Genomic DNA, 288,358 nt, shown 5'->3' on the forward strand with positions numbered 1-288,358 from the left:
GCGAGACCCAAGAATTGACGAATTTGAGTAGGAGTAGTAGGAGCCTCCCATTTACTAATGGCTTCGATTTTCGCCGGATCGACTTTAATGCCTTGATCACTTACAACATGACCGAGGAATTGAACTTCCTTCAACCAAAATTCGCACTTGGAGAACTTGGCATAGAGTTGTTCTTTTCTCAAGAGTTCAAGCACGAGTCGGAGATGTTCTCTGTGTTCCTCTTCGCTTTTAGAATAGACCAAAATATCATCGATGAACACGATAACGAATTTGTCGAGGTAAGGTTTGCACACGCGGTTCATGAGATCCATGAACACCACCGGTGCGTTAGTGAGACCGAAAGGCATGACAAGGAATTCATAACTACCATAACGAGTCCGGAAAGCAGTTTTGGAGACATCTTCTCCCTTAACCCTTAGTTGATGATAACCCGAACGGAGATCGATTTTCGAATATACACGAGAACCTTGTAGTTGATCAAAGAGATCATCGATGCGAGGAAGGGGATATCGGTTCTTAACCGTCAATTTGTTTAGTTCACGATAATCAATGCACATTCGTAGGGATCCGTCTTTCTTCTTGACGAACAAAATCGGAGCGCCCCATGGTGAATGGCTAGGTTGAATGAAACCACGGTCAAGTAGCTCTTGGATTTGACTTTGTAATTCTTGCAATTCGGATTGAGCGAGTCTATATGGTGCACGCGCTACGGGTGCGGCTCCTGGAATAAGATCGATTTGAAATTCAACCGGTCGATGAGGTGGAAGACCCGGTAATTCGTCGGGAAATACATCGGAAAAGTCACTAACAATTGGCACATCTTCGATGCGCTTTTCGTCGGCCTCGACTTTCTTAACGTGAGCAAGAATCGCGAAACAACCCTTGCGAAGTAGCTTTCGAACTTTAAGGCACGAAACGAGATTGAGTCCGGTGCAATTTTTGTCGCCATAGACAATCAATGGTTCACCCTTCTCGATAGGAATTCGGATTGCGTGAAGATCGCAAAGAATGTGAGATTTATTTTTGACCATCCAATTCATACCGATTATTACATCAAAACTCCCTAGTTCCATGGGTATCAAGTCAATTTCAAATTCATTACCCAAAATGTTTAAAGTACACCCCCGGTAATATGTGTCGGCACTTAAGAGTTTTCCGTAGGCCACTTCGATGGAATAAGTAGTATCTAAGGGGTGTGGTGGAGTGCAAAGAGTAGGAGCCAAAGTCTTAGACACAAAACATTTATCGGCACCCGAATCGAATAAGCAAGTAACATAAGTGTTGTTGAGAAGAAACGTACCCGTGACTAGTTCATTGTCATCCCGGGCTTCCTCGGTGTTGATGTTGAAGGCTCGGCCTCAGTTGTTGGGGTTGGCTTTCTTCTTTGGGCATGCATTTCTATAGTGACCCGGTTGGCCACATTCATAACAAACACCCGGTCTTGGTGCATTGGGTCCCTTCTGAGCAACGGGAGCGGTGTTTCTACATTCATGGGCCGAATGGCCACTCTTGTGACACTTGACGCAATACGGCCTTCCACACTCACCCAAATGATGTTTGTGGCACTTGTTGCAAAATGGTAAAGATCCGGAATAACCCTTCTTGCCGTCGTTGTTGTAAGGTTTCTTGGTGGAGGTGTTGTTGTAGTTGGTTGATGGAGTGGCTTCCCATTTCCTTTTGTTGCCACCCGACTTGTCCTCAGCCTTAGGAGCCGGCACTACAATTTCGTCAACCGTTTCGATTAATTGGCGGGCCATGTTCATAGCGGCTTGATGAGTAGCGGGTTTGGACGACATCACCCCTTGTTTGATGCTTTTTGGAAGACCGAGCATGTAGAGCTCAATCCTTTGAGATTCGGGGTTAACAAGATTAGGACACATCAAGGATAGTTCGGCGAAGCGTTGATTATAAGCTTTAAGATCGTTTCCGACCGCTTTCAAAGCTCTTAGTTCTTCCTCAAGCTTTCGGGTTTCTTCGCGCGGAAAATATTCAACAATCATCTTTTCCCTTAGATCGGCCCAAGAGAGGGCATGAGCTTCATCGGTACCCACCGATTGAACATAGGTGTTCCACCATGTTAGAGCAATTCCGGAGAAAGTGTGGGTGGAGTATTTGACCTTGTCTTGATCCCGACAACCACTTATGCTAAAGACGGCCTCGGTTTGTTCAAACCAACGAGTAAGCACAACCGGTCCCCCGGTTCCATCATAAGTGTGGGGTTTGCACCCCATGAAAGCTTTGTAGGAGCACCCTTCGCTAGAGTTACCGGCTCCTTGGTTATTGTTGTTGTGGTTGTTGTTATTGTTGTTGTTAGACGAGTGACCGGCCATGGCCGCATCCACGGCGGTGGCTATCATACGTTGTAAGGCTTGTTCGGGTGTTTCACGGCGTGGCGCACGACGAGGAGGCATTGTTCCTTCAAAACAAAAGAATACCGTTGGTTAGTATCCTAACTAATACTAACCGTGATATGGAATAAAGATTAAGAGAAAATTATCCTTGACTCGCCTTAAATTCTTTATGTCATGATGTCGGTATGTTCATATGAGTCACCGTAATATAATCCCGGAAATTATATTACCCTAACTCATATGTGCATTCGACATTACCACATATAGTCAAGGTGGCGTGTCAATTAAATTATACAACGCAAGAGTAAGATAGAATAAGAGTAGATATGAGTAAGAGGGTTCAAGTATAAATGCACAAATAGTCAAGTAATCCCTATGTCAAGTCTATATGCCGGTTGTAGTCTAGACTCACCAATGTACCCTATGACTCGGGGTTGACACCAATGAACTCTAAATCCCTACAACCAAAGATCTGATACCACTTGTAGCGACCCCGACAAATCGTCAAATGACGGCGTCATCTACGTATGGTCCCATTACATGTGTCGTAGGTCTTTATAACAAAGTTTGACCGAAAATATGTCGCATTAATTTCATAAAAGGATGTTTCAAAGTTTACAAAAGAAGTTCCCGTAACGAGTACATAACAAAGGTTAAAGTTTGTATGAAACACATGCGACACAATTTAAAGTAGCCAAAATACGCTCCACGTATGCAATATACTCGACATCCAATGCAAGTATCAAAAAGTATGTGCGGAAGCATGCATCACCTAAGTTCAAGGACCTGAGAAAACATAGAGAATCTGTCAATGAAAAACGTTGGTGAAATCATAGTTGTATGCATAAAGTATATTTGTATCACAAGGTTTAGTATAAAACGTTTATCAAGCGTATACATCTCAAAAGATGTGTTTGTATCACGAGCACCCAATTATCAAGCTTAACTGAATCTTACCTCTGCATAATAGTGTTAGAACCTACACTATACATTGAAAGAACGTTTCATTCCTTCGAATGAGGGTTCGTTAAACCCGCATGGCCACACAACATAATTTCTCGCTTACACCCTACAAGTGTAACTAATGATAATTGGACTTGAGGCTTTTCGTTCTAACTCGTATGTATCTTTGCTTTTGGATAGTATTCATAACGTTAAAGTATGAAAAGTATATGTAAGTATGTATTGTATATGTTTTCTCATCCCACGATTTTTAAAGTATAAAAGTGTTTGAAGAGTGGGCTATGATCTCACCTTGTATGCACGAACCAAAAAGTACTTCGACAAGTAACGTGTGCAAAGAACAATGCTAGTCTTGACCTAAACAAATAGGTTGTATCAATAACGATACTCACGAAGGGTCAAAGATGTTCAATTAGTCCTATGGCTCGACACGACTCGATTATGTAGCATGTGAAGCAAATTGTCAAGTTTCATGCAAGATACAAGTATAGAATCATGTTAGAAAGATTGCATAATTAATTGGTTAAGTTTGACAAAAAGTCAAACTTGGTCGGGTCAAAGTCAACGAAAAAGTCAACATGTTCGGGTCGGGTCTCGGACAAATTTTCTATGCTAGTTATTCATATATAAGCATGTTAAAACAAGTTGCAAGTGAATTGGAGGTCTAGAACATCCCAAACATTTTTCGTCAAATGACAACCCAAACAGCCAGTTTTAGTACAATGGGACGGCGTCCCAAATGGCTAGACGGCGTCCCAAAGTGAAGGGTGGGACGGCGTCCTGATATCCTAGACGGCGTCCAGGTTCAAAAGATGGGACGGCATCCTGATATCCTAGACGGCGTCCTGATCAGTTTCCAGGCCCTGTTTGCTGCAACTCTTAAATGCACGAATCAAAACACAAACCAACACATTTCATGACCCGCAAACAATCAAGATATGTATCTTATATCATCGGAAAGGTAATTTGACAAGGAACATAACTAAGCACTTTTCATTAATCAAAATTCTACTTACAACTACCAAAAACTGCCATCAATGTTCCTCATTCAATGCATACAAGTCATAAATGCCATTTAATGATTCGGTAACCAAATTACATGAACAATATGCCGTTTCGAAGATAATTAAGCATACAACACCACCTAACACTTACAACTAACATTCCATGTCATTCAAATCATTAAAAGTCCATTTTAAGTTCATGAAACCTTAACCTAAATTCACCAAATTTCATAATCAAGTTTAGGAGGTTTCATAAATCAAACTATACATCATAATGAAGCTAGTAACACTAGAAACACAATTAAAACATGAACTCTTAGCATCAAACAACATATGAACACTCAAATTTCAAGATTAAGCATGTCATCTTTCAATATGAACTAATTACATCAAAATATCAAAAACGAGCATACAAATCACATAAACAAACTAGACTCGAGCCATAGACACTAATTAACAACCTTATAACTTAAAAATCTCAAGAACACAAGAATTAGTGATTTTAGAAAGTTACCCAAAATTGATGAAATCGGTATGGAAACGAAGAGGAGATCACGAGGAGTTCAAATATGCAATTTGTTTTGATCGAATCCTTCTTGAACGAATTTGGATGATGATTGAAGGTTTGAGGGTTTTGAGAGAAAAGGTGAAGTAGTAAAATGAAAGAGATGAATGAATGGATGAGAATAAGGGTTGACTCTTTGACCTAGTCAAATGTTTCAACCTTTGGCAAGTTTGGTCCCTCAACTTTAAACCGGGTGCGGGAATTACCTAAACGAGATAATTCAACGCATATTAACGGGATGTGTTATAAACATATAACGGAACTTAAATAGTTAAACGGAAAAGTAAACGGAAAAAGGCGGGATGTTACAATATATATACCTTGTCCTTTCACCATTGTTACCGGAGAACCTTTCATATTCCACGACATCATGTACCAGCAGCTTGTCATCTTTTTGGCAGAATCCGCAATTAGTATTTTAAAATTCTCGCAAAACTTCTCAGTCATACCTATAACGTCTATTCCTAAGGATTTCATACTCCGAAGGTGAAGTTTCTGAAAAACACCCTGAATTATGAAGTAGTTCTTTAAATGCTGGTGAAGCAGCGAAAATTGTAAACGATATTAAACAGTCAAAAGTTTGATGATGAAGCACAGTGTGTCGATAAAACTCAGAAAAAGAGAAGAGTTGGAACCGGAAAACGGTTTGAGCAAAGTATGAAAGAGGTTGTGGATAAATAACAAGAATTGAATCTGCTTTCAAAGGATTCAAACGATTCAGTGCCTGCTGAAACCATTAGTAAAAAAACCTACCCCTTATTCTAAACCTCTCCCGATGATATTCTTCATCATCATCTTATCTTAGATATTATAAGATATCTTCATATCTTCCGTTATACATATTCTCCATATTTCTGGAGATATTTTCACAACTATTCTTATCTGAGAATATTTATCTCTCCGTAATATCTGCATTACAACATAAAAGAAACTGTGTCAATTTCTAAATTTTGAAACCTCCAAGTTTAAAATATGAATGTTTTAAAGTAGTGTTGGGAACTGATGCATGAATTAGTATAATATAATGAAACTTGATCAACTTCATTATATTACAGTAAGTCATGTTAAGTTTCTAATGGAATGTGATGATTCACAGTACCGTCATCATGTGCCATGTTACACGGCTCTTACCTTCTATCAAGTCTCCAAACATATTAGAACGTATCACCTTGATAGTTCTATTTTTTCAAAATATTCGAGTAATTTAACGAATCAAGATCGTGCCATTACAATTTCATTCTAAAACCAATAGCTAGGTTCATTCCAAATTTCCTACCTACGAATTTCGGACCATTGTTCGCTTGGCTCGAGGACGGGAAGAAGAAATGAAGGGACAAAACCTCAGAATAGAAATAGGAACATAAACCACAGCAAATAAGAGAGAGCATTAACTGTGGATGACAATGATTTTAAGGGACGGGAGTAGGAACATCGAAATATAAGGGAAGGTATAAAACCTAACAACAACCCCGAAACTACAAACCGTGCATATCAATACGTATTGCAACGTAAAGGCACGGGAGAATTAAAAACATTATAATTCCAAGGAAAGGATAAAAGAGAATAGATTCTTCTGGTGATAGATGAAAAAGAAGAATGAAAGATATGAAAGTTAGAAATATAACAAGGGTTAGAATGGGATGGAGCATATTAGGGAATGTCTTAAAGTAGGAACTAAAGAGAAAGAATAGAAGATGTGGGAAGAAAGAAAGGGAAGGAGGTAAATTTATAGTGAAATATTCGACAAAGAAATCAAAACAGATTGCCGCGTTAAATCAAAGAAGATCCTGATCACCGCAAAACTAAATCTTATTACATAAGATTTTCTTTAAAACCCTTAAATCCCGGAAATCGATCATAATCACGTCATCGGTTACAACAATTCTATATTTACTCATTTCACTCTTTTGTGATAGCTTCGCTCGTACGTCTCACATAACCAAATTGTTTTATCTAAATCTTTCAATAATGATAAAATTTCATTATTACCTCATATTCGTCATGAAAACATTCCTATTGTTATTTATGACAACCTCTACCAAATTTCGAGGACGAAATTTCTTTAACGGATGGGTACTGTAACGACCCGGAAATTTCCGACCAAATTTAAACTCTAATCTCTATATGGTTCCGACACGATAAGCAAAAACCCTAAAGTTGACCCGCACTTTTTCGATCGTTCTATACTTATAAGATTAATATTTACATAAATTAAACCTTACCAACATGATAAGCAATCCAAATTGTTGAGACTTATGTTTTCGGAAAGAGTTTTACACAACGTTTGACCGTCTAGTTTGACCGATGATATCACGAACTATATAACATATGATAATTATACGTTTGTGTATATATATGTATATATACATATTTAACATGGTTTATGGATGTTTTAATATCTCATTTTGTATTAATAACAATAAGTTATAAGTATATTTTGAAACTACTAACTTAAGTTTTCAAAACGATAACCATACATAACGTTATTTGATATAAATACTTATGATTTATAATGTTTATACATATAACGTATAAGTAATGTATTTAATCACTTTTAAGGACTTAAATACATAAAACAATATAAGTATATTCACAAAAGATAGCTATATTTGAATCCTCATTCCGTTTTCTCAAAGATTTCTACACGTATATTTAGGGTATATGTACCCGTATCATACGCAGCTTCTAGATGTATTTACTATTGCTATATACCAATAAAAATCTGCTCCTTAGCAGCCTTAAATGATTAAGAAACATGTGGAACCAACCATTTGTCATGTAGCATGAATTATTTAGCAAGAAAACAAAGTTAGGTATCATTTTTTTCTTTATATACTAAAAACGTTTTTATGCATGCACACCATTTCTTCACCCCATTTTCTCATACTTACACTCCCATTTCTCTCTCAAAATACTCTTAACTTCATTGATCATCTACAAGCATTTTCCCCATCATTTAGCTTCAAAAACCTTACTTAATCACCATAAGAAAACCATACAAAAACACTTCAAGAAATCCTTCCAAGAACACAAACTTACTTCCAATCTTTCATCCACTTCCATCACCCTTTTGGTTCTAGGTTCTTACTCCTCTTTTACAACAACCTTGTCCAAGGAACTTGAGGTAGTAACTATGTTCATAACCTTATTCGATTCATATATATATAGCTATCTTATTTTGTGGTATAAAATTTTAACAACAAGAACATAGTTTGAAAGTTTTCAAACTTGTTTGCAAACTAAATAGATCCTTCTAACTTAACTTTTAAAATACTTCAAGACCTGTAATATAACTTAAATATATGCTAATTTAACAAGGTAAAACTTGGTTTTTCAAAGAATACCTTAAAAACTGTTTTTACGACGTCGGAGTGCAACCGGGGACTGTTTTGGGTTGGATAATTAAAAACCATCTTAAACTTTGAATTGGAGGTTTACTTTCTGGAAAAATGATCTTTACTATAAATATGTTAACACATAAAAATTTCATGATTTAATTCAAAGTATAGGTATTTTTAGAAAAATAGTCATTAAATGATATTTTTGTAACAAAAATGTTTAACTTCATAAGTTTCACTAAAGTTTCACCTATGCCGTGTGATTTTGAATACAAACTAAGGTATTTACAGTTCACAGTCTTAAAGAGGGACTCGATCCAAGGAGATGGCAAGTTGAATCAACAAAAACGGAGTTGTAACGAAGAAACTATGACCGAAACAAAATCGGATATCCAAGACTAGTTTAGCCACGAAAATAATTGGGAGAAATTAAATAAATCACATCTTTCTAAGATAACATGATATTTTATATATATGTACTCATAATTCAATTTTATATGGTTCAGGATCACCCGTAAACAATACGAGAAGATTAATCATAAGATCCCATGATTGTACGCAACACGTCATTTGACAACACCGGTACTTTATGTACGCAACACGTCATTTGACAACACCGGTACCGTGGGTCAAGATTAATCTCGACCAATACATATACGATGGGGGTTTTATTCATTTCATTGGGGGTTTATTAAACACCTAAAAATGAACCATTAAAATTGAATTACTAACATCGGACTGCTAACTACGGACTAAGGAATTATTAAAAGTATTAAAAGTATAACAAGTATATATATGTGACGATTGTTTAAAAATGAAAATATATTGATATATTATATATGGATAGGTTCGTGATATCAACCGGAAGACCAAGTCAAAATATTTATATCTTCAAGACAACAGTGAGTATATAGTCCCACTTTTAAACTCTAAATATTTCGGGATGAGAATACATGTATTTTATGTTTTACGTTATGGACACAAGTAACTGAAAATATATTCTACGTTGAGTTGTACCACTGGCATACTTCCCTGTAGCTTGGTAACTAATATTTACAGCGGTATTGTAAACGCGAATCCTGTTGATAGATCTATCGGGCCTGACAACCCCAACCGGACTGGACGACCAGTATTCAACGGTTGCACAGTACTTCGTTTTGTGACTACACTTGGTACGGTGTAGTAAGATTTCATATTAAAGGGAATATGCGACGTGATTAAATGTTAAGTATGGTTACCAAGTGCTCAACCACTTAGAATATTTTTATGAAAATGTTTATATATGAAATCTTGTGGTCTATATATATATATTGCTGCCGGCACTAAACCTATATCTCACCAACTTTATGTTGACGTTTTAAAGCATGTTATTCTCAGGTATGAATTAAGTCTTCCGCTGTGCATTAGCTCGTACTAAGGATACTACTTGAGGCTATTAAGGACTTATATCATAAGGCGTTGCATTCGAGTCATTGAAGTTTATAGAGACTATTATTAAGTAAATGGCGGTTTAGGTCATTTGAATATTATGAAATGTCAGGCGATTATGTCAATTCTGGATGTAACTATAGATTGCCTTTTAAGAATAAATGCAACGTTTGTAAGATGTATCATATAGAGGGCAAGTACCTCGCAATGTTATCAACTATTGTAATTCGTTTGTAATCAATATGGACAACGTCCGGATGATTAGTTTCGGATCCTTTCAGTTGGTATCAGAGCGTTGGTCTTAGCGAACCAGGCCTTGCATTAGTGTGTCTAACTAGTAGTTGTTAGGATACATTAAGTGAGTCTGGACTTTGACCGTGTCTGCCTTTCAAAAGTTTTGCTTATCAATCCTAGTCGGAAATCATCTGCTTATCATCCTTAGGGAACTGCCTGCTTATCATTCTTAAGTCTAGACACGTCTTACTGCATTTAGTGCATCGATAGTGTATAGACAAAATTCATATCCTAGCGTATCTGTTACTATAGACATTGCCTGACGTATTTCAAAGATACTCCGTAATTCATGGGATTTTGATATTATATATACATATGTAAATTATGTATTGAAGAGTACCAAACCCAACTCCTATAATCTATTCCAAACCAAAAATTCATTTCTCCGACCATACAAGATGGATTCTTCATCCAGCTCAAATTCCTCCGACTTCGATAGCTTCGCCGATATGGATTTCCATTCGAGCTCCGAGAACAGCGTTACCGGAATGGATCAACCAATTTCCCATCATCTATTCTGGATGAATTGGGGATGGGTTTGTAATATACTAAATTTCTGGAGGCAAGAAGAAGGTGATCCATTCCATCCACCAAATTGTCCTCTTAACGATGAACCTGAAGCACTTACCGGCGAACCTATTCGAAACACCATTTTCTCGCTCATTTCTAGAGTATCTCGTCATGACTACATACTATCCCATATTTCGAATCTTGTTCATTCGCTCGTTCCAACTGTCAATCATCCCGGTATAATAGAAGAAGTCAACGAGCTTCGCGCTCGGGTAGTGGCTTTAGAAAATACGGTGCGAAGGTTACAAACACCAGCAGCAGCACCAGCAGCATAATCTGTATCACTATCAACAACGCCGACAGTACTCTTGTCACCCCCAAAATCTCAACATCACAAACTGTATCTCGGATATCAACATCACATACCTCAAAAACCTCATCGGAACTTCGAGTATGATCTTCGTTCTATATATCGTTCTACATCGATTATCTTCGCTTTACGTATCGTTTTACCTCATTTATCTTCGTTCGACTTGGCGATTATGTAATCTCTAATGCTTTAGAAGTTATGTAATCTAGTATTAACGATAAATCAAATGAGTTTAATACTTCATTGACTCATTGAATCTATGATTACATCTGAAGAAAATATATATGCAAGTATATTTTTATAAAGATTGTAATTAAAAATTCTTTCGTACAAACTGTTAATGATGAAAATATTTTAACGGGTGGGTAGTACCCGAGGAATATTTAGAATTCACATTAATAAGTTACGTTGTACATTCTCTAAATCTGATTCAACGGTCATTTACTATCCTACTTACAACTACCGATATACGTATCCGTTCACCACAGAATAACCATTTATATTCAAATTTCATATTTGGATTTTGATCTATCAGAATCCAACAAGTGGCATAATGAAGAAAACATTGGACAAAAATAAAAAGTGTTAGAAAAAAACGAATTAATTAATTGAAATTGTGATAGGATTTCACGCTAACTGTTCCGGCTAACTGTTCCCAGTTAACTGATTAACATTTAATTTATCGCAATTTACATTCTCGCAATTTTATTTATCATCATTTAATTTCTGTTATTTACTTTTACGCACTTTAAATAACGGGACACGTATGCAAGGTTTCGACTTATCATATCGACCCATCTATATATATATTTCGGAACAACCGTAGACACTCTATATGTGAAGGCGGGAGTTGGCTATACAGGGTCGGAGTTGATTTCAAAATATATATATATACTTTGAGTTGTGATCGACACCGAGACCGGTATACGGGTCACGATACGTATTATTTAATTCGAATATTATATATTAAATTATATATGAATCATTGAACCATCGGACTATTGGACTGCTAACTTTGGACAATTAAAATGAATTAAATTAAAATATTGATTATAACATATGAAACTAAATAATTCTTCAAGTTTGCCACTTGATTTCATCCTAAACCTCATTTGTACTTCGACAATTATAATCCTCGTTCAAATCTTTTCATGATTCTTGAAAACACTTCAATCGAGAAGTTGAACCAGCCGCACCTCGTTTACGGAAGAAAGATTTATGCATACAGTTATACACCTGAAACTTTCAAAACTGAAGTTATCGTTAAAACTTATCCGCGTCAAATTCCTTATCATTCATTGGCAAAAACAACCTTACATTTCTCTTTTCAATATAAGTCAATTTTGTCACAGCTCCACTTTGATTTCTCAGTAGGACCACTCTTATTATAACCTCGATATATGTAGCGACCCCGACAAATCGTCAAATGATGGCGTCATCTACGTATGGTCCCATTACATGTGTCGTAGGTCTTTATAACAAAGTTTGACCGAAAATATGTCGCATTAATTTCATAAAAGGATGTTTCAAAGTTTACAAAAGAAGTTCCCGTAACGAGTACATAACAAAGGCAACTAGCATGAAATATCTCATAAAATTACAAAAATATGAGTAATCATTCATGACTTATTTACATGAAAACAAAATTACATATCCTTTATATCTAATCCATACACCAACGACCAAAAACACCTACAAACACTTTCATTCTTCAATTTTCTTCACTTAATTGATCTCTCTCAAGTTCTATCTTCAAGTTCTAAGTGTTCTTCATAAATTCCAAAAGTTCTAGTTTCATAAAATCAAGAATACTTTCAAGTTTGCTAGCTCACTTCCAATCTTGTAAGGTGATCATCCAACCTCAAGAAATCTTTGTTTATTACAGTAGGTTATCATTCTAATACAAGGTAATAATCATATTCAAACTTTGGTTCAATTTCTATAACTATAACAATCTTATTTCAAGTGATGATCTTACTTGAACTTGTTTTCGTGTCATGATTCTGCTTCAAGAACTTCGAGCCATCCAAGGATCCATTAAAGCTAGATCCATTTTTTTCTTTTCCAGTAGGTTTATCCAAGGAACTTAAGGTAGTAATGATGTTCATAACATCATTCGATTCATACATATAAAGCTATCTTATTTGAAGGTTTAAACTTGTAATCACTAGAACATAGTTTAGTTAATTCTAAACTTGTTCGCAAACAAAAGTTAATCCTTCTAACTTGACTTTTAAAATCAACTAAACACATGTTCTATATCTATATGATATGCTAACTTAATGATTTAAAACCTGGAAACACGAAAAACACCGTAAAACCGGATTTACGCCGTCGTAGTAACACCGCGGGCTGTTTTGGGTTAGTTAATTAAAAACTATGATAAACTTTGATTTAAAAGTTGTTATTCTGAGAAAATGATTTTTATTATGAACATGAAACTATATCCAAAAATTATGGTTAAACTCAAAGTGGAAGTATGTTTTCTAAAATGGTCATCTAGACGTCGTTCTTTCGACTGAAATGACTACCTTTACAAAAACGACTTGTAACTTATTTTTCCGACTATAAACCTATTCTTTTTCTGTTTAAATTCATAAAATAGAGTTCAATATGAAACCATAGCAATTTGATTCACTCAAAACGGATTTAAAATGAAGAAGTTATGGGTAAAACAAGATTGGATAATTTTTCTCATTTTAGCTACGTGAAAATTGGTAACAAATCTATTCCAACCATAACTTAATCAACTTGTATTGTATATTATGTAATCTTGAGATACCATAGACACGTATACAATGTTTCGACCTATCATGTCGACACATCTATATATATTTCGGAACAACCATAGACACTCTATATGTGAATGTTGGAGTTAGCTATACAGGGTTGAGGTTGATTCCAAAATATATATAGTTTGAGTTGTGATCAATACTGAGATACGTATACACTGGGTCGTGGATTGATTCAAGATAATATTTATCGATTTATTTCTGTACATCTAACTGTGGACAACTATTTGTAGGTTACTAACGAGGACAGCTGACTTAATAAACTTAAAACATCAAAATATATTAAAAGTGTTGTAAATATATTTTGAACATACTTTGATATATATATGTATATATTTTTATAGGTCCGTGAATCAACCAGTGGCCAAGTCTTACTTCCCGACGAAGTAAAAATCTGTGAAAGTGAGTTATAGTCCCACTTTTAAAATCTAATATTTTTGGGATGAGAATACATGCAGGTTTTATAAATGAATTACAAAATAGACACAAGAACGTGAAACTACATTCTATGGTTGAATTATCGAAATTGAATATGCCCCTTTTTATTAAGTCTGGTAATCTATGAATTAGGGAACAGACACCCTAATTGACGCGAATCCTAAAGATAGATCTATTGGGCCTAACAAACCCCATCCAAAGTACTGGATGCTTTAGTACTTCGAAATTTATATCATATCCGAAGGGTGTCCCGGAATGATGGGGATATTCTTATATATGCATCTTGTTAATGTCGGTTACCAGGTGTTCACCATATGAATGATTTTTATCTCTATGTATGGGATGTGTATTGAAATATGAAATCTTGTGGTCTATTGTTACGATTTGATATATATAGGTTAAACCTATAACTCACCAACATTTTTGTTGACGTTTAAAGCATGTTTATTCTCAGGTGAATATTAAGAGCTTCCGCTGTTGCATACTAAAATAAGTACAAGATTTGGAGTCCATGTTTGTATGATATTGTGTAAAAACTGCATTCAAGAACCTGATTTCGATGTAACATATTTGTATTGTAAACCATTATGTAATGGTCGTGTGTAAACAGGATATTTCAATACAAATACGTTACAACAAAACAAGTTTCTTGAATGCAGTTTTTACACAATATCATACAAGCATGGACTCCAAATCTCGTCCTTATTTAAGTATGCGACAGCGGAAGCTCTTAATAATCACCTGAGAATAAACATGCTTAAAACGTCAACAAAAATGTTGGTGAGTTATAGGTTTAACCTATATATATCAAATCATAATAATAGACCACAAGATTTCATATTTCAAAACACATCCCATACATAGAGATAAAAATCATTCATATGGTGAACACCTAGTAACCGACATTAACAAGATGCATATATAAGAATATCCCCATCATTCCGGGACACCCTTCGGATATGATATAAATTTCGAAGTACTAAAGCATCCGGTACTTTGGATGGGGTTTGTTAGGCCCAATAGATCTATCTTTAGGATTCGCGTCAATTAGGGTGTCTGTTCCCTAATTCTTAGATTACCAGACTTAATAAAAAGGGGCATATTCGATTTCGATAATTCAACCATAGAATGTAGTTTCACGTACTTGTGTCTATTTTGTAAATCATTTATAAAACCTGCATGTATTCTCATCCCAAAAATATTAGATTTTAAAAGTGGGACTATAACTCACTTTCACAGATTTTTACTTCGTCGGGAAGTAAGACTTGGCCACTGATTGATTCACGAACCTATAACAATATATACATATATATCAAAGTATGTTCAAAATATATTTACAACACTTTTAATATATTTTGATGTTTTAAGTTTATTAAGTCAGCTGTCCTCGTTAGTAACCTACAACTAGTTGTCCACAGTTAGATGTACAGAAATAAATCGATAAATATTATCTTGAATCAATCCACGACCCAGTGTATACGTATCTCAGTATTGATCACAACTCAAACTATATATATTTTGGAATCAACCTCAACCCTGTATAGCTAACTCCAACATTCACATATAGAGTGTCTATGGTTGTTCCGAAATATATATAGATGTGTCGACATGATAGGTCGAAACATTGTATACTTGTCTATGGTATCTCAAGATTACATAATATACAATACAAGTTGATTAAGTTATGGTTGGAATAGATTTGTTACCAATTTTCACGTAGCTAAAATGAGAAAAATTATCCAATCTTGTTTTACCCATAACTTCTTCATTTTAAATCCGTTTTGAGTGAATCAAATTGCTATGGTTTCATATTGAACTCTATTTTATGAATCTAAACAGAAAAAGTATAGGTTAATTGTCAGAAAAATAAGTTACAAGTTGTTTTTGTAAAGGTAGTCATTTCAGTCGAAAGAACGACGTCTAGATGACCATTTTAGAAAACATACTTCCACTTTGAGTTTAACCATAATTTTTGGATATAGTTTCATGTTCATAATAAAAATCATTTTCTCAGAATAACAACTTTTAAATCAAAGTTTATCATAGTTTTTAATTAACTAACCCAAAACAGCCCGCGGTGTTACTACGACGCCGTAAATCCGGTTTTACGGTGTTTTTCGTGTTTCCAGGTTTTAAATCATTAAGTTAGCATATCATATAGATATAGAACATGTGTTTAGTTGATTTTAAAAGTCAAGTTAGAAGGATTAACTTTTGTTTGCGAACAAGTTTAGAATTAACTAAACTATGTTCTAGTGATTACAAGTTTAAACCTTCGAATAAGATAGCTTTATATGTATGACTCGAATGATGTTATGAACATCATTACTACCTTAAGTTCCTTGGATAAACCTACTGGAAAAGAGAAAAATGGATCTAGCTTCAACGGATCCGTGGATGGCTCGAAGTTCTTGAAGCAAAATCATGACACGAAAACAAGTTCAAGTAAGATCATCACTTGAAATAAGATTGTTATAGTTATAGAAATTGAACCAAAGTTTGAATATGATTATTACCTTGTATTAGAATGATAACCTACTGTAAGAAACCAAGATTTCTTGAGGTTGGATGATCACCTTACAAGATTGGAAGTGAGCTAGCAAACTTGAAAGTATTCTTGATTTTATGTAACTAGAACTTGTAAAATATATGAAAAACACTTAGAACTTGAAGATAGAACTTGAGAGAGATCAATTAGATGAAGAAAATTGAAGAATGAAAGTGTTTGTAGGTGTTTTTGGTCGTTGGTGTATGGATTAGATATAAAGGATATGTAATTTTATTTTCATGTAAATAAGTCATGAATGATTACTCAAATTTTTGTAATTTTATGAGATATTTCATGCTAGTTGCCAAATGATGGTTCCCACATGTGTTAGGTGACTCACATGGGCTGCTAAGAGCTAATCATTGGAGTGTATATACCAATAGTACATACATCTAAAAGCTGTGTATTGTACGAGTACGAATACGGGTGCATACGAGTAGAATTGTTGATGAAACTGAACAAGGATGTAATTGTAAGCATTTTTGTTAAGTAGAAGTATTTTGATAAGTGTATTGAAGTCTTTCAAAAGTGTATAAATACATATTAAAACACTACATGTATATACATTTTAACTGAGTCGTTAAGTCATCGTTAGTCGTTACATGTAAGTGTTGTTTTGAAACCTTTAGGTTAACGATCTTGTTAAATGTTGTTAACCCAATGTTTATAATATCAAATGAGATTTTAAATTATTATATTATCATGATATTATCATGTATGAATATCTCTTAATATGATATATATACATTAAATGTCTTTACAACGATAATCGTTACATATATGTCTCGTTTAAAAATCATTAAGTTAGTAGTCTTGTTTTTACATATGTAGTTCATTGTTAATATACTTAATGATATGTTTACTTATCATAGTATCATGTTAACTATATATATATATATATATCCATATATATGTCATCATATAGTTTTTACAAGTTTTAACGTTCGTGAATCACCGGTCAACTTGGGTGGTCAATTGTCTATATGAAACATATTTCAATTAATCAAGTCTTAACAAGTTTGATTGCTTAACATGTTGGAAACATTTAATCATGTAAATATCAATCTCAATTAATATATATAAACATGGAAAAGTTCGGGTCACTACATTTTGGTCGTTGGTGTATGGATTAGATATAAAGGATATGTAATTTTGTTTTCATGTAAATAAGTCATGAATGATTACTCAAATTTTTGTAATTTTATGAGATATTTCATGCTAGTTGCCAAATGATGGTTCCCACATGTGTTAGGTGACTTGCATGGGCTGCTAAGAGCTGATCATTGGAGTGTATATACCAATAGTACATACATCTAAAAGCTGTGTATTGTACGAGTACGAATACGGGTGCATACGAGTAGAATTGTTGATGAAACTGAACGAGGATGTAATTGTAAGCATTTTTGTTAAGTAGAAGTATTTTGATAAGTGTCTTGAAGTCTTTCAAAAGTGTATGAATACATATTAAAACACTACATGTATATACATTTTAACTGAGTCGTTAAGTCATCGTTAGTCATTACATGTAAATGTTGTTTTGAAACCTTTAGGTTAACGATCTTGTTGAATGTTGTTAACCCATTGTTTATTATAACAAATGAGATGTTAAATTGTTATATTATCATGATATTATGATATATAATATATCTTAGTATGATATATATATACAGTTAAATGTCATTACAATGATAATCGTTACATATATGTCTCGTTTCGAAATCATTAAGTTAGTAGTCTTATTTTTACATATGTATTTCATTGTTAATACACTTAATAATATATTTACTTATCATTTAACATAATTAAACAAGTGTATCAATATCTTAATATGATTCATATGTACCTAGTAAGACGTTGTTATAACGATAATCGTTAAATATATCGTTTTCGAGTTTCTTAAATTAATAGTCTCATTTTTATGTATATAACTCATTGTTAAAATACCTAATGAGATACATACTTATAATAAAACCATTTTAACTATATATATAACCATATATATGTCATCGTATAGTTTTTACAAGTTTTAATGTTCGTGAATCACTGGTCAACTTGGGTGGTCAATTGTCTATATGAAACCTATTTCAATTAATCAAGTCTTAACAAGTTTGATTGCTTAATATGTTGGAAACACTTAATCATGTAAATAACAATTTCATTTAATATATATATAAACATGGAAAAGTTCGGGTCACTACAGTACCTACCCGTTAAATAAATTTCGTCCCGAAATTTTAAGCAGTTGGAGGTGTTGACGTATCTTCTAGAAATAAATGCGGGTATTTCTTCTTCATCTGATCTTCACGCTCCCAGGTGAACTCGGGTCCTCTACAAGCATTCCATCGAACCTTAACAATCGGTATCTTGTTTTGTTTAAGTCTCTTAACCTCATGATCCATTATTTCGACGGGTTCTTCAATGAATTGAAGTTTTTCATTGATTTGGATTTCGTCCAACGGAATAGTGAGATCTTCTTTAGCAAAACATTTCTTCAAATTTGAGACATGGAAAGTGTTATGTATAGCTGCGAGTTGTTGAGGTAGCTCCAGTTGGTAAGCTACTGGTCCAACACGATCTATAATCTTGAATGGTCCCATGTACCTTGGATTTAGTTTCCCCCGTTTACCAAATCGAACAACGCCTTTCCAAGGTGAAACTTTAAGCATGACCATTTCTCCAATTTCAAACTCTATATCTTTTCTTTTACTGTCCGCGTAGCTCTTTTGTCGACTCTGGGTGGTTTTCAATCTTTGTTGAATTTGGATGATTTTCTAGGTAGTTTCTTATATTATCTCTGGACCCGTAATCTGTCTATCCCCCACTTCATTCCAACAAATCGGAGACCTGCACTTTCTACCATAAAGTGCCTCAAACGGCGCCATCTCAATACTAGAATGATAACTGTTGTTGTAGGAAAATTCTGCTAACGGTAGGTGTCGATCCCAACTGTTTCCGAAATCAATAACACATGCTCGTAGCATGTCTTCAAGCGTTTGTATCATCCTTTCGCTCTGCCCATCAGTTTGTGGATGATAGGCAGTACTCATGTCTAGACGAGTTCCTAATGCTTGCTGTAATGTCTGCCAGAATCTTGAAATAAATCTGCCATCCCTATCAGAGATAATAGAGATTGGTATTCCATGTCTGGAGACGACTTCCTTCAAATACAGTCGTGCTAACTTATCCATCTTGTCATCTTCTCTTATTGACAGGAAGTGTGCTGATTTGGTGAGATGATCAACTATTACCCAAATAGTATCAAAACCACTTGCAGTCCTTGGCAATTTAGTGATGAAATCCATCGTAATGTTTTCCCATTTCCATTCCGGGATTTCGGGTTGTTGAAGTAGACCTGATGGTTTCTGATGCTCAGCTTTGACCTTAGAACACATCAAACATTCTCCTACGTATTTAGCAACATCGGCTTTCATACCCGGCCACCAAAAATATTTCTTGAGATCCTTGTACATCTTCCCCGTTCCAGGAGGTATTGAGTATCTGGTTTTATGAGCTTCTCTAAGTACCATTTCTCTCATATCTCCAAATTTTGGTACCCAAATCCTTTCAGCCCTATACTGGGTTCCGTCTTCCCGAATATTAAGATGCTTCTCCGATCCTTTGGGTATTTCATCCTTTAAATTTCCCTCTTTTAAAACTCCTTGTTGCGCCTCCTTTATTTGAGTAGTAAGGTTAGTGTGAATCATTATATTCATAGATTTTACTCGAATGGGTTCTCTGTCCTTCCTGCTCAAGGCGTCGGCTACCACATTTGCCTTCCCCGGGTGGTAACGAATCTCAAAGTCGTAATCATTCAACAATTCAATCCATCTATGCTGCCTCATATTCAGTTGTTTCTGATTAAATATGTGTTGAAGACTTTTGTGGTCGGTATATATAATACTTTTGACCCCATATAAGTAGTGCCTCCAAGTCTTTAATACAAAAACAACCGCGCCTAATTCCAAATCATACGTCGTATAATTTTGCTCGTGAATCTTCAATTGTCTAGACGCATAAGCAATCACCTTCGTCCGTTGCATTAATACACAACCGAGACCTTGCTTTGATGCGTCACAATAAATCACAAAATCATCATTCCCTTCAGGCAATGACAATATAGGTGTCGTAGTTAGCTTTTTCTTCAATAATTGAAACGCCTTCTCTTGTTCATCCTTCCATTCAAATTTCTTCCCTTTATGCGTTAATGCAGTCAAGGGTTTTGCTATTTTGGAGAAATCTTGGATGAATCTTCTGTAGTAACCAGCCAATCCTAAAAATTGACGTATATGCTTCGGAGTTTTTGGGGTTTCCCACTTTTCAACGGTTTCGATCTTTGCCGGGTCCACCTGGATACCTTCTTTATTCACTATGTGACCGAGGAATTGAACTTCTTCCAACCAAAATGCGCACTTTGAAAACTTAGCGTACAGTTTTTCTTTCCTCAATACTTCTAGCACTTTTCTCAAATGTTCTTCGTGCTCTTGATCATTCTTTGAGTAAATAAGTAGGTCATCGATGAAAACAATGACAAACTTGTCAAGATTTGGCCTACACACTCGGTTCATAAGGTCCATGAACACAGCTGGTGCGTTAGTCAATCCAAACGGCATAACCATAAACTCGTAATGACCATAACGCGTCCTAAAAGCAGTTTTTGGAATATCATCCTCCTTTACTCGCATTTGATGATATCCAGAACGTAAATCGATCTTCAAATAAACCGACGAGCCTTGTAGTTGATCAAATAAGTCGTCAATTCTCGGCAGTGGATAACGGTTTTTGATGGTAAGTTTGTTCAACTCTCTGTAGTCAATACACAACCTAAATGTACCATCCTTCTTCTTGACAAACAAAACAGGAGCTCCCCATGGTGATGTGCTTGGTCGAATGAAATAACATTCTAATAGTTCTTGCAGTTGGCTTTGCAGTTCTTTCATCTATCTGGGTGCGAGTCTATAAGGAGCACGAGCTATTGGTGCAGCTCCTGGTACAAGATCTATTTGAAATTCAACATATCGATGTGGAGGTAGTCCTGGTAATTCTTTCGGAAATACATCAGGAAATTCTTTTGCAACAGGAACATCATTGATGCTCTTTTCTCCAGTTTGCACTTTCTCGCCGTGTGCTAGAACAGCATAGCAACCTTTTCTTATTAGTTTTTGTGCCTTCAAATTACTAATAAGATGTAGCTTCATGTTGACCTTTTCTCCGTACACCATTAAGGGTTCTCCTTCTTCTCGTACAATGCGAATTGCATTTTTATAACATACGATCTCTGCTTTCACCTTCTTCAGCCAGTCCATGCCAACTATTACATCAAAACTCCCTAACTCTACTGGTATCAAATCAATCTTAAATATTTCGCTACCCAGTTTAATTTCTCGATTCCGGCATATATTATCTGCTGAAATTAATTTACCGTTTGCTAATTCGAGTAAAAATTTACTATCCAATGGCATCAATGGACAACTTAATTTAGCACAAAAATCTCTACTCATTAGCTTCTATCCGCACCCGAATCAAATAAAACGTAAGAAGATTTATTGTCAATAAGAAACGTACCCGTAACAAGCTCCGGGTCTTCCTGTGCCTCTGCCGCATTAATATTGAAAACTCTTCCGCGGCCTTTTCCATTCGTGTTCACCTGGTTCGGGCAATTTCTAATAATGTGGCCCGATTTTCCACATTTATAACAAACTACATTGGCATAACTTGCTCCGACACTACTTGCTCCGCCATTACTCGTTCCGACACCATTTGTTCCTTTTGTTCTGTTAACCCCTGGTCCCTAGACCTCACACTTCACTGTGCTATGACCATTTCTTTTACACTTGTTGCAAAATTTGGTGCAGAATCCCGAGTGATACTTTTCACACCTTTGGCATAGCTGCTTCTGATTGTTGTTGGGATGATTGTTGTAGTTGTTGTTGTTGTTGTTGTTGTTGGGCCGTTTGTTGTAGTTGCGATTGATGTTGTGATTGTTGGGATAATTGTTGCGATTATTATTGTAATTGCTGTTGTTGTTGTATTGGTGATTCTTATCACCGTTTTCCTCCCAATTTCTTTTGACTTGCTTCACATTGGCCTCTTCAGCCGTCTGTTCTTTAATTCTTTCCTCAATCTGGTTCACTAGTTTGTGAGCCATTCTACATGCCTGTTGTATGGAGGCGGGCTCGTGTGAACTTATATCTTCTTGGATTCTCTCCGGTAATACTTTCACAAACGCGTCGATATTCTCTTCCTCATCTTCGAACGCTCCCGGACACAATAGGTACAATTCTGTGAATCGTCTTTCGTACGTGGTAATATCAAATCCTTGGGTTTGTAACCCTCTAAGTTCTGTCTTGAGCTTATTGACCTCGGTTCTGGGACGGTACTTCTCGTTCATCAAGTGCTTGAATGCTGACCACGGTAGTGCGTACGCATCATCTTATCCCACTTGCTCTAGATAGGTATTCCACCATGTTAACACAGAACCTGTAAAGGTATGCGTAGCGTACTTCACTTTGTCTTCTTCAGTACACTTACTTATGGCAAACACCGATTCGACCTTCTCGGTCCACCGTTTCAATCCGATCGGTCCTTCGGTTCCATCAAATTCCAAAGGTTTGCAGGCAGTGAATTCTTTGTAGGTGCATCCTACACGATTTCCTGTACTGCTAGATCCAAGGTTATTGTTGGTATGTAGCGCAGCCTGTACTGCGGCTATGTTTGAAGCTAGAAAAGTACGGAATTCCTCTTCATTCATATTCACGGTGTGTCGAGTAGTCGGTGCCATTTCCTTCAAAATAGTCAAATGGAACAAGTTAATCATACAGAATATTAAGAGTAGTTAATAGTATTTCGTAGCATAATATGAACTCATTTATAAAAGCTTTTTCTTCATATTAGCATTTTATAAGTTTAAATTCGGGTAGTACCTACCCGTTAAGTTCATACTTAGTAGCTAATATACAATTCAACTACTACAATTCTATATGAAAAACTGATTATAATAATATTTCGCGTTCAAACTTTTATACAATATTTACAAACTTACAATACCGCTTATTTTACATAAAGCATGAAATATAGCACACAATAACTTTGATACAAGATAGTTGTGAAGATAATTCTAGTTAGTACACAAGTCGTTCAACAAAGGCAATAAAGACACGTAATTCATACGTCCAGAAACAAGTCATGCATTCTGGTTTTACTAGGACTACTTCCCATCCTTGGTCTTGTGGAACATAACCGTTATGGCCGTTGATAAGACAGCGTGTTGTAATGTTGTCAAAGGGACGAGGGTTACGTAATGACCAACAGTCTCGTAATAACCTAAAAACTTCATTTCTTACCCCAATTACCGACTCCGTCACTTGTGGGAACGTTTTGTTTAATAGTTGTAGCCCGATGTTCTTTTTCTCACTTTGGTGAGAAGCGAACATTACTAACCCGTAAGCATAGCATGCTTCTTTATGTTGCATGTTAGCCGCTTTTTCTAAATTATGAAGTCCTATATTCGGATACATTGAGTCAAAATAATTTCTTAACCCGTTGCGTAAAATAGCATTTGGGTTCCCCGCAATATATGCGTCAAAGTAAACACATCGTAACTTATGGGTTTCCCAATGTGATATCCCCATCTTTCAAACGAAAGTCTCTTATAAACCAAGACATTCTTGGAACGTTCTTCGAATGTCTTACAAACTGATTTTGCCGTAAATAGTTGTGCCGAAGAATTCTGACCGACTCTAGACAAGATTTCATCAATCATGTCTCCGGGTAGGTCTCTTAAAATATTGGGTTGTCTATCCATTTTATGTTTTTATACTGTAAAATAGACAAGAGTTAGATTCATAAAAAAAAAATACTTATTAATACAAGCAATTTTTACATATATCATAAAGCATAAGCACACTATATTACATATATTACACCACACGAATACAACTATCTTATTCTGACTCGCTCATTTCTTCTTCTTCGGTTTTGGTTCGTTTTTCCAAGTTTCTAGGGATATATGATGTTCCCCTAATACGAGCTGTCGTTTTCCACAACGGTTTAGAAAAACCTGGTGGTTTAGAGGTTCCCGGGTCATTGTTACAACTTAAGGGCTTCGGGGGTTGACGATACATATAAAGTTCATCGGGGTTGGAATTAGATTTCTCTATTTTTATGCCCTTTCCCTTATTATTTTCTTTTGCCATTTTAAATTCAGTTGGGGTAATTTCTATAACATCATCGGAATTCTCGTCGGAATCTGATTCATCAGAGAATTGGTAATCCTCCCAATATTTTGCTTCCTTGGCGGAAACACCATTGACCATAATTAACCTTGGTCGGTTGGTTGAGGATTTTCTTTTACTTAACCATTTTATTATTTCCCCCACCGGTTCTATTTCCTCTTTCGGTTCCTCCTCTTCCGGTTCTGATTCTTCTTCCGGTTCTGATTCTTCTTCTGGTTCTTCTTCGAGAACTTGTGAATCAGTCCAATATATATTCGACTCTTCGTTATTATTAGGTGAGTCAATGGGATTTGTGCTAGAGGTAGACATCTATCACACAATATCAAACATGTTAAGAGATTAATATATCACATAATATATACATGTTAATAATATATAATTTCTAACAAAAATGTTAAGCAATCATTTTTAAAGAAAACACGGTCGAAGTCCAGACTCACTAATGCATCTTAACAAACTCGATAAGACACACTAATGTAAATTTTCTGGTTCTCTAAGACCAACGCTCTGATACCAACTGAAATGTCCCGTTCTTATTGATTAAAAACGTTCCATAATAATTGATTTCGTTGCGAGGTTTTGACCTCTATATGAGACGTTTTTCAAAGACTGCATTCATTTTTAAAACAAACCATAACCTTTATTTCATAAATAAAGGTTTAAAAAGCTTTACGTAGATTATCAAATAATGATAATCTAAAATATCTTGTTTACACAAGACCGTTACATAATGGTTTACAATACAAATATGTTACATCGAAATCAGTTTCTTGAATGTAGTTTTTACACAATATCATACAAACATGGACTCCAAATCTTGTCCTTATTTTAGTATGCAACAGCAGAAGCTCTTAGCATTCACCTGAGAATAAACATGCTTTAAACGTGAACAAAAAATGTTGGTGAGTTATAGGTTTAACCTATATATATCAAATCGTAATAATAGAGCACAAGATTTCATATTTCAATACACATCCCATACATAGAGATAAAAATCATTCATATGGTGAACACTTGGTAACCGACATTAACAAGATGCATATATAAGAATAACCCCATCATTCCGGGACACCCTTCGGATATGATATAAATTTCGAAGTACTAAAGCATCCGGTACTTTGGATGGGGTTTGTTAGGCCCAATAGATCTATCTTTAGGATTCGCGTCAATTAGGGTGTCTGTTCCCTAATTCTTAGATTACCAGACTTAATAAAAAGGGGCATATTCGATTTCGATAATTCAACCATAGAATGTAGTTTCACGTACTTGTGTCTATTTTGTAAATCATTTATAAAACCTGCATGTATTCTCATCCCAAAAATATTAGATTTTAAAAGTGGGACTATAACTCACTTTCACAGATTTTTACTTCATCGGGAAGTAAGACTTGGCCACTGGTTGATTCACGAACCAATAACAATATATACATATATATCAAAGTATGTTCAAAATATATTTACAACACTTTTAATATATTTTGATGTTTTAAGTTTATTAAGTCAGCTGTCCTCGTTAGTAACCTACAACTAGTTGTCCACAGTTAGATGTACAGAAATAAATCGATAAATATTATCTTGAATCAATCCACGACCCAGTGTATACGTATCTCAGTATTGATCACAACTCAAACTATATATATTTTGGAATCAACCTCAACCCTGTATAGCTAACTCCAACATTCACATATAGAGTGTCTATGGTTGTTCTGAAATATATATAGATGTGTCGACATGATAGGTCGAAACATTGTATACGTGTCTATGGTATCTCAAGATTACACAATATACAATACAAGTTGATTAAGTTATGGTTGGAATAGATTTGCTACCAATTTTCACGTAGCTAAAATGAGAAAAATTATCCAATCTTGTTTTACCCATAACTTTTTCATTTTAAATCCGTTTTGAGTGAATCAAATTGCTATGGTTTCATATTGAACTCTATTTTATGAATCTAAACAGAAAAAGTAAAGGTTTATAGTCGGAAAAATAAGTTACAAGTCATTTTTGTAAAGGTAGTCATTTCAGTCGAAAGAACGACGTCTAGATGACCATTTTAGAAAACATATACTTCCACTTTGAGTTTAACCATAATTTTTAGATATAGTTTCATGTTCATAATAAAAATCATTTTCCCAGAATAACAACTTTTAAATCAAAGTTTATCATAGTTTTTAATTAACTAACCCAAAACAGCCCGTGGTGTTACTACGACGGCGTAAATCCGGTTTTACGGTGTTTTTCTTGTTTCCAGGTTTTAAATCATTAAGTTAGCATATCATATAGATATAGAACATGTGTTTAGTTGATTTTAAAAGTCAAGTTAGAAGGATTAACTTTTATTTGTAAACAAGTTTAGAATTAACTAAACTATGTTCTAGTGATTACAAGTTTAAACCTTCGAATAAGATAGCTTTATATGTATGAATCGAATGATGTTATGAACATCATTACTACCTCAAGTTCCTTGGATAAACCTACTGGAAATAAGAAAAATGGATCTAGCTTCAAAGGATCCTTGGATGGCTTGAAAGTTCTTGAAGCAGAATCATGACACGAAAACAATTTCAAGTAAGATTTCCACTCGAAATAAGATTGTTATAGTTATAGAAATTGAATTAAAGTTTGAATATGATTATTAACTTGTATTAGAAAGATAACCTACTGTAAGTAACAAAGGTTTCTTAATCTTGGATGATTACTTGGAATGGATTTAGAAAACTTGGAAGTAAACTTGCAATCTTGGAAGTATTCTTGATTTTATGAAACTAGAACTTTTGGAATTTATGAAGAACACTTAGAACTTGAAGATAGAACTTGAGAGATATCAATTAGATGAAGAAAATTGAAGAATGAAAGTGTTTGTAGGTGTTTTTGGTCGTTGGTGTATGGATTAGATATAAAGGATATGTAATTTTGTTTTCATGTAAATAAGTCATGAATGATTACTCATATTTTTGTAATTTTATGAGATATTTCATGCTAGTTGCCAAATGATGGTTCCCACATGTGTTAGGTGACTCACATGGGCGGCTAAGAGCTGATCATTGGAGTGTATATACCAATAGTACATACATCTAAAAGCTGTGTATTGTACGAGTACGAATACGGGTGCATACGAGTAGAATTGTTGATGAAACTGAACGAGGATGTAATTGTAAGCATTTTTGTTAAGTAGAAGTATTTTGATAAGTGTCTTGAAGTCTTTCAAAAGTGTATGAATACATATTAAAACACTACATGTATATACATTTTAACTGAGTCGTTAAGTCATCGTTAGTCGTTACATGTAAATGTTGTTTTGAAACCTTTAGGTCAACGATCTTGTTGAATGTTGTTAACCCATTGTTTATTATAACAAATGAGATGTTAAATTGTTATATTATCATGATATTATGATATATAATATATCTTAATATGTTATATATACAGTTAAATGTCATTACAACGATAATCGTTACATATATGTCTCGTTTCGAAATCATTAAGTTAGTAGTCTTATTTTTACATATGTATTTCATTGTTAATACACTTAATAATATATTTAATTATCATTTAACTTAATTAACCAAGTGTATCAATATCTTAATATGATTCATATGTACCTAGTAAGACGTTGTTATAACGATAATCGTTATATATATCGTTTTCGAGTTTCTTAAATTAATAGTCTCATTTTTATGTATATAACTCATTGTTAAAATACCTAATGAGATACATACTTATAATAAAACCATGGTAACTATATATATAACCATATATATGTCATCGTATAGTTTTTACAAGTTTTAACGTTCGTGAATCACCGGTCAACTTGGGTGGTCAATTGTCTATATGAAACCTATTTCAATTAATCAAGTCTTAACAAGTTTGATTTCTTAATATGTTGGAAACACTTAATCATGTAAATAACAATTTCATTTAATATATATATATATAAACATGGAAAAGTTTGGGTCACTACAGATGTCGATCCCAACTATTTGCGAAATCACTAACACATGCTCGTAGCATGTCTTCAAGCATTTGTATCGTCCTTTTGCTCTGCCCATCAGTTTGTGGATGATAGGCAGTACTCATGTCTAGAAGAGTTCCTAATACTTGCTGTAATGTCTGCCAGAATCTTGAAATAAATCTGCCATCCCTATCAGAGATAATAGAGATTAGTATTCCATGTCTGGAGATGACTTCCTTCAAATACAGTCGTGCTAACTTCTCCATCTTGTCATCTTCTCTTATTGGCAGGAAGTGTGCTGATTTGGTGAGACGATCAACTATTACCCAAATAGTATCAAAACCACTTGCAGTCCTTGGCAATTTAGTGATGAAATCCATGGTAATGTTTTCCCATTTCCATTCCGGGATTTCGGGTTGTTGAAGTAGACCTGATGGTTTCTGATGCTCAGCTTTGACCTTAGAACACGTCAAACATTCTCCTACATATTTAGCAACATCGGCTTTCATACTCGGCCACCAAAAATGTTTCTTGAGATCCTTGTAGATCTTCCCCGTTCCAGGATGTATTGAGTATCTGGTTTTATGAGCTTCTCTAAGTACCATTTCTCTCATATCTCCAAATTTTGGTACCCAAATCTTTTCAGCCCTATACCGGGTTCCGTCTTCCCGAATATTAAGATGCTTCTCCGATCCTTTGGGTATTTCATCCTTTAAATTTCCTTCTTTTAAAACTCCTTGTTGCGCCTCCTTTATTTGAGAAGTAAGGTTATTGTAAATCATTATATTCATAGATTTTACTCGAATGGGATCTCTATCCTTCCTGCTCAAGGCGTCGGCTACCACATTTGCCTTCCCTGGGTGGTAACGAATCTTAAGGTCGTAATCATTCAACAATTCAATCCACCTACGCTGCCTCATATTCAGTTGTTTCTGATTAAATATGTGTTGAAGACTTTTGTGGTCGGTATATATAATACTTTTTACCCCATATAAGTAGTGCCTCCAAGTCTTTAATGCAAAAACAACCGCGCCTAATTCCAAATCATGCGTCGTATAATTTTGTTCGTGAATCTTCAATTGTCTAGACGCATAAGTAATCACCTTCGTTCGTTGCATTAATACACAACCGAGACCTTGCTTTGATGCGTCACAATAAATCACAAAATCATCATTCCCTTCAGGCAATGACAATATAGGTGCCGTAGTTAGCTTTTTCTTCAATAACTGAAACGCTTTTGCTTGTTCATCCTTCCATTCAAATTTCTTCCCTTTATACGTTAATGCTGTCAAGGGTTTTGCTATTCTGGAAAAGTCTTGGAAGAACCTTCTATAGTAACCAGCTAGTCCTAAAAAATGGCGTACGTGTTTCGGAGTTTTTGGGGTTTCCCACTTTTCAACAGTTTCTATCTTTGCCGAATCCACCTTAATACCTTCTTTGTTCACTATGTGACCAAGGAATTGAACTTCTTCCAACCAAAATGCACACTTTGAAAACTTAGCGTACAGTTTTTCTTTCCTCAATACTTCTAGCATTTTTTCAAATGTTCACCGTGTTCTTAGTCATTCTTTGAGTAAATAAGTATGTCATCAATGAAAACAATGACAAACTTGTCAAGGTATGGTCCACACACTCGGTTCATAAGGTCCATGAACACAGCTGGTGCATTAGTTAAATCAAACGGCATGACCATAAACTTGTAATGACCGTAACGTGTTCTGAAAGCAGTCTTTGGAATATCATCTACTTTCACCCGCATTTGATGATACCCGGAACGTAAGTCAATCTTTGAATAAATAGACGAGCCTTGTAGTTGATCAAATAAGTCTTCGATTCTCGGTAGTGGGTAGCGGTTCTTGATGGTAAGTTTGTTCAACTATCGGTAGTCGATACACAACCTGAATGTACCATCTTTCTTCTTGACAAACAAAACAGGAGCTCCCCACGGTGATGTGCTTGGTCGAATGAAACCACGCTCTGAAAGTTCTTGTAATTGGCTTTGCAGTTCTTTCATCTCGCTGGGTGCGAGTTTGTAAGGAGCACGAGCTATTGGTGCAGCTCCTGGTACAAGATCTATTTGAAATTCAACGGATCGATGTGGGGGTAATCCCGGTAATTCTTTCGGAAATACATCGGGAAATTCTTTTGCGACGAGAACATCATTGATGCTCTTTTCTTCAGTTTGTACTTTCTCGACGTGTGCTAGAACAACATAGCAACCTTTTCTTATTAGTTTTTGTGCCTTCAAATTACTAATAAGATGTAGCTTCGTGTTGCCCTTTTCTCCGTACACCATTAAGGGTTTTCCTTTTTCTCGTATAATGCGAATTGCATTTTTGTAACAAACGATCTCTGCTTTCACTTCTTTCAACCAGTCCATACCGATTATCACATCAAAACTCCCTAACTCTACTGGTATCAAGTCAATCTTAAATGTTTCGCTAACCAGTTTAATTTCTCGATTCCGACATATATTATCTGCTGAAATTAATTTACCATTTGCTAATTCGAGTAAAAATTTACTATCCAAAGGCGTCAATGGACAACTTAATTTAGCACAAAAATCTCTACTCATATAGCTTTTATCCGCACCTGAATCAAATAAAACGTAAGCAGATTTATTATCATTAAGAAACGTACCCGTAACAAGCTCCAGGTCTTCCTGTGCCTCTGTCGCATTAATATTGAAAACTCTTCCGCAGCCTTGTCCATTCGTGTTCTCCTGGTTTGGGCAATTTCTAATAATGTGGCCCGGTTTTCCACATTTATAACAAACTACATTGGCATAACTGTAGTGACCCGAACTTTTCCATGTTTATATATATTAATTGAGATTGATATTTACATGATTAAATGTTTCCAACATGTTAAGCAATCAAACTTGTTAAGACTTGATTAATTGAAATATGTTTCATATAGACAATTGACCACCCAAGTTGACCGGTGATTCACGAACGTTAAAACTTGTAAAAACTATACGATGACATATATATCGTTATATATATAGTTAACATGTTTTTATTATAAGTATGTATCTCATTAGGTATTTTAACAATGAGTTATATACATAAAAATGAGACTATTAATTTAAGAAACTCGAAAACGATATATATAACGATTATCGTTATAACAACGTCTTGCTAGGTACATATGAATCATATTAAGATATTGATACACTTGGTTAATTATGTTAAATGATAAGTAAATATATTATTAAGTGTATTAACAATGAAATACATATGTAAAAATAAGACTACTAACTTAATGATTTCGAAACGAGACATATATGTAACGATTATCGTTGTAACGACATTTAACTGTATATACATCATACTGAGATATATTATATATCATAATATCATGATAATATAACAATTTAATATCTCATTTGTTATAATAAACAATGGGTTAACAACATTCAACAAGATCGTTAACCTAAAGGTTTCAAAACAACATTTACATGTAACGACTAACGATGACTTAACGACTCAGTTAAAATGTATATACATGTAGTGTTTTAATATGTATTCATACACTTTTGAAAGACTTCAAGACACTTATCAAAATACTTCTACTTAACAAAAATGCTTACAATTACATCCTCGTTCAGTTTCATCAATAATTCTACTCGTATGCACTCGTATTCGTACTCGTACAATACACAGCTTTTAGATGTATGTACTATTGGTATATACACTCCAATGATTAGCTCTTAGCAGCCCATGTGAGTCACCTAACACATGTGGGAACCATCATTTGGCAACTAGCATGAAATATCTCATAAAATTACAAAAATATGAGTAATCATTCATGACTTATTTACATGAAAACAAAATTACATATCCTTTATATCTAATCCATACACCAACGACCAAAAACACCTACAAACACTTTCATTCTTCAATTTTCTTCATCTAATTGATCTCTCTCAAGTTCTATCTTCAAGTTCTAAGTGTTCTTCATAAATTCCAAAAGTTCCAGTTTCATAAAATCAAGAATACTTTCAAGTTTGCTAGCTCACTTCCAATCTTGTAAGGTGATCATCCAACCTCAAGAAATCTTTGTTTCTTACAGTAGGTTATCATTCTAATACAAGGTAATAATCATATTCAAACTTTGGTTCAATTTCTATAACTATAACAATCTTATTTCAAGTGATGATCTTACTTGAACTTGTTTTCGTGTCATGATTCTGCTTCAAGAACTTCGAGCCATCCAAGGATCCATTGAAGCTAGATCCATTTTTCTCTTTTCCAGTAGGTTTATCCAAGGAACTTAAGGTAGTAATGATGTTCATAACATCATTCGATTCATACATATAAAGCTATCTTATTCGAAGGTTTAAACTTGTAATCACTAGAACATAGTTTAGTTAATTCTAAACTTGTTCGCAAACAAAAGTTAATCCTTCTAACTTGACTTTTAAAATCAACTAAACACATGTTCTATATCTATATGATATGCTAACTTAATGATTTAAAACCTGGAAACACGAAAAACACCGTAAAACCGGATTTACGCCGTCGTAGTAACACCGCGGGCTGTTTTGGGTTAGTTAATTAAAAACTATGATAAACTTAGATTTTAAAGTTGTTATTCTGAGAAAATGATTTTTATTATGAACATGAAACTATATCCAAAAATTATGATTAAACTCAAAGTGGAAGTATGTTTTCTAAAATGGTCATCTAGACGTCGTTCTTTCGACTGAAATGACTACCTTTACAAAAACGACTTGTAACTTATTTTTCTGACTATAAACCTATACTTTTCTGTTTAGATTCATAAAATAGAGTTCAATATGAAACCATAGCAATTTGATTCACTCAAAACGGATTTAAAATGAAGAAGTTATGGGTAAAACAAGATTGGATAATTTTTCTCATTTTAGCTACGTGAAAATTGGTAACAAATCTATTCTAACCATAACTTAATCAACTTGTATTGTATATTATGTAATCTTGAGATACCATAGACACGTATACAATGTTTCGACCTATCATGTCGACACATCTATATATATTTCGGAACAACCATAGACACTCTATATGTGAATGTTGGAGTTAGCTATACAGGGTTGAGGTTGATTCCAAAATATATATAGTTTGAGTTGTGATCAATACTGAGATACGTATACACTGGGTCGTGGATTGATTCAAGATAATATTTATCGATTTATTTCTGTACATCTAACTGTGGACAACTAGTTGTAGGTTACTAACGAGGACAGCTGACTTAATAAACTTAAAACATCAAAATATATTAAAAGTGTTATAAATATATTTTGAACATACTTTGATATATACGTAAATATTGTTATAGGTTCGTGAATCAACCAGTGGCCAAGTCTTACTTCCCGACGAAGTAAAAATCTGTGAAAGTGAGTTATAGTCCCACTTTTAAAATCTAATATTTTTGGGATGAGAATACATGCAGGTTTTATAAATGATTTACAAAATAGACACAAGTACGTGAAACTACATTCTATGGTTGAATTATCGAAATCGAATATGCCCCTTTTTATTAAGTCTGGTAATCTATGAATTAGGGAACAGACACCCTAATTGACGCGAATCCTAAAGATAGATCTATTGGGCCTAACAAACCCCATCCAAAGTACTGGATGCTTTAGTACTTCGAAATTTATATCATATCCGAAGGGTGTCCCGGAATGATGGGGATATTCTTATATATGCATCTTGTTAATGTCGGTTACCAGGTGTTCACCATATGAATGATTTTTATCTCTATGTATGGGATGTGTATTGAAATATGAAATCTTGTGGTCTATTATTATGATTTGATATATATAGGTTAAACCTATAACTCACCAACATTTTTGTTGACGTTTTAAGCATGTTTATTCTCAGGTGATTATTAAGAGCTTCCGCTGTCGCATACTTAAATAAAGACGAGATTTGGAGTCCATGCTTGTATGATATTGTGTAAAAACTGCATTCAAGAAACTTATTTTGTTGTAACATATTTGTATTGTAAACCATTATGTAATGGTCGCGTGTAAACAGGATATTTTAGATTATCATTATTTGATAATCTACGTAAAGCTTTTTAAAACCTTTATCTATGAAATAAAGGTTATGGTTTGTTTTAAAAATGAATGCAGTCTTTGAAAAACGTCTCATATAGAGGTCAAAACCTCGCAACGAAATCAATTAATATGGAACGTTTTTAGTCAATAAGAACGGGACATTTCAGTTGGTATCAGAGCATTGGTCTTAGAGAACCAGAATTTTGCATTAGTGTGTCTTATCGAGTTTGTTAGGATGCATTAGTGAGTCTGGACTTCGACCGTGTTTACTTGAAAAATGATTGCTTAACAAATTTTGTTGGAAACTATATATTTTTAACATGTGAATATTATGTGATATATTAATCTCTTAACGCGTTTGATATTATGTGATAGATGTCTACCTATAGAACAAGTCCCATTGACTCACCTAATAATAATGAAGAGTCAAATGTAAATTGGAATGATTTGTGGACTGATTCACAAGTTCCCGAAGAGGAACCGGAAGAAGAGTCGGAACCGGAAGAAGAATCGGAACCGGAAGAAGAATCGGAACCAGATGAAGAAATAGAACCGGTGGGGGAAATAATAAAACGGTTAAGTAAAAGAAAATCCTCAACCAACCGACCAAGGTTAATTATGGTCAATGGTGTTTCCGCCAAGGAAGCAAAATATTGGGAGGATTACCAATTCTCCGATGAATCGGATTCCGACGAGAATTCCGATGATGTTATAGAAATTACCCCAACTGAATTTAAAAAGGCAAAAGAAAATAATAAGGGAAAGGGCATAAAAATAGAGAAATCTAATTCCAACCCCGATGAACTTTATATGTATCGTCAACCCCCGAAGTCCTTAAGTTGTAACAATGACCCGGGAACCTCTAAACCACCAGGTTTTTCTAAACCAATGTGGATCACGACGGCTCGTATTAGGGGAACATCATATATCCCTAGAAACTTGGCAAAACGAACCAAAACCGAAGAAGAAGAAACGAGCGAGTCAGAATAAGATAGTTGTATTCGTGTGGTGTAATATATGTAATATAGTGTTCGTATGCTTTATGATATATGTAAAAATTGCTTGTATTAATAAGTATTTTTTTATGAATCTAACTCTTGTCTATTTTACAGTTTAAAAACACAAAATGGATAGACAACCCAATATTTTAAGAGACCTACCCGGAGACATGATTGATGAAATCTTGTCTAGAGTCGGCCAGAATTCCTCGGCACAACTATTTAAGGCGAGATCAGTTTGTAAGACATTCGAAGAACGTTCCAAGAATGTCTTGGTTTATAAGAGACTTTTGTTTGAAAGATGGGGGATATCACATTGGGAAACCCATAAGTTACGATGTGTTTACTTTGACGCATATATTGCGGGGAACCCAAATGCTATTTTACGCAACGGGTTAAGAAATTATTTTGACTCAATATATCCGAATATTGGACTTCGTGATTTAGAAAAAGCGGCTAACATGCAACATAAAGAAGCATGTTATGCTTACGGATTAGTAATGTTCGCTTCTCACCAAAGTGAGAACAAGAACATCGGGCTACATCTATTAAACAAAACGTTTCCACAAGTGACGGAGTCGGTAATTGGGGTAAGAAATGAGGTTTTTAGATTATTACGGGACTGTTGGACATTACGTAACCCTCGTCCCTTTGACGACGTTACAACACGCTGTCTTATCAACGGCCATAACGGTTATGTTGCACAAGACCAAGGATGGGAAGTAGTACTAGTAAAACCAGAATGCATGACTTGTTTCTGGACGTATGAATTACGTGTCTTTATTGCCTTTGCTGAACGACTTGTGTACTAGCTAGAATTATCTTCACAACTATCTTGTATCAAAGTTATTGTGTGCTATATTTCATGCTTTATGTAAAATAAGCGGTATTGTAAGTTTGTAAAATATTGTATAAAAGTTTGAACGCGAAATATTATTATAATCAGTTTTTCATATAGAATTGTAGTAGTTGAATTGTATATTAGCTACTAAGTATGAACTTAACGGGTAGGTACTACCCGAATTTAAACTTATAAAACGCTAATATGAAGAAAAAGCTTTTATAAATGAGTTCATATTATGCTATGAAATACTATTAACTACTCTTAATATTCTGTATGATTAACTTGTTCCATTTAACTATTTTGAAGGAAATGGCACCGACTACTCGACACACCGTGAACATGAATGAAGAGGAATTCCGTACTTTTCTAGCTTCAAACATAGCCACAGTACAGGCTGCGCTACATACCAACAATAACCTTGGATCTAGCAGTACAGGAAATCGTGTAGGATGCACCTACAAAGAATTCACTGCCTACAAACCTTTGGAATTTGATGGAACCGAAGGACCGATCGGATTGAAACGGTGGACCGAGAAGGTCGAATCGGTGTTTGCCATAAGTAAGTGTACTGAAGAGGACAAAGTAAAGTACGCTATGCATACCTTCACAGGTTCTGCGTTAACATGGTGGAATACCTATCTAGAGCAAGTGGGACAAGACGATGCGTACGCACTACCGTGGTCAGCATTCAAGCACTTGATGAACGAGAAGTACCGTCCCAGAACCGAGGTCAATAAGCTCAAGACAGAACTTAGAGGGTTACGAACCCAAGGATTTGATATTACCACGTACGAAAGACGATTCACAGAATTGTGCCTATTGTGTCCGGGAGCATTCGAAGATGAGGAAGAGAAGATCGACGCGTTTGTGAAAGGATTACCGGAAAGAATCCAAGAAGATATAAGTTCACACGAGCCCGCCTCCATACAACAGGCATGTAGAATGGCTCACAAACTCGTGAACCAAATTGAAGAAAGAATTAAAGAACAGACTGCTGAAGAGGCCAATGTGAAGCAAGTCAAAAGAAAGTGGGAGGAAAACGGTGATAAGAATCACCAATACAACAACAACAGCAATTACAACAATAATCGCAACAATTATCCCAACAATCGCAACATCAATCGCAACTACAACAAACGGCCCAACAACAACAACAACAACAACAACAGCAACTACAACAATCATCCCAACAACAATAATAACCGCAACAACAACAACAATCAGAAGCAGCTATGCCAAAGGTGTGAAAAGAATCACTCGGGGTTCTGCACCAAATTTTGCAACAAGTGTAAAAGAAATGGTCATAGCGCGGCGAAGTGTGAGGTCTACGGACCAGGGGTTAATAGAACGAAAGGAACAAATGGTGTCGGAATGAGTAATGGCGAAGCAAGTAGTGTCGGAGCAAGTTATGCCAATGTAGTTTGTTATAAATGTGGAAAACCGGGCCACATTATTAGAAATTGCCCGAACCAGGAGAACACGAATGGACAAGGCCGTGGAAGAGTTTTCAATATTAATGCGGCAGAGGCACAGGAAGACCCGGAGCTTGTTACGGGTACGTTTCTTATTGACAATAAATATGCTTACGTTTTATTTGATTCGGGTGCGGATAGAAGCTATATGAGTAGAGATTTTTGTGCTAAATTAAGTTGTCCATTGACGCCTTTGGATAGTAAATTTTTACTCGAATTAGCAAATGGTAAATTAATTTCAGCAGATAATATATGTCGGAATCGAGAAATTAAACTGGTTAGCGAAACATTTAAGATTGATTTGATACCAGTAGAGTTAGGGAGTTTTGATGTGATAATCGGTATGGACTGGTTGAAAGAAGTGAAAGCGGAGATCGTTTGTTACAAAAATGCAATTCGCATTATACGAGAAAAAGGAAAACCCTTAATGGTGTACGGAGAAAAGGGCAACACGAAGCTACATCTTATTAGTAATTTGAAAGCACAAAAACTAATAAGAAAAGGTTGCTATGCTGTTCTAGCACACGTCGAGAAAGTACAAACTGAAGAAAAGAGCATCAATGATGTTCCCGTCGCAAAAGAATTTCCTGATGTATTTCCGAAAGAATTACCGGGATTACCCCCACATCGATCCGTTGAATTTCAAATAGATCTTGTACCAGGAGCTGTACCAATAGCTCGTGCTCCTTACAGACTCGCACCCAGCGAGATGAAAGAACTACAAAGCCAATTACAAGAACTTTTAGAGCGTGGTTTCATTCGACCAAGCACATCACCGTGGGGAGCTCCTGTTTTGTTTGTCAAGAAGAAAGATGGTACATTCAGGTTGTGTATCGACTACCGAGAGTTGAACAAACTTACCATCAAGAACCGCTACCCACTACCGAGAATCGATGACTTATTTGATCAACTACAAGGCTCGTCTGTTTATTCAAAGATTGACTTACGTTCCGGGTATCATCAAATGCGGGTGAAAGAAGATGATATTCCAAAGACTGCTTTCAGAACACGTTACGGTCATTAAGAGTTTATGGTCATGCCGTTTGGTTTAACTAATGCACCAGCTGTGTTCATGGACCTTATGAACCGAGTGTGTGGACCATACCTTGACAAGTTTGTCATTGTTTTCATTGATGACATACTTATTTACTCAAAGAATGACCAAGAACACGGTGAACATTTGAGAAAGGTGTTAGAAGTATTGAGGAAGGAAGAATTGTACGCTAAGTTTTCAAAGTGTGCATTTTGGTTGGAAGAAGTTCAATTCCTCGGTCACATAGTGAACAAAGAAGGTATTAAGGTGGATCCGGCAAAGATAGAAACTGTTGAAAAGTGGGAAACCCCGAAAACTCTGAAACACATACGCCAGTTTTTAGGACTAGCTGGTTACTACAGAAGGTTCATCCAAGACTTTTCCAGAATAGCAAAACCCTTGACTGCATTAACGCATAAAGGGAAGAAATTTGAATGGAATGATGAACAAGAGAAAGCGTTTCAGTTATTGAAGAAAAAGCTAACTACGGCACCTATATTGTCATTGCCTGAAGGGAATGATGATTTTGTGATTTATTGTGATGCATCAAAGCAAGGTCTCGGTTGTGTATTAATGCAACGAACGAAGGTGATTGCTTATGCGTCTAGACAATTGAAGATTCACGAACAAAATTATACGACGCATGATTTGGAATTAGGCGCGGTTGTTTTTGCATTAAAGACTTGGAGGCACTACTTATATGGGGTCAAAAGTATTATATATACCGACCACAAAAGTCTTCAACACATATTTAATCAGAAACAACTGAATATGAGGCAGCGTAGGTGGATTGAATTATTGAATGATTACGACTTTGAGATTCGTTACCACCCGGGGAAGGCAAATGTGGTAGCCGATGCCTTGAGCAGGAAGGACAGAGAACCCATTCGAGTAAAATCTATGAATATAATGATTCATAATAACCTTACTACTCAAATAAAGGAGGCGCAACAAGGAGTTTTAAAAGAGGGAAATTTAAAGGATGAAATACCCAAAGGATCGGAGAAGCATCTTAATATTCGGGAAGACGGAACCCGGTATAGGGCTGAAAGGATTTGGGTACCAAAATTTGGAGATATGAGAGAAATGGTACTTAGAGAAGCTCATAAAACCAGATACTCAATACATCCTGGAACGGGGAAGATGTACAAGGATCTCAAGAAACATTTTTGGTGGCCGGGTATGAAAGCCGATGTTGCTAAATACGTAGGAGAATGTTTGACGTGTTCTAAGGTCAAAGCTGAGCATCAGAAACCATCAGGTCTACTTCAACAACCCAAAATCCCGGAATGGAAATGGGAAAACATTACCATGGATTTCATCACTAAATTGCCAAGGACTGCAAGTGGTTTTGATACTATTTGGGTAATAGTTGATCGTCTCACCAAATCAGCACACTTCCTGCCAATAAGAGAAGATGACAAGATGGAGAAGTTAGCACGACTGTATTTGAAGGAAGTCGTCTCCAGACATGGAATACCAATCTCTATTATCTCTGATAGGGATGGCAGATTTATTTCAAGATTCTGGCAGATATTACAGCAAGCATTAGGAACTCGTCTAGACATGAGTACTGCCTATCATCCACAAACTGATGGACAGAGCGAAAGGATGATACAAACGCTTGAAGACATGCTACGAGCATGTGTTATTGATTTCGGAAACAGTTGGGATCGACATCTACCGTTAGCAGAATTTTCCTACAACAACAGCTATCATTCAAGCATTGAGATGGCGCCGTTTGAAGCACTTTATGGTAGAAAGTGCAGGTCTCCGATTTGTTGGAGTGAAGTGGGGGATAGACAGATTACGGGTCCGGAGATTATACAAGAAACTACCGAGAAGATCATCCAAATTCAACAACGGTTGAAAACCGCCCAAAGTCGACAAAAGAGCTACGCTGACATTAAAAGAAAAGATATAGAATTTGAAATTGGAGAGATGGTCATGCTTAAAGTTGCACCTTGGAAAGGCGTTGTTCGATTTGGTAAACGAGGGAAATTAAATCCAAGGTATATTGGACCATTCAAGATTATTGATCGTGTCGGACCAGTAGCTTACCGACTTAAGTTACCTCAACAACTCGCGGCTGTACATAACACTTTCCACGTCTCGAATTTGAAGAAATGTTTTGCTAAAGAAGATCTCACTATTCCGTTAGATGAAATCCAAATCAACGAAAAACTTCAATTCATCGAAGAACCGGTCGAAATAATGGATCGTGAGGTTAAAAGACTTAAGCAAAACAAGATACCAATTGTTAAGGTTCGATGGAATGCTCGTAGAGGACCCGAGTTCACCTGAGAGCGTGAAGATCAGATGAAGAAGAAATACTCGCATCTATTTCCAGAAGATTCGTCAACACCTTCAACAGCTTAAAATTTCGGGACGAAATTTATTTAACGGGTAGGTACTGTAGTGACCCGAACTTTTCCATGTTTATATATATTAATTGAGATTGATATTTACATGATTAAATGTTTCCAACATGTTAAGCAATCAAACTTTTTAAGACTTGATTAATTGAAATATGTTTCATATAGACAATTGACCACCCAAGTTGACCGGTGATTCACGAACGTTAAAACTTGTAAAAACTATACTATGACATATATATCGTTATATATATAGTTAACATGTTTTTATTATAAGTATGTATCTCATTAGGTATTTTAACAATGAGTTATATACATAAAAATGAGACTATTAATTTAAGAAACTCGAAAACGATATATATAACGATTATCGTTATAACAACGTCTTACTAGGTACATATGAATCATATTAAGATATTGATACACTTGGTTAATTATGTTAAATGATAAGTAAATATATTATTAAGTGTATTAACAATGAAATACATATGTAAAAATAAGACTACTAACTTAATGATTTCGAAACGAGACATATATGTAACGATTATCGTTGTAACGACATTTAACTGTATATACATCATACTGAGATATATTATATATCATAATATCATGATAATATAACAATTTAATATCTCATTTGTTATAATAAACAATGGGTTAACAACATTCAACAAGATCGTTAACCTAAAGGTTTCAAAACAACATTTACATGTAACGACTAACGATGACTTAACGCCTCAGTTAAAATGTATATACATGTAGTGTTTTAATATGTATTCATACACTTTTGAAAGACTTCAAGACACTTATCAAAATACTTCTACTTAACAAAAATGCTTACAATTACATCCTCGTTCAGTTTCATCAATAATTCTACTCGTATGCACTCGTATTCGTACTCGTACAATACACAGCTTTTAGATGTATGTACTATTGGTATATACACTCCAATGATCAGCTCTTAGCAGCCCATGAGAGTCACCTAACACATGTGGGAACCATCATTTGACAACTAGCATGAAATATCTCATAAAATTACAAAAATATGAGTAATCATTCATGACTTATTTACATGAAAACAAAATTACATATCCTTTATATCTAATCCATACACCAACTACCAAAAACACCTACAAACACTTTCATTCTTCAATTTTCTTCATCTAATTGATCTCTCTCAAGTTCTATCTTCAAGTTCTAAGTGTTCTTCATAAATTCCAAAAGTTCTAGTTTCATAAAATCAAGAATACTTTCAAGTTTGCTAGCTCACTTCCAATCTTGTAAGGTGATCATCCAACCTCAAGAAATCTTTGTTTCTTACAGTAGGTTATCATTCTAATACAAGGTAATAATCATATTCAAACTTTGGTTCAATTTCTATAACTATAACAATCTTATTTCAAGTGATGATCTTACTTGAACTTGTTTTCGTGTCATGATTCTGCTTCAAGAACTTCGAGCCATCCAAGGATCCATTGAAGCTAGATCCATTTTTATCTTTTCCAGTAGGTTTATCCAAGGAACTTAAGGTAGTAATGATGTTCATAACATCATTCGATTCATACATATAAAGCTATCTTATTCGAAGGTTTAAACTTGTAATCACTAGAACATAGTTTAGTTAATTCTAAACTTGTTCGCAAACAAAAGTTAATCCTTCTAACTTGACTTTTAAAATCAACTAAACTCATGTTCTCTATCTATATGATATGCTAACTTAATGATTTAAAACCTGGAAACACGAAAAACACCGTAAAACCGGATTTACGCCGTCGTAGTAACACCGCGGGCTGTTTTGGGTTAGTTAATTAAAAACTATGATAAACTTTGATTTTAAAGTTGTTATTCTGAGAAAATGATTTTTATTATGAACATGAAACTATATCCAAAAATTATGATTAAACTCAAAGTGAAAGTATGTTTTCTAAAATGGTCATCTAGACGTCGTTCTTTCGACTGAAATGACTACCTTTACAAAAACGACTTGTAACTTATTTTTCCGACTATAAACCTATAATTTTCTGTTTAGATTCATAAAATAGAGTTCAATATGAAACCATAGCAATTTGATTCACTCAAAACGGATTTAAAATGAAGAAGTTATGGGTAAAACAAGATTGGATAATTTTTCTCATTTTAGCTACGTGAAAATTGGTAACAAATCTATTCCAACCATAACTTAATCAACTTGTATTGTATATTATGTAATCTTGAGATACCATAGACACGTATACAATGTTTCGACCTATCATGTCGACACATCTATATATATTTCGGAACAACCATAGATACTCTATATGTGAATGTTGGAGTTAGCTATACAGGGTTGAGGTTGATTCCAAAATATATATAGTTTGAGTTGTGATCAATACTGAGATACGTATACACTGGGTCGTGGATTGATTCAAGATAATATTTATCGATTTATTTCTGTACATCTAACTGTGGACAACTAGTTGTAGGTTACTAACGAGGACAGCTGACTTAATAAACTTAAAACATCAAAATATATTAAAAGTGTTATAAATATATTTTGAACATACTTTGATATATATGTATATATTGTTATAGGTTCGTGAATCAACCAGTGGCCAAGTCTTACTTCCCGACGAAGTAAAAATCTGTGAAAGTGAGTTATAGTACCACTTTTAAAATCTAATATTTTTGGGATGAGAATACATGCAGGTTTTATAAATGATTTACAAAATAGACACAAGTACGTGAAACTACATTCTATGGTTGAATTATCGAAATCGAATATGCCCCTTTTTATTAAGTCTGGTAATCTATGAATTAGGGAACAGACACCCTAATTGACGCGAATCCTAAAGATAGATCTATTGGGCCTAACAAACCCCATCCAAAGTACTGGATGCTTTAGTACTTCGAAATTTATATCATATCCGAAGGGTGTCCCGGAATGATGGAGATATTCTTATATATGCATCTTGTTAATGTCGCTTACCAGGTGTTCACCATATGAATGATTTTTATCTCTATGTATGGGATGTGTATTGAAATATGAAATCTTGTGGTCTATTGTTACGATTTGATATATATAGGTTAAACCTATAACTCACCAACATTTTTGTTGACGTTTTAAGCATGTTTATTCTCAGGTGATTATTAAGAGCTTCCGCTGTCGCATACTTAAATAAGGACGAGATTTGGAGTCCATGCTTGTATGATATTGTGTAAAAACTGCATTCAAGAAACTTATTTTGTTGTAACATATTTGTATTGTAAACCATTATGTAATGGTCGTGTGTAAACAGGATATTTTAGATTATCATTATTTGATAATCTACGTAAAGCTTTTTAAAACCTTTATCTATGAAATAAAGGTTATGGTTTGTTTTAAAAATGAATGCAGTCTTTGAAAAACGTCTCATATAGAGGTCAAAACCTCGCAACGAAATCAATTAATATGGAACGTTTTTAGTCAATAAGAACGGGACATTTCAATAACTTGCTCCGACACTACTTGCTCCACCATTACTCGTTCTGACACCATTTGTTCCTTTCGTTCTATTAACCCCTGGTCCGTAGACCTCACACTTCACCGCGCTATGACCATTTCTTTTACACTTGTTGCAAAATTTGGTGCAGAACCACGAGTGATACTTTTCACACCTTTGGCATAGCTGCTTCTGATTGTTGTTGTTGTTGTTGTTGTTGTTGTTGTTGTTGTTGTTGCGGTTGTTATTGTTGTTGGAATGATTGTTGTAGTTGTTATTGTTGTTGTTTTGCCGTTTGTTGTAGTTGCGATTGATGTTGCGATTGTTGGGATAGTTGTTGTTGTTTTGGTGACTTTTTTCACCGTTTTCCTCCCACTTTCTTTTGACTAGCTTCATGTTGGCCTCTTCAGCTTCCTGTTCTTTAATTCTTCCCTCAATCTGGTTCACTAGTTTGTGAGCCATTCTACATGCCTGTTGTATGGAGGCGAGCTCGTGTGAACTTATATCTTCTTGGATTCTTTCCGGTAATCCTTTCACAAATGCGTCGATCTTCTCTTCCTCATCTTCGAACGCTCTCGGACACAATAGGCACAATTCTGTGAATCGTCTTTCGTACGTGGTAATATCAAATCCTTGGGTTCGTAACCCTCTAAGTTCTGTCTTGAGCTTATTGACCTCGGTTCTGGGACGGTACTTCTCGTTCATCAAGTGCTTGAATGCTGACCACGGTAGTGCGTAAGCATCATCTTGTCCCACTTGCTCTAGATAGGTATTCCACCATGTTAACGCAGTACCTGTAAAGGTATGCGTAGCGTACTTCACTTTGTCCTCTTCAGTACACTTACTTATGGCAAACACCGATTCGACCTTCTCGGTCTACCGTTTCAATCCGATCGGTCCTTCGGTTCCATCAAATTCCAAAGGTTTGCAGGCAGTGAATTCTTTGTAGGTGCATCCTACACGATTTCTTGCGCCGTTAGCTGCATTGCTAGATTCGGAGTTATTGTTGGTATGTAGCGCAGCCTGTACTGCGGCTATGTTTGAAGCAAGAAAGGCACGAAATTCCTCTTCGCTCATATTCAAGGTGTGTCGAGTAGTCGGTGCCATTTCCTTCAAAATAGTCAAATGAAACGGGTTAATCATATAGAATATCAAGAGTAGTCAATAGTATTTCGTAGCATAATATGAACTTATTTATAAAAGCTCTTTCTTCATATTAGCGTTTTATACTCTTTAATTCGGGTAGTACCTACCCGTTAAGTTCATACTTAGTAGCTAACATACCATTTCAACTACTACAATTCTATATGAAAAACTAATCACAAAAAAAAAATATCATATTCAAACCTTTATACAATAACTTGCAAACTTACAATACCATTTTTTTTTTACATATAGCATTAAATATAGCACATAAAACTTTGATACAAAGTAGTTGCGAAGATAATTCTAGTTAATAAATAAGGCGTTCAGCAAAGGCAATAAAGACACGCAATTCATACATCCAGAAACAAGTCATGCATTCTGGTTTTACTAATACCACTTCCCATCCTCGGTTTTGTGGAACATAACCGTTGTGACTGATAGTAAGACAATGTGTTGTAACGTTGTCAAAAGGATGAAGGTTACGTAATGACCAACAGTCTCGTAAAAACCTAAAAACCTCATTTCTTACCCCAATTACCGACTCCGTCACTTGTGGGAATGTTTTGTTTAATAGTTGTAGCCCGATGTTCTTGTCCTCACTTTGGTGAGAAGCGAACATTACTAACCCGTAAGCATAACATGCTTCTTTATGTTGCATGTTAGCCGCTTTTTCTAAATCACGAAGTCCTATATTCGGATATATTGAGTCAAAATAATTTCTTAACCCGTTGCGTAAAATAGCATTTGGGTTCCCCGCAATATATGCGTCAAAGTAAACACATCGTAACTTATGGATTTCCCAATGTGATATCCCCCATCTTTCGAACGAAATCCTTTTATAAATCAAGGCATTCTTGGAACGTTCTTCGAATGTCTTACAAACTGATCTCGCCTTAAATAGTTGTGCCGAGGAATTCTAACCGACTCTAGACAAGATTTCATCAATCATGTCTCCGGGTAGGTCTCTTAAAATATTGGGTTGTCTATCCATTTTGTGTTTTTATACTGTAAAATAGACAAGAGTTAGATTCATAAAAAAATACTTATTAATACAAGCAATTTTTACATATATCATAAAGCATAAGCACACTATATTACATATATTACACCACACGAATACAACTATCCTATTCCGACTCGCTCATTTCTTCTTCTTTGATTTTGGTTTGTTTTGCCAAGTTTCTAGGGATATATGATGTTCCCCTAATACGAGCCGTCGTTTTCCACATTGGTTTAGAAAAACCTGGTGGTTTAGAGGTTCCCGGGTTATTGTCACAACTTAAGAAATACGGGTGTTGACGATACATATAAAGTTCATCGTGTTTGGAATCAAATTTCTCTATTTTTATGCCCTTTCCCTTATTGTTCTCTTTTGCCTTATTAAATTGTGTTGGGGTAATTTCTATAACATCATCTGAATGCTTGTCGGGATCCGATTCACCGAAGAATTGGTAATCCTCCCAATACTTTGCTTCCTTGGCGGAAACACCATTGACCATAATTAACTTTGGTCGGTTGGTTGAGGATTTTCTTCTACTTAACCGTTTTATTATTTCCCCCACTGGTTCTATTTCTACTTCCGGTTCCGATTCTTCTTCCGGTTCCGACTCTTCTTCCGGTTCCTCTTAGGGAACTTGTGAATCAGTCCACGAATCATTCCAATTTACATTTGACTCTTCATTACTATTAGGTGAGTCAATGGGACTTGTTCTAGAGGTAGACATCTATCACATAATATCAAACACGGTAAGAGATTAATATATCACATAATATTCACATGTTAAAAATATATAGTTTCCAACAAAATTTGTTAAGCAATCATTTTTCAAGTAAACACGGTCGAAGTCCAGTCTCACTAATGTGTAGTGACCCGAACTTTTCCATGTTTATATATATTAATTGAGATTGATGTTTACATGATTAAATGTTTCCAACATGTTAAGCAATCAAACTTGTTAAGACTTGATTAATTGAAATAGGTTTCATATAGACAATTGACCACCCAAGTTGACCGGTGATTCACGAACGTTAAAACTTGTAAAAAAAACTATATGATGACATATATATGGTTATATATATAGTTAACATGATATTATGATAAGTAAACATATCATTAATTATATTAACAATGAACTACATATGTAAAAACAAGACTACTAACTTAATGATTTTGAAACGAGACATATATGTAACGTTTATCGTTGTAACGACATTTAATGTATATATATCATATTAAGAGATATTCGTACATTATAATATCATGATAATATAATAATTTAAAATCTCTTTTGATATTATAAACATTGGGTTAACAACATTTAACAAGATCGTTAACCTAAAGGTTTCAAAACAACACTTACATGTAACGACTAACGATGACTTAACGACTCAGTTAAAATGTATATACATGTAGTGTTTTAATATGTATTTATACACTTTTGAAAGACTTCAATACACTTATCAAAATACTTCTACTTAACAAAAATGCTTACAATTACATTCTCGTTCAGTTTCATCAACAATTCTACTCGTATGCACCCGTATTCGTACTCGTACAATACACAGCTTTTAGATGTATGTACTATTGGTATATACACTCCAATGATCAGCTCTTAGCAGCCCATGTGAGTCACCTAACACATGTGGGAACCATCATTTGGCAACTAGCATGAAATATCTCATAAGATTACAAAAATATGAGTAATCATTCATGACTTATTTACATGAAAACAAAATTACATATCCTTTATATCTAATCCATGCACCAACGACCAAAAACACCTACAAACACTTTCATTCTTCAATTTTCTTCATCTAATTGAACTCTCTCAAGTTCTATCTTCAAGTTCTAAGTGTTCTTCATAAATTCCAAAAGTTCTAGTTTCATAAAATCAAGAATACTTTCAAGTTTGCTAGCTCACTTCCAATCTTGTAAGGTGATCATCCAACCTCAAGAAATCTTTGTTTCTTACAGTAGGTTATCATTCTAATACAAGGTAATAATCATATTCAAACTTTGGTTCAATTTCTATAACTATAACAATCTTATTTCAAGTGATGATCTTACTTGAACTTGTTTTCGTGTCATGATTCTGCTTCAAGAACTTCGAGCCATCCAAGGATCCATTGAAGATAGATCCATTTTTCTCTTTTCCAGTAGGTTTATCCAAGGAAATTAAGGTAGTAATGATATTCATAACATCATTCAATTCATACATATAAAGCTATCTTATTCGAAGGTTTAAACTTGTAATCACTAGAACATAGTTTAGTTAATTCTAAACTTGTTCGCAAACAAAAGTTAATCCTTCTAACTTGACTTTTAAAATCAACTAAACACATGTTCTATATCTATATGATATGCTAACTTAATGATTTAAAACCTGGAAACACGAAAAACACCGTAAAACCGGATTTACGCCGTCGTAGTAACACCGCGGGCTGTTTTGGGTTAGTTAATTAAAAACTATGATAAACTTTGATTTAAAAGTTGTTATTCTGAGAAAATGATTTTTATTATGAACATGAAACTATATCCAAAAATTATGATTAAACTCAAAGTGGAAGTATGTTTTCTAAAATGGTCATCTAGACGTCGTTCTTTCGACTGAAATGACTACCTTTACAAAAACGACTTGTAACTTATTTTTCCGACTATAAACCTATACTTTTCTGTTTAGATTCATGAAATAGAGTTCAATATGAAACCATAGCAATTTGATTCACTCAAAACGGATTTAAAATGAAGAAGTTATGGGTAAAACAAGATTGGATAATTTTTCTCATTTTAGCTACGTGAAAATTGGTAACAAATCTATTCCAACCATAACTTAATCAACTTGTATTGTATATTATGTAATCTTGAGATACCATAGACACGTATACAATGTTTCGACCTATCATGTCGACACATCTATATATATTTCGGAACAACCATAGACACTCTATATGTGAATGTTGGAGTTAGCTATACAGGGTTGAGGTTGATTCCAAAATATATATAGTTTGAGTTGTGATCAATACTGAGATACGTATACACTGGGTCGTGGATTGATTCAAGATAATATTTATCGATTTATTTCTGTACATCTAACTGTGGACAACTAGTTGTAGGTTACTAACGAGGACAGCTGACTTAATAAACTTAAAACATCAAAATATATTAAAAGTGTTGTAAATATATTTTGAACATACTTTGATATATATGTATATATTGTTATAGGTTCGTGAATCAACCAGTGGCCAAGTCTTACTTCCCGACGAAGTAAAAATCTGTGAAAGTGAGTTATAGTCCCACTTTTAAAATCTAATATTTTTGGGATGAGAATACATGCAGGTTTTATAAATGATTTACAAAATAGACACAAGTACGTGAAACTACATTCTATGGTTGAATTATCGAAATCGAATATGCCCCTTTTTATTAAGTCTGGTAATCTAAGAATTAGGGAACAGACACCCTAATTGACGCGAATCCTAAAGATAGATCTATTGGGCCTAACAAACCCCATCCAAAGTACCGGATGCTTTAGTACTTCGAAATTTATATCATATCCGAAGGGTGTCCCGGAATGATGGGGATATTCTTATATATGCATCTTGTTATTGTCAGTTACCAGGTGTTCACCATATGAATGATTTTTATCTCTATGTATGGGATGTGTATTGAAATATGAAATCTTGTGGTCTATTGTTACGATTTGATATATATAGGTTAAACCTATAACTCACCAACATTTTTGTTGACGTTTTAAGCATGTTTATTCTCAGGTGATTATTAAGAGCTTCCGCTGTCGCATACTTAAATAAGGACAAGATTTGGAGTCCATGCTTGTATGATATTGTGTAAAAACTGCATTCAAGAAACTTATTTTGTTGTAACATATTTGTATTGTAAACCATTATGTAATGGTCGTGTGTAAACAGGATATTTTAGATTATCATTATTTGATAATCTACGTAAAGCTTTTTAAACCTTTATTGATGAAATAAAGGTTATGGTTTGTTTAAAAATGAATGCAGTCTTTGAAAAACGTCTCATATAGAGGTCAAAACCTCGCAACGAAATCAATTAATATGGAACGTTTTTAATCAATAAGAACGGGACATTTCAGTTGGTATCAGAGCGTTGGTCTTAGAGAACCAGAATTTTGCATTAGTGTGTCTTATCGAGTTTGTTAGGATGCATTAGTGAGTCTGGACTTCGACCGTGTTTATTTGAAAAATGATTGCTTAACAAATTTTGTTGGAAACTATATATTTTTAACATGTGAATATTATGTGATATATTAATCTCTTAACGCGTTTGATATTATGTGATAGATGTCTACCTCTAGAACAAGTCCCATTGACTCACCTAATAATAATGAAGAGTCAAATGTAAATTGGAATGATTCGTGGACTGATTCACAAGTTCCCGAAGAGGAACCGGAAGAAGAGTCGGAACCGGAAGAAGACTCGGAAGCGGAAGAAGAATCGGAACCGGATGAAGAAATAGAACCGGTGGGGGAAATAATAAAACGGTTAAGTAAAAGAAAATCCTCAACCAACCGACCAAGGTTAATTATGGTCAATGGTGTTTCCGCCAAGGAAGCAAAATATTGGGAGGATTACCAATTCTCCGATGAATCGGATTTCGACGAGAATTCCGATGATGTTATAGAAATTACCCCAACTGAATTTAAAAAGGCAAAAGAAAATAATAAGGGAAAGGGCATAAAAATAGAGAAATCTAATTCCAACCCCGATGAACTTTATATGTATCGTCAACCCCCGAAGTCCTTAAGTTGTAACAATGACCCGGGAACCTCTAAACCACCAGGTTTTTCTAAACCAATGTGGACAACGACGGCTCGTATTAGGGGAACATCATATATCCCTAGAAACTTGGCAAAACGAACCAAAACCGAAGAAGAAGAAACGAGCGAGTCGGAATAAGATAGTTGTATTCGTGTGGTGTAATATATGGAATATAGTGTTCTTATGCTTTATGATATATGTAAAAATTGCTTGTATTAATAAGTATTTTTTTTATGAATCTAACTCTTGTCTATTTTACAGTTTAAAAGCACAAAATGGATAGACAACCCAATATTTTAAGAGACCTACCCGGAGACATGATTGATGAAATCTTGTCTAGAGTCGGCCAGAATTCTTCGGCACAACTATTTAAGGCGAGATCAGTTTGTAAGACATTCGAAGAACGTTCCAAGAATGTCTTGGTTTATAAGAGACTTTCGTTTGAAAGATGGGGGATATCACATTGGGAAACCCATAAGTTACGATGTGTTTACTTTGACGCATATATTGCGGGGAACCCAAATGCTATTTTACGCAACGGGTTAAGAAATTATTTTGACTCAATATATCCGAATATTGGACTTCGTGATTTAGAAAAAGCGGTTAACATGCAACATAAAGAAGCATGTTATGCTTACGGATTAGTAATGTTCGCTTCTCACCAAAGTGAGAACAAGAACATCGGGCTACAACTATTAAACAAAACGTTTCCACAAGTGACGGAGTCTGTAATTGGGGTAAGAAATGAGGTTTTTAGATTATTACGGGACTGTTGGACATTACGTAACCCTCGTCCCTTTGATGACGTTACAACACGCTGTCTTATCAACGGCCATAACGGTTATGTTGCACAAGACCAAGGATGGGAAGTAGTCCTAGTAAAACCAGAATGCATGACTTGTTTCTGGACGTATGAATTACGTGTCTTTATTGCCTTTGCTGAACAACTTGTGTACTAGCTAGAATTGTCTTCACAACTATCTTGTATCAAAGTTATTGTGTGCTATATTTCATGCTTTATGTAAAATAAGCGGTATTGTAAGTTTGTAAAATATTGTATAAAAGTTTGAACGCGAAATATTATTATAATCAGTTTTTCATATAGAATTGTAGTAGTTGAATTGTATATTAGCTACTAAGTATGAACTTAACGGGTAGGTACTACCCGAATTTAAACTTATAAAACGCTAATATGAAGAAAAAGCTTTTATAAATGAGTTCATATTATGCTACGAAATACTATTAACTACTCTTAATATTCTGTATGATTAACTTGTTCCATTTAACTATTTTGAAGGAAATGGCACCGACTACTCGACACACCGTGAATATGAATGAAGAGGAATTCCGTACTTTTCTAGCTTCAAACATAGCCGCAGTACAGGCTGCGCTACATACCAACAATAACCTTGGATCTAGCAGTACAGGAAATCGTGTAGGATGCACCTACAAAGAATTCACTGCCTGCAAACCTTTGGAATTTGATGGAACCGAAGGACCGATCGGATTGAAACGGTGGACCGAGAAGGTCGAATCGGTGTTTGCCATAAGTAAGTGTACTGAAGAGGACAAAGTAAAGTACGCTACGCATACCTTCACAGGTTCTGCGTTAACATGGTGGAATACCTATCTAGAGCAAGTGGGACAAGACGATGCGTACGCACTACCGTGGTCAGCATTCAAGCACTTGATGAACGAGAAGTACCGTCCCAGAACCGAGGTCAATAAGCTCAAGACAGAACTTAGAGGGTTACGAACCCAAGGATTTGATATTACCACGTACGAAAGACGATTCACAGAATTGTGCCTATTGTGTCCGGGAGCATTCGAAGATGAGGAAGAGAAGATCGACGCGTTTGTGAAAGGATTACCGGAAAGAATCCAAGAAGATATAAGTTCACATGAGCCCGCCTCCATACAACAGGCATGTAGAATGGCTCACAAACTCGTGAACCAAATTGAAGAAAGAATTAAAGAACAGACTGCTGAAGAGGCCAATGTGAAGCAAGTCAAAAGAAAGTGGGAGGAAAACGGTGATAAGAATCACCAATACAACAACAACAACAATTACAACAATAATCGCAACAATTATCCCATCAATCGCAACTACAACAAACGGCCCAACAACAACAACAACAACAACAACAACAGCAACTACAACAATCATCCCAACAACAATAATAACCGCAACAACAACAACAATCAGAAGCAGCTATGCCAAAGGTGTGAAAAGAATCACTCGGGGTTCTGCACCAAATTTTGCAACAAGTGTAAAAGAAATGGTCATAGCGCGGCGAAGTGTGAGGTCTACGGACCAGGGGTTAATAGAACGAAAGGAACAAATGGTGTCGGAACGAGTAATGGCGGAGCAAGTAGTGTCGGAGCAAGTTATGCCAATGTAGTTTGTTATAAATGTGGAAAACCAGGCCACATTATTAGAAATTTCCCGAACCAGGAGAACACGAATGGACAAGGCCGTGGAAGAGTTTTCAATATTAATGCGGCAGAGGCACAGGAAGACCCGGAGCTTGTTACGGGTACGTTTCTTATTGACAATAAATCTGCTTACGTTTTATTTGATTCGGGTGCGGATAGAAGCTATATGAGTAGAGATTTTTGTGCTAAATTAAGTTGTCCATTGACGCCTTTGGATAGTAAATTTTTACTCGAATTAGCAAATGGTAAATTAATTTCAGCAGATAATATATGTCGGAATCGAGAAATTAAACTGGTTAGCGAAACATTTAAGATTGATTTGATACCAGTAGAGTTAGGGAGTTTTGATGTGATAATCGGTATGGACTGGTTGAAAGAAGTGAAAGCGGAGATCGTTTGTTACAAAAATGCAATTCGCATTATACGAGAAAAAGGAAAACCCTTAATGGTGTACGGAGAAAAGGGCAACACGAAGCTACATCTTATTAGTAATTTGAAGGCACAAAAACTAATAAGAAAAGGTTGCTATGCTGTTCTAGCACACGTCGAGAAAGTACAAACTGAAGAAAAGAGCATCAATGATGTTCCCATTGCAAAAGAATTTCCCGATGTATTTCCGAAAGAATTACCGGGATTACCACCACATCGATCCGTTGAATTTCAAATAGATCTTGTACCAGGAGCTGCACCAATAGCTCGTGCTCCTTACAGACTCGCACCCAGCGAGATGAAAGAACTGCAAAGCCAATTACAAGAACTTTTAGAGCGTGGTTTCATTCGACCAAGCACATCACCGTGGGGAGCTCCTGTTTTGTTTGTCAAGAAGAAAGATGGTACATTCAGGTTGTGTATCGACTACCGAGAGTTGAACAAACTTACCATCAAGAACCGCTACCCACTACCGAGAATCGATGACTTATTTGATCAACTACAAGGCTCGTCTGTTTATTCAAAGATTGACTTACGTTCCGGGTATCATCAAATGCGGGTGAAAGAAGATGATATTCCAAAGACTGCTTTCAGAACACGTTACGGTCATTACGAGTTTATGGTCATGCCGTTTGGTTTAACTAATGCACCAGCTGTGTTCATGGACCTTATGAACCGAGTGTGTGGACCATACCTTGACAAGTTTGTCATTGTTTTCATTGATGACATACTTATTTACTCAAAGAATGACCAAGAACACGGTGAACATTTGAGAAAGGTGTTAGAAGTATTGAGGAAGGAAGAATTGTACGCTAAGTTTTCAAAGTGTGCATTTTGGTTGGAAGAAGTTCAATTCCTCGGTCACATAGTGAACAAAGAAGGTGTTAAGGTGGATCCGGCAAAGATAGAAACTGTTGAAAAGTGGGAAACCCCGAAAACTCCGAAACACATACGCCAGTTTTTAGGACTAGCTGGTTACTACAGAAGGTTCATCCAAAACTTTTCCAGAATAGCAAAACCCTTGACTGCATTAACGCATAAAGGGAAGAAATTTGAATGGAATGATGAACAAGAGAAAGCATTTCAGTTATTGAAGAAAAAGCTAACTACGGCACCTATATTGTCATTGCCTGAAGGGAATGATGATTTTGTGATTTATTGTGACGCATCAAAGCAAGGTCTCGGTTGTGTATTAATGCAACGAACGAAGGTGATTGCTTATGCGTCTAGACAATTAAAGATTCACGAACAAAATTATACGACGCATGATTTGGAATTAGGCGCGGTTGTTTTTGCATTAAAGACTTGGAGGCACTACTTATATGGGGTCAAAAGTATTATATATACCGACCACAAAAGTCTTCAACACATATTTAATCAGAAACAACTGAATATGAGGCAGCGTAGGTGGATTGAATTATTGAATGATTACGATTTTGAGATTCGTTACCACCCGGGGAAGGCAAATGTGGTAGCCGATGCCTTGAGCAGGAAGGATAGAGAACCCATTCGAGTAAAATCTATGAATATAATGATTCATAATAACATTACTAGTCAAATAAAGGAGGCGCAACAAGGAGTTTTAAAAGAGGGAAATTTAAAGGATGAAATACCCAAAGGATCGGAGAAGCATCTTAATATTCGGGAAGACGGAACCCGGTATAGGGCTGAAAGGATTTGGGTACCAAAATTTGGAGATATGAGAGAAATGGTACTTAGAGAAGCTCATAAAACCAGATACTCAATACATCCTGGAACGGGGAAGATGTACAAGGATCTCAAGAAACATTTTTGGTGGCCGGGTATGAAAGCCGATGTTGCTAAATACGTAGGAGAATGTTTGACGTGTTCTAAGGTCAAAGCTGAGCATCAGAAACCATCAGGTCTACTTCAACAACCCGAAATCCCGGAATGGAAATGGGAAAACATTACCATGGATTTCATCACTAAATTGCCAAGGACTGCAAGTGGTTTTGATACTATTTGGGTAATAGTTGATCGTCTCACCAAATCAGCACACTTCCTACCAATAAGAGAAGATGACAAGATGGAGAAGTTAGCACGACTGTATTTGAAGGAAGTCGTCTCCAGACATGGAATACCAATCTCTATTATCTCTGATAGGGATGGCAGATTTATTTCAAGATTCTGGCAGACATTACAGCAAGCATTAGGAACTCGTCTAGACATGAGTACTGCCTATCATCCACAAACTGATGGGCAGAGCGAAAGGACGATACAAACGCTTGAAGACATGCTACGAGCATGTGTTATTGATTTCGGAAACAGTTGGGATCGACATCTACCGTTAGCAGAATTTTCCTACAACAACAGCTACCATTCAAGCATTGAGATGGCGCCGTTTGAAGCACTTTATGGTAGAAAGTGCAGGTCTCCAATTTGTTGGAGTGAGGTGGGGGATAGACAGATTACGGGTCCGGAGATTATACAAGAAACTACCGAGAAGATCATCCAAATTCAACAACGGTTGAAAACCGCCCAAAGTCGACAAAAGAGCTACGCTGACATTAAAAGAAAAGATATAGAATTTGAAATTGGAGAGATGGTCATGCTTAAAGTTTCACCTTGGAAAGGCGTTGTTCGATTTGGTAAACGAGGGAAATTAAATCCAAGGTATATTGGACCATTCAAGATTATTGATCGTGTCGGACCAGTAGCTTACCGACTTGAGTTACCTCAACAACTCGCGGCTGTACATAACACTTTCCACGTCTCGAATTTGAAGAAATGTTTTGCTAAATAAGATCTCACTATTTCGTTAGATGAAATCCAAATCAACGAAAAACTCCAATTCATCGAAGAACCCGTCGAAATAATGGATCGTGAGGTTAAAAGACTTAAGCAAAACAAGATACCAATTGTTAAGGTTCGATGGAATGCTCGTAGAGGACCCGAGTTCACCTGGGAGCGTGAAGATCAGATGAAGAAGAAATACCCGCATCTATTTCCAGAAGATTCGTCAACACCTTCAACAGCTTAAAATTTCGGGACGAAATTTATTTAACGGGTAGGTACTGTAGTGACCCGAACTTTTCCATGTTTATATATATTAATTGAGATTGATGTTTACATGATTAAATGTTTCCAACATGTTAAGCAATCAAACTTGTTAAGACTTGATTAATTGAAATAGGTTTCATATAGACAATTGACCACCCAAGTTGACCGGTGATTCACGAACGTTAAAACTTGTAAAAAAAACTATATGATGACATATATATGGTTATATATATAGTTAACATGATATTATGATAAGTAAACATATCATTAATTATATTAACAATGAACTACATATGTAAAAACAAGACTACTAACTTAATGATTTTGAAACGAGACATATATGTAACGTTTATCGTTGTAACGACATTTAATGTATATATATCATATTAAGAGATATTCGTACATTATAATATCATGATAATATAATAATTTAAAATCTCTTTTGATATTATAAACATTGGGTTAACAACATTTAACAAGATCGTTAACCTAAAGGTTTCAAAACAACACTTACATGTAACGACTAACGATGACTTAACGACTCAGTTAAAATGTATATACATGTAGTGTTTTAATATGTATTTATACACTTTTGAAAGACTTCAATACACTTATCAAAATACTTCTACTTAACAAAAATGCTTACAATTACATTCTCGTTCAGTTTCATCAACAATTCTACTCGTATGCACCCGTATTCGTACTCGTACAATACACAGCTTTTAGATGTATGTACTATTGGTATATACACTCCAATGATCAGCTCTTAGCAGCCCATGTGAGTCACCTAACACATGTGGGAACCATCATTTGGCAACTAGCATGAAATATCTCATAAGATTACAAAAATATGAGTAATCATTCATGACTTATTTACATGAAAACAAAATTACATATCCTTTATATCTAATCCATGCACCAACGACCAAAAACACCTACAAACACTTTCATTCTTAAATTTTCTTCATCTAATTGAACTCTCTCAAGTTCTATCTTCAAGTTCTAAGTGTTCTTCATAAATTCCAAAAGTTCTAGTTTCATAAAATCAAGAATACTTTCAAGTTTGCTAGCTCACTTCCAATCTTGTAAGGTGATCATCCAACCTCAAGAAATCTTTGTTTCTTACAGTAGGTTATCATTCTAATACAAGGTAATAATCATATTCAAACTTTGGTTCAATTTCTATAACTATAACAATCTTATTTCAAGTGATGATCTTACTTGAACTTGTTTTCGTGTCATGATTCTGCTTCAAGAACTTCGAGCCATCCAAGGATCCATTGAAGATAGATCCATTTTTCTCTTTTCCAGTAGGTTTATCCAAGGAAATTAAGGTAGTAATGATATTCATAACATCATTCAATTCATACATATAAAGCTATCTTATTCGAAGGTTTAAACTTGTAATCACTAGAACATAGTTTAGTTAATTCTAAACTTGTTCGCAAACAAAAGTTAATCCTTCTAACTTGACTTTTAAAATCAACTAAACACATGTTCTATATCTATATGATATGCTAACTTAATGATTTAAAACCTGGAAACACGAAAAACACCGTAAAACCGGATTTACGCCGTCGTAGTAACACCGCGGGCTGTTTTGGGTTAGTTAATTAAAAACTATGATAAACTTTGATTTAAAAGTTGTTATTCTGAGAAAATGATTTTTATTATGAACATGAAACTATATCCAAAAATTATGATTAAACTCAAAGTGGAAGTATGTTTTCTAAAATGGTCATCTAGACGTCGTTCTTTCGACTGAAATGACTACCTTTACAAAAACGACTTGTAACTTATTTTTCCGACTATAAACCTATACTTTTCTGTTTAGATTCATGAAATAGAGTTCAATATGAAACCATAGCAATTTGATTCACTCAAAACGGATTTAAAATGAAGAAGTTATGGGTAAAACAAGATTGGATAATTTTTCTCATTTTAGCTACGTGAAAATTGGTAACAAATCTATTCCAACCATAACTTAATCAACTTGTATTGTATATTATGTAATCTTGAGATACCATAGACACGTATACAATGTTTCGACCTATCATGTCGACACATCTATATATATTTCGGAACAACCATAGACACTCTATATGTGAATGTTGGAGTTAGCTATACAGGGTTGAGGTTGATTCCAAAATATATATAGTTTGAGTTGTGATCAATACTGAGATACGTATACACTGGGTCGTGGATTGATTCAAGATAATATTTATCGATTTATTTCTGTACATCTAACTGTGGACAACTAGTTGTAGGTTACTAACGAGGACAGCTGACTTAATAAACTTAAAACATCAAAATATATTAAAAGTGTTGTAAATATATTTTGAACATACTTTGATATATATGTATATATTGTTATAGGTTCGTGAATCAACCAGTGGCCAAGTCTTACTTCCCGACGAAGTAAAAATCTGTGAAAGTGAGTTATAGTCCCACTTTTAAAATCTAATATTTTTGGGATGAGAATACATGCAGGTTTTATAAATGATTTACAAAATAGACACAAGTACGTGAAACTACATTCTATGGTTGAATTATCGAAATCGAATATGCCCCTTTTTATTAAGTCTGGTAATCTAAGAATTAGGGAACAGACACCCTAATTGACGCGAATCCTAAAGATAGATCTATTGGGCCTAACAAACCCCATCCAAAGTACCGGATGCTTTAGTACTTCGAAATTTATATCATATCCGAAGGGTGTCCCGGAATGATGGGGATATTCTTATATATGCATCTTGTTATTGTCGGTTACCAGGTGTTCACCATATGAATGATTTTTATCTCTATGTATGAGATGTGTATTGAAATATGAAATCTTGTGGTCTATTGTTACGATTTGATATATATAGGTTAAACCTATAACTCACCAACATTTTTGTTGACGTTTTAAGCATGTTTATTCTCAGGTGATTATTAAGAGCTTCCGCTGTCGCATACTTAAATAAGGACAAGATTTGGAGTCCATGCTTGTATGATATTGTGTAAAAAAACTGCATTCAAGAAACTTATTTTGTTGTAACATATTTGTATTGTAAACCATTATGTAATGGTCGTGTGTAAACAGGATATTTTAGATTATCATTATTTGATAATCTACGTAAAGCTTTTTAAACCTTTATTGATGAAATAAAGGTTATGGTTTGTTTAAAAATGAATGCAGTCTTTGAAAAACGTCTCATATAGAGGTCAAAACCTCGCAACGAAATCAATTAATATGGAACGTTTTTAATCAATAAGAACGGGACATTTCATAATGCATCCTAACACACTCGGTAAGACACACTAATGCAAAATTCTGGTTCTCTAAGACCAACGCTCGGATACCAACTGAAATGTCCCGTTCTTATTGATTAAAAACGTTCCATATTAATTGATTTCGTTGCGAGGTTTTGACCTCTATATGAGACGTTTTTTAAAGACTGCATTCATTTTAAAACAAACCATAACCTTTTTAAAAAGCTTTACGTAGATTATCAAATAATGATAATCTAAAATATCCTGTTTACACACGACTATTACATAATGGTTTATAATACAAATATGTTACAACGAAATAATTTCTTGAATGCAGTTTTTACACAATATCATACAAGCATGGACTCCAAATCTTGTCCTTATTTAAGTATGCGACAGCGGAAGCTCTTAATAATCACCTGAGAATAAACATGCTTAAAACGTCAACAAAAATGTTGGTGAGTTATAGGTTTAACCTATATATATCAAATCGTAACAATAGACCACAAGATTTCATATTTCAATATACATCCCATACATAGAGATAAAAATCATTCATATGGTGAACACCTGGTAACCGACATTAACAAGATGCATATATAAGAATATCCCCATCATTCCGGGACACCCTTCGGATATGATATAAATTTCAAAGTACTAAAGCATTCGGTACTTTGGATGGGGTTTGTTAGGCCCAATAGATCTATCTTTAGGATTCGCGTCAATTAGGGTGTCTGTTACCTAATTCTTAGATTACCAGACTTAATAAAAAGGGGCATATTCGATTTCGATAATTCAACCATAGAATGTAGTTTCACGTACTTGTGTCTATTTTGTAAATCATTTATAAAACCTGCATGTATTCTCATCCCAAAAATATTAGATTTTAAAAGTGGGACTATAACTCACTTTCACAGATTTTTACTTCGTCGGGAAGTAAGACTTGGCCACTGGTCGATTCTCGAACCTATAAAAAATATGTACATATATATCAAAGTATGTTCAAAATATATTTACAACACTTTTAATACATTTTGATGTTTTAAGTTTATTAAGTCAGCTGTCCTCGTTAGTAACCTACAACTAGTTGTCCAACGTTAGATGTACAGAAAAAAATTGATATATATTATCTTGAATCAATCCACGATCCAGTGTATACACGTCTCAGGCTAGATCACAACTCAAAGTATATATATATTTTTGGAATCAACCTCAACCCTGTATAGCTAACTCCCACATTACTGCATATAGAGTGTCTATGGTTGTTCCAAATAATATATACACATGGGTCGATATGATATGTCAAAACATTTGCATACGTGTCTATGGTATCCCAAGATTACATAATATATTAAAATACATGTATAATACAATATAAGTTAGCTAGGATATGATTAATATAGATTTGTTACCAATTTTCACGTTGCTACAACAAGAAAAATTATTCAATCTTGTTTTACCCATAACTTCTTCATTTTAAATCTGTTTTGAGTGAATCAAATTGCTATGGTTTCATATTGAACTCTATTTTATGAATATAAACATAAAAAGTATAGGTTTATAGTCAAAAATATAAGTTACAAGTTGTTTTTGTAAAGGTAGTCATTTTAGTCGAAAGAACGACGTCTAGATGACCATTTTAGAAAACATACTTCCACTTTGAGTTTAATCATGATTTTTGGATATAGTTTCATGTTCATAAGAAAAATTATTTTCTCAGAAGAACAACTTTTAAATCAAAGTTTATCATAGTTTTTAATTAACTAACCCAAAACAGCCCGCGGTGTTACTACGACGGCGTATGTCCGGTTTTACAGTGTTCTTCGTATTTACAGGTTTTAAATCATTAAGTTTGCATATCATATTGATATAGAACATGTGTTTAGTTGATTTTAAAAGTCAAGTTAGAAGGATTAACTTTTGTTTGCGAACAAATTTAGAATTAACTAAACTATGTTCTAGTGATTACAAGTTTAAACCTTCGAATAAGATAGCTTTATATGTATGAATCGAATGATGTTATGAACATCATTACTACCTCAAGTTTTCTGGATAAAGCTACCGGAAATGAGAAAAATGCATCTAGCTTCAAAGGATCCTTGGATGGCTTGAAAGTTCTTGAAGCAGAATCATGACACGAAAACAAGTTCAAGTAAGATTTCCACTCGAAATAAGATTGTTATAGTTATAGAAATTGAATCAAAGTTTGAATATGAGTATTAACTTGTATTAGAAAGATATATTACTATAAATAAGAAAGATTTCTTAAGGTTGGATGATCACTCTACAAGATTGGAAGTAAGCTAGCAAACTTGGAAGTATTCTTGATTTTATGAAACTAGAACTTGTAGAATTTATGAAGAACACTTAGAACTTGAAGATAGAACTTGAGAGAGATCAATTAGATGAAGAAAATTGAAGAATGAAAGTGTTTGTAGGTGTTTTTGGTCGTTGGTGTATGGATTAGATATAAAGGATATGTAATTTTGTTTTTATGTAAATAAGTCATGAATGATTACTCATATTTTTGTAATTTTATGAGATATTTCATGCTAGTTGCCAAATGATGGTTCCCACATATGTTAGGTGACTCACATGGGCTGCTAAGAGCTGATCATTGGAGTGTATATTGAAATGTCCCGTTCTTATTGATTAAAAACGTTCCATATTAATTGATTTCGTTGCGAGGTTTTGACCTCTATATGAGACGTTTTTCAAAGACTGCATTCATTTTAAAACAAACCATAACCTTTATTTCATCAATAAAGGTTTAAAAAAAAACTTTACGTAGATTATCAAATAATGATAATCTAAAATATCCTGTTTACACACGACCATTACATAATGGTTTACAATACAAATATGTTACAACAAAATAAGTTTCTTGAATGCAGTTTTTACACAATATCATACAAGCATGGACTCCTAATCTCGTCCTTATTTAAGTATGCGACAGCGGAAGCTCTTAATAATCACCTGAGAATAAACATGCTTAAAACGTCAACAAATATGTTGGTGAGTTATAGGTTTAACCTATATATATCAAATCATAATAATAGACCACAAGATTTCATATTTCAATACACATCCCATACATAGAGATAAAAATCATTCATATGGTGCACACCTGGTAACCGACATTAACAAGATGCATATATAAGAATATCCCCATCATTCCGGGACACCCTTCGGATATGATATAAATTTCGAAGTACTAAAGCATCCGGTACTTTGGATGGGGTTTGTTAAGCCCAATAGATCTATCTTTAGGATTCGCGTCAATTAGGGTGTCTGTTCCCTAATTCTTAGATTACCAGACTTAATAAAAAGGGGCATATTCGATTTCGATAATTCAACCATAGAATGTAGTTTCACGTACTCGTGTCTATTTTGTAAATCATTTATAAAACCCGCATGTATTCTCATCCCAAAAATATTAGATTTTAAAAGTGGGACTATAACTCACTTTCACAGATTTTTACTTCGTCGGGAAGTAAGACTTGGCCACTGGTTGATTCACGAACCTATAACAATATATACATGTATATCAAAGTATGTTCAAAAAATATATTTACAACACTTTTAATATATTTTGATGTTTTAAGTTTATTAAGTCAGCTGTCCTCGTTAGTAACCTACAACTAGTTGTCCACAATTAGATGTACAGAAATAAATCGATAAATATTATCTTGAATCAATCCACGACCCAGTGTATACGTATCTCAGTATTGATCACAACTCAAACTATATATATTTTGGAATCAACCTCAACCCTGTATAGCTAACTCCAACATTCACATATAGAGTGTCTATGGTTGTTCCGAAATATATATAGATGTGTCGACATGATAGGTCGAAACATTGTATACGTGTCTATGGTATCTCAAGATTACATAATATACAATACAAGTTGATTAAGTTATGGTTGGAATAGATTTGTTACCAATTTTCACGTAGCTAAAATGAGAAAAATTATCCAATCTTGTTTTACCCATAACTTCTTCATTTTAAATCCGTTTTGAGTGAATCAAATTGCTATGGTTTCATATTGAACTCTATTTTATGAATCTAAACAGAAAAAGTATAGGTTTATAGTCAGAAAAATAAGTTACAAGTCGTTTTTGTAAAGGTAGTCATTTCAGTCGAAAGAACGACGTCTAGATGACCATTTTAGAAAACATACTTCCACTTTGAGTTTAACCATAATTTTTGGATATAGTTTCATGTTCATAATAAAAATCATTTTCTTAGAATAACAACTTTTAAATCAAAGTTTATCATAGTTTTTAATTAACTAACCCAAAACAGCCCGCGGTGTTACTACGACGGCGTAAATCCGGTTTTACGGTGTTTTTCGTGTTTCCAGGTTTTAAATCATTAAGTTAGCATATCATATAGATATAGAACATGTGTTTAGTTGATTTTAAAAGTCAAGTTAGAAGGATTAACTTTTGTTTGCGAACAAGTTTAGAATTAACTAAACTATGTTCTAGTGATTACAAGTTTAAACCTTCGAATAAGATAGCTTTATATGTATGAATCGAATGATGTTATGAACATCATTACTAACTTAAGTTCCTTGGATAAACCTACTGGAAAAGTGAAAAATGGATCTAGCTTCAATGGATCCTTGGATGGCTCGAAGTTCTTGAAGTAGAATCATGACACGAAAACAAGTTCAAGTAAGATCATTACTTGAAATAAGATTGTTATAGTTATAGAAATTGAACCAAAGTTTGAATATGATTATTACCTTGTATTAGAATGATAACCTACTGTAAGAAACAAAGATTTCTTGAGGTTGGATGATCACCTTAAAAGATTGGAAGTGAGCTAGCAAACTTGAAAGTATTCTTGATTTTATGAAACTAGAACTTTTGGAATTTATGAAGAACACTTAGAACTTGAAGATAGAACTTGAGAGAGATCAATTAGATGAAGAAAATTGAAGAATGAAAGTGTTTGTAGGTGTTTTTGGTCGTTGGTGTATGGATTAGATATAAAGGATATGTAATTTTGTTTTCATGTAAATAAGTCATGAATGATTACTCATATTTTTGTAATTTTATGAGATATTTCATGCTAGTTGCCAAATGATGGTTTCCACATGTGTTAGGTGACTCACATGGGCTGCTAAGAGCTGATCATTGGAGTGTATATACCAATAGTACATACATCTAAAAGCTGTGTATTGTACGAGTACGAATACGGGTGCATACGAGTTGAATTGTTGATGAAACTGAACGAGGATGTAATTGTAAGCATTTTTGTTAAGTAGAAGTATTTTGATAAGTGTCTTGAAGTCTTTCAAAAGTGTATGAATACATATTAAAACACTACATGTATATACATTTTAACTGAGTCGTTAAGTCATCGTTAGTCGTTACATGTAAATGTTGTTTTGAAACCTTTAGGTTAACGATCTTGTTAAATGTTGTTAACCCAATGTTTATAATATCAAAAGAGATTTTAAATTATTATATTATCATGATATTATGATGTACGAATATCTCTTAATATGATATATATACATTAAATGTCTTTACAACGATAATCGTTACATATATGTCTCGTTTAAAAATCATTAAGTTAGTAGTCTTGTTTTTACATATGTAGTTCATTGTTAATATACTTAATGATATGTTTACTTATCATAGTATCATGTTAACTATATATATATCCATATATATGTCATCATATAATTTTTACAAGTTTTAACGTTCGTGAATCACCGGTCAACTTGGGTGGTCAATTGTCTATATGAAACATATTTCAATTAATCAAGTCTTAACAAGTTTGATTGCTTAACATGTTGGAAACATTTAATCATGTAAATATCAATCTCACTTAATATATATAAACATGGAAAAGTTCGGGTCACTACAGTACCTACCCGTTAAATAAATTTCGTCCCGAAATTTTAAGCTGTTGAAGGTGTTGACGAATCTTCTGGAAATAGATGCGGGTATTTCTTCTTCATCTGATCTTCACGCTCCCAGGTGAACTCGGGTCCTCTACGAGCATTCCATCGAACCTTAACAATTGGTATCTTGTTTTGCTTAAGTCTTTTAACCTCACGATCCATTATTTCGACGGGTTCTTCGATGAATTGAAGTTTTTCGTTGATTTGGATTTCATCTAACGGAATAGTGAGATCTTCTTTAGCAAAACATTTCTTCAAATTCGAGACGTGGAAAGTGTTATGTACAGCCGCGAGTTGTTGAGGTAACTCAAGTCGGTAAGCTACTGGTCTGACACGATCAATAATCTTGAATGGTCCAATATACCTTAGATTTAATTTCCCTCGTTTACCAAATCGAACAACGCCTTTCCAAGGTGCAACATTAAGCATGACCATCTCTCCAATTTCAAATTCTATATCTTTTCTTTTAATGTCAGCGTAGCTCTTTTGTCGACTTTGGGCGGTTTTCAACCGTTGTTGAATTTGGATGATCTTCTCGGTAGTTTCTTGTATAATCTCCGGACCCGTAATCTGTCTATCCCCCACTTCACTCCAACAAATCGGAGACCTGAACTTTCTACCATAAAGTGCTTCAAACGGCGCCATCTCAATGCTTGAATGGTAGCTGTTGTTGTAGGAAAATTCTGCTAATGGTAGATGTCGATCCCAACTGTTTCCGAAATCAATAACACATGCTCGTAGCATGTCTTCAAGCATTTGTATCGTCCTTTCGCTCTGCCCATCAGTTTGTGGATGATAGGCAGTACTCATGTCTAGACGAGTTCCTAATGCTTGCTGTAATGTCTGCCAGAATCTTGAAATAAATCTGCCATCCCTATCAGAGATAATAGAGATTGGTATTCCATGTCTGGAGACGACTTCCTTCAAATACAGTCATGCTAACTTCTCCATCTTGTCATCTTCTCTTATTGGCAGGAAGTGTGCTGATTTGGTGAGACGATCAACTATTACCCAAATAGTATCAAAACCACTTGCAGTCCTTGGCAATTTAGTGATGAAATCCATGGTAATGTTTTCCCATTTCCATTCCGGGATTTCGGGTTGTTGAAGTAGACCTGATGGTTTCTGATGCTCAGCTTTGACCTTAGAACACGTCAAACATTCTCCTACGTATTTAGCAACATCGGCTTTCATACCCGGCCACCAAAAATGTTTCTTGAGATCCTTGTACATCTTCCCCGTTCCAGGATGTATTGAGTATCTGGTTTTATGAGCTTCTCTAAGTACCATTTCTCTCATATCTCCAAATTTTGGTACCCAAATCCTTTCAGCCCTATACCGGGTTCCGTCTTCCCGAATATTAAGATGTTTCTCCGATCCTTTGGGTATTTCATCCTTTAAATTTCCCTCTTTTAAAACTCCTTGTTGCGCCTCCTTTATTTGAGTAGTAAGGTTATTATGAATCATTATATTCATAGATTTTACTCGAATGGGTTCTCTGTCCATCCTGCTCAAGGCATCGGCTACCACATTTGCCTTCCCCGGGTGGTAACGAATCTCAAAGTAGTAATCATTCAATAATTCAATCCACCTACGCTGCCTCATATTCAGTTGTTTCTGATTAAATATGTGTTGAAGACTTTTGTGGTCGGTATATATAATACTTTTGACCCCATATAAGTAGTGCCTCCAAGTCTTTAATGCAAAAACAACCGCGCCTAATTCCAAATCATGCGTCGTATAATTTTGTTCGTGAATCTTCAATTGTCTAGACGCATAAGCAATCACCTTCGTTCGTTGCATTAATACACAACCGAGACCTTGCTTTGATGCATCACAATAAATCACAAAATCATCATTCCCTTCAGGCAATGACAATATAGGTGCCGTAGTTAGCTTTTTCTTCAATAACTGAAACGCTTTCTCTTGTTCATCATCCCATTCAAATATCTTCCCTTTATGCGTTAATGCAGTCAAGGGTTTTGCTATTCTGGAAAAGTCTTGGATGAACCTTCTGTAGTAACCAGCTAGTCCTAAAAACTGGCGTATGTGTTTCGGAGTTTTCGGGGTTTCCCACTTTTCAACAGTTTCTATCTTTGCCGGATCCACCTTAATACCTTCTTTGTTCACTATGTGACCGAGGAATTGAACTTCTTCCAACCAAAATGCACACTTTGAAAACTTAGCGTACAATTCTTCCTTCCTCAATACTTCTAACACCTTTCTCAAATGTTCACCGTGTTCTTGGTCATTCTTTGAGTAAATAAGTATGTCATCAATGAAAACAATGACAAACTTGTCAAGGTATGGTCCACACACTCGGTTCATAAGGTCCATGAACACAGCTGGTGCATTAGTTAAACCAAATGGCATGACCATAAACTCGTAATGACCGTAACGTGTTCTGAAAGCAGTCTTTGGAATATCATCTTCTTTCACCCGCATTTGATGATACCCGGAACGTAAGTCAATCTTTGAATAAACAGACGAGCCTTGTAGTTGATCAAATAAGTCGTCGATTCTCGGTAGTGGGTAGCGGTTCTTGATGGTAAGTTTGTTCAACTCTCGATAGTCGATACACAACCCGAATGTACCATCTTTCTTCTTGACAAACAAAACAGGAGCTCCCCACGGTGATGTGCTTGGTCGAATGAAACCACGCTCTAAAAGTTCTTGTAATTGGCTTTGTAGTTCTTTCATCTCGCTGGGTGCGAGTCTGTAAGGAGCACGAGCTATTGGTGTAGCTCCTGGTACAAGATCTATTTGAAATTCAACGGATCGATGTGGGGGTAATCCCGGTAATTCTTTCGGAAACACATCGGGAAATTCTTTTGCAATGGGAACATCATTGATGCTCTTTTCTTCAGTTTGTACTTTCTCGACGTGTGCTAGAACAGCATAGCAACCTTTTCTTATTAGTTTTTGTGCCTTCAAATTACTAATAAGATGTAGCTTCGTGTTGCCCTTTTCTCCGTACACCATTAAGGGTTTTCCTTTTTCTCGTATAATGCGAATTGCATTTTTGTAACAAACGATCTCTGCTTTCACTTCTTTCAACCAGTCCATACCGATTATCACATCAAAACTCCCTAACTCTACTGGTATCAAATCAATCTTAAATGTTTCGCTAACCAGTTTAATTTCTCGATTCCGACATATATTATCTGCTGAAATTAATTTACCATTTGCTAATTCGAGTAAAAATTTACTATCCAAAGGCGTCAATGGATAACTTAATTTAGCACAAAAATCTCTACTCATATAGCTTCTATCCGCACTCGAATCAAATAAAACGTAAGCAGATTTATTGTCAATAAGAAACGTACCCGTAACAAGCTCCGGGTCCTCTTGTGCCTCTGCCGCATTAATATTGAAAACTCTTCCGCGGCCTTGTCCATTCGTGTTCTCCTGGTTCGGGCAATTTCTAATAATGTGGCCCGGTTTTCCACATTTATAACAAACTACATTGGCATAACTTGCTCCGACACTACTTGCTCCGCCATTACTCGTTCCGACACCATTTGTTCCTTTCGTTCTATTAACCCCTGGTCCGTAGACCTCACACTTCGCCGCGCTATGACCATTTCTTTTACACTTGTTGCAAAATTTGGTGCAGAACCCCGAGTGATTCTTTTCACACCTTTGGCATAGCTACTTCTGATTGTTGTTGTTGTTGTTGTTGCGGTTATTATTGTTGTTGGGATGATTGTTGTAGTTGCTGTTGTTGTTGTTGTTGTTGTTGTTGTTGTTGGGCCGTTTGTTGTAGTTGCGATTGATGTTGCGATTGTTGGGATAATTGTTGCGATTATTGTTGTAATTGCTGTTGTTGTTGTATTGGTTATTCTTATCACCGTTTTCCTCCCACTTTCTTTTGACTTGCTTCACATTGGCCTCTTCAGCAGTCTGTTCTTTAATTCTTTCTTCAATATGGTTCACTAGTTTGTGAGCCATTCTACATGCCTGTTGTATGGAGGCGGGCTCGTGTGAACTTATATCTTCTTGGATTCTTTCCGGTAATCCTTTAACAAACGCGTCGATCTTCTCTTCCTCATCTTCGAATGCTCCCGGACACAATAGGTACAATTCTGTGAATCGTCTTTCGTACGTGGTAATATCAAATCCTTGGGTTCGTAACCCTCTAAGTTCTGTCTTGAGCTTATTGACCTCGGTTCTGGGACGGTACTTCTCGTTCATCAAGTGCTTGAATGCTGACCACGGTAGTGCGTACGCATCGTCTTGTCCCACTTGCTCTAGATAGGTATTCCACCATGTTAACGCAGAACCTGTGAAGGTATGCGTAGCGTACTTCACTTTGTCCTCTTCAGTACACTTACTTATGGCAAACACCGATTCGACCTTCTCGGTCCACCGTTTCAATCCGATCGGTCCTTCGGTTCCATCAAATTCCAAAGGTTTGCAGGCAGTGAATTCTTTGTAGGTGCATCCTACACGATTTCCTGTACTGCTCGATCCAAGGTTATTGTTGGTATGTAGCGCAGCCTGTACTGCGGCTATGTTTGAAGCTAGAAAAGTACGGAATTCCTCTTCATTCATATTCACGGTGTGTCGAGTAGTCGGTGCCATTTCCTTCAAAATAGTCAAATGGAACAAGTTAATCATACAGAATATTAAGAGTAGTTAATAGTATTTCGTAGCATAATATGAACTCATTTATAAAAGCTTTTTCTTCATATTAGCGTTTTATAAGTTTAAATTCATACTTAGTAGCTAATATACAATTCAACTACTACAATTCTATATGAAAAACTGATTATAATAATATTTCGCGTTCAAACTTTTATACAATATTTTACAAACTTACAATACCGCTTATTTTACATAAAGCATGAAATATAGCACACAATAACTTTGATACAAGATAGTTGTGAAGATAATTCTAGCTAGTACACAAGTCGTTCAACAAAGGCAATAAAGACACGTAATTCATACGTCCAGAAACAAGTCATGCATTCTGGTTTTACTAGGATTACTTCCCATCCTTGGTCTTGTGGAACATAACCGTTATGGCCGTTGATAAGACAGCGTGTTGTAACGTCGTCAAAGGGACGAGGGTTACGTAATGTCCAACAGTCCCGTAACAATCTAAAAACCTCATTTCTTACCCCAATTACCGACTCCGTCACTTGTGGAAACGTTTTGTTTAATAGTTGTAGCCCGATGTTCTTGTTCTCACTTTGGTGAGAAGCGAACATTACTAATCCGTAAGCATAACATGCTTCTTTATGTTGCATGTTAGCCGCTTTTTCTAAATCACGAAGTCCAATATTCGGATATATTGAGTCAAAATAATTTCTTAACCCGTTGCGTAAAATAGCATTTGGGTTCCCCGCAATATATGCATCAAAGTAAACACATCGTAACTTATGGGTTTCCCAATGTGATATCCCCCATCTTTCAAACGAAAGTCTCTTATAAACCAAGACATTCTTGGAACGTTTTTCGAATGTCTTACAAACTGATCTCGCCTTAAATAGTTGTGCCGAGGAATTCTGACCGACTCTAGACAAGATTTCATCAATCATGTCTCCGGGTAGGTCTCTTAAAATATTGGGTTGTCTATCCATTTTGTGTTTTTAAACTGTAAAATAGACAAGAGTTAGATTCATAAAAAAAATACTTATTAATACAAGCAATTTTTACATATATCATAAAGCATAAGCACACTATATTACATATATTACACCACACGAATACAACTATCTTATTCCGACTCGCTCGTTTCTTCTTCTTCGATTTTGGTTCGTTTTGCTAGGTTTCTAGGGATATATGATGTTCCCCTAATACGAGCCGTAATTTTCCACATTGGTTTAGAAAAACCTGGTGGTTTAGAGGTTCCCGGGTCATTGTTACAACTTAAGGACTTCGGGGGTTGACGATACATATAAAGTTCATCGGGGTTGGAATTAGATTTCTCTATTTTTATGCCCTTTCCCTTATTATTTTCTTTTGCCTTTTTAAATTCAGTTGGGGTGATTTCTATAAAATCATCGGAATTCTCGTCGGAATCCGATTCATCGGAGAATTGGTAATCCTCCCAATATTTTGCTTCCTTGGCGGAAACACCATTGACCATAATTAACCTTGGTCGGTTGGTTGAGGATTTTCTTTTACTTAACCGTTTTATTATTTCCCCCACCGGTTCTATTTCTTCATCCGGTTCCGATTCTTCTTCCGGTTCCGATTCTTCTTCCGGTTCCGACTCTTCTTCCGGTTCCTCTTCGGGAACTTGTGAATCAGTCCACGAATCATTCCAATTTACATTCGACTCTTCATTATTATTAGGTGAGTCAATGGGAGTTGTTCTAGAGGTAGACATCTATCACATAATATCAAACGCGTTAAGAGATTAATATATCACATAATATTCACATGTTAAAAATATATAGTTTCCAACAAAATTTGTTAAGCAATCATTTTTCAAGTAAACACGGTCGAAGTCCAGACTCACTAATGCATCCTAACAAACTCGATAAGACACACTAATGCAAATTTTCTGGTTCTCTAAGACCAACGCTCGGATACCAACTGAAATGTCCCGTTCTTATTGATTAAATACGTTCCATATTAATTGATTTCGTTGCGAGGTTTTGACCTCTATATGAGACGTTTTTCAAAGACTGCATTCATTTTAAAACAAACCATAACCTTTATTTCATCAATAAAGGTTTAAAAAAAAACTTTACGTAGATTATCAAATAATGATAATCTAAAATATCCTGTTTACACACGACCATTACATAATGGTTTACAATACAAATATGTTACAACAAAATAAGTTTCTTGAATGCAGTTTTTACACAATATCATACAAGCATGGACTCCAAATCTCGTCCTTATTTAAGTATGCGACAGCGGAAGCTCTTAATAATCACCTGAGAATAAACATGCTTAAAACGTCAACAAAAATGTTGGTGAGTTATAGGTTTAACCTATATATATCAAATCATAATAATAGACCACAAGATTTCATATTTCAATACACATCCCATACATAGAGATAAAAATCATTCATATGGTGAACACCTGGTAACCGACATTAACAAGATGCATATATAAGAATATCCCCATCATTCCGGGACACCCTTCGGATATGATATAAATTTCGAAGTACTAAAGCATCCGGTACTTTGGATGGGGTTTGTTAAGCCCAATAGATCTATCTTTAGGATTCGCGTCAATTAGGGTGTCTGTTCCCTAATTCTTAGATTACCAGACTTAATAAAAAGGGGCATATTCGATTTCGATAATTCAACCATAGAATGTAGTTTCACGTACTCGTGTCTATTTTGTAAATCATTTATAAAACCTGCATGTATTCTCATCCCAAAAATATTAGATTTTAAAAGTGGGACTATAACTCACTTTCACAGATTTTTACTTCGTCGGGAAGTAAGACTTGGCCACTGGTTGATTCACGAACCTATAACAATATATACATGTATATCAAAGTATGTTCAAAAAATATATTTACAACACTTTTAATATATTTTGATGTTTTAAGTTTATTAAGTCAGCTGTCCTCGTTAGTAACCTACAACTAGTTTTCCACAGTTAGATGTACAGAAATAAATCGATAAATATTATCTTGAATCAATCCACGACCCAGTGTATACGTATCTCAGTATTGATCACAACTCAAACTATATATATTTTGGAATCAACCTCAGCCCTGTATAGCTAACTCCAACATTCACATATAGAGTGTCTATGGTTGTTCCGAAATATATATAGATGTGTCGACATGATAGGTCGAAACATTGTATACGTGTCTATGGTATCTCAAGATTACATAATATACAATACAAGTTGATTAAGTTATGGTTGGAATAGATTTGTTACCAATTTTCACGTAGCTAAAATGAGAAAAATTATCCAATCTTGTTTTACCCATAACTTCTTCATTTTAAATCCGTTTTGAGTGAATCAAATTGCTATGATTTCATATTGAACTCTATTTTATGAATATAAACAGAAAAAGTATAGGTTTATAGTCAGAAAAATAAGTTACAAGTCGTTTTTGTAATGGTAGTCATTTCAGTCGAAAGAACGACGTCTAGATGACCATTTTAGAAAACATACTTCCACTTTGAGTTTAACCATAATTTTTGGATATAGTTTCATGTTCATAATAAAAATCATTTTCTCAGAATAACAACTTTTAAATCAAAGTTTATCATAGTTTTTAATTAACTAACCCAAAACAGCCCGCGGTGTTACTACGACGGCGTAAATCCGGTTTTACGGTGTTTTTCGTGTTTCCAGGTTTTAAATCATTAAGTTAGCATATCATATATATATAGAACATGTGTTTAGTTGATTTTAAAAGTCAAGTTAGAAGGATTAACTTTTGTTTGCGAACAAGTTTAGAATTAACTAAACTATGTTCTAGTGATTACAAGTTTAAACCTTCGAATAAGATAGCTTTATATGTATGAATCGAATGATGTTATGAACATCATTACTACCTTAAGTTCCTTGGATAAACCTACTGGAAAAGAGAAAAATGGATCTAGCTTCAATGGATCCTTGGATGGCTCGAAGTTCTTGAAGTAGAATCATGACACGAAAACAAGTTCAAGTAAGATCATTACTTGAAATAAGATTGTTATAGTTATAGAAATTGAACCAAAGTTTGAATATGATTATTACCTTGTATTAGAATGATAACCTACTGTAAGAAACAAAGATTTCTTGAGGTTGGATGATCACCTTACAAGATTGGAAGTGAGCTAGCAAACTTGAAAGTATTCTTGATTTTATGAAACTAGAACTTTTGGAATTTATGAAGAACACTTAGAACTTGAAGATAGAACTTGAGAGAGATCAATTAGATGAAGAAAATTGAAGAATGAAAGTGTTTGTAGGTGTTTTTGGTCGTTGGTGTATGGATTAGATATAAAGGATATGTAATTTTGTTTTCATGTAAATAAGTCATGAATGATTACTCATATTTTTGTAATTTTATGAGATATTTCATGCTAGTTGCCATATGATGGTTCCCACATGTGTTAGGTGACTCAAATGGGCTGCTAAGAGCTGATCATTGGAGTGTATATACCAATAGTACATACATCTAAAAGCTGTGTATTGTACGAGTACGAATACGGGTGCATACGAGTAGAATTGTTGATGAAACTGAACGAGGATGTAATTGTAAGCATTTTTGTTAAGTAGAAGTATTTTGATAAGTGTCTTGAAGTCTTTCAAAAGTGTATGAATACATATTAAAACACTACATGTATATACATTTTAACTGAGTCGTTAAGTCATCGTTAGTCGTTACATGTAAATGTTGTTTTGAAACCTTTAGGTTAACGATCTTGTTAAATGTTGTTAACCCAATGTTTATAATATCAAAAGAGATTTTAAATTATTATATTATCATGATATTATGATGTACGAATATCTCTTAATATGATATATATACATTAAATGTCGTTACAACGATAATCGTTACATATATGTCTCGTTTCAAAATCATTAAGTTAGTAGTCTTGTTTTTACATATGTAGTTCATTGTTAATATAATTAATGATATGTTTACTTATCATAATATCATGTTAACTATATATATAACCATATATATGTCATCATATAGTTTTTACAAGTTTTAACGTTCGTGAATCACCGGTCAACTTGGGTGGTCAATTGTCTATATGAAACCTATTTCAATTAATCAAGTCTTAACAAGTTTGATTGCTTAACATGTTGGAAACATTTAATCATGTAAATATCAATCTCAATGAATATATATAAGCATGGAAAAGTTCGGGTCACTACATATATACCAATAGTACATACATCTAAAAGCTGTGTATTGTACGAGTACGAATAAGGGTGCATACGAGTAGAATTGTTGATGAAACTGAACGAGGATGTAATTGTAAGCATTTTTATTAAGTAGAGGTATTTTGATAAGTGTCTTGAAGTCTTTCAAAAATGTATGAATACATATTAAAACACTACATGTATATACATTTTAACTGAGTCATTAAGTCATCGTTAGTAATTACATGTAGGTGTTGTTTTGAAACCTTTAGGTTAACGATCTTGTTAAATGTTGTTAACCCATTGTTTATTAAATCAAATGAGATGTTAAATTATTAAATTATCATGATATCATGATGTATTAATATATCTTAATATGATATATATACATTAAATGTCGTTACAACGATAATCGTTACATATATGTCTCGTTTCAAAATCATTAAGTTAGTAGTCTTGTTTTTACATATGTAGTTCATTGTTAATATACTTAATGATATGTTTACTTATCATAATATCATGTTAACTATATATATATATCCATATATATGTCATCATATAGTTTTTACAAGTTTTAACGTTCGTGAATCGCCGGTCAACTTGGGTGGTCAATTGTGTATATGAAACCTATTTCAATTAATCAATTCTTAACAAGTTTGATTGCTTAACATGTTGGAAACACTTAATCATGTAAATAACAATTTCATTTAATATATATATAAACATGGAAAAGTTCGGGTCACTACAATCACCCTCATGAATTTATAATTATAGTCTGATTTCATGCAAATGAGGGCATTGCAAGATCTCAAGTGTGAGGAAGAGTTATAAATTCTCTCGGGTTTACACTTAGTTTAATTGCCAAATTTTGTGAAAATTTAAAAAATTTTCAACTAAATGAATTCAAAATCATGTTTATACATATTTATAAACGATAAAACTAGGTGTTAATGCCGAAATTATTGTTACCTCGGAGAGAACATAAATTGAGAAACAACCCAAAACACTTGAATTCATTTAAAATGGAATAGAGGAGAATAAAAAGGCAAAGAAAAAAATAAATAAAAGCTAAGTGTGGGAAGAATTTACCAAGTTATTTAAAACACATATCACATATGTTTGTACAAGATTATTACAGGTACTTTTGTTTTGGACGATTTTAATCCGTTTTACCCGATTTATTGTAATACCTTTGAAAGAATAGATGGATCTACACGATGAATCAATTTCATCATTAAAAGGAAGTAAAGTCTTCCGAAAAAGACACGCGCTTCTTGATTTAGGTCAGGAAGTTGTCATCCAGACCAGCTGTAGGTTGACGAAAAATCTAGAAAAATCATCTCTAAAATCAGCAGGAAATCCATGGACCTCAGCATCAAATAGGGTCATCAAGTGGTCAGACTTCTCCTAACCATGAGAGGATCTGTCTCGTAAAATAGGGAGGGAGCCGTGCAAATTAGCTTGATAAGACTAATGAATCAGACCCCCATAAAGGATAATCTCCTTTAAAGATTAAAAATCAGCTTTTAAGACTGATATTACTCAATCCTTGAGATTGACTTTAAAGATTGAGAATTACAAACTCATGGAATTCAATGATATCTAAACTCGAGCTTGAACGAGAAAATATTTTGATCAAAATTAAAACCGATTTGTTTTCTGAAACCCATTTTCAATGCGTTCATTACCATTGAACGTAAAATCCTGAGAATTCATCAGAATTCACTAGGTCACCTGAACCAAATCGGGTGTCAACCGTAAGAACGTTGGTTGCATAGCATGGTCGAAGACAGGACCTTGTGCCAAATCAAAAAATTATAGGGTGATCTTTACTATTTCTCCTACAAAGGATAGTAATTGCATCCGACACGTTGTAGACGATGAACATCTGCATGTCATTAGACATTGCCTTAATAGTTACTTGTTCAACGCTTTCCTTTACAACCGGACGGTAGTTTACTGAAAGGTAATATACGGAGCAAGTATACTGAACGTGTTGCTTTCCTAATACAAGGTTAGCAAGTGGGTGACACAAAACTGCAAGTTTTGAGCTAAAATTTTAAAATCTGAAACCCACAAAACCCAAAAAAACATTTTGCAAACACCGGTGAAGGGTTATTCCGGAAAACTTATCTAGGGTAAAAGCTAGAATGAATTTTCAAAAGATCAAATTTTTGCATAGAGATCTAATTTCCTTAAAGGATCTAAATTTTCATAGTCATGTGGGACTGTAAACCACATCGTTACTATCATTGTTTATACCGCCGTATCAAAATCACTAATGTATAAAGTGTGAAGAATAAAGAAGTGATTCGTGTGCTTTAATTTCAAGTTCTGTATTGCTTGAGGACAAGCAACGCTCAAGTGTGGGGATATTTGATAGTGCTCCAAATGAACATATATTTAGGCACAATATCCTTCCAATATGTAAAGCTTTTAGTTGCAATTGTTCTATTTTTATGTAATATTCGTTTAAATAAATAAGTGCGAAGACAAAAGAAGAAATTGACGATTTGAAGACGCAAATGACCAAAAAGCTAAAAAATACTAAGTACAATCCAAGTGGTTCGAATTATTGATGAGAAACGTCTAACAATTACAAGAGTACGAGTCACGAAACGCAAAGTACAAAATATCTCAGCATCCGAAAGGACGTTCGAAAATTCAGAAGCGGGACATAAACCGAGAAGAAACGTACGAGTCAACGAAGCTAAAATTACGAGTCAACTATGCACAAGAATATAATATAATATATATAATTATATAAAATTATATATATTATATTATATACTAAATAAATCAAGAGCCGCCCACGTTTTTGGCAAGTATATGAGCTGGATCAGGAGGCCATGCGATCGCATGGGATGCTGTAGCTGGCCAAGTCTATAAATTGAGCAATTTTCGGATGAGTTATGTACACCTTTTCTTCTTTCTTTCTCTTTACATGTAATATATATATTTATAATTATAATTTTAATTTTAATTTAAGTTAATAATAATAAGGTTATTGTAAGAATGTTTTACGGGTTTTAAGTCGAAATTCTGTCCGTGCAACGCTACGCGATTAATCACCACTGTAAGCTATGTTTTTCCTTTTTAATTTAATGTCTCGTAACTAAGTTATTATTATGCTTATTTGAGCCAAAGTAATCGTGATGTTAGACTAAATATTAAGAAGGGGTTATTAGATTTTGTACCATAATTAAGGTCTGGACAAGAGACCGACACTTGTGGACATTGGACTATTGACTATTAATAGATAGGGGGTATTGTCTAATCGAATGACAACTCATTAGAATCTGTCGAACCTATCTTCAAATTAGTTAATCTAATAATTATTAAAATGATTATGTATGTTCTATTTAGTGACGTTTATACGACATCTTTTACGATCATTTAATTAATTATTCGGGTTGGGTAATTGATTATTCATTCTGATCAAGTGAGTAAATTAATATTCATATCTCATTCAAACAGGGGTGGATTACATACAAGGATAATTGGTGTAATTGTTAACAAAGTATTAAAACCTTGGATTACACGCAGTCGATAACCTGGTGTAATTATTAAACAAAGTATTAAAACCTAGTTACAAATCGAATCCCTAATTAGTTGGAATATTTGACTTCGGGAATAAGGTTAATTTGACGAGCATTTTATAATTATGACCGATGGACTATTATGGACAAAAACCAGATAGGTATCAAATAAACCAGGACAAAGGACAATTAACCTGGGTAACAATTAATTAAAATCAAAACGTCAAACATCATGGTTACGGAAGTTTAAATAAGCATAATTGTTTTATTTTATATTTCATCGTACCTTTATTTACTGTCATTTTAATTACTGCAATTTACTTTATCGCAATTTAAATTCTGTCATTTATATTATCGTCATTTATCTTTACGCTTTATTTAAAATCGACAAACCGGTCATTAAACGGTAAAACCCCCCTTTTATAATAATAATAATACTACTATATTACTAATATATATATTTATATATTTATACAAATGTAGTTGTTAAAAATATAGTACGCAATAAGCCGTCTCCCTGTGGAATGAACCGAACTTACTAAAAACTACACTAATCTACGATTAGGTACACTGCCTATAAGTGTTGTAGCAAGGTTTAGGTATATTCCATTCAATAAATAAATAAATAACTTGTGTAAAATTGTATCATATTTAATAGTATTTCGTAATAAAAATATAACTATTTCGTATACACCTCGCATAACATCAAGCAATAGCAATAGCAATAGCAATAGCAATAGCAATAGCAACAGCAATAGCAATAGCAATAGTAATAGCAATAGCAATAGCAATAGCAATAGCAATAACAATAATAGAAATGAAGGTGTATATCCTTTAAAAAGCCTTTCTAAAAAGAATTGCTCAAGACCGGGCTCGAACCCTTGATCATTCGCTAACCCGCTAACACCCATGACCACTCTGCTGTTTCTGTTTTTCCTGAATTATACACAATTCAATTTTTATTTAACCCATTTTATATATTTCTCTTCTTCTTCATAACATCAACAAATCGACCCCTAACCAACTCTAAATCGTAATAAATGTTTGTTTAGCTTTTTAATTTAATTAAAAACAACTGTAATTGTAATTAACAGTCCCTAAAAAAAATTAAGTGTACATGTTCGAAAAGAAGAAAAAAAAAAAAAGCTTAAATCATGATTTTAAATTCTAGATTGTTTTAGCTTGTAATTACAACATAAAATAAGTTTTAAATCATTCCTACAAACTTCTGAGATTATCAATTAAACTGGAATTATAACAGATAACTCTAATTTAATCGAAGAACATTTGTTTGACTTTTAAAAACAATAACTTTGACTTCGAAATTAAAGCTCGATACTAGGAATTGGAACTTGAGGTTTTGAAGAAAGTTTCACTAAAATATTCCTAATATATCTGTATTTTTACATTTTGAAGAATCATTCGATTTCTAGTTAATGCTCATCACAGTTAAGGGTGCTATGAACACTAAATCGAATTTTAAATTTTAGAGTGTTTTAGATTATAATTACAACATAAATTGTGTTTTAAATCATTCATATAAACTTTATGAATCATCAATTGATCCAGATTCATTAAAACGAACTCAAATTTTACTATGAACACGTCAGTTGACTTTTAAAATATAAACTTTGACCTCAAAATTAAAGCTCGATAGAATGAATTGGAGTTGGAAATTTTGCAGATAGTTTTTTTAAAAGATTCCTAACAAGACCTCATTAATAAATTTTGAAATTTATTACAAAATTATTCTGATTGAATTATGAAGTTAAAACAGAGCAAATACCTGAGTTCTTCATTATTTATGTATCAATTCGCTTAATTAAAGGCTGTTAAGGTTAATTGAAATTGATATATGGTAGTGTAAGGTCGTAATGCATTATCTAACAACTGAATTTGATCAATTATATGGAGAGGTGGTTCGACAAGATGAAATCTTTTGGTACAGCGAAATAAATAAAAAATATACGAAATCAAATTGATTGGTACGAACAATTAAGAGGTTTAACAACTTATGAGATTCAAACAAAAATTACATACAGTAATTGATTGAGATAGCAAACTGATTTTGGTTTGTTATACGTACGTATGATTCCATATATAAATAATTATAATTATATTAATAATTAAATTTCTAATAATATTAATAATAGAATTAATAATAATAATATTAATATTATCAAATAATACTAAAAAATGATATTAATAATATTATTAATGATAAATATAATAATTTGTATTATTTTCTCATAACTATAATAATAATGATAATAATAATAATTTATATTAATAATAATAATCCTTAATGATAATGGTAATAATATCTAATAATAATAACTATGTTAATATTAATGATATTAATAATAATATTAATATTGATAAACATACTAATAATAATAAATAATCATAATAAAAATTATAATAGTAATGATATTAATAAATATAATAATAATAATAAATGTTATTAGTGATACTAATAATAATACTAATTATAATAATATTGATATTATTATGATAATAATAACAATATAACAATTTATACATCTTACATTTCATATCTACATATTATGTATTATTGATAAACATACTAATAATAATAAATAATCATAATAAAAATTATAATAGTAATGATATTAATAAATATAATAATAATAATAATAATAATAATAATAATAATAAATGTTATTAGTGATACTAATAATAATACTAATTATAGTAATATTGATATTATTATGATAATAATAACAATATAACAATTTATACATCTTACATTTCATATCTACATATTATGTATTATAATAATAATAATATTAATAATAAAAATAATAATATTAATATCAATATTAATAATAATACTAATGAGAGTAATAACAATAATATTGATATAATACTATATCTAAACTTGTAATTATACTTAATATATTAAATTTGCATATGTCATTTTTAATATATATATATATATATATATATATATATATATATATATATATATATATATATATATATATATATATATATATATATATATATATATATATATAATAACATTTTCTGAATATTTAATATTTATACATTTTTTTAATTTCAATTGACTAAAGGTATTTTATTAATTCCAAATATTATATATATACTTATATTTATATTTATATATATATTTGTTGTACACAATTGTTCGTGAATCGTCGGAAGTAGTCATGTAACGACCCGACTTTTTCGACTTGCTTTTGTGCCTTGTGTTTTTGCGAAACTGCGTATTTGTGCGTACTGTGCTATCTTATACTCTGAAATCTTAATACCCGTGGTTTACTTTCATTTATATGTTAAAACGTGCCTTTGAGTACGTAGGATACTTAAATTGATCACCGGAAGCCTTTATGACCGTTAGTGTCACTTGACGTTTCGAGCAAACTGCGTACTGCGTACACGTTTAACTTTTGTCGTAATCGGAATATTATGACTACGAAATACCAATTGTTATTTTATAATAGCAATTACTTGGGTTTTTGGATGCTTAATTACGCTTAGTAATTTACTTATGCCTACTAGTTAGTCTTGTTGGACTTTCTACCTTGTTGGACTTTAGCCCACCCTACACTAGTTAGTGGACTATTTAATTAGCCCAATTATAAGTAACTAGTGACCCATTAATAAGTAAGACCAATGTCCATTTATTATAGGGAACATGCTAGCATTTTTGTCAAGTATTATCCTTAATATTGCATGGGATCCTAACATAAGCACCAACTTTAGACAACCATTAACCAAAAAGCAAAAGTTGTCCCCCTTTGTTCCCCCCCTTGGCTACGATTTTGGAAGACCACCACCACCCTCACCACCTATAAATACAAGCCTTAGCTCATCCATTTTACACTTGCTCTCATTTGCATTTTGCACACACTTACTCTCCAATTCTTTCTCTAGTCGTTCTCTCTCTAAAAAGTGTAAGTAATTGATTTTTCTTCTTCTTCTTCCTCTCACTTTCACGAATTCATCATCATCATCATCATCATCATCATCATTGTGACAACCCGGAAATTTTCCAACCAAATTTAAACTTTAATCTTTATATGTTTCCGACACGATAAGCAATATTTGTTAAGTTAAATTTCAAGAATTTTAAACTATGTTCATACATTCATTCAACCTCGATCAAGTTCCAACGATTCACTAACCATTAAACGAATATGATTATATATGTATATGTGTATATATATTATAACTTGAAACGTAAACAAAATATTAGATTAAATACTTTACATGATTGTATCTGTTTCAAAATGTTTATCAATGGAATTAGAAGATAAGATCAAATGATTGAATTATCAGATATATTGAATTATGATTACAAGTCTCTGTTGAAAGGCCCACGTTGATTTGAGAAATCTTTCCATTTTAACAATATTCGAGAAATGGTAAAGTGATTTATAAATAAGAAAAATTGTCAATCATTGAGAACTAGACAAAGGATAGTGGAAGATTGGATCTCATAAAGACTCGATTGATCTATTTAGTTTCAAACGTACAAAAAACGTTTTCAGTTTAAAAAGAACTTTATTATTAAAACGTATATAACTTTTATAAATATCTAGAACCACTTTTGACAACTCATTACTTAACTAGAATGATAAAGATAACGATATTTATATTTTATTTTATTAAATATATATAACGATTTAAATTAATATTATATATATTTATACGCGTATTATACGTACATAGTTTTATACTTTTACTATACTTAAACTTTACCTTTACTTTATTTTTACTTTACTTTAACTTTAATAATTCATACTTTAATAATTCACTTTAATAATTCATACTTTAATAATTCACTTTAATAATTCATACTTTAATAATTCACTTTAATAATTCATACTTTAATAATTCACTTTAATAATTCAAAAATCTATTATAAATAGAATTCAATAGGTTTCATTATTTCATAGAAACTTGAAAATATTTTTCTCTAAACTCTCTCAATCGATTTACATATATATATTTACTCCGTATTATTTCAAGATATTATTAGTATACATAAAATATTACGACAGAGTGCTGTCCGAGTGATTTCAAAATTGTTTTTCGAGTAGGATAGGATGAAGGAAATTATGGGTTATAGCTATGGAGGTGATTAAGTATGGTTCATGGGTATGCTCGTGAGGTCAATATAGTGTTTATCATTTCCGTTGCGTCTACGTACCTTTCCTGCAATATTGAATCTCAATATTGATACGTGAGTACTCATAATTTAACTTTTACATACTAATAGTGTATCCCTGACTAGTGCTCGAGTATTTAGGATTATGCATGCTTGTACTTTTGATATTGCCCTTAGACAGATTAGGTTGAATCTTGAATTAGTTACACTTGCGGTTGAGATAAGGTATAAGATATGCATGTCCTTGGAAAGCTAGCGAAAAATTAAGAACTTTTCCTTTAGATATCGAATGGTTTTGATGAACGGATTAGAAGTTATAATCAATTGAATTTTCGATATTTTTATTAAAAATGATTATTATTATCGTCGTTTTTATCGTCGTTCTAGTTTTATCTTATTATTATCATTATTATTATCTTTATCAATAAAAGGGATTTATCATTAAAAATTGTTATTTTATTTATTTATTACTATCGTTATTATCGTTAAAGTTAAAATTAGTATTATTATTATTATCCAATTATTATTATTATTATTATTATTATTATTATTATTATTATTATTATTATTATTATTATTATTATTATTATTATTATTATTATTATTATTATTATTATTATTATTATTATTATTATCATTATTAATATATATATCATTATTTAAAAATGGTTATTATTATTGTTATTATTATTATTACTATATTATCATTAGGATAATTATTAGTATTATCGTTAGTAATGTTATAGTAACTATCATTATTAATATTAGTGTAATTAAAACAAATATTTGTAACACCTAATTATTTTGATTACTATTATTATCATTATTATGAACACGATATAAAAGACGATTAAAAGCTATTAAACGAAACGATTAGGAATAAATGAGTAAGAGTATCATGATGAAATTAAAATATTATAAGATATTGATTTAGATAAAATTATCGTTCTTATTATTTTTTTATCATTACAATTATTATTAAAAGTATCGTTAGTATTAAAACTATCTTTTTAATAAAAATTATCATTTTAATAGAAATGTCATTGTTGCTATAAAATATCATTATTGTTATTATTTTAAATAGAATTATTATTTTTAAAGATAATATTAAAAATTATCGTAAATATTAAAGTTATCATAATTAGAATTATCGTTTTATCATAATGTCATCTTAGTAATTATAAATATTGATATTTTTATAATAATAATTATTATTACAAAATAATACAACTTTTACTTACTATCATTATAGATATTATTTTATCAAATAAATATGTGATACAAACATATTTTACTACGTGTAATAACTTACTTTAATAATATCTATCATATTATCTTTATGATATTAAATGAACCCTATAAATTTTATTACTTAATATATATAAAAGTATATTTTATTATATAAATTTAATATAAAATTTTATTTATTAATAAATAAATTATATTATTTACTCTAATAAATCTTTTAAAAATATAAAATGACGATATTTAAATTATATATTAATCATTTATAGATTTTTGGAAATTATTTTGAGTCAAATTTACTTTTGTTGACTTTTGCATATTAGTCTCGAGCATTAGGATTGTGGTACACTATGACTTGACCTAATTTGTTAGACAAATATTGACCAACACATAAATATATATAATTAATTTAGGTTCGTGAATCCGAGGCCAACCTTGCACTTGTTCAATGACGTTATATGTATTTTTACTACGAAATACAGTATGGTGAGTTTCATTTGCCTTTTTACCCTTTATATTTTTGGGACTGAGAATACATGCGCTTTTATAAATGTTTGACGAAATAGACACAAGTAATTGAAACTACATTCTATGGTTGAATTATCGAAATCGAATATGCCCTTTTTTATTAAAGTCTGGTAATCTAAGAATTAGGGAACAGACACCCTAATTGACGCGAATCCTAAAGATAGATCTATTGGGCCTAACAAACCCCATCCAAAGTACCGGATGCTTTAGTACTTCGAAATTTATATCATGTCCGAAGGAGGATCCCGGAATGATAGGGGATATTCTTATATGTATCTAGTTAATGTCGGTTACCAGGTGTTCACCATATGAATGATTATTTTTGTCTCTATGCATGGGACGTATATTTATGAGAACTGGAAATGAAATTCTTGTGGTCTATTAAAATGATGGAAATAAATGATTATGATAAACTAATGAACTCACCAACCTTTTGGTTGACACTTTAAAGCATGTTTATTCTCAGGTGCTAAAGAAATCTTTCGCTGTGCATTTGCTCATTTTAAAGATATTACTTGGAGTCTTTCATAGCATATTTCGAAGAACGTTGCATTCGAGTCATTGAGTTCATCAAAGATTATTATTAAATCAATTTATAGTTGGATAGTGGATATTATGAAATGGTATGCATGCCTGTCAATTTTCGATGTAAAGAAAGTTTGTCTTTTAAAAACGAATGCAATGTTTGTAAAATGTATCATATAGAGGTCAAATACCTCGCAATGTAATCAACTATTGTGAATCGTTTATAATGTATATGAACGGGTCCTTTCAGTTGGTATCAGAGCGGTGGTCTTAGCGAACCAGGTCTGCATTAGTGTGTCTAACTGATAAGTCGTTAGGATGCATTAGTGAGTCTGGACTTCGACCGTGTCTGCATATCAAAAGTTTTGCTTACCATTTCTAGTCGGAAATCATCTGCTTATCATCCATAGGAAATTACTTACTGATCATTATTAGTCTAGACACGTCTTGCTACATTAAGTGCATGAGTAGCGTATAGACAAAATTCATATCTTAGCGTATCTGCTAAATCATATCTTATCGTATCTGTTACTTTAAACTTTGCCTGACATATCCTGCAAATTCCTCTGTAATCTATGAAATCTTTTGATCTCTATATATAGATATCCTATGTAAATAGAATACCACCCGATAGCCGAAAAATCATTTTATATCGAAAAATCCTTTATCCAATCGTACGAAATGGAATTTATCATCAGTTCAAGTCACTCGGATTCCGAAATAGAATCTCACTCAAGCTCTGAAAGCAGTGTGACCGGAATGGATCAACCAATCAGTCATCACCTATTCTGGATGAATTGGGGATGGGTTCGTAGCCTCCTCAATCATTGGAAACAAGAAGAAGGCGATTCTTTCCATCCACCGCATTGCCCTCTTGGCGAAGAACCTGAAGCACTTACCGGCGAACCTGTTCGATACACCATTTTCTCTCTCATTTCCAGGGTATCTCGTCACGATTATATACTACATCAAATTCTAGATTTTATTTATCCGCTCGTTCCGACCGACAATCATCCTGGAATAATAGAAGAAGTTAACGAACTTCGCGCTCGGGTAGTGGCTTTGGAGAATACGGTGCAGAGATTACAAACACCAGCAGCAGCATCAGCAGCATCAGCAGCATAACCAGTACCACCATCATCAACGCCAACAGTACCATTACCACCTTCAACCACAACCGCGTCGTAAACCTCAACTTCACAATCTGTCCCACGAGCATCAATGTCATACGCACCATAGATACCAAGGAGTACCAACAACAATAACTGACAAAGTATTAATTCATAACTTCATTGTAGAAACATTTCCACGGCGATTATGTAATCTCTAAAGTCTTAGAGATTATCTAATCTAGCCCTAACCATAAATCAGTTAAGCGAACCAAAATGATAGAAGGAAGAGTAGAAACCCTGACAAAAATGGTGTGTAATTAACAAGCTAAACTTGCTTTACCAACAGCATCAACAGTACCGTCAGCGTTACCAGCATCGTCAGTACATTCAACATCCGAATCAACAACACCGATAACATCACAAACTCTGTCAGTTCAAGAATCACTGTGGACATCATTACGAATCAATAACGTGTATATTGTATCAACGAGTTATGAAGAATTAACTCATTCCCTCTGAAGAAATTATATGTATATTATATATATATATTTGAAATAAATCTTTCCGTGCTAAGCTATTGTGTGTGAATCTTAACTACTCGGTTAATTCATATTACAAATATGCAATAATGTACGTCCTTCGGCCGCAACTTAACCAGCGTTAACTACAATCTCTGTCACAATTCAACAAATTCCAATTCATAATAAATCAAGTATATATTTGATTTTACACTTTCATCATCGATGTACCCGAAACTTTTCAGATAACATCATTCGTACTTTACGAAATTCACAAGAATTCCACGAACCGAATATCATACATCAACAAATAACGAAGTATTGATTCATAATTTCAATGTCATTAAAGAAATACTGTGTAAAAGTTATGGACTTTTTAAAGCCTTTAGGGATTATTCAATTCTAGTTTCAACCGTAAATCAAATGAGTTTAATTTAACATTAACTCATTAAATCTATGTTACATCTGAAGAAAATATACATATATATATTTTCATAAAGACTGTAATAAAATTCTTTTGTAAAAAATATTAATTGTGAAATTTTTTTTAACGGGTAGGTAATACCCGAGAGATATATAAATTCACAATTAATATGTTACATTCTTCGAATCTGATTCAGCAAATCATCCATTATACTCCCTACTTTCACAACAATATACATTCTTTTATAGAAATCAAAACAACCATACTCATTCAAAATTTAATTACATATTCTGATTTTGAAATCTCAAAATTCAACTTGAGATATGACCAAAATCATCACTCTTAGATCCTTACATCTTTCACAAGCTATATTTTGACTTCAAAACTGTGTTAGAACATCAAATGTATGTTAACGATTACAATCTGTGTTCAAACCCTTCGAAAATTTCTGAAGACACTTCGAATGATGAGCAATCGAGATGATGATCCAACCACATGCTACCCACAGTTATGTACCCGAAAAACTCTTGAAACTAAAGTAAAAGTTTAAACAACGTATCCGCGTCAGATTCTTTGGCATTTATTAGCAAAAATAACTTTGCGACTCCTATTCAAAGTAGCCAGTTTTGTCACAGCTCCAGCAAGTCAACTTCGACTTTTCAGTTAGACTAACTTTATTATAACCTTGAGATATACACCATCGTTACCAGGGAACCTTTTACATTCCACCCCATTATTAGCAGATGTACCAACAACTTCATTACCCTTTGACTTTAGCCTCTCCAAAAATTCATTATAATTATTCATTGAAACCCCATCATTTACTCATTTGCATCTTGTAATGAGAATTGCCATACGAATCATTGGGAATTAACAATCAGTATTTTGAAATCTCGCAGCATGTCTACGCCAACAGTTATATGTGTATATATAATTTCTATCTTCTGGACTTAATTTGAATGTGAAGTTTCTGAAAAACACTCCGAACTACGAATTGGTTCTCCAAAAATGGAAAAAATGCTGATGAAGTAGCAAAAACTATAAACGACTTTAAACGGTAAAAGCTGGATGATAATGATGAAGTGTGCTGGCAAAGCGCAGAAAAAGAGAAGTTTTGGAACTGAAAAACGGATTGAGCAAAGTATGAAGGAGGCTGTGGACAAATCACTAAGACTGAACCTGCCTTCAAAGAATCCAAATGATTCAGTGTCTGTTGAAGTTATTAATGAATACCTTGCTCCTGACACTAAACCCTTACAGACAACATACTTCATCATCCTCTGATATTAGAAATTCTAAGATATCATCGTATCTTTCATTATAAATATCCTCCATATTTCTGAAGATATTTTCATAACTATTCTTATCTGGAATCATTTATCTCTTTGCGCTATCTGTATTACATCAAAAAGGAAACTGTTTAGTTCCTATACTCTGTAAACCTTTGAGTTTAAAATATGAATATTTTTGAAGTAGTGTTGGAAACTGAAGCATGAGTTAGTATAATATAATGACACTTGATCAACGTGATTATATTACAGTAATTCATGCTGAGTTTCTAAATGGAACGTGATGATTCACAGATCATAACATCATCATGTGCCATGTTATACGACTCTTGTATTCTATTTAACCTCTAAAATATCAAGAAAATATTTCTTGATGATTCGGCTTTTTCTGAGGTATTCTGGTAATTTGACAAATCAAGATCGTGCCATTACAATTTTCTTCCTAGAACATTAACAATGTTCATTCCAAAATTCATATCTGCAAATTCTGGACCATTACAAGCGGTGCTTAATCGCAAGAAGAAGAAACGAAAGGACAAATCTCCGAAATATAAATTGGGGTATAAATTGCAGCAAATAAAAGAGAGCATTAACTGTGAATGATAATGATTATAGAAGACAGAAGCAGAGACTTTGAAATATAAGGGAACATATAAAGCCCAACGACAAACCAGAAATTATAAACCATATATATCGATGCATATAGCAATATAAAGACACGGGAGAACTAGAAACACTATAAACCCAAGAATATAGTAGAAGTAAATAGATTCTTCCGACGGTAGATGAAAAAGAAGAATGACCGATATGAAAGTTAGAAGTATATCGAGAATCAGAACTGGATGGAGCATATTGATGAATACTTTAAAATACGAGTTGAGGGGGAAAGAATAGAAGGTGATGAAACATGACTAGGAACTTAGAAATCAACAGATTTAACTCATACAATGGCGGAATAAGTGAATCAAACCCTCTAGTGAATAGGTTAAGTTTTTTTTTTTTTTTTTGATTAATTTAGTCAAACCACAACTAAATCAAGTGTGATTAGATCAACACCTAGAGCTATTATTCACCACCTGGGTGATTTGGACAGAGAGAGAATCGGAGGAGCTCACTAGATCTGAGCGTGTGTAACAAATGAGAGGGTTAACCTAAAATGAAGAACATAAGACTTTATATACCCCTGCTGTTGACTCACCCATACGATTCATTCATCACACGTATGAGTTGGCTTCATCAGCCGTACGGGTGATCACTCACTCGTGTCTTCTCATTTAGGTTGTAATTGTGAATTTGCCCAGCATCAACCGTGCGTATGAGCCTGTCAGCCATACTAGTGAGGCTTCACTCGTACGTCTGACTAAGTCTAACATAGTCAAACATCTAAATCTCGTTCCTGCAGTTCCTGTAACCACATACAAACACGGATAAGATAATAACGAGCAATCATGGTGGCCTGTAAACTGTTGTACCTGCAATGGACGTGGGTAGATGTCTAGGGACTTGCATAAAATGCATCAACAGAAGGTGTGAGTTGTAAGGAAACGAAGGAGGTGAATTTATAAGAAAATCTCCGACAGAACAATTAAAATGAACGATCGCATTTAAAGCGGATCCTATTTCCCTTGATTACCGGAGAGTCAAATCTTATTAAGAAGATTTTCTTCAAATCCCTTGAAATCTGGGAATCAATCATATCTACGTCAAATGATAAGATGAATCTACACTTACTCATTTCACTCTTCTATGTTAGCTTCATTCGTACTCTTCATATAAATGGATTGTTTATCCAAATTATTCGCTGATGATAAAACTCTAATTTTCAGCCTGTATGCATCATGAAAACATACTTATTATCATTCACGACCTTTCCACTCAAATTTCGGGACGAAATTTCTTTAACGGGTAGGTACTGTGACAACCCGGAAATTTCCAACCAAATTTAAACTTTAATCTTTATATGTTTCCGACACGATAAGCAATATTTGTTAAGTTAAATTTCAAGAATTTTAAACTATGTTCATACATTCATTCAACCTCGATCAAGTTCCAACGATTCACGAACCATTAAACGAATATGATTATATATGTATATGTGTATATATATTATAACTTGAAACGTAAACAAAATATTAGATTAAATACTTTACATGATTGTATCTGTTTCAAAATGTTTATCAATGGAATTAGAAGATAAGATCAAATGATTGAATTATCAGATATATTGAATTATGATTACAAGTCTCTGTTGAAAGGCCCACGTTGATTTGAGAAATCTTTCCATTTTAACAATATTCGAGAAATGGTAAAGTGATTTATAAATAAGAAAAATTGTCAATCATTGAGAACTAGACAAAAGATAGTGGAAGATCGGATCTCATAAAGACTCGATTGATCTATTTAGTTTCAAACGTACAAAAAACGTTTTCAGTTTAAAAAGAACTTTATTATTAAAACGTATATAACTTTTATAAATATCTAGAACCACTTTTGACAACTCATTACTTAACTAGAATGATAAAGATAACGATATTTATATTTTATTTTATTAAATATATATAACGATTTCAAATAATATTATATATATTTATACGCGTATTATACGTACATAGTTTTATACTTTTACTATACTTAAACTTTACCTTTACTTTATTTTTACTTTACTTTAACTTTAATAATTCATACTTTAATAATTCACTTTAATAATTCATACTTTAATAATTCACTTTAATAATTCATACTTTAATAATTCACTTTAATAATTCATACTTTAATAATTCACTTTAATAATTCAAAAATCTATTATAAATAGAATTCAATAGGTTTCATTATTTCATAGAAACTTGAAAATATTTTTCTCTAAACTCTCTCAATCGATTTACATATATATATTTACTCCGTATTATTTCAAGATATTATTAGTATACATAAAATATTACGACGGAGTGCTGTCCGAGTGATTTCAAAATTGTTTTTCGAGTAGGATAGGATGAAGGAAATTATGGGTTATAGCTATGGAGGTGATTAAGTATGGTTCATGGGTATGCTCGTGAGGTCAATATAGTGTTTATCATTTCCGTTGCGTCTACGTACCTTTCCTGCAATATTGAATCTCAATATTGATACGTGAGTACTCATAATTTAACTTTTACATACTAATAGTGTATCCCTGACTAGTGCTCGAGTATTTAGGATTATGCATGCTTGTACTTTTGATATTGCCCTTAGACAGATTAGGTTGAATCTTGAATTAGTTACACTTACGGTTGAGATAAGGTATAAGATATGCATGTCCTTGGAAAGCTAGCGAAAAATTAAGAACTTTTCCTTTAGATATCGAATGGTTTTGATGAACAGATTAGAAGTTATAATCAATTGAATTTTCGATATTTTTATTAAAAATGATTATTATTATCGTCGTTTTTATCGTCGTTCTAGTTTTATCTTATTATTATCATTATTATTATCTTTATCAATAAAAGGGATTTATCATTAAAAATTGTTATTTTATTTATTTATTACTATCGTTATTATCGTTAAAGTTAAAATTAGTATTATTATTATTATCCAATTATTATTATTATTATTATTATTATTATTATTATTATTATTATTATTATTATTATTATTATTATTATTATTATTATTATTATTATTATTATTATCATTATTAATATATATATCATTATTTAAAAATGGTTATTATTATTGTTATTATTATTATTACTATATTATCATTAGGATAATTATTAGTATTAAAGTTAGTAATGTTATAGTAACTATCATTATTAATATTAGTGTAATTAAAACAAATATTTGTAACACCTAATTATTTTGATTACTATTATTATCATTATTATGAACACGATATAAAAGACGATTAAAAGCTATTAAACGAAACGATTAGGAATAAATGAGTAAGAGTATCATGATGAAATTAAAATATTATAAGATATTGATTTAGATAAAATTATCGTTCTTATTATTTTTTTATCATTACAATTATTATTAAAAGTATCGTTAGTATTAAAACTATCTTTTTAATAAAAATTATCATTTTAATAGAAATGTCATTGTTACTATAAAATATCATTATTGTTATTATTTTAAATAGAATTATTATTTTTAAAGATAATATTAAAAATTATCGTAAATATTAAAGTTATCATAATTAGAATTATCGTTTTATCATAATGTCATCTTAGTAATTATAAATATTGATATTTTTATAATAATAATTATTATTACAAAATAATACAACTTTTACTTACTATCATTATAGATATTATTTTATCAAATAAATATGTGATACAAACATATTTTACTACGTGTAATAACTTACTTTAATAATATCTATCATATTATCTTTATGATATTAAATGAACCCTATAAATTTTATTACTTAATATATATAAAAGTATATTTTATTATATAAATTTAATATAAAATTTTATTTATTAATAAATAAATTATATTATTTACTCTAATAAATCTTTTAAAAATATAAAATGACGATATTTAAATTATATATTAATCATGTATAGATTTTTGGAAATTATTTTGAGTCAAATTTACTTTTGTTGACTTTTGCATATTAGTCTCGAGCATTAGGATTGTGGTACACTATGACTTGACCTAATTTGTTAGACAAATATTGACCAACACATAAATATATATAATTAATTTAGGTTCGTGAATCCGAGGCCAACCTTGCACTTGTTCAATGACGTTATATGTATTTTTACTACGAAATACAGTATGGTGAGTTTCATTTGCCTTTTTACCCTTTATATTTTTGGGACTGAGAATACATGCGCTTTTATAAATGTTTGACGAAATAGACACAAGTAATTGAAACTACATTCTATGGTTGAATTATCGAAATCGAATATGCCCTTTTTTATTAAAGTCTGGTAATCTAAGAATTAGGGAACAGACACCCTAATTGACGCGAATCCTAAAGATAGATCTATTGGGCCTAACAAACCCCATCCAAAGTACCGGATGCTTTAGTACTTCGAAATTTATATCATGTCCGAAGGAGGATCCCGGAATGATAGGGGATATTCTTATATGTATCTAGTTAATGTCGGTTACCAGGTGTTCACCATATGAATGATTATTTTTGTCTCTATGCATGGGACGTATATTTATGAGAACTGGAAATGAAATTCTTGTGGTCTATTAAAATGATGGAAATAAATGATTATGATAAACTAATGAACTCACCAACCTTTTGGTTGACACTTTAAAGCATGTTTATTCTCAGGTGCTAAAGAAATCTTTCGCTGTGCATTTGCTCATTTTAAAGATATTACTTGGAGTCTTTCATAGCATATTTCGAAGAACGTTGCATTCGAGTCATTGAGTTCATCAAAGATTATTATTAAATCAATTTATAGTTGGATAGCGGATATTATGAAATGGTATGCATGCCTGTCAATTTTCGATGTAAAGAAAGTTTGTCTTTTAAAAACGAATGCAATGTTTGTAAAATGTATCATATAGAGGTCAAATACCTCGCAATGTAATCAACTATTGTGAATCGTTTATAATGTATATGAACGGGTCCTTTCAATCATCATCATGGGTCTAGCTTTTTAGCTTTGATCTTGATTACATCTTGTAGATTCAAACATGGATTTGAATCCTTCAAGAACATGGAAGATTCAAGCTTCCTGAAATGACCCGTTCATATACATTATAAACGATTCACAATAGTTGATTACATTGCGAGGTATTTGACCTCTATATGATACATTTTACAAACATTGCATTCGTTTTTAAAAGACAATCTTTCTTTACATCCAAAATTGACAGGCATGCATACCATTTCATAATATCCACTATCCAACTATAAATTGATTTAATAATAATCTTTGATGAACTCAATGACTCGAATGCAACGTTCTTCGAAATATGCTATGAAAGACTCCAAGTAATATCTTTAAAATGATCAAATGCACAGCGGAAGATTTCTTTAACATCTGAGAATAAACATGCTTTAAAGTGTCAACCAAAAGGTTGGTGAGTTCATTAGTTTATCATAATCATTTATTTCCATCATTTTAATAGACCACAAGAATTTCATTTCCAGTTCTCATAAATATACGTCCCATGCATAGAGACAAAAATAATCATTCATATGGTGAACACCTGGTAACCGACATTAACTAGATACATATAAGAATATCCCCTATCATTCCGGGATCCTCCTTCGGACATGATATAAATTTCGAAGTACTAAAGCATCCGGTACTTTGGATGGGGTTTGTTAGGCCCAATAGATCTATCTTTAGGATTCGCGTCAATTAGGGTGTCTGTTCCCTAATTCTTAGATTACCAGACTTAATAAAAAGGGGCATATTCGATTTCGATAATTCAACCATAGAATGTAGTTTCACGTACTTGTGTCTATTTCGTAAAACATTTATAAAAGTTGCGCATGTATTCTCAGCCCAAAAATATAAAGGGTAAAAAGGCAAATGAAACTCACCATACTGTATTTCGTAGTAAAAATACATATAACGTCATTGAACAAGTGCAAGGTTGGCCTCGGATTCACGAACCTATATTAATTATATATATTTATATGTTGGTCAATATTTGTATAGCAATTTAGGTCAGGTCATAGTGTAATCCTATCCTATAGCTCGAGTCTGACTCTACATTATAGTAACATGTTATATTACTCATGCTCAATTAAGATTCTAGTAAAAGGTGACGTGTGAAACAACGTAACACAAATGGTTTCATAATCATAAAATTGTATTTTAGGTTTTTTTTTTATAGAGAAAATCAACACAAAAAGTTAACTGAAAAGTTAACAGGAAAAGTCAAAGTTCAAAGTCAAAAGTCAAAGGTTAAAGTCAAAAGTCAAAGGTCAAAGTAAAAATGAGGTCGCATGCAAATATATAATAACTTATACAAAAATGATTTTCGGTCAAACATGACTAAACGGGCCACTTCAGCTATTTTTAGAAAAATTATCGGAACTCCGATTGATAAACGGTCAAAGATAAAAGTTACACATTACCAAAAAGATTAAGCATAAATATTACAGAAGTAAACTAAACCTAGACAACTCGTAGTTGCCAACGTGTTTTCGGCGTTTCAAAGTTAATTTTTCAGCTTTAATAAATTTACAAAAGTGACCGAGTAGCCTACTTTGGAGATTTTTAGAAAATTCCTCAAAACTCGTATTGACAAACGGTCAAAGCCTGCAAATTCTCGTTACCACAAAGATATAACATGATTTTTGGCAAGAGTAAACACATATCAGGCCGACCATGACAACTGATACAAAACTGACATTTTTAAATAAAAAAGTTTCAGCTCTTTTTAGAATTTTAAAATGTGACCAAACCGTCAACTTTGATGATTTTTAGAAAAATCGTCGAGACTCGAATTGATAAACGGCCAGAGTTGTTTGTTAGACCTTACAGCAAAGAATTCAGTGGTATTTTTTTTATATATGAAACAACGCAGATCAGCGAGAATTTCAGTTCCCGTTTCGACATTTCATCAAAATTTGCAAAACTTCTTTTGTCCATAACTTGACAACCGTTCAACGAAACGAGATGTGCTTTATATGAAAATTCATCTACTCGACGAGTAGAATCCAAATAACCACTTTTTATAACCCGGAAAATTAGTTCACTAATTATCATCAGCAATTTTAATTACGAAATTAATTATGCAATTTGTTTATTTCATAACTTTCTAACCATTACTTGGATTCAAGTGATTCTTAAACCAAAATTCAACTATTTTTCGCTAGCTTTCCAACGACATGCATATCTTATACCTTATCTCAATCGTATATGTAACTAATTCAGGAATCAACATAACCTATCTAATGGCAATATCAAAAGTACAAGCATGCATAATCCTATATACTCGAGCACTAGTCAGGGATACACTATTAGTATGTAAAAATTAAATTATGAGTACTCACATATCAATATTGAGATTCAATATTGCAGGAAAGGTACGTAAACGCAACGGAGATGATAAACACTATATTGACCTCACGAGCATACCCATGAACCATACTCAATCACCTCCATAGCTATAACCCATAATTTCCTTAATCCTATCCCACTCAAAAAAAACAACTTCGAAATCACTCGGACAGCACTCCGTCATAATATTTTATGTATACTAATAATATCTTGAGATAATACGGAGTAAATATATATATGTAAATCGATTGAGAGAGTTTAGAGAAAACTATTTTCAAGTTTCTATGAAATAATGAAACCTATTGAATTCTATTTATAATAGATTTTTGAATTATTAAAGTGAATTATTAAAGTATGAATTATTAAAGTGAATTATTAAAGAATGAATTATTAAAGTGAATTATTAAAGTATGAATTATTAAAGTGAATTATTAAAGTATGAATTATTAAAGTGAATTATTAAAGTATGAATTATTAAAGTTAAAGTAAAGTAAAAATAAAGTAAAGATAAAGTTTAAGTATAGTAAAAGTATAAAACTATGTACGTATAATACGCGTATAAATATATATAATATTAATTTAAATCGTTATATATATTTAATAAAATAAAATATAAATATCGTTATCTTTATCATACTAGTTAAGTAATGAGTTGTCAAAAGTGGTTCTAGATATTTATAAAAGTTATATACGTTTTAATAATAAAGTTCTTTTTAAAATGAAAACGTTTTTGTACGTTTGAAACTAAATAGATCAATCGAGTCTTTATGAGATTCAATCTTCCACTATCCTTTGTCTAGTTCTCAATGATTGACAATTTGTTCATATTTATAAATCACTTTACCATTTTCCGAATATTGTTAAAATGAAAAGATTTCTCAAATCAACGTGGGCCTTTCAACAGAGACTTGTAATCATAATTCAATATATCTGATAATTCAATCATTTGATCTTATCTTCTAATTCCATTGATAAACATTTTGAAACAGATACAATCATATAAAGTATTTAATCTAATATTTTGTTTACGTTTCAAGTTAAAATATATATACACATATACATATATAATCATATTCGTTTAATGGTTCGTGAATCGTTGGAACTTGGTCGAGGTTGAATGAATGTATGAACATAGTTTAAAATTCTTGAAATTTAACTTAACAAATATTGCTTATCGTGTCGGAAACATATAAAGATTAAAGTTTAAATTTGGTTGGAAATTTCCGGGTTGTCACAGTACCTACCCGTTAAAGAAATTTCGTCCCGAAATTTGAGTGGAAAGGTCGTGAATGATAATAAGTATGTTTTCATGATGCATACGGGCTGAAAATTAGAGTTTTATCATCAGCGAATAATTTGGATAAACAATCCATTTATATGAAGAGTACGAATGAAGCTAACATAGAAGAGTGAAATGAGTAAGTGTAGATTCATCTTATCATTTGACGTAGATATGATTGATTCCCGGATTTTAAGGGATTTGAAGAAAATCTTCTTAATAAGATTTGACTCTCCGGTAATCAAGGGAATTAGGATCCGCTTTAAATGCGATCGTCCATTTTAATTGTTCTGTCAGAGATTTTCTTTTAAATTCACCTCCTTCGTTTCCTTACAACTCACACCATCTGTTGATGCATTTTATGCAAGTCCCTAGACATCTACCCACGTCCATTGCAGGTACAACAGTTTACAGGCCACCATGATTACTCGTTATTATCCTATCCGTGTTTGTATGTGGTTACAGGAACTGCAGGAACGAGATTTAGATGTTTGACTATGTTAGACTTAGTCAGACGTACGAGTGAAGCCTCACTAGTACGGCTGACAAGCTCATTCGCATGGTTGATGCTGAGCTAAGTCACAATTACAACCTAAATGATAAGACACGAGTGAGTGATCACCCGTACGGTTGATGAAGCCAACTCGTACATGTGATGAATGAATCATATGGGTGTGTCAATAGCAGGGGTATATAAAGTCTTATGTTCTTCATTTTAGGTTAAGTGTAGCGACCCGTCCTTATCCCCCTGGACGAAATCAACAACATCTGGTTCCATTGCGATGATCGACTCCAAGTAAGGTCCTTAACATGAGCAAATGCACAGCGGAAGACTTAATTCGTACCTGAGAATAACATGCTTTAAAAGTCAACATAAAGTTGGTGAGATATATAGGTTTGATGCTAGCAGCGTTATAACAACCATGGACCACAAGATTTCATATGTAAACATTTTAATAAAAAATATTCTAAGTGGTTGAGCACTTGGTAACCATACTTAACATTTAATCACGTCGCATATTCCCTTTATTATGAAATCTTACTACACTGTACCAAGTGTAGTCACGAAACGAAGTACTGTGCAACCGTTGAATACTGGTCGTCCAGTCCGGTTGGGGTTGTCAGGCCCGATAGATCTATCAACAGGATTCGCATTTACAATACCGCTGTAAATAATAGTTACCAAGCTACAGGGAAGTATGCCAGTGGTACAACTCAACGTAGAATATATTTTTCAGTTACTTGTGTCCATAACATAAAACATAAAATACATGTATTCTCATCCCGAAATATTTAGAGTTTAAAAGTGGGACTATATACTCACCTAATGTATTTTGTAGTAAAAATACATATAACATCATTGAACAAGTGTAAGGTTGGCCTTGCATTCACGAACCTATATCATTCATATACTTGTTAACACATAGAATTGTAATCGAATAAATTTATATATTTTTATTGATAATATACTTGTTATTTTTAATAATTTATAAGTTTTATTTAATTAATTAAGTATGTTTATTTTATATACACTTTTAAATGAACAATTAATAAAAAATGTTTTTAATATAATTATGTTATGTGTATTAAATATATTTTTAAATAACTAATTTTTGATAATACTTTAAATTTTAGAGAAAATTTTAATAAAAGATTATAATTTTTAAAATACTAATTCTTTTAGTAATAATAATAAAAATGATAATAATAATAATAATCCTAATTGTATCTATAATACATTTACTAATAATAATAATAATAATAATAATAATAATAATAATAATAATAATAATAATAATAATAATAATAATAATAATAATAATAATAATAATAATAATACTAGTAATAATAATGATAAAATAGAAAACTACCTCAAATAATTGGATGTATATATAAAAAAAATATGTCGCTGCCGAGACTCGAACCCACGACCTCCCATAAACCCACTAACACACAACACCACTCCACCAACTGTTTCTTTCTGTATTAAATCACTGAGAAATTTATCTAAATCATAAACTCGTCTGTATTACTACTTCATACACTATCATCAACGTTTTTAAGTACGACCCGAATACTAGTGTAGCCTACGGCCCAAATGGACACACAAGTTAAATTTCGGCCCAAACAACCAGTTTGTAAGTCCATTTAATCTATAACCGATCCAAATAATACGTTATTTGAAACATGGCCCGAAATAAGAATCTGTTTTAATGATTTCAGGAAATAACCCTATAAGGGTTTCGGTGGTTCAATTTTAAAAAAAAAAAATTATGGCCGACACTTTGTCTGCAGGGGAATAATTCGAAGGACAACACCCACTTTATCTTTACAGGTTATCTCCATAAAAGGTTTGCTATTTAATCATCATCATTATCTCCTATCCATTTTATCATCGATTATATTATCAATACCTCATACCCTAATCTCGTTCATCATCAAGCTTAATGGTTTCAGCCGGCAATAACAGTAGCAGCACTTGATGAAAACGAGTAACAAATTTGGGTGATGTTCGATTGTAATTACAACAGAAAAATTTCGAGCAGGTGGTGGTTATACATGGTGATGAGGTTCAAAGAAGGTGGTGACAGTTTATGGATCTGTAACTCCAAAAGAAAATAATAATAGTGACGGTTGGGATTGGTGTTTGAAGTTTGAAAAGCGGATGGTAATTTTTCAATGAAGGTGACGGTTGTGAAGTAATTGGGAGGGTTTGAATGGTGATTAAGGTGGTGCCCTAAATAGGTTTCGTTGGTGGTGTTAAGGTGGCTTACGGTGTTGGTTTATTGGAGTTTCTTCGGTTGTCCAGAAACTAGAAAGAAAAAGTAGCAAACGGTGGTTTGATATGAGGTGGGTGTTGTTTGATCGAGAACAAAATAATAGCTATGGCTACTTGTGGTGATTCGGCCGATTGATTGTAACAGTAAATCATACCGAGTGTGTGTTCTTGGTGGTGTTGTGTTGTTATCGAAATAAAACAGGAGCGATGGTAGTGGTTTTGATAAACACAAGTGGGTTTCGTTTGGTTGTAAGTTGAACACGAACAAGCGTAACAGTATAGTATTAGTAGGAAATTGGAAGAGTTGAGGTTTTGGTTTGGGTTTGGAACAAACACGTAATAGTGTTAACAAAGAAAGTTGATTAGAAACAGAAGCTGTTATAGTGCCGGTTTAATGGGTTGTTCATGGTAGTTGAGGGTTAGTTCGAAGATGGTGAAATAAAGGGTGGTGACTAGTTGTCAAGGTGGCGTGGGTGAAGGTGGTTATCGATGGTGGTCCGGTGTGGATGTGGTGATTCATGGTTGAAGATGGTGGTGAATGGTGGTTTGTAGGGTAGTCTCACTATGGTGTTTGTATTGAAACAGAAAATTGGTAGGATAGTTTGATGATGTTCGATGATCAAATAAGGAGATGAGGGTGGTGTTCATGATTGTTTCATGAAAGTGGTTTACAAGGAAGAGAGGAAGAGAAAAGATATAGGAACTGTTTAGGGTGACAAACGATGATGGTTGTGGATTTCTGAATAAAAATGTCATAGAAATTAAAGTTCAATCGATTATTTATAATGGATTGATGGTTCGACAAACTCCAATCAAAAACAGAAGATAATAAAGTAAAGAAGAAAATTTGATGTCACTTATTAATAGAATTTGTTTGCTTATAGGACTAATTTTCATTGATTGCATCAATTAATAAACAAAACAAAAACTACATACAGTAACGATTGAGATGTTCAACTAACCCCCTACTATTTTCATACGAAATTATATATAAATTGGTATTTAATGATTATTAGTTGTTAATCATATTTCTAATAATATGAAGATAGCATTTATCTTTACTTGTAACTAAATATTGTATTTTATTAATTATGTAATCTTTAATAATATATAATATATACCACACACATATCTAATTACAAATAGTGGTTCGTGAATCGTTGGGCTTGGTCAAAGGGTAACTTGTTATCCGAATATAGGTTTCAAACTTTCTAGACTCGACATTAAGGTTTTTGCTCATCGTGTCGGAAACATATAGAGTTTAAGATTTAAATTTGGTCGGAAATTTCCGGGTCGTGACAGTACCCACCCGTTAAAAAAAATTTCGTCCTCGAAATTTGATTGAGGTTGTCATGACTAACAATAAAAATGTTTTTCATGACGAATATGAGTTGATAGATAGAGTTTTACCACCATTGGGTAATGTAGATAAAACAATTCGATTACTCGAAGCGTACGAGTGAAGCTATCACAAAAGAGTGAAAAGTTTCGTCTTAACTTTTCACCTAGTCATGGTGGATTTCCGGAGTTCATGGAATTTAAAGAAAATCTTCTAATCAGAAAGGAAATATATTAGCACGAATCATTAGCAACTGTTGGAATTACGGAAGAACAGAAATATCAAGGAAATATTTCCATGATATGCTTAGAAATCAAATAGAATGAAAGAGTCGTGTAACATGGCACATGATGATGGTACTGTGAATCATCACATTCCATTAGAAATTCAACATAGATTACTGCAATATAATGACATTGATCAAGTGTCATTATATTATACTAATTCATGCATCAGTTCCCAACACTACTTCAAAACATTCCTTGGAGTTTTCAGAATTTAGAAACTAACACAGTTTCTTTTATGTTGTAACGCATATATCATGGAGAGATACATGCTCCAAGATGCTTATGGAATATCTTCAGAAATATCGAGGATATTTATAATGAAAGGCATGATGATATCTTAGATTTTCTATCATCGATGGATGATGAAGAAGATTTGTCGGTGAAGGTTTAGAATGAGGAGTAAGGTGTTTGCTAATGATTTTAGCAGGTACGGAATCATTTGGATCCTTTGAAGACAAGTTCAGTCTTTGTGATTTATCCACAACCTCTTTCATACTTTGCTCAATCCGTTTTCCAGTTCCAACCCTTCCCTTTTGCAGTTCAGGGTGTTTTTCAGAAACTTCACATTCGATGAATGAAATTCTTAGGGATAGACGTTGTAGCTATAACTGGAGAAGTTCTGCGAGATTTTCAAAATACTAATTGCGGATTCCGTCGAAGAGATAACGAGCTGCTGGTACATCTGCTGTTGTTGTCGCGGAATATAAAAGCTTCTCCGGTAACGACGGTGAAAGGATAACGTAGATATATATCGAGGTTATAATAAGAGTAGTCTTACTGAGAAGTCGAAGTGGAGCTGTGATAAAATTAGCTAATTGAAAAGGAATTGTAAGATCGTTTTTGCTAATAAATGGTAAAGGATTCAACACAGGTACGTGTTAAACTATGAATTTGGGTTCGAGAGTTTTTCAGGTGCATAAATCTTTTCTTCCGTAGATGAAGTGCGGCTGGTTCATCCTCCCGATCGAGGTGCTTTCAAAAAATCATGAAATATTTGAGCGCGGATTGTAATTGTCGAGGTACAAATGAGGTTTAAGATGAAATCAAGTGGCAAACTTGAAGAATTGTTTAGTTTCATATGTTATAATCAACATTTTAATTCATTTTAATTGTCCAAAGTTAGCAGTCCAATAGTCCGATGGTTCAATGATTCATATATAATTTAATATATAATATTCGATTTAAATAATACGTATCGTGACCCGTGTACCGGTCTCGGTGTCGATCACAACTCAAAGTATATATATATTTTGGAATCAACTCCGACCCTGTATAGCCAACTCCCACCTTCACATATAGAGTGTCTACGGTTGTTCCGAAATATATATATAGATGGGTCGATATGATAAGTCGAAACCTTGCATACGTGTCCCGTTATTTAAAGTGCGTAAAAGTAAATAACAGAAATTAAATGACGATAAATAAAATTGCGAGAATGTAAATTGCGATAAATTAAATGTTAATCAGTTAGCTGGGAACAGTTAGCCAGAACAGTTAGCGTGAAATCCTATCACAATTCCAAATAATTAATTCGTTTATTTCTAACACTTTTTATTTTTGTCCAATGTTTTCTTCCTTATGCCACTTGTTGGATTCTGATAGGTCAAATCCAAATATGAAATTTGAATAGAAATGGTTATTCTGTGGTGAACGGATTCGTATATCGGTAGTTGTAAGTAGGATAGTAAATGTTCGTTGAATCAGATTCGAAGAATGTACAGTGTAACTTATTAATGTGAATTCTAAATATTCCTCGGGTACTACCCACCCGTTAAAATATTTTCATCATTAACAGTTTGTACAAAAGAATTTTTAATTACAATCTTTATGAAAATATACTTGCATATATATTTTCATCGGATGTAATCATGGATTTAATGAGTCAAAAACTCATCTGATTTACCGTTAATACTAGATTACATAATCTCTAAAACTTTAGAAATTACATATTCACCATGTCGAACGAGGAAAAATGAGGTAGAATGATACGTAAAGCGAAGATAGCCGATGTAGATCGATGTGTAGAACGAAGTTCATACTCGAAGTACAGATGGTGATATTGAGAGTTACGGCGCGGTTATGGTTTAGAGATGATAAGGGTACTGTCGACGTCGATGATGGTGGTACTGATTATGCTGCTGGTGCTGCTGCTGGTGTTCGTAACCTTCGCACCAGGTTCTCCAAAGTCGTCACACGAGCGCGTAGTTCGTTAACTTCTTCTAGTACTATGGAATGATTGACGGTTGAAGCGAGTGAATGAATAAGATTCGAACTATGGGATAGTATGTAATCGTGATGGGATACTCGGAAAAAGGGGAGAGAAAATGGTTTCTCGAACAGGTTCGCCAGTAAGCGCTTCAGGTTGAAAAGAGCAATTTGGTGGATGGAAGAGATCTTCGACGTGAAATGATTTTTGGATATCGGATGATATTCTAGCTATTTAGAATATCTACATATATATTACTAATGATTTTGTAGACTACAGAAGAATTTGCGGCATATATCAGGCAAATCTACAGATACGCCAAGATAGAAATTATCAGATACGCTAAGATATGAATTTCGTCTATACACTATCGATGCACTAAATGCAGTAAGACGTGTTTAGACTTATGAATGATAAGCAGACAACTTCCTAAGGATGATAAGCAGATGATTTCCGACTAGTTATGATAAGCAAAACTTTTTGACATGCAGACACGGTCAAAGTCCAGACTCACTAATGTATCCTAACAACCACCAGTTAGACACACTAATGGGAGACCTGGTTCACTAAGACTCTGATACCATCTGTAGCGACCCGTCCTTATCCCCCTGGACGAAATCAACAACATCTGGTTCCATTGCGATGATCGACTCCAAGTAAGGTCCTTAACATGAGCAAATGCACAGCGGAAGACTTAATTCGTACCTGAGAATAACATGCTTTAAAAGTCAACATAAAGTTGGTGAGATATATAGGTTTGATGCTAGCAGCGTTATAACAACCATGGACCACAAGATTTCATATGTAAACATTTTAATAAAAAATATTCTAAGTGGTTGAGCACTTGGTAACCATACTTAACATTTAATCACGTCGCATATTCCCTTTATTATGAAATCTTACTACACTGTACCAAGTGTAGTCACGAAACGAAGTACTGTGCAACCGTTGAATACTGGTCGTCCAGTCCGGTTGGGGTTGTCAGGCCCGATAGATCTATCAACAGGATTCGCGTTTACAATACCGCTGTAAATAATAGTTACCAAGCTACAGGGAAGTATGCCAGTGGTACAACTCAACGTAGAATATATTTTTCAGTTACTTGTGTCCATAACATAAAACATAAAATACATGTATTCTCATCCCGAAATATTTAGAGTTTAAAAGTGGGACTATATACTCACCTAATGTATTTTGTAGTAAAAATACATATAACATCATTGAACAAGTGTAAGGTTGGCCTTGTATTCACGAACCTATATCATTCATATACTTGTTAACACATAGAATTGTAATCGAATAAATTTATATATTTTTATTGATAATATACTTGTTATTTTTAATAATTTATAAGTTTTATTTAATTAATTAAGTATGTTTATTTTATATACACTTTTAAATGAACAATTAATAAAAAAAAATTTTAATATAATTATGTTATGTGTATTAAATATATTTTTAAATAACTAATTTTTGATAATACTTTAAATTTTAGAGAAAATTTTAATAAAAGATTATAATTTTTAAAATACTAATTCTTTTAGTAATAATAATAAAAATGATAATAATAATAATAATCCTAATTGTATCTATAATACATTTACTAATAATAATAATAATAATAATAATAATAATAATAATAATAATAATAATAATAATAATAATAATAATAATAATAATAATAATAATAATAATAATAATAATACTAGTAATAATAATGATAAAATAGAAAACTACCTCAAATAATTGGATGTATATATAAAAAAAATATGTCGCTGCCGAGACTCGAACCCACGACCTCCCATAAACCCACTAACACACAACACCACTCCACCAACTGTTTCTTTCTGTATTAAATCACTGAGCAATTTATCTAAATCATAAACTCGTCTGTATTACTACTTCATACACTATCATCAACGTTTTTAAGTACGACCCGAATACTAGTGTGGCCTACGGCCCAAATGGACACACAAGTTAAATTTCGGCCCAAACAACCAGTTTGTAAGTCCATTTAATCTATAACCGATCCAAATAATACGTTATTTGAAACATGGCCCGAAATAAGAATCTGTTTTAATGATTTCAGGAAATAACCCTATAAGGGTTTCGGTGGTTCAATTTTTAAAAAAAAAAATTATGGCCGACACTTTGTCTGCAGGGGAATAATTCGGAGGACAACACCCACTTTATCTTTACAGGTTATCTCCATAAAAGGTTTGCTATTTAATCATCATCATTATCTCCTATCCATTTTATCATCGATTATATTATCAATACCTCATACCCTAATCTCGTTCATCATCAAGCTTAATGGTTTCAGCCGGCAATAACAGTAGCAGCACTTGATGAAAACGAGTAACAAATTTGGGTGATGTTCGATTGTAATTACAACAGAAAAATTTCGAGCAGGTGGTGGTTATACATGGTGATGAGGTTCAAAGAAGGTGGTGACAGTTTATGGATCTGTAACTCCAAAAGAAAATAATAATAGTGACGGTTGGGATTGGTGTTTGAAGTTTGAAAAGTGGATGGTAATTTTTCAATGAAGGTGACGGTTGTGAAGTAATTGGGAGGGTTTGAATGGTGATTAAGGTGGTGCCCTAAATAGGTTTCGTTGGTGGTGTTAAGGTGGCTTACGGTGTTGGTTTATTGGAGTTTCTTCGGTTGTCCAGAAACTAGAAAGAAAAAGTAGCAAACGGTGGTTTGATATGAGGTGGGTGTTGTTTGATCGAGAACAAAATAATAGCTATGGCTACTTGTGGTGATTCGGCCGATTGATTGTAACAGTAAATCATACCGAGTGTGTGTTCTTGGTGGTGTTGTGTGGTATACGTCCATAACAGAAACCGCAAGATGATAATGATGATTGGTTGTGTTGTTATCGAAATAAAACAGGAGCGATGGTAGTGGTTTTGATAAACACAAGTGGGTTTCGTTTGGTTGTAAGTTGAACACGAACAAGCGTAACAGTATAGTATTAGTAGGAAATCGGAAGAGTTGAGGTTTTGGTTTGGGTTTGGAACAAACACGTAATAGTGTTAACAAAGAAAGTTGATTAGAAACAGAAGCTGTTATAGTGCCGGTTTAATGGGTTGTTCATGGTAGTTGAGGGTTAGTTCGAAGATGGTGAAATAAAGGGTGGTGACTAGTTGTCAAGGTGGCGTGGGTGAAGGTGGTTATCGATGGTGGTCCGGTGTGGATGTGGTGATTCATGGTTGAAGATGGTGGTGAATGGTGGTTTGTAGGGTAGTCTCACTATGGTGTTTGTATCGAAACAGAAAATTGGTAGGATAGTTTGATGATGTTCGATGATCAAATAAGGAGATGAGGGTGGTGTTCATGATTGTTTCATGAAAGTGGTTTACAAGGAATAGAGGAAGAGAAAAGATATAGGAACTGTTTAGGGTGACAAACGATGATGGTTGTGGATTTTTGAATAAAAATGTCATAGAAATTAAAGTTCAATCGATTATTTATAATGGATTGATGGTTCGACAAACTCCAATCAAAAACAGAAGATAATAAAGTAAAGAAGAAAATTTGATGTCACTTATTAATAGAATTTGTTTGCTTATAGGACTAATTTTCATTGATTGCATCAATTAATAAACAAAACAAAAACTACATACAGTAACGATTGAGATGTTCAACTAACCCCCTACTATTTTCATACGAAATTATATATAAATTGGTATTTAATGATTATTAGTTGTTAATCATATTTCTAATAATATGAAGATAGCATTTATCTTTACTTGTAACTAAATATTGTATTTTATTAATTATGTAATCTTTAATAATATATAATATATACCACACACATATCTAATTACAAATAGTGGTTCGTGAATCGTTGGGCTTGGTCAAAGGGTAACTTGTTATCCGAATATAGGTTTCAAACTTTCTAGACTCGACATTAAGGTTTTTGCTCATCGTGTCGGAAACATATAGAGTTTAAGATTTAAATTTGGTCGGAAATTTCCGGGTCGTGACATTAAGCCTCTCATTTGTTACACACACTCAGATCTAGTAAGCTCCTTCGATTCTCTCTCAGTCCAAATCACCCAGGTGGTGAATAATAGCTCTAGGTGTTGATCTAATCACACTTGATTTAGTTGTGGTTTGACTAAATTAATCAAAAAAACTTAACCTATTCACTAGAGGGTTTGATTCACTTATTCTGCCATTGTGTGAGTTAAATCTGTTGATTTCTAAGTTCCTAGTCATGTTTCATCACCTTCTATTCTTTCCCCCTCAACTCATATTTTAAAGTATTCATCAATATGCTCCATCCAGTTCTGATTCTCGATATACTTCTAACTTTCATATCGGTCATTCTTCTTTTTTTTTTTCATCTACTGCCGGAAGAATCTATTTACTTCTACTATACTCTTGGGTTTATAGTGTTCCTAGTTCTCCCGTGTCTTTATATTGCTATATGCATCGATATATATGGTTTATAATTTCTGGTTTGTCGTTGGGCTTTATATGTTCCCTTATATTTCAAAGTCTCTGCTTCTGTCTTCTATAATCATTATCATTCACAGTTAATGCTCTCTTTTATTTGCTGCAATTTATACCCCAATTTCTATTTCGAAGTTTTGTCCTTTCGTTTCTTCTTCTTGCGATTAAGCACCGCTTGTAATGGTCCAGAATTCACAGATACGAATTTCGAAATGAACATTGTTAATGTTCTAGGAAGGAAATTGTGATGGCACGATCTTGACTTGTCAAATTACTAAAATACCTTGGAAAAGGCCGAATCATCAAGAAATATTTTCTTGATATTTTAGAGGTTAAATAGAATACAAGAGTCGTATAACATGGCACATGATGATGTTATGATCTGTGAATCATCACGTTCCATTTAGAAACTCAGCAAGACTTACTGTAATATAATCCCATTGATCAAGTGTCATTATATTATACTAATTCATGCTTCAGTTCCCAACACTACTTCAAAATATTCCTATTTTAAACTTGAATGTTTCAGAATTTAGAAACTAAAATAGTTTCTTTTATGATGTAATACAGATAGCGCGAAGAGGTAAATGATTTCAAATAAGAAAAATTAAGAAAATATCTTCAGAAATATGGAGGATATTTATAATGAAAGATATGATGATATTTTAGAATTTCTAATATCAGAGGATGATGAAGAATATTGTCCGCAGGGGTTTAGAGTCAGGAGCAAGGTATTCGTTAATGACTTCAGCAGATACTGAATTATTTGGATCCTTTGAAGTCAGGTTCAGTCTTTGTAATTTATCCACAGCCTCCTTCCTACTTTGCTCAATCCGTTTTCCAGTTCCAAGACTTCTCTTTTTCTGCGCTTTGCCAGCACACCTATTCATTATCATCAAACTTTTACTGTTAAGGTCGTTTATAGTTTTTTTGCTGCTTCATCAGTATTTTTCCATTTTCGGAGAACCAATTCGTAGTTCGAAGTGTTTTTCAGAATCTTCACATTCAAATTAAGTCCAGAAGATAGACGTTATATATACACATATAACTGTTGGCGTAGACATGCTGCGAGATTTCAAAATACTGATTGCTAATTCCCAATGATTCGTATGGAAATTCTCATTACAAGATGCGAATGAGTAAATGATGGGGTTTCAATGAATAATTATAATGACTTTTTGGAGAGGCTAAAGTCAAAGGGTAATGAAGTTGTTGATACATCTGTTAATAATGTGGTGGAATGTAAAAGGTTCCCTGGTAACGATGGTGTATATCTCAAGGTTATAATAAGGTTAGTCTGACTGAAAAGTCGAAGTTGACTTGCTGGTGTTGTGACAAAACTGGCTACTTTGAATAGGAGTCGCAAAGTTATTTTTGCTAATAAATGCTAAAGAATCTGACGCGGATACGTTGTTTAAACTTTTACTTTGGTTTCAAGAGTTTTTCAGGTACATAACTGTGGGTAACATGTGGTTGGATCATCATCTCGATTGCTCATCATTCGAAGTGTCTTCAAAAATTTTCGAAGGGTTTGAACACAGATTGTAATCGTTAACATACATTTGATGTTCTAACACAGTTTTGAAGTCAAAATATAGCTTGTGAAAGATGTAAGGATCTAAGAGTGATGATTTTGGTCATATCTCAAGTTGAATTTTGAGATTTCAAAATCAGAATATGTAATTAAATTTTGAATGAGTATGGTTGTTTTGATTTCTATAAAAGAATGTATATTGTTGTGAAAGTAGGGAGTATAATGGATGATTTGCTGAATCAGATTCGAAGAATGTAATATATTAATTGTGAATTTATATATCTCTCGGGTATTACCTACCCGTTAAAAAAAATTGCACAATTAATATTTTGTACAAAAGAATTTTATTACAGTCTTTATGAAAATATATATATGTATATTTTCTTCGGATGTAACATAGATTTAATGAGTTAATGTTAAATTAAACTCATTTGATTTACGGTTGAAACTAGAATTGAATAATCCCTAAAGGCTTTAAAAAGTACATAACTTTTACGCAGTATTTATTTAATGACATTGAAATTATGAATCAATACTTCGTTATTTGTTGATGTATGATGTTCGGTTCGTGGAATTCTTGTGAATTTCGCAAAGTACGAATGATGTTATCTGAAAAGTTTCGGGTACATCGATGATGAAAGTGTAAAATCAAATATATACTTGATTTATTATGAATTGAAATTTGTTGAATTGCGACATAGATTGTAGTTAACTCTGGTTAAGTTGCGGCCGAAGGACGTACATTATTGCATATTTGTAATATAAATTAACCGAGTAGTTAAGATTCACACACAATAGCTTAGCACGGAAAGATTTATTTTTATTTCAAAATATGTAAAATATACATATAATTTCTTCAAAGGGAATGAGTTAATTCTTCGTAACTCGTTGATACAATATACGGGTTATTAATTCGTAATGATGTCCATAGTGATTCTTGAGCTGACGGAGTTTGTGATGTTATAGGTGTTGTTGATTCTGATGTTGACTGTACTGATGATGCTGGTGACGCTGACGGTACTATTGATACTGTTGGTAAAACAAGTTTAGCTTGTTAATCACACACCATTTTTGTCAGGGTTTCTACTCTTCCTTCTATCATTTTGGTTCGCTTAACTGATTTATGGTTAGGGCTAGATTAGATAATCTCTAAGACTTTAGAGATTACATAATCTGCGCGGAATGTTTCTCCAATGAAGTTATGAATTAATACTTCGTCGGTTATTGTTGTTGGTATTCCTTGGTATCTACAGGGCGTATGATATTGGTGCTCGTGGGACAGAGTGTAAAGTTGAGGTTTACGACGTGGTTGTGGTTGGGGTGGTAATGGTACTATTGGCGTTGATGATGGTGTTACTTGTTATGCTGCTGATGCTGCTGCTGGTGTTTGTAATCTCTGCACCATATTCTCCAAAGCCACTACCCGAGCGCGAAGCTCGTTGACTTCTTCTATTACACCGGGGTGATTGTCGGTTCGGACGAGCGGATAAATAAAATCTAAAATTTGATGTAATATATAATCGTGACGAGATACTCTGGAAATGAGCGAGAAAATGGTGTTTCAGACAGGTTCGCCGGTAAGTGCTTCAGGTTCTTCGTCAAGAGGGCAATGTGGTGGATGGAAGGGATCACCTTCTTCTTGTCTCCAATGATTGAGGAGGCTACGAACCCATCCCCAATTCATCCAGAATAGGTGATGACTGATTGGTTGATCTATTCCGGTCACACTGCTTTCGGAGCTGGAGTGGGATTCCATTTCGAAATCCGAGGAACTTGAATTAATGATGAATTCCATTTCGTACGATTGAATAAGGATTTTTTTTTTTCGATATAAAATGATTTTCGGTTATCGGATGGTATTCTAATTACATAGAATATCCATATATATAGAATAAAAGATTTTGTAAATTACGGAGGAATTTACGGGATATATCAGGCAACGTTTACAGTAATAGATACGATAATATATGATTTAGCAGATACGCTAAGATATGAATTTTTGTCTATACACTATTCATGCAATCAATGCAGCAAGACGTGTCTTAGACTAAAAATGATAAGCAGGTAATTTCCTGAGGATGATAAGTAGTTAATTTTTGACACAAAATGATAAGCAAAACTATTGACATGCAGACACGGTCGAAGTCCAGACTCACTAATGCATCCTATCGACTTATCTGTTAGACACACTAATGCAGACCTGGTTCGCTAAGACCACCGCTCTGATACCAACTGAAATGACCCGTTCATATACATTATAAACGATTCACAATAGTTGATTACATTGCGAGGTATTTGACCTCTATATGATACATTTTACAAACATTGCATTCGTTTTTAAAAGACAATCTTTCTTTACATCGAAAATTGACAAGCATGCATACCATTTCATAATATCCACTATTCAACTATAAATTGATTTAATAATAATCTTTGATGAACTCAATGACTCGAATGCAACGTTCTTCGAAATATGCTATGAAAGACTCCAAGTAATATCTTTAAAATGAGCAAATGCACAGCGGAAGATTTCTTTAACACCTGAGAATAAACATGCTTTAAAGTGTCAACCAAAAGGTTGGTGAGTTCATTAGTTTATCATAATCATTTATTTCCATCATTTTAATAGACCACAAGAATTTCATTTCCAGTTCTCATAAATATACGTCCCATGCATAGAGACAAAAATAATCATTCATATGGTGAACACCTGGTAACCGACATTAACTAGATACATATAAGAATATCCCCTATCATTCCGGGATCCTCCTTCGGACATGATATAAATTTCGAAGTACTAAAGCATCCGGTACTTTGGATGGGGTTTGTTAGGCCCAATAGATCTATCTTTAGGATTCGCGTCAATTAGGGTGTCTGTTCCCTAATTCTTAGATTACCAGACTTTATATGAAAATTCATCTACTCGACGAGTAGAATCCAAATAACCACTTTTTATAACCCGAAAAATTAGTTCACTAATTATCATCAGCAATTTTAATTACGAAATTAATTATGCAATTTGTTTATTTCATAACTTTCTAACCATTACTTGGATTCAAGTGATTCTTAAACCAAAATTCAACTATTTTTCGCTAGCTTTCCAACGACATGCATATCTTATACCTTATCTCAATCGTATATGTAACTAATTCAGGAATCAACATAACCTATCTAATGGCAATATCAAAAGTACAAGCATGCATAATCCTATATACTCGAGCACTAGTCAGGGATACACTATTAGTATGTAAAAATTAAATTATGAGTACTCACATATCAATATTGAGATTCAATATTGCAGGAAAGGTACGTAAATGCAACGGAGATGATAAACACTATATTGACCTCACGAGCATACCCATGAACCATACTCAATCACCTCCATAGCTATAACCCATAATTTCCTTAATCCTATCCCACTCGAAAAAAACAACTTCGAAATCACTCGGACAGCACTCCGTCATAATATTTTATGTATACTAATAATATCTTGAGATAATACGGAGTAAATATATATATGTAAATCGATTGAGAGAGTTTAGAGAAAACTATTTTCAAGTTTCTATGAAATAATGAAACCTATTGAATTCTATTTATAATAGATTTTTGAATTATTAAAGTGAATTATTAAAGTATGAATTATTAAAGTGAATTATTAAAGAATGAATTATTAAAGTGAATTATTAAAGTATGAATTATTAAAGTGAATTATTAAAGTATGAATTATTAAAGTGAATTATTAAAGTATGAATTATTAAAGTTAAAGTAAAGTAAAAATAAAGTAAAGATAAAGTTTAAGTATAGTAAAAGTATAAAACTATGTACGTATAATACGCGTATAAATATATATAATATTAATTTAAATCGTTATATATATTTAATAAAATAAAATATAAATATCGTTATCTTTATCATACTAGTTAAGTAATGAGTTGTCAAAAGTGGTTCTAGATATTTATAAAAGTTATATACGTTTTAATAATAAAGTTCTTTTTAAACTGAAAACGTTTTTGTACGTTTGAAACTAAATAGATCAATCGAGTCTTTATGAGATTCAATCTTCCACTATCCTTTGTCTAGTTCTCAATGATTGATAATTTGTTCATATTTATAAATCACTTTACCATTTTCCGAATATTGTTAAAATGAAAAGATTTCTCAAATCAACGTGGGCCTTTCAACAGAGACTTGTAATCATAATTCAATATATCTGATAATTCAATCATTTGATCTTATCTTCTAATTCCATTGATAAACATTTTGAAACAGATACAATCATATAAAGTATTTAATCTAATATTTTGTTTACGTTTCAAGTTAAAATATATATACACATATACATATATAATCATATTCATTTAATGGTTCGTGAATCGTTGGAACTTGGTCGAGGTTGAATGAATGTATGAACATAGTTTAAAATTCTTGAAATTTAACTTAACAAATATTGCTTATCGTGTCGGAAACATATAAAGATTAAAGTTTAAATTTGGTTGGAAATTTCCGGGTTGTCACACTTCCTAGCTTTGAATCTTCACCTACTTTGTAGATCTAAATCTTTTAACTTTAATCTTGTTATTTTGTTATAAAGATTCAAACTTGTGTTTGTAATCTTCATGTAACTTAAAGATCCAAGCTTTATGCTTCAAGATCTTCAAGAACAACCAAGATGCAAGCTTTCTAGCTTGAATCTTCATATCTTTTGTTGGATCTAAGTTTTCTAACTTATGATCTCATTACTTTGTTATAAAGATCAAAACTTGTGTTTATGGTCTTCATGTAACTTAAAGATCTAAGCTTTATGATTCAAGGTCTTCAAGAACACCAAAGGTTCAAGCTTTCTAGCTTTGTGATCTTGTAACTTGTGTGAAAAGGATCCAAGCTCTCTATCTTAGGGTTCCATCACTTTATTTGACTTAGATTATGTTCATACTTGCTTGATTTGAAGTAAAGTTTGTAGCTTTAGTTGTAAATGTAACTTGTAATTGTGTTAAGACTAAGGATATGATGTAACCTTGGTTCATCATCCATCTAAGACTCTTAAATGAGTTGTGTTCTTACTTGGTCTTAACATATTATGTGTTGATGGTAGAATCTTGGTCAAGGTGATGCTAACCCATCAACGAGTTGTACACTTGAAGCTACAAGCATCAAGGATGAGAACCGTGATGAGCATCAAGCACTAAGAACCCTATCGGAGCACCTTGTTTACTGTTTTCAGGATCTGATCAGACCACCTGGGCTACTGGAAAGTTGATTTTCAGTTAGTTCGGTTCGATTAGATGATTTTTTCGTTTAGACCTTGTCTTAATCCGAGTTACGATTTAGGATTTATGGCCTTCCGAAAGTCACTACACCCTATTAACGTTGTGCTAAAATTTCTGACCTACTCGCACTTAAACCGTCGCCACAGTCAAACGAAGACGATTTTGGTTCTGGAAATTGGTCAGCAACTAGAGGACTCCCATACGGAGCCATGGCCACTGATTACGCGTCTTTTCTATTTACGTAGAGGCCGTAGAATCTGATCAAAGTCCGCCAATTGTTTCGACCTCTATACTTGTTAAACTTACTTAGCTTTTACGATGATGAATGATGATGATGATGATGATGATGATGATGACACTTAAACTTATTTTATGCACTATTAGAACTTATGAGGACAACCTACTGACCTAGTAACCTTTGACTTAGGTTGACGACCTTTCGGACCGACTTACTACTTGCACACTTTCGTGACGACTTTTACTGCTTATTCACTGTGAGTTATAGCATCCCTTTTTACTTTAATTATTTTGGGACTGAGAATACATGTGCGTTTTACGTTTTACATACTAGGCACGAGTACTTAAACTTTATATATGTGTGGGTTATACAACGGCATAAACTTTCCCCTTAGCTCGGTAACGTTTAGTCATTGGTTTTTGAACCGGTGAACGAGAATCTTAGATATGGATCCATAGGGTTTGACATCCCCTTTCGGGCTAGTCGCGCTAGCATTTAACGGGTGTTTAATACTTCGTAAACTTACGCACTCACCAAGTGTACTTTTAGGGGGTAATATTACGTTAAGTTAGTTACCGGGTGCCCACGGATAAGCATATACTTTATCATACTGATTTGAAATACTGATTTGAAACGCTGGTTGAAGCACTGAAATCTCGTGGCCTACATTACATTACTGATTACAGACAAACTATAGCTTACCAACATTCATGTTTTTTAAGCATGTATTTCTCAGGTGCTTAGACGTTGTTGCTTTCGCTGTTAGACTTGCTGTCATACTGTTACATCTTTGCTGTTAAGGACCTGCTGTGTTAGATTTCCGCTGCATTACTTAGAGATGTCTCAATCATGGAACTTTTCTTTTACATTCGTAACTTATGTTATTTTCAAACAATGACTTTGTAACGACCTTTGTGTCACGTTATCTTTTGTAAAGCGCTATCTTTTTATGAATGCAAAACCGGTTTTTAAACAACATATAGTGTTTGACCTTGTAATGATCATGTTGTTGATGAACCGTACACGATGGTTTTGTACGGGGCGTCACAAGTCAAAGGGTAACTGAATCTATATAAACATTTCAAAAAATTTTTGAGACTCAACATTACAGTCTTTGCTTATCGTGTCGAAATCATATAAAGATCAAGTTTAAATTTGGTCAGAAATTTTCGGGTTATCACAGTACATACCCGTTAAAGAAATTTCGTCCCCGAAATTTGATCGAGATCGTCATGGTTAACAATACGAATGTTTTCCTTACGAATAGGAGCTGATAAATAGAGTTTCATTACTGTTGAGTAATATGGATAAGATAATTCGATTACTCGAAAAGTACGAGTAAAGCTATCGTAAAAGAGTGCAATGAGAAAATAAAGTTTCGTCATATCTTTTAACGTAGCCACGATTGATTTCCGAAATTTAAGGGATTTAGAGAAAATCTTCGTAATAAGATTTGATTCTTTGGTAATTAATGAAATTAGGATCTTCCTTGGTTAAATGCGATAATCTGTTTTGATTGCTCTGTCGAATATTTCACTATATATCCACCCTCTTCGTTTCTTTATTTCTACAGCTCACTTCTTCTATTCTTTCTCCTTCAATTCATACTTTTGTTTTCTCTTCTCGACTTTAAGTAGCAAATAATGATCCAGAATTCGTAGATACGAATTTTGGAATGAACATAGTTAATATTCTAAGAAAGAAATTGAAGTAGCACGATCTTGATTTGTCAAATTACTAGAAGTCACGGAAAAGATAGAACTATCAAGAAAATATGTTCTTGATACGTTTATAGATTAGATAGAATGTAAGAGTCGTGTAACATGGCACATGATGATGTTATGGTATGTGAATCATCACGTTTCATTAGAAACTCAGCATGACTTACTATAATATAATCACGTTGATCAAGTGTCATTATATTACACTAACTCATGCTTCAGTTCTCAACACTACTTCAATAACATTTATATTTTAAGTTCGAATTTTTTTTTTTAAATTTAGAAACTAAAACAGTTTTCTTTCTGATGTAATACTGATATCGCGAAGATATAAATGATTTTAGATAAGAATAGTTATGAAAAAATCTTCAGAAATATCGAAGATATTTATAATGAAAAATATGATGATATCTTAGAATTTCTAATTGATGGAATTCAACATAATAACAAGTTTCTTAATGTTAATAAAATCATGAAACCAATTCATATTAAGTTATAACAAGCGGAAGCATAATTACTAAGAAAACAAGTTAATAGCATAACCATTTTAGTTGAATTCCATATAGTTAATATCAAGTCTTGAAAGATATGCTTACAAATAAGATGAGAAGATAAGAATGTACCTCCTCAAGCTAGTTGAGGGTAGTTTTCAAGCAAGCAAGATGATGAAAAAGATGATGAAAATTGAGCTTCAAATGGATGAAACCTCAAGTGATTATACCCCAAACTTATCACCAACACTTTGCACTTTGGTTAGGATTTTGTCACACTTTAAAATGAACCTTCAAATAAACTTAAGACCACCTTCTTGATGCCAAAAGGAATTCAGCCAGAATTCTCAAGGAAAGAAAAAGGAGAGCTTGTTTGAATTATTACTTGATATTTGATAATGCATGTGTAATTCTTTTGGTCAAGGAACAAATACATAAGGTGTTGTGCATTTTGAAACTCACAAACAAGCATGGGTGGACCTCTTGGTACTCACAAAAACCGTCCCCCATGGGGATTTTTATAAAATATTAGCCATTAAATTTTATAAAACTAGTTCCATTTTAATTACCATGTATTTGTTACTTGTTCCATTTTAATTACCATTTTATAAAACCTTTTATAAAATGTATCATAATACAACTATTTAATCTTATAAATAATTAATTCCATATCATATAAATTATCCAAATTATTTATCTCAAGTAATAATATTTTAGAAAACCGATTTTCTAAAGTCCAAGTGTCGCGTATTTATTTAACGACCCAATCGTTAAGATTAAATACATATAAGGTGTTGGTAAGTTTGTTATTGGGTATGACCCGACTTGGATCACAACACATTAGCCACATTAATTTAATATGTCTCTCGGGCATACGAAATACCATCAATCTCCTACTTGCACGAGTAACATAAGAAATTAATGCAAGTGACGGATACCACCTAACGACCGTCCATCACCCCCAATATGTTATGACTTTTGCCATTCAATAACATCATCTCTTTCGAGTTCCATCTCGAATATGAATAGGCGAATCTTTTCATTACATCCTTTCATCCTAGATGTCATGTTAAATCCAAGAGACACAGAGTGATCACTCTCTTCTAGATTTAACTTAATCAGGCCTTAGACATCTGACTCTTAACGAATAAGAGGGATAAATTCCATCTTGACTACATACGTCCTAAATATATACCTTGCATTGTATCTGAGCTCTTCCTTATGAACTACCATATTTCAGAATAGCGAAGGAAAGAATCAAGGCACAATACTTGGTAAATATCCGAGCCCAATACGTATCTCAGGTCAGAGGATACAATGATATTCGCCTTTACTCAAGATTACCCGTGATCAACCACAAAGGCTCCATTTATTAAATCTTGAGGGCGGGTCTTCCAATATTTGTATCCAACAAATATCTATGAACCTTGGTTGCAACCTTTCCCCACATTCATCCCGTGAATGCATACCAATCCAAGTTCATAATAGTCCAAACCTCACATTCGCTCCCACAAATGTGATCGACTACGGAATTTAGAATAATTGCTTATTCATGGATAAAATATGCAAAATAGGAACATAACTCAAAATAAATTAATGCCATAATTATATAAATGAGTTTGAACAATTTCGTTCCATTACAATACTTAAACAGATCATGACCAATCACTAGAATATCGAAGCCCTAATGCACAAACATGTCCTGCATGTTTTGGTCCATGTAAGAGCTTCGTGAGAGGATCCGCTATATTAAGATCTGTGTGAACTTTGCGAATACATATCTTTCCCTTTTCAACTTCATCCCTTATATAGTTGAATCTCCGCTCAATGTGATGGGTCTTTTGGTGAGCACGAGGTTCTTTGATTTGAGCAATCGCACCCTCGTTGTCATAAAAGATCTCAAGAGGGTCCTGAATGGAAGGGACTACTCCTAAGTCGTCGATGAATTTCTTCATCTATGCAGCTTCCTGAGCTGCCAATGATGCGGCGATGTACTCCGACTCTGTAGTGGATAATGCAACAACATCCTGTTTTGAACTCTTCCAAGAGACTGCACCTCCATTTAACGTGAAGACACAACCGGATTGTGATCGAGAATCATCTCGATCAGTTTGGAAACTCGCGTCCACGTAACCTTTTACTGCGAGTTCCTCCTCACCAGACCCGTATATAAGAAACATATCCTTAGTCCTCCTAAGGTATTTCAATATACTTTTAACAGCAATCCAATGACTGTTTCCTGGGTTATTCTGGTATCTACTTGTCAGGCTAAGAGCGCATGACACATCCGGTCTAGTGCATATCATTGCATACATGATTGACCCAATAGAAGATGCATAAGGGACCTTCTTCATTCTCTCCTGTTCATCTTTCGTGGTGGGGCACTGAGATGAACTAAGGAGCGTTCTCTTTGAATAGGTACCAAACCTTTCTTAGAGTTCTCCATCTTGAACCTTTTCAAGACCTTTTCAATGTATGCACTTTGATTCAAACCTATCAGTTTCTTGGATCTATCCCTGTAGATCCCAATCCCCAAAACGTATTGTGCTTCTCCAAGATCCTTAATGGAGAAGCATTTACTTAGCCAAGTTTTAACACCTTGCATTACCGGAATATCATTTCCAAATAACAATATATCATCCACATATAGTACAAGGAACATGATAGTGCTCCCACTAGCTTTCTTGTATACACAAGCTTCATCACCATTTTTAATGAAGCCAAATTTCTTGGCCTCCTCATTAAATCGATGATTCCACATTCTAGATGCTTGTTTCAATCCGTAGATTGACTTCTTTAACTTGCATACCTTTTTAGGATATTTCGGATCAATAAAACCTTCAGGCTGAACCATATAGACGTCTTCCTCAAGATGTCCATTTAGGAAAGCGGTCTTGACATCCATTTGCCATATTTCATAATCATAATGAGCAACAATGGCAAGTAATATCCTAATAGACTTCAGCATTGCCACAGGCGAAAAAGTTTCATCATAGTCAACCCCTTGAGTTTGAGTGAAACCTTTTGCTACAAGTCTAGCTTTATATGTATCCAAGTTTCCATGTATGTCGGTTTTCATTTTGAAAAGCCATTTACAATCAACTAGCCTTGAGCCAGTAGGTTGTACAACCAGTTCCCAAACTTGGTTGTCATACATGGATTGCATCTCAGCGTTCATGGCTTCCTGCCATTTATCCTTATCAGTCCTCGACAAAGCATCTTGGTAGTTTGTTGGTTCATCCAAATCAACCACATAGCAACCATCCATGAGAAACCCATATCTCTCAGGAGGATTACTAATCCTACTAGATTTGCGAACGTCTTGTGTATTTTGATCATCCATCTGATCACTCTCAACATTTTCATGTTGAGTGCTAGTGTCAGCCAATTATGTATCATCTACTTGATCTTTAACCTCTTCAAGATCCACCTTCCTTTCACTATTTCCTTCCATTAGGAACTTAGTTTCAAGGAATTCAGCCTTTCGAGCAACAAATACATTTTGCTCGGTTGGATCATAGAAATAGTATCCCATATCATCCTTGGGATATCCTATGAAGATACACTTCGTGGATCGAGCATTCAACTTATTAGGGACGTAACGCTTAGGATAAGCTTCACATCCCCATACCTTTAAGTATGATAGAGATGGAGGTTTTCCAAACCACATCTCATGAGGTGTTCGTTCCACTTTCTTGGTTGGGGCCATATTTAAAATACGAGCCGCAGAGCATAGACAATAACCCCAAAATGATAGAGGTAACGAGCTTCTAGCCATCATAGATCGAACCATATCCATTAGGGTTCGGTTCCTCCTTTCGGAAACTCCGTTAAGTTGTGGTGTCCCGGGTGGAGTAAGTTGCGAGATAATCCCACAACTTCTAAGATGATCTTGGAAAGCATCACTAGGTATTCACCTCCTCTATCGGTACGAAGTACCTTGATTGTCTTATTGAGTTGATTTTGTACTTCGTTTTGATATTCCTTGAATGCCTCAAAAGTTTCGTCCTTATGTCTTAATAAGTAGACATATCCGAAATGACTGAAGTCATCAATGAAAGTAACGAAGTATCTTTCACTATTCCTAGTTATGGGCTTAAAGGGTCCACATACATCCGAGTGTATTAATCCCAATAAGTCCTTAGCCCTTTCATAGGTCCCTTTGAAAGGTGCTTTAGTCATTTTGCCTTGTAAGCAAGACTCACATACATCAAACAAGTCTAGTTCATTTGATTTCAAAAGTCCATTCTTTTGAAGTGTATGCATTCGGTTCTTGTTTATGTGACCAAGGCAACAATGCCATAAGTAGGAATCACTCAAATCCCTTTTGAGTTTCTTGGTGTTCGTATGGAACATTGAGCTACTCCTAGAAGTGTCATTATGAACCAATTCATAAATACCATTCGAAGGCGAAGCCTTAAAATAAAACACATTATCTAAAGAAACATGGATATCATCATTAATGAAATTAAGATTAAAACCACATTGTTTCAAACGGGATACAGAAATAATGTTTCGGGATAAATCGGGTGCATACAAAACATTTTTCAAAATAAGCTCCAAACCACTTGGTAGCTTTAAAACAAAGTCTCCTTGAGCTTTCACTTGCACCCTTGCTCCATTTCCCATGAAGAAACTTGTCGTTCCCGCTTCTCGATCACTTCTTTTGAACCCCTGCAAAGAATTGCAAATATGAGTTCCACATCCTGTGTCTAATACCCATGTATTAGAAGAAGTAATACTAAGCTCAATGTATACCATATATACATTACCTGAGGTTTGCCCTTCATCCCTCTTTTCCTTCAACTCCTTAAGGTAGACCGGGCAGTTTCGTTTCCAGTGACCCATTTCACCGCAACCGAAGCACGGTTCTTCCTTGGGGTTAGCTTTACCGGTAACCTTTTGCTTCTTGTTGTTGGTTGGGGTAACCATTTTCCCTTTTCCCTTGCCCTTGCCTTGGTGGGCGGGTCCTTTCCTCTTAGCCGCCTTTGGCTTAGAAGTGTTATGGTTTTTGGACCCGCCTTCATTGACCGTAAACACGGGTGAAGCCCTTTTTCCCATGCTTGCTTCTGCCGTCTTAAGCATGGCATGTAATTCGCCAATGCTTTTATCCCAACCATTCATGTTATAGTTTAACACGAATGTGTCAAACCTCTTTGACAATGAGTTAAGGATAAGGTCTGTGGCTAATTCATTAGACACGCTGCAATTTAGACGGTTTGCTCGATCAATGAGGCTTTTCATCTTAAGGACATAAGATGAAACGGATTGGGTGTCGTCCATCCGACATGCATGAAGCGCGTGAACCGTTTCAAAGCGCTCGACACGAGCTTGTTGAAGGAACATCTCCTTCAATTGTGTGATCATGTCATATGCACTATGATGCTCGAAATCCTTTTGGAGTTCGGGTATCATAGTCCCAAGCATGAGGCAAGAAACTTGCAATGAATCGGTGCAATATTTCTCCCAATAAGCCATGGCTTCCGTATCATCCTCGTCCGGTTGATCGGGAATGGGGTCTTCCAACACATACGCCCTGTCCTCAAGTTTGAGGACTATTCTTAGATTGCGGAACCAATCCATGAAGTTTGTATGGTTGAGTTTTTCCTTTTCGAGGATTGACCTCAACGATAGGTTGTTAAAGTTGATAGGTGCGTTTGGAATGTTGTTGTTGTTATTGGCGGCCATCTACAAAATTTAACAAAGTTGTTTAAGTATTAATTTTAATTTAACAATCAATACCCTTTAAATCCAATTGATATTTATTAAATTTTAGAATCCAACGGTAAACCAAATTTCGGTTAGGTGACCTTTATCCCGTCGTTTGATTTAGCTAGGTAGTCATTATATGACAATTGCAATCCTTTTGCAACTTCTAAGTTATGGGATCATGCAATCCTTTTGCATGGCATATTATCCCATCAACGCCTATTTGTTCATCATGCTTCGGTGACCCTAAGTTCATGATTCCCAAATCAAGTCATCCTACTTGTGCTAACTTGTAAATTCAACATACTAGTGGTTAGGTGACCTTTATCCCACAAGTGTGCGAAATTCACTTCAATCATATTAGTTTGCTCATAATGGTTAGGTGACCTTTATCCCATTAAGAGTTCCCTAATATTTTTAAGTGTTTGCACAAAAGGATGGCATTTAACTTGCTTGTCTTGTTGTTAAAGGGATTTTAAGTTTCATAATTTCTTGTTTGAGAAAACATTTATGCCATACACTGAAAGGACCCATTCATATACATTATAAACGATTCACAATAGTTGATTACATCGCGAGGTATTTGACCTCTATATGATACATTTTACAAACATTGCATTCGTTTTTAAAAGACAAACTTTCTTTACAACAAAAGTTGACGGCACGCACACCATTTCATAATACATCCAACTATAATTGGCTTAATAATAATCTTGATGAAGTCAATGACTCGAATGCAACGTCTTTCAAAATATGCCATGAATGACTCCAATTAATATCCTTAAAATGAGCTAATGCACAGCGGAAGATTTCTTTAATACCTGAGAATAAACATGCTTTAAAGTGTCAATCAAAAGGTTGGTGAGTTCATAGGTTTATCATAACAATCATTTCAATATATTAATAGACCACAAGATTTCCGTTTATAAATATATGTACACTCGCAAGTGTATAAAAGTATTCTATAAGTTGTAGGCACCCGGTAACAAGCCTTAACGTTCATGTTTTACCCTCTAAAGTACACCAGATCAGGTGTGTTTAAAATAACCTCGAAGTACTAAAGCATTCCATAGTCAGGATGGGGTTTGTCAGGCCCAATAGATCTATCTTTAGGATTTGCGCCTGCCGTACATAGACAAGTAGTTTAATGTTACCAAGCTAAGGGTATATTTCTGGTTTAAACCCACGTAGAATTAGTTTTAGTACTTGTGCCTATTTCGTAAAGCATTTGTAATTAACAAGTATGTATGTAATTAACAAGTAATCCAATAAAAAGCCCAAGTAACTAACTAACAACTTTAGTTAAATAAAATGATTAATAAAACTTAATCATGAATGTAAATAATACTTGAAAATATTATTCGTGCAAGTTTCGTGTGTCACAAAGACGTTTCGGGCAATTAAAGTCAAGTTCGGGCAATCATGGCAACATGTAAATGTAATAACGTACATTTGTTTAATCACATGTATTAATAATAATAATTATTAATAAATAAACGTTGGAAAATCCAGGGTCATTACATTACCCACCTGTTAAAGAAAATTTCGTCCCGAAATTTAAGCTGAGGTAGATGGAGGAGTCGGGAAAAGGTGAGGATACTTCCGCATCATTTGATCCTCTCGCTCCCAAGTAAACTCAGGTCCTCGTTTGGCATTCCATCGTACTCGGACGATCGGAATCTTGTTGCGTTTCAAATTTTTGATCTCACGATCCATAATTTCAACAGGTTCTTCCACGAAGTGGAGTTTGTCATCAATAGTAAGTTCCTCAAGTGGTATGATAAGTTCAGGTGCAGCTAGACACTTCTTCAAGTTTGACACGTGGAAGGTAGGATGAACTGAGCTCAATTGTGCTGGTAGATCCAAACGGTATGCAACGGGTCCAACACGTTCCAAGATTTCAAAAGGACCAATGTATCGTGGGTTTAACTTTCCACGTTTTCCAAAACGGATCACACCTTTCCAAGGTGCAACCTTCAACATTACACGATCACCAATGTTGAATTCAAAGTCTTTACGTTTAAGATCGGCATAACTCTTTTGACGATCGCGTGCAGTCTTAAATCTCACATGTATCTGAGCAATCTTCTCCGTTGTTTCATGGACTACCTCGGGTCCGGTGATTTGCTTCTCGCCTACTTCGGCCCAACAAATAGGAGATCGGCACTTACGGCCATACAACGCTTCAAAAGGTGCAGCATTAATGCTAGAGTGATAACTGTTGTTGTACGAGAATTTGGCTAATGGCAAATGCCTTTCCCAATCCTTTCCAAAATCAATGACACATGCACGCAACATGTCTTCGAACGTCTGAATCGTTCGTTCACTTTGCCCGTCAGTCTGAGGATGATAAGCAGTACTCATGTCAAGACGAGTTCCCATGGCTTCTTGCAAAGAACGCCAAAATCTAAAAGCAAAATGGGGATCGCGATCTGAGATGATCCATAAAGGTAAACCATGACGAGATACAACCTCTTTGATGTATAATTGAGCAAGTCTCTCCATTGTATCTGTTTCCTTCATCGCTAGAAAGTGTGCAGATTTGGTAAGGCGGTCAACAATAACCCAAATGGTATCGTATCCGCCCACCGTCTTTGGTAGCTTGGTAATGAAATCCATCGTGATCCTTTCCCACTTCCATTGTGGGATTTCCGGCTGTTGAAGTAACCCAGAAGGTCTCTGATGCTCGGCTTTAACTTTCGAGCAGGTTAAACATTTACCAACATAGGTCGCAACATCCTTCTTAAGATTCGTCCACCAATACTGTTCTTTAAGGTCGTGGTACATCTTGCCCGCTCCAGGATGAATCGAATATTTCGATTTGTGTGCTTCATCAAGTATAAGGTTCCGTAGATCTCCATAAAGAGGTACCCAAATTCTTCCGGCATAACATCGGAGTCTAGACTCCCTAACCTCGAATCGAGAGACAAGTATGTTCAAATGTTCATGAGATATATTCTCCTCCTTGAAGAGCCTCAACTTGGGCTACTCTGATCTGGCTGTTGAGGTTCGAATGGATGGTGATGTTTAGAGCCCTAACACGAAGAGGTGTCGTCCTCTCCTTTCGGCTTAAAGCGTCAGCTACAACATTGGCCTTGCCAGGATGATAAGGAAGTTTACAATCGTAGTCGTTGAGCGTCTCGATCCATCGATGCTGTCTTATATTCAGTTGCTTCTGATCGAAAATGTGCTGGAGACTCTTGTGATCGGTGAAGATAGTGCTCTTAGTTCCATACAAATAGTGTCTCCACAATTTGAGCGCAAAGACAACGGCTCCAAGTTCAAGATCGTGAATGGTGTAGTTCCGCTCGTGAATCTTCAGTTAACGAGAAGCATAGGCAATAACCTTTGATCGTTGCAGCAGTACACAACCAAAACCACTCTTCGATGCATCGCAATAAACGATGAAGTCGTCAATTCCTTCAGGAAGTGATAGGATAGGTGCGGTGGTTAACTTCTTCTTCAAAGTTTGAAATGCTGATTCGTGTGCGGGTTCCCAAATGAACTTCTTGCCCTTGTGAGTCAGCGCGGTCAAGGGACGCGCAATCAGAGAAAATCCTTCAATGAACCTTCGGTAGTAACCGGCGAGACCTAGGAATTGGCGAATATGCGTCGGAGTAGTGGGGGTTTCCCACTTGCTGATAGCTTCAATCTTGGTGGGATCTACTTTGATACCCTGGTCGCTCACAACATGACCCAGAAATTGAACTTCCTTCAACCAAAATTCACACTTAGAGAATTTGGCGTAAAGTTGCTCTTGTCTTAAGAGTTCAAGCACTAGTCGGAGGTGTTGCTCATGTTCTTCTTCGCTCTTAGAGTAGATGAGAATATCATCTATGAAGACGATAACGAACTTATCCAAGTACGGCTTGCAGACACGATTCATGAGGTCCATGAACACGGCAGGTGCATTTGTTAAACCGAATGACATCACGAGAAACTCATAATGACCATAACGAGTCCTGAATGCAGTTTTCATCACGTCACTTTCCTTCACCCTCAACTGGTGATAACCGGATCGTAAATCGATCTTTGAGTAGACACTCGATCTTTGTATTTGATCAAAAAGATCATCAATTCGTGGAAGAGGATACCGATTCTTGATAGTCAATTTGTTGAGTTCACGGTAGTCGATACGCATACGGAAGGATCCATCCTTCTTCTTCACAAACAACACAGGTGCGCCCCAAGGTGAGAAACTTGGTTGGATAAATCCACGGTCAAGTAGTTCTTGTAGTTGGCTTTGTAATTCTTGCATCTCGAAAGGTGCGAGTCTATAAGGTGCGCGAGCTACAGGTGCAGCTCCTGGCACTAAATCAATCTGAAACTCTACTGCTCTCTGCGGCGGCAATCCAGGCAATTCCTCTGGGAAGACATCGGAAAATTCGTTCACAATTCGAACGTCGTTCACGCTCTTCACCTCAGTTTCTACCGCTTTCACATGTGCTAGGACAGCAAAACGTCCCTTCTTCATGATCTTTTGCGCTTTCACGCAACTAATGAGGTTCAGCTTCAAGGTACATCTCTCTCCGTAGATGATTAGTGGCTCACCGTCTCCTTGTGGTATAAGAAGTGCTTTATCTCCACAAATAATATCAGCCTTTATCTTGGTCAACCAATCCATACCAACGATCGCGTCAAAACTTCCCAGTTTGATAGGTATCAAATCAATTTCGAAATCTGCACCAGCTATGTTGATAATAGCTCCACGACTAATATGGTCAACCTTTTCAAGTTTTCCATTGGCGACCTCGACAAGCATACTCTCTTTTAACAGGACTAATGACAAATTAATCTTATCGCAAAAATGTCTACATACATAACTTCTATCTGCACCAGTATCAAACAAGACAGAAGCTAAAAGATTGTTGATTTTGAATATACCTGTCACCAAGTCGGGGTTTTCGCATGCGTCCCTTGCATTAACATTGAAAGCTCTAGCGCGGGGTGGTCCGCCATATTTTCGCTTATTTGGACACGCATTTCTGAAATGGCCTGTCTGCCCACATTCGTAACACTTCCTTGGCCCTGTGGGGTTCGGCTTCCCATTCAAAGTGGTGACCTTGCAGTCTTTTCCAACATGCCCAGACCGTTGGCACTTCTCGCAGATAACATTAGAATACCCAGTGTGGTGTTGTTGTTGTTGTTGTTGTTGTTGTTGTTGTTGTTGTTGTTGTTGTTGTTGTTGTTGTTGTTGTTGTTGTTGTTGTTGTTGTTGTTGTTGTTGTTGTTGTTTTTGTTTTTGTTGTTGTTGTTGTTGTTGTTGTTGTTGTTGTTGTTGTTGTTGTTGTTGTTGTTGTTGTTGTTGTTGTTGTTGTTGTTGTTGTTGTTGTTGTTGTTGTTGTTGTTGTTGTTGTTGTTGTTGTTGTTGTTGTTGTTGTTGTTGTTGTTGTTGTTGTTGTTGTTGTTGTTGTTGTTGTTGTTGTTGTTGTTGTTGTTGTTGTTGTTGTTGTTGTTGTTGTTGTTGTTGTTGTTGTTGTTGTTGTTGTTGTTGCAGAATTTTAGAATTTTAGAATGGAAGATCATAATTCTAAGAGATAAATGTTATTTGTATACATATAACTGTTGATGCAGACATGCTGCGAGATTTCAAAATACTGATTGCTAATTCCCGGTAATTGATATGGCAATTCTCGTTACAAGGTGCGGATGAGTATATGATAGGGTTATAATGAACAAATATAATGGTTCTTCGGAGAGACTTAAGTCAATGAGTAATGAAGTTGCTGGTAAGTTTACTGCTAATGTGGTGAGATATAAAAGGTTCCCCGGTAACGATGACGAAAAGGGTAATCGTATATATCAGGGTTATAATAAGGCTATTTCGGATGAAAAGTCGAAGCTGTCTTGCTGAAGCTGCGACAAAATTCGCTACCTTGAAAAGGGATTGTAAAATTATTTTGGGTAATAATAATGCTAAAGGATCTAGCACAGATACATGTTAAACGTTTACTCAGGTTCCGAGAGTTTTTCAAGTGCATAACTATATGCATAAATCTTTCATTCTGTATATGAAGTGCGGTTGGTTCATCCTCTCGATTGAGGTGTTTTCAAGAATCATTAAGAGTTTGAACACAGATTGTAATCGTCAAGATACATCGAAGTTTAAGATGAAATCAAGTGGCAAACATGAAGAATTGTTTAGTTTCATATGTTATAATCAATATTTTAATTCATTTTAATTGTCCAATGTTGGTAGTCCACAGTTAGTAGTCCACAGTTAGAAATTCAATAATTCATATGTAGTTTAATATATAATATTCGAATTAATTAATACGTATCGTGACCCATTGTATACATATCTCAGACTCGATCACAACTCAAAGTATATATATTATTTTAGAATCAACCTCGACCCTTTATATGCTAACTCGAGCATTACCGCGATATAGAGTGACTTACAGTTATTCCAAATAATATATATAGATGCGTCGATATGTGTAACAACCCTCACTTTTCGACTTCTAAATTACTGAATTAACCCTAGGGTTATATGTCTGACTATATGTATTAAGGGTTGTTATATACAATTAAATATTGACCGAATAGTAATTTTTAGTCAACAATGTACGCTTAAATAAATAATATATTATTAATTTATATAATTTGAAATAATTTAACTAAGTATATAAACTTTGTATCACTTTTATTATTTAGTTAATGTATTATATATTTAACTATATAATAAATCCAATTATATATAAATGTAATAATATTTACAAACTTACTAAAGCTATAGTTTAATAATTAAAATCATAATTATTATTAAAAATACAAAATACCGAATTATTTATTATTTTTATGCAAAATTTGTATTTATTAATTAAATAAAAAAATTAAATAAAAATAAAATAAAATATTATTGACAAATATTCTTGGAAAAACATTAAATAAATTTGTTTATTTACATAACAAAAAAAATCCTTAAAATAAATAAAAAATAAATAAATAAATAAATAAATAAATAAATTACTTTTTAATTAAAAATTTTAATGGAAAAACTACTTTTATTATTTTATTTTGTGCATTATCACATGACCTAACATTTAATACTTTTAAATTTTAAAATCCCATTAAGAATTAAATATTTCTTTTTTTTTAATTATTTTATTCTTTTTACCTAATTTTTTTTCAAGTATAAATTGTTGGGATTTAACAAGTTCATATATCTTAAAACCTTTTAAGAATCATTATAAACGGAAGCGTGTAATTATCAAATTTCACTTGTTATCTTTAAACCAATTTAAAGTTAATTCCCACAAGGATCAAGTTGTTAAATATACTCTCAAATTAAAGAGAAGGAGAGAGTTTATACCTCCTCAAAATGGATTTTGAGGGCTGTTTGGATGGAGCAGAAAATGGATGAAGATGATGAAGAAATAGGCTCCTAACTTGAACTTTCAAGTAAGCAAAACCCTAGCCTTTGATTCACCAACAACACCCTTGAGCTTGCTAATGTTTAAGACCCTTAAACACCTTAAACACAAGCTTGAAACCCTCCTGTACCTGCTGGAAAATTCGACCAGCTGCTGCCTTAAAAGGATGGAGAATGCAAGTTCTAAAAGTATAGAACCTCAAGGGATAATACCCCAAACTATGCCCAACACCTAATACAATGGTTAGGATTTATTTACACTTGAAAATAAGCATTCAAACAAGCTCAAGAACACTCCCTTCACCCCCAAACTTTCGGCCAGGCTGCAGCAAGAAAAGAATGAGAGTGTTTTTTCTTGTATCTTAATGTTTGAATGCATGTTAGTCTTTTTTATTACTTGAGTCAAACCTAGGTAAACATGTAGAGCATGCACCTTTGAAGTTGTGTCATCTTGGAGTTGCAACTAAGCATGGGAGACATCCTTTTGTTCCCCTCAAAACCGCCACCCTTGAAGGGTTTTATAAAATATGTGTTATTTTTATAAAACTTGTTAATTTGCTTAGTTACTTTTGTTTTATAAATCATTTTATAAAATAACACAACTTAATTATTTAAAACTTGTAAATAATCAAATCCTTATCATTTAAATTATCCAAGTAATTGATCTCAAGTAATAATACTTTAGAAAACCGATTTTCTAAAGTCCAAGTGTCGTGTATTTATTTAATGATCCATTCATTAAGATTAAATACGTTTAAAGTGTTGGTAAGCTTGTTATTGGGTATGACCCGACTTGGATCATAACATATTAGCCACATTAATTTGAATATGTCTCTTGGGCATACGAAAAACCTTCAATCTCCCACTTGCACGAGAAACATAAGAAATTAATGCAAGTGATGGATACAGCCTAACACACCGTCCATCACCCCTAATATGTTATGATTTTGTGCCATTCAATAACATCATCCCTTTCGAGCTCCCTACTCGAACTGATATATGTAGGTGAATCTTTCATTATATCCTTTTATCCTAGATGTCATGTTAAATCCAAGAGATACAGAGTGATCACTCTCTTATAGATTTAACTTTTCAGGCCTTAGACATCTGACTCTCAACGAATAAGAGGGACAAATTCCATCTTGACTACATACGTCCTAGATATACACTTTGTAATATACCTGAGTTCTTCCTTATGTGCTACCATGTTTCAGAATAGCGAAGGAAAGAATCAAGGTACGATATTCAGTGAATATCTGAACCCAATATGTATCTCAGGTCAGAGGATACAATGATATTCTCCTTTACTCAAGATTACATGTGATCAACCACAAAGGCTCCATTTAGTAAATCTTGAGAGCGGGTCTTCCAATATTTGTATCCTACAAATATCTATGAACCTTGGTTGCAACCTTGCCCCACATTCATCCCGTGAATGTATACCAATCCAAGTTCATAATAGTCTAAACCTCACATTTGCTCCCACAAATGTGATCGACTACGGAATTCAGAATAATTACTTATTCTTGGATAAAATATGCAAAATAGGAACATAACTCAAAATAAATTAATACCATAATTATATTAATGAGTTTGAACAATTTCGTTCCGTTACAATACTTAAAATAGATCATGACCAATCACTAGAATATCGAAGCCCTAATGCACAAACATGTCCTGCATGTTTTGGTCCATGTAAGAGCTTCGTGAGAGGATCCGCCATATTAAGATCTGTGTGAACTTTGCGAATACATATCTTCCCCTTTTCAACTTCATCCCTTATGTAGTTGAATCTCCGCTCAATGTGACGGGTCTTTTGATGAGCACGAGGTTCCTTGATTTGAGCAATCGCACCCTCATTGTCACAAAAGATCTCAAGAGGGTCCTGAATGGAAGGGACTACTCCTAAGTCGTCGATGAATTTCTTCATCCATGCAGCTTCCTGAGCTGCCAATGATGCGGTGATGTACTCCGACTCTGTAGTGGATAGAGCAACAACATCCTGTTTTGAACTCTTCCAAGAGACCGCACCTCCATTTAATGTGAAGACATAGCCGGATTGTGATCGAGAGTCATCTCGATCAGTTTGGAAACTCGCGTCCACGTAACCTTTTACAGCGAGTTCCTCCTCACCAGACCCATATATTAGAAACATATCCTTAGTCCTCCTAAGATATTTCAATATACTTTTAACAGCAATCCAATGACTGTTTCCTGGGTTATTCTGGTATCTACTTGTCAAGCTTAGAGCGCATGACACATCCGGTCTAGTACATATCATTGCATACATGATAGACCCAATAGCAGATGCGTATGGGACTTTCTTCATTCTCTCTTGTTCATCTTTCGTGGTAGGACACTGAGATGAACTGAGAACGGTTCCTCTTTGAATAGGTACCAAACCTTTCTTAGAGTTTTCCATCTTGAACCTTTTCAAGATTTTGTCAATGTATGTACTTTGACTTAAACCTATCAATCTCTTGGATCTATTCCTATAGATCCCAATCCCTAATATGTATTGTGCTTCTCCAAGATCCTTAATGGAGAAGCAACCTTTTAGCCAAGTTTTGACCTCTTGCATTGTGGTTATATCATTCCCAAACAATAATATATCATCCACATATAGCACAAGGAACATTATAGAGCTCCCACTAGCCTTTTTGTATACACAAGCTTCATCACCATTTTTAATGAAGCCAAATATCTTTGCCTCTTCATTAAAACGATGATTCCACATTCTAGATGCTTGTTTCAATCCGTAGATTGATTTCTTTAACTTGCATACCTTTTTAGGATTTTTCGGATCAACAAAACCTTCGGGCTGTACCATATAAACATCTTCCTCAAGATATCCATTTAGGAAAGCGGTTTTGACATCCATTTGCCATATTTCATAGTCATAGTGAGCAGCAATGGCAAATAATATCCTAATAGACTTTAGCATTGCCACTGGCGAGAAAGTTTCATCATAATCAATCCCTTGAGTTTGAGTGAAACCTTTTGCTACAAGTCTAGCTTTGTATGTATCCAAGTTTCCATGTATGTCGGTTTTCATTTTGAAAAGCCATTTACAATCAACTAGCCTAGAGCCAGGAGGTTGCGTAACAAGTTCCCAAACTTGGTTGTCATACATGGATTGCATCTCAGATTTCATGGCTTCCTGCCATTTATCTTTATCAATCCTTGATAAAGCATCTTGGTAGTTTGTTGGTTCATCCAAATCAACCGTATAGCAACCATCTATGAGAAAACCATATCTCTCAGGAGGATTGCTAATCCTACCAGATCTACGAATGTCTTGTGTATTTTGATCATCCATTTGATCACTATCAACATTTTCATGTTGAGTGCTAGTGTCAACCAATTGTGTATCATCTATTTGATCTTGAACCTCTTCAAGATCTATCTTCCTTTCACTACTTCCTTCCATTAGGAACTTAGTTTCAAGGAATTCCGCCTTCCGAGCAACAAATACATTCTGCTCGGATGGATCATAGAAATAATATCCCATATTATCCTTGGGATATCCTATGAAGATACACTTCGTGGATCGAGCATTCAACTTATTAGGGATGTAACGCTTAGGATAAGCTTCACATCCCCATATCTTTAAGTATGATAGGGATGGAGGTTTTCCAAACCACATCTCATGAGGTGTTCGTTCCACTTTCTTGGTTGGGGCCATATTTAAAATACGAGCCGCGGAGCATAGACAATAACCCCAAAATGATAGAGGTAACGTGCTTCTAGCCATCATAGATCGAACCATATCCATTAGGGTTCGGTTCCTCCTTTCAGAAACTCCATTAAGTTGGGGTGTTCCAGGTGGATTAAGTTGTGAGATAATCCCACAACTCCTAAGATGATCTTGGAAAGCATCGCTTAGGTATTCACCTCCTCTATCGGTACGAAGTACCTTGATTGTCTTATTGAGTTGATTTTGTACTTCGCTTTGATATTCTTTGAATGCTTCAAAAGTTTCGTCCTTATGTCTTAACAAGTAGACATACCCAAAACGACTGAAGTCATCAATGAAAGTAACGAAGTATCTTTCACCATTCCTAGCTATGGGCTTAAAGGGTCCACATACATCCGAATGTATTAATCCCAATAAGTCCTTAGCCCTTTCATAGGTCCCTTTGAAAGGTGCTTTAGTCATTTTGCCTTGTAAACAAGATTCACACACATCAAACGAGTCCATCTCATTTGATTTCAAGAGTCCATTCTTTTGAAGTGTATGCATTCGGTTCTTGTTTATGTGACCAAGGCGACAATGCCATAAGTAGGAATCACTCAAATCCCTTTTGAGTTTCTTGGTGCTAGTATGGTATATAGAGCTCGATGATGTGTCATCATGAACCAATTCATAAATTCCATTTGAAGGCGAAGCCTTGAAATAGAATACATTATCTTTAGAAACATGAATATCATCATCAATAAAATTAACAACGTAACCACATTGTTTTAAGCGAGAAATAGAAATAATGTTTCTACACAAATCCGGAGCATACAAAACATTTTCTAAAATAAGTTCCAATCCGCTTGGAAGCTTCAAAATAAAATCTCCTTGAGCTTTAACATGCACCTTTGCACCATTGCCCATATAGAGACTTGATGTTCCCGCCTTATGATCACTTCTTTTGAACCCCTGCAAAGAATTGCAAATATGAGTTCCACATCCCGTGTCTAATACCCATGTATTAGAAGAAGTAATACTAAGCTCTATATATACCATATACATATTACCTGAGGTTTGCCCTGCATCCCTCTTGTCCTTCAACTCCTTAAGATAGACCGGACAGTTTCGTTTCCAATGACCCATCTCACCGCAACCGAAACATGGGTCTTCTTTGGGGTTTGCCTTCTCGGCTACCTTTTGCTTCTTAGCCTTGTTGATGGTTGGGGTAACCATCTTCCCTTTCCCTTTGCCTTGATGGGCGGGTCCTTTTCTCTTGGCCACCTTTGGCTTAGAGGTGTTACCTTTTGACCCACCTTGATCGATTGCTAACACGGGTAAAGCCCTTTTACCCATGCTAGTTTCCGCCGTTCTAAGCATACCGTGAAGCTCACCTATGCTCTTATCCATCCCATTCATATTGTAATTAATTACAAATTGATCAAACCTTTTTGATAGGGAGTTAAGGATAAGATCGGTGGCTAACTCATTTGATATGTTTAGGTTAAGACGGTTAGCACGATCGATAAGGCTTTTCATCTTAAGTACATAAGATGAAACCGATTGGGTATCGTCCATACGACAAGCATGTAGCGCCCGAACCGTTTCGAAACGCTCGACACGCGCTTGTTGGAGGAACATCTCCTTCAATTGCGTTATCATGTCGTATGCACTATGATGCTCGAAATCCTTTTGGAGTTCGGGTATCATAGTCCCAAGCATTAAGCATGAGACTTGAAGGGAGTCGTGGCAATACTTATCATAAGAGGCCATTGCTTCCACATCATTCTCATCCGGTTGATCGGGAATGGGGTCCTCAAGTACATACGCTTTATCCTCTTGTTTGAGGACAATCCGAAGATTGCGGAACCAATCCATAAAGTTGGTATGGTTAAGTTTGTCTTTCTCGAGGAGAGACCGTAATGATAGGTTGTTCATGTTAAGTGGTGCGTTTTGCATGTTGTTGTTGTTATTAGCGGCCATCTACAAAATTCAACAAAGTTCATTTTAAGTATCGATTTTAGATTTAATAAACAATACCCTTTTAATTTGATTGATATTTATTAAATTTTAGAATCCAACGGTAAACCAAATTTCGGTTAGGTGACCTTTATCCCGTTATTTGATTTAGCTAGGTAGTCATTATATGACAATTGCAATCCTTTGCAACTTCTAAGTTATGGGATCATGCAATCCTTTTGCATGGCATATTATCCCATCAACGCCTATTTGTTCATCATGCTTCGGTGACCCTAAGTTCATGATTCCCAAATCAAGTCGTCCTATTTGTATAGACTTGTAAATTTAACATACAAGTGGTTAGGTGACCTTTATCCCACAAGCATGCGAAATTTACCTTAATCATATTAGTTTGCTCATAACGGTTAGGTGACCTTTATCCCATCATGAGTTCCCTAATACTTTTAAGTGTCACACAATAGGATGGCGTTAAACTTGTTTACCTTGTTTGTAAAAGGGATTTTAAGTTTTCGTTAATTCTATTTTGAGAAAACTTTTATGCCATTCACTAACATGCATTTAGTGTATGGTACTTATGAAAAACCAATTTCATGTCTTGTAATTTAGCCAATTACTTGATATAAACCATTTTATATACGTTATCCTTTTCTTGTTCTTAATAACCATTTATTAAGGTTTTTAGTTGCTTTCAATTTAACCAATTAAATTGTCATTTTGCATGTGCTTAGTACGTCTAATTTAACCCATTAAATTGTCGTTTTGTTTGTGGTAATCTTGTGATTAATTGTATCAACCAAACCTACAAAATAATAATCATACAAACAACCACACATGCAAAATTAGTATGTTCACAATCTAGCCATTTTGGTGGACATTTGTTTAGCCGAAAACAAATGTCACCGGGTAAGGGTTAATCATACAAAGTAGGAGATTTCAAATCTCCCACTTAATCTTGCATCCATATGCTCCTTGTGTTCTTCAAGTCTTCATCATCTTGTATCTTCATTTTACAAAATATGTATCCTAATACATTTTATCTAGAAAATGAAATACAACCTATTCTATTTTACATACCAAATGTAGAACAAATTACATAGCCAAAATAATAATTATTACATGCCAATTGAATGAATAATATTACATACCAAATGAATATAACAAATCAACCAAATATAGCATGCAATCAACACAAGGTCAAGGCTAGGATTGTGAACTTTACATACAACAAAATATGACCAATTTGCAAGTTCCAAACCCTCTTGGAACCTCTTACAAATTCGGCCAAGCTTACAAACCCACCCAAACCCATTTGTTTTTGCAATCTACATTCATGCATATTAGTAGATTGCAAATATAGTGGGTTTTAGACAGCAATTCGAAGCATATTTCAACAACTTCGGCTCTAGATACCATTGTTGGGATTTAACAAGTTCATATATCTTAAAACCTTTTAAGAATCATTATAAACGGAAGCGTGTAATTATCAAATTTCACTTGTTATCTTTAAACCAATTTAAAGTTAATTCCCACAAGGATCAAGTTGTTAAATATACTCTCAAATTAAAGAGAAGGAGAGAGTTTATACCTCCTCAAAATGGATTTTGAGGGCTGTTTGGATGGAGCAGAAAATGGATGAAGATGATGAAGAAATAGGCTCCTAACTTGAACTTTCAAGTAAGCAAAACCCTAGCCTTTGATTCACCAACAACACCCTTGAGCTTGCTAATGTTTAAGACCCTTAAACACCTTAAACACAAGCTTGAAACCCTCCTGTACCTGCTGGAAAATTCGACCAGCTGCTGCCTTAAAAGGATGGAGAATGCAAGTTCTAAAAGTATAGAACCTCAAGGGATAATACCCCAAACTATGCCCAACACCTAATACAATGGTTAGGATTTATTTACACTTGAAAATAAGCATTCAAACAAGCTCAAGAACACTCCCTTCACCCCCAAACTTTCGGCCAGGCTGCAGCAAGAAAAGAATGAGAGTGTTTTTTCTTGTATCTTAATGTTTGAATGCATGTTAGTCTTTTTTATTACTTGAGTCAAACCTAGGTAAACATGTAGAGCATGCACCTTTGAAGTTGTGTCATCTTGGAGTTGCAACTAAGCATGGGAGACATCCTTTTGTTCCCCTCAAAACCGCCACCCTTGAAGGGTTTTATAAAATATGTGTTATTTTTATAAAACTTGTTAATTTGCTTAGTTACTTTTGTTTTATAAATCATTTTATAAAATGACACAACTTAATTATTTAAAACTTGTAATTAATCAAATCCTTATCATTTAAATTATCCAAGTAATTGATCTCAAGTAATAATACTTTAGAAAACCGATTTTCTAAAGTCCAAGTGTCGTGTATTTATTTAATGATCCATTCATTAAGATTAAATACGTTTAAAGTGTTGGTAAGCTTGTTATTGGGTATGACCCGACTTGGATCATAACATATTAGCCACATTAATTTGAATATGTCTCTAGGGCATACGAAAAACCTTCATAAATACCCCTCATTTCTCATTCAAACTCACACCAAAATTTCTCTCATTCTCTCTTTGAAGAATTACTACTAGTAAGTATTCTTTTCTTACATTTTATTTTTTTTACTTTTTACTTTTTACTTTTTACTTTTTACTTTTTACTTTTTACTTCGGTTATTATTTTTACCGAAATATGTAAATAATGTTATAAATTATATGCAATTAAAAATAAAATAAATAACATGTATACATTATTACTATTACTAGCACCTATAACCTACTACTTATATTGTAACATAAAAACATTTTGGGATATGTATTAGAGATGTATAGATCTTCGAACTTTCTTGACGAATGGTTTCTATGAGATTCTAGGCAGAGGGTTTGGATTTCCGATTTAAAGGGTCCTATGGCTCAAGCCCCTAGATCTAAATTAGCCATTCGAAGGGAAAGGGGTGATTGGAAGCTTATCTAATACGGCAAGTATCCTAAAATGGAAAACACTGATAAAAGTAGAAACTCTCTAGTCATAGGAACTTAGTAAAATAAGAAACTTTCTAAAAATGGAAACTTTATAAAAATAGTAACTTACTAGGAATAGAAACTTAGTAAAACAAACTATACTTAAACACATACTTAAACTTAAACATGGGCAAAACACTTAACTACTCTTAAATGTCAATAGGTTGACTTTCCTGCTCACTCGTTCAACTCTTTATTCCGAGGAATAACTCTCTCTCTACTTACTAAGGTGAATTCATAGTCCCTCTTTAATTGCTAGCAAACTTACTTACTTTTACTTGGGGTGAGACACATGCTGTTTTTAATTTTACACTTTAGACACAAGTACCAAACTGTTAAACTATGCTATACCCGGCTATGTCCGACTAAGTCCCTACAGTGATATTTTTAATTGCTGCGGCATGCTTAATTATTGGGGGTAGGCCTATCGGGAGTAACGTCCCCGATACATTTGACCAAGTCATTGTATTACTTAATAATGAAATTAAACCGACAAGGACAGACACAACTTGTCATGGGGCAAACTTGAACGTTTAGTCTAAATATCACGCATTGGCATAACTTTTTGATCCTGCGGGAGATCAACTTTACAAACTAAATCTTGTGGTCTAAAACAAAGACAAACTTTTTGTTAAACCTATGAACTTCACTCAACCTTTTTGGTTGACACTTTAGCATGTTTTGTCTCAGGTGCTGTTTGATTCAAGCTCTTATACTTACTGCTTATGTGATGCTACTTGGACATAGGATCAAGAGATATCGCATTTATTACTTCTGCATGTGAACATTTACGATATTGTTATTCCTGTCATTGTAACGACATTTCATTTTCCGCTGCGTACTCATTAAAGTTAAATTCATCATTTAGTATTGTTCTCGTTTATTATAATAGGTTGGTATGTTTTGATAATAGTGACGTTCCTTCCAGACCCTATTGGGAGGACGTTACAATATGATATGTCAAATCATTGTATATGTGTCCCGATTTATTTAATAACCCGTCCTAATCCATCTGGACGAATACATTACATTTGGTTACATCGCGAGGTACTTGACCTCTATATGATACATTTTACAAACATTGCATTCGTTTTTAAAAGACAAACTTCCATTTCTTCGAAAGTTGACAGATATGCATATCCTTTCATAATATATCCAAGCTATGAATGACTTAATATTAATCTTGATGAATTCAACGACTCGAATGCAAGGTCTTTTGAAATATGTCATGAATGACTCCAAGTAATATCTCTAAAATGAGCAAATGCACAACGGAAGATTTCTTTAATACCTGAGAATAAACAAGCTTTAAAGTGTCAACCAAAAGGTTGGTGAGTTCATTAGTTTATCATAATTAATCATTTCCAATAATATAATAGACCACAAGATACTCATATTTAGAAAACAATCTGTGCAGGTCTACTCCTGCTGTAAAATCATTCATATGAAGAACACCGGAACCTTTCAAACAACTCACCAACGGTAGCTAATGCGTGCGTGCAATGCAAAATCATCAAACCGTGGTAGTTAATATAATTTTACAACGGGAGCTAATGCGTGCGTGCAATGCAAAATCATCTCTCCGAGGGTAGCTAAAACGGGAGCTAATGCGTGCGTGCAATGACAAAATCATCTCTCCGTTACTAACTATAAAGTCGAATACAATACAATACAATACATCGGGAGCTAATGCGTGCGTGCAATGCAAAATCATCTCGCCAATGGTAGCTAAAACGGGAGCTAATGCGTGCGTGCAATGACAAAATCATCTCACCGTTACTAACTACTAAATCGAACCATTTCGGGAGCTAATGCGTGCGTGCAATGACAAAATCATCTCGCCGATGGTCGATAATACAATCTTTATAGAAATCGAACATCTGAATCCAAATAATTCTATCATAGAATGTAGTTTTGAATATTTGTGTCTATTTCATCAAACGTTTATAAAAGCAATTCATGTATTCTCAGTTCAAAAATATATCTCAAAGCATTTAGTAAAACAGTTATAAAAACAGCGCATGTATTCTCAGTCCAAAAATGTAAAGAGTAAAAGGGGATCAAATGAACTCACACATATAAATATTGTAAAACAATTAATAAAGCATTTGCATGTATTCTCAGCCCAAAAACGTAAAGAGTAAAAGGGAGCAAATGAACTCACTATACGATATTTTGTAGTAAAAATATGCATACGACTGAACTAAACAATTGCATGGTTGACCTCGGATTCACGAACCTTTCAAAAGGTTTTCTAAAATAAAAATGCCTGGAGTCGGGCTCGAACCCGAGACCTCTCGATAAACAACCACACTTTAAACCAATGAACTGCATTTGCGTTTTTGAATTACAGCCCATGTTAAATTGTTTTAACATATTGATGCTTAAAGCCCAAATTCCACTAGTCCAATAACAATTAGGCCAAAACACCCCTTGTAACTTTTCGGCCCAAGAAGAAACCCAAGTACAGCAGCCCAATAACAGTCCAATGCAATAACAGTTTAAATGACCCAGTTGTATTGATAGATTAAAAAGGGGTTTCGTTTATTTTTTTTATTTTTTATTTTTATAACCGAATAGAACAAGCAGCAGCTGTTATGGGTTGCAATGGAACCAAAAACAGGAAACAGTATAAGGTGTGTTTGGCTTGAATCAAACCAGAAACTATAACGGGGCAATAGTAGTCGCAGGTTCTTGTCATGGGTTATTGGATGTCCTACAAAATAGTAACCATGGTTGCAGATTCTTCGTAGCAGTAGTGGTTCTTGTTGGGTGTTCACGAAGGACAAGAATGGAAGAGTATTCGGATATGAAGTGGTGATGGCTTTCGATGGTGAGTGAGTTGTGGTTTACAATGAAAAAGAAAATGAAGGAATGTGGTTTCTATGGTGTTATAATTTCAATCAAAACAATAACAGGTGGTGACGGTTATATAGTTTTTGGATCTGTTCGAATAATAAAGAAAATAGAAGTGAGCAGTATGGTTTATGGTGGTGATCGATATTAGGAGAAGACATAGTAATAGTAGTAGCTGCAGGTGTGTGATTGTTCCGGCCCACCACAGGAATCAAAGCAGAAACATGCGACATTATTAATATATCATTATTGTTTGTTCATCAATCTCATTCCATCATCAATAACACCATACGAATTGGCTGCAGGTGCAGGTGCACCACCAAGTTCATCATCAACATTTTTTAAGTCATCATCATCATTTAAAACAGTAGCAGAAGGGAGCTGCAACAACGATCAAAAAGGAGTTTGTTTTGGGTGGATTCTCGACTTACATAGTAACCAAAGTAGCAGTAATAGCTCGTCATTAAAGGGGCTGTAGCAGCAGGGATAAAACGAGAGAAATAGGTGTGGTGTTGGTTGGTGTTTGATGGTTGTAGTGGTGGCCGGTTGTGGACTGTTCATTGTGGGTGAATGGTGCACGGTTTATAGATGTTTTCACGATGGTAATGGGTTTGGAGATAAGAGGTGGTTCGGTTGTGGCTGTAGTAATAGGATCACTGTAGCAGCGGCCATAAACGCAAGTACTTTAATGTTGGTTTTCGATATAGTTGTATAGGAATTAAGGGTGACGATGGAGTGATTCTAGTGGTCATCGATGATGAGGGATGAGGGTTATCAAGGTGATGGAAGAAGGTGGTGCAAGGGTGGAGGTTTGTAGGGTGGTGGATGGTGATGAACACGAGGGGTGTTCATGGCGCAGTGAAGGTTGATGGGTTTACAAAATAGAAGGCAGGAAAACACAAGTGGGTTTGTTAGATGGTTTGAGTGGATGACAAAAGGAGGAAATGAATTTGATTAATTCTCTATCCCTCGATACATATATATAGAATTATATGTAATATGTTTAGTGGGAATGAGTATCAATCACTAAATTTAAGGATGTCAACACTAGTAAGTGTTGAATTTGTGGTTGAAAACTATACATGCATATAATCATATACATAAACTTACAAATGAAGTTACAATTAATAATGTAATATGAATATTATAAACGTCCACTTATTTCTAAAAGATTAATAAACATCACTAATGTAATAGATTAAAGATTAATAAACGTGTGATTTTTAAAGCAGTCACTTATTTCTACCGAGAGTTTCTCTCGGATAGTATATTGTGGTCCGTTGTTAATCAGTGGCGGATAAAAAATCTCCAGAAAAATCCCAAAATTTTAAATTAACTATATTTATTTATTTTGGTCATTATGGTATAAAATTATATCCTTAATTTTGTAGTGACCCGAACTTTTCCATGTTTATATATATTAATTGAGATTGATGTTTACATGATTAAATGTTTCCAACATGTTAAGCAATCAAACTTGTTAAGACTTGATTAATTGAAATAGGTTTCATATAGACAATTGACCACCCAAGTTGACCGGTGATTCACGAACGTTAAAACTTGTAAAAAAAAACTATATGATGACATATATATGGTTATATATATAGTTAACATGATATTATGATAAGTAAACATATCATTAATTATATTAACAATGAACTACATATGTAAAAACAAGACTACTAACTTAATGATTTTGAAACGAGACATATATGTAACGTTTATCGTTGTAACGACATTTAATGTATATATATCATATTAAGAGATATTCGTACATCATAATATCATGATAATATAATAATTTAAAATCTCTTTTGATATTATAAACATTGGGTTAACAACATTTAACAAGATCGTTAACCTAAAGGTTTCAAAACAACACTTACATGTAACGACTAACGATGACTTAACGACTCAGTTAAAATGTATATACATGTAGTGTTTTAATATGTATTTATACACTTTTGAAAGACTTCAATACACTTATCGAAATACTTCTACTTAACAAAAATGCTTACAATTACATTCTCGTTCAGTTTCATCAACAATTCTACTCGTATGCACCCGTATTCGTACTCGTACAATACACAGCTTTTAGATGTATGTACTATTGGTATATACACTCCAATGATCAGCTCTTAGCAGCCCATGTGAGTCACCTAACACATGTGGGAACCATCATTTGGCAACTAGCATGAAATATCTCATAAGATTACAAAAATATGAGTAATCATTCATGACTTATTTACATGAAAACAAAATTACATATCCTTTATATCTAATCCATACACCAACGACCAAAAACACCTACAAACACTTTCATTCTTCAATTTTCTTCATCTAATTGAACTCTCTCATGTTCTATCTTCAAGTTCTAAGTGTTCTTCATAAATTCCAAAAGTTCTAGTTTCATAAAATCAAGAATACTTTCAAGTTTGCTAGCTCACTTCCAATCTTGTAAGGTGATCATCCAACCTCAAGAAATCTTTGTTTCTTACAGTAGGTTATCATTCTAATACAAGGTAATAATCATATTCAAACTTTGGTTCAATTTCTATAACTATAACAATCTTATTTCAAGTGATGATCTTACTTGAACTTGTTTTCGTGTCATGATTCTGCTTCAAGAACTTCGAGCCATCCAAGGATCCATTGAAGCTAGATCCATTTTTCTCTTTTCCAGTAGGTTTATCCAAGGAAATTAAGGTAGTAATGATGTTCATAACATCATTCGATTCATACATATAAAGCTATCTTATTCGAAGGTTTAAACTTGTAATCACTAGAACATAGTTTAGTTAATTCTAAACTTGTTCGCAAACAAAAGTTAATCCTTCTAACTTGACTTTTAAAATCAACTAAACACATGTTCTATATCTATATGATATGCTAACTTAATGATTTAAAACCTGGAAACACGAAAAACACCGTAAAACCGGATTTACGCCGTCGTAGTAACACCGCGGGCTGTTTTGGGTTAGTTAATTAAAAACTATGATAAACTTTGATTTAAAAGTTGTTATTCTGAGAAAATGATTTTTATTATGAACATGAAACTAAATCCAAAAATTATGGTTAAACTCAAAGTGGAAGTATGTTTTCTAAAATGGTCATCTAGACGTCGTTCTTTCGACTGAAATGACTACCTTTACAAAAACGACTTGTAACTTATTTTTCCGACTAGAAACCTATATTTTTTTTGTTTAGATTCATAAAATAGAGTTCAATATGAAACCATAGCAATTTGATTCACTCAAAACGGATTTAAAATGAAGAAGTTATGGGTAAAACAAGATGGGATAATTTTTCTCATTTTAGCTACGTGAAAATTGGTAACAAATCTATTCCAACCATAACTTAATCAACTTGTATTATATATTATGTAATCTTGAGATACCATAGACACGTATACAATGTTTCGACCTATCATGTCGACACATCTATATATATTTCGGAACAACCATAGACACTCTATATGTGAATGTTGGAGTTAGCTATACAGGGTTGAGGTTGATTCCAAAATATATATAGTTTGAGTTGTGATCAATACTGAGATACGTATACACTGGGTCGTGGATTGATTCAAGATAATATTTATCGATTTATTTCTGTACATCTAACTGTGGACAACTAGTTGTAGGTTACTAACGAGGACAGCTGACTTAATAAACTTAAAACATCAAAATATATTAAAAGTGTTGTAAATATATTTTGAACATACTTTGATATATATGTATATATTGTTATAGGTTCGTGAATCAACCAGTGGCCAAGTCTTACTTCCCGACGAAGTAAAAATCTGTGAAAGTGAGTTATAGTCCCACTTTTAAAATCTAATATTTTTGGGATGAGAATACATGCAGGTTTTATAAATGATTTACAAAATAGACACAAGTACGTGAAACTACATTCTATGGTTGAATTATCGAAATCGAATATGCCCCTTTTTATTAAGTCTGGTAATCTAAGAATTAGGGAACAGACACCCTAATTGACGCGAATCCTAAAGATAGATCTATTGGGCCTAACAAACCCCATCCAAAGTACCGGATGCTTTAGTACTTCGAAATTTATATCATATCCGAAGGGTGTCCCGGAATGATGGGGATATTCTTATATATGCATCTTGTTATTGTCGGTTACCAGGTGTTCACCATATGAATGATTTTTATCTCTATGTATGGGATGTGTATTGAAATATGAAATCTTGTGGTCTATTGTTACGATTTGATATGTATAGGTTAAACCTATAACTCACCAACATTTTTGTTGACGTTTAAAGCATGTTTATTCTCAGGTGAATATTAAGAGCTTCCGCTGTTGCATACTAAAATAAGGATAAGATTTGGAGTCCATGTTTGTATGATATTGTGTAAAAACTGCATTCAAGAAACTGATTTCGATGTAATATATTTGTATTGTAAACCATTATGTAATGGTCGTGTGTAAACAGGATATTTTAGATTATCATTATTTGATAATCTACGTAAAGTTTTTTAAACCTTTATTTATGAAATAAAGGTTATGGTTTGTTTTAAAAATGAATGCAGTCTTTGAAAAACGTCTCATATAGAGGTCAAAACCTCGCAACGAAATCAATTAATATGGAACGTTTTTAATCAATAAGAACGGGACATTTCAGTTGGTATCCGAGCGTTGGTCTTAGAGAACCAGAAAATTTGCATTAGTGTGTCTTATCGAGTTTGTTAGGATGCATTAGTGAGTCTGGACTTCGACCGTGTTTTCTTTAAAAATGATTGCTTAACATTTTTGTTGGAAACTATATATTTTTAACATATGAATATTATGTGATATATTAATCTCTTAACGTGTTTGATATTATGTGATAGATGTCTACCTCTAGAACAAGTCCCATTGACTCACCTAATAATAATGAAGAGTCAAATGTAAATTGGAATGATTTGTGGACTGATTCACAAGTTCCCGAAGAGGAACCGGAAGAAGAGTCAGAACCGGAAGAAGAATCGGAACCGGAAGAAGAATCGGAACCGGATGAAGAAATAGAACCGGTGGGGGAAATAATAAAACGGTTAAGTAAAAGAAAATCCTCAACCAACCGACCAAAGTTAATTATGGTCAATGGTGTTTCCGCCAAGGAAGCAAAATATTGGGAGGACTACCAATTCTCCGATGAATCGGATTCCGACGAGAATTCCGATGATGTTATAGAAATTACCCCAACTGAATTTAAAAAGGCAAAAGAAAATAATAAGGGAAAGGGCATAAAAATAGAGAAATCTAATTCCAACCCCGATGAACTTTATATGTATCGTCAACCCCCGAAGTCCTTAAGTTGTAACAATGACCCGGGAACCTCTAAACCACCAGGTTTTTCTAGACCAATGTGGACAACGACGGCTCGTATTAGGGGAACATCATATATCCCTAGAAACTTGGCAAAACGAACCAAAACCGAAGAAGAAGAAACGAGCGAGTCGGAATAAGATAGTTGTATTCGTGTGGTGTAATATATGTAATATAGTGTTCTTATGCTTTATGATATATGTAAAAATTGCTTGTATTAATAAGTATTTTTTTTATGAATCTAACTCTTGTCTATTTTACAGTTTAAAAACACAAAATGGATAGACAACCCAATATTTTAAGAGACCTACCCGGAGACATGATTGATGAAATCTTGTCTAGAGTCGGCCAGAATTCTTCGGCACAACTATTTAAGGCGAGATCAGTTTGTAAGACATTCGAAGAACGTTCCAAGAATGTCTTGGTTTATAAGAGACTTTCGTTTGAAAGATGGGGGATATCACATTGGGAAACCCATAAGTTACGATGTGTTTACTTTGACGCATATATTGCGGGGAACCCAAATGCTATTTTACGCAACGGGTTAAGAAATTATTTTGACTCAATATATCCGAATATTGGACTTCGTGATTTAGAAAAAGCGGCTAACATGCAACATAAAGAAGCATGTTATGCTTACGGATTAGTAATGTTCGCTTCTCACCAAAGTGAGAACAAGAACATCGGGCTACAACTATTAAACAAAACGTTTCCACAAGTGACGGAGTCGGTAATTGGGGTAAGAAATGAGGTTTTTAGATTATTACGGGACTGTTGGACATTACGTAACCCTCGTCCCTTTGATGACGTTACAACACGCTGTCTTATCAACGGCCATAACGGTTATGTTGCACAAGACCAAGGATGGGAAGTAGTCCTAGTAAAACCAGAATGCATGACTTGTTTCTGGACGTATGAATTACGTGTCTTTATTGCCTTTGCTGAACGACTTGTGTACTAGCTAGAATTGTCTTCACAACTATCTTGTATCAAAGTTATTGTGTGCTATATTTCATGCTTTATGTAAAATAAGCGGTATTGTAAGTTTGTAAAATATTGTATAAAAGTTTGAACGCGAAATATTATTATAATCAGTTTTTCATATAGAATTGTAGTAGTTGAATTGTATATTAGCTACTAAGTATGAACTTAACGGGTAGGTACTACCCGAATTTAAACTTATAAAACGCTAATATGAAGAAAAAGCTTTTATAAATGAGTTCATATTATGCTACGAAATACTATTAACTACTCTTAATATTCTGTATGATTAACTTGTTCCATTTAACTATTTTGAAGGAAATGGCACCGACTACTCGACACACCGTGAATATGAATGAAGAGGAATTCCGTACTTTTCTAGCTTCAAACATAGCCGCAGTACAGGCTGCGCTACATACCAACAATAACCTTGGATCTAGCAGTACAGGAAATCGTGTAGGATGCACCTACAAAGAATTCACTGCCTGCAAACCTTTGGAATTTGATGGAACCGAAGGACCGATCGGATTGAAACGGTGGACCGAGAAGGTTGAATCGGTGTTTGCCATAAGTAAGTGTACTGAAGAGGACAAAGTGAAGTACGCTACGCATACCTTCACAGGTTCTGCGTTAACATGGTGGAATACCTATCTAGAGCAAGTGGGACAAGATGATGCGTACGCACTACCGTGGTCAGCATTCAAGCACTTGATGAACGAGAAGTACCGTCCCAGAACCGAGGTCAATAAGCTCAAGACAGAACTTAGAGGGTTACGAACCCAAGGATTTGATATTACCACGTACGAAAGACGATTCACAGAATTGTGCCTATTGTGTCCGGGAGCATTCGAAGATGAGGAAGAGAAGATCGACGCGTTTGTGAAAGGATTACCGGAAAGAATCCAAGAAGATATAAGTTCACACGAGCCCGCCTCCATACAACAGGCATGTAGAATGGCTCACAAACTAGTGAACCAGATTGAAGAAAGAATTAAAGAACAGACTGCTGAAGAGGCCAATGTGAAGCAAGTCAAAAGAAAGTGGGAGGAAAACGGTGATAAGAATCACCAATACAACAACAACAGCAATTACAACAATAATCGCAACAATTATCCCAACAATCGCAACATCAATCGCAACTACAACAAACGGCCCAACAACAACAACAACAACAACAACAACAACAACAACAACAGCAACTACAACAATCATCCCAACAACAATAATAACCGCAACAACAACAACAATCAGAAGCAACTATGCCAAAGGTGTGAAAAGAATCACTCGGGGTTCTGCACCAAATTTTGCAACAAGTGTAAAAGAAATGGTCATAGCGCGGCGAAGTGTGAGGTTTACGGACCAGGGGTTAATAGAACGAAAGGAACAAATGGTGTCGGAACGAGTAATGGCGGAGCAAGTAGTGTCGGAGCAAGTTATGCCAATGTAGTTTGTTATAAATGTGGAAAACCAGGCCACATTATTAGAAATTGCCCGAACCAGGAGAACACGAATGGACAAGGCCGTGGAAGAGTTTTCAATATTAATGCGGTAGAGGCACAGGAAGACCCGGAGCTTGTTACGGGTACGTTTCTTATTGAAAATAAATCTGCTTACGTTTTATTTGATTCGGGTGCGGATAGAAGCTATATGAGTAGAGATTTTTGTGCTAAATTAAGTTGTCCATTGACGCCTTTGGATAGTAAATTTTTACTCGAATCAGCAAATGGTAAATTAATTTCAGCAGATAATATATGTCGGAATCGAGAAATTAAACTGGTTAGCGAAACATTTAAGATTGATTTGATACCAGTAGAGTTAGGGAGTTTTGATGTGATAATCGGTATGGACTGGTTGAAAGAAGTGAAAGCGGAGATCGTTTGTTACAAAAATGCAATTCGCATTATACGAGAAAAAGGAAAACCCTTAATGGTGTACGGAGAAAAGGGCAACACGAAGCTACATCTTATTAGTAATTTGAAGGCACAAAAACTAATAAGAAAAGGTTGCTATGCTGTTCTAGCACACGTCGAGAAAGTACAAACTGAAGAAAAGAGCATCAATGATGTTCCCATTGCAAAAGAATTTCCCGATGTATTTCCGAAAGAATTACCGGGATTACCCCCACATCGATCCGTTGAATTCCAAATAGATCTTGTACCAGGAGCTGCACCAATAGCTCGTGCTCCTTACAGACTCGCACCCAGCGAGATGAAAGAACTGCAAAGCCAATTACAAGAACTTTTAGAGCGTGGTTTCATTCGACCAAGCACATCACCGTGGGGAGCTCCTGTTTTGTTTGTCAAGAAGAAAGATGGTACATTCAGGTTGTGTATCGACTACCGAGAGTTGAACAAACTTACCATCAAGAACCGCTACCCACTACCGAGAATCGACGACTTATTTGATCAACTACAAGGCTCGTCTGTTTATTCAAAGATTGACTTACGTTCCGGGTATCATCAAATGCGGGTGAAAGAAGATGATATTCCAAAGACTGCTTTCAGAACACGTTACGGTCATTACGAGTTTATGGTCATGCCGTTTGGTTTAACTAATGCACCAGCTGTGTTCATGGACCTTATGAACCGAGTGTGTGGACCATACCTTGACAAGTTTGTCATTGTTTTCATTGATGACATACTTATTTACTCAAAGAATGACCAAGAACACGGTGAACATTTGAGAAAGGTGTTAGAAGTATTGAGGAAGGAAGAATTGTACGCTAAGTTTTCAAAGTGTGCATTTTGGTTGGAAGAAGTTCAATTCCTCGGTCACATAGTGAACAAAGAAGGTATTAAGGTGGATCCGGCAAAGATAGAAACTGTTGAAAAGTGGGAAACCCCGAAAACTCCGAAACACATACGCCAGTTTTTAGGACTAGCTGGTTACTACAGAAGGTTCATCCAAGACTTTTCCAGAATAGCAAAACCCTTGACTGCATTAACGCATAAAGGGAAGAAATTTGAATGGAATGATGAACAAGAGAAAGCGTTTCAGTTATTGAAGAAAAAGCTAACTACGGCACCTATATTGTCATTGCCTGAAGGGAATGATGATTTTGTGATTTATTGTGACGCATCAAAGCAAGGTCTCGATTGTGTATTAATGCAACGAACGAAGGTGATTGCTTATGCGCCTAGACAATTGAAGATTCACGAACAAAATTATACGACGCATGATTTGGAATTAGGCGCGGTTGTTTTTGCATTAAAGACTTGGAGGCACTACTTATATGGGGTCAAAAGTATTATATATACCGACCACAAAAGTCTTCAACACATATTTAATCAGAAACAACTGAATATGAGGCAGCGTAGGTGGATTGAATTATTGAATGATTACGATTTTGAGATTCGTTACCACCCGGGGAAGGCAAATGTGGTAGCCGATGCCTTGAGCAGGAAGGATAGAGAACCCATTCGAGTAAAATCTATGAATATAATGATTCATAATAACATTACTACTCAAATAAAGGAGGCGCAACAAGGAGTTTTAAAAGAGGGAAATTTAAAGGATGAAATACCCAAAGGATCGGAGAAGCATCTTAATATTCGAGAAGACGGAACCCGGTATAGGGCTGAAAGGATTTGGGTACCAAAATTTGGAGATATGAGAGAAATGGTACTTAGAGAAGCTCATAAAACCAGATACTCAATACATCCTGGAACGGGGAAGATGTACAAGGATCTCAAGAAACATTTTTGGTGGCCGGGTATGAAAGCCGATGTTGCTAAATACGTAGGAGAATGTTTGACGTGTTCTAAGGTCAAAGCTGAGCATCAGAAACCATCAGGTCTACTTCAACAACCCGAAATCCCGGAATGGAAATGGGAAAACATTACCATGGATTTCATCACTAAATTGCCAAGGACTGCAAGTGGTTTTGATACTATTTGGGTAATAGTTGATCGTCTCACCAAATCAGCACACTTCCTGCCAATAAGAGAAGATGACAAGTTGGAGAAGTTAGCACGACTGTATTTGAAGGAAGTCATCTCCAGACATGGAATACCAATCTCTATTATCTCTGATAGGGATGGCAGATTTATTTCAAGATTCTGGCAGACATTACAGCAAGCATTAGGAACTCGTCTAGACATGAGTACTGCCTATCATCCACAAACTGATGGGCAGAGTGAAAGGACGATACAAACGCTTGAAGACATGCTACGAGCATGTGTTATTGATTTCGGAAACAGTTGGGATCGACATCTACCGTTAGCAGAATTTTCCTACAACAACAGCTACCATTCAAGCATTGAGATGGCGCCGTTTGAAGCACTTTATGGTAGAAAGTGCAGGTCTCCGATTTGTTGGAGTGAGGTGGGGGATAGACAGATTACGGGTCCGGAGATTATACAAGAAACTACCGAGAAGATCATCCAAATTCAACAACGGTTGAAAACCGCCCAAAGTCGACAAAAGAGCTACGCTGACATTAAAAGAAAAGATATAGAATTTGAAATTGGAGAGATGGTCATGCTTAAAGTTTCACCTTGGAAAGGCGTTGTTCGATTTGGTAAACGAGGGAAATTAAATCCAAGGTATATTGGACCATTCAAGATTATTGATCGTGTCGGACCAGTAGCTTACCGACTTGAGTTACCTCAACAACTCGCGGCTGTACATAACACTTTCCACGTCTCGAATTTGAAGAAATGTTTTGCTAAAGAAGATCTCACTATTCCGTTAGATGAAATCCAAATCAACGAAAAACTCCAATTCATCGAAGAACCCGTCGAAATAATGGATCGTGAGGTTAAAAGACTTAAGCAAAACAAGATACCAATTGTTAAGGTTCGATGGAATGCTCGTAGAGGACCCGAGTTCACCTGGGAGCGTGAAGATCAGATGAAGAAGAAATACCCGCATCTATTTCCAGAAGATTCGTCAACACCTTCAACAGCTTAAAATTTCGGGACGAAATTTATTTAACGGGTAGGTACTGTAGTGACCCGAACTTTTCCATGTTTATATATATTAATTGAGATTGATGTTTACATGATTAAATGTTTCCAACATGTTAAGCAATCAAACTTGTTAAGACTTGATTAATTGAAATAGGTTTCATATAGACAATTGACCACCCAAGTTGACCGGTGATTCACGAACGTTAAAACTTGTAAAAAAAAACTATATGATGACATATATATGGTTATATATATAGTTAACATGATATTATGATAAGTAAACATATCATTAATTATATTAACAATGAACTACATATGTAAAAACAAGACTACTAACTTAATGATTTTGAAACGAGACATATATGTAACGTTTATCGTTGTAACGACATTTAATGTATATATATCATATTAAGAGATATTCGTACATCATAATATCATGATAATATAATAATTTAAAATCTCTTTTGATATTATAAACATTGGGTTAACAACATTTAACAAGATCGTTAACCTAAAGGTTTCAAAACAACACTTACATGTAACGACTAACGATGACTTAACGACTCAGTTAAAATGTATATACATGTAGTGTTTTAATATGTATTTATACACTTTTGAAAGACTTCAATACACTTATCGAAATACTTCTACTTAACAAAAATGCTTACAATTACATTCTCGTTCAGTTTCATCAACAATTCTACTCGTATGCACCCGTATTCGTACTCGTACAATACACAGCTTTTAGATGTATGTACTATTGGTATATACACTCCAATGATCAGCTCTTAGCAGCCCATGTGAGTCACCTAACACATGTGGGAACCATCATTTGGCAACTAGCATGAAATATCTCATAAGATTACAAAAATATGAGTAATCATTCATGACTTATTTACATGAAAACAAAATTACATATCCTTTATATCTAATCCATACACCAACGACCAAAAACACCTACAAACACTTTCATTCTTCAATTTTCTTCATCTAATTGAACTCTCTCATGTTCTATCTTCAAGTTCTAAGTGTTCTTCATAAATTCCAAAAGTTCTAGTTTCATAAAATCAAGAATACTTTCAAGTTTGCTAGCTCACTTCCAATCTTGTAAGGTGATCATCCAACCTCAAGAAATCTTTGTTTCTTACAGTAGGTTATCATTCTAATACAAGGTAATAATCATATTCAAACTTTGGTTCAATTTCTATAACTATAACAATCTTATTTCAAGTGATGATCTTACTTGAACTTGTTTTCGTGTCATGATTCTGCTTCAAGAACTTCGAGCCATCCAAGGATCCATTGAAGCTAGATCCATTTTTCTCTTTTCCAGTAGGTTTATCCAAGGAAATTAAGGTAGTAATGATGTTCATAACATCATTCGATTCATACATATAAAGCTATCTTATTCGAAGGTTTAAACTTGTAATCACTAGAACATAGTTTAGTTAATTCTAAACTTGTTCGCAAACAAAAGTTAATCCTTCTAACTTGACTTTTAAAATCAACTAAACACATGTTCTATATCTATATGATATGCTAACTTAATGATTTAAAACCTGGAAACACGAAAAACACCGTAAAACCGGATTTACGCCGTCGTAGTAACACCGCGGGCTGTTTTGGGTTAGTTAATTAAAAACTATGATAAACTTTGATTTAAAAGTTGTTATTCTGAGAAAATGATTTTTATTATGAACATGAAACTAAATCCAAAAATTATGGTTAAACTCAAAGTGGAAGTATGTTTTCTAAAATGGTCATCTAGACGTCGTTCTTTCGACTGAAATGACTACCTTTACAAAAACGACTTGTAACTTATTTTTCCGACTAGAAACCTATATTTTTTTTGTTTAGATTCATAAAATAGAGTTCAATATGAAACCATAGCTATTTGATTCACTCAAAACGGATTTAAAATGAAGAAGTTATGGGTAAAACAAGATGGGATAATTTTTCTCATTTTAGCTACGTGAAAATTGGTAACAAATCTATTCCAACCATAACTTAATCAACTTGTATTATATATTATGTAATCTTGAGATACCATAGACACGTATACAATGTTTCGACCTATCATGTCGACACATCTATATATATTTCGGAACAACCATAGACACTCTATATGTGAATGTTGGAGTTAGCTATACAGGGTTGAGGTTGATTCCAAAATATATATAGTTTGAGTTGTGATCAATACTGAGATACGTATACACTGGGTCGTGGATTGATTCAAGATAATATTTATCGATTTATTTCTGTACATCTAACTGTGGACAACTAGTTGTAGGTTACTAACGAGGACAGCTGACTTAATAAACTTAAAACATCAAAATATATTAAAAGTGTTGTAAATATATTTTGAACATACTTTGATATATATGTATATATTGTTATAGGTTCGTGAATCAACCAGTGGCCAAGTCTTACTTCCCGACGAAGTAAAAATCTGTGAAAGTGAGTTATAGTCCCACTTTTAAAATCTAATATTTTTGGGATGAGAATACATGCAGGTTTTATAAATGATTTACAAAATAGACACAAGTACGTGAAACTACATTCTATGGTTGAATTATCGAAATCGAATATGCCCCTTTTTATTAAGTCTGGTAATCTAAGAATTAGGGAACAGACACCCTAATTGACGCGAATCCTAAAGATAGATCTATTGGGCCTAACAAACCCCATCCAAAGTACCGGATGCTTTAGTACTTCGAAATTTATATCATATCCGAAGGGTGTCCCGGAATGATGGGGATATTCTTATATATGCATCTTGTTATTGTCGGTTACCAGGTGTTCACCATATGAATGATTTTTATCTCTATGTATGGGATGTGTATTGAAATATGAAATCTTGTGGTCTATTGTTACGATTTGATATGTATAGGTTAAACCTATAACTCACCAACATTTTTGTTGACGTTTAAAGCATGTTTATTCTCAGGTGAATATTAAGAGCTTCCGCTGTTGCATACTAAAATAAGGATAAGATTTGGAGTCCATGTTTGTATGATATTGTGTAAAAACTGCATTCAAGAAACTGATTTCGATGTAATATATTTGTATTGTAAACCATTATGTAATGGTCGTGTGTAAACAGGATATTTTAGATTATCATTATTTGATAATCTACGTAAAGTTTTTTAAACCTTTATTTATGAAATAAAGGTTATGGTTTGTTTTAAAAATGAATGCAGTCTTTGAAAAACGTCTCATATAGAGGTCAAAACCTCGCAACGAAATCAATTAATATGGAACGTTTTTAATCAATAAGAACGGGACATTTCAAATTTGTTAACTAAAAATTACATCAACTGTCCCTCTCAATTCTGGGTAAAATATAAAAAGTGTTAAAACTTAACAAATAGTTCCTAAATACATTTTTAATAAGCCTAAAATTTATAGAACTCATTTTCGTATCACCGTTTATTTTAAAATTACATAAGTTTGAATTTAACTTGCTTAATATCAATCGGAACATCAAACGAGTATTACAATCATTTAATATATTTTTTTAATATACTTTATTTATATATAGAGATATATTTTTTATAATAATTATTATAATATCCTATTTTTATTTTATTAATTTTTAATAACAACAACATATAATACTTCAAATTATTATTTATATATACATACACACATATCTATTTACAATTAATTGTTCGTGAATCGTCGAGAGCAGTCGAAAGTCAATTGAATATATGAAACAGTTCAAACTTTTTGAGACTCAACCTTACAGACTTTGCTTATTGTGTCAAAATATTAAATCGTATCGAGAGTTTGGTTTAAAATTAGTCGAAATTTTCCCGGTCGTCACAATTTATCCGACGATATTTGAAGTGCGTAAAATAAATAACAGAAATTAAATGAAGATAAATAAAATTGCAATAAATAAAATGTAATCAGTTAGCTAGGAACAGTTAGCTAGAAACAGTTAGCGTGGATTCTTACAAAATTTTTTATCATAGTTAATTTGTTTGTTTCTAACAATTTTTATTTTGTCTAATGTTTTCTCATTATGCCACTTGTTGGATTCTGATAAGTTAAAATCCAAATATGAAATTGAACGAAAATGGTTATTCTGTAGTGAACGGATTCGTATATCTGTGGATGTAAGTATGATAGTAAATGACCGTTGAATCAGATTCGAAGAATGTACAGTGTAACTTATTAATGTAAAATTTAAATATTCCTCGGGTATTACCTACCCGTTAAAATATTTTCACCATTAACAGTTTGTACAAAAGAATTTTTAATTATAATCTTTATGAAAATATACTTACTTTTTCTTCAGATGTAATCATAGATTTAATGAGTCAATATGATATTAATCTCATTTGATTTACCGATAGAACTAGTAGAATATATAATCTCTAAAACATTATTTCTTTTTTTTAATTATTTTTAATTATTTTATTCTTTTTACCTAATTTTTTTCCAAGTATAAATACCCCTCATTTATCATTCAAACTCACACCAAAATTTTTCTCATTCTCTCTTTGAAGAATTACTACTAGTAAGTATTCTTTTCTTACTTTTTATTTTTTTTACTTTTTACTTTTTACTTTTTACTTCGGTTATTATTTTTACCGAAATATGTAAATAATGTTATAAATTATATGCAATTAAAAATAAAATAAATAACATGTATACATTATTACTATTACTAGCACCTACCTACTACTTATATTGTAACATAAAAACATTTTGGGATATGTATTAGAGATGTATAGATCTTCGAACTTTCTTGACGAATGGTTTCTATGAGATTCTAGGCAGAGGGTTTGGATTTCCGATTTAAAGGGTCCTATGGCTCAAGCCCCTAGATCTAAATTAGCCATTCGAAGGGAAAGGGGTGATTGGAAGCTTATCTAATACAGCAAGTATCCTAAAATGGAAAACACTGATAATAGTAGAAACTCTCTAGTCATAGGAACTTAGTAAAATAAGAAACTTTCTAAAAATGGAAACTTTATAAAAATAGTAACTTACTAAGAATAGAAACTTAGTAAAACAAACTATACTTAAACACATACTTAAACTTAAACATGGGCAAAACACTTAACTACTCTTAAATGTCAATAGGTTGACTTTCCTGCTCACTCGTTCAACTCTTTATTCCGAGGAATAACTCTCTCTCTACTTACTAAGGTGAATTCATAGTCCCTCTTTAATTGCTAGCAAACTTACTTACTTTTACTTGGGGTGAGACACATGCTGTTTTTAATTTTACACTTTAGACACAAGTACCAAACTGTTAAACTATGCTATACCCGGCTATGTCCGACTAAGTCCCTACAGTGATATTTTTAATTGCTGCGGCATGCTTAATTATTGGGGGTAGGCCTATCGGGAGTAACGTCCCCGATACATTTGACCAAGTCATTGTATTACTTAATAATGAAATTAAACCGACAAGGACAGACACAACTTGTCATGGGGCAAACTTGAACGTTTAGTCTAAATATCACGCATTGGCATAACTTTTTGATCCTACGGGAGATCAACTTTACAAACTAAATCTTGTGGTCTAAAATAACGACAAACTTTTTGTTAAACTTATGAACTTCACTCAACCTTTTTGGTTGACACTTTAGCATGTTTTATCTCAGGTGCTGTTTGATTCAAGCTCTTATACTTACTGCTTATGTGATGCTACTTGGACATAGGATCAAGAGATATCGCATTTATTACTTCTGCATGTGAACATTTACGATATTATTATTCCTGTCATTGTAACGACATTTCATTTTCCGTTGCGTACTCATTAAAGTTAAATTCATCATTTAGTATTGTTCTCGTTTATTATAATATGTTGGTATGTTTTGATAATAGTGACGTTCCTTCCAGACCCTATTGGGAGGACGTTACAGATTGGTATCAGAGCATAACCAGGCTGTTATAGAGAACCAGGATTGCATTTTTATGTGTGCCTTACTTGTTAGCTAGGGTGCCTTAGCAATCTAGGAAACTATAACCTTTCCTGCCTTAGAATTAAATCACTTAGGATTGCCCCATAATCTTAACGATTATGCTTTAATAAACTTGACTTAAAGATTCTAATCAAAATATCCTTCCTAATGTTAGGATGTCTAATTATCATCAAACGACCAAAATGAATCTTTTCAAGCCAACCGAAAAAAGATACTGAAAGGTCTTCCACAGAAAAACCAGTCCAAAGTCCACCTTATGGTTTTGGTGGTCCTCCCTCACCAAATTATAGCCCAAATACTACTCTAAAGTTACATGGGTCTCCTGAATACTATCCAACCCCGAGGAATAAAGACAAGAGGAAATGTTTTGAAGAAACTGGGCCGTCAAAGAAAAGATCCCGATCTCCTTTCTACGATGAAGTTGATGCCAAGTACGAGCTCATGAATCTGCGAAAAACTACCGATGACCTAATTCGCCATATTGCAAGGATCGATTTTCAAATGAAGGAAAAAGACCTAGCGATCAAGAAGCTCATGGAGGAAAATGCTGAACTAAAGAAAGAGATAAAGTTGGTGAAGTATGAAGGTGATAGAAATACCCGATGGGGGAAGCAATCTCTCTCTTGCCTAAGAGAAGATGTTGACCTTAGATTGAAGATGGAGGAAAACCGCGTGAATAATCAACTTTCTATAAGGGACCACAAGTACCATGTAATCAACAATGAAGTTTCTAACCTTTATGATAATCTCGAGTTCCTGCATGAGAAATAAAAGGCGAGGAACGAGAAAGTTGATGAGTTTATGAAGAAGGTGGAGGATGAGAAGAAGAAATATGAAGATTACTTCAATCTTAATATTTCCTACATTATTTTTCCAATTCCTTGTCTATGTAAAGGCTATGCCTTAAACTATTTCTATTTCCGAATCGTGTAATAAAGGCTTATTTAATGCCTCGTTCTAATAATATAAAGTGTTTTATTAATATCATGCGATATTAATACTTTATTTTATTCATACTTGTGATTGCTCAAACTTATAACTTGTTAAACTTATCAAACATATGTTCACTTTTATGTATTGACATCATGGTTCGTTCAGCTGTACCTACCGTTAACAACGTTGTGTTAACTACTGAACAATTCCAACAGTTACTCGCTGCCGCCCAAGGCAACTCCCAAGCTAATCATGCTAATACTCAACCGAAACCTTGTTCCTACAAGGATTTTTCAAACTGTCATCCTCCTGCATTTAAGGGGACTGAAGAAGCTGTCGAACTAGTCCGTTGGTTCGAGAAGATGGAATCTATTTTTCGTATTTGCAACTGTGGTGATAACGATCGAGTAAAGTATGCCACTAGCTCATTGGGTGGCAATGCTTTAACTTGGTGGACTGCTCATGCCAAGTCCATAGGAATTGATAATGCTAATGCAATTCCATGGGATGAACTCAAAAGCATGATGGTCAACAAATTCTGTCCTCGAAGTCAAGTTCAGAAACTTGAAGCTGAGTTCTGGGAACTCAAGGTCAAGGGTACAGACATTGAGAACTATACCAATCGTTATCTGGAGCTATCTACTCTATGTCCTGAAATGTTTCCTACTGAAGCTAGAAGAATTGAGCGGTATATCAAAGGTCTTCCCGAGGATGTTCAAGGGAATGTTATTGCTGCTGAGAAGGTTACTTTGGATGCTGTGATTCTCATGGCACAAAATCTCATGTTGGCCAAGAGAAGAAGGGCGTCGACCAATAAGCAAGTTGAAACTAAGGGTAATGATGGTAAGAGGAAGTTTGAGCCATCTCAAGGTTCGGCTCAGAATTATAATAAGAAGCCTGCGGATGGTTCAAGGTCGAATTATAAGGGTACTTATCCTTTTTGTATTCGTTGTGAAAGGCATCACCCGGGGAAGTGTACTGCGGTTTGTGCGTTGTGTAAGAAAGTGGGACACGTTTCTAAGACGTGTAAGACTCCTCCGAAGGATAAGGCTATTGTTCCGGCCAAAGCTCCTCCTACATGCTATACTTGTGGAGAGAAGGGACACATTAGTCCGAATTGTCCTAAGAAGAAAGATAATCCCGCTACTGAAGCTAATGCTACTGCTGCTGAAATGTATCAAATTTATTGTGTGCTATATTTCATGCTATATGTAAAATAAGCGGTATTGTAAGTTTGTAAAATATTGTGTAAAAGTTTGAACGCGAAATATTATTATAATCAGTTTTTCATATAGAATTGTAGTAGTTGAATTGTATATTAGCTACTAAGTATGAACTTAACGGGTAGGTACTACCCGAATTTAAACTTATAAAATGCTAATATGAAGAAAAAGCTTTTATAAATGAGTTCATATTATGCTACGAAATACTATTAACTACTCTTAATATTCTGTATGATTAACTTGTTCCATTTGACTATTTTGAAGGAAATGGCACCGACTACTCGACACACCTTGAATATGAATGAAGAGGAATTCCGTACTTTTCTAGCTTCAAACATAGCCGCAGTACAGGTTGCGCTACATACCAACAATAACCTTGGATCTAGCAGTACAGGAAATCATGTAGGATGCACCTACAAAGAATTCACTGCCTGCAAACCTTTGGAATTTGATGGAACCGAAGGACCGATCGGATTGAAACGGTGGACCGAGAAGGTCGAATCGGTGTTTGCCATAAGTAAGTATACTGAAGAGGACAAAGTGAAGTACGCTACACATACCTTCACAGGTTCTGCGTTAACATGGTGGAATACCTATCTAGAGCAAGTGGGACAAGACGATGCGTACGCACTACCGTGGTCAGTATTCAAGCACTTGATGAACGAGAAGTATCGTCCCAGAACCGAGGTCAATAAACTCAAGACAGAACTTAGAGGGTTACGAACCCAAGGATTTGATATTACCACGTACGAAAGACGATTCACAGAATTGTGCCTATTGTGTCCGGGAGCATTCGAAGATGAGGAAGAGAAGATCGACGCGTTTGTGAAAGGATTACCGGAAAGAATCCAAGAAGATATAAGTTCACACAAGCCCGCCTCCATACAACAGGCATGTAGAATGGCTCACAAACTAGTGAACCAGATTGAAGAAAGAATTAAAGAACAGACTGTTGAAGAGGCCAATGTGAAGCAAGTCAAAAGAAAGTGGGAGGAAAACGGTGATAAGAATCACCAATACAACAACAACAACAACAACAATTACAACAATAATCGCAACAATTATCCCAACAATCGCAACATCAATCGCAACTACAACAAACGGCCCAACAACAACAACAACAACAACAACAGCAACTACAACAATCATCCCAACAATAATAATAACCGCAACAACAACAACAATCAGAAGCAGCTATGCCAAAGGTGTGAAAAGTATCACTCGGGGTTCTGCACCAAATTTTGCAACAAGTGTAAAAGAAATGGTCATAGCGCGGCGAAGTGTGAGGTCTACGAACCAGGGGTTAATAGAACGAAAGGAACAAATGGTGTCGAAACGAGTAATGGCGGAGGAAGTAGTGTCGGAGCAAGTTATGCCAATGTAGTTTGTTATAAATGTGGAAAATCGGGCCACATTATTAGAAATTGCCCGAACCAGGAGAACACGAATGGACAAGGCCGCGGAAGAGTTTTCAATATTAATGCGGCAGAGGCACAGGAAGACCCGGAGCTTGTTACGGGTATGTTTCTTATTGACAATAAATCTGCTTACGTTTTATTTGATTCGGGTGTGGATAGAAGCTATATGAGTAGAGATTTTTGTGCTAAATTAAGTTGTCCATTGACGCCTTTGGATAGTAAATTTTTACTCGAATTAGCAAATGGTAAATTAATTTCAGCAGATAATATATGTCGGAATCGAGAAATTAAACTGGTTAGCGAAACATTTAAGATTGATTTGATACCAGTAGAGTTAGGGAGTTTTGATGCGATAATCGGTATGGACTGGTTGAAAGAAGTGAAAGCAGAGATCGTTTGTTACAAAAATGCAATTCGCATTATACGAGAAAAAGGAAAACCCTTAATGGTGTACGGAGAAAAGGGCAACACGAAGCTACATCTTATTAGTAATTTGAAGGCACAAAAACTAATAAGAAAAGGTTGCTATGCTGTTCTAGCACACGTCGAGAAAGTACAAACTGAAGAAAAGAGCATCAATGATGTTCCCATTGCAAAAGAATTTCCCGATGTATTTCCGAAAGAATTACCGGGATTACCCCCACATCGATCCGATGAATTTCAAATAGATCTTGTACTAGGAGCTGTACCAATAGCTCGTGCTCCTTACAGACTCGCACCCAGCGAGATGAAAGAACTGCAAAGCCAATTACAAGAACTTTTAGAGCGTGGTTTCATTCGACCAAGCACATCACCGTGGGGAGCTCCTGTTTTGTTTGTCAAGAAGAAAGATGGTACATTCAGGTTGTGTATCGACTACCGAGAGTTGAACAAACTTACCATCAAGAACCGCTACCCACTACCGAGAATCGACGACTTATTTGATCAACTACAAGGCTCGTCTGTTTATTCAAAGATTGACTTACGTTCCGGGTATCATCAAATGCGGGTGAAAGAAGATGATATTCCAAAGACTGCTTACAGAACACGTTACGGTCATTACGAGTTTATGGTCATGCCGTTTGGTTTAACTAATGCACCAGCTGTGTTCATGGACCTTATAAACCGAGTGTGTGGACCATACCTTGACAAGTTTGTCATTGTTTTCATCGATGACATACTTATTTACTCAAAGAATGACCAAGAACACGGTGAACATTTGAGAAAGGTGTTAGAAGTATTGAGGAAGGAAGAATTGTACGCTAAGTTTTCAAAGTGTGCATTTTGGTTGGAAGAAGTTCAATTCCTCGGTCACATAGTGAACAAAGAAGGTATTAAGGTGGATCCGGCAAAGATAGAAACTGTTGAAAAGTGGGAAACCCTGAAAACTCCGAAACACATACGCCAGTTTTTAGGACTAGCTGGTTACTACAGAAGGTTCATCCAAGACTTTTCCAGAATAGCAAAACCCTTGACTGCATTAACGTATAAAGGGAAGAAATTTGAATGGAATGATGAACAAGAGAAAGCGTTTCAGTTATTGAAGAAAAAGCTAACTACGGCACCTATATTGTCATTGCCTGAAGGGAATGATGATTTTGTGATTTATTGTGATGCATCAAAGCAAGGTCTCGGTTGTGTATTAATGCAACGAACGAAGGTGATTGCTTATGCGTCTAGACAATTGAAGATTCACGAACAAAATTATACGACACATGATTTGGAATTAGGCGCGGTTGTTTTTGCATTAAAGACTTGGAGGCACTACTTATATGGGGTCAAAAGTATTATATATACCGACCACAAAAGTCTTCAACACATATTTAATCAGAAACAACTGAATATGAGGCAGCGTAGGTGGATTGAATTATTGAATGATTACGACTTTGAGATTCATTACCACCCAGGGAAGGCAAATGTGGTAGCCGATGCCTTCAGCAGGAAGGACAGAGAACCCATTCGAGTAAAATCTATGAATATAATGATTCATAATAACCTTACTACTCAAATAAAGGAGGTGCAACAAGGAGTTTTAAAAGAGGGAAATTTAAAGGATGAAATACCCAAAGGATCGGAGAAGCATCTTAATATTCGGGAAGACGGAACCCGGTATAGGGCTGAAAGGATTTGGGTACCAAAATTTGGAGATATGAGAGAAATGGTACTTAGAGAAGCTCATAAAACCAGATACTCAATACATCCTGGAACGGGGAAGATGTACAAGGATCTCAAGAAACATTTTTGGTGGCCGGGTATGAAAGCCGATGTTGCTAAATACGTAGGAGAATCTTTGACGTGTTCTAAGGTCAAAGCTGAGCATCAGAAACCATCAGGTCTACTTCAACAACCCGAAATCCCGGAATGGAAATGGGAAAACATTACCATGGATTTCATCACTAAATTGCCAAGGACTGCAAGTGGTTTTGATACTATTTGGGTTATAGTTGATCGTCTCACCAAATCAGCACATTTCCTGCCAATAAGAGAAGATGACAAGATGGAGAAGTTAGCACGACTGTATTTGAAGGAAGTCGTCTCCAGACATGGAATACCAATCTCTATTATCTCTGATAGGGATGGCAGATTTATTTCAAGATTCTGGCAGACATTACAGCAAGCATTAGGAACTCATCTAGACATGAGTACTGCCTATCATCCACAAACTGATGGGCAGAGCGAAAGGATGATACAAACGCTTGAAGACATGCTACGAGCATGTGTTATTGATTTTGGAAACAGTTGGGATCGACATCTACCGTTAGCAGAATTTTCCTACAACAACAGCTACCATTCAAGCATTGAGATGGCGCCGTTTGAAGCACTTTATGGTAGAAAGTGCAGGTCTCCGATTTGTTGGAGTGAAGTGGGGGATAGACAGATTACAGGTCCGGAGATTATACAAGAAACTACCGAGAAGATCATCCAAATTCAACAACGGTTGAAAACCGCCCAAAGTCGACAAAAGAGCTATGCTGACATTAAAAGAAAAGATATAGAATTTGAAATTGGAGAGATGGTCATGCTTAAAGTTGCACCTTGGAAAGGCGTTGTTCGATTTGGTAAACGAGGGAAATTAAATCCAAGGTATATTGGACCATTCAAGATTATTGATCGTGTCGGACCAGTAGCTTACCGACTTGAGTTACCTCAACAACTCGCGGCTGTACATAACACTTTCCACGTCTTGAATTTGAAGAAATGTTTTGCTAAATAAGATCTCACTATTCCGTTAGATGAAATCCAAATCAACGAAAAACTTCAATTCATCGAAGAACCCCTCGAAATAATGGATCGTGAGGTTAAAAGACTTAAGCAAAACAAGATACTAATTGTTAAGGTTCGATGGAATGCTCGTAGAGGACCCGAGTTCACCTGGGAGTGTGAAGATCAGATGAAGAAGAAATACCCGCATCTATTTCCAGAAGATTCGTCAACACCTTCAACAGCTTAAAATTTCGGGACGAAATTTATTTAACGGGTAGGTACTGTAGTGACCCGAACTTTTCCATGTTTATATTAATTAATTGAGATTGATATTTACATGATTAAATGTTTATAACATGTTAAGCAATCAAACTTGTTAAGACTTGATTAATTGAAATATGTTTCATATAGACAATTGACCACCCAAGTTGACCGGTGATTCACGAACGTTAAAACTTGTAAAAACTATATGATGACATATATATGGATATATATATAGTTAACATGATACTATGATAAGTAAACATATCATTAAGTATATTAACAATGAACTACATATGTAAAAACAAGACTACTAACTTAATGATTTTTAAACGAGACATATATGTAACGATTATCGCTGTAAAGACATTTAATGTATATATATCATATTAAGAGATATTCATACATCATAATATCATGATAATATAATAATTTAAAATCTCATTTGATATTATAAACATTGGGTTAACAACATTTAACAAGATCGTTAACCTAAAGGTTTCAAAACAACACTTACATGTAACGACTAACGATGACTTAACGACTCAGTTAAAATGTATATACATGTAGTGTTTTAATATGTATTTATACACTTTTGAAAGACTTCAATACACTTATCAAAATACTTCTACTTAACAAAAATTCTTACCATTACATCCTCGTTCAGTTTCATCAACAATTCTACTCGTATGCACCCGTATTCGTACTCGTACAATACACAGCTTTTAGATGTATGTACTATTGGTATATACACTCCAATGATCAGCTCTTAGCAGCCCATGTGAGTCACCTAACACATGTGGGAACCATCATTTGGCAACTAGCATGAAATATCTCATAAAATTACAAAAATATGAGTAATCATTCATGACTTATTTACATGAAAACAAAATTACATATCCTTTATATCTAATCCATACACCAACGACCAAAAACACCTACAAACACTTTCATTATTCAATTTTCTTCATCTAATTGATCTCTCTCAAGTTCTATCTTCAAGTTCTAAGTGTTCTTCATATATTCTACAAGTTCTAGTTACATAAAATCAAGAATACTTTCAAGTTTGCTAGCTCACTTCCAATCTTGTAAGGTGATCATCCAACCTCAAGAAATCTTTGTTTCTTACAGTAGGTTATCATTCTAATACAAGGTAATAATCATATTCAAACTTTGGTTCAATTTCTATAACTATAACAATCTTATTTCAAGTGATGATCTTACTTGAACTTGTTTTCGTGTCATGATTCTGCTTCAAGAACTTCGAGCCATCCAATGATCCGTTGAAGCTAGATCCATTTTTCTCTTTTCCAGTAGGTTTATCCAAGGAACTTAAGGTAGTAATGATATTCATAACATCATTCGATTCATACATATAAAGCTATCTTATTCGAAGGTTTAAACTTGTAATCACTAGAACATAGTTTAGTTAATTCTAAACTTGTTCGCAAACAAAAGTTAATCCTTCTAACTTGACTTTTAAAATCAACTAAACACATGTTCTATATCTATATGATATGCTAACTTAATGATTTAAAACCTGGAAACACGAAAAACACCGTAAAACCGGATTTACGCCGTCGTAGTAACACCGCGGGCTGTTTTGGGTTAGTTAATTAAAAACTATGATAAACTTTGATTTAAAAGTTGTTATTCTGAGAAAATGATTTTTATTATGAACATGAAACTATATCTAAAAATTATGGTTAAACTCAAAGTGGAAGTATGTTTTCTAAAATGGTCATCTAGACGTCGTTCTTTCGACTGAAATGACTACCTTTACAAAAATGACTTGTAACTTATTTTTCCGACTATAAACCTATACTTTTTCTATTTAGATTCATAAAATAGAGTTCAATATGAAACCATAGCAATTTGATTCACTCAAAACGGATTTAAAATGAAGAAGTTATGGGTAAAACAAGATTGGATAATTTTTCTCATTTTAGCTACGTGAAAATTGGTAACAAATCTATTCCAACCATAACTTAATCAACTTGTATTGTATATTATGTAATCTTGAGATACCATAGACACGTATACAATGTTTCAACCTATCATGTCGACACATCTATATATATTTCGGAACAACCATAGACACTCTATATGTGAATGTTGGAGTTAGCTATACAGGGTTGAGGTTGATTCCAAAATATATATAGTTTGAATTGTGATCAATACTGAGATACGTATACACTGGGTCGTGGATTGATTCAAGATAATATTTATTGATTTATTTCTGTACATCAAACCGTGGACAACTAGTTGTAGGTTACTAACGAGGACAGCTGACTTAATAAACTTAAAACATCAAAACATATTAAAAGTGTTGTAAATATATTTTGAACATACTTTGATATATATGTATATATTGTTATAGGTTCGTGAATCAACCAGTGGTCAAGTCTTACTTCCCGACGAAGTAAAAATCTGTGAAAGTGAGTTATAGTCCCACTTTTAAAATCTAATATTTTTGGGATGAGAATACATGCAGGTTTTATAAATGATTTACAAAATAGACACAAGTACGTGAAACTACATTCTATGGTTGAATTATCGAAATCAAATATGCCCCATTTTATTAAGTCTGGTAATCTAAGAATTAGGGAACAGACACCCTAATTGACGCGAATCCTAAAGATAGATCTATTGGGCCTAACAAACCCCATCCAAAGTACCGGATGCTTTAGTACTTCGAAATTTATATCATATCCGAAGGGTGTCCCGGAATGATGGGGATATTCTTATATATGCATCTTGTTAATGTCGGTTACCAGGTGTTCACCATATGAATGATTTTTATCTCTATGTATGGGATGTGTATCGAAATATGAAATCTTGTGGTCTATTGTTACGATTTGATATATATAGGTTAAACCTATAACTCACCAACATTTTTGTTGACGTTTAAAGCATGTTTATTCTCAGGTGAATATTAAGAGCTTCCGCTGTTGCATACTAAAATAAGGACAAGATTTGGAGTCCATGTTTGTATGATATTGTGTAAAAACTGCATTCAAGAAACTGATTTCGATGTAACATATTTGTATTGTAAACCATTATGTAATGGTCGTGTGTAAACAGGATATTTTAGATTATCATTATTTGAGAATCTACGTAAAGCTTTTGAAACCTTTATTTATGAAATAAAGGTTATGGTTTGTTTTAAAAATGAATGCAGTCTTTGAAAAATGTCTCATATAGAGGTCAAAACCTCGCAACGAAATCAATTAATATGGAACGTTTTTAATCAATAAGAACGGGACATTTCATTATGGAAATACAAAATCTTGTGGTTCAAAAACAATGTTTACAAACACCTATGATTTCACCAACGTTTTTCGTTGACAGTTTTCTATATGTTTCTCAGGTTCATACTTGGCTATTTGATATATGCTTCCGCGTACACTCATACTTGCTTGGAGTCAAGCATACATGCATACACTCTGATTTCTTGCTTGGGGTCAAGCATACTTACATACTTACACTATTTATAGCAACCGTGATTTTCAACTTATATTATGTCGCAAGCTTATTTCATTTTTACTTTATTACTTTTGTAAACTTAAACTTATTGTTGAACCGTTGGTAAACTGAGCTTTGCAAATCTTGTACTTTCAAATGAATGCGACATAATTTTGGTCAAACGAGTCTCATATAAGGACTACGACCACGTAACGGGACCTTAGTAGTCGGCGCCGTCAAATGACGATTTTGTCGGGTCGCTACAGATGGTATCAGAGTGTTGGTTGTAGGGAACTAGGATGTGCATTAGTGTGTCTGACAGAGTCGTTAGGACGCATTAGTGAATCTAGACTACAACCGGATAGTTAGCCATTGCATTCTGACATACATTTGCTATAGATAGCACTTACTTGACTACTTCTGCATTATACTTGAATCATTCTTAGGTGAACTTTTTAATGGTACCAAGTTTTCATCATACGAACTCGTATTCTGCAACTTTCTGGTAACACGCGTAAATTCAAGATTCATACAAGTATGGATGACGACGACTTCATTAGTCACACTTGTTCGGGAATTCTGTCTCCCGGATTGTTATTCGCCACCGTTTCAACTTACTATCGGTTTCCCACTGGTGTTTCTTACTATCTACTTTTTTGGTGTTACTACCATCACTACTTTAGGTGAGTATCGTCATCAACACTTATCACTACGGTTGCATACTATTCGTTATCATGATTCGTTACTCATTTCGTGCCTAAATGCATTATTGTTTGACTTGAACCGCATTGACGTGAACAATCATTTATACACTTCCCTCGGGGAACGTTTCTTTAGAGTTGCACTAATTCTTTCGATTCAATACGAGTCATGTTTGAGACGTCGTTACACTTTGTTCATTCTAGATCTTCACAGTTATACGAACCTGATGTTATGGAGTGATGTGGGAATGGAGGTATGAGTTAGCGTAATATAACGACACTCGATCAACGTGGTTATATTATGGTAAGTCATACCAAAGTTCTAATGACTCGTGATGGTGATTGGACTCGATCAACCTAATCACCACCATGTGCCATGTACATGACTTCATTTTTCTTGTTTGAATATCCGAAAACTCCGAGAATGTTGATAACAACCATACCAGGGAGACATCTTCGATTATTGTCGAACCATACCCATGCTTCCGAAGGAATGACAAATTCTTTCAACTTCAAACATATGTTACACGTGTATACTATCTCGTTTTTGCACAGTTTTATCGACGAACTACGATATGCTTGTTATGCTCATATCGAGGCGGAAACTTCTTCCGCATTACACTCGTACTTTTGTATAAAGAAACCTTCTATCTAAATTCTCAATGGAGAGAGAGGCTCTTCACACTATACTAGCATTCGCCACGAGGGTGAATAGTCCTAACGAACATTTTCGAAAATTGATAAATCTTCCGCGGCGCGAATTTCTTGAGAAACTTGTTCTATCTAACGTTTTCAAGCCCTAACAAAATTTTTCAAATATACCTTAAAGAAATATACCTCGTTTCGGATCGAGATTCTCATTTCACTTCTAGATTTCGGAGTGCCTTACAAAAAGCCTCGGGACCACGTTTAAACATGAGTACAACACATCAACCACAACCCGACGGACCGAGCAAACATACGATTCAAACTTTGGAAACCAAAATACGAGTTCGTGTTATCGACTTCAAATTTACTTGAGAAAAGTACTTGCCTTTAGTCAAATTCTCTTACTACAATAATTTTCATTCGAGTATTAACGTCACACTTTTCGAGGACCCGTATAGCCGTAAATGTCATTTTCTTAAATTGTTGAACCGAAGTAGGTGACAAGCGAACCACCGGACCCGAACTCATTCATGAAACAACCGGAAAATTATTCAATTCCAAAGAAAGGCTCAAGACGGCCCGTAGTCGCCAAAAGAGTCATACAAGTGTTAAACGTAAACCTCTCGAATTCCAAGTGGGAAATCGCGTAACGTTAAAAGTCGCACCTTGAAAAGGTGTAGTCCGTTTCAGAAGCGTAGAAAGCTAAATCCGTGATATTTTTAGTCCTTTTGAAATCTTGGGGCGTGTTGTGCCCGTTGCTTACTGCTTCGAACTTCCGACTCAAACAAATTCAGTTCATCCTACATTCTGTGTATCAAACTTAAAGGCGTGTCTTGTGAGACAAGAACTTGTTATCCTCTTCGATGAACTTACTATCAACGATAAACCTCACTTCCAAGGAGGACCGGTTGAAACTATAAATCGTGAAGCCAAACTTTAAACCAACGTAAAATCCCAACTGTCAAAGTTCGTTGAAATGCCCAAGGAAGAACCTTCACATATCCGTAGAATTTGCAACGTAAGGTTTCGAAGAAGAAACAACAACTACTACTTCCAACTAAATTTCGGGACGAAATTTCTTTTAAGGTGTAGGTAATGTAACATCCCGCGTTTTTCCGTTAAATTTATTTTTTTTAACACTATCTTTTTTTTTAAATAATATCTTTCGTTATTTAAATTAAAGTTTCCGTTGACTAACGTTCATTATATTCCCGCTATTTAATTATAACATCACTTGTTTACTCGAGCATTTTTAAAATATTCGTTTGGTTAATTCCCGCACCTGCTTTGAAACTTGAGGGACCAATGTTGTCAAGAGGGCAAAGTGGTGACTAGGTCAACTAGTCAACCACTTCACCTCCTCCACTCATTTTTCATCTTCACCATCTTTATTACTTCCATCTTTTCTCTTAACCTTCAAACAAGAGATTCATCATCTAAATCCGATTGGAAAAGCAAACATCAAAACAAATTACATTCTCGTGATCCTCTATTCATCCTCTACATTTTGGTACCAATTTCTTCACATTTGGGTAACATTTCTAAAACTCTAGATTTCTCTAAATTCATTTTATATACTTGAAATGGTGTTAGTTAGTGTCTATGGCTCGTATATAACATGAATATAAGTTTTGTTTGCTCGATTTGTTGTTTTGGAGTAACTAGCATGAACTTGAAAATGGGTGTGCTTAATCTTTGATTTTGGATGAGTTAATATTGTTAAATTGTTAAAGTTCATGTTTTAATTATGTTACTAGTATCACTAACTTCGTTATGATGCGTAGGTTGAGTAAGAAAACTTCAAGAACATGATTAATGAGTTTGTGAAGTTTGGTTAGGGTTTGATAGCTTTAAAACGAACTTTTGATGCATTGAATGCTTGTTAATGTTATTGATAAGTGTTTAGTTGTAATGTATGTTTCATTACCTTCAAAACGGCATATCATACATGTAAATTGGTTGCCCGAATCATGAAACGCATTTTACAAACTTGAAACTTTGATTATGAACGTTCATTGAACATTTGACGAGAATTTTATTATTTTAAATGCACGTTTTGATTGATAATATGTACTTATTTGTGTTCCTTGTCAAAAGAGCTTTCCAACGATATAAGATACGCATTCTAAGTGTTTACGGTTTGTGATTTGGGTTTGTTTGAATTTTGAGTTTGAGACTTGAACAATTGAGACTGACCAGGTACCAGCAACCGTTATTCGCCGCGGCGCAGCCAGCCTTTGTCGCGGCGCGACAATAGGCATGGTTTGATTCTGACCTACATGGTCAAAATATGAAAAATGTTTGGCACGCTAGGGACCTCCGATCCACTTGTAACTTGTTCTAACATGCTTATATATGAATAATTAGCACCGGAAAATAGTTCGGGACCCGACCCGAACGTGTTGACTTTTTGTTGACTTTGACTTGACCAAGTTTGACTTTTAGTCAAACTTAAACAAACGTTTATGAAATCGTTCTAATCTTCGTTTATACTTGATTCTTGCATGAAACTTGACAACGTGATTCACATGCTATACTATTCGAGTCGTAACGAGCCATAGGACTAAGTGAACACAATTGGCCCGACCTTGTGACGTAACCGGTTAATTGATACAACTTACTTGTTTAGGTCAAGGCTAAGCAACTTTCATGCACACGTTTACTTTGTGAAGTACATTTATACTCATGCACTCGAGGTGAGATCATAGTCCCATCTTTTAACAACTTTTATACTTTTAAATTATGGGATGAGAAACATATACAGTTTTATACTACATACTTTTATACTTTGAACACAAGTACAAGGAAACAAACATTCCACAGTGAGTTAGAACAAAAATCCTCAATTCGATTATCATTAGTTACACTTGCAGGGTGTAAGCGAGAACTTATATTGTGTGGCCATACGGGTTTGACAAACCCTCATTACGGACGGTTCGCTACCGTCTACGGATGAAATATATTTTTGAGAAACAGTGTATGTTCTAACACTATTGTGATGGGGTTCTATGGAAGGAAACGTTAAGTCTTGATAATTGGGTGCTCGCGAACAATACTTTTGGAATGCAAACGATTTAGATAATCAACGTTATGGAAATACAAAATCTTGTGGTTCAAAAACAACGTTTACAAACACTAATGATTTCACCAACATTTTTCGTTGACAGTTTTCTATATGTTTCTCAGGTTCATACTTGGCTATTTGATATATGCTTCCACGTACACTCATACTTGCTTGGAGTCAAGCATACATGCATACACTCTGATTTTTTGCTTGGGGTCAAGCATACTTACATACTTACGCTATTTATAGCAACCGTGATTTTCAACTTATATTATGTCGCAAGCTTATTTCATTTTTACTTTATTACTTTTGTAAACTTAAACTTATTGTTGAACCGTTGGTAAACTGAACTTTGCAAATCTTGTACTTTCAAATGAATGCGACATAATTTTGGTCAAACGAGTCTCATATAGGGACTACGACCACGTAACGGGACCTAAGTAGTCGGCGCCGTGAAATGACGATTTTGTCGGGTCGCTACAATTATTATTACAAATATTATTAATGTTATTATTATAAATAATTATTAATAACATGAATATTATTAGTATTATCACTTTTACTAAAATTTTTAAGATTATTATAAATATCATTATTATTAATACAACTTATTATTAATAATATTATTATTATTATTAATAGTATTATTAACATTTTATAATGATTATTATCAATATTATTAATTATAATTAAAATTATCATTTTTATTATTAATATTATCATATTAATATTATTATCATTATTCTTATTTATCATTAATAATTTTATTATTATTATTAATATAATTATTATTAATTAGTATTATAATTATTAATATAATTATTAATTATTAATATCAATAAAAAAAATAAAAATTAAAAAGTAAAATAAAGGGTATCTGCTTTGATTTTTTTTAACTAATCTGATTCTGCATTATTAACCTGCTTTTAATTTTTTTTAAGTGATCTGTTTTTTATATTTTGATCTTATCTGCTTTTGATCTTTTTTTTATCTTCTTCCTGATTATATTTATTCTACTTTTTTATATTTTTTTTTATATTTTCTTCTTGTGTGTGCTGAATGTCGACCACTATCATTAAACAAACAATCACAATTCCTGCTTTACACGTTCGATTAACATCATCATTACCATTTATATACTGGTTGAATCTTGCTGCTAATTGAAAATCAAACAGGAAAAGCCATTTAAAAGCTCGTACCTCTGTTTTCTTTTATTTTTCCAAAACTTCGAATTCGAAATTAATTTCAAAATGTAATATTGTAGTTTTGTTAGGTATCGTCTACTAAAACTATCTGCAAAAGTTGAAGCTCCAATTCATTCTATCAAACTCAAATTTCGAAGTCAAAGTTTATTTTTCAAAAGTCAAACTGTTTGTTCATCGAGAAATTCGAAGTTGTTTTGAAAGTTTCAGATTAAATTAAGGATTCATAAAGTTTCTAATAATGATTTAGCACCTTTTTCATGAAGTAATCGAAGTCTAAAACGTCCTTAAATTCCCAATCAAGATTTGAGTTTATATGGTTCTTGCGTAACCTGCTGCTGCTTAAATTTTTTTTTCTTCTGTTAAATCAATTCAACAAACAACCTTATCTCTGTTTCATTTGCAATTTCTAAAAACCTAAACAAATTTCGTGTTGCTGTTATGGGCTCGATTCACCTCTGGTCGAATTATATGAAGAAGATGATAAAAGAAAAATGGGATAAAAATATTTAAGGGTAATTTAAATCAGAAAAACAGAAGCAGCGGAGTGGTTTGAGAGTATTGCGAGTGAGCTAGAGGTTGCGGGTTCAAGCCCGGTTCGGGGAATTTTTTTTAGAAAAGCTTTGAAGGTAGTTTCCATTACCAAAATTATTATTATTATTATTAACTAGAAAAAAATTCGACAGCGCGTTGCTGCAATTGTATTCAACGCGCGGTCGAATTTGGATATACGTTGTTTGGTACCTAATATATCTAGTAGGTTGGGTTGTTTGTTGGATATGTATGTATGTATATATATATATATATATATATATATATATATATATATATATATATATATATATATATATATATATATGAAATACAGCCCGAAAGATTTAGTGGTTTTTTAACGTTGTCCGTTTCACGTATAGTTAGTCTCGTTGTGTTCATAAAATTATTTCGAGTTGAACGGTGGACTCAAAAAAATTTAACTCGCACCGAGCGAGAATATAAGGCCCGTTATTTAGTGTTTTTTAACGATGTCCGTTTGTGTATAGTTAGTCGCGTTGTGTTCATCAGATTTTTTCGAGTTGAACGGTAGGCTCGGAAAAATTTAACTCGCACCGAGCGAGAAGATCGGGCCCGTTAAAAATTCAGGTGGAATTAGTTTCTTTTATTTTAATAAAATTATATAATTACGTTTTCTACCCCCGAAAAAGTGAAAACTCGAGGGGTCGTTGTGTAAAGTAAGCCGAAGTTGAGGGGTCGGTTGTAGTGTGAACCCAAACTCAAAACGACAATTCGATATAACTGAAACGACGAATATTGCCACGCATATTAGTATATATGGATAATATTATTATTAGTATTATAATAATAATAATTATTATTATTATTATTTATCACATATTATTATTATTATTATGATTATAGTAAGTATAATTATTATTAATATTGTTATTACTAATATTATTATCATTACTAAATATTATCATTTAGTATTATTATTATTATTATTATTACTACTAATATTAAAATAAGTATTATTATTAACATTATCATTAATATTATGAGTATAATCATTAACGAACTATTATTAAAATTATTATCATTAATAGTGAAATGGTTATTTTTATAGTTATTATTATTATTATTGGTATTATTATTGATATCAGTAATACTAAAAGTATCATTATTTTTAAATCTATCAATTTATTAGTATTATCATTAAGAATATTATTAGTAGTATCATTATTATTATTTTTATGAATATTACCATTATCATTACGAGTATTATTATTATTACAAAATAATACAACTCTTTATTCATTATCATTATTAATATTATTTTATCAAATAAATACTTATATATAGAATATATATATATATATATATATATATATATATATATATATATATATATATATATATATATATATATATATATATATATATATATATATAGAAATATATAACAATTGAAATAATATATATAAACTTGTTCGATTACGAGTATATGTGTTAATATATATACTTGATATAGGTTCGTGAATCCGAGGTCAACCCTGCACTTGTTCGGTGCCATCATATGCGTAATTACTACGAAATACAGTATCGTGAGTTTTCATAGCTCCCTTTTTATATATATTTTTGGGCTGAGAATACATGCACTATTTTATATCTGTTTTACAAAATAAATATGAGTATTAAACTTAATTCTACGTGGGTTAGAATCACAAATATTCCCTTAGCTTGGTAAGTTAATCTATTGGTCTCTGTATCGTAGGCGCGAATCCTATTGATAGATCTATCGGGTTTGACAACCCATCCGGGCTAGTCGCGCTAGCAGTCAACGAATGTTTAGTACTTCGAGGGTCGAATCCTATTGATAGATCTATCGGGTTTTGATCAATCTTAGATTCGTCTTCCTCACGGAATTGGATCTAGATTGAGTGCAATGAGGAGGATTGGGGTGTCGTTTTATGTTTTGGGCCCAATGATCGTCTTTCACTTTAGAAATCAAGTGATCAACCACCCCGACCCGGTCTTGATTGTAAATTAGCATGATTCACCTTAGCGCGATGTAAAAATCCCTTGGGCAAGGTCACAAGTGGAAATCACAAAGGCTTGGTGTAACAACCCAAACCAACCCTCGACCAAACCACGCGAAAATACAAAATAAAAAAAAAAAAATATTTCCTGTGCAGCATACCCGCGCGGCGCGCCAGATAGGGGCGCGGCGCGCCAAAGTGGACTGTCCGGAAAGTCTCAAAATGCGAAAAAGATTGACTAGTTCCCGACACTTTTAGACGAAACGCTTTTTACCATACATCCAAATATGTAAAACTAACTTGCTTCAAATATAAAATCAATGTATTACGGGCGGGGCCCACATCGGCCGTTTTACGAGTTTAATACAATTTACGAGTTTCGACCACCAAAAAGTTTAAGTTCCAAACTACACAATGAGCATGGCGTTTGGGATTAAACTACCCAACTATCGGTCAAACTCCAAGAGCTACTAAAGCCAAAAGCGTCCCTTAGCATCAAGCGGGATCTCTAGTCCAAAACGATGCCCTTACCCTTGTCCAAAACCGAACCTATAAAATTGTAAACAACGAGAGGGTAAGAAAAGCTTAGTGAATGCAATAATTATACGAATACATATATAATTATACCTACTTGCATACACTTACACAACCGCAAACATGCTAGCAAACAACATTAGCTTATCGTCGCAATAACAAGCTATAATTCACCAATACCCCCAAGCTAGCATAACATCCGCATATAAATATAACTCGAATAATATAATATGCTTACAACACAAATAACCATGGTTAACCAATAGTACAAGGGAACGGCGCTCGCGAAAACGCCATCGGTGTTCGTAACATCCGTTAGGGCACTTAACACCTCGCACCACTAACCCCTAGGGTGGCACCTTAACACCTCGGCACATCACCCCGAGTGGCATCTTAACACCTCGATGCATCACTCATTATTTTTACGGAGTGGTGTCTTAACACCTCGACACTACACTCCTAGGTGGCATCTTAACACCTCGATGCTACACCCGAGTGGCATCTTAACACCTCGATGCTACACTCTTCACGTGAAACGTGGTGTCTTAACACCTCGACACTACACATTTCACGCTACAACAAATAGATACATTATATACCTACACATATAATTATTCCACTCACCTCAAAGTCTTGTGAAAAGATACCCGAGCTTGCGAAACCTCAAAGTAACGTACCTATCACATTATACATATTATCAAACGCAAACTCAAGTCGGTCAACCAATTCTTTCACCATTCCTAAGTCATTTTGACCCAAAGTGCAATCCCGACCCATTTTGCACCATTAACCCTAATAATGGGTCAACTTCACCAAAAACCCTAACTCTAGTCAAATATGGTCTTATTACATTTTTAAATCACCAATTTAACTCATTTTCACACATGCAAGACCACTTAGGTCATTAAAGACCCATTTGACCCATTGCAAGGTCAACACACCCATTTGGGTCATCCATGCCCAATTAACACCCATTTACATATCATTGAAGTGTTCTAGTACTTTAACTAGCTAATTAGGTTCATAAACATAAATTAACACTTTGAAAACCCTAATTAGTTACCTTTGAGTCTACATGACCCAAATTCACGCAAAACCCCCAAATTACTAGCAAGTGGGTTTTGTGTGCATCACTAACCCAAACCCTAACCCTTAATGCAATTAAAGTAAGAATCTAGGTTTTAGAACTTACCAACACAATCACTACGTAGCTAGCGACTAGATGAACGACTTTAGAACTCGCACTAAGACCCGATTCAACCTCCTTTACTCTTTAATGAAGCTTTCTCACTCAAGAAATGCACTCTCTCACTAGAATTGAATTGGAGAGGATAAGGTGGTTGTGAATGGAGTTAATGAGCTCCCAAAACTGATCTAAGGCATTAAATTCGGACCCCAAGGTGATTTTACCAAAATGCCCTCAAAATATCTAATTAAAAAGAAAAGGGGAATCTGTCGCAGACAGATGGCGCGGCGCGCCACCTAGCCGCGTGGCGCGCGACCTCCCAGTTCAGCATCTTTTGTCTTTTTAATTATGTGCAACAAAAACCCCAAACTTGAGTAACTCATATACACATATGTACACTACGAATATTCGGGTCTTACAACTCTCCCCCACTTATTCGGATTGCGTCCTCGCAATCCAAGCCGCATGACACGAGGGAAGAGAAACTAACACGAACTCTTCGGGCTCCCAAGTGAACTCGGAACATTTACTTCGTCGCCATTGAACCTTGAAAGTTCTCACCTCTTTATTTCTCAACATTTTCACCTTCTTGTCAAGGATAGCAATCGGTTCCTCGACATATTCTAACTTGTTGTTTAGCTCGATCTCGTCTAAAGGCATCCATGAGGAATCATCCGCAAGAGACTTACGGAGGTGGGAAACATGAAATGTATTATGGATCCCCGCAAGCTCTTCGGGTAATTCCAATCGATATGCAACTTCACCAACACGAGCTAAAACCTTGAATGGCCCAATAAACCGAGGAGCTAACTTTCCCCGTTTTTGAAATCGAATAATACCCTTCCATGGCGAAACCTTAAGCATCACCATATCACCTTCTTGGAACTCAATCAATCGCCTACGTCTATCGGCATACGACTTTTGCCTATCTTGAGCCTTCTTCAAATGTTCCCGAATCAAATCGATCTTGCTATTGGTCTCTAAAACCAAATCGGTACCCCCGATCTCTCTTTGACCCACTTCTCCCCAACAAACGGGAGTTCGACACCTACGCCCATAAAGCATTTCGTAAGGTGGCATCCCGATACTAGTATGATAACTATTATTGTACGAGAATTCCACCAAAGGCAAATGCTCATCCCAACTACCACCGAAGTCAATGATGCACGCTCGTAGCATATCTTCTAAAGTTTGATTCGTACGTTCGGTTTGACCGTCCGTTTGAGGATGATACGCCGTGCTCAACTTCAATTGCGTACCCATATCTTCATGAAACTTTTCCCAAAACTGAGATGTAAAACGGGTATCTCGATCCGAAATAATAGATATTGGAACCCCATGTCGCGAGACCACTTCCTTGATAAAAAACTTAGCCAAGGTCTCCGACGATATCGCTTCTTTAATGGGAAGAAACAAAGCGCTTTTTGTCAATCGGTCAACTATAACCCAAATCGAATCGAATTGGGTTCTCGCCGTTTTAGGTAACTTTGTAATGAAATCCATGGTAATATGCTCCCATTTCCATTTCGTGATTTCTAATGGTTGCAACTTACCATACGGCTTTTGATGTTCGGCTTTTACTTGTAAACACGTGACACATTGCTCAACATACTTCACAAAATCACGTTTCATGCCCGGCCACCAATAATCTTTCTTCAAGTCAAGATACATTTTCGTCGCGCCCGGATGAATGGAGTATTTTGACTTATGTGCTTCATCAAGTAGCACTCGTCGGTAATCACCTATCTTAGGCACCCACACCATTCCTTGGAAGGACAACAAACCACGCGGACCCATAGTAATAAACTCCGATTGGCCCACGATTCGCTTCGTATGCTTGTTGTGAACATAAGCCTCTATTTGAATCTCACCAAGCTTTTCAAGAAAATCGTTGGTAATAATCAAACGTAATGACCCCACTTTTATCGCCGGATGTTGACTCTTTCGACTCAACGCATCCGCGACCACATTCGCCTTACTCGGATGATAAAGTATTTCACAATCGTAGTCTTTCACCACATCCATCCACCTACGTTGGCGATAATTCAAATCTCGTTGATTAAAGAGATGTTTCAAACTCTTATGATCCGAATAAATCGTACACTTGACACCATACAAGTAATGGCGCCAAATTTTCAACGCATGCACTACCGCCACCAACTCAAGATCATGAGTCGGATACCTCGTTTCATGTTCCTTTAATTGTCGAGAGGCATAAGCGATGACCTTACCTCTTTGCATTAGAACACACCCGAGACCATTTAAGGAAGCATCACAATAAACCACCATGTCTTCAACACCTTCCGGTAACACTAACACCAGAGCTTGACACAACTTCTCTTTTAACAATTGAAAAGCAATTTCTTGCTCGTCCTCCCAACCAAACCTCGCATTCTTCCTTGTCAATTTCGTCAATGGAGAAGCAATCTTAGAAAAGTCTTGGATAAACCGACGATAATAACCGGCCAATCCGAGAAAACTTCGAATTTCCGTAGGCGTAGTCGGTCGCCCCCAACTCTTCACCGTTTCGATCTTCCCCGGATCTACTTGAATACCGTTTTCGTTCACGATATGACCAAGGAATTGAACTTCCCTTAGCCAAAATTCACATTTGGAGAACTTTGCATACAACTTCTCCTTTCGTAGCATCTTCAATACTTCACGCAAATGACGTTCATGCTCGTTCATACTTTTCGAGTAGACTAGTATGTCGTCAATGAACACTATTACCGACTTGTCCAACATAGGTTGGCACACTCGGTTCATAAGATCCATGAATGTCGCCAGTGCATTCGTAAGACCAAAGGGCATAACTACAAACTCATAATGCCCGTAACGCGTTCGAAAAGCCGTTTTCTCTATGTCTTCCTCACGGACCCGCATTTGGTGATAGCCGGACCGTAGGTCGATCTTAGAGAAATACGTTGCACCTTGAAGTTGATCAAATAAATCGTCAATCCTAGGTAATGGATAACGATTCTTGATCGTCACTTTATTCAACTCACGGTAATCAATGCACATACGCATACTACCATCTTTCTTCTTCACAAATAACACCGGAGCGCCCCATGGCGAAGCACTCGGTCGAATAAAACCCTTCTCGAGCAACTCTTAGGTTTGATTTAACAACTCTTGCATTTCCGTTGGTGCTAAACGATAAGGAGTTTTAGCAATGGGAGTAGCTCCCGGAACCAACTCAATACGAAACTCAACTTGTCTTTCCGCCGGAACACCCGGTAATTCGTCCAGAAAAACGTCTTCGAATTCACTAACAACCGGAATTTCACGAATAGGTGGTGGCTCATTGCGAGTATCAACAACATGAGCAAGGAAAGCCATGCCACCGGTAACAACAAAACGACGTGCCCGTGCTAAAGTGCATATCGGCACCGGTCTCCTTCGCTTATCACCATGAATAATTAACTCTCCCCCACTTAGGGTCTTCACACGAATAAACTTATCATGGCATGCAATATCGGCTCTATAACGATCGAGCCAATCCATACCAATGACAATATCAAAGTCGCCCAAGGTCATTGGAATAAGATCAATTTTAAAGGTTTCGGCACCAAAAACAACATCACAATTTTCACACACATCAACCACTAGCACCGTCTTGCCGTCCGCTATTTCGACTTCTATCGGACGACTTAACTTAGCTAACGGTCTATTAAGTTTAGGCACAAATTTAGGAGACACAAACGACAAATTTGCACCGCTATCAAAAAGAATCCTTTCCGGATTAGAATTAACCATGTAAGTACCTGAGACAACTTCGTGAAATTGTTTGGCTTCATCATTGGTCATCAAATAGTTGCAACCCCTAGCCGTACCCGCCGCCTTCTCTAACCGTTTAACATTGTTGTTTCACAAGTCGGGACACTCTGGCTTCTTATGCCCTTCTTTGCCGCAATTAAAACAAGTGACTTTGTTCCCAAAACGTGGTTTCGGACACTCACGAGCCATATGACCCGGTTGCCCACAATTGTAGCACGTATAAGAAAACCCGCCGGTAGTGCCCTTCTTTGCACTATTGACACTTTCGGCCCCCCTCTTGCTCTTGCTCTTCTTGCTTGAGGCGTTAGAGTAACTAAAACCTTCAAATTTTCTTTTGGAAAACATGAAATCACTCTTTCTTGGAACCTCCGGCTCAAAACCCCGAGCCAACTCGAACAATTCATCAAAAGACTTAGCCATACCCCGACTAATCTTCCCCTTGTACTCATCATTCAAAGTACGGTAGAAATCCTTCATGAGCTTATGATCATCACCAACATATTCCGGGCAAAAACGGGTCTTTTCCAAGAATGTAGACTTAAGAGTAACTAAGTCCATTGAGCCTTGTTGCAAATGGTGCAACTCGTCCCGGATTCTATCGAGATCGGAAGAAGTTCGGTATTCCTTGAAAAACTCCTTCTTAAACTCTTCCCACGTCAAGCCCATACATTGTTCCTCACCATACAAGTTGATTTTATCATCCCACCATAACTTAGCCTCTTCTCGTAGCATGCTAGAGCCATACCTCGCCTTCTTCTCGGGAGGACATTCCGAGGTACGGAAAGCTCCCTCGATGTTGGAGATCCAACATGTACTTTTTAAAGGATCTCGTACCCCATTAAACATCGGGGGTTGAGCGTCCTTGAAATTCTTGTAGTGGAAGTCCCGCCTTCCTTCACCTCCTTCACCACGAGGATAAATGTTTCTAGCATCAAGGGCCTCTTCGATAGTGTAGTGACCCGAAATTTTCCATGTTTATATATATTAATTGAGATTGATATTTACATGATTAAATGTTTCCAACATGTTAAGCAATCAAACTTGTTAAGACTTGATTAATTGAAATATGTTTCATATAGACAATTGACCACCCAAGTTGACCGGTGATTCACGAACGTTAAAACTTGTAAAAACTATATGATGACATATATATGGATATATATATAGTTAACATGATACTATGATAAGTAAATATATCATTAATTATATTAACAATGAACTACATATGTAAAAACAAGACTACTAACTTAATGATTTTTAAACGAGACATATATGTAACGATTATCGTTGTAAAGACATTTAATGTATATATATCATATTAAGAGATATTCATACATGATAATATCATGATAATATAATAATTTAAAATCTCATTTGATATTATAAACATTGGGTTAACAACATTTAACAAGATCGTTAACCTAAAGGTTTCAAAACAACACTTACATGTAACGACTAACGATGACTTAACGACTCAGTTAAAATGTATATACATGTAGTGTTTTAATATGTATTTATACACTTTTGAAAGACTTCAATACACTTATCAAAATACTTCTACTTAACAAAAATGCTTACAATTACATCCTCGTTCAGTTTCATCAACAATTCTACTCGTATGCACCCGTATTCGTACTCGTACAATACACAGCTTTTAGATGTATGTACTATTGGTATATACACTCTAATGATCAGATCTTAGCAGCCCATGTGAGTCACCTAACACATGTGGGAACCATCATTTGGCAACTAGCATGAAATATCTCATAAAATTACAAAAATATGAGTAATCATTCATGACTTATTTACATGAAAACAAAATTACATATCCTTTATATCTAATCCATACACCAACGACCAAAAACACCTACAAACACTTTCATTCTTCAATTTTCTTCATCTAATTGATCTCTCTCAAGTTCTATCTTCAAGTTCTAAGTGTTCTTCATATATTCTACAAGTTCTAGTTACATAAAATCAAGAATACTTTCAAGTTTGCTAGCTCACTTCCAATCTTGTAAGGTGATCATCCAACCTCAAGAAATCTTTGTTTCTTACAGTAGGTTATCATTCTAATACAAGGTAATAATCATATTCAAACTTTAGTTCAATTTCTATAACTATAACAATCTTATTTCAAGTGATGATCTTACTTGAACTTGTTTTCGTGTCATGATTCTGCTTCAAGAACTTCGAGCCATCCAAGGATCCGTTGAAGCTAGATCCATTTTTTCTCTTTTCCAGTAGGTTTATCCAAGGAACTTAAGATAGTAATGATGTTCATAACATCATTCAATTCATACATATAAAGCTATCTTATTCGAAGGTTTAAACTTGTAATCACTAGAACATAGTTTAGTTAATTCTAAACTTGTTCGCAAACAAAAGTTAATCCTTCTAACTTGACTTTTAAAATCAACTAAACACATGATATATATCTATATTATATGCTAACTTAATGATTTAAAACCTGGAAACACGAAAAACAACGTAAAACCGGATTTACGCCGTCGTAGTAACACCGCGGGCTGTTTTGGGTTAGTTAATTAAAAACTATGATAAACTTTGATTTAAAAGTTGTTATTCTGAGAAAATTATTATTATTATGAACATGAAACTATATCCAAAAATTATGGTTAAACTCAAAGTGGAAGTATGTTTTCTAAAATGGTCATCTAGACGTCGTTCTTTCGACTGAAATGACTACCTTTACAAAAATGACTTGTAACTTATTTTTCCGACAAAAAACCTATACTTTTTCTATTTATATTCATAAAATATAGTTCAATATGAAACCATAGCAATTTGATTCACTCAAAACGGATTTAAAATGAAGAAGTTATGGGTAAAACAAGATTGGATAATTTTTCTCATTTTAGCTACGTGAAAATTGGTAACAAATCTATTCCAACCATAACTTAATCAACTTGTATTGTATATTATGTAATTTTGAGATACCATAGACACGCATACAATGTTTCGACCTATCATTTCGACACATCTATATATATTTCGGAACAACCATAGACACTCTATATGTGAATGTTGGAGTTAGCTATACAGGGTTGAGGTTGATTCCAAAATATATATAGTTTGAGTTGTGATCAATACTGAGATACGTATACACTGGGTCGTGGATTGATTCAAGATAATATTTATCGATTTATTTCTGTACATCTAACTGTGGACAACTAGTTATAGGTTACTAACGAGGACAGCTGACTTAATAAACTTAAAACATCAAAATATATTAAAAGTGTTGTAAATATATTTTGAACATACTTTGATATATATGTATATATTGTTATAGGTTCGTGAATCAACCAGTGGCCAAGTCTTACTTCCCGACGAAGTAAAAATCTGTGAAAGTGAGTTATAGTCCCACTTTTAAAATCTAATATTTTTGGGATGAGAATACATGCAGGTTTTATAAATGATTTACAAAATAGACACAAGTACGTGAAACTACATTCTATGGTTGAATTATCGAAATCGAATATGCCCCTTTTTATTAAGTCTGGTAATCTAAGAATTAGGGAACAGACACCCTAATTGACGCGAAACCTAAAGATAGATCTATTGGGCCTAACAAACCCCATCCAAAGTACCGGATGCTTTAGTACTTCGAAAGTTATATCATATCCGAAGGGTGTCCCGGAATGATGGGGATATTCTTATATATGCATCTTGTTAATGTCGGTTACCAGGTGTTCACCATATGAATGATTTTTATCTCTATGTATGGGATGTGTATTGAAATATGAAATCTTGTGGTCTATTATTATGATTTGATATATATAGGTTAAACCTATAACTCACCAACATTTTTTGTTGACGTTTTAAGCATGTTTATTCTCAGGTGATTATTAAGAGCTTCCGCTGTCGCATACTTAAATAAGGACGAGATTTGGAGTCCATGCTTGTATGATATTGTGTAAAAACTGCATTCAAGAAACTTATTTTGTTGTAACATATTTGTATTGTAAACCATTATGTAATGGTCGTGTGTAAACAGGATATTTTAGATTATCATTATTTGATAATCTACGTAAAGCTTTTTAAACCTTTATTGATGAAATAAAGGTTATGGTTTGTTTTAAAAATGAATGCAGTCTTTGAAAAACGTCTCATATAGAGGTCAAAACCTCGCAACGAAATCAATTAATATGGAACGTTTTTAATCAATAAGAACGGGACATTTCAGATAGTGGCCTTCATTCGTTCATTTATCAAATCGGTCACTTGCCCATCGACCGAATCTTGGAAGACTTTTCGGATGTCCGTAAGAAAATCCGCTTTTAACTTTTTAAAGATGGCCTCAACCTTGGCCGAAAACTCGGCGTCCTCACTTGTACTTCCGTTATCATGATCGGGTCCGTTTCTCGTCTTCATTCTATAAAACGAAGTAGGTTAAGCGGCGAAACAAAAAGACATAACACGTATGTATATACATATACACCACACTACCCCATCTTGCTCAACAATCGTCGTACATTGCTTGTTCGACACGATTTGCGCCCGTAACAATGGTAGCTAATCATTGTTACGCGAGCACGTCGCATTAACTTGCTAGTACAACGTCCATCTCGCTCGATGCTCGCTAAACATACATAACAAATAGCGCATGATTAGTTTACATAAACCTATGCACAAACCAATCCCGATCCGACCCAAAGTCCTACAAGTCCCGCATAGCGCACACAAAAAGTCTAAGTCTAGGCGCCTATCTCAAGTCACCTAAATCCCTTAGACCATGCTCTGATACCACTTGTAACAACCCAAACCAACCCTCGACCAAACCACGCGAAAATACAAAATAAAAAAAAAATTTTCCTGTGCAGCATACCCGCGCGGCGCGCCAGATAGGTGGCATCTTAACACCTCGATGCTACACTCATTATTTACCTGTGCACCTCAATGCATCACTCATTATTTTTACGGAGTGGTGTCTTAACACCTCGACACTACACTCCTAGGTGGTATCTTAACACCTCGATGCTACACCCGAGTGGCATCTTAACACCTCGATGCTACACTCTTCACGTGAAACGTGGTGTCTTAACACCTCGACACTACACATTTCACGCTACAACAAATAGATACATTATATACCTACACATATAATTATTCCACTCACCTCAAAGTCTTGTGAAAAGATACCTGAGCTTGCGAAACCTCAAAGTAACGTACCTATCACATTATACATATTATCAAACGCAAACTCAAGTCGGTCAACCAATTCTTTCACCATTCCTAAGTCATTTTGACCCAAAGTGCAATCCCGACCCATTTTGCACCATTAACCCTAATAATGGGTCAACTTCACCAAAAACCCTAACTCTAGTCAAATATGGTCTTATTACATTTTTAAATCACCAATTTAACTCATTTTCACACATGCAAGACCACTTAGGTCATTAAAGACCCATTTGACCCATTGCAAGGTCAACACACCCATTTGGGTCATCCATGCCCAATTAACACCCATTTACATATCATTGAAGTGTTCTAGTACTTTAACTAACTAATTAGGTTCATAAACATAAATTAACACTTTGAAAACCCTAATTAGTTACCTTTGAGTCTACATGACCCAAATTCACCCAAAACCCCCAAATTACTAGCAAGTGGGTTTTGTGTGCATCACTAACCCAAACCCTAACCCTTAATGCAATTAAAGTAAGAATCTAGGTTTTAGAACTTACCAACACAATCACTACGTAGCTAGCGACTAGATGAACGACTTTAGAACTCGCACTAAGACCCGATTCAACCTCCTTTACTCTTTAATGAAGCTTTCTCACTCAAGAAATGCACTCTCTCACTAGAATTGAATTGGAGAGGATAAGATGGTTGTGAATGGAGTTAATGAGCTCCCAAAACTGATCTAAGGCATTAAATTCGGACCCCAAGGTGATTTTACCAAAATGCCCTCAAAATATCTAATTAAAAAGAAAAGGGGAATCTGTCGCAGACAGATGGCGCGGCGCGCCACCTAGCCGCGCGGCGCGCGACCTCCCAGTTCAGCATCTTTTGTCTTTTTTAATTATGTGCAACAAAAACCCCAAACTTGAGTAACTCATATACACATATGTACACTACGAATATTCGGGTCTTTTGTTAATGCGAAAACATAACTGCTGTGCTTAATTTCAACGAATATTGCATAACTTTGGATTATAATTCGCGTAATTCTGTCTTTAGCTCTTGGCAAATAAAATATACATATACAATACTATGTATATGATCAAGTCCCCCCAGTTTATTATGATACATCTCGCATAGCAGATGTATCATGATAAACTCTAAAAATAAAACCATGCTTCCTTAAAATATATTCGCAAGTGATTTTTAATTATTTTTACCATCGAATTTTTACCGTTGATTTTATGAAGTTTAACGCATAATTACAATGGTAACTATCTCAAAACTGTCAAATTAGAAACGCTGTAACGGCTATAAAATTACCGTTTACACATTACGGTAATTTTAGCAGTTTAAAAGCAATCATTACTCCTTCGACTTCGTCGCCCTAACTTCAATTATAAATAGCTGGATTACTCGCATAAAAAACTTTACACTTTCTCACTCAATTACGTGTTCAATCAAATTCATCTGTTCACACGCGTTGTTTGCAATTAATCAATTTAACCCTTAATACCTTCAATTCATCAGCCGTTTTACTTATCTTACTACAAATGGCATCTTCTTCATCTGCCCGTACTCCTGGAGGTTTCGTTTCATATATGACGGAAGCGAAACTCCAAACCCTACAGCAGTGGTATCATCCACTTGCTCAATTTGTTCCCACCGCACCTTCAGTAGAAGATCGAGCTAACGCTCCCCCCAAGGGGATGATTACTATTTATGAGGCCGACATCTCTCAGGGCAACCTACGCTTTCCACTAACTCAATTTTTTCGCAGTGTCTGCGAATATTACAAAATCGCTATTGCTCAACTTCATCCGAATGCGATTAACAAAATCGTGTTGTTTGAGATGTACTGTAATGCTATCAACAAACAACCGCTGCTTAATGTGTTTTGCTCCTGCAATAGCCTTATGCTATACGACGCGGGATGGTTCTCATTCCGCAGTAAGCTTGGCGTAATGACTTTGCCAAAAGACTCGATTGGCAACTGGCGCAGTTCTTTCCTTTTTATCAACAACACTGCTCATGTGTATAGAAGTATACCAAAAAAGTGGTGTACTGAACTTGATGGCACTCTTAATGACAGGGTTGCGCTTGACGATCTTGAATCTGACATTCTTAAAACAATCAAGGGTGCAGGCCTAATCCTGCGAACATACTCAAATATACCGTTATACATTGGTAGGGTTTCGATCCAGTGGCCATGGAGCGACTGCGATGCATTTTTAATCGACCAAATGAATAATGGTATTTCGCGTAAACTTTTCGCATTATATAATATATTTTTTCTTGTCTTCGCATAAAATTATGCGTTTTGATTTTCGCAGTGATTGAGCTTGACCTAATCATGAGGTCAGCAGATATTAGCAGGATCAGACCTGCTCGCCGTTTAAAAAACGGCAACGGCGAGATTATCCCAATTGATGAACCAATCATCAATACGCTTTTCATTTTCGGCGGTGAAGACCGCGGTAAGCGGAAAGCCACAGAAAGTGCAACTACCCCGCGCAAAAGATGCATGCGCTCTATATCTGAACAAGAAGTAAGTAAGCAATTGTTAATTTTCGCAATATTTGTTCATTACACACTTATTATTCTCGCACAGATTTGCTATATTTGCTTATCTGTTTGTAGTTGTACTTTCAGATTCAACTAGTGAAGCTACACCACTCTACAATATTACTGGGAGTATCCCCACGGATATTCTTGAAGAGCCTGGTCATGATGACTTGACAATTCCTTCCAATGCAGAAGCGTCTAATCAGGAAGAAGAAGAGGAAGAAGAAGATGCGGAAGAAGCCGCAGAGGCAGAAAAATCCAATCGATTATACCGCAGGCTCTATAAATTCATTCCCAAAGAAACAAAAGATCAATACCGCAAGCTGACATATCCTCAAGCGGAAAGACAGCGACTGCACAATTGCTATAATGAAATTTGCCTAGCTGTTGACAACATTGAGCGTTTCACCGAAATTTCTGATGAATATGAAAAGCAAGTCAAAATTGCTAATGCTCATGAAAGAAAAGCGCAGAAGGTTGAGGCACAGCTGAAAAAGGCTGCAGAGGAAAAAGCCAAACTTAAAAAGAGGGAGGCGAATGCTGAAAAAGAATTCGCTCAGCTTGTCAAGTATCTGCCGGAACTCGCCGACAAAGTGATGGATTCGAAACCTGTCACCGAGAAGTTTCGAGCGTACGCCCAAGCATCCAAACTCGCCACACGATGTGAGTGGTATGACTTATTGTGCAAACTTGGCGATCTCTCTCAACCCCTCCCTTCAGATATGGCCGAAGAAATATGTGCCACGGATGATGCCCGAGAAGCGCTTCCGAGAGCAAAGAAGGAGGTTGAGAAAGTCAGCATACCAGCCTTAGAGGAACTGGTTCAACAAGAGGGCGTTACTTTTGCAGACATTAAAGCGCTAGAGCTTTAGATTGTCTTAGTTAGATTTCAAACGTTTATTTCGCAATCCTTAATTGCGTTATTTGTAATTATTCGCATTTTTTCGCGCATAATATTAGTAACATATTTTCTTTCCGCAGTTGCAACTTATCTTATTTATATAGCGCTTTACTTTATCATATATTTATAATTCAGACTTGCCCTTTGCAATTTCCGCATTCGCTATTGTGCACATAACAAACACGTACTTTATGCGAAACAATCTTTTAATCATTATGAATCTTCTAAGTCCGACAAATCGATCCTTAGGTAAATTTAGCATTGCGAAGCATCTAAGTATTGGCAAGATCAAATACTTAGGAAATTTTATCCTTTCGCAATATTTACAATTTAACACAAGTGAGCAACTTCATCACTTAATGCAATTACATATTAATTCGCAATGTATGCTTGCATTATTATAATATTTAAGCAGGTCATGTTTAGCGAAACCATGCCATTTTACTTAAAGTATCCGCAGAACAAACATTAACTTAGTGTTATAAAAAATAAGTAACTGTATTCTGCAAAATAAGCACTACGCGTGGCCACACACAGTGTTTTTGCTTTGTAGAGAAACAACTACTAACACTGAAATTAACTTTGCTTTGTTCATTACTTTTTTGCAATACGAAATTCAGAATACAATCGTAGCATATCAAACATTGATCAAATTTCGACTAAGCATATCATAACTTTTGTCTGCTATAAATTTTCGCACTTATTCAGAGTGGATTGAATGCCCCTCAACACCCATATTTTCACTTACCATAATCATAGCGCAAAACGGCTCTACTTTCGCAGAAGTTTGCGTGCCAATTCCCGTATTAGCAGAAAATTTAACCATGCCATATATAGTAGAAGGGATAGCGCCAAACATGCGTAAAGCAGTGCGCCCAAGTATCATATTAAATCGCAACTGATTACGCATTATATACAGATTTAACAAGGCTTGGCGTCTCAGTGACTCATCATAATCATCAACTAGCTCCATTTGCAATTCTAACTGGCCAACAGGCCAAGTTGACTCTCCTGAAAATCCAGCAAGTGAAACCGTAGTAGGTTTCATCAAAGCCTGGATATGTGTGGGTAGTTTGCTAAAACATTGTTCGTACATGACATCTACACTGCTACCAGTGTCCACATGTACCATCATAACCATAATTCCAGTGTTTGCAATGCGGCATGAAACAACCACTGGTTTATCAACATCCACGGTCAGACTTGTAGGAGGAAAAGTAATAGAAGGACATTTCTAACTTACAATCTGTTCAGATACTTGAAGTACCGATATTTCGCCTTGCACTTCTACCACATTAATGACCTGAATTCTGCGCTGGTTTTCTTTCTTACTCACCATCTTTACTCTCAGATTTTTCACCACAGGAGCCTTTCGCTCAGCCACATTTGGTACATTTGGAGCATTAGCTTCTGCAGGCATTATAATCGCATTCGCAGTACTTGTAGCACCTTGCGCGATTAAATGGTCCAGCTTGCCTTGCTCGTACGCCTCCACGATTAGTTCCGCTAAGTCTCTACAGCGATTGGTGTCATGACCATAATCATCATGGAAAACACAAAACTTTAACCTATCCCGCCTACTATTCTCCCCTAAAGGCTGCGGATCAGGAAACGACTTAGCAACCCTTTCTTGTAACAAAATTTCCTTAGGCGTTTTTGTTAACATCTGAATGATATTAAAAGACTCATTGTTCCATCTTCGCGTAGAATAGCGATCTCGACGACCATATCCATGGTTATCATTCTGACCTTGAAACCTATCATTTCGCAGGTAACCACTGCCGCCATTTCTCCGTGGAAAACTGTTACCGCGGTAATTATCACTGTTGCCATCGCGAAAAGAATCATTGTCATCCCGCCAACTTTTTTCTTTACCCCACCCACATGAAGGAGTTATAGTACTATCTTCTTCACCACGAAGATAGTCATATGTTTCCTGTTGAACCTTATCAAAAGTTGGCGGAACATCTCTTCGCAATCTTCGCACAAGCGTTGGATGTCGATGTGGGTTAATAGCATGCAAAAAATCAGAAACTTTTTTGTCTTCATTTAAACTTGGTATCTTTTGGCACTCATAAATGTACCGCGTAAGTAACGCACTCAGAGTTTCTTTGTTGCCTTGTTTAATATCGTGACATTCTATATGTGTTTTCTTCTGCAGTAAAAGATTCTAAAAATGCAACAAAAATTTATCGCGAAGATCAATGAAACCAATGATACTGCGAGCTTGTAGGCTATGAAACCATTTCATAGCGGATCCTTGCAAGACCATAGGGAATACTCTACACGCAACTGGTTCATCCCAATTATAGGTGCTTACCACACCTTCAAATCGCTGCAAAAAGTCCAAGGGGTCAGTTAACCCTGAATAAACTCCCAACGTTGTTGGTACAATAGGCGGTGTAACAATTGGATAATCAGAAATATGTTGGACAAACTTGTCTGCAGCAGTGGTGATTTCAGTTGCCTTTTTTGTGCGAGTATCAGTATTGTCTGCACAAAACTTGGCGATCATATCTTGCAAAAAATTCGGTTGTGTAAACTTATGTTGCAATGACTTAGGCGCAATGCTTCTAAAAGCATCCGCTAAAAAATGTTGAGCATCTTCTCTGCGAATATCATCAGATGCTTCACCTTCATTCCCATAACGAGGAGAAGGTGTTGGTGGTCGCCTTCGCTTAACATGTGGAATTTTTACAAATTCTTCCGCATTGTCCGAATCATAAGAAAATTCATTCTCTTCTCTTGGCGCTTTCACAGTCTTCAAATTATAAACAGAATTTAGAACCACATGTTCATCCGCACCATCGCTATCACTATCGTAATGATCAATGACTAAGCGATCAGCTTGTGATCCAGAATCATTCAACGGCTGTAAGTAAGTTCGACGTACACGAGATTCATGAAAATCTTTTCTAGCTTGCTCAATAGCTGTGCTAAGTATTTTGTCTGCTTTGCCAGCCAAAACCTTTAATCGTTTACCATCAGCGACGGTTTCTTCACGATGTTGTTGCAAATTCCTGCGCGCAACCATTTTTTCAGCAGCAACCTTTAATTGCGAATCAGCGTTAACAAGATTGCCACTAGGTGCTTTATCTAGCGATTCCTTCCCTGAACTACCCGCTGTAGTATTAACGTGTGCTTGTGTACCACTTAACAAGGCATTTTGCGAATCATTAACCAACTCATCAACATTGATGGAACCTCCTGCGTGTTTCATGTTAGCTGCCATATTCAACGACCAAATCAACTAATACGCTTCATCGACTTCCTGCAAATCATCGTAACAATACACGATTTAAATTAAACCAAGCAATTGATTGTTTGTCAGTACAAAACAAAAAATTTCAAGTTTAATTCGTAAAACGTGTCCCACGGATAGCGCCAATTGATCAATCCTAGATCCGTCTTCCTCACGGAATTGGATCTAGGATTGAGCGCAATGAGGAGGATTGGGGTGTTGTTGTTTGTTTTGGGCCCCGATGATCGTCTTTCACTTTAGCAATCAAGTGATCAACCACCCCGACCCGGTCTTGATTGTCAATTAGCATGATTAACCTTAGCGCGATGTAAAAATCCCTTGGGCAAGGTCACAAGTGGAAATCACAAAGGGTTGGGCAAATGGCAGAGAATCAACAACCTATAAATGAGAGGCCATGCCCTCTATTTATAGTATTCAAAATATTCGCAGTTTGCGGATTGCTAAACTATCTGCAGAAACTTAGCGGATTAAACCGCAGTCTTTTGTTAATTCAAAAACATAACTGCTGTGCTTAATTTTAGCGAATATTGCATAACTTTGAATTATAATTCGCGTAATTCTGTCTTTAGCTCTTGGCAAATAAAATATACATATACAATACTAGGTATATGAGCAGGTTTGGTAACCCCATCCGGGCTAGTCGCGCTAGCAGTCAACGAATGTTTAGTACTTCGAGGGTATTTATCGCACTTGATTTGGTGCTCTATAGACATTAGGGGTATTCATTATTATATTATTATCGTTAAGGCTATTACCAGGTGCCCATGTTGTATAATCTTTTTATTACACTGCAGTGTAAGGATATTTATGGAAACTGAAATCTTGTGATCTATTACTATCATCAAAATCATTAATTATGATAAACCTATGAACTCACTCAACCTCGTGTTGACTTTTTAAGCATGTTTATTCTCAGGTACTTTTTGCTTCCGCTGTAAAACTTTGCTATTATATAGAAGTCAAGCCAAGCACTGGGACCAGAGTTAACATCGCCGTTAATGGTTTTTGACGGGGTGTTACAGTTGGTATCAGAGCGTTGGTCTTAGCGAACTAGAATTTGCATTAGTGTGTCTAACCGGTAGTTGTTAGGATACATTAGTGAGTCTAGACTTTGATCGTATGTGTTTATTTTAAATTTTACTTTTCATTTCTTTCCGAAAAATTTCAACTTATTTTTAAGTCAATTCTCTATATGATTGAATGCTTTCGACTCGATAAGCAAACTTGTTATTATGAGTCTCAAAATTTTGAAAGGTTTTATGAAGTCATTTTATGTGACTAAATTATATTCTAATATTCATATATTATTTATTAAATAAAAAGGCGTGACTATGTGTTTGTACGTTCCTACGTATAATGTTTTTATTCGATGAATCGTCTCGGTTTCCAAACCAACAATTAGACTTTCGAGATTTCCAAATCGGAATTATTTTAATACGATATTCCGATGTCGTATGAGTTAATAAAATATTCCTATGTTTTATTTCTTAAATTATTATTCTTCTCACGTATTTAATTTGCGTAGCGGTATTTTTCTCGGATCGCGCTCGTTTAATTGTTCGGGTCAATTTATAAAATCAAATTTTGATGAGTGGGTCATCTAGGCCATGTTGGCTGAAATTCTCATGGATAACCCAGATTTATAGGGTGCATTAAAGTCTAGTCTACAGCCTGACCTATAGCTTTAAAATATTATTACTTGCATTATACATATACATATCTCTTATTCTGTCACTCCGGGAGGAACTCTCATTGTGATTCACAAAATTCTATAACTCACGCGCATTATCTCTATAAGATCACCTCGGTTGGTGAAACCGAGGGATGTCACTCATGATTTCTGAAATTCTTGACATTCCTATATCATCTATAGTGGTTTTGTGTATTACGTATGTATTACATGAAATGTCATCCCTGATTTTTGAAATTTCTATATTTGTTACTACTCATACTCATACGTATATAACCTCCTTGGTATATCACGTACCTATGTACCCTTATGCCTTTGTGCATTGGTTTGCGAACTAGAAAATGTCATTATTGACTCTTAAAGATTCTCGATAACTCAAAGACATTATAAATGTCATCACTATCCATATTCATTACTTTTAAATTTTTGTTTTCTCGTTATTTTGATCATTGAACTTTCTTGACGGGTGGCGTCTACGAAACTCTAGAATGGAAGGGTTTGGATTACCGATTTAAAGGATCCTATAGCTCAAGCCCCTAGACCTGAATAGGCCATTACGAATTGAAAGTCTTTAATCGAAAGATTATCTGATTACATACTTATCGCTCTTTATCTTGACACGTCATACTGCAATTATTGCATAAATGAAGTATAGATAAATCATATCTTATTATATTTATCCCAGTAGACTTTGTCTAACACTTTTCCTAAATTTTCTCCGTAAATTACGAAAATCTTTTTGCTATATATATATACGTATTCAAGGAGACGAATATATCATTCAGTATCCAACACCTATTTCATATCAAACCCTATTCCAAACACATAATATGGATTTCTCACTTGATTCCTCGAGCTCCACAGGCAGCGTAACCAGAACGAACGAACGAACCAATTAGTCATCATTAATTCTGGATGGATTGGGGATGGGTTCGTAGTCGACTTAATCAATGGAAAAGTGAAGAAGGTGATCCTTTTCACCCACCACATTGCCTTATTGGCTAAGAACCTGAAGCACTTACCGACGAACCAGTCTGAAACACTATTTTCACCCTCATTTCCAGGATATCCCATCATGAATATATAATATCTAGAATTCTAGATCTTATTCATCCGCTTGTCCGAACCGCCAATCATTCCGGAATAATAGCAGAAGTCAACGAGCTCCGTGCTCGAGTGGTGGCTCTAGAGAATGTGGTGCAATATCTACGACCATCAGCAGCACAAGTAACATAACCAGTGAAATGTCCCGTTCATATTGATTATAAACGTTCCATATTAATTGATTTCGTTGCGAGGTTTTAACCTCTATATGAGACGTTTTTGAAAGACTGCATTCATTTTTAAAACAACCATAACCTTTATTTTATCAATAAAGGTTTCAAAAGCATTACGTAGATTATCAAATAATGATAATCTAAAATATACTATTTACACACGACCATTACATAATGGTTTACAATAGAAATATATTACATCGACATATGTTTCTTGAATGCAGTTTTTACACAATATCATACAAACATGGACTCCAAATCTTGTCCTTATTTTAGTATGCAACAGCGGAAGCTCTTAGTATTCACCTGAGAATAAACATGCTTTAAACGTCAACAAAAATGTTGGTGAGTTATAGGTTTAACCTATATATATATATATATATATATGTATATATATATATATATATATATATATATATATATATATATATATATATATATATATATATATATATCAAATCGTAACAATAGACCACAAGATTTCATATTTCAATATGCATCCCATACATAGAGATAAAAATTATTCATACGGTGAACACCTGGTAACCGACATTAACAAGATGCATATATAAGAATATCCCCATCATTCCGGGACATCCTTCGGATATGATATAAATTTCGAAGTACTAAAGCATCCGGTACTTTGGATGAGGTTTGTTAGGCCCAATAGATCTATCTTTAGGATTCGCGTCAATTAGGGTGTCTGTTCCCTAATTCTTAGATTACCAGAATTAATAAAAAGGGGCATATTCGATTTCGATAATTCAACCATAGAATGTAGTTTCACGTACTTGTGTCTATTTTGTAAATCATTTATAAAACCTGCATGTATTCTCATCTCAAAAATATTAGATTTTAAAAGTGGGACTATAACTCACTTTCACAGATTTTTACTTCGTCAGGAAGTAAGACTTGGCCAGTGGTTGATTCACGAACCTATAACAAATATGTATATATATATCAAAGTATATTCAAAATATATTTACAACACTTTTAATACATTTTGATGTTTTAAGTTTATTAAGTCAGATGTCCTCGTTAGTAACCTACAACTAGTTGTCCAACGTTAGATGTACAGAAAAAAATTGATATATATTATCTTGAATCAATCCACGACCCAGTGTATACAAGTCTCAGGCTAGATCACAACTCAAAGTATATATATTTTTGGAATCAACCTCAACCCTGTATAGCTAACTCCCTCATTACTACATATAGAGTGTCTATGGTTGTTTCAAATAATATATACACATGGGTCGATATGATATGTCAAAACATTTGCATACGTGTCTATGGTATCCCAAGATTACATAATATATTAGAATACATGTATAATACAATATAAGTTAGCTAGGATATGATTAATATAGATTTGTTACCAATTTTCACGTTGCTACAACAAGAAAAATTATCCAATCTTGTTTTACCCATAACTTCTTCATTTTAAATCCGTTTTGAGTGAATCAAATTGCTATGGTTTCATATTGAACTCTATTTTATGAATCTAGACAGAAAAAGTATAGGTTTATAGTCGGAAATATAAGTTACAAGTCGTTTTTGTAAAGGTAGTCATTTCAGTCGAAAGAACGACGTCTAGATGACCATTTTAGAAAACATACTTCCACTTTGAGTTTAACCATGATTTTTGGATATAGTTTCATGTTCATAAGAAAAATCATTTTCCCAGAAGAACAACTTTTAAATCAAAGTTTATCATAGTTTTTAATTAACTAACCCAAAACAGCTCGCGGTGTTACTACGACGGCGTATGTCCGGTTTTACAGTGTTCTTCGTGTTTCCAGGTTTTAAATCATTAAGTTAGCATATCATATAGATATAGAACATGTGTTTAGTTGATTTTAAAAGTCAAGTTAGAAGGATTAACTTTTTTTTGCGAACAAGTTTAGAATTAACTAAACTATGTTCTAGTGATTACAAGTTTAAACCTTCGAATAAGATAGCTTTATATGTATGAATCAAATGATGTTATGAACATCATTACTACCTCAACTTTTCTGCATAAAGCTACTGGAAATGAGAAAAATGGATCTAGCTTCAAAAGATCCTTGGATGGCTTGAAAGTTCTTGAAGCAGAATCATGACACGAAAAACAAGTTCAAGTAAGATTTCCACTCGAAATAAGATTGTTATAGTTATAGAAATTGAATCAAAGTTTGAATATGATTATTACCTTGTATTAGAAAGATATCTTACTATAAATAAGAAAGATTTCTTGAGGTTGGAGGATCATTCTACAAGATTGGAAGTAAGCTAGCAAACTTGAAAGTATTCTTGATTTTATGAAACTAGAATTTGTAGAATTTATGAAGAACACTTAGAACTTGAAGATAGAACTTGAGAGAGATCAATTAGATGAAGAAAATTGAAGAATGAAAGTGTTTGTAGGTGTTTTTGGTCGTTGGTGTATGGATTAGATATAAAGGATATGTAATTTTGTTTTCATGTAAATAAGTCATGAATGATTACTCATATTTTTGTAATATTATGAGATATTTCATGCTAGTTGCCAAATGATGGTTCCCACATGTGTTAGGTGACTCACATGGGCTGCTAAGAGCTGATCATTGGAGTGTATATACCAATAGTACATACATCTAAAAGCTGTGTATTGTACGAGTACGAATACGGGTCATACGAGTAGAATTGTTGATGAAACTGAACGAGGATGTAATTGTAAGCATTTTTGTTAAGTAGAAGTATTTTGATAAGTGTCTTGAAGTCTTTCAAAAGTGTATTAATACATATTAAAACACTACATGTATATACATTTTAACTGAGTCGTTAAGTCATCGTTAGTCGTTACATGTAAGTGTTGTTTTGAAACCTTTAGGTTAACGATCTTGTTAAATGTTGTTAACCCAATGTTTATAATATCAAATGAGATTTTAAATTATTATATTATCATGATAATATGATAAATGAATATCTCTTAATATGATATATATACATTAAATGTCGTTACAACGATAATCGTTACATATATGTCTCGTTTCAAAATCATTAAGTTAGTAGTCTTGCTTTTACATATGTAGTTCATTGTTAATATACTTAATGATATGTTTACTTATCATAATATCATGTTAACTATATATATATTCATATATATGTCATCATATAGCTTTTACAAGTTTTAACGTTCGTGAATCACCGGTCAACTTGGGTGGTCAATTGTCTATATGAAACCTATTTCAATTAATCAAGTCTTAACAAGTTTGATTGCTTAACATGTTGGAAACACTTAATCATTTAAATAACAATTTCATTTAATATATATATATATATATATATATATATATATATATATATATATATAAACATGGAAAAGTTCGGGTCACTACAGTACCTACCCGTTAAATAAATTTTATCCCGAAATTTTAAGCAGTTGGAGGTGTTGACGTATATTCTGGAAATAAATGCATGTATTTCTTCTTCATCTGATCTTCACGCTCCCAGGTGAACTCGAGTCCTCTACGAGCATTCCATCGAACCTTAACAATCGGTATCATGATTTGTTTAAGTCTCTTAACCTCACGATCCATTATTTCGACGGGTTCTTCAATGAATTGAAGTTTTTCATTGATTTGGATTTCGTCCAACAGAATAGTGAGATCTTCTTTAGCAAAACATTTCTTCAAATTCGAGACGTGGAAAGTGTTATGTACATTCGCAAGTTGTTGAGGTAACTCAAGTCGGTAAGCTACTGGTCCGACAAGATCAATAATCTTGAATGGTCCAATATACCTTGGATTTAATTTCCCTCGTTTACCAAATCGAACAACACCTTTCCAAGGTGCAACCTTAAGCATGACCATCTCTCCAATTTTAAATTTTATGTCTTTTCTTTTAATGTCGGCATAGCTTTTTTGTCGACTTTGGGCGGTTTTCAATCGTTGTTGAATTTGGATGATTTTCTCGGTAGTTTCTTGTATTATCTCCGGACCCGTAATCTGTCTATCCCCCACTTCACTCTAACAAATCAGAGACCTGCACTTTCTACCATAAAGTGCTTTAAACGGTGCCATCTCAATGCTTGAATGATAGCTGTTGTTGTAGGAAAATTCTGCTAACGGTAGATGTCGATCCTAACTGTTTCCGAAATCAATAACACATGCTCGTAGTATGTCTTCAAGCATTTGTATCGTCCTTTCTCTCTGCCCATCAGTTTGTGATGATAGGCAGTACTTATGTCTAGACGAGTTCCTAATGCTTGCTGTAATGTCTGCCAGAATCTTGAAATAAATCTGCCATCCCTATCAGAGATAATAGAGATTGGTATTCCATGTCTGGAAACGACTTCCTTCAAATACAGTCGTGCTAACTTCTCCATCTTGTCATCTTCTCTTATTGGCAGGAAGTGTGCTGAATTGGTGAGACGATCAACTATTACCCAAATAGTATCATAACCACTTGCAGTCCTTGGCAATTTAGTAATGAAATCCATGGTAATGTTTTCCCATTTCCATTCCGGGATTTTAGGTTATTGTAGTAGACCTGATGGTTTCTGATGTTCAGCTTTGACCTTAGAACACGTCAAGCATTCTCCTACATATTTAGCAATATCGGCTTTCATACCTGGCCACCAAAAATGTTTCTTAAGATCCTTGTACATCTTCCCCGTTCCAGGATGTATTGAGTATCTGGTTTTATGAGCTTCTCTAAGTACCATTTCTCTCATATCTCCAAATTTTGGTACCCAAATTCTTTCAGCCCTATACTTGGTTCTGTCTTCCCGAATATTAAGATGCTTCTCCGATCCTTTGGGTATTTCATCCTTTAAATTTCCCTCTTTTAAAACTCCTTGTTGCGCCTCCTTTATTTGAGAAGTAAGGTTAGTGTGAATCATTATATTCATAGATTTTACTCGAATGGGTTCTCTGTCCTTTCTGTTCAAGGCGTCGGCTACCACATTTGCCTTCCACGGGTGGTAACGAATCTCAAAGTCGTAATCATTCAACAATTCAATCCACCTACGCTGCCTCATATTCAGTTGTTTCTGATTAAATATATGTTGAAGACTTTTGTGGTCGGTATATATAATACTTTTGACCCCATATAGGTAGTGCCTCCAAGTCTTTAATGCAAAAACAACCGCGCCTAATTTCAAATCATGCGTCGTATAATTTTGCTCGTGAATCTTCAATTGTCTATACGCATAAGCAATCACCTTCGTTCGTTGCATTAATATACAACCGAGACCTTACTTTGATACGTCACAATAAATCACAAAATCATCATTCCCTTCAGGCAATGACAATATAGGTGCTGTAGTTAGCTTTTTCTTCAATAATTGAAACGCCTTCTCTTGTTCATCCTTCCATTCAAATTTCTTCCCTTTATGCGTTAATGCAGTCAAGGGTTTTGCTATTTTGGAGAAATCTTGGATGAATCTTCTGTAGTAACCAGCCAATCCTAAAAATTGACGTATATGCTTCGGAGTTTTTGGGGTTTCCCACTTTTCAATGGTTTCGATCTTTGCCGGATCCACCTGGATACCTTCTTTGTTCACTATGTGATCGAGGAATTGAACTTCTTCCAACCAAAATGCACACTTTGAAAATTTAGCGTACAGTTTTTCTTTCCTCAATACTTCTAGCACTTTTCAAAAATATTCTTCTTGCTCTTGATCATTCTTTGAGTAAATAAGTATGTCATCGATGAAAACAATGACAAACTTGTCAAGATATGGCCCACACACTCGGTTCATAAGGTTCATGAACACAGCTGGTGCGTTAGTCAATCCAAACGGCATAACCATAAACTCGTAATGACCATAACGCGTCCAAAAAGCAGTTTTTGGAATATCATCCTCCTTTACTCGCATTTGATGATATCCAGAACGTAAATCGATCTTCGAATAAACCGACGAGCCTTGTAGTTGATCAAATAAGTCTTCAATTCTCGGCAGTGGATAACGGTTTTTGATGGTAAGTTTGTTCAACTCTCTGTAGTCAATACACAACCTAAATGTACCATCCTTCTTCTTGACAAACAAAACAGGAGCTCCCCATGGTTATGTGCTTGGTCGAATGAAACCACGTTCTAATAGTTCTTGTAGTTGGCTTTGCAGTTCTTTCATCTCGCTGGGTGCGAGTCTATAAGGAGCACGAGCTATTGGTGCAGCTCCTGGTACAAGATCTATTTGAAATTCAACAGATCGATGTGGAGGTAGTCCTGGTAATTCTTTCGAAAATACATCGGGAAATTCTTTTACGACGGGAACATCATTGATGCTCTTTTCTTCAGTTGTACTTTCTCGACGTGTGCTAGAACAGCATAGCAACCTTTTCTTATTAGTTTTTGTGCCTTCAAATTACTATTAAGATGTAGCTTCGTGTTGCCCTTTTCTCCGTACATCATTAAGGGTTCTCCTTCTTCTCGTACAATGCGAATTGCATTTTTATAACATACGATCTCTGCTTTCACCTTCTTCAGCCAGTCCATGCCAACTATTACATCAAAACTCCCTAACTCTACTGGTATCAAATCAATCTTAAATATTTCACTACCCAGTTTAATTTCTCGATTCCGGCATATATAATCTGCTGAAATTAATTTACCGTTTGCTAATTCGAGTAAAAATTTACTATCCAACGGTGTCAATGGACAACTTAATTTAGCACAAAAATATCTACTCATTTAGCTTCTATCCGCACCCGAATCAAATAAAACGTAAGCAGATTTATTTTCAATAAGAAACGTACCCGTAACAAGCTCTGGGTCTTCCTGTGCCTCTGCCGCATTAATATTGAAAACTCTTCCGCGGCCTTGTCCATTCGTGTTCTCCTGCTTCGGGCAATTTCTAATAATGTGGCCCGGTTTTCCACATTTATAATAAACTACATTGGCATAACTTGCTCCGACACTACTTGGTCCACCATTACTCGTTCCGACACCATTTATTCCTTTCGTTCTATTAACCCCTGGTTCGTAGACATAACACTTCACCGCGCTATGACCATTTCTTTTACACTTGTTGCAAAATTTGGTGCAGAACCCCGAGTGATACTTTTCACACCTTTGGCATAGCTGCTTCTGATTGTTGTTGTTGTTGCGGTTGTTATTGTTGTTGGGATGATTGTTGTAGTTGCTGTTGTTGTTATTGTTGTTGGGCCGTTTGTTGTAGTTGCGATTGATGTTGCGATTGTTGGGATAGTTGTTGCGATTATTGTTGTAATTGCTATTGTTGTTGTATTGGTGATTCTTATCACCATTTTCCTCCCACTTTCTTTTAACTTGCTTCACATTGGCCTCTTCAGCCGCCTGTTCTTTAATTCTTTCCTCAATCTGGTTCACTAGTTTGTGAGCCATTCTACATGCCTGTTGTATGGAGGCGGGCTCATGTGAACTAATATCTTCTTGGATTCTTTCCGGTAATCCTTTCACAAACGCGTCGATCTTCTCTTCCTCATCTTCGAACGCTCTCGGACACAATAGGCACAATTCTGTGAATCGTCTTTTGTACGTGGTAATATCATATCCTTGGGTTCGTAACCCTCTAAGTTCTATCTTGAGCTTATTGACCTCGGTTCTGGGATGGTACTTCTCGTTCATCAAGTGCTTGAATGATGACCACGGTAGTGCGTAACCATCATCTTGTCCCACTTGCTCTAGATAGGTATTCCACCATGTTAACGCAGTACCTGTGAAGGTATGCGTAGCGTATTTCACTTTGTCCTCTTCAGTACACTTACTTATGGCAAACACCGATTCGACCTTCTCGGTCCACCATTTCAATCCGATCGGTCCTTCGGTTCCATCAAATTCCAAAGGTTTGCAGGAAGTGAATTCTTTGTAGGTGCATCCTACATGATTTCTTGCGCCGTTAGCTGCATTGCTAGATTCGGAGTTATTGTTGGTATGTAGCGCAGCCTGTACTACGGCTATGTTTACAGTAAGAAAGGTACGAAATTCCTCTTCGCTCATATTCATGGTTTGTCGAGTAGTCGGTGCCATTTCCTTCAAATAGTGAAATGAAACAAGTTAATCATACAAAATATTAAGAGTAGTCAATAGTATCTCGTAGCATAATATGAACTCATTTATAAAAGTTTTTTCTTCATATTAGCGTTTTATAAGTTTAAATTCGGGTAGTACGTACCCGTTAAGTTCATACTTAGTAGCTAATATACAATTCAACTACTACAATTCTATATGAAAAACTGATTATAATAATATTTCGCGTTCAAACTTTTTCACAATATTTTACAAACTTACAATACCGCTTATGTTACATATAACATGAAATATAGCACACAATAACTTTGATACAAGATAATTGTGAAGATAATTCTAGCTAGTACACAAGTCGTTCAGCAAAGGCAATAAAGACACGTAATTCATACGTCCAGAAACAAGTCATGCATTCTGGTTTTACTAGGACTACTTCCCATCCTTGGTCTTGTGGAACATAACCGTTATGGCCGTTGATAAGACCGCGTGTTGTAACGTCGTCAAAGGGATGAAGGTTACGTAATGTCCAACAGTCCCGTAACAATCTAAAAACCTTGTTTCTCACCCCAACTACTGAGTCCGTCACTTGTGGGAACGTTTTGTTTAATAGTTGTAGCCCGATTTTCTTGTTCTCACTTTGGTGAGAAGCGAACATTACTAACCCGTAAGCATAACATGCTTCTTTATGTTGCATGTTAGCCGCTTTTTCTAAATCACGAAGTCCTATATTCGGATATATTGAGTCAAAATAATTTCTTAACCCGTTGCGTAAAATAGCATTTGGGTTCCCCGCAATATATGCGTCAAAGTAAACACATCGTAACTTATGGATTTCCCAATGTGATATCCCCCATCTTTCGAACGAAAGCCTTTTATAAACCATGGCATTCTTGGAACGTTCTTCGAATGTCTTACAAACTGATCTCGCCTTAAATAGTTGTGCCGAGGAATTCTGACCGACTCTAGACAAGATTTCATCAATCATGTCTCCGGGTAGGTCTCTTAAAATATTGGGTTGTCTATCCATTTTGTGTTTTTATACTGTAAAATAGACAAGAGTTAGATTCATAAAAAAAAACTTATTAATACAAGCAATTTTTACATATATCATAAAGCATAAGCACATTATATTATATATATTACACCACACGAATACAACTATCTTATTCCGACTCGCTCATTTCTTCTTCTTCGGTTTTGGTTCGTTTTACCAAGTTTCTAGGGATATATGATGTTCCCCTAATACGAGCCGTCATTTTCCACATTGGTTTAGAAAAACCTGGTGGTTTAGAGGTTCTCGGGTTATTGTCACAACTTAAGAAATACGGGTGTTGACGATACATATAAAGTTCATCGGGTTTGGAATCAAATTTCTCTATTTTTATGCCCTTTCCTTTATTGTTCTCTTTTGCCTTATTAAATTGTGTTGGGGTAATTTCTATAACGTCTTCGGAATCCTTAAATACGGGTGTTGACGATACATATAAAGTTCATCGGGTTTGGAATCAAATTTCTCTATTTTTATGCCCTTTCCTTTATAGTTCTCTTTTGCCTTATTAAATTGTGTTGGGGTAATTTCTATAACGTCATCGGAATCCTTGTCGGGATCCGATTCATCGGAGAATTGGTAATCCTCCCAATACTTTGCTTCCTTGGCGGAAACACCATTGACCATAATTAACTTTGGTCAGTTGGTTGAGGATTTTCTTCTACTTAACCGTTTTATTATTTCCCCCACTGGTTCTATTTCTTCTTCCGGTTTCGATTCTTCTTCCAGTTCTGATTCTTCTTCCGGTTCCGACTCTTCTTCCGGTTCCTCTTCGGGAACTTGTGAATCAGTCCACGAATCATTCCAATTTACATTTGACTTTTCATTATTATTAGGTGAGTCAATGTGACTTGTTCTAGAGGTAGACATCTATCACATAATATCAAACACGTTAAGAGATTAATATATCACATAATATTCACATGTTAAAAATATATAGTTTCCAACAAAATTTGTTAAGCAATCATTTTTCAAGTAAACACGGTCGAAGTCCAGACTCACTAATGCATCCTAACAAACTCGATAAGACACTATAATGCAAAATTCTGGTTCTCTAAGACCAATGCTCGGATACCAACTAAAATGTCCCGTTCATATTGATTATAAACGTTCCATATTAATTGATTTCGTTGCGAGGTTTTGACCTCTATATGAGACGTTTTTCAAAGACTGCATTCATTTTTAAAACAACCATAACCTTTATTTTATCAATAAAGGTTTCAAATGCATTACGTAGATTATCAAATAATGATAATCTAAAATATACTGTTTACACACGACCATTACATAATGGTTTACAATAGAAATATTGTAACAACCCAAACCAACCCGCGAGCAAATCACGTGAAAAATACAAAATAAAAAAAAATTTACTGCACAGTGAACTGGCGCGGCGCGCCAGGATGGCCGCGCGGCGCGCCATTCGGGTCTGTCCGGAAAGTCTCAAAATGCGAAAAAGATCGACTAGTTCCCGACATTTTTAGACTACACGCTTTTAACCACACATTCAAATATGTAAAACTAACACAATTCAAACGTAAAATAAGTTTTACAAAGCGGGGCCCACTTCGGCCGTTTTACGAGTTTAATACAAAATATGAGTTTCGACCGCCAAAAAGTTTAAGTACCAAACTACACTACTAGCATGGCGTTTGGGATTAAACTACCCAAGTCTCGGTCAAACTCCAAGAACTAAACTTCCAAAAAGCGTGCCCTAATCAACAAAGCGGGAATCTCTATTCCATGATAATGCCCTTACCCTTGTCCACAACCGAACCTATAAAAATAGTAAACAACGAGAGGGTAAGCAAAGCTTAGTGAATGCAATAATTATACAAATACATATATAATTATACCTACTTGCATACACTTACACACAAAATCGCAAACACGCTAGCATACACATTTAGCTTATCGTCACAATAGCAAGCTATAAATCTCCAATACCACAAGCTAGCATAACAACCGCATATGAATATAACTCGAATAATATAATATGCTTACAACACAAATAACCATGGTTAACCAATAGTACAAGGGAACGGCGCTCGCGAAAATACCATCAGTGTTTACAACATCCGTTAGGGCACTTAACACCTCGCACCACTAACCCCTAGGGTGGCACCTTAACACCTCGGCACATCACCCTGAGTGGCATCTTAACACCTCGATGCATCACTCATTAATTTACGGAGTGGTGTCTTTGTGAAGACCCATCCTAATCCATCCAGACAAAGTCCATATCGATTATAAACGATTCACAACAGTTGATTACATCGCGAGGTACTTGACCTCTATATGATACATTTTACAAACATTGCATTCGTTTTTGAAAAGACAATCTTTCATTTCATCGAAAGTTGATAGGCATGCATACCATTTCATAATATATCTAATTATAATTGACTTAACAATAATCTTGAAGAACTTGACGACTCGAATGCAACGTCTTTTGAAATATGCCCGGAATGACTTCAAGTAATATCTATAAAATGAGCAAATGCACAGCGGAAGATTTCTTTCGTACCTGAGAATAAACATGCTTTCAAGTGTCAACCAAAAGGTTGGTGAGTTCATTATTTTAACATAAATAATCATTTCATAATTTTAATAGACCACAAGATTTCATATTTCCAATTCTCATAAATATACGTCCCATGCATAGAGACAAAAATATCATTCATATGGATTGAACACCTGGTAACCGACATTCACAATATACATATAAGAATATCCCCATCATTCCGGGATCCTTCTTCGGACATGATATAAATTTCGAAGTACTAAAGCATCCGGTACTTTGGATGGGGCTTGTTGGGCCCGATAGATCTATCTTTAGAGTTCGCGTCAATTAGGGTGTCTGTTCCCTAATTCTTAGATTACCAGACTTAATAAAAAAGGGCATATTCGATTTCGATAATTCAACCATAGAATGTAATTTTGATTACTTGTGTCTATATCGTAAAACATTTATAAAAGCAGCGCATGTATTCTCAGTCCCAAAAATATATATGAAAGGGAGTAATGAAAACTCACCTAATGTATTTTGTAGTAAAAATACATATAACGACATTGAACAAGTATAGGGTTGGCCTCGGATTCACGAACCTATATTAATTGTATAGTCATTAATACATATAATCGAAATCGAACAATTATATATATATATATATATATATATATATTATTATTAGTGATATAATTTTTATATTAATAACCTATATTCATTTTATATAAAAATATTAAGTTTCGTTATGTTATATGTAATAAATATATTTATATATTTGTATATATATATATATTTGTTAATTAAAACAGTATTTTTTTTTTAATAAAACAAGATAATATTTGAAATGATAACATTAATGATAATACTAATATTAATAATAATGATAATAGTATTAATAATTCTATTAATGGTAATTTTAATGATAGTAATAATAATAAATCTCATAACAATGTTAATATTATTAGTTTTTAATAAAATGAAAGGCGTAATAATAATAACAATAATAACTTTGATAATAATACTTAATACTTAATTATAACAATCTTATTACTAATGGTAATCTTAATAATAATATTTTTATTAATAATAATCATAATACTAATAAGTTTATATGATACTAATACTAACATTGATAATATCTAATGATGTTACTTAATAGCAAGATGATAATAATATTAATCGTAGTATTTATGTTTACGTAATACTAATGATAATACATATATTAGTTGTTAATAATAATAATAATAAAAATTAATAATATTAATATTAATTGATATTAATAAGAAAGCTACCTCACTAAGAAGGAGTCCTATAAAGAAAAAAATAGAGTTGCCCTCGTCCAGGCTCGATCCCGCGACCTCTCACTACCCAACACCACTCCGTAACCCCTAGTCTGTTTCTATTTATCTGTTGTAATTCGAAACCCATTTATATTAAACCTATTTTTGCGCCTGTTTCTTTTTCTTCTTCCATCCTAAGTCGACTTCCAACATTACAGTCAATCGAAGGAATCTAGGCCCAATTGTTTAAATTGATCTCGGCCCAACAATCAAACAAGTCCATAATCACACCCATATAATACCACGGCCCAAGATAGCTTCTTTTAGTAAAAAGAAATTGTTTGCAGTCGCCTGGATTTGAACCCAGGACCTCTCGTTCAATAACCACCCACCAAACCATTACGCTGCACATCCTTTTCTGAATTTAGCTCGGCCTAATATCTTTTAAGCTATTATATCTGTCTATCTCTTCTTTTTCTAAAATTACACAGACCCGACACAATGGTAGTGATTCAAGGTTTTGGTTTAGGATTTGAGATTGGAACAGGAAAGATATGAATATGGGACATTTGGATTGTCATAACGGAAAAGATAAAAAAAATTAACGTAGCAGCAGCAGTACTTCGAACAAAAAAAAATGGTGGGGTTAATCTTTAAAACGGAAATAGAAAGCATGCATTTGTTAGGTGATCGATGATGATGATTATTCTGGGTTTAATCGAATAGAAACGAACGTATGCAGCAGCCTTCGATTTGCATTGATTATCATCTTAAATCTTCATTATAATTATTCACCATTGTTCATCATCTTCAACATCAAGTATCATATTTATTTCAATGGAAATCGTAACAAGCACGCAGCAGTAGCAACAGCGAGTTGAAACAGAAAAAAAAAATGGCGAGTAGTAGCAGTCGTTTATACTTGAACATAAGGAGTGTTTGTACGTGGTGATTTTCTTGGTGAAAATCCGGTGACGAAAGGTGGTTGTAAACGGTGATCAATGGGTGAGGTTGGTGTTCAATCAAAGAAACAGAAACTATTACTAGTTTAATGGGTGTTAAAAGGTGATGGCGATTCAAGGTGGTGAGAGTGGCCCGAGGATGGTGATGATTATGTACGTAGGTATATATATATATATATATAGAAATAGGTGGTGATGGTTTCAAAGATGGTGGTTTCGAATAGAGGTGGTAGCATGGTGGTGATGAGCATGGTGGTCTCGGTTAATAACAACCACGAACAAGAAACGAAAACGGTGGACTTCGAATGAGCTACAAATGGGTTTTCGAAAATCATATCAATAACAGTGGAGTGATCGAAGGTTGTATTTGTATGGTGATCATGTAGGGTGTCTGATAACGGAGATGGTGGTAGTAATGCTCGATGAAAAAGGTTTTAAAGTTTCAAGGTGGTTCAAAGGAGATGGTGGTTATCATGGTCTTCAACAACTAAAGATGATGGATGTTTTAGGGGTGTTTGATGGTACAGAGAATTAAGGAAAAGAAAAGAAGAAAGACCTCTTGCAAACTCATATAGCATATAATTATATATAAGTACTTGGGATATTATAATATGGAATACAGTATCATCCACTTAATTCAATCAAACGTGTTTTAAATCAACGAAATAATATTTATATAATATTGATCATACTATAATATCAAACACAGTAAACTACTTTATCAACATTTCAATTCTCGTGAACTCAATTGTCCATATGTTACCGACAGTTTTCACGGACTGTGTGTAGTGTCCATTGCTAAACAGCTAACGTATAAAAGTGTTCCTAAAAATCCCAAATTTTTAGATTAATTATATTTAATTATTTCACCCATTAACTGTTTGAAACCTGATCAAAAAGATTAGAGAATTATTTATTTTCTGTTCCAATTTATATGTATGGAGTACTAATATTTAAACTTAAAAAGGTAAAAATATTTTTAACAAATCTAAAATCTTCGTAATCAATTTACAGTCCAACTTTTATTTCAACCCTTCATGAATATGTACTATGTCTACATTAAATCAAACAAAACGTCAACCGAGTGTTACTGACGTTTACTAATTAAGCTCGAAATCATTTATTTTTAATATATTCTCTTTCTATATATAAACAGTTTTAAAATAGCAAGTTTATTACTAAAAAAAAATATATTATATATTTTTTAAACAAATATATCTTTATATATTTACCAGTAATATTTATATACATAATTATATATATCCATATATTTATAAATATAGTTTTCATTACAATGCATATTATTTTACATATTCATTTCCAACAACTAATCATATATTATTTCAAATAATATTTCAAATTATTATAAATATACATATATTTAAATATACATGTATCTATTTACAAATAGTTGTTCGTGAATCGTCGAGAACGGTCGAAAGTCAAATGTATATATGAAACAGTTCAAAATTTTTGAGACTCAACATTACAGACTTTGCTTATCATGTCGAATTCATATAAAGATTAAGTTTAATTTTTGGTCGGAAATTCCCGGGTCATCACAGTACCTACCCGTTAAATAAATTTCGTCCCGAAATTTGAGTGAGGTGGTCATGGCTAACAATAAAAATGTTTTCATGACGAACATAAGTTGATAAATAGAGTTTTATCATCATTGAGTAATATGGATAAAATAATTCGATTATTCGAAGAGTACGAATGAAGCTATTCACAAAAGAATGAAATGAGAAACAAGGATTTGTTTTTAACTTTTGACGTAGTCAGGTTTGAATTCCGGAATTCAAGGGATTTAAAAGAAAATCTTGAAGATCTTTAAGATCTGATTCTTCGGCGAAAAAGGAAATTAAGATCTCTTGAATTAAATGCGGTGATCTGCTTCGATTACTCTGTCTGATATTTCCATTATAAATTAAATTCTTCCGTTCCATTATTCTCACCATTTCTATACTTTCTTTCTTGTTTCATATATCCAAAGGATTCTGAGAATGCTTAATCCAGTTCTGATCCTTGTCCTCATCCTTATTATCACAACAATTATTCTTCTTTTCCAACTTCCACCAGAGGAATCTGCTTATTTCTACTTTGCCCTTTGGGTTATAGTACTTATAATTCTCCCGTGTCTTTATGTTGCGATAAACATTGATATACACGGTTTGTAATTTAGGTGTTGTTATCGGGCTTCATATCTTTCCTTATATTTCAATGTCCTTATATCTGTTTTCTATAATCATTGTCCTCCACAGTTAATACTCCTTCCTCTTTGCTGCGATTTATACTCCAATTTCTATTCCTTTTGGAGCTTTGTCCCTTCGTTTCTTCTTTTTACGATTGGACACCTCTTGTAATGGTCCAGAATTCGTAAGTATGGAGTTTCGAATGAATATAATGTTCTAAACAAGAAAGAACGTAATAACACGATTTGATTTGTCAAATTACCAGAGTCACTGAGAATAGAACTATCAAGAACATATTTTCTTGATATGTTCAGAAGTTAATCAGAATGAAAGAGTTATGTAACATGTCACATGATGACGTTATAATCTGTGAATCATCATGTTTCATTTAGAAACTCAGCATGACTTACTGTAATATAATCACGTTGATCAAGTGTCATTATATTATACTAATTCATGCATCAGTTCCCAACATTACTTCAATAACATTCATATTTTAAGCTCGAAAGTTTACAGATTATAGAAACTAACAGTTTCTATATGATGTAACACTGATAGCACGAAGAGATTTATGATTTCAGATAAGAATAGTTATGAAAGTATCTTCAGAAATATGGAGGATATTTATAATGAAAGATACGATGATATCTTGGAATTTCTAATATCGAGAGATAATGAAGAAGATTTATCTGTAAGGGTTTAGATTCGGAAGCAAGGTATTCGCTAAGGATTTCATTAGAAACAGAATCATTTGGATTCTTTGAAGTCAAACTTATTCTTTGTGATTTGTCCACGGCTTCCTTCATAGTTTCGCATAATTTGCTTTTCGGTGCTAAATTTTCTATTGAATGTTTCCAATATAATGATACACAGGAAGCACGAGGAGGTATATAATTTCGAACGAGAATATTTATGAAAATATCCTCAGAAATATCGAAGATATTGATGATGATATTTTGGAATTTCTAAGTTCGATGATTGATGGAGAAAGATTTTCCGCAAGATTTTAACATGACTTCGGAGCAAGATATTCTCTAAAGGTTTCAACGGATCCAGAATTACCTGAATCCTTTGAATATAGGGTTTGGTCCTTGTATTTGTCCTTGGTCTCCTTCATGGGTAGCTCAATCTGTTTTTCAATACTCAATTTTCTATCGAGCGTTCCTAACACTCCTTTCTTTATCATCAAACTTTTGGTCGTTTAGGCCATCCACCATTCTTCTGTTTCCTCTGCATTTAATGCTATGATATCTGAATCATTGGTTATTAACCCGAGGTGGTTTCAGGAAAATTGTGTTTTTAGATGATTAAACGCTGATGGTAATATGGTAGAATATGAAAGGTTCCCTAGTAACAATAAAAGAGCACGCGTATATATCAACGTTATAATAAGGTTGTTTCATACGAAAAGTCGAAGTTGTCTTGCTGGAGCTGTGACAAAATTTGCTACTTTGAAAGGAATTACCAAGTTATTTTGGGTAATAATAACATTAAGGAATTAGCACAACTATGTGCTAAACGTTTACTCCGTTTCCGAGAGTTTTTCAGATGTATAACTAAATGCATAAATATTTCCTTCCGTAGATGGAGTGCGGTTGATTCATCCTATCGATTGAGGTGTTTTCAAAAATCATGAAAGGTTTGAACGCAGATTGTAATCGTGAAGATACAAATGATGTTTAAGACGAAATCAAGTGGCAACTTGAAGAATTGTTTAGTTTCATATATTATAATCAATATTTTAATTCATTTTAATTGTCCAATGTTATTAGTCCACAGTCGATAGTCCACAGTAACAATCCAATAATTCATATATAGTTTAATATACAATATTCGAATTAATTAATACGTATCGTGACCCGTATAAGTCTCAGACTCGATCACAACTCAAAGTATATATATTATTATAGAATCAACCTCAACCCTGTATAGAGAACTCGATCATTACTGCATATAGAGTGTCTATGGTGATTCCAAATAATATATATAGATGTGTCGATATGATATGTCAAAACTTTGTATACGTGTCCCGATATTTAAAGTGCGTAAAATAAATACAGAAATTAAATGACGATAAATAAAATGCGTAAAGTAAATAACAGAAGTTAAATAACGATAAATAAAATTGCGAGAATTAAAATTGCGATAAATAAAATGTAATATGGAATTAACAGTTAGCTAGGAACAGTTAGCTAGGATTTTGTTAGCGTGGTTTCTTAACAAAATTTCATATTGTCAATTAGTCTGTTTCTAATCAATTTTTATTGTATCCATTATTTCTTCATTACGCCACTTGTTGGATTCTGATAAATCAACATCCAAATATGAAATTGAATTTTGAATGAAAATAGTTATTCTTTGGTGAACGGATACATATCTCGGTGGTTGTAAATAGGATAGTGAATAACTGTTGAATCAGATTCGAAGAATATACAGTGTAACTTATTAATGTGAAATTTAAATATTCCTCGGGTATTACCTACTCGTTAAAATATTTTCACCATTAACAGTTTGTACAAAAGAATTTTTAATTACAATCTTTATGAAAACATACTTAAATATATATTTTCTTCAGATGTAATTATAGATTTAATGAGTCGATATGATATTAAACTCATTTGATTTACCATTTGAACAAGAATATATAATCTCTAAAACATTAGAGTTTACATAATCATCATATCGAACGAAGATAAACGATGTAGAACGTCATGTAGAAAGATGATTATACTCGAGGTACAGAATGAGACGTCGAAGCTGGTGATGCGGATGTTGTTGTTGGTGGTACTAGTGCTGTTGGTGCTAAGGTTGGTGATGTTACTGGTGTTGGTGATACTGCTGGTGATTGCAATTTGTGTACTGTGCTCTCTAAAGTTAACACTCGAGCTCGGAGTTCTTTAACTTCTTCTACTAACCCTGGTTGGTTATCAGTGTGAGGTAGAGGTCGGATATCTCCTCTATTTCCGTTAATGGTAGCCTCAAGACGAAAAATTCTTGCAAAAAGGGTATAAACGGTGTTGCGAACGGGTTCGCCGGTGAGCGGGTCAAGTACTCCAAGGTTAGGTGGTAGATTCGGTTCATGATATGGAGTACCTTCTTCCCTTCTCCATAGGGTGAGTATGTCGCGAACCCACCCCCATTTTCTCCAGTAATCACGGTAGTTGATTGGTTGGTGAGTTCCTGTCACGCTGTCTTCGGAGTCAGATGAACTTGGTTGGTTCGTAGAGGCCATCTTACGCGATCTCAAAAAAAATTTTGGTATGAAAAGTTAAGTGACAGCAATTGATAGTTGGATGGTATTCTCAATGCATAATATGCATAGATATATAGTACCAGGTTCCCTTAAATTACGGAGAAATTTACGGAAGATATCAGGCAAGATCTACAGTAACAGATACGCTAAGATATGAATTTTTGTCTATACACTATTTATGCAGTCAATGCAGTAAAACGTGTCTAGACTAAGAATGATAAGCAAGTGATTCTCTAAGAATGATAAGCAGGTAATTTTTGACACGAAATGATAAGCAAAACTTTTGACATGCAGACACGGTCGAAGTCCAGACTCACTAATGCATCCTAACGACTTATCAGTTAGACACACTAATGCAGACATGGTTCGCTAAGACCACCGCTCTGATACCAACTGTGAAGACCCGTCCTAATCCATCCAGACAAAGTCCATATCGATTATAAACGATTCACAACAGTTGATTACATCGCGAGGTACTTGACCTCTATATGATACATTTTACAAACATTGCATTCATTTTTGAAAAGACAATCTTTCATTTCATCGAAATTTGATAGGCATGCATACCATTTCATAATATATCTAATTATAATTGACTTAACAATAATCTTGAAGAACTTGACGACTCGAATGCAACGTCTTTTGAAATATGCCTGGAATGACTTCAAGTAATATCTATAAAATGAGCAAATGCACAGCGGAAGATTTCTTTCGTACCTGAGAATAAACATGCTTTCAAGTGTCAACCAAAAGGTTGGTGAGTTCATTATTTTAACATAAATAATCATTTCATAATTTTAATAGACCACAAGATTTCATATTTCCAATTCTCATAAATATACGTCCCATGCATAGAGACAAAAATATCATTCATATGGATTGAACACCTGGTAACCGACATTCACAATATACATATAAGAATATCCCCATCATTCCGGGATTCTTCTTCGGACATGATATAAATTTCGAAGTACTAAAGCATCCGGTACTTTGGATGGGGCTTGTTGGGCCCGATAGATCTATCTTTAGAGTTCGCGTCAATTAGGGTGTCTGTTCCCTAATTCTTAGATTACCAGATTTAATAAAAAAGGGCATATTCGATTTCGATAATTCAACCATAGAATGTAATTTTGATTACTTGTGTCTATATCGTAAAACATTTATAAAAGCAGCGCATGTATTCTCAGTCCCAAAAATATATATGAAAGGGAGTAATGAAAACTCACCTAATGTATTTTGTAGTAAAAATACATATAACGACATTGAACAAGTATAGGGTTGGCCTCGGATTCACGAACCTATATTAATTGTATAGTCATTAATACATATAATCGAAATCGAACAATTATATATATATATATATATTATTATTAGTGATATAATTTTTATATTAATAACCTATATTCATTTTATATAAAAATATTAAGTTTCGTTATGTTATATGTAATAAATATATTTATATATTTGTATATATATATATTTGTTAATTAAAACATATTTTTTTTTTAATAAAACAAGATAATATTTGAAATGATAACATTAATGATAATACTAATATTAATAATAATGATAATAGTATTAATAATTCTATTAATGGTAATTTTAATGATAGTAATAATAATAAATCTCATAACAATGTTAATATTATTAGTTTTTAATAAAATGAAAGGCGTAATAATAATAACAATAATAACTTTGATAATAATACTTAATACTTAATTATAACAATCTTATTACTAATGGTAATCTTAATAATAATATTTTTATTAATAATAATCATAATACTAATAAGTTTATATGATACTAATACTAACATTGATAATATCTAATGATGTTACTTAATAGCAAGATGATAATAATATTAATCGTAGTATTTATGTTTACGTAATACTAATGATAATACATATATTAGTTGTTAATAATAATAATAATAAAAATTAATAATATTAATATTAATTGATATTAATAAGAAAGCTACCTCACTAAGAAGGAGTCCTATAAAGAAAAAAATAGAGTTGCCCTCGTCCAGGCTCGATCCCGCGACCTCTCACTACCCAACACCACTCCGTAACCCCTAGTCTGTTTCTATTTATCTGTTGTAATTCGAAACCCATTTATATTAAACCTATTTTTGCGCCTGTTTCTTTTTCTTCTTCCATCCTAAGTCGACTTCCAACATTACAGTCAATCGAAGGAATCTAGGCCCAATTGTTTAAATTGATCTCGGCCCAACAATCAAACAAGTCCATAATCACACCCATATAATACCACGGCCCAAGATAGCTTCTTTTAGTAAAAAGAAATTGTTTGCAGTCGCCTAGATTTGAACCCAGGACCTCTCATTCAATAACCACCCACCAAACCATTACGCTGCACATCCTTTTCTGAATTTAGCTCGGCCTAATATCTTTTAAGCTATTATATCTGTCTATCTCTTCTTTTTCTAAAATTACACAGACCCGACACAATGGTAGTGATTCAAGGTTTTGGTTTAGGATTTGAGATTGGAACAGGAAAATATGAATATGGGACATTTGGATTGTCATAACGGAAAAGATAAAAAAAATTAACGTAGCAGCAGCAGTACTTCGAACAAAAAAAAAATGGTGGGGTTAATCTTTAAAACGGAAATAGAAAGCATGCATTTGTTAGGTGATCGATGATGATGATTATTCTGGGTTTAATCGAATAGAAACGAACGTATGCAGCAGCCTTCGATTTGCATTGATTATCATCTTAAATCATCATTATAATTATTCACCACTGTTCATCATCTTCAACATCAAGTATCATATTTATTTCAATGGAAATCGTAACAAGCACGCAGCAGTAGCAACAGCGAGTTGAAACAGAAAAAAAATGGCGAGTAGTAGCAGTCGTTTATACTTGAACATAAGGAGTGTTTGTACGTGGTGATTTTCTTGGTGAAAATCCGGTGACGAAAGGTGGTTGTAAACGGTGATCAATGGGTGAGGTTGGTGTTCAATCAAATAAACAGAAACTATTACTAGTTTAATGGGTGTTAAAAGGTGATGGCGATTCAAGGTGGTGAGAGTGGCCCGAGGATGGTGATGATTATGTACGTAGGTATATATATATATAGAAATAGGTGGTGATGGTTTCAAAGATGGTGGGTTCGAATAGAGGTGGTAGCATGGTGGTGATGAGCATGGTGGTCTCGGTTAATAACAACCACGAACAAGAAACGAAAACGGTGGACTTCGAATGAGCTACAAATGGGTTTTCGAAAATCATATCAATAACAGTGGAGTGATCGAAGGTTGTATTTGTATGGTGATCATGTAGGGTGTCTGATAACGGAGATGGTGGTAGTAATGCTCGATGAAAAAGGTTTTAAAGTTTCAAGGTGGTTCAAAGGAGATGGTGGTTATCATGGTCTTCAACAACTAAAGATGATGGATGTTTTAGGGGTGTTTGATGGTACAGAGAATTAAGGAAAAGAAAAGAAGAAAGACCTCTTGCAAACTCATATAGCATATAATTATATATAAGTACTTGGGATATTATAATATGGAATACAGTATCATCCACTTAATTCAATCAAACGTGTTTTAAATCAACGAAATAATATTTATATAATATTGATCATACTATAATATCAAACACAGTAAACTACTTTATCAACATTTCAATTCTCGTGAACTCAATTGTCCATATGTTACCGACAGTTTTCACGGACTGTGTGTAGTGTCCATTGCTAAACAGCTAACGTATAAAAGTGTTCCTAAAAATCCCAAATTTTTAGATTAATTATATTTAATTATTTCACCCATTAACTGTTTGAAACCTGATCAAAAAGATTAGCGAATTATTTATTTTCTGTTCCAATTTATATGTATGGAGTACTAATATTTAAACTTAAAAAGGTAAAAATATTTTTAACAAATCTAAAATCTTCGTAATCAATTTACAGTCCAACTTTTATTTCAACCCTTCATGAATATGTACTATGTCTACATTAAATCAAACAAAACGTCAACCGAGTGTTACTGACGTTTACTAATTAAGCTCGAAATCATTTATTTTTAATATATTCTCTTTCTATATATAAACAGTTTTAAAATAGCAAGTTTATTACTAAAAAAAAATATATTATATATTTTTTAAACAAATATATCTTTATATATTTACCAGTAATATTTATATACATAATTATATATATCCATATATTTATAAATATAGTTTTCATTACAATGCATATTATTTTACATATTCATTTCCAACAACTAATCATATATTATTTCAAATAATATTTCAAATTATTATAAATATACATATATTTAAATATACATGTATCTATTTACAAATAGTTGTTCGTGAATCGTCGAGAACGGTCGAAAGTCAAATGTATATATGAAACAGTTCAAAATTTTTGAGACTCAACATTACAGACTTTGCTTATCATGTCGAATTCATATAAAGATTAAGTTTAATTTTTGGTCGGAAATTCCCGGGTCATCACAGTCTTAACACCTCGATACTACACTCCTAGGTGGCATCTTAACACCTCGATGCTACACTCTTCACGTGAAACATGGTGTCTTAGCACCTCGACACTACACATTTCAAGCTACAACAAATAGATACATTATATACATACGCATATAATTATTCCACTCACCTCAAAGTCTTGTGAAAAGATACCCGAGCTTGCAAGACCTCAAAGTAACGTACCTATCATATTATACACCTCATTAAACGAAAACTCAAGTCGGTCAACCAAACCCTTTCACCATTCTAAGCCATTTTGACCCAAGGTGCAATTTCAAACCATTTGCACCCTTAACCCTAATTTGGGTCAACACCCACCAAAACCCTAATCATTCGTCAAGATGGGTTTAAAACACATTTAGGTCACAAGGCTAACTCGTTTTCATACTTGCTAGGCCACTTAGGTCATTAAAGACTCATTTGACCCATTTCAAAGTCAACACACCCATTTGGGTCATCCATACTCAATAACACCCATTTACATATTATAAAAGTGTTCTAGCCACCAACTAACCAAATTTTAAGACTCAAAAGTCCAATTAACACATTCAAACCCTAGGTTAGTAATCAATGAGTCTTCATAACCCATAATCACCCAAAATCCCCAAAATACTAACAAAATGGGTCTTTGGTTCATCACTAGCCCAAAACCTAACGCTTAAAGCAATTGAAGTAAGAAATTGGGTTTTATAACTTACCAACACAATCACCACGTAGCTATCGACTAGATGAACGACTTTAAAACTTGCACCAAGACCCGATTCAACCTCTTTCATCCTTAAATGGAGCTTTCTCTCTCAAGGATTGCACTCTCTGACTAAAATTCAATTGGAGGAGATGAGGTTGTTGTGGGAGTAGTAAATGAGCTCCCCAAAACTGATCTAGGGTAATAAATTCTGCCCCAAAGTGAAATTACACAATTGCCCTCAAAATATCTATTTTAAAAAGAAGAAAGGAATCTGTTGCAGACAGATGGCGCGGCGCGCCACATAGCCGCTGAAATGTCCCGTTCTTATTGATTAAAAACGTTCCATATTAATTGATTTCGTTGCGAGGTTTTGACCTCTATATGAGACGTTTTGCAAAGACTGCATTCATTTTAAAACAAACCATAACCTTTATTTCATCAATAAAGGTTTAAAAAGCTTTACGTAGATTATCAAATAATGATAATCTAAAATATCCTGTTTGCACACGACCATTACATAATGGTTTACAATACAAATATGTTACAACAAAATAAGTTTCTTGAATGCAGTTTTTACACAATATCATACAAGCATGGACTCCAAATCTCGTCCTTATTTAAGTATGCGACAGCGGAAGCTCTTAATAATCACCTGAGAATAAACATGCTTAAAACGTCAACAAAAATGTTGGTGAGTTATAGGTTTAACCTATATATATCAAATCATAATAATAGACCACAAGATTTCATATTTCAATACACATCCCATACATAGAGATAAAAATCATTCATATGGTGAACACCTGGTAACCGACATTAACAAGATGCATATATAAGAATATCCCCATCATTCCGGGACACCCTTCGGATATGATATAAATTTCGAAGTACTAAAGCATCCGGTTCTTTGGATGGGGTTTGTTAGGCCCAATAGATCTATCTTTAGGATTCGCGTCAATTAGGGTGTCTGTTCCCTAATTCTTAGATTACCAGACTTAATAAAAAGGGGCATATTCGATTTCGATAATTCAACCATAGAATGTAGTTTCACGTACTTGTGTCTACTTTGTAAATCATTTATAAAACCTGCATGTATTCTCATCCCAAAAATATTAGATTTTAAAAGTGGGACTATAACTCACTTTCACAGATTTTTACTTCGTCGGGAAGTAAGACTTGACCACCGGTTGATTCACAAACCTATAACAATATATACATATATATCAAAGTATGTTTAAAATATATTTACAACACTTTTAATATATTTTGATGTTTTAAGTTTATTAAGTCAGCTGTCCTCGTTAGTAACCTACAACTAGTTGTCCACAGTTAGATGTACAGAAATAAATCGATAAATATTATCTTGAATCAATCCACGACCCAGTGTATACGTATCTCAGTATTGATCACAACTCAAACTATATATATTTTGGAATCAACCTCAACCCTGTATAGCTAACTCCAACATTCACATATAGAGTGTCTATGGTTGTTCCGAAATATATATAGATGTGTCGACATGATAGGTCGAAACATTGTATACGTGTCTATGGTATCTCAAGATTACATAATATACAATACAAGTTGATTAAGTTATGGTTGGAATAGATTTGTTACCAATTTTCACGTAGCTAAAATGAGAAAAATTATCCAATCTTGTTTTACCCATAACTTCTTCATTTTAAATCCGTTTTGAGTGAATCAAATTGCTATGGTTTCATATTGAACTCTATTTTATGAATCTAAACAGAAAAGTATAGGTTTATAGTCGGAGAAATAAGTTACAAGTCGTTTTTGTAAAGGTAGTCATTTCAGTCGAAAGAACGACGTCTAGATGACCATTTTAGAAAACATACTTCCACTTTGAGTTTAACCATAATTTTTGGATATAGTTTCATGTTCATAATAAAAATCATTTTCTCAGAATAACAACTTTTAAATCAAAGTTTATCATAGTTTTTAATTAACTAACCCAAAACAGCCCGCGGTGTTACTACGACGGCGTAAATCCGGTTTTACGGTGTTTTTCGTGTTTTCAGGTTTTAAATCATTAAGTTAGCATATCATATAGATATAGAACATGTGTTTAGTTGATTTTAAAAGTCAAGTTAGAAGGATTAACTTTTGTTTGCGAACAAGTTTAGAATTAACTAAACTATGTTCTAGTGATTACAAGTTTAAACCTTCGAATAAGATAGCTTTATATGTATGAATCGAATGATGTTATGAACATCATTACTACCTTAAGTTCCTTGGATAAACCTACTGGAAAAGAGAAAAATGGATCTAGCTTCAATGGATCCTTGGATGGCTCGAAGTTCTTGAAGCAGAATCATGACACGAAAACAAGTTCAAGTAAGATCATCACTTGAAATAAGATTGTTATAGTTATAGAAATTGAACCAAAGTTTGAATATGATTATTACCTTGTATTAGAATGATAACCTACTGTAAGAAACAAAGATTTCTTGAGGTTGGATGATCACCTTACAAGATTGGAAGTGAGCTAGCAAACTTGAAAGTATTCTTGATTTTATGAAACTAGAACTTTTGGAATTTATGAAGAACACTTAGAACTTGAAGATAGAACTTGAGAGAGATCAATTAGATGAAGAAAATTGAAGAATGAAAGTGTTTGTAGGTGTTTTTGGTCGTTGGTGTATGGATTAGATATAAAGGATATGTAATTTTGTTTTCATGTAAATAAGTCATGAATGATTACTCATATTTTTGTAATTTTATGAGATATTTCATGCTAGTTGCCAAATGATGGTTCCCACATGTGTTAGGTGACTCACATGGGCTGCTAAAAGCTGATCATTGGAGTGTATATACCAATAGTACATACATCTAAAAGCTGTGTATTGTACGAGTACGAATACGGGTGCATACGAGTAGAATTGTTGATGAAACTGAACGAGGATGTAATTGTAAGCATTTTTGTTAAGTAGAAGTATTTTGATAAGTGTATTGAAGTCTTTCAAAAGTGTATAAATACATATTAAAACACTACATGTATATACATTTTAACTGAGTCGTTAAGTCATCGTTAGTCGTTACATGTAAGTGTTGTTTTGAAACCTTTAGGTTAACGATCTTGTTAAATGTTGTTAACCCAATGTTTATAATATCAAAAGAGATTTTAAATTATTATATTATCATGATATTATGATGTACGAATATCTCTTAATATGATATATATACATTAAATGTCGTTACAACGATAAACGTTACATATATGTCTCGTTTCAAAATCATTAAGTTAGTAGTCTTGTTTTTACATATGTAGTTCATTGTTAATATAATTAATGATATGTTTACTTATCATAATATCATGTTAACTATACATATAACCATATATATGTCATCATATAGTTTTTTACAAGTTTTAACGCTCGTGAATCACCGGTCAACTTGGGTGGTCAATTGTCTATATGAAACCTATTTCAATTAATCAAGTCTTAACAAGTTTGATTGCTTAACATGTTGGAAACATTTAATCATGTAAATATCAATCTCAATTAATATATATAAACATGGAAAAGTTCGGGTCACTACAGTACCTACCCGTTAAATAAATTTCGTCCCGAAATTTTAAGCTGTTGAAGGTGTTGACGAATCTTCTGGAAATAGATGCGAGTATTTCTTCTTCATCTGATCTTCACGCTCCCAGGTGAACTCGGGTCCTCTACGAGCATTCCATTGAACCTTAACAATTGGTATCTTGTTTTGCTTAAGTCTTTTAACCTCACGATCCATTATTTCGACGGGTTCTTCGATGAATTGGAGTTTTTCGTTGATTTGGATTTCATCTAACGGAATAGTGAGATCTTCTTTAGCAAAACATTTCTTCAAATTCGAGACGTGGAAAGTGTTATGTACAGCCGCGAGTTGTTGAGGTAACTCAAGTCGGTAAGCTACTGGTCCGACACGATCAATAATCTTGAATGGTCCAATATACCTTGGATTTAATTTCCCTCGTTTACCAAATCGAACAACGCCTTTCCAAGGTGAAACTTTAAGCATGACCATCTCTCCAATTTCAAATTCTATATCTTTTCTTTTAATGTCAGCATAGCTCTTTTGTCGACTTTGGGCGGTTTTCAACCGTTGTTGAATTTGGATGATCTTCTCGGTAGTTTCTTGTATAATCTCCGGACCCGTAATCTGTCTATCCCCCACCTCACTCCAACAAATCGGAGACCTGCACTTTCTACCATAAAGTGCTTCAAACGGCGCCATCTCAATGCTTGAATGGTAGCTGTTGTTGTAGGAAAATTCTGCTAACGGTAGATGTCGATCCCAACTGTTTCCGAAATCAATAACACATGCTCGTAGCATGTCTTCAAGCGTTTGTATCGTCCTTTCGCTCTGCCCATCAGTTTGTGGATGATAGGCAGTACTCATGTCTAGACGAGTTCCTAATGCTTGCTGTAATGTCTGCCAGAATCTTGAAATAAATCTGCCATCCCTATCAGAGATAATAGAGATTGGTATTCCATGTCTGGAGACGACTTCCTTCAAATACAGTCGTGCTAACTTCTCCATCTTGTCATCTTCTCTTATTGGTAGGAAGTGTGCTGATTTGGTGAGACGATCAACTATTACCCAAATAGTATCAAAACCACTTGCAGTCCTTGGCAATTTAGTGATGAAATCCATGGTAATGTTTTCCCATTTCCATTCCGGGATTTCGGGTTGTTGAAGTAGACCTGATGGTTTCTGATGCTCAGCTTTGACCTTAGAACACGTCAAACATTCTCCTACGTATTTAGCAACATCGGCTTTCATACCCGGCCACCAAAAATGTTTCTTGAGATCCTTGTACATCTTCCCCGTTCCAGGATGTATTGAGTATCTGGTTTTATGAGCTTCTCTAAGTACCATTTCTCTCATATCTCCAAATTTTGGTACCCAAATCCTTTCAGCCCTATACCGGGTTCCGTCTTCCCGAATATTAAGATGCTTCTCCGATCCTTTGGGTATTTCATCCTTTAAATTTCCCTCTTTTAAAACTCCTTGTTGCGCCTCCTTTATTTGAGTAGTAATGTTATTATGAATCATTATATTCATAGATTTTACTCGAATGGGTTCTCTATCCTTCCTGCTCAAGGCATCGGCTACCACATTTGCCTTCCCCGGGTGGTAACGAATCTCAAAATCATAATCATTCAATAATTCAATCCACCTACGCTGCCTCATATTCAGTTGTTTCTGATTAAATATGTGTTGAAGACTTTTGTGGTCGGTATATATAATACTTTTGACCCCATATAAGTAGTGCCTCCAAGTCTTTAATGCAAAAACAACCGCGCCTAATTCCAAATCATGCGTCGTATAATTTTGTTCGTGAATCTTCAATTGTCTAGACGCATAAGCAATCACCTTCGTTCGTTGCATTAATACACAACCGAGACCTTGCTTTGATGCATCACAATAAATCACAAAATCATCATTCCCTTCAGGCAATGTCAATATAGGTGCCGTAGTTAGCTTTTTCTTCAATAACTGAAACGCTTTCTCTTGTTCATCATTCCATTCAAATTTCTTCCCTTTATGCGTTAATGCAGTCAAGGGTTTTGCTATTCTGGAAAAGTCTTGGATGAACCTTCTGTAGTAACCAGCTAGTCCTAAAAACTGGCGTATGTGTTTCGGAGTTTTCGGGGTTTCCCACTTTTCAACAGTTTCTATCTTTGCCGGATCCACCTTAATACCTTCTTTGTTCACTATGTGACCGAGGAATTGAACTTCTTCCAACCAAAATGCACACTTTGAAAACTTAGCGTACAATTCTTCCTTCCTCAATACTTCTAACACCTTTCTCAAATGTTCACCGTGTTCTTGGTCATTCTTTGAGTAAATAAGTATGTCATCAATGAAAACAATGACAAACTTGTCAAGGTATGGTCCACACACTTGGTTCATAAGGTCCATGAATACAGCTAGTGCATTAGTTAAACCAAACGGCATGACCATAAACTCGTAATGACCGTAACGTGTTCTAAAAGCAGTCTTTGGAATATCATCTTCTTTCACCCGCATTTGATAATACCCGGAACGTAAGTCAATCTTTGAATAAACAGACGAGCCTTGTAGTTGATCAAATAAGTCGTCGATTCTCGGTAGTGGGTAGCGGTTCTTGATGGTAAGTTTGTTCAACTCTCGGTAGTCGATACACAACCTGAATGTACCATCTTTCTTCTTGACAAACAAAACAGGAGCTCCCCACGGTGATGTGCTTGGTCGAATGAAACCACGCTCTAAAAGTTCTTGTAATTGGCTTTGCAGTTCTTTCATCTCGCTGGGTGCGAGTCTGTAAGGAGCACGAGCTATTGGTGCAGCTCCTGGTACAAGATCTATTTGAAATTCAACGGATCGATGTGGGGGTAATCCCGGTAATTCTTTCGGAAATACATCGGGAAATTCTTTTGCAATGGGAACATCATTGATGCTCTTTTCTTCAGTTTGTACTTTCTCGACGTGTGCTAGAACAGCATAGCAACCTTTTCTTATTAGTTTTTGTGCCTTCAAATTACTAATAAGATGTAGCTTCGTGTTGCCCTTTTCTCCGTACACCATTAAGGGTTTTCCTTTTTCTCGTATAATGCGAATTGCATTTTTGTAACAAACGATCTTCGCTTTCACTTCTTTCAACCAGTCCATACCGATTATCACATCAAAACTCCCTAACTCTACTGGTATCAAATCAATCTTAAATGTTTCGCTAACCAGTTTAATTTCTCGATTCCGACATATATTATCTGCTGAAATTAATTTACCATTTGCTAATTCGAGTAAAAATTTACTATCCAAAGGCGTCAATGGACAACTTAATTTAGCACAAAAATCTCTACTCATATAGCTTCTATCCGCACCCGAATCAAATAAAACGTAAGCATATTTATTGTCAATAAGAAACGTACCCATAACAAGCTCCGGGTCTTCCTGTGCCTCTACCGCATTAATATTGAAAACTCTTCCACGGCCTTGTCCATTCGTGTTCTCCTGGTTCGGGCAATTTCTAATAATGTGGCCTGGTTTTCCACATTTATAACAAACTACATTGGCATAACTTGCTCCGACACTACTTGCTCCGCCATTACTCGTTCCGACACCATTTGTTCCTTTCGTTCTATTAACCCCTGGTCCGTAAACCTCACACTTCACCGCACTATGACCATTTCTTTTACACTTGTTGCAAAATTTGGTGCAGAACCCCGAGTGATTCTTTTCACACCTTTGGCATAGTTGCTTCTGATTGTTGTTGTTGTTGCGGTTATTATTGTTGTTGGGATGATTGTTGTAGTTGTTGTTGTTGTTGTTGTTGTTGTTGTTGGGCCGTTTGTTGTAGTTGCGATTGATGTTGCGATTGTTGGGATAATTGTTGCGATTATTGTTGTAATTGCTGTTGTTGTTGTATTGGTGATTCTTATCACCGTTTTCCTCCCACTTTCTTTTGACTTGCTTCACATTGGCCTCTTCAGCAGTCTGTTCTTTAATTCTTTCTTCAATCTGGTTCACTAGTTTGTGAGCCATTCTACATGCCTGTTGTATGGAGGCGGGCTCGTGTGAACTTATATCTTCTTGGATTCTTTCCGGTAATCCTTTCACAAACGCGTCGATCTTCTCTTCCTCATCTTCGAATGCTCCCGGACACAATAAGCACAATTCTGTGAATCGTCTTTCGTACGTGGTAATATCAAATCCTTGGGTTCGTAACCCTCTAAGTTCTGTCTTGAGCTTATTAACCTCGGTTCTGGGACGGTACTTCTCGTTCATCAAGTGCTTGAATGCTGACCACGGTAGTGCGTACGCATCATCTTGTCCCACTTGCTCTAGATAGGTATTCCACCATGTTAACGCAGAACCTGTGAAGGTATGCGTAGCGTACTTCACTTTGTCCTCTTCAGTACACTTACTTATGGCAAACACCGATTCAACCTTCTCGGTCCACCGTTTCAATCCGATCGGTCCTTCGGTTCCATCAAATTCCAAAGGTTTGCAGGCAGTGAATTCTTTGTAGGTGCATCCTACACGATTTCCTGTACTGCTAGATCCAAGGTTATTGTTGGTATATAGCGCAGCCTGTACTGCGGCTATGTTTGAAGCTAGAAAAGTACGGAATTCCTCTTCATTCATATTCACGGTGTGTCGAGTAGTCGGTGCCATTTCCTTCAAAATAGTCAAATGGAACAAGTTAATCATACAGAATATTAAGAGTAGTTAATAGTATTTCGTAGCATAATATGAACTCATTTATAAAAGCTTTTTCTTCATATTAGCGTTTTATAAGTTTAAATTCGGGTAGTACCTACCCGTTAAGTTCATACTTAGTAGCTAATATACAATTCAACTACTACAATTCTATATGAAAAACTGATTATAATAATATTTCGCGTTCAAACTTTTACACAATATTTTACAAACTTACAATACCGCTTATTTTACATATAGCATGAAATATAGCACACAATAAATTTGATACAAGATGGTTGTGAAGATAATTCTAGCTAGTACACAAGTCGTTCAGCAAAGGCAATAAAGACACGTAATTCATACGTCCAGAAACAAGTCATGCATTCTGGTTTTACTAGGATTACTTCCCATCCTTGGTTTTGTGGAACATAACCGTTATGGCCGTTGATAAGACATCGTGTTGTAACGTCATCAAAGGGATGAGGGTTACGTAATGTCCAACAGTCCCGTAACAATCTAAAAACCTCATTTCTTACCCCAATTACCGACTCCGTCACTTGTGGGAACGTTTTGTTTAATAGTTGTAGCCTGATGTTCTTGTTCTCACTTTGGTGAGAAGCGAACATTACTAATCCGTAAGCATAACATGCTTCTTTATGTTGCATGTTAGCCGCTTTTTCTAAATCACGAAGTCCAATATTCGGATATATTGAGTCAAAATAATTTCTTAACCCATTGCGTAAAATAGCATTTGGGTTCCCCGCAATATATGCGTCAAAGTAAACACATCGTAACTTATGGATTTCCCAATGTGATATCCCCCATCTTTCGAACGAAAGCCTTTTATAAACCAAGGCATTCTTGGAACGTTCTTCGAATGTCTTACAAACTGATCTCGCCTTAAATAGTTGTGCCGAAGAATTCTGACCAACTCTAGACAAGATTTCATCAATCATGTCTCCGGGTAGGTCTCTTAAAATATTGGGTTGTCTATCCATTTTGTGTTTTTATACTGTAAAATAGACAAGAGTTAGATTCATAAAAAAGATACTTATTAATACAAGCAATTTTTACATATATCATAAAGCATAAGCACACTATATTACATATATTACACCACACGAATACAACTATCTTATTCCGACTCGCTTGTTTCTTCTTCTTCAGTTTTGGTTCGTTTTGCCAAGTTTCTAGGGATATATGATGTTCCCCTAATACGAGCCGTTATTTTCCACATTGGTTTAGAAAAACCTGGTGGTTTAGAGGTTCCCGGGTCATTGTTACAACTTAAGGACTTCGGGGGTTGACGATACATATAAAGTTCATCGGGGTTGGAATTAGATTTCTCTATTTTTATGCCCTTTCCCTTATTATTTTCTTTTGCCTTTTTAAATTCAGTTGGGGTAATTTCTATAACATCATCGGAATTCTCTTCGGAATCCGATTCATCGGAGAATTGATAATCCTCCCAATATTTTGCTTCCTTGGCGCAAACACCATTGACCATAATTAGCCTTGGTCGGTTGGTTGAGGATTTTCTTTTACTTAACCGTTTTATTATTTCCCCCACCGGTTCTATTTCTTCATCCGGTTCCGATTCTTCTTCCGGTTCCGATTCTTCTTCTGGTTCCGACTCTTCTTCCGGTTCCTCTTCGGGAACTTGTGAATCAGTCCACGAATCATTCCAATTTACATTTGACTCTTCATTATTATTAGGTGAGTCAATGGGACTTGTTCTAGAGGTAGACATCTATCACATAATATCAAACGCGTTAAGAGATTAATATATCACATAATATTCATATGTTAAAAATATATAGTTTCCAACAAAATTTGTTAAGCAATCATTTTTTCAAGTAAACACGGTCGAAGTCCAGACTCACTAATGCATCCTAACAAACTCGATAAGACACACTAATGCAAAATTCTGGTTCTCTAAGACCAACGCTCAGATACCAACTGAAATGTCCCGTTCTTATTGATTAAAAACGTTCCATATTAATTGATGGTATCTCAAGATTACATAATATACAATACAAGTTGATTAAGTTATGGTTGGAATAGATTTGTTACCAATTTTCACGTAGCTAAAATGAGAAAAATTATCCAATCTTGTTTTACCCATAACTTCTTCATTTTAAATCCGTTTTGAGTGAATCAAATTGCTATGGTTTCATATTGAACTCTATTTTATGAATCTAAACAGAAAAGTATAGGTTTATAGTCGGAGAAATAAGTTACAAGTCGTTTTTGTAAAGGTAGTCATTTCAGTCGAAAGAACGACGTCTAGATGACCATTTTAGAAAACATACTTCCACTTTGAGTTTAACCATAATTTTTGGATATAGTTTCATGTTCATAATAAAAATCATTTTCTCAGAATAACAACTTTTAAATCAAAGTTTATCATAGTTTTTAATTAACTAACCCAAAACAGCCCGCGGTGTTACTACGACGGCGTAAATCCGGTTTTACGGTGTTTTTCGTGTTTTCAGGTTTTAAATCATTAAGTTAGCATATCATATAGATATAGAACATGTGTTTAGTTGATTTTAAAAGTCAAGTTAGAAGGATTAACTTTTGTTTGCTAACAAGTTTAGAATTAACTAAACTATGTTCTAGTGATTACAAGTTTAAACCTTCGAATAAGATAGCTTTATATGTATGAATCGAATGATGTTATGAACATCATTACTACCTTAAGTTCCTTGGATAAACCTACTGGAAAAGAGAAAAATGGATCTAGCTTCAATGGATCCTTGGATGGCTCGAAGTTCTTGAAGCAGAATCATGACACGAAAACAAGTTCAAGTAAGATCATCACTTGAAATAAGATTGTTATAGTTATAGAAATTGAACCAAAGTTTGAATATGATTATTACCTTGTATTAGAATGATAACCTACTGTAACAAACAAAGATTTCTTGAGGTTGGATGATCACCTTACAAGATTGGAAGTGAGCTAGCAAACTTGAAAGTATTCTTGATTTTATGAAACTAGAACTTTTGGAATTTATGAAGAACACTTAGAACTTGAAGATAGAACTTGAGAGAGATCAATTAGATGAAGAAAATTGAAGAATGAAAGTGTTTGTAGGTGTTTTTGGTCGTTGGTGTATGGATTAGATATAAAGGATATGTAATTTTGTTTTCATGTAAATAAGTCATGAATGATTACTCATATTTTTGTAATTTTATGAGATATTTCATGCTAGTTGCCAAATGATGGTTCCCACATGTGTTAGGTGACTCACATGGGCTGCTAAAAGCTGATCATTGGAGTGTATATACCAATAGTACATACATCTAAAAGCTGTGTATTGTACGAGTACGAATACGGGTGCATACGAGTAGAATTGTTGATGAAACTGAACGAGGATGTAATTGTAAGCATTTTTTTTAAGTAGAAGTATTTTGATAAGTGTATTGAAGTCTTTCAAAAGTGTATAAATACATATTAAAACACTACATGTATATACATTTTAACTGAGTCGTTAAGTCATCGTTAGTCGTTACATGTAAGTGTTGTTTTGAAACCTTTAGGTTAACGATCTTGTTAAATGTTGTTAACCCAATGTTTATAATATCAAAAGAGATTTTAAATTATTATATTATCATGATATTATGATGTACGAATATCTCTTAATATGATATATATACATTAAATGTCGTTACAACGATAAACGTTACATATATGTCTCGTTTCAAAATCATTAAGTTAGTAGTCTTGTTTTTACATATGTAGTTCATTGTTAATATAATTAATGATATGTTTACTTATCATAATATCATGTTAACTATACATATAACCATATATATGTCATCATATAGTTTTTTACAAGTTTTAACGTTCGTGAATCACCGGTCAACTTGGGTGGTCAATTGTCTATATGAAACCTATTTCAATTAATCAAGTCTTAACAAGTTTGATTGCTTAACATGTTGGAAACATTTAATCATGTAAATATCAATCTCAATTAATATATATAAACATGGAAAAGTTCGGGTCACTACAGCCGCGCGGCGCGCGACCTCCCAGTTCAGCATCTTTTCTCTTTTTAATTATGTGCAACCAAAACCCCAAAACTTGAGTAACTTATATACACACATGTACACTACAATTATTCGGGTCTTACAACTCTCCCCCACTTATTCGAATTGCGTCCTCACAATCCAAGCCGCATGACACGAGGGAAGATAAACCAACACGAACTCTTCGGGCTCCCAAGTGAACTCGGAACCTTTACTTCGTCGCCATTGAACCTTAAAGGTCCTCACCTCTTTATTCCTCAACATTTTCACGGTCTCGTCAAGGATAGCAATCGGTTCTTCGACATATTCTAACTTTTTGTTTAGCTCGATCTCATCTAAAGGCATCCATGAGGAATCATCCGCAAGACACTTACGGAGGTGGGAAACATGAAATGTATTATGGATCCCCGCAAGCTCTTCGGGTAATTCTAATCGATATGCAACTTCACCAACACGAGCTAAAACCTTGAACGGCCCAATAAACCGAGGAGCTAACTTTCCCCGTTTTCGAAATCGAATAATACCCTTCCATGGCGAAACCTTAAGCATCACCATATCGCCTTCTTGGAACTCAATCAATCGCCTACGTCTATCGGCATATGACTTTTGCCTATCTTGAGCCTTCTTCAAATGTTCCCGAATCAAATCGATCTTGCTATTGGTCTCTAAAACCAAATCGGTACTCCCGATCTTTCTTTGACCCACTTCTCCCCAACAAACGGGAGTTCGACACCTACGTCCATAAAGCATTTCGTAAGGTGGCATCCCGATACTAGTATGATAACTATTATTGTACGCGAATTCCACCAAAGGAAAATGCTCATCCCAACTACCACCGAAGTCAATGATGCACGCTCGTAGCATATCTTCCAAAGTTTGATTCGTATTTTCGGTTTGACCGTCCGTTTGAGGATGATACGCCGTGCTCAACTTCAATTGCGTACCCATATCTTCATGAAACTTTTCCCAAAACCGAGATGTAAAACGGGTATCTCGATCCGAAATAATAGATATAGGAACTCCATGTCGCGAGACCACTTCCTTGATAAACAAATTAGCCAAGGCCTCCGACGATATCGCTTCTTTAATGGGAAGAAACAAAGCGCTTTTTGTCAATCGGTCAACTATAACCCAAATCGAATCGAATTGGGTTCTCGCCGTTTTAGGTAACTTTGTAATGAAATCCATGGTAATGTGCTCCCATTTCCATTTCGGGATTTCTAACGGTTGCAACTTACCATACGGCTTTTGGTGATCGGCTTTTACTTGTAAACACGTGACACATTGCTCAACATACTTCAAAACATCACGTTTCATGCCCGGCCACCAATAATCTTTCTTCAAGTCATGATACATTTTTGTCGCGCCCGGATGAATGGAATATTTTGACTTATGTGCTTCATCAAGTAGCACCCGTCGGTAATCACCCATCTTAGGCACCCACACCCTTCCTTGAAAGGACAACAAACCACGCGGGCCCATAGTAATGAACTCCGATTGGCCCACGATTCATTCCACATGCTTATTGTGAACGTAAGCCTCTATTTGAATCTCGCCAAGCTTCTCAAGAAAATTGTTGGAAATAATCAAACGTAACGACCCCACTTTTATCGCCGGATGTTGACTCTTTCGACTCAACGCATCCGCGACAACATTCGCCTTACCCGGATGATAAAGTATTTCACAATCGTAGTCTTTCACCACATCCATCCACCTACGTTGGCGATAATTCAAATCTCATTGATTAAAGAGATGTTTCAAACTCTTATGATCCGAATAAATCGTACACTTGACACCATACAAGTAATGGTGCCAAATTTTCAACGCATGCACAACCGCCGCCAACTCAAGATCATGAGTTTTATATCTTGTTTCGTGTTCCTTTAATTGTCGAAAGGCATAAGCGATGACTTTACCTCTTTGCATCAGAACACACCCGAGCCCTTTTAGCGAAGCATCACAATAAACTGTCATATCTTCCACACCTTCCGGTAATACTAACACCAGAGCTTGACACAACTTCCCTTTTAGCAATTGAAAAGCAATTTCTTGCTCGTTCTCCCAATTAAACTTAGCATTCTTTCTCGTCAACTGCGTTAATGGAGAAGCAATCTTAGAAAAGTCTTGGATAAACCGACGATAATAACCGGCCAATCCGAGGAAACTTCGGATTTCCGTAGGCGTAGTCGGTCGTCCCCAACTCTTCACTGTCTCTATCTTCCCCGGATCTACTTGAATACCGTATTTGTTCACAATATGACCAAGGAATTGGACTTCCCTTAGCCAAAATTCACATTTGGAGAACTTAGCATACAACTTCTCCTTTCGTAAGGTCTTCAATACTTCACGCAAATGACGTTCATGTTCGTTCATACTTTTCGAATAGACTAGTATGTCGTCGATGAACACTATTACCGACTTGTCCAACATAGGTTGGCACACTCGGTTCATAAGATCCATGAATGCCGCCGGTGCATTCGTAAGACCAAAAGGCATCACCACAAACTCAAAATGCCCATACCGCGTTCTAAAACCGTTTTCTCAATGTCTTCCTCACGGACCCGCATTTGGTGATAGCTGGACCGTAGGTCGATCTTAGAGAAATACGTTGCACCTTGAAGTTGATCAAATAAATCGTCAATCCTAGGTAATGGATAACGATTCTTGATCGTCACTTTATTCAACTCATGGTAATCAATGCACATACGCATACTACCATCTTTCTTCTTCACAAATAACACCGGAGCGCCCCACGGTGAAGCACTCGGTCGAATAAAACCCTTCTCGAGCAATTCTTGAATTTGATTTAACAACTCTTGCATCTCCGTTGACGCTAAACGATAAGGAGTTTTAGCAATGGGGGTAGCCCCCGGAACCATCTCGATGCGAAATTCAACTTGTCTTTCCGCCGGAACACCCGGTAATTCGTCCGAAAAAACGTCTTCGAAATCACTAACAACCGGAATTTCACGAATGGGTGGCGGCTCATTACGAGTATCGACAACATGAGCAAGGAAAGCCATGCCACCACTAACAACAAAACAACGTGCCTGTGCAAAAGTGCATGTCGGCACCGGTCTCCTTCGCTTGTCACCATGAATAACCAACTCTCCCCCACTTGGGGTCTTTACACGAATAAACTTATCATGGCATGCAATATCGGCTCTATAACGATCGAGCCAATCCATACCAACGACAATATCAAAGTTGCCCAAGGTCATTGGAATAAGATCAATTTTAAAGGTTTCGGCACCAAAAACAACATCACAATTTTCACACACATCGACCACTAGCACCGTCTTGTCATTCGCTATTTCGACTTCTACCGGACGACTTAACTTAGCTAATGGTCTATCAAGTTTAGGCACAAATCTAGGAGATACAAACGACAAATTTGCACCGCTATCAAAAAGAATTCTTTCCGGATTAGAATTAACCACGAAAGTACCTGAGACAACTTCGTTTGATTGCTTGGCTTCATCATTGGTCATCAAATAATTTCGACCCCTTGCCGTACCCGCCGCCTTCTCTAACCGCTTAACATTATCATTTCACAAATCGGGACACTCCGGCTTCTTATGCCCTTCTTTTCCGCAATTAAAACAAGTGACTTTGTTTCCGGAAGATGGTTTCGGACACTCACGAGTCATATGACCCGGTTGCCCACAATTGTAGCACGTATAAGAAAACCCGCCGGTAGTGCCCTTCTTTACACTATTGACACTTTCGGCCCCCCTCTTGCTCTTGCTCTTCTTGCTTGAGGCGTTAGAGTAACTAAAACCTTCAAATTTTCTTTTGGAAAACATGAAATCACTCTTTCTTGGAACCTCCGGCTCAAAACCCCGAGCCAACTCGAACAATTCATCAAAAGACTTAGCCATACCCCGACTAATCTTCCCCTTGTACTCATCATTCAAAGTACGGTAGAAATCCTTCATGAGCTTATGATCATCACCCACATATTCCGGGCAAAAACGAGTCTTTGCCAAGAATGTAGACTTGAGTGTAACCAAGTCCATTGACCATTGTTGCAAATGGTGCAACTCGTCCCAGATTCTATCGAGATCGGATGAAGTTCGGTATTCTCTGAAAAATTCTTTCTTGAACTCCTCCCATGTCAAGCCCATACATTGTTCTTCACCATACAAGTTGATTTTATCGTCCCACCACAACTTAGCTTCTTCGCGTAACATGCTAGAACCATACCTCGTCTTCTTTTCGGGAGGACATTCTGCGGTACGGAAAGCTCCCTCAATATCAGAGATCCAACATGTACTTTTTAAAGGATCCCGCACCCCATTAAACATCGGGGGTTGAGCATCCTTGAAGTTCTTGTAGTGGAAGTCCCGCCTTCCTTCACCTCCTTCACCGCGAGGATAGATATTCCTAGCGTCAAGGGCCTCTTCGATAGTGGCCTTCATTCGTTCATTAATTAGATCGGTTATTTGCTCATCAACTGAATCTTGAAAGACCTTTCGAATGTCCGCAAGAAAATCAGCTTTTAACTTCTTAAAGACGGCCTCGACCTTGGTTGAGAACTCGGCGTCCCCGCTTGTACTTCCGTTATCATGTTCGGGACCGTTTCTCGTCTTCATTCTATAAAACGAATTAGGTGGCATCTTAACACCTCGATGCTACACCCGAGTGGCATCTTAACACCTCGATGCTACACTCTTTACGTGAAACATGGTGTCTTAGCACCTCAACACTACACATTTCACGCTACAACAAATAGATACATTATATACATACGCATATAATTATTCCACTCACCTCAAAATCTTGTGAAAAGATACCCGAGCTTGCAAGACCTCAAAGTAACGTACCTATCATATTATACACCTCATTAAATGCAAACTCAAGTCGGTCAACCAAACCCTTTCACCATTCTAAGCCATTTTGACCCAAGGTGCAATTTCAACCCATTTGCACCCTTAACCCTAATTTGGGTCAACACCCACCAAAACCCTAATCATTCGTCAAGATGGGTTTAAAACATATTTAGGTCACAAGGCTAACTCGTTTTCATACTTGCTAGGCCACTTAGGTCATTAAAGAATCATTTGACGCATTTCAAAGTCAACACACCCATTTGGGTCATCCATACTCAATAACACCCATTTACATATTATAAAAGTGTTCTAGCCACCAACTAACCAAATTTTAAGACTTAAAAGTCCAATTAACACATTCAAACCCTAGGTTAGTAATCAATGAGTCTTCATAACCCATAATCACCCAAAATCCCCAAAATACTAACAAAATGGGTCTTTGGTTCATCACTAGCCCAAAACCTAACCCTTAAAGCAATTGAAGTAAGAAATTGGGTTTTATAACTTACCAACACAATCACCACGTAGCTATCGACTAGATGAACGACTTTAAAACTTGCACCAAGACCCGATTCAACCTCTTTCACCCTTAAATGGAGCTTTCTCTCTCAAGGATTGCACTCTCTCACTAAAATTCAATTGGAGGAGATGAGGTTGTTGTGGGAGTAGTAAATGAGCTCCCCAAAACTGATCTAGGGTATTAAATTCTGCCCCAAAGTGAAATTACACAATTGCCCTCAAAATATCTATTTTAAAAAGAAGAAAGGAATCTGTTGCAGACAGATGGCGCGGCGCGCCACATAGCCGCGCGGCGCGCGACCTCCCAGTTCAGCATCTTTTCTCTTTTTAATTATGTGCAACCAAAACCCCAAAACTTGAGTAACTTATATACACACATGTACACTACAATTATTCTGGTCTTACAAATATATTACATCGACATATGTTTCTTGAATGCAGTTTTTACACAATATCATACAAACATGGACTCCAAATCTTGTCCTTATTTTAGTATGCAACAGCGGAAGCTCTTAGTATTCACCTGAGAATAAACATGCTTTAAACGTCAACAAAAATGTTGGTGAGTTATAGGTTTAACCTATATATATATATATATATATATATATATATATATATATATATATATATATATATATATATATATATATATCAAATCGTAACAATAGACCACAAGATTTCATATTTCAATACGCATCCCATACATAGAGATAAAAATCATTCATATAGTGAACACCTGGTAACCGACATTAACAAGATGCATATATACGAATATCCCCATCATTCCGGGACACCCTTCGGATATGATATAAATTTCGAAGTACTAAAGCATCCGGTACTTTGAATGGGGTTTGTTAGGCCCAATAGATCTATCTTTAGGATTCGCGTCAATTAGGGTGTCTGTTCCCTAATTCTTAGATTACCAGACTTAATAAAAAGGGGCATATTCGATTTCGATAATTCAACCATAGAATGTAGTTTCACGTACTTGTGTCTATTTTGTAAATCATTTATAAAACCTGCATGTATTCTCATCCCAAAAATATTAGATTTTAAAAGTGGGACTATAACTCACTTTCACATATTTTTACTTCGTCGGGAAGTAAGACTTGGCCACTGGTCGATTCACGAACCTATAACAAATATGTACATATATATCAAAGTATATTCAAAATATATTTACAACACTTTTAATACATTTTGATGTTTTAAGTTTATTAAGTCAGCTGTCCTCGTTAGTAACCTACAACTAGTTGTCCAACGTTAGATGTACAGAAAAAAAATTGATATATATTATCTTGAATCAATCCATGACCCAGTGTATACACGTCTCAGGCTAGATCACAACTCAAAGTATATATATTTTTGGAATCAACCTCAACCCTATATAGCTAACTCCCTCATTACTGCATATAGAGTGTCTATGGTTGTTCCAAATAATATATACACATGGGTCGATATGATATGTCAAAACATTTGCATACGTGTCTATGGTATCCCAAGATTAAATAATATATTAGAATACATGTATAATACAATATAAGTTAGCTAGGATATGATTAATATAGATTTGTTACCAATTTTCACGTTGCTACAACTAGAAAAATTATCCAATCTTGTTTTACCCATAACTTCTTCATTTTAAATCCGTTTCGAGTGAATCAAATTGCTATGGTTTTATATTGAACTCTATTTTATGAATCTAAACAGAAAAAGTATAGGTTTATAGTCGGAAATATAAGTTACAAGTCGTTTTTGTAAAGGTAGTCATTTCAGTCGAAAGAACGACGTCTAGATGACCATTTTAGAAAACATACTTCCACTTTGAGTTTAACCATGATTTTTGGATATAGTTTCATGTTCATAAGAAAAATCATTTTCCCAGAAGAACAACTTTTAAATCAAATTTTATCATAGTTTTTAATTAACTAACCAAAAACAGCTCGCGGTGTTACTACGACGGCGTATGTCCGGTTTTACAGTGTTCTTCGTGTTTTCAGGTTTTAAATCATTAAGTTATCATATCATATAGATATAGAACATGTGTTTAGTTGATTTTAAAAGTCAAGTTAGAAGGATTAACTTTTGTTTGCGAACAAGTTTAGAATTAACTAAACTATGTTCTAGTGATTACAAGTTTAAACTTTCGAATAAGATAACTTTATATGTATGAATCGAATGATGTTATGAACATCATTACTACCTCAAGTTTTCTGGATAAAGCTACTGGAAATGAGAAAAATGGATCTAGCTTCAAAGGATCCTTGGATGGCTTGAATGTTCTTGAAGCAGAATCATGACACGAAAAACAAGTTCAAGTAAGATTTCCACTCGAAATAAGATTGTTATAGTTATAGAAATTGAATCAAAGTTTGAATATGAGTATTACCTTGTATTAGAAAGATATCTTACTATAAATAAGAAAGATTTCTTGAGGTTGGATGATCACTCTACAAGATTGGAAGTAAGCTAGCAAACTTGGAAGTATTCTTGATTTTATGAAACTAGAACTTGTAGAATTTATGAAGAACACTTAGAACTTGAAGATAGAACTTGAGAGAGATCAATTAGATGAAGAAAATTGAAGAATGAAAGTGTTTGTAGGTGTTTTTGGTCGTTGGTGTATGGATTAGATATAAAGGATATGTAATTTTATTTTCATGTAAATAAGTCATGAATGATTACTCATATTTTTGTAATTTTATGAGATATTTCATGCTAGTTGCCAAATGATGGCTCCCACATGTGTTAGGTGACTCATATGGGCTGCTAAGAGCTGAGCATTGGAGTGTATATACCAATAGTACATACATCTAAAAGCTGTACGAGTACGAATACGAGTGCATACGAGTAGAATTGTTGATGAAACTGAACGAGGATGTAATTGTAAGCATTTTTGTTAAGTAGAAGTATTTTGATAAGTGTCTTGAAGTCTTTCAAAAGTGTATGAATACATATTAAAACACTACATGTATATACATTTTAACTGAGTCGTTAAGTCATCGTTAGTCGTTACATGTAAGTGTTGTTTTGAAACCTTTAGGTTAACGATCTTCTTAAATGTTGTTAACCCAATGTTTATAATATCAAATGAGATTTTAAATTATTATATTATCATAATAATATGATTTATGAATATCTCTTAATATGATATATATACATTAAATGTCGTTACAACGATAATCGTTACATATATGTCTCGTTTCAAAATCATTAAGTTAGTAGTCTTGCTTTTACATATGTAGTTCATTGTTAATATACTTAATGATATGTTTACTTATCATAATATCATGTTAACTATATATATATATATATATATATATATATATATATATATATATATATATATATATATATATATATATATATATATATATATATATATATATATATATATATATATATATATATATATATATATATATGTCATCATAAAGTTTTTACAAGTTTTAACGTTCGTGAATCACCGGTCAACTTGGGTGGTCAATTGTCTATATGAAACCTATTTCAATTAATCAAGTCTTAACAAGTTTGATTGCTTAAAATGTTGGAAACACTTAATCATGTAAATAACAATTTCATTTAATATATATATATATATATATATATAAACATGGAAAAGTTCGGGTCACTACAACCAGTACCACCACCCACAACATCCACAACCCACACCTCAACATCACACTCGGTACCTCGAACATCAACGTCATACGCCCCATAGATACTAAAGAATACCAACAACAATGACCGATGAAGTATTGATTCATAACTTCATTGGAGAAATATTCTGCGGCGATTATGTAATCTCTAAAGTTTTAGGGATTATTCAATTCTAGTTCCAACCGTAAATCAAATGAGTTTAATATTATATTAACCCATTAAATCCATGATTACATATGAAGAAAATATATCTGTACGTGTATTTTCATAAAGATTGTAATTAAAAATTCTTTTATACAAACTGTTGATGGTGAAAATATTTAAACGAGTAGGTAATACCCGAGAGATATTTAGATTCACATTAATATATTACATTGTACATTCTTTAGTTCTGATTCAACATTCATTAACTATCCTACTTACATTCACAGATATATGTATCTGTTCATCGAAGAACAACCGTTTTCATTCAAATTCAATTACATATTCAGAAATTTGACAAATCAGAACCCAAGTAAAGCTTTAGCAGGTGTTATCTTCCTAAAAGATCACTACATTCATGAATTATATTCATTTGCATTCTGTGACGAATTATCACATCAAACCATCGAAATTATCATTCCTTACTTATGAAATTTACAACATTTCTTCAACCGCTAAAACCATTGATAGTTACATCCTACGCTTAAACACTTCAACTCAAAATTCTTGAAAACACTTCAGAACTATAACCAATGATTCAGATTCATTAACTTTAAGAATGCTGATGAAGCAGCAAAAGCTATAGATGGTCTTAATGGCCAAAAGATTGATAATAAAGAATGGAGTGTTGGAAACGCTTAATAGAAAATTTGGTACTGGAAACGGATTGAGCAAACCATGAAGGAGGCTGTGGACAAATCACAAGGACTAAACTTATACCGAAAGAATCTAGATGATTCGATTTCTGATGGAAATCACAGAAGATCTTTTTATGCATTCTAAATCCTTACAGAAAATTTTCCTCATTATCCTTCGACTTTAAATATTTTGGAAATTCTAAGATATCACCGTATCTTTAAGTATAAATATCCTCGATATTTCTGAAGATACCTTCATAATTATTCTTGTCTGAAATCACTTATCTCATCATGCTATCTGTATTACATCATAAAGGAAACTGTTTTAGTTTCTATATTCTGTAAAATTCAAGTTTAAATTATGAATGATTTCTGGAGAAGTGTTGGGAATTGAAGCATGAGTTAGTATAATATAATGACGTCGGGCCAACGTGATTATATTACAGTAAGTCATGCTAAATTTTTAATGGAACATGATGACTCACAGACCTTACAATCATCATGTGCCACGTTACACGACTCTTAAATTCTACTTAATCTCTAAACATATCAAGAACATATTTTCTTGATAGTTCTATTTTTTCATGACTTCTGGTAATTTAAAAAATCAAGATCGTACCATTACAATTTCTTTCTAAGAACATTAGCGGTGTTCATTAGAAATTCATACCTATGAATTCTGGACCATTACTTGCTGTACTTAAAGTCGAAAAGAGAAAACAAAAGTATGAAGCTTCAAAAAATAAATAGGAGTATAAATCACAGGAAATAAGCGAGATCATTAACCCTGGATGTCGATAATTATGGAAAGACATATGCAAGGAAGGATTATGAAAACCACTACCCCAAGAGCGAAGTAGAAGTAAACAGATTCCTCCGGTGGGAGTTGGAAAAGAAGGATGATTGTTGTGATAGTTAGGAACATATCTAGGATCAGAACTGGATTAAGCATTTTCACAATCTTTGGAAGTATGGATTAAGGAAGAAAGTATAGGAGTGGTGAAAATAATAAAACAAAAGAGGTTAGTTTATAGTGGAAATATCAGGCATAACAATCGAGGCAAATGATCGCATTTAATCAAAGAAAATTCTAATTTCCTTAATTACCGGAGAATCAAATCTCATAAAGATTATGAAGATTTCTTTAAATCCCTTGAATTCCGGAAAATGACTATAACTATGTCAAAAGTTAAGGAAAATAGATATTTCCTCATTTCAATCTTTTATGATAGCTTCGTTTATACTCTTCCTATAATCAAAACATTTTATCCATATTATTTAAAGATGATAAAACTCTATTTATCAACTCATATTCGTCATGAAAACATTTTTATTGTTAGCCATGATAACCACAATCAAATTTCGGGACGAAATTTCTTTTAACGGGTAGGTACTGTAATGACCTGAAAAATTTTGACTTATTTTTAACTTAAATCTATAAATGATTTCATAATTCAGACGATAAGCAAAGTCTGTTATATCGAATCTCAAAAAGTTGTGAACTATTTATATGGATTCAATTAAACTTCGACCAATTCCGACGATTCACGAGCAGTTATTTGTAAATAATTATGCATTAGTATTAATTTGTTATATTAATACTATTATTATTATTATTAATATCGTTTTTAATAAAATATCACTACTCATTATAATTTACAAGTATTATTATTACAAATATGATTAATGTTATTATTATAAATTATTATTAATAACATTAATATTATTAGTATTATCACTTTTACTAAAATTATTAAGATTATTATAAATATCATTATTATTAATATAACTTATTATTAATAATAATAATATTATTATTAATAGTATTATTAACATTTTATAATGATTATTATCATTATTATTAATTATAATTAAAATTATCATTTTTATTATTAATATTGTCATATTAATATTATTATCATTATTCTTATTTATCATTAATAATATTATTATTATTATTAATATAATTATTCTTAATTAGTATTATTATTAATATAATTATTAATTATTAATATCAATAAAAAAAATTAAAAGGTCAAATAAAGGGTATCTGCTTTGATTTTTTTTAACTAATCTGATTCTGCATTATTAACCTGCTTTTAATTTTTTTAAGTGATCTGCTTTTTATATTTTGATCGTATCTGCTTTTGATCTTTTTTATCTTCTTCTTGATTATTTTTATTCTGCTTTTTTATATATTTTTTATATTTTCTTCTTGTGTGTGCTGAATGTCGACCACTATCTGTGACGACCCGGAAATTTCCGACCAAATTTAAACTTTAATCTTTATATTATTCCGACACGATAAGCAAAGTTTGTTAATTTAAATCTCAAGAATTTTAAACTGTGTTCATACATTCATTATAACCTCGACCAAATTTCGACGATTCACGAACCGTTATATATAAATAGATATGTATATGTATATATATATTATAACTTGAGAATATTAATAAAGTATTAAACGTATAATAATTTACACGAACGTATTTGTTTCAATATGATTTTCGACAAAATTAAAAAATATATATATTAAATGATTGAATTATCAGAAACATTGAATTATGATTACAAGTCTCTGTTGAGAGGTCCACTATGATTTGAGAAAATCTATTCCTCTTAACGATATTCAGAATAATTTGTAAAGCTATTTATAAATAAAAACAAAAAGTGTCATTTACGAAAGTTAGACAAAAGTTAGTGAAGAATTGGTTTCCATAATATTCTATTAATCTATTTTCAAACGTACAAAGACGTTTTCAGTTTAAAAAGAACTTTATTATTAAAACGTATATAACTTTTATAAATATCTAGAATCACTTTTGACAACTCATTACTTAACCAGTATAATAAATATAACGATATTTATATTTTATTTCATTAAATATATATAACGATTTAAATTAATATTATATATATTTATACGCGTATTATACATACATAGTTTTTATACCTTTACTATACTTTAACTTTACCTTTACTTTACTTTTACTTTACTTTAACTTTAATAATTCACTTTAATAATTCATACTTTAATAATTCATACTTTAATAATTCACTTTAATAATTCATACTTTAATAATTCACTTTAATAATTCATACTTTAATAATTCACTTTAATAATTCATACTTTAATAATTCACTTTAATAATTCATACTTTAATAATTCACTTTAATATTTCAAAAATCTATTATAAATAGAATTCAATAGGTTTCATTATTTGATAGAAACTTGAAAATATATTTTTCTAAATTCTCTCAATCGATTTATATATATATATATATATATATATATATATATATATATATATATATATATATATATAGAGCAAAAATATATATATATATATATATATATATATATATATATATATATATATATATATATATATATATATATATATATATATATTTGCTCTGTATTATTTCAAGATATTATTAGTATACATAAAATATTACGACGGAGTGCTGTCCGAGTGATTTCAAAATAGTTTTTTTTGAATGAGTCGAAGCTAAGTAAATTATGGGTTATAGCTATAGAGGTGATGGGTATGGTTCATGGGTATGCTCGTGAGGTCAATCTAGTGTTTATCATCTCCGTTGCGTGTCTACGTACTTTCCTGCAATATTGAATGTCAATATTGATACGTTCGTGAATCCGAGGCCAACCTTGCACTTATTAAATGACGTTATATGTATTTTTACTACGAAATACAGTATTGTGAGTTTCATTTGCTCCCTTTTATATATATTTTTGGGACTGAGAATACATGCGCTGTTTTTATAAATGTTTTACGAAATAGGCACAAGTACTAAAACTAATTCTACGTGGGTTTAAACCAGAAATATACCCTTAGCTTGGTAACATTAAACTACTTGTCTATGTATGGTAGGCGCGAATCCTAAAGATAGATCTATTGGGCCTGACAAACCCCATCCTGACTATGGGATGCTTTAATACTTCGAGGTTATTTTAAACACACCTGATCTGGTGTACTTCAGAGGGTAAAACATGAACGTTAAGGCTTGTTACCAGGTGCCTACAACTTATAGAATACTTTTATACACTTGCGAGTGTACATATATTTATAAACGGAAATCTTGTGGTCTATTAATATATTGAAATGATTGTTATGATAAACCTATGAACTCACCAACCTTTTGGTTGACATTTTAAAGCATGTTTATTCTCCGGTATTAAAGAAATCTTCCGCTGTGCAGTAGCTCATTTTAAGGATATTACTTGGAGTCATTCATGGCATATTTTGAAAGACGTTGCATTCGAGTCATTGAGTTCATCAAGATTATTATTAAGCCAATTATAGTTGGATGTATTATGAAATGGTGTGCATGCCGTCAACTTTCGTTATAAAGAAAGTTTGTCTTTTAAAAACGAACGCAGTGTTTGTAAAATGTATCATATAGAGGTCAAATACCTCGCGATGTAATCAACTATTGTGAATCGTTTATAATGTATATGAACGGGTCCTTTCAGTTGGTATCAGAGCGGTGGTCTTAGTGAACCAGGTCTGCATTAGTGTGTCTAACTGATAGTCGTTAGGATGCATTAGTGAGTCTGGACTTCGACCGTGTCTGCATGTCAAAAGTTTTGCTCATCATTTTTGTCAGAAATTACCTGCTTATCATTCTTAGTCTAGACACATCTTATTGCATTGATTGCATGAATAGTGTATAGATAAAATTCAAATCTTAGCGTATCTGCTAATTCATATCTTAGCGTATCTGTTACTGTAAACTTTGCCTGACATATTTTGTAAATTCCTCCGTAATCTACGAAATCTTTTGTTATATATATAGATATTCTATATAATTAGGATACCACCCGATAGCCGGAAATCATTTCCTATCAAAAAATCCTTTACTCAATCGTACGAAATGGAACTCGTCACTAGTTCAAATTCTTCGGAACCCGACAGCTATTCCGACACCAGAATGAATCAACCAATCATCCATCCCCAATTCATCTGATGGGTTCGTAGCCTCCTTAATCATTGGAGACAAGATAAAGGTGATCCATTCCATCCACCACATTGCCCTCTTGGAAAAGAACCTGAAGCACTTACCGGCGAACCTATCCGAAACACCATTTTCTCTCTTATTTCTAGAGTATCTCGTCACGATTACATACTACACCAAATTCTAGATTTTATTTATCCGCTCGTCCGAACTGACAATCACCCCGGTGTAATAGAAGAAGTCAACGAGCTTCGCGCTCGGGTAGTGGCTTTGGAGAATATGGTGTAAAGGTTACAAACACCAGCAGCATCACCAGCAGCATAAACAGTACCACCATCAGCAACACCAAAAGTACCATCACCACCACCAACAACAACATCCACATCCCACACCGCAACATCACAATCTGCATCTTAAACATCAACGTCATACGCCCTGTAAATATTCAGGAATATCAACAACAACAAACGATGAAGTATTAATTCATAAACTTCATTGAAGAGATATCTCTGCGGCAGTTATGCAATCTCCAAAATCTTAGATATTATTTAATTCTGATCGTAAATCGGATGAGTGAACGGAGATGATAGAGTAGAAACTTTGATCGAAAATGGTGTACGAATTACAAGCTAGAATTGTTTTACCAACAACATCAACAGGACCGTAGCATCATCAACACAGTCAGTGCCGTCAGTATCGTCAGAATCAACAGCACCTGTAACATCACAAACTCTGTTAGTTCAAGAATCATTGTGGACATCATTACGAATCAGCAACAAATATATTGTATCAACGAGTTATGAAGTATTAACTCATTTCCAATCGAAAGATTTATATGTATATTTTATATGTATAAATTTTTAAACCATAATAAATCTTCCCGTACTAAGCTATTATGTGTGAATCTTAACTACTCAGTTAATTCATATTACAAATATGCAATGATGTACGTCCTTCGTCCGCAACTTAACCATCGTTAATTACAATCTCTGTCTCAATTCAATAAAAATCCAATTCATAATAAATCAAGTGTATTATTCGAATATATGTTTGATTTTACACTTTCACCATCGATGTACTCGGAACTTTTCAAATGACATCATTCGTAAAGTTCACAAGAATTTCACGAAAACTAACAAATAACAAAGTAATGATTCATAATTTCAATATTATTGAAGAAATACTTATGCAATTTATAAAGTTTTAGGGATTACTCAATTCTAGTTCCAACCATAAAACAAATGAGTTTAATTTAATATTAACTCATTAAATCTATATTACATCTAAAGAAAATATACACATATATTTTCATAAAGACTGTAATAAACTTCTTTTGTACAAAATATTAATTGTGAAATTTTTTTTAACGGGTAGGTAATACCTGAGAGATATATAAATTCACAATTAATATATTACATTTTTCAAAACTGATTCAGCAATCATCAACTATACTCCCTACTTTCACAACAATATCCATTCTTTCATATAAATCAAAACAATCATACTCATTCAAATTCAATTACATATTCTGATTTTGAAATCGCATAATTCAATTCGAAATATAACCAGTATCATCACTCTTAGATTCCTATATCTTTCAAAGCTATACTTTGACTTCAAAACTGTGTTAGAACATCATATGTATTAACGATTACAATATGTGCTCAAACCCTTCGAAATTCCTGAAGACACTTCAACTAAGGAACAATCGAGATGATGATCCAACCACATGTTACCCACAGTTATACACTGAAAAACTCTCAAAACCCAAGTCATAGTTCGACACGTATCCGTGTTAGACCCTTTGGCATTTACTAGCTAAAATAACTTTTCAATTCCGTTTCAAAATAGACAGTTTTGTCACCGCTCCAGAAGTCAACTTCGACTTCTCAATCAAAACAGTCTTATTATAACCTCGATAGATACGTTGCCCTTTCGCCAACGTTACCGGGGAATCGTTTATATTCACCACATTAGCAATAAACTTACCAACAACTTCACTGATCTTTGACTTTCCAAAAAAAAAAATCATTATAATTATCGAAACCCTATCATATACTCATTCGTACCTTATAACAAGAATTGCCATACCAATTATTGGGAATCAGCAATCAGTATTTTGAAACCTCGCAGCATGTCTACATCAACAATTACATATACACACAACGTCTACCTCCAAGACTTACATTCTTTGAATGAGAAATTCCTGGAAAAAAAACACCCTAAACTGCGAACCAGTTCTCGAAATTTTGAAAAATGCTGATGAAGCAGCAAAAACTGTAAACGACCTTAACAGTAAAAAGTTGGATGATAAAGGATAGTATATTGGCAAAGCTCAGAAAAAGAGAAGCTTTAGAACTGGAAAATGGATTGAGCAAAGTATGAAGGAGGCTGTGGACAAATCACAAAGGCTGAACCTGCCTCCAAAGAATCCAAATGATTCAGTACTTGCTGAAGTCATTAACGAATACCTTGCTCCTGACTCTAAACCCCTGCGGACAATATCCTTCATCATCCTCTGATATTAGACATTCTAAGATATCATCATATCTTTCATTATAAATATCATCCATACTTCTGAAGATATTTTTATAATTATTCTTATCTGAAATCATTTACCTCTTCGCGCTATCTGTATTATATCATAAAAGAAACTATTTTAGTTTCTAAATTCTGAAACATTCGAGTTTAAAATAGGAATATTCTTGAAGAAGTGTTGGGAGCTGAAGCATGAGTTAATATAATATAATGACACTTGATCAACGTGATTATATTACAGTAATTCATGCTGAGTTTCTAAATGGAACATGATGATTCACAGATCATAACGTCATCATGTGCTATGTTACACGACTCTTGTATTCTCTTTGATCTCTAAATATCAAGAAAATATTTCTTGATGATTCGGCCTTTTCCGAGGTATTCTGGTAATTTGACAAGTCAAGATCGTGCCATTACAATTTCCTTCCTAGAACATTAACAATGTTCATTCTGAAATTTATATCTGCGAATTCTGGACTATTACAAGCGGTGCTTAATCGCAAGAAGAAGAAACGAAAGGACAAAGCTCCGAACTAGAAATGGGAGTATAAATCATAGCAAATAGAAGAGAGCATTAACTGTGGATGACAATGATTATAGAAGAATCAAGGACTTTGAAATAGAAGGGAAGATATAAAACCTAACAAAAACCCAGAAATCACAAACCGTATATATCAATGCATATAGCAATATAAAGACACGGGAGAACTAAAAACACTATAAAACCAAGAGTATAGTAGAAGTAAATAGATTCTTCCCGAAGAAGATGAAAAAGAAGAGCGACAGATATGAAAGTTAGGAGTATATCAAGAATCAGCACTGGATGAAGCATATTGACAAATACTTTAAAATATGAGTTGAGAAGGTGTGAGTTGTAAGAAAACAAATGAGGTGGATTTATAGTGAAATATCCGACAGAGAAATCAAAATGGATTACCGCATTAATTTGAAGAGGATCATAATTTCCTTAATCGCTGAATAATCAAATCCAATATAGATTACAAAGATTTTCTTTTCGGAGATCAATCGTGATGACGTCAAAAGATACGACGAATCACTATTATCTTATTTCATTCATTTACGATAACTTCACTCACACACTTCGAGTAATCAAATTATTTTATCCATTCTTCTTGAACATGATAAAACTCTATAATCGTTATAATAACATTCTCATTGTTAGTCATGACGACCTCTATCAAATTTCGGGGACGAAATTTCTTTAACGGGTAGGTACTGTGACGACCCGGAAATTTCCGACCAAATTTAAACTTTAATCTTTATATTATTCCGACACGATAAGCAAAGTTTGTTAAGTTAAATCTCAAGAATTTTAAACTGTGTTCATACATTCATTATAACCTCGACCAAATTCCGACGATTCACGAACCATTATATATAAATAGATATGTATATGTATATATATATTATAACTTGAGAATATTAATAAAGTATTAAACGTATAATACTTTACACGAACGTATTTGTTTCAATATGATTTTCGACAAAATTAAAAAATATATATATTAAATGATTGAATTATCAGAAACATTGAATTATGATTACAAGTCTCTGTTGAGAGGTCCACTATGATTTGAGAAAATCTATTCCTCTTAACGATATTCAGAATAATTTGTAAAGCTATTTATAAATAAAAACAAAAAGTGTCATTTACGAAAGTTAGACAAAAGTTAGTGAAGAATTGGTTTCCATAATATTCTATTAATCCATTTTCAAACGTACAAAGACGTTTTCAGTTTAAAAAGAACTTTATTATTAAAACGTATATAACTTTTAAAAATATCTAGAATCACTTTTGACAACTCATTACTTAACCAGTATAATAAATATAACGATATTTATATTTTATTTCATTAAATATATATAACGATTTAAATTAATATTATATATATTTATACGCGTATTATACATACACAGTTTTTATACCTTTACTATACTTTAACTTTACCTTTACTTTACTTTTACTTTACTTTAACTTTAATAATTCACTTTAATAATTCATGCTTTAATAATTCATACTTTAATAATTTACTTTAATAATTCATACTTTAATAATTCACTTTAATAATTCATACTTTAATAATTCATACTTTAATAATTCACTTTAATAATTCATACTTTAATAATTCACTTTAATAATTCATACTTTAATAATTCACTTTAATATTTCAAAAATCTATTATAAATAGAATTCAATAGGTTTCATTATTTGATAGAAACTTGAAAATATATTTCTCTAAATTCTCTCAATCGATTTATATATATATATATATATATATATATATATAGAGCAAATATATATATATATATATATATATATATATATATATATATATATATATATATATATATATATATATATATATATATATATTTGCTCTGTATTATTTCAAGATATTATTAGTATACATAAAATATTACGACGGAGTGCTGTCCGAGTGATTTCAAAATAGTTTTTTTTGAATGAGTCGAAGCTAAGGAAATTATGGGTTATAGCTATAGAGGTGATGGGTATGGTTCATGGGTATGCTCGTGAGGTCAATCTAGTGTTTATCATCTCCGTTGCGTCTACGTACTTTCCTGCAATATTGAATCTCAATATTGATACGTTCGTGAATCCGAGGCCAACCTTGCACTTGTTAAATGATGTTATATGTATTTTTACTACGAAATACAGTATTGTGAGTTTCATTTGCTCCCTTTTATATATATTTTTGGGACTGAGAATACATGCGCTGTTTTTATAAATGTTTTACGAAATAGGCACAAGTACTAAAACTAATTCTACGTGGGTTTAAACCAGAAATATACCCTTAGCTTGGTAACATTAAACTACTTGTCTATGTACGGTAGGCGCGAATCCTAAAGATAGATCTATTGGGCCTGACAAACCCCATCCTGACTATGGGATGCTTTAATACTTCGAGGTTATTTTAAACACACCTGATCTGGTGTACTTCAGAGGGTAAAACATGAACGTTAAGGCTTGTTACCAGGTGCCTACAACTTATAGAATACTTTTATACACTTGCGAGTGTACATATATTTATAAACGGAAATCTTGTGGTCTATTAATATATTGAAATGATTGTTATGATAAACCTATGAACTCACCAACCTTTTGGTTGACACTTTAAAGCATGTTTATTCTCAGGTATTAAAGAAATCTTCCGCTGTGCATTAGCTCATTTTAAGGATATTACTTGGAGTCATTCATGGCATATTTTGAAAGACGTTGCATTCGAGTCATTGAGTTCATCAAGATTATTATTAAGCCAATTATAGTTGGATGTATTATGAAATGGTGTGCATGCCGTCAACTTTCATTGTAAAGAAAGTTTGCCTTTTAAAAACGAATGCAGTGTTTGTAAAATGTATCATATAGAGGTCAAATACCTCGCGATGTAATCAACTATTGTGAATCGTTTATAATGTATATGAACGGGTCCTTTCACTATCTTTAAACAAATAATCACAATTCCTGCTTTACACGTTCGATTAACATCATCATTACCGTTTATATACTGGTTGAATCTTGCTGCTAATTGAAAATCAAACAGAAAAGCCATTTAAAAGCCCGTACCTCTGTTTTCTTTTATTTTTCCAAAACTCCGAGTTCGAAATTAATTTTAAAATGTAATATTGTAGTTTTGTTAGGTATCGTCTACTAAAACTATCTGCAAAAGTTGAAGCTCTAATTCATTCTATCGAACTCAAATTGCGAAGTCAAAGTTTATTTTTCAAAAGTCAAACTGTTTGTTCATCGAGAAATTCAAAGTTGTTTTGAAGTTTCAGATTAAATTAAGGATTCATAAAGTTTCTAATAATGATTTAGCACCTTTTTCATGAAGGAATCGAAGTCTAAAACGTCCTTAAATCCCCAATCAAGATTTGAGTTCATATGGTTCTTGCGTAACCTGCTGCTGCTTAATTTTTTTTCCTGTTAAATCAATTCAACAAACAACCTTATCTCTGTTTCGTTTGCAATTTCTAAAAACTTAAACAAATTTCGTGTTGCTGTTATGGGTTCGATTCACCTCTGGTCGAATTATATGAAGAAGATGATAAAAGAAAAATGGGTTATAAATATTTAAGGGTAATTTAAATCAGAAAAGCAGAAGCAGCGGAGTGGTTTGGGAGTATTGTGGGTGAGCTAGAGGTCGCGGGTTCAAGCCCGGTTCGGGGAAATTTTTTATAGAAAAGATTTGAAGGTAGTTTCCATTACCAAAATTATTATTATTATTAATATTATTATTAGTATTATAATTATTATTATTATTATTTATCACATATTATTATTATTATGATTATAGTAATTATAATTATTATTAATATTGTTATTACTAATATTATTATCATTACTAAATATTTTCATTTAGTATTATTATTATTATTGTTACTAATATTAATATAAGTATTATTATTAACATTATCATTATTATTATGAGTATCATCATTAACGAACTATTATTAAAATTATTATCATTAATAGTGAAATGGTTATTTTTATAGTTATTATTATTATTGGTATTATTATTGATATCAGTAATACTAAAAGTATCATTATTTTTAAATCTATCAATTTATTTAGTATTATCATTACGAATATTATTAGTAGTATCATTATTATTATTTTTATGAATATTACCATTATCATTATGAGTATTATTATTATTATTACAAAATAATATAACTATTTATTCATTATCATTATTAATATTATTTTACCAAATAAATACTTATAAATAGAATATATATATAAAAGTATGTATATATATATATATATATATATATATATATATATATATATATATATATATATATAAGTATATATATCATAGTTAATAGTATGTAAAATAAACATATTAAAATTTCTTATAAGTTAAAATATTAAATGTTCGATAAATGTTATCATATGATATATGATAATTAAATATTACATAGTTAATAAGATATAATATTAACATATTAAGCTTACTTATAAAATTAAAGTAATTGCTATATCACGTACATTAAAATAAATATTAATAGTAATATCAGTATTAATAATATTATTATATATAACATATAAATATGAAATTTGTTATGTAGAGTTGTTATATTATTATCATTATCAATTTTATTGATAACATTAATATTATTATAATTAGTAGTATTATTAGTATTGTTAATATTGTTATCATTTTTATTATCATTATTAAGATTATCGTTATTGTTATTATTACTATCATCATATTATTATTATTATTATTATTATTATTATTATTATTATTATTATTATTATTATTATTATTATTATTATTATTATTATTATTATTATTATTATTATTATTATTATTATTATTTTAAATTGTATTAATATTATTATCTTATAAATGATATTATGAATATTATCATTAATTATTAACATTTTTTTAAAATATCATCATTATTAGCATTATTTTTAGAATTATTTTTATAAATATTATTATCAGAAATTAGTTATTCTTTATACATTTATATTATTATTATTAGTATGTTTATTATTATTAATAATAATATCAATATTATTATTATTATAATTATTTAATTATTAAAATTAAAATTTATATATATGGAAGTAGGTCTATCTCGTATAATATATATGTATCACTATCTATCTGTTTGGAATTAAATCAAATTTTTTGTTATTATTCATCTTTTTCTTCTCCTCAATGGTTACTCGTGAATACTTGTCGAGCCCTCTTTTTTCCTCATAATCAGTCGGTTCTTGATTATGAAGTAAACCAGCCGATTTCTATCATCAAACACCCAATTATATATACTAATTTATCTACTGCAATTTCAAGGGAAATCAAACAGATTTTATTTTAAAAAGAAACTCGATACCTCTGTTGTGTAACTTTTTGCTCATTATTCGAAATCAAATCCTTTTTAAAAATCTAAAAATACTGAAGTATCCTAAATCACGTCTTGAATGTTTCCACAAATTCTCAGATTCCAATTCGTTATATCAAGCCCAAATTTCTGAGTCAAAGTTTTAGAAATAAAAAGTCAACTTTTGTTCTTAAATCGAATTCAAACTTTCGGTTATGATTTGAGTTAAAAGATGAGTTCCTTTAGTTTCTAGGAGTCGTTTACAATGTTTTTCATGTTATGATTGTTAGCTAAAACAGCTTAGAATTTCGAAAGTGGATTTGAGTTCAATGTCGTGTTCTTGAGAGCTGCTCTTGCATAAATTCTTTTATTTATGATAATTCAATTCATCACAGCAAAATGATTTAATTCTTAATACAAGTTCTAAATAAATTATTTAACTCGCTGTGGGATTTGATTTTAAAATCTGGACAAGTCAATTTTTTTTTCTTTCTTCATCCTTCACGTCGAACAGCAGCAGGATGCTTTTATATTTTTTTTTTATTTTTTTTCTTTGAATTAACTTAAACCTTTGATATTAAATTGTTATTGTTATTCTGAAGTATTAAAATATTTGCTTTATGATTGGTATTAGTATTTTGATCGTGATTTGGTTTTTGGTCGATATATGGATTGAAGAAGGAGAAGAACTTACAATAACGAGTTAAATAAATAACAGATTCATATTTAAAAAGAAAAGCAGTAATGGTTCCATGGTTTGATGAGTGTGTCGGGTTTCGAGAGGTCTCGGGTTCAATCCTTATTTGGTCCATTTTTTAAAGGGGATTTCTAAGGTTCGTGAATCCGAGGACAACCCTACATTGTTTAATATCGTCATATGTATTTTTACTACAAAATACAGCATAGTGAGTTTCATTTGCTCCATTTTTAAATGCTTTTACAATATATATTTTTGGGACTGAGAATACATGTGCTTTTATAAATGTTTGACGAAATAGACACAAGTAATTGAAACTACATTCTATGGTTGAATGATCGAAATCGAATATGCCCCTTTTAGTCTGGTAATCTAAGAATTAGGGAACAGACACCCTAATTGACGCGAATCCTAAAGATAGATCTATCGGGCTCAACAAGCTCCATCCAAAGTACCAGATGCTTTAGTACTTCGAAATTTATCATATCCGAAAGGAGTCCCAGAATGATGGGGATATTCTATATGCATCTTGTGAATGTCGATTACCAGGTGTTCAATCCATATGAATGATTTTTATCTCTATGTATGAGATGTTTATTTATGAGAAATGGAAATGGAAATCTTGTGGTCTATTAAAATGATAAAAATGAATATTGATTATGATAACCTAATGAACTCACCAACCTTTTGGTTGACACTTTAAAGAATGTTTATTCTCAGGTATGAAAGAAATCTTCCACTGTGCATTTGCTCATTTTAGAGATATTACTTAGAGTCATTCATGGCATATTTCAAAAGATGTTGCATTCGAGTCGTCGAGTTCATCAAGATTATTATTAAGTCAATTATAGTTGGATATATTATGAAATGGTATGCATGCCATCAACTTTTGATGAAATGAAAGTTTATCTTTTTAAAACGAATGCAATGTTTGTAAAACGTATCATATAGAGGTCTAGTACCTCGCGATGTAACCAAATGTAATGTATTCGTCCAGGTGGATTTGGACGGGTCACGACATGTGGTATCAAAGCAGTGGTCTTAGCGAACCAGGTTTGCATTAGTGTGTCTAACTGATAGTCGTTAGGATGCATTAGTGAGTCTGGACTTCGACCGTGTCTGCATGTCAAAAGTTTTGCTTATCATTTTTGTCAGAAATTATCTGCTTATCATTCTTAGTCTAGACACATCTTATTGCATTGATTGCATGAATAGTATATAGAAAATTCATATCTTAGCATATCTGTTAATTCATATCTTAGCGTATCTGTTACTGTAAACTTTGCCTGACATATTTCGTAAATTCCTCCGTAATCTACGAAATCTTTTGTTCTATATATATATATATATATATATATATATATATATATATATATATATATATATATATATATATATATATATATATATATATATATACATATATATTCTATGTAATTAGAATACCATCCGATAGCCGAAAATCATTTCATATTGAAAAATCCTTTATTCTATCGTACAAAGTGGAATTCGCCACTAGTTCAAGTCCCTCGGATTCCGATATGGAGTTTCACTCGAGCTCCGAAAGCAATGTGACTGGAATGGATCAACCAATCAGCCATCATCTATTCTAAAAGAATTGGGGATGGGTTCGTAGCCTCCTTAATCATTGGAGACTAGAAGAAGGCGATCCTTTCCATCCACCACATTCCCCTCTTGGCGAAGAACCTGAAGCACTTACCGGCGAACCTATTCGTAATACTATTTTCTCTCTCATTTCCAGAGTATCTCGTCACGACTATATATTATCTCAAATTCTAGACCTTATTCATCCGCTCATTCCGACCGACAATCATCCCAGAATAATAGAAGAAGTCAACGAACTTCTTGCTCGAGTAATCAATTTGGAGAATATGGTGTAAAGATTACCAGCTTCAGCAACATCACCGACACCAACAGTACCATCAACAATCCATGCTTCAACATCTCATTCTGTACCTCAAGTATAATCATCATTCTACGTATCATTTTACATCAATTATTTTCGTTCTTCATGGTGATTATGTAATCTATAATGTTTTAGAGATTATATATTCTTGTTCTAACGATAAATCAGATGAGTTTAATATCATATTGACTCATTAAATCCATGATTACATATGAAGAAAATATATATGTAAGTATATTTTCATAAAGATTGTAATTAAAAATTCTTTTGTACAAATTGTTAATGGTGAAAATATTTTAACGGGTAGGTAATACCCGAGGAATATTTAGATTTCACATTAATAAGTTACACTGAACATTATTCAAACCTGATTCGACAGTCATTTACTATCCTACTTACATCTACAGATATGCGAATCCGTTCACCACAGAATAACCATTTTCATTCAATTTCATATTTGAATTTGGACCTATCAGAATCCAACAAGTGGCATAATGAAGAAAACATTGGACAAAATAAAATTTTTTAGAAACAAACAAACTAACTATGAGAAATTTTGTTAAGAATCCACACTAACAAAATCCTAGTTAACTGTTCCTAGCTAACTGCTAATTCCTTATTACATTTTAATTATCGCAATTTATTTTATCGCAATTTAATTCTCGCAATTTTATTTATTGTCATTTAATTTCTGTTATTTATTTTACGCACTTTATTTATCGTCATTTAAATACTGTTAATTACGCATTTTAAATATCGTGACACGTATACAAGGTTTTGACATATCATATCGACGCATCTATATATATTATTTGGAATAACCATAGACACTCTATATGCAGTAATGCTCGAGTTAGCTATACAGGGTTGAGGTTGATTCTAAAATAATATATATACTTTGAGTTGTGATCGAGTCTGAGACATGTATACAATGGGTCACGATACGTATTAATTAATTCGAATATTATATATGAATTATTGAATTACTAACTGTGGACTACTAGCTGTGGACTACCAATATTGGACAATTAAAATGAATTAAAATATTGACTATAACATATGAAACTAAATATTTCTTCAAGTTTGCCACTTGATTTCATCTTAAACCTCATTTGTATCTTGACGATTACAATCTGCGTTCAAACCTTTCATAATTCTTGAAAATACCTCAATCGAGAGGATGAACCAACTGCACTTCATCTACGGAAGAAAAGATTGATGCATATAGTTATGCACCTGAAAATACTCGGAACCTGAGTAAACGTTTAACATGAATCTGTGCTAGCACCTTTGGCATTGTTATTACCGAAAATAACATTGCAATTCTTTTTCAAAATTAGCCAATTATGTCACACCTTCAGCAAAATCAATTTCGACTTTTCATTCGGATCTGCCTTATTATAACCTTGATATAAGTTTGCTTTTCGTCATTGTTACCGGGGAACCGTATATATCCCATCACATTAGCAGTAAACTTACAAACAACTTCATTGATCCTTGACTTTCCAAAAAATTATTATATTCATTGAAACCCTATCAAATACTCATCCGCATCTTATAACGAGAATTACCATACCAATTACCGGGAAGTAGCAATCAGTATTTTTGAATCTCGCAACGTTTCTACATTAACAGTTATATGTATACATATAACAATTATTTCTTAAAATTATGATCTTCCATTCTGAAATTCTATAAAGCACCCAGTCTACGAATCAATACTCTGAATGTTGAAAAAGCTGATGAAGCAGTGAAAACTGAAGACTGCCTTAACAGTCAAAAGTTTAATGATAAAGATTGGAGTGTTGAAAAAGCTCAAAGATTTTGATAAACAAATTGAGCAAACCATGAAGGAGACTATGAACAAATCACAAGGATTAAACTTGTACATAAAGAATCCTGATGATTCTATTTCTGATGAAATCATTAACGAATGCTTGCTCCTGACTCTGAACTTTTACGGAAAAATCTTCTTTATCATCCATTGATATTAGAAATTCTAAGATATCACCGTATCTTTCATTATAAATATTCTCCATATTTTTGAAGATATTTTCATAACTATTCTTATCTGAAATCATTTATCTCTTCGCGATATCAGTGTTATGTCAGAAAGGAAACTGTTTTAGTTTCTAAATTCTGAAAAATTCGAACTTAACATATGAATGATATTGAAGTAGTGTTGGGAACTGAAGCATGAGTTAGTGATAATGCTAAAAACGAACATATATTTCATCGCATTATCCCTCAAGAAATACAAGCTTTTAGTTGCAGTTGTCCTATTTACAAGTAATATTCGTTTAAATAATAAAAGGTGAAGACAAAAGAAAGATTCGACGAATTGAAGACGCAAACGACCAAAAAGCTCAAAAGTATAAAGTACAATCAAAGTGGTTCCAATTATTGATAAGAAACGTCTCGAAATTACAAAAGTACAAGACGCGAAACGCAAAATACAAGATATTAAATTGTACGCAAGGACGTTCGAAAATCCGAAACCGGGACCAGAGTCAACTCTCAACGCTCGACGCAACGGACTAAAAATTACAAGTCAACTATGCACATGAATATAATATAATATATAATTAATTCTTAAAATTAATATATATATTATATTATATTATAAAACCGTCGGCAAGCTAGGAGCCAAGCTTGTGTGAGCTGGAATCCACAGCTCCGCACTCGCGGAGCTTATAAAGGCAAAAACCTCCGAACTCGTGGAGGTCAAATAGTATTACGTGGGCCTATAAAAGGCCGAGCATTCGACCGAAATTTACACACCTTTTTCTCTTCACTCATACGTAAACTTATATATATATATATATATATATATATATATATATATATATATATATATATATATATATATATATATATATATATATATATATATATATATATATATATATATTTTAATTTTAATTTTAATTTTAATCCTAATAATAAGGGTATGTTAGCGAATGTTGTAAGGGTGTAAGTCGAAATTCCGTCCGTGTAACGCTACGCTATTTTTAATCATTGTAAGTTATGTTCAACCTTTTTACATTAATGTCTCGTATCTAAATTATTATTATGCTTATTTAAAACGAAGTAATCATGATGTTGGGCTAAATACTAAAATTGGGTAATTGGGCTTTGTACCATAATTGGGGTTTGGACAAAAGAACGACACTTGTGGAAATTAGACTATGGGCTATTAATGGGCTTTATATTTGTTTAACTAAATGATAGTTTGTTAATTTTAATATAAAGATTTACAATTGGACGTCCCTATAAATAACTATATACACTCGATCGGACACGATGGGTAGGATATTTATATGTACGAATAATCGTTCATTTAACCGGACACGGGAATGGATTAATAGTCTATGGAATTATTAAAACAGGGGTGAAATTATGTACAAGGACACTTGGCATAATTGATAACAAAGTATTAAAACCTTGGGTTACACGCAGTCGATAACCTGGTGTAATTATTAAATAAAGTATTAAAACCTCGTTACAGTTTAAGTTCCCAATTAGTTGGAATATTTGACTTCGGGTATAAGGATAATTTGACGAGGATACTCGCACTTTATATTTATGACTGATGGACTGTTATGGACAAAACCAGACGGACATATTAAATAATCCAGGACAAACGACAATTAACCCACGGGCATAAAACTAAAATCAACGCGTCAAACATCATGATTACAGAAGTTTAAATAAGCATAATTCCTTTATTTTCATATTTAATTGCACTTCTAATTATTGCACTTTTATTTATTGTTATTGTATTTAATTGCACTTTTATTTATTATCTTTTTATTTAATTGCACTTTTAATTTTCGTACTCTTTAATTATCGTAATTTTATTTTATCGCACTTTTATTTATCACAATTTCATTATCGTTATTTACTTTACGCTTTAAATTAAGTCTTTTATTTTTTTAATATTTTACATTAGGTTTTAACTGCGACTAAAGTTTTTAAAATCGACAAACCGGTCATTAAACGGTAAAAACCCCCTTTATAATAATAATATTACTTATATATATATTTGTATTTTTATAAATTAAAACTAATATAGCGTTAGCTTTGTTTAAAAGATTCCTTGTGGAACGAACCGGACTTACTAAAAACTACACTACTGTACGATTAGGTACACTGCCTATAAGTGTTGTAGCAGGGTTTAGTTATATCCGTTCTATAAATAAATAAATATCTTGTGTAAAATTGTATCATATTTAATAGTTTTTCCTAGTAAAATATAAGCTATTTCATATACACCTCGCATAACATCAAGTATTTTTGGCGCCGCTGCGGGGTAACTTAAACGCCGAAAGCGCAACGCTAATGATATAAAAAAAAAATAATATAATTTTGTAAAAGTTTTTATTAAGTCCTTCATATAAAAATATAAGTTTTTTTTTAAAATATAAAAATACAAAAAGAGTTTGTTAAAAAATATATAAAGTTTAAAAAAAAGTATTTTTACTTTTGAGTTTAAAAATAAGTATTTTATTGTTTTATAAAAATATTTAGTTATATTTATATTTTATATATATTTGATTAAAGAGAAAAACATAAAAAAAAAAAAAACTGAACCTGTAAAAATCGACCCCTTTTGAGCTGAAATTGAACCCTCCGCGACTCGCGGAGGTTTTGAACTGGGACTATCCGCACTCGCGGAGGTCTTCTGACAGGCCACACAAACAACCCTAATTCTGTAATCATTACGGGGTAATTATTATTATTATAATTTAATTTAAACCCTAATTAGGTTTAGATTATTTAATTATTTAATTTAGTTTTTTTATTTAATTTGTATTTTAAGTCTAAATTAGTTTAATTAATTTATAAAATTAATAGTTTTATTAAATAAATAATATAAAAATAATATTTTTAATAAAAATTATAATTTTTACAACTTTTAGTTTATTTTTATATTTTGTTCCTTTTTATTTGTTTTTAGCGTAATTTTTGTATTTTTCGCTTATATTTAGTTTTTAGACATAGTTTTTGCCATAGTTATTTTTATTTCTAGATTTTTAGGCTTTGCCGTAAAATCCCTTAAGTGCTTTTTCTTTAGACTAAGATTTAGGTGCTTTAGAATTTTGCGACGCTGTTCTAAGTTTTTAGTACCTTTTTAAGTTATTGCCATTTGGGATATAGTTTTACTTGTAAGCTTTAATATTTTTAGACGCAACTTTTAATTCTTAGTTTTTAGTTCCTTTTTAAGTTTCAACGCGCTACTTTCTTATTTTTATTTTTCGACGCCTTTTACCTATGTATCAATTATCACTCCAATTAGTAATCTCAATTTGCAATTTTAATTTTAAGTTAGTGATAATAATAAGGTTGGGTTAGTCGAGTGTTTTTAAAGTTTTATAAGTCACTCTTTTTCTTTCTTATTTCTCCAATTTTAATACCGACGCGCTCTTTTTCTTTCTTATTTCTCGCCATTCTAGTTTTTAGGACATAGAATTTTCTATTTCTTCTCTAAATTTCTTTAGATTACGAAAAATTATTTTAAGCGGTTAAATTGATAGACATCAAAATTTTCTGGTTCGTAGTAATAGTTGGATTTGCACGTGGACCGGGTTATTGGAGCCAAACAGTACTCAATTATATTGAGACCAAACGAACCCTGCCCCTCTGCTGCATCTTTTGGCTATTCGAAACGTGGGCAAAATCAGAAAAGTCTATTAATTGGATAACTTATATAATTTTTCTTTCTTTTTAAAAATTAATAGGATATTCAGTGAATGCACCGAGCAAAACGTTCACCACCTTTTGTACGTTCACCACTGTAACTCGATCAAGTCATCTAGCAAATATTGTCGCCGTTGATTTTTCTTTAGAATCGTCATCCAGTCGACCAAGTACTCCAATTCAAATTTCCGATAATCCATTTTTTGAACCCGACCTCACAATTGAGAACCCAGAGAATATTCAGGGACGATTCCGAGATCCTAAACAATTAATTTTTCCTCCGGAACCACCAATCATTCAAACAGAGATTGTTGAGGAACGAACCATTAAATCAGAATCCTCTAGTGATTCAGATTCAAAAAATTCAATCATGGAGAATCTTGAACCTCTAAGTATGGAAGACCGAATGAGAGCTAAACGCACTGGCCAAGGTCACGCAATTACTCATCCAGACATTAATGCGCCAGATTATGAAATCAAAGGACAAATCCTACACATGGTAACTAATCAATGCCAATTTAGTGGTGCACCGAAGGAAGATCCAAATGAACATCTTCGTACCTTTAATAGGATCTGTACTCTATTTAAAATAAGAGAAGTGGAGGATGAACAGATATATCTCATGTTATTTCCCTGGACTTTAAAGGGAGAAGCCAAAAATTGGTTAGAATCGTTACCTGATGGGGCGATTGATACATGGGACGTTTTAGTTGAAAATTTTCTTAAACAATTCTTTCCGGCATCCAAAGCCGTAAGACTTCAAGGAGAAATTGTTACGTTCACACAGAAGCCAAATGAAACTCTATATGAGGCATGGACCAGATTTGGAAAGTTATTGAGAGGATGTCCGCAACATGGTTTAGACACCTGTCAAATAGTACAAATATTCTACCAAGGATGCGACATCACTACAAGGAAAGACATCGATATAGCAGCTGGTGGTTCTATTATGAAGAAAACAGAAACTGATGCTTATAAAATTATTGATAACACTGCTTCCCACACACATGAGTGGTACCAAGAAAAAGATATCGTTAGATCATCTAAAGCAGTTAGAGCCGATTCTAGCCATGACTTAGATTCCATTTCCGCAAAGATAGATGATGTCGAGAGACGAATGGAAAAGATGACTAAAGATATCCACTCAATACGAATTAGTTGTGAGCAGTGCGGAGGACCACATTTGACAAAAGATTGTCTCAGTATTGAACTAACAATGGAACAAAGAGAGAATGTTTCATATCTAAACCAAAGGCCAAGAAATAATTATCAGAATAATTATCAACCGCCAAGACCGATTTACAATCAAAATCAGAATTATAACCGAAATATTCCATACAACAACCAACAAGGTCCTAGTAATCAACAAGTATCCAACAATACTTACAACCAGCAAAGACCTAATTTTCAAAACAAACCACCACAAACCGATGATAAAAAGCCGAATTTAGAAGATATGATGACGAAGCTAGTTGAATCTCAAACACAGTTTTTCACATCTCAGAAGCAAACCAATGAACAAAATGCTCAAGCATTTAGAAATCAACAAGCTTCTATTCAAAATCTGGAACAAGAAGTAAGTAACCTAGCAAGATTAATAGGTGAAAGAAAACCGGGAAGTCTACCAAGTGATACAAATGCTAACCCCCGGAATGAAACAGCTAAAGCAATTACCACAAGAAGTGGTATTACACTTAAACCACCTGAAATACCTGTAATTTCTGATGAAGCTATTCATACTCCACAAGAACCACAACCTGATCAAGATAAGAAAAAAGAACCGGTAGTTGAAAAGGTTAATGAAGATAACACAGTTAAGGCAAAACCTTATGTTAAACCATACCAACCACCACTTCCTTACCCGAGTAAAATGAAAAACGAGAGACTTGAAGCCGAGCAATCCAAATTCTTGGATATGTTTAAACAGATAAATGTAAATCTTCCTTTCATTGATGTAATTTCAGGAATGCCTAGATATGCTAAATTTCTGAAAGATCTAATCTCAAATAGAAAGAAAATGGAAGAACTCTCGGCTATTACTATGAATGCAAATTGTTCTGCAGTGCTGTTGAATAAGATACCAGAAAAATTATCAGATCCAGGAAGTTTCACAATTCCATGTTTTCTGGGTAGTCTTAGTTCAATAGAAGCATTGGCAGACTTAGGTGCTAGTATAAATTTAATGCCTACGCTAAACTAGACCTTGGAGAATTGAAACCAACACGAATAAGCATACAACTAGCCGATAGATCAGTAAAATATCCTAGAGGGATAATGGAGAACATGCTAGTTAAAGTTGGTACTTTAGTATTTCCAGTAGATTTTGTTGTTCTGGACATGGAAGAAGATTCTCAAGTTCCTCTCATATTAGGAAGACCATTTTTAAACACGGCTAAAGCAATGATAGACGTGTTTGGTAAGAAACTTACCCTAAGTATAGAGGACGAAAGTGTTACCTTTTCAGTTGATAGAGCAATGCAACAACCGCAATCTACAGATGATACATGCAATTATATTCAAACTATAGATTCACATGCAGAATTGTTAAAAGAATTTCCAGAATTACAAGGAACAGGAGAATGTTCTTTAGGAGAAGGAACTGAACCAATTGATGAAACTGAAATGTTAGCTACACTAATGGCTAATGGATACGAACCAACAACAGAAGAAATTCAAATGCTAAAAGAAGAAGACAGATATCGATATAAATCATCGATAGAAGAACCACCAAAATTAGAGTTAAAGCCACTTCCAAACCATTTGGAATATGCTTATTTACATGGTGAATCTGAATTACCTGTAATAATATCGTCTTCTCTTACTAAAAATGAAAAATCTCAACTCATTTCTGTGTTAAAAGCTCATAAACCAGCTATTGCAAGGAAGATTCATGACATTAAAGGAATAAGTCCTTCGTATTGCACACATAAAATCCTTATGGAAGAAGGTCATAAAACGTATGTGCAACGCCAACGAAGACTAAATCCTAATATGCAAGATGTTGTTAAGAAAGAAATTATTAAACTGCTTGATGCAGGTTTAATTTATCCAATTTCTGATAGTCCATGGGTAAGCCCAGTTGAATGCGTGCCTAAGAAGGGTGGCATGACTGTCATCACAAATGAGAAAAACGAGCTTATTCCTACTAGGACTGTAACAGGATGGTGTGTATGTATTGATTATAGAAAATTAAATGACGCCACCAGAAAAGATCACTTTCCCTTACCTTTCATTGATCAAATGTTGGAAAGATTAGCCAGAAACAGTTACTATTGTTTTCTTGATGGATTTTCCGGATACTTTCAGATTCCAATAGCACTCGAAGACCAAGAGAAAACCACATTCACATGCCCTTATGGTACTTTTGCTTACAAACGCATGCCATTTGGACTTTGCAACGCCCCTGCAACCTTTCAAAGGTGCATGATGGCGATTTTTCACGACATGATAGAAGAATGCATGGAAGTTTTCATGGATGAATTTTCAGTCTTCGGTGATACTTTTGAATCATGTCTAGTTAATCTTGAACGAATGCTTATTAGATGCGAACAATCAAATCTAGTACTTAATTGGGAAAAATGCCATTTCATGGTTAAAGAAGGCATCGTTCTTGGACATAAAATTTCAAAGGAAGGAATTGAAGTGGATAGAGCTAAAGTAGATGTAATTGCTAAACTTCCACATCCCACCAATGTTAGAGGAGTTAGGAGTTTTCTAGGGCATGCCAGTTTTTACCGACGTTTCATAAAAGATTTTTCTAAAATTGCCACTCCTATGAATAAACTCCTAGAAAAGGATGCGCCATTCATCTTTTCAAATGACTGTATCAAATCTTTTAATATACTTAAACAAAAACTCACTAATGCACCGATCATGATAACACCAAATTGGAATCTACCATTTGAACAAATGTGCGATGCAAGTGATTTTGCAATGGGAGCCGTTTTAGGACAAAGGATTGAAAAAAGATTTCAACCTATATATTATGCTAGTAAGATGTTACAAGGAGCATAAACAAATTACACAACTACTGAAAAAGAACTCCTTGCTATTGTCTTTGCTTTTGACAAATTTCGTTCATATCTCGTTCTAGCTAAAACGGTGGTCTATACCGACCATTCTGCTCTTAGATACCTATTTTCGAAACAAGATGCTAAACCACAATTAATCCGTTGGATCTTACTCTTACAAGAGCTTGATATTGAAATCCGAGATAAAAAGGGAGCAGAAAATCTCTCCGCTGATCATCTTTCTCGTCTTTAAAATCCCGAATTAGAAGTTCTAAATGAATCGGCCATACAAGACAACTTTCCTGATGAATATCTATTGAAGATAGATTATAATGAAATTCCATGGTTTGCAGACTATGCAAACTACTTAGTATGTGGATTCCTTGAAAAAGGATTATCGTACCAAAAACGAAAGAAATTCTTTAGTGATATAAAACACTATTTCTGGGAAGATCCACATTTGTTTAAAAGTTGTCCCGATGGAATAATACGCCGATGTTTTTTCGGAGATGAAGCTAGTAAAATTTTAAACCATTGTCACACAGGACCAACAGGAGGGCATTATGGGCCTCAACTTACAGCAAGAAAAGTTTACGATGTTGGATTCTATTGGCCTACAATTTACAAAGATGCACACCTTCTTTGCAAATCCTGTGATGCTTGTCAAAGGGCCGGAAAAATAAGTCAACGTGATGAAATGCCACAAAATGTCATTCAAGTATGTGAAGTATTTGACATTTGGGGTATTGACTTTATGGGTCCATTTCCAAAATCTCATAATAATCTCTACATTCTTGTAGCCATTGATTATGTATCTAAATGGGCGGAAGCACAAGCTCTCTCAACTAACGATGCACGAGTTGTAGTCAACTTTTTAAAACGTCTTTTTGCAAGGTTTGGAACACCGAAAGCTTTAATAAGTGATCGGGGTACTCATTTATGTAATAATAAACTTGAGAAAGTTCCTAAAAGATATGGAGTAACTCATAAAATCTCCACCGCATATCATCCACAGACAAGTGGACAAGTTGAAAATACCAACCGAGCTTTAAAACGTATTCTAGAGAAAACCGTAGGATCAAATCCGAAGGAATGGTCTATTAAATTGGAGGATGCACTCTGGGCTTTTAGAACAGCCTACAAAACTCCAATTGGAACCACACCTTTTAAACTCATTTACGGAAAAGCATGTCATCTTACAGTAGAAATTGAACACAAAGTATTTTGGGCTTTGAAGACATGTAATCTTGATTTACATGAAGTCGGACGTCTACGGTTAAGTCAACTAAACGAATTAGAAGAATTAAGACATGAAGCATACGAAAATTCGTTAATCTATAAAGAAAGAACGAAGAAATTGCATGATAAAAGAATTAGAAGTTCAAAAGAATTTAAAGAAGGAGATAGAGTTCTTCTTTTCAATTCACGATTCAAGCTATTTCCTGGAAAATTGAAATCAAGATGGTCTGGACCATTCATAGTCAAAAGAGTTTTTCCGTACGGAACAATAGAATTAATAAATTCAAATGGAATTGAATTTAAGGTTAATGGTCACAGAGTTAAACATTACATAGATAGTTCGATGGAAGTTGACAACGAAGTTAATCACAATTTTGACACCACAGCTAACTAAGTGTGGGGAGAATCAAGTATTTAAAGGATAATATGTATTTCTGTTAAAGTTAGATTTTCTGTTTTCGTGTAGTTCTCGAAAATGGAACCCGAATGGTCTTTCCTTAGCAGACCCTAAAGAACTAGTCTTCTCCCTCCATTCTGAATTTTTATTTTTTTTAGGTTTTTCGAAATGAAGACTTCCTGTGAATTAAACCATGGTCTAATGCTACACGCTTTGATCACTAAACGTAATAATGACACACTTCCAAGTGAATTGGTATCATTAATAAGAGGTAAATTGGATGGAGTAAGAAAAGAATCCAGATGCGAAGATAATAAGTTACAATTTGGTAAAGGAAAATCAAAATCCGCAGCGAAAAGAAGAGCACGACACCTTGAAAAATGTCACAAATGCGGAAAATGGTCACACGAAGGTAAATGTTCAAATAATCAAACCTATTCAAACACCGAATTTGTTACTTTATGCAGAGACGGACCGTTCATATGTTTAGAAGAAAAAACATTAAATGCTCGAGGTTACGCCTATGTAGCCATGGAAAATCAATTAGTCCGACTATCTTATGAGTAGGCTAGAGCATATCACTAAGAATACTATCTTACAGGTAAGTTTGTACAGTTTTTATTTTTATTTTTTAACCTTTTGATAATAAACGCTAATTTGTTCGCTATAAAGTATTAAATTGGTATTCAATAAAATTAGGTCTTGCGACCGAAATTATTGATATCATACAAAAATTTATTACATCACTGCGAAATTTAACGTTTATTCTTAAGTTATAAATATCTTTAATCAATCAACCCAAAATATTTCAAAAATTCGTCATGAGTTAAATTAGGTCGTTGAACCGAAATTACTTTACCGAAAAGAGGGGCGCATATTTTTGATGATATTTGATTGACTAAAGTGGGATAAAAGACCAAAAAGATTTTTAATTTTATTTTTACCATGTTTTTAAAATTAATATATAAATATTAAATTAATATTGTAAACTTCTTTAACATTGTAAATATTTGAAAAATTAATATTTTTAATATAAATTTGTATGTATAAAAATAAAAATATAATTTAAGTTTGGTGTGAATTTTTAATATGAATTTTTTTAATTTTATGCATTTTAAATATAAGTTTGGTGTGAATTTAAAATAAAAATTTACTTTATTTCGCTAAGTTAGAAATATGATTTTTTAAAATTCGTCGTAAGTTGAAGACTAGGTCTTTGAACCGAAATTGCTTTACCCGAGGGAGGGACGAGAACTTTTATTATCATTATTTTTAATCTAATTGAATTAAAGTATGCCAAAAATATTAAAAAACCCAAAAATCTTTGCTTTTAAAACCGCGCTTTGAATTGACAAATTTTAAAATTTTGTCGAGGGACGGACTAGGACATCGATCCGAAACGCCCTCATCCTAAAAAAAACAAAATTTTAATTTTTAAATTAATTTTATGTTTTATAAAGTTATAAGGTTTAAAAAAAAAAACCACCGCGACTCGCGGAGGTTTAAATGGCCCCACCACCACACTCGCGGAGGTCAAAAAACCCAGAAAAAATATAACTGGTCGAACAGACTAGTTTCTTCACCACCATACCCATTTTTCACGAAAAAACCACGAAAAAATCGCCCAAATTCGCAATTTTTCACCATAAATCGTCAAATTTGTTGCTAAAATCACAATGAGGAGACTATTATCAAGGAATTACTCAAGGAAATCGGTAAATTTCTACACCTAAACACCATTTAATCCGAATTTTTAGTGTTCTTGAACAATTTCATGCCTAATTCGATTATAATGCTTTCTAGTGTAATAATGCTTTAATTGTTTGTGTATTATGCTTATATAACCTAGATTGATGCTATTTAACATGATTAGAAGCTTTGAACTTCAATTTTTGAGTAATCTCGGATTTGTGTTCTTGAGCAAAATTAGGGCTTTTTGATATAAACAGGTTATGGCCGAATTTTGTTGTTAGTTTATGCTAAATTGAGTAGTGTAAAATGTTTAGGTTGCTAAATGATCAAAACTTTGATCCTAAACATGATTTATGAAGATTAAAGTGGACTTTTTGAACCAAAATTGCATAAACTTGATTTAATTGATATGAATGCCATGAGGAACTTGTTTAATTGTTATAATGATTATTTTTAACATGTTTTAGAAGTTAAATGCGAAGAAACTTTGTATACATTTATGTATAAGTATATTTGGAAAAGTATAGAATTGTAAAAAAAATGTGAAAATATGTATAAGTTTAATATGGATTAAACATGTCATTGTAATTGTTTAGATTTATGATTTTGCTAAAAGTAATGCATATTTGGATGCACAAAAATTATGTTTGATATATTTTGCAGACTAAAAGGGGTGAATCTTCATCCCAGGCTCGCAATGCTCCTCCGGAAGATGCAGATCAACAGAAAATTAATAACCAATACCGACAAGATATGCCTCACCCAATTGTTTCATATTCAAACATTCATGAGGCAGATTTACATCTGAATTTGAGATTTGATAGATATTGGATAGACTATCCAAAATATCAAAAGAACCTGCACAACCTTGTGTCTAATAATGTTGAGGTACCCAGAGTTATAGATTGGGCACCATTAGAGGTAGTAGAATTGGCCGAGCCAATCAGGGAATTACTTACTCAAACGTATGGTAATTCTACTTTCAGTGATTGGGTACGTTTATTCAACATGCATAGACCTGTGTATAGAGAATGATGTATAGAGTTATTATGTACTATTGAAATAAATGATCGGGTAGATACTTTAACCGATCGTAGTTTTATTAGATTTTTATTAGGAGAGGAGATGCGCCATATGTCCTTACTAGACATGGCTCGGGCTTTAGGTATATATACGTCCGAGGAGCTAGCATCTTATGATTGCCAGAGGTTAATAGTTTATGGTAGGAGGGTGGATGAGAATTTTGAAACAAATGACATATGGAGTAGGATGACTAGCCATCGCCGATTCCAGGGGGGATTATACTCTTATCTTGATATTGATAGAGCTGAATTAAGAGTAATCCATAGGTTTTTAGCCAATACGATTACACAACGAGGTAAGAATAAGAAAAAGGTAAATGAACAGGATTTGTTTTACCACATGTGTATTCGAGACCCACATAGCGCTGTAAGTATACCTTTTTGTGTGGGTTATTATTTATTGACTATGGTTAGGGGTATGAGGCGTGGTAGCATAATAGGAGGTGGTATATTTATTACTTTAATTGCTGAATATCTCGGCGTGGATAGAAGTCGGGGGGGATTATTAATGGTAGAACCAGAACCCCGCGATCGAATAGATTTGCGTGTTTATCATGGTGCTAAGGTCTTAAAGAAAAGAAACAACGCTGCAGCACGTTATGATGGCAGGCATTCACAGGTTGAGAGAGATCAAAATCAAGGTCAACCGGGAGGGGGTAATCCAATGACGGAAATGCAAATTTTTATGGCTCAACACGAGTATGAAATGGCTAGACAAAAAGCATTTCAAGATTGGCAGTATCATCAAAGCCAAATCATAAGTCATTGTACACACGTAGGTAGAGACTACATTCCTACCGTTATGCCCGAATTTGCTCCTTGGACTTTAGAGAGCCGGCCACCATATCCTACATATGACCCGGCCCAAGCATTTTACAGCATCTATGGATATGCTTGGGACTCATACTGGAACCATCCTCCTCATCCATAATTTTCTTATTTTATATTTTTTTTTTATTTTATTGTAATGTTACTAATTCTTAATTTTCTTATTTCTTATTTCTTATTTTATTATTATAATAGCTTTTATAATTTTCTAACTTTATTAGATTTTAATAATTTTAGAATGTGGTGTGAAAACCCAACTTCAAAAATATGTATATATGTGTTTGTAGTTTATCACATGTACAAAACAGGGTAAAACAGCGCATTTTCAAAGACTGGCATTAAGTTCAGCAAAAGCTATTAATTTTGACGACAAAATGAAAAACAAATGTGATGTACCAACAGACGGAATGAACAAATGATGTGCACCATTTATCATTCAGCAAACAAACGCCAATATGTTTGGAAACTTTGGTAAAATTTAATCATTTTTCTAAGCTAATCACCCTCAATAATTTAAATTGTTACTGATTTCTTGCAAATGAGGGCATTGCAAGATCTTAAGTGTGGGAAGGGGTTAAATTATTTCGGATTTTTAAAATTTTTAACTTAAACACTTGGTTACCATTAAAAATACTAGTAACGTAGTAGTTGTATTAGAATCTAGTGCTCTCTGATAACAAAGAACAACCCTAGTCTTATATACTGACTACCCACTTCTAGTAAAATTTTTCAAAATTTTCAATTAAATAAACTCAAAATCATGTTTATACATATTTATGAACGATAAAACTAGGTGTTAACACCGAAATTATTGTTCTCTCGGAAAGGACATAAATTGAGAAACAAACCAAAATGTTAGAATTCATTTAAAATGGAATAGAGGACAATAAAAAGGCAAATAAAAGAAAATAAAAGCCAAGTGTGGGAAAATTTACCAAGTTATCTTAAACATATGTCACATATTTCTGTAACAAATAATTGAAGATACTTTTGCTTTGGACTAAACTAAACAGTTTTACCCGATTTACTATAAGAAAGATGGATCTACACGATGAATCAATTCCATCACTTAAAGGAAGTAAAGTCTTCCGAAAAAGAAACGCGATTCTTGATTTAGGTCATGAAGTTGTCGTCCAGACCAGCTGTAGGTTGACGAAAAATCTAGAAAAGTCATCACTAAAATCCGCAGGAAATCCACGGACCTCAGCATCAAACAGGGTCGCCAAGTGGTCAGACTTATCCTAACCATGAGAGGATCTGTCTTGTAAAATAGGGAGGACGCCGTGCAAATTAGCTGGATAAGACTAATGAACCAGATCCCCAGAAAGGATAATCTCCTTAAAGATTAAAAATCAGCTTTTAAGACTGATATTACTCAATCCTTGAGATTGACCTTAAAGATTGAGAATTACAAACTCATGGAATTCAATGATATCTAAACTCGAGCTTGAACGAGAAAATATTTTGATCAAAATTACAAACCGATTTGTTTTCTGAAAACCCATTTTCAATGAGTTCGTTACCATTGAACGTAAAATCTTAGGAATTCACCTAGAATTCATCAGGTCACCTGAACCAAATCGGGTGTCAACCGTAAGAACAGTAGTTGCATAGCATGGTCAAAGATAAGACCTTGTGCCAGACCGGAAAATTATAAGGGTGAGCTTTACTATTGCTCCTACAAAGGATAGTAATTGCGTCCGACACGTTATAGACCATAATTAAAAGCATGTCAGGGGACATTGCCTTAACAGTTGCTTGTTCAACGCTTTCCTTTACAATCGGATGGTAGTTTACCGAAAGGTAATATTCGGAGCAAGTATACTGGACGTGTTGCTTTCCCAATACAAGGTTAGCAAGTGGGTGACACAAAACCACAAGTTTTGAGCTAAAATTTTCAAATCTGAAACCCACCAAACCCACAAAAATATTTTGCAAACATCGGTGAAGGGTTATTCCGGAAAACTTATCTAGGGTAAAAGCTAGATTTAATTTTCAAAAGATCAAATGTTTTCATAAAGATCCAATTTCCTTAAAGGATCTAAATTTTTATAGTCATGTGGGACTGTAAACCATAACGTTACTACCATTGTTCATACCGCCGTAATGAAATCACTGATGTACAAAGTGTGAAGAATAAAGAAGTGATTCTAGTATATTTTAAGACTATATTGCTTGAGGACAAGCAACGCTCAAGTGTGGGAATATTTGATAATGCTAAAAACGAACATATATTTCATCGCATTATCCCTCAAGAAAGACAAGCTTTTAGTTGCAGTTGTCCTATTTACAAGTAATATTCGTTTAAATAATAAAAGGTGAATACAAAAGAAAGATTCGACGAATTGAAGACGCAAACGACCAAAAAGCTCAAAAGTACAAAGTACAATCAAAGTGGTTCCAATTATTGATAAGAAACGTCTCGAAATTACAAAAGTACAAGACGCGAAACGCAAAATACAAGATATTAAATTGTACGCAAGGACGTTCGAAAATTCGGAACCGGGACCAGAGTCAACTCTCAACGCTCGACGCAACGGACTAAAAATTACAAGTCAACTATGTACATGAATATAATATAATATATAATTAATTCTTAAAATTAATATATATATTATATTATATTATAAAACCGTCGGCAAGCTAAGAGCCAAGCTTGTGTGAGCTGGAATCCACAGCTCCGCACTCGCGGAGCTTATAAAGGCAAAAACCTCCGCACTCGCGGAGGTCAAATAGTATTACGTGGGCCTATAAAAGGCCGAGCATTCGGCCGAAATTTACACACCTTTTTCTCTTCACTCATACGTAAACTTATATATATATATATTTATATTTTAATTTTAATTTTAATCCTAATAATAAGGGTATGTTAGCGAATGTTGTAAGGGTGTAAGTCGAAATTCTGTCCGTGTAACGCTACGCTATTTTTAATCTTTGTAAGTTATGTTCAACCTTTTTACATTAATGTCTCGTAGCTAAATTATTATTATGCTTATTTAAAACGAAGTAATCACGATGTTGAGCTAAATACTAAAATTGGGTAATTGGGCTTCGTACCATAATTGGGGTTTGGACAAAAGAACGACACTTGTGGAAATTAGACTATGGGCTATTAATGGGCTTTATATTTGTTTAACTAAATGATAGTTTGTTAATTTTAATATAAAGATTTACAATTGGACGTCCCTATAAATAACCATATACACTCGATCGGACACGATGGGCAGGATATTTATATGTACGAATAATCGTTCATTTAACCGGACACGTGAATGGATTAATAGTCTATGGAATTATTAAAACAAGTGTGAAATTATGTACAAGGACACTTGGCATAATTGATAACAAAGTATTAAAACCTTGGGTTACACGCAGTCGATAACCTGGTGTAATTATTAAACAAAGTATTAAAACCTCGTTACAGTTTAAGTCCCCAATTAGTTGGAATATTTGACTTCGGATATAAGGATAATTTGACGAGGATACTCGCACTTTATATTTATGACTGATGGACTGTTATGAACAAAAACCAGACGGACATATTAAATAATCCAGGACAAAGGACAATTAACCCATGGGCATAAAACTAAAATCAACGGGTCAAACATCATGATTACAGAAGTTTAAATAAGCATAATTCCTTTATTTTCATATTTAATTGCACTTCTAATTATTGCACTTTTATTTATTGTTATTGTATTTAATTGAACTTTTATTTATTGTCTTTGTATTTAATTGCACTTTTAATTTTCGTACTCTTTAATTATCGTAATTTTATTTTATCGCACTTTTATTTATCGCAATTTCATTATCGTTATTTACTTTACGCTTTAAATTAAGTCTTTTATTTATTTAATATTTTACATTAGGTTTTAACTGCGACTAAAGTTTTTAAAATCGACAAACCGGTCATTAAACGGTAAAAACCCCCCTTTATAATAATAATATTACTTATATATATATTTGTATTTTTATAAATTAAAACTAATATAGCGTTAAGCTTTGTTTAAAAGATTCCCTGTGGAACGAACCGGACTTACTAAAAACTACACTACTGTACGATTAGGTACACTGCCTATAAGTGTTGTAGCAAGGTTTAGTTATATCCGTTCTATAAATAAATAAATATCTTGTGTAAAATTGTATCATATTTAATAGTTTTTCCTAGTAAAATATAAGCTATTTCATATACACCTCGCATAACATCAGTTAGTATAATATAATGACACTTGATCAATGTGATTATATTACAGTAGGTCATGCTGAGTTTCTAATGGGACGTGATGATTCACAGATCATAACGTCATCATGTGCCATGTTACATAACTCTTTCATTCTGCTTAACTTCTGAACATATCAAGAAAGTATATTCTTGATAGTTCTATTCTCAGTGATTCAGGTAATTTGACAAATCAAATTATGTGATTACGTTCTTTCTTGTTTAGAACATTTAGTTCATTCAAAATTCCATACTTACGAATTCTGGACCGTTACTCGCTTTACTAGAAGTCGAGAAGAAAATAAAAAGGCAAAGTGCTCCAAAATAAAAGAGAAAATATAAAGCTCAATAACAACACGGAGGTTACAAACCGTGGATATTAATACGAATAGCAATATAAAGACACGGTAGAATTAAGAATAGTATCACTCCAAGGTAATAGTAGAAGTAAACAGATTTTTCTGGTGGAAGATTAAAAAGAAGGATGACAGAAATGATAATTAGGAAAATATCAAGGATTAGAACGGGATTAAGCATTTTCACAATCTTTTGGATGTATGAACTAAGCAAGAAAGTATAGGAATGGTGAGAATAATGGAACGGAAGAGCTTAACTTATAATGGAAATATCAGACAGAGTAATCGAGGCTGATCACCGTATTTAATTATAGAGATCTTAAAATCCTTACTCGCCGAAGAATCAAATCTTTTAGATTTCGATGATTTTCTTTAATCCCTTGAATTTCGGAATTCAACCCTCCACGTCAAAAGTTAAGACGCACCATATTTTCTAAATTCAACCAAGACAACGTCAAAAGTTAAGACGAAACTTTATTTATTCATTTCACTCTTTTATGATAGCTTCATTCGTACTCTTCGAATAATCGAATTGTTTTATTCATATTACTCAATGATGATAAAACTCTATTCATCAACTCATATCCGTCATGAAAATATTTTTATTGTTAGCCTTGACCACCTCACTCAAATTTTGGGACGAAATTTCTTTAACGGGTAGGTACTGTGACGACCCGAAAATTTTCGATCAAATTTAAACCTAAATCTTTATATGATATCGACGATAAGCAAAGTTTGTAATGTTGAGTCTCAAAATCTTTAAACTATTTACATGAATACATTTGTCCTCTGACTATTCCCAACGATTCATGAACATTATATATATATATATATATATATATATATATATATATATATATATATATATATATATATATATATATATATATATATATATATATATATATATATATATATATATATATATATATATATATATATGTAAGTCTTTATAATAAATTGAAATTCTATAATATAATTTAAACACTAGAATTAAATATGTAAAATAAGATACAAAACTATTAAGTGTAATTTAAAATGAATCTATAGATAAATATATGATTTTATGTATAATTATTTTCATATATATATATATATATATATATATATATATATATATATATATATATATATATATATATATATATATATATATTGTAATATATATAAATAATCAATATATGTTATTATATATAGTAGATAGTTGTTAAGTATTTCATAGTTAATAGTATGTAAAATAAACATATTAAAATTTCATATAAGTTAAAATACTAAATGTTCGATAAATGTTATCATATGATATATGATTATTAAATATTACATAGTTAATAAGATATAATATTAACATATTAAGCTTACTTATAAAATTAAAGTAATTGCTATATCACGTACATTAAAATATATATTAATAGTAATATCAGTATTAATAATATTATTATATATAACATATAAATATGAAATTTGTTATGTAGATTTGTTATATTATTATCATTATCAATTTTATTGATAAAATTAATATTATTATAATTAGTAGTATTATTAGTATTGTTAATATTGTTATCATTTTTATTATCATTATTAAAATTATCCTTATTGTTATTATTACTATCATATATTATTATTATTATTATTATTATTATTATTATTATTTTTATTATTATTATTATTATTATTATTATTATTATTATTATTATTATTATTATTATTTTTATTATTATTATTATTATTATTATTATTATTATTATTTTAAATTGTATTAATATTATTATCTTATAAATGATATTATGAATATTTTCATTAATTATTAACAATTTTTTTAAAAAAATATCATCATTATTAGCATTATTTTTAGCATTATTTTTATAAATATTATTATTATCAGAAATTAGTTATTCTTTATACATTTATATTATTATTATTAGTATGTTTATTATTATTAATAATAATATCAATATTATTATTATTATAATTATTTAATTATTAAAATTAAAATTTATATATATGGAAGCAGGTCTATCTCGCGTAATATATCTGTATCCCTATCTATCTGTTTGGAATCAAATCAAATTTTTTGTTATTATACATCTTTTTCTTCTCCTCTCTGGTTACTCGTGAATACTTGTCGAGCCCTCTTTTTTCCTCATAATCAGTTAGTTCTTGATTATGAAGTAAACCAGCCGATTTCTATCATCAAACACCCAATTATATATACTAATTTATCTACTGCAATTTCAAGGGAAATCAAACATATTTTATTTTAAAAAGAAACTCGATACCTCTGTTGTGTAACTTTTTGCTCATTATTTGAAATCAAATCCTTTTTAAAAAATCTAAAAATACAGAAGTATCATAAATCACGTCTTGAATGTTTCCTCAAATTCTCAGATTCCAATTCGTTATATCAAGCCCAAATTTCTGAGTCAAAGTTTTAGAAATAAAAAGTCAACTTTTGTTCTTAAATCGAATTCAAACTTTCTGTTACGATTTGAGTTAAAATGAGAGTTACTATAGTTTCTAGGAGTCGTTTACAATGTTTTTCATGTTATGATTGTTAGCTAAAATAGCTTAGAATTTCCAAAGTGGCTTTGAGTTCAATGTCGTGTTCTTGAGAGCTGCTGTTGCATAAATTCTTTTATTTCTGATAATTCAATTCATCACAGCAAAACGATTTAATTCTTAATACAAGTTCTAAATAAATTATTTAACTCACTGTGGGATTTGATTTTAAGTTCTGGACATGTCAATTTTTTTTTCTTTCTTCATCCTTCACGTCGAACAGCAGCAGGATGCTTTTATATTTGTTTTTATTTATTTTATTTATTTTATTTTTTTCTTTCAATTAACTTAAACCTTTGATATTAAATTGTTATTGTTATTCTGAAGTATTAAAATATTTGCTTTATGATTGGTATTGGTATTTTGATCGTGATTTGGTTTTTGGTCGATATATGGATTGAAGAAGGAGAAGAACTTACAGTAACGAGTTAAATAAATAACAGATTCATATTTAAACAGAAAAGCAGTAATGGTTCCATGGTTTGATGAGTGTATCGGGTTTCGAGAGGTCTCGGGTTCAATCCTTGTTTGGTGCATTTTTTTAAAGGGGATTTCTAAGGTTCGTGAATCCGAGGACAACCCTGCATTGTTCAATATCGTCATATGTATTTTTACTACAAAATATAGTATAGTGAGTTTCATTTGCTCCCTTTTTAAATGCTTTTGCAATATATATTTTTGGGACTGAGAATACATGCGCTTTTATAAATGTTTGACGAAATAGACACAAATAATTGAAACTACATTCTATGGTTGAATGTTCGAAATCAAATATGCCCCTTTTAGTCTGGTAATCCAAGAATTAAGGAACAGACACCCTAATTGACGCGAATCCTAAAAATAGATCTATTGGGTTCAACAAGCCCCATCCAAAGTACCGGATGCTTTAGTACTTTGAAATTTATCATGTCCGAAGGGAGTCCCGGAATGATGGGGATATTCTATATGCATCTTGTGAATGTCGATTACCAGGTGTTCAATCCATATGAATGATTTTTATCTCTATGTATGTGATGTTTATTTATGAGAAATGGAAATGGAATTCTTGTGGTCTATTAAAATGATGAAAATGAATATTAATTATGATAAACTAATGAACTCACCAACCTTTTGGTTGACACTTTAAAGCATGTTTATTCTCAGGTATGAAAGAAATCTTCCGCTGTGCATTTGCTCATTTTAGAGATATTACTTGGAGTCATTCATGGCATATTTCAAAAGACGTTGCATTCGAGTCGTCGAGTTCATCAAGATTATTATTAAATCAATTATAGTTGGATATATTATGAAATGGTATGCATGCCGTCAACTTTCGATGAAATGAAAGTTTGTCTTTAAAAAACGAATGTAATGTTTGTAAAACGTATCATATAGAGGTCTAGTACCTCGCGATGTAACCAAATGTAATGTATTCGTCTAGGTGGATTTGGACGGGTCACGACAGGCTAGTCGCACTAGCAGTCAATGGATGTTTAGTACTTCGAGGGTCGAATCCTATTGATAGATCTATCGGGTTTGACAACCCCATCCTGAAATGTCCCGTTCTTATTGATTAAAAACGTTCCATATTAATTGATTTCGTTGCGAGGTTTTGACCTCTATATGAGACGTTTTTCAAAGACTGCATTCATTTTTAAAACAAACCATAACCTTTATTTCATAGATAAAGGTTTTAAAAAACTTTACGTAGATTATCAAATAATGATAATCTAAAATATCCTGTTTACACACGACCATTACATAATGGTTTACAATACAAATATGTTACAACAAAATAAGTTTCTTGAATGCAGTTTTTACACAATATCATACAAGCATGGACTCCAAATCTCGTCCTTATTTAAGTATGCGACAGCGGAAGCTCTTAATAATCACCTGAGAATAAACATGCTTAAAACGTCAACAAAAATGTTGGTGAGTTATAGGTTTAACCTATATATATCAAATCATAATAATAGACCACAAGATTACATATTTCAATACACATCCCATACATAGAGATAAAAATCATTCATATGGTGAACACCTGGTAACTGACATTAACAAGATGCATATATAAGAATATCCCCATCATTCCGGGACACCCTTCGGATATGATATAAATTTCGAAGTACTAAAGCATCCGGTACTTTGGATGGGGTTTGTTAGGCCCAATAGATCTATCTTTAGGATTCGCGTCAATTAGGGTGTCTGTTCCCTAATTCTTAGATTACCAGACTTAATAAAAAGGGGCATATTCGATTTCGATAATTCAACCATAGAATGTAGTTTCACGTACTTGTGTCTATTTTGAAAATCATTTATAAAACCTGCATGT

The 288,358-nt window shown here is 33.9% G+C and overlaps 1 protein-coding gene across 1 annotated transcript; it reads right to left on the bottom strand.

Moving 5' to 3' along the window:
• Nucleotides 1-195,918: 195,918 nt before the first annotated feature.
• LOC139888652 (uncharacterized) lies at nt 195,919-196,359 on the bottom strand. Its single transcript, XM_071871648.1, has one exon. It carries the CDS (start codon nt 196,357-196,359, stop codon nt 195,919-195,921), a length of 441 nt encoding a protein of 146 aa, XP_071727749.1.
• Between the last annotated feature and the right edge of the window lie 91,999 nt (nt 196,360-288,358).

The sequence above is a fragment of the Rutidosis leptorrhynchoides genome, chromosome 2 (genome assembly GCF_046630445.1).
Source record: "Rutidosis leptorrhynchoides isolate AG116_Rl617_1_P2 chromosome 2, CSIRO_AGI_Rlap_v1, whole genome shotgun sequence".
Classification (NCBI taxonomy): Eukaryota; Viridiplantae; Streptophyta; class Magnoliopsida; order Asterales; family Asteraceae; genus Rutidosis; species Rutidosis leptorrhynchoides.

Excerpts from the sequence above, each read along its gene's own strand:
- LOC139888652 (XM_071871648.1), bottom strand. The coding sequence starts at position 196,359 with ATGGTTATGATGGTACATGTGGACACTGGTAGCAGTGTAGATGTCATG.